The following is a 216,923-nucleotide window of genomic DNA, read 5'->3' as shown; positions in this document are numbered from 1 at the left end:
CAAGAAACAGCTGTTGAATGAATAAAGTATCTGCTGAATTCTCTTAATAGACACTCAGTCAGTGATCCTTGGTTGATCACCTGGGGAGCTTTTAAAACTTACCACTGTCCCTGTTAAATGCCCAGGTTTTGATGTAATGTGGGGAGGTGGACCCAACATTAGGTTGAGGGTGATGGGAGTCACTGGTCTAAACCACAGCAATTTAGAGACTTATGGTTTGTATTCTTAACATAAAATGTATTAGTATATAGACCTTGCTGCATTTTTGTACATTGCTTTTGGGACTGGTTCCAAGACCCTTTTTGATCGGGAGACTGATGTCCTCTCTCTCCTATCTCTTTAAGCTGCTTATTGCAGATCTGGAAGCCTCACTGAAAAGATACCCTAATGCCTAAGACCCTCTTCTGGGCAAGGTCTAGTTCAGGCATTGATTGATGGAACACAGTTAACTTTAATGGTCTTCAAGTAGGTTTCCCCCATTGTGAAGCAGAGCAAGGCAATGAGTCTAAATGCTGGGCCCACAGACTTTGCCCATTGCCATGACATTTTACTTCTGCTGTGAAGTCGAGGGGCCTATGGGCTCAGGTGATACTGTGTTGCAATCTTGCAAAATCATCAGAGTGAAAAGAGATCGGGTTTCGGAGGCACAGAGAGGTAGCATTCAACCCTATTGGCCCCTCACCAGTTGTGTGACCTTAGGCATCTCTGGGCCTCAGTTTCCTCATCTGTAGAATGGGAGTGCTAATGCCCATCTCTTGAGGTTGCTGGGAGAATCAAATGCTATAATGTACATGACACATAGAACCCAATTAACGTTAGTTGTTTCTTGGCTTTTCAATTTAGTTATTGCATCAGCTGGTTTTATAGTTCTCCCCTGGGGTTTATTAAGTAATGGCTGTAAAAGTTTATAACAGGTCACAAGTTGGCAGCCTGCATCTTTATTTTGATTGGCTTTCAAAGTGTTTTACAAAAATCCGACCTAATTGCCAACATTTAAAAACTAGAGATCTTACATAAAAATCTGGATTTGTGGTTTCATTAGAAACATCTGCACGACCATAATCGCTGGAACGAAGTGCTGGCTTCTTGCTCTGCCTGCAGTCCCCATGACTCCTCCACCTTCCACCTCACCACCCCGCATCTCCCTGGGTTTCCTGAACAGCTACCTGCTGAAGGCTTTGAGTCCTAGATTAAGCCCCCAGTTTATAAAGAGCTTTCACTTACTTCATCTCACTTGAACCTTACCCATGAGGTAGATGTTACTACTCTTCCCCGTTTTACGGGGGAAGAAACTGAAGCTGAGATGTTATGTGACCTACTCAGGGTTGTTCATACCAGCGACAACAATAAACAGCTAAAGTTTATTGGGTATTCAACATGCGCCAGGCATTATTCTAGGCACTTTACATTGTCTTGATTAATTTAATCCTCACCGCAATGTTATTAGATGTTTTCATTATCCCTGTTTTACAGATGAGGAAATTGAGGCAGAGAGAGGTCAATTAACTTCCCCAAGGTCAGACAGCTAGAAAGCACAAAGTAAACCCAAGACTTCTGAGTCCTAATCTGCACTTATTCTACTGCACTGCAACATAGTCTTGCCTGCCTTCCTCCCTTTCTCTTTTTTAAAATAGACAAATCTATGGGCCCCAGCTTCTGGTAAGATTTTGTAAGGCTTTTTTTGGTGGGGAGCAGGTGGGATTACATTTTGTAATATTTACTTCCTGCTCTATCCTCAGCACCTAGAACAGTGCCTGGCATGTAGCATAAGCATAAGAAATACAGCAAAGGAAAGAATATAGTAATAAAGGTATTAATCATTATCATCAGCATTTAGTATTCCTGGTGTCTGTAAATAAGTTAATTGGTTAACTAATTAGCATAAAGATAAAGAGGACCTACTATGTGGACATATAATGGGTTCCCTGCTTTTGAGTAGCTCAAGTCCAGGTGAGAAACACTGACAAATATAATTCAAATACAGGATATACGTGGACATAAGTCACTTGCCAAGAAAGTTACTTTTCCCATTAGAAATGATCAATGATCTACTTGTGATGTTTTCAGTAAAGGCTAAAAATGTAATCAAGTTAGTTTAGAATGATAATTAGCTTACTGAGTTTTTATTTTCAATAGTGAAACTGGGTCCATGAGACAGGAAGACCTGAAGTCTGGAAAAGTTTTATGATGAAAACACAAGACAAAATGCAATTTGAAAGAATTTCCTGCTAAAATATTCCTGTGTTGCTGGGATAGGCTCATGGGGATCCAGCAGAGACATTGAAGTTTAACATGTTTGATAAAACTAGTTTCTACCACTGTTTCCCTTACCAGGGCTTCTGCAAAGTCCAGGTAAGGACTGCAGCCTTCCCGAGACAGGTGAGAAAAATAGAACCTACACAATTTAAATATTCAATATAGAGCTTCAAGAAGTTAAATATATCCAAAGAAGATGAAATTCCTATCTTGAAGAGATAGCTGCACTCCCCATAGCTGCATTATTCACAATAGCCAAGACATGGAAACAACCTGAGTCCACAGGCCCCTCAACTGCAGGAGTAAAATACCAGGGCAACGGGCAGAGTCAGTGGGCCCAGCATTCAGATTCATTGCCCTGCCCTGCTCCACAGTGGGAGAACTTACATGAAGACCACTGAAGTTAACTGTGTTCCATCAATCAACGCCTGAAGTAATTCTTGCCCAGAAAAGGGTCTTGGGCCAAAGAGGCAGAGGGGCAACACACATCACACAGACCTTGCCAGTGGAGGTACACCCTTCCCTGCCACCACGGCCCACCAGTCAGTTTGTACCTGTACTGCCTGTCTCCTTCCTTTTTCAGCTAAAAGAGAAAATGCTTCAAAGAGTACATGTTAATTGCTGAAAAGTAAGAAAAACACAAAAATATCCTGTATTCTAACACCCAGAAAGAGCTTTTTAGTTTATACTCCCAAACATTTTTCTATGTTTAAATATTTTTTTGCAATAGCTTTCGTATTGCTTGTTTCTTTTTCCCTTGTGCTAAAATATGCATAACACAAACCATTTTAACCATTTTTAGGTGTATGATTCTGTGGCATTAAGTACATGTACAGTGTTGTACATCCATCACCACCTTCCATTTCCAGAACTTTTCCATTCATCTTTCCCAACTGAAACTCTGTATCCTTTAAAAACCAACTCTCCATTCCTCTCTTCCCCAGCCCCTGGCAACCATCATTTTACTTTCTGTCTCTGTGAATTTGACCACTCTAAGTACCTCGAATAAGTGGAACATATACTATTTGTCTTTTTGTGACTGGCTTATTTCACTTAGCACAATGTCCTCAAGGTTCATCCATGCTGTAGCATGTGTCAGAATTTCCTTCCTTTTTAAGGCTGAATAATATCCCATTGTATGTATATACCACATTTTGTTTATCCACTCATCCATCCATGGACACTTCGGTGGCTTACACCTTTTCGTTCTTGTGAATAACGCTGTTATGAACATGGGTGTACAAATATGTGTTTGAATCTCTGCTTTCAATTCTTTTGGGTATATATCCCAAAGCGGAATTGCTGGATCACATACACACTGCTTTCTTTTTCCAGTTTTTAAAAATTGTAGTAAAATACACATAAAATATAATTTATCATTTTAGCCATTTTTGTTTTTTTGGCCGTGTGGCTTGTAGGATCTTAGTTCCTGACCAGGGATTAACCCGAGCTCTCGGCAGTGAGAGCACGGAGTCCTAACCAGTGGACCACCAGGGAATTAACCATTTTTAAGTGTACAGTTTAGTAGTATTAAGTACATTCATTTTCTTGGGCAATTATCGCTACCGTCCATCTCCAGCGCTCTTTTTATCTTGTAAAACTGAAACTCTGTGCCCCTTAAACAGTGACTCCCCATTCTCCCCAACCCCCAGCTCTCAGCAACCACCATTCTACTTTCTATCTCTATGAATTTGACTATTCTAGGAACCTCATAGAAGTGGAATCATATGGTATTTGTCTTTTTGTGACTGCCTCATTTCACTTAATATAATGTCCTCAAGGTTCATCCATGTTGTAGCATATTGCAGAATTTCCTCCCTTTTTTGAGGCTGAATAATATTGCTTATCCATTCATCTCTCAATGGACATGTGGGTTGCTTCTACCTTTTAACTATTGTATATATTCCTTCTTAATTTAATATATTATGAACATCTTTTCATATGAATAACCAAATTTCCCCAAGGCCTTCTTTATAGCACATTAAATGGCTGTTCCACAATTTAGTTGACAAATCCCCGGTAGTTAAAAATTTGGTTCGTTTCAAAATTTTTGCCCAAGTGGTTTGACAAGATGTTTTTAAGACATAATAAGCATTTAATCTCTGACTTTTATCATCTCACTCCTGGGAATGTAGTTTGAGGATATGATGCAAATTAAAAATTTTATTTGGGGCTTCCCTGGTGGCGCAGTGGTTGAGAATCTGCCTGCTAATGCAAGGAACACGGGTTCGAGCCCTGGTCTGGGAAGATCCCACATGCCGCGGAGCAACTGGGCCCGTGAGCCACAATTACTGAGCCTGCGCGTCTGGAGCCTGTGCTCCGCAACAAGAGAGGCCGCGATAGTGAGAGGCCCGCGCACCGCGATGAAGAGTGGCCCCCGCTTGCCACAACTAGAGAAAGCCCTCGCACAGAAACGAAGACCCAACACAACCATAAATAAATAAATAAATAAATAAATAAAAATAAATTAAAAAATTTTATTTGTACTAACTTTTGGGAGGAAGTATGGCTTAATGACAAAGTGTGGGTTTTGAAGACAGACTGACCAAATTCCACTCCAGGCTCCCCTGCTTCCTAACTTTATGAATCTTTGGGAACATGTTGATTTACCTCTTAGAGCCCCATTTTCTTCATCTGTAATACCCATCTCCCCCCTCAAGCTCTTTTTTGCTTCAAAGAATTATTGATTGCGAGGCTTAGATAAAACCACACAGAGGGAAGTGTCTGGGCATGTGGTATCATAGGCAGAGCATAAATGGTGGTATTATTACTATTATTTTTCACTGCAACATTATCTGTAACAAAAAGTTTGGAAATAGCCTAGATATGTAACAATAGGGATATGATTAAGTAATTCATGCCTGCAGCTTCACTCTATGAAATATAAGCATGAACACAATGGTGAAGACAATGGGGCCACATGGGATAATGTCTCCATTCTGAAGTTGAATGAAAATAAAGAATTGCGAATACTAGTTTTATAATACTCATAAGTATAATGAATGGAAGAGAATATGAAGATATAGAAATAATCAATATGCCTGGTGAGGATCATGGGTATTTTTTTTGTTTCTTTTGAAGAAACTTTTAGGTGGTTTTAACAGTGTTTCTATAAACATAGTATTCAAAATTACACAATCATCTGACCTGAACAAAAGAAATTTCTTCCTATGGGTGACTATATTCTTTTCCTATGGCTGCTGTAACAAATTACCACAAACTCAGTGGCTTAAAACAACAGAAATTTATTCTTTCACTGTTCTGGAGGTCAGAAGTCCTAAATCACGGTGTCAGCCATATTAACAAATTGAAGAATAAAAATCATATGATCATCTCAATAGATGCAGGAAAAGCTTTTGACAAAATTCAACACCCATTTATGATAAAAACTCTCCAGAAAGTGGGCAGAGAGGGAAACTACCTCAACATAATAAAAGCCATATACAACAAACCCACAGCAAACATCAGTCTCAATGGTGAAAAACTGAAAGCATTTCCTCTAAGATCAGGAACAAGACAAGGCTGTCCACTCTTGCCACTCTTATTCAACATAGTTTTGGAAGTCCTAGCCACGGCAATCAGGGAAGAAAAAGAAATAAAAGGAATACAAATTGAAAAGAAGAAGTAAAACCGTCACTGTTTGCAGATGACATGATACTATACATAGAAAATCCTAAAGTTGCCACTAGAAAACTACTAGAGCTAGTCAATGAATCTGGTAGAGTTGCAGGATACAAAATTAATGCACAGAAATCTCTTGCAGTCCTATACACTAACAATGAAAGATCAGAAAGAGAAATTAAGGAAATAATCCCATTCACCACTGCAACAAAAAGAATAAAATACCTAAGAATAAACCTACTTAAGGAGGTAAAAGACCTGTACTCAGAAAACTACGAGACACTGATGAAAGAAATCAAAGATGACACAAACAGATGGAGAGATATACCATGTTCTTGGATTGGAAGAATCAATATTGTGAAAATGACTAAACTACCCAAAGCAATCTACATATTCAATGCAATCCCTATCAAATTACCAAGGGCATTTTTCACAGAACTAGAACAAAAAATCTTAAAATCTGTATGGAGAAACAAAAGACCCCAAATAGCCAAAACAATCTTGAGGGAAAAACAGAGCTGGAAGAATCAGACTCCCTGACTTCAGACTATACTACAAAGGTACAGTCATCAAAACAGTATGGTACTGGCACAAAAACAGGAATATAGATCAATGGAACAGGATAGAAAGCCCAGAGATAAACCCACACACCTATGGTCAACCAATCTATGATAAAGGAGGCAAAAATATACAGTGGAGAAGAGACAGCCTTTTCAATAAGTGGTGCAGGGAAAACTGGACAGCTACATGTAAAAGAATGAAATTAGAACACTCCGTAACACCATACCCAAAAATAAACTTAAAATGAATTAAAGACCTAAATGTAAGACTGGACACTATGAAACTCTTAGAGGAAGAACACTCTTTGACATAAATCACAGCAAGATCTTTTTTGACCCACCTCCTAGAGTAATGAAAATTAAAACAAAAATAAACAAATGGGACGTAATGAAACTTGAAAATTTTTGCACAGCAAAGGAAACCATAAACAAGACAAAAAGACAACCCTCAGAATGGGAGAAAATATTTGCAAACAAAGCAATGGACAAAGGATTAATCTCCAAAATATATAAGCAGCTCATCCAGCTCAATATCAAAAAAACAAACAACCCCATGAAAAAAATGGGTGGAAGACCTAAACAGACATTTCTTCAAAGAAGACATACAGATGGCCAAGAGGCACATGAAAAGCTGCTCAACATCACTAATTATTAGAGAAATGCAAATCAAAACTACATTAAGGGGACTTCCCTGGTGGTGCAGTGGTTGGGACTCTGCGCTCCCAATGCAGGGGGCCTGAGTTCAATCCCTGGTCAGAGAACTAGATCCCGCATGCATGCCGCAACTAAGCGTTCACATGCCGCAACTAAGGAGCCCTCGAGCCACAACTAAGGAGCCCTCCTGCCACAACTAAGACCCAGCATAACCAAATAAATAAATAAATAAAAGTAAAAAAAAAAAAACTACAATGAGGTATCACCTCACACTGGTCAGAATGGCCATCATCAGAAAATCTACAAACAATAAATGCTGGAGAGGGTGTGGAGAAAAGGGAACCCTCTTGCTCTGTTGGTGGGAATGTAAATTGATACAGCCACTGTGGAGAACAGTATGGAGGTTCCTTAAAAAAGTAACAGTAGAATTACCATATGACCCAGCAATCCCACTACTGGGCATATATCCAGAGAAAACCACAATTCAAAAAGACACATGCAGGACTTCTCTGGTGGCACAGTGGTTAAGAATCTGCCTGCCAATGCAGGGGACACGGGCTCGAGCCCTGGTCCAGGAAGATCCCACATGCCGCAGAGCAACTAAGCCCGCAAGCCACAACTACTGAGCCCACGTGCCACAACTACTGAAGCCCGTGCACCTAGAGCCCGTGCTCTGCAACAAGAGAAGCCACTGCAATGAGAAGCCCACACACCACAACAAAGAGTAGCCCCCTTTCACCGCAACTAGAGAAAGCCCACGTGCAGCAACGAAGACCCAATGCAGCCAAAAATAAATAAATAAATAAATAAATATTAAAAAAAAAAAAGACACATGCTCCCCAATGTTCATTGCAACACTATTTACAATAGCCAGGTCCTGGAAGCAACCTAAATGTCCATCGACAGATGAATGGATAAAGATGATGTGGTACATATACACAATGGAATATTACTCAGCCATAAAAAGGAATGAAATTGGGTCATTTGCAGAGATGTGGATGGACCTAGAGACTGTCATATGGAGTGAAGTAAGTCAGAAAGAGAAAAACAAATATCATATATTAACGCATATATGTGGAATATAGAAAAATGGTACATATGAACCTGTTTGCAAGGCAGAAACAGAGACACAGATGTAGAGAACAAACGTATGGACACCAAGGGGGGAAAGGGGGGATGGATGAATTGGGAGATTGAGATAGACATATATACACTGATAAGTATAAAATAGATAACTAATGAGAACCTGCTGTATAGCATAGGAAACTCTACTTAATGCTCTGTGGTGACCTAAATGGGCAGGAAATCCAAAAAAGTGGGAATATATGTATACATATAGCTGATTCACTTCGCTGTACAGCAGAAACTAACGCAACATTGTAAAGCAACTATACCCCAATTAAAAAAAAAAAAAAAAAAGAACGAAAACCCCAGCTCCCTGGTGACAGAAAAAAAAAAAAAAAAGGTGTCAACAGGGCCATTCCACCCCAGAGCCTCTGGGGGAGAATCCATTCATTGGAGAATCATGCCTCTCTCCAAGCTTCTGGTAGCTGCCAGCAATCCTTGGCGTTCCTTGGTTTGTGCCTGCATCTCTCCAGTCTCTGTCTTCACATTGCTTCTCCTCTGTGTCTGTGTGGTCCCCCTCTGACTCGCTCTTATAAGGACACTTGACATTGGATTTAGGGTCCACCCGTATAATCAAGAATAATCTACTTATCTTAAAATCCTTAATTTAATTACATCTGCAAAGATCCTTTTACCAAATAAAGTCACATTCACAGATTCCAGGGAGGATGTAGACATATCTTTTTGAGGGGCCATCATTCAACCCACTATAAGCCATTGAAGAGAATTCAGAAACTGGGGAGGGTGGAGGGGAAATTCAGAAACTTGGGGGAGGGAAACCAAGCTGAAACATCAGAACAGATGATGGTTATTGGGGGAAGAACTAGTGGAAGAAAAGGAAGACAACTTTAACACAACAATAACATTAAAATATTTGTTGAATGGATGGAATGAATTGAAGGGAATTGAGGATGAGCTATAATAGAAGCCTGAAGTCCCAGATTTATCTCCCAGCCTCAATAATAAACCATGGACTTATTAAATGTCTGCTGTCAACTCATCACTGTGCTGAGCTCCCCTTCTCACCTCTTAACGCAGCTTTGCCTCTAGCTTGTGTCCTATTTGATAAATGTCTCAATCTGAAAATGAAAATGAAAATCATGGATGTGTGTGTGTACTGAGGGATCAAACATATAAACAGACAATTGTCAGACCATATTTGACAATTGAATTATGACCCACAAACTCTGCAGCAACCAGCTTGGGAAGCAAAACCACAACTTCTGAAGTAATCAGCCCAAAATAATCAGGACTGAGTCAACAGTGGTCAGCTTTTTGAATCTTTGCCCTCACTTCCAACTCAGGACTAGCCAGAGAAAACCAAATTTGCTCCCCAAACCAACTACACAAAGATGTCCCTCTTCTAGTCAGCTGTTTCCACTCCTCTTTGCCAACAACCGCCAATCAGAGTACCCTTGAAGCCTTCACTTTTTTTCGCTATAAAGCTTTCCTGCTCCCTTGCCTGCCAAATGCAAGTGATGGTGGCCGTCTCCCTTGCTATAGCAAGCTTGGAATCAGCCCCTGTTTGTTCTCATTTGGGTGGTCTTTCTTTCCACAGTGCAGTCTCTTCCTTCTGCTCAGTTGAGCGCACTTAGGCCCCTACCCCTTGGCTATTCCTAGAAAGTTGAACCACTCTAGGTTAAGGTGAAATGTGTTGCTGCAGCTCCAAGTTCTTAAATTAAATTCTGGGGAGTAAGTCCAGGAGATTTACTCTTAGGGAGTTTCCAATGAATTCTTGGTTATTCTGAATTCTTTGGAAAATGGAGCTTCCTAGTTAACTGAACTTTCTGGTTGACTCAATCAAATGGTCTGAATGCCTTCAAGTATGGCCCTCACTGAACAGACCTTAATGATTCTTAAAGATGCAAATGGCATGTTGTAATTTCACAAATGTTGTTGTGAAAAGTCTTGAGTGCCACACAAAATGAGTAGAAGTTGGATGGTGCCAGCTGAGGGGCTACACCCACCCAGGGGGCTATTTTTGAACTAAGTGCCTAACAGGAGCATGTTTTCTTATTATTTCTTGCTCATAAAATGGAATGCAAACTGCTTTCATATACCATCACCACCGTGGGGTTCCTTGATTCTCTTGGTTGTTTAGATTGTGGATAAACAGGCTGTTGCTTGGTTACTGGGGAGAAAGTCTGGAGACAGCAGAGATGAGGAAAGCAGTGGGCCTGTAGAAAGAAACCTCAGAAGAGGCTCCTGAGAGGTTGCTGTGCCCGTGAGACACTGGGACCACATGATCTTCCACTTCTGTTAACTATGCAAGTTGGCAGTCAGCAGTTCCAAAGCCCGGAGAAGACAATTTCCCTCAAAACAGCAAGAGGTTCTTTGGACTCTGCCCGACCCCCTGCTTTTTAAAGTTCAAAATATCCTCTTCAAGCTATTTAGCTCTTTTCATAACTGTATTTAGACAAATTGAATAAATAAAATTTACATAACATTTCAAGTGCAAGGCCTTTGGTTCGTCACTGCATATTCTATGTTTGAATAAAATTTTGAGTTTGCACATGAGCAAGAATTGTGCCATGAAAATTTATTTACCACAAAGGCCAAAGGCTGTTCTCCTTGTCTACATCTCTCTTTACTTTCCCTTCTCTTCTCCTTCCCCTTGCCCGACCCATACTGAAATTCCTATCATTTCCCCATACCCATACCCTTCCTTGTCTGAGTCTTGCACACTCTGTTCCCACTACCTGGAATGCTCTCTCCTCGCAGTCCATCTAGTGTACCAAACAATCCTTTAAGACTAAATACAAGAGGGGGTTCTGGGAACAGGGCACACTAAGAAACACCAGGAATCTATCTTCGCACCTAGACAACAACTGCTTTGGCAGAATCTGTCTGATGTACCTATTCTGGTACTCTGGAGTCTGTTCCAGGCTTGCAACTTCCAGAGGAAGGCTTGGATAGTAAATTGCAGTTAATTTTGGTCAATTTCAGTTATTTGCACAGGAGCAGCTGCCCACCCTCCATCCGAGCCATGTGGTAGGCAGCTGTGCCTTTGTTCCTGGAGTAGCTTGCTGGAGCTGGAGTGAGCAAAAAGAGTCCTGTCCTCCACATGTCAAGGGTCTGTGCTCTGATCGCCAATTGCTGCTTCTGATCACAGAGGCACAAAGAGGTGGCCCAGCATTGTTGCTGTACCTCCCCTATTGTTGCAAGCCCCTACCCATCCAGCTCAAGTGACTTCCAGGGAATTTAAAAGGCTGATCCCCTTCCCCCTTCATTTTTTTTTTCTTTTTTTTTTTTTTAACATCTTTATTAGAGTATAATTGCTTTACAATGGTGTGTTAGTTTCTGCTTTATAACAAACTGAATCAGTTATACATATACATATGTCCCCATATCTCTTCCCTCTTGCGTCTCCCTCCCTCCCACCCTCCCTATCCCACCCCTCTAGGTGGTCACAAAGCACCCAGCTGATCTCCCTGTGCTATGCGGCTGCTTCCCACTAGCTGTCTATTTTACGTTTCGTAGTGTATATATGTCCATGCCACTCTCTCACTTTGTCCCAGCTTACCCTTCCCCCTCCCCATATCCTCAAGTCCATTCTCTAGTAGGTCTGCATCTTTATTCCTGTCTTGCCCCTAGGTTCTTCTGACCTTTTTTTTTCTTCTTTTTTTAGATTCCATATATATGTGTTAGCATACTGTATTTGTTTTTCTCTTTCTGACTTACTTCACTCTGTATGACAGTCTCTAGGTCCATCCACCTCACTGCAAATAACTCAGTTTCGTTCCTTTTTATGGCTGAGTAATATTCCATTGTATATGTGTGCCACATCTTCTTTATCCATTCATCTGTCGATGGACACTTAGGTTGCTTCCATGTCCTGGCTATTGTAAATAGAGCTGCAATGAACATTGTGGTACATGACTCTTTTTGAATTATGGTTTTCTCAGGGTATATGCCCAGTAGTGGGATTGCTGGGTCATATGGTAGTTCTATTTTTAGTTTTTTAAGGAACCTCCATACTGTTCTCCATAGTGGCTGTATCAATTTACATTCCCACCAACAGTGCAAGAGGGTTCCTTTTCTCCACACTCTCTCCAGCATTTATTGTTTGTAGATTTTCTGATGATGGCCATTCTGACTGGTGTGAGATGATATCTCATTGTAGTTTTGATTTGCATTTCTCTAATGATTAATGATGTTGAGCACTCTTTCATGTGTTTGTTGGCAATCTGTATATCTTCTTTGGAGAAATGTCTGTTTAGGTCTTCTGCCCATTTTTGGATTGGGTTGTTTGTTTTTTTGATATCGAGCTACATGAGTTGCTTATATGTTTTGGAGATTAATCCTTTGTCAGTTGCTTCATTTGCAAATATTTTCTCCCATTCTGAGAGTTGTCTTTTCGTCTTGTTTATGGTTTCCTTTGCTGTGCAAAAGCTTTTAAGTTTCATTAGGTCCCATTTGTTTATTTTTGGGTTTTTTTGGTTTGTTTTTTTAAAATTTATTTATTATTTATTTATTATTTATTTTTGGCTGTGTTGGGTCTTCGTTTCTGTGCGAGGGCTTTCTCTAGTTGTGGCAAGTGGGAGTCACTCTTCATCGCGATGTGTGGGCCTCTCACTATCGCGGCCTTTCTTGTTGCGGAGCACAGGCTCCAGACGCGCAGGCTCAGTAGCTGTGGCTCACGGGCCTAGTTGCTCCGCGGCATGTGGGATCTTCCCAGACCAGGGCTCAAACCCGTGTCCCCTGCATTGGCAGGCAGACTCTCAACCACTGCACCACCAGGGAAGCCCTATTTTTGTTTTTATTTCCATTTCTCTAGGAGGTAGGTCAAAAAGGATCTTGCTGTGATTTATGTCATAGAGTGTTCTGCCTATGTTTTCCTCTAAGAGTTTGATGGTGTCTGGCCTTACATTTAGGTCTTTAATCCATTTTGAGTTTACTTTTGTGTATGGTGTTAGGGAGTGTTCTAATTTCATTCTTTTACATGTAGCTGTCCAGTTTTCCCAGCACCACTTATTGAAGAGGCTGTCTTTTCTCCACTGTATATTCTTGCCTCCTTTATCAAAGATAAGGTGACCATATGTGTGTGGGTTTATCTCTGGGCTTTCTATCCTGTTCCATTGATCTGTATTTCTGTTTTTGTGCCAGTACCATAATGTCTTCATTATTGTAGCTTTGTGGTATAATTTGAAGTCAGGGAGCCTGATTCCTCCAGCTTTATTTTTCTTTCTCAAGATTGCTTTGGCTATTCGGGGTCTTTTGTGTTTCCATACAAATTGTGAAATTTTTTGTTCTAGTTCTGTGAAAACTACCAGTGGTAGTTTGATAGGGATTGCATTGAATCTGTAGATTGGTTTAGGTAGTAGAGTCATTTTCACAATGTTGATTCTTCCAATCCAAGAACATGGTATATCTCTCCATCTATTTGTATCATCTTTAATTTCTTTCATCAGTGTCTTATAATTTTCTGCATACAGGTCTTTTGTCTCCTTAGGTAGGCTTATTCCTAGATATTTTATTCTTTTTGTTGCAATGGTAAATGGGAGTGTTTTCTTAATTTCATTTTCAGATTTTTCATCATTACTGTACAGGAATGCAAGAGATTTCTGTGCATTAATTTCGTATCCTGCTACTTTACCAAATTCATTGATTAGCTCTAGGAGTTTTCTGGTAGCATCTTTAGGATTCTCTATGTATTGTATCATGTCATCTGCAAACAGTAACAGCTTTACTTCTTCTTTTCCAGTTTGGATTCCTTTTATTTCTTTTTCTTCTCTGATTGCTGTGGCTAACACTTCCAAAACTATGTTGAATAATAGTGGTGAGAGTGGGCAATCTTGTCCTGTTCCTGATCTTAGTGGAAATGGTTTCAGTTTTTCACCATTGAGAACGATGTTGGCTGTGGGTTTGTCATATATGGCCTTTATTATGTTGAGGAAAGTTCCCTGTATGCCTACTTTCTGGAGGGTTTTTATCATAAATGGGTGTTGAATTTTGTTGAAAGCTTTCTCTGCATCTATTGAGATGATCATATGGTTTTTCTCCTTCAATTTGTTAATATGGTGTATCACGTTGATTGATTTGCGTGTATTGAAGAATCCTTGCATTCCTGGGATAAACCCCACTTGATCATAGTGTATGATCCTTTTAATGTGCTGTTGGATTCTGTTTGCTAGTATTTTGTTGAGGATTTTTGCATCTATGTTCATCAGTGATATTGGCCTGTGGTTTTCTTTCTTTGTGACATCTTTGTCTGGTTTTGGTATCAGAGTGATGGTGGCCTCGTAGAATGAGTTTGGGAGTGTTCCTCCCTCTGCTATATTTTGGAAGAGTTTGAGAAGGATAGGTGTTAGCTCTTCTCTAAATGTTTGATAGAATTCGCCTGTGAAGCCACCCTTCATTTTTTTCTTTTTTCCCTTTTGGGAGACAGACGTTAAACACTAAGAAATTCCAAAACAACTACATATGTGAGGAAAATTAGAAAGTGTGTTTGCCCAGGGAAGGGCTCAGAAAAGACCTGAGAAGACCTTTAATTTATACCACAGGCTGGTCCTCAGCACAAAGACAACTTACGGCCATTAAAAAAAAAGAACAGTAAACAAAACAATAACAAAAAAACAGCAAGCCCTGGGGAAGGGGGAGAATCTAGGCTATCAGCTCTGGGGTGGTGGAAATTACACCAGACTTGGGCTCTGATGCCTGGATCTGGTTCTCAGCCCTGACACTTTGCAGCAAAATGACACTGAACCTCAGTTTCCTTTGCTGTAAAATGTAAATGATGATTGTTCCTCCCTCACAGGGTTGTTATAAGAAGTAAGATATTACACATGGGACATGTTTTTAACTGCTTGTTGCTGTAACATGCGAGAGATTGTTAGTAACTCAAGGAAGCAAGAGTTCCTCAAGCCGCAGTCTCAGGGTGATGTACCCAGCATGGTGAGTACACCCTTACTAGCAAATGCCAAGATGTCTAGACAACCCAGTCGGTTTATCTGAGTTTATTATTGAGAGCCACACAACAGGGAAATTACTCGTTGAGCTGATTGGACCAGATTTGGTTATTTATAGAGACCCTTTGGAACTAGCCCAGGATCTGGAAGCAGACATTCTGGAAATGAATCCTAGATCCCCAGTTTCTCTTTGTGTGAGCTAAGCGTTGTTTTCTCAGCTCTAAAGTTGGGACTAAAATCTCTACTTTGTATGTGCCCTGTGACCCAGCAATTCTGCTCTTGGATTATAGCCAAGAGAAGTTCTCTTACAGGTGTATAAATAAGGGGACATGTTGGAGGATATTCATCATGGTGGTGTCTGTGGTAGTAGGCAGCAAAGGGAGTGAAGGTTTTCACTGCCAGAGGAAAGGATAAGTAAACTGTGGTGGCTGCAGCTATAGGATTCTAAGAGCAGGTGCAAGCAATGGACTAGACGCACATACAGCAACAGGGATGATTCTTCAAAACCGACTTGGGTAAAAACATAAGAGGCAGGACATGTACCATGATACCACAGACATGAATAAAAACCAGAAGCACACATGAAACAAGAGAATATATTTTACAAGGATACAAGCATATTTATAGAGCTATATCAAATGCACTAGAATGGATGCCTATGAGTGGAGATTAGTGATGAGGGGGAAAATTGAAACCAGAAAAGAGCATTGCACAGACCAACGACAGTAATGGGCCGTTAACCAAGAGGTATGATCAACTTGATTTCCTGCATCAAAAGTTAAAAAATATCCTTCCCTCAAGGTGTTGTCAGAATTATACACATTGTTCATAAGCATCCCTGGCACAGTGCTTGGCACATGGTAGATGCTCCATCAGCTTTTTATTTATTTATTTATTTATTTATTTATTTATTTATTTATTTATTTATTTATTTTTGGCTGTGTTGGGTCTTCGTTTCTGTGCGAGGGCTTTCTCTAGTTGCGGCAAGAGGGGGCCACTCCTCATCGCGGTGCGCGGGCCTCTCACTATCGCAGCCTCTCTTGTTGCGGAGCACAGGCTCCAGACGCGCAGGCTCAGCAATTGTGGCTCACGGGCCCAGTTGCTCCGCGGCATGTGGAATGCTCCCAGACCAGGGCTCGAACCCGTGTCCCCTGCATTGGCAGGCAGATTCTCAACCACTGCGCCACCAGGGAAGCCCACTCCATCAGCTTTTTGTCTTTCACTCATTGAACACAAAATGTACCAAGTATCTACTTTGTGCTGGACATAGTACAAGGAGCTATGGAAGAGACAGACTGTGTGTCTCTTGGGGACTTGAGATGGCAGAGGGGATGTGATAGCATCAAGAGGAGGGAACCCTCATCTGGGATCGCAGAGATCATGCTGTCAGACCCCTTCACTTTCCAGATTGAGGCTGAAAGAAGCGACTTGTTCAAGGTCACACAGCAAACTACTGATGGAGTTCAGGGCAGCTATCCAGGTCTCCAGGGTCCTTTCCAGAGCATTAGCCAAGCCAGCACCTCTGAATCCTAGACCACTGTGAGCCTTGTCACACCTTTTACCCCAACAGTCCTCCCTGAGGCCCCTCCCTTGTTTAAACACCCAGCTCGGTGTGTGTGTGTGTGTATGTTTAATGAAGAAGGGAATCAACAGAGTGTTTTTAAAATGCAGTTTGGTAGCTAAAACCTTTCAGGAGACAGAGCTGAAGCTCTAAGGAGTCAGTCCTGTTCTTCCTCTTCCGGGCTTATCCAGCTGCTTGAGTGACCCTAGGTCAGAGGCTTCCAACAGAAGCAACCACGACCCCCAGCCCTCAAAGTTGGCCCTCAAATCTTCCCACCCAAATGCTACTCCAAGGAGAGGGAGAAGGGTCCCTATAATCCCCTTCCAGCCTTTATTATCCTTTTACTCATCCCTAAAATATCTTATTTCCCCCAGGTGACAGGTCCTCCAGAGGAGTAAGGAAGTCTCTGACGGAGCTCCAGTCTCTGAGATTTGATGGAGGGGATGGGGAGAACTCTGGGCTGGTTCATGGGGTGTTGTGTCTCGGGCAGCAAGTCCTTGTGAAAGCTCCAGGAAAGTGAGGAGGTGGTCAGAGAAGCCCAGAGGAGGAGGGGTAGACATGGCAAAGGGGAAGGACTAAGTCCCTGAAGACTCTGCCAACATCTTGCCAGCCTTGATTCACAGGGCTATAATAGCCTTTTTCTACAATTTTAGAAAAACTCAAAAGTTTTCCCACAGATTTCAAAATGAGATTGGCAAAGAATGGAATAACATACTGACTTTCCAGGACAAGCATGATCAGTTACGTGTCAGATATCAAGAGAGATGAAGGGGAAAGAATTCTCTCGGGGATGGGAACTCTCCATCTCCTGGGAGTTCGGCACAGCCCTGAGCTGGGATAATGGTGATACTGAGGAGAAGCAGGATGGCTAACATTTAATAAGCACTCTCTCTGCCCCAGGCACTGTGCTAAGCCCCTACTAGATTATCTCCATTTAGATCTCACACAGCAACCTCATGAGCTGGGCACTGTCATGTGCCCATTTTACAGATGAGGAGATAAGATGCAGAGTTATGGCTTGCCCAGGATCACACTCCTGGGAGCAGGATTGGAACCCAGGTTGTCTCACAGCATAGTCCATGGCCCTAACTGCTAAACCAAACAGCAGCTAAGCCATAGTCTGGTCATTAGGGATCTCCCAGCAAACGGCTGAGAACGCGAGATAAATCCTTTCCACTCAGGGTAGGAATCCAAGTGCCCATCATTCAGTGCTCATTTTCCCTTAGGAATATTTTTTAGGAAATGCATTCCAGGAAAACATCAATCTATAGCCCCTGTAGCATACTTTTGCTTTCTGTATTCTCAGTATCACCGCTAATATTTTATGGCATGCTCTCTGCGAATTGAACAGCAGGGGTTTTATCACATCTAACCTTCCTTCGTAACTGATTTCCAGCTGATCACATCTAACCGTCGTAACTGATTTCCAGCAATTTTTTTCAGAACTCTCAGCAGCACCACTGTTTACGGAATGTTTGGATAAAATTATTATAAGATATTTAAAGAGATTTTAGAACACGAAAAGTAAATACAAGCCACCACGGTTACTCAAAGAAATTCTGGAGCGTGTGAACTGGAGCGTTGCTGGTTCACACAATTTTGACGGGAACCGGCAAGGATTTCTGTTTACCGGCTAAGGTGGCGCCACCATGTGGCAAGAATGTGAACACCGTTCACAATTGACTTGGATAGCCAGTCTTGAAGTTGTGGGTCCTGATTAACTGTTTTTAATTCAGAAGAGTTGCATTATTCTAAAGTCGTACACATAAAGTCAGGCTTTATTAGCATCTCATATCATACCATTTCAAATTATCAGGGAGACTCTAAAGTACAATGTGGGTGACCTATAGATCATGGTTCAAGACTCCTCCTCCTGTCACTTTCAGCTGATTAAAGTCATGTGTAGTAGATGGAAATTCTGATAACCTAACATTAGGCGCATCATAGAGGGGCCTTGGTTGCACCCTATCTGGCAAGTCCTCAAAAATATGGTGGCACAAAAATAAACTCAAAATGGATTAAAGACCTAAATGCAAGGCCAGACACTATCAAACTCTTAGAGGAAAACATAGGCAGAACACTCTATGACATACATCACAGCAAGAGCCTTTTTGGCCCAGCTCCTAGAGAAATGGAAATAAAAACAAAAATAAACAAATGGGACCTAATGAAACTTAAAAGCTTTTGCACAGCAAAGGAAACCATAAACAAGACCAAAAGACAACCCTCAGAATGGGAGAAAATATTTGCAAATAAAGAAACTGACAAAGGATTAATCTCCAAGATTTACAAGCAGCTCATGCAGCTCAATAACAAAAAAACAAACAACCCAATCCAAAAATGGGCAGAAGACCTAAATAGACATTTCTCCAAAGAAGATATACAGATTGCCAACAAACACATGAAAGAGTGCTCAACATCATTAATCATTAGAGAAATGCAAATCAAAACTACAATGAGATATCATCTCACACCGGTCAGAATGGCCATCATCAAAAAATCTAGAAACAATAAATGCTGGAGAGGGTGTGGAGGAAAGGGAACACTCTTGCACTGTTGGTGGGAATGTAAATTGATACAGCCACTATGGAGAACAGTATGGAGGTTCCTTAAAAAACTAAAAATAGAACTACCATACGACCCAGCAATCCCACTACTGGGCATATACCCTGAGAAAACCATAATTCAAAAAGAGTCATGTACCAAAATGTTCATTGCAGCTCTATTTACAATAGCCAGGACATGGAAGCAACCTAAGTGTCCATCATCGGATGAATGGATAAAGAAGATGTGGCACATATATACAATGGAATATTACTCAGCCATAAAAAGAAATGAAATGGAGGTATTTGTAGTGAGGTGGATGGAGTTAGAGTCTGTCATACAGAGTGAAGTAAGTCAGAAAGAGAAAAACAAATACAGTATGCTAACACATACATATGGAATCTAAGGGAAAAAAAAAAAAAGGTCATGAAGAACCTAGTGGCAAGACAGGAATAAAGACACAGATCTACTAGAGAATGAACTTGAGGATATGGGGAGGGGGAAGGGTAAGATGTGACAGGGTGAGAGAGTGGCATGGACATATATACACTACCAAATGTAAAGTTGATAGGTAGTGGGAAGCAGCCGCATAGCACAGGGAGAGCAGCTTGGTGCTTTGTGACCACCTAGAGGGGTGGGATAGGGAGGGTGGGAGGGAGGGAGACGCAAGAGGGAAGAGATATGGGAACATATGTATATGTACAACTGATTCACTTTGTTATAAAGCAGAAACTAACACACCATTGTAAAGCAATTATACTCCAATAAAGATGTTAAAAAAAATATGGTGACAGATCGACTTTAAATGGCACTCTGAAATTGAACCAAAGAACCTTGGGTTTTCTGGGCCAGAAGAATATGAACGACAATATGGTGACCCTTCGGGAAGGTACATGTTAATCGTGTGAATTTAGTCACAGTCACAAGCTTGCTTTGGCTCAGTAGGGTGTCTTTACATATATCTGATTTGAGAACCCACCCTGGATAGATTTCATTGGTTAAACTCTTAAAGTTCTGAGTCTTGTGACCTATGCCTGTCTCAAAGGATTGTTGTGAGGATTAAATGACATAACATTGGTACAGCACACAGCAGAGGGTGGCAGTCAATAATTTTTGGTTGCTTTTCCTTTTACTATTTGAAATGTGTTTTGTAAATTACAAAGTGACAAGTGTCATTGACAAATACTTGTTTGTATGATGTAGGTGGAACTGGTCCAGTGGAAGAGACCAGTGTTTCTTAAATGCTAATGCACCTGTGAATCACCTGAAGATCTTGTTAAAATGCAGATTCTAGTTCAGTAGATCTGGGATGGAGCCTGAGAGTCTCCATTTCTAACAAGCTCTCAGGTGACTCCAGTCCACCAGCTGCACTTGAATACCAAAGGTATAGAACAGTGATCTTAAGCAGACTGTACATTAGAATTACCTACTTGTGAAGTGTGGACTCTCAGCCCCAACACTAGAGCTACTGAATCAGAATTTCCAAGGGTGGGATTCAGGCATTTACAGTTTTAATAAGCGACCCAAGTGATGCTGGTGCTCAAAATCTTCTCAAATCTCCTCTCCAGACAATTCTGATTCATTCAATCAGCTGATATTTGCTGAGCTTCTACTCTGTGCCATGCATTGAACTTGGTGAGGAGGACAAACCAAAGAACGGCAACAACAAAGCATATGATAAATGCTGGACACTGAGTGCTTTATACGGGACAGGGGGTGTGAGGGTTCAGCCAGACTGTTCAGTCAAGGGCAAGGAAGGCTTCTTCGTGGTAGGGCATGTTAGGACTAAGTTTAAAAGATGAATGGGACCAAGTAAGAACAACAAGAAGACATAACATGCTAGGAAAGACTTGGGTTTACCCATGGGAGGGGTAAGTAGCTAAGTTAGAGAAGAAATTAGGAACAAGATCATAAAGGGGTGCTAGGCTAAAGAGTTTGACTTTCATTATGAAGTCTAGGGTTTTAAGAAGTATCTGGCAAATAGCAAACACACAATAAATGTTAGCCCTCATCATTAGCATTATTGTATTATTATTATTATTAATGTCAGTTTGTGGTTTAGAAAGATTATACTGACAGCATGATGGAGAGGATTGGAGGGGACCTAAACTGGAAACAGGACAGGTGGTCACAAACTATTACAGTAAAGCAGTGAAGGACTTGGTTCCTGAAATAATTTAAAAACTCATACCTGCATGAACTGTTGCAAATTCCTTTCACTTACAAACTTGAGAAGAAGTCAGTGTAAAGATTAGTCCAATTTTATTTTTTATTTTTTTTTCACAGTTAAATGCTAATTATTTTATTTTATTTTTTTTCACACATACACACTGTATTTTATTTTTACAAGAGATAAATAAACTGACACCAAGCATTGTAAATGGATGACCACAACAAAAGCAACAATGATTGCAATTACCAAACATGAAACACACTCATACTATGTCATAATATTCCAATTTTATTAATAAAGGAAGCTGAGGATCTGAAATAAACTGACTTGTTTAAGGTCACATGACAAGTACATGGGAGAACCTGGCCTATCTGACTTGCCTTCTGCTGCCCACAAGGTGCAGCAGGCAGAAACCCTATAAGAACATTGGGAAGGTTAGGTTCATTCCTCTTAGTTGGTGTGTTGATTGGCCTGGCCTCGAAGGGACCCAGAGTTCAGTCCTTGCTGCCGTTAGCTCCATATTCCCAATTACGGAAATTGTGGGAAACTGGAGCTCCCAACACTAGGATTCTCAGACAGTTTTGAGAGGTACCTGGATGTGGCTTCCAACTTTTCCCAACATTGTCTTGAAGCTGATGGGATAATGGAAGCAAAGCAGCAATAGCAAAACTACAGATATTGGAGCAGATGGCAGAGGTGAGTGGTGAAATTATCTTGACCCATCCTTGTCTTCTTTCTCAGTTTTTGGTTTTTTTTTTTTTTTGGCTGTGCCATGTGGGATTTTAGTTCCCTGACCAGGGATCGAACCTCACCTCCTGCACTGGAAGCCCAGAGTCTTAACCACTGGACTGCAGGGAAGTCCCCTTGTCTTCTCTCTATTAAAGACATGCCCCTTCCTCCAATCCATTCCCTCTCATTTCCTCCAGGACATTCTCCATCAGTTAATTTCCACCTCTATTTAATCTCTGTCTTCCCATTGGCTCCTCCCTCTCAGCCTTCAAATTTGCTCCAGTCTTGCCCATCTTTAAGGGGTCTCCCCGTCTCAGTCCTGCCATATTCTCAAGAAAGGTTGTGAGGAAAATAAAGAACTCTCATGCACTGTTGAAGAGAATGTAAATTGGTGCAGCCACTATGGAAAACAGTATGGAGGTTTCTCAAAATATTAAAAATAGAACTACCATTTGATCAAGCAATTCCACTTCTTTGTATATATCCAGAGGAAATGAAAACACTAATTTGAAAAGGTATATGCACCCCTATGTTCATTGCAGCACTATTTACAATAGCCAAGATATGGAAACAACCTAAGTGTCCATAGATGGATGAATGGCTAAAGAAGATGTGGCATATATATATATATATACACACACACACACACAATGCAATAGTACTCAGCTATTAAAAAAAAGAGTGAAATCTTGCCATTTGAGACAACATGGATGGACCTAGAGGGTATTATGCTAAGTGAAATAAGTCAGAGAGAGAAAGACAAATACCATATGATCTCATTTATATATGGAATCTAAAAAACTAAACAAACAAAACAAAAAATCAAGCTCATAGATACAGAGAACAGATTGACGGTTGCCAGAGGGCAGGGGGTTGGGGGGTGGGCAAAATGGGTGAAGGGGGTCAACAGCTACAATCTTCCAGTTATAAAATAAATGAGTCATGGGGATGTAATGTCCAGCATGATGACTATAGTTAATAATACTGTATTGCACATTTGAAGTTGCTAAGAGAATAAATCTTAAAAGTCTTCATCACAAGAAAAAAAAAGATTTTTGTGACTATGTATGGTGACTAATGGTAACTAGGCTTATTGTGGTATTCATTTCATAGTGTATACAAATATCACATCATTATGTTGTCCCCCAGAAACTAACTTAATGTTATATATCAGTTATACCTCAATAAAAATGTTTATTGTTTTTAAGAACTTTGGTTTTGAATAAGAATATTACTTAAACCTGTCCACCATGTTCTGCTTTTTCATAGTTAATTCGAAACAGAGCAGAACTCTGGGATTACTTTGATACAATTTATTCTTCAGAATTTTTCTCTCAGTAGAGGAACTTTCTTGACCCTTACACAGCAAAATATGGTGTTTCTGGTCCTCCAGTTCATGTTTATCCTTAATGTGACACAAGCCCCAGGGCCATACCAAGAAGAAAGAAGGCAAGCACCTACCCATGATAGGCCCTGTGCTAGAAACCTAGGTACATAAATGAAAACAAGATCTCTGCCTTGCATAATGAATCATAATATAGTTCTGTTTTCCATATATAACAGTAAAACATTGTGAAAAGTGCTGTGGAATCAGAGGGAGAAACTTGTTCTTGTGGGAAGCAGGAAGGATGAGGATTGAGGAAGACTTCATAGAGGTTGTGAGTTTTGAAATGGGATTTGAAGGATGTTAGAGTGTACTAGGAAGAGATGCATGGAAAAAACATTTCACACAGTAGGCACAGCTTAAAAAAAAAAAAGCATGGAGAGAGGACAAGTTCTGGGAATGGTGAACAGTTCAGTGTTACTACAGCATAGGGTTCTTGGGGTGACATCATGGGAAGTGGAGAACCAGGTGGGTGCCAGAAAAAGGCCTTGGACACCCGTCTGAGGGGTTAGATTTGTTACTATTGGCCATGCACCTCCAGAAGTCTTTTGAGCCCCTCTTCAGCTATTAGACTTGATGGGCACATTCCCTGGCCCTCTGTCTCTAGAATTGAGCCACTGCTCTATTAGGTTCACTGTTTCTTCCGGGTTCTCTGAACCCCTTAGCTCTACACAGCTCCTGATGTTTGCCTCAGGTTTCAAGGCTTTGAAAACTGTCTGGATTTGGAGTAAGCTTTTTCAGAAAGGATTTGATATTTTCCCTCTGGTCCTATACACTACAGGCAAATGGCACTGATGTTTTAGACTTGGGTCTAAACAGTGCTGTCTGTTCTCCCCTCAAGGGAGGAGGATTAGACATTCAGTATTTTTAAGTTTCATGTTCAGTTCTTAGGGATTTGTAGTCACCACTGAATGAGTGTGGGCTCATTAGTGATCTTCCCGTTCAACCAGGGGTTACCTAACTAGATAAGGACAGAGTTGAGACCAAAACTCAGGTCTCCTGACTCCCAGTCCAGAGCTCTTTTCAGTGTGCTCCAGCTTCTGGCACTGCTTAGTCAGTTATGGGACAGAGCAGATGTACTGGGCTACCTCAAACCCACAGGGCCACGAGTGAGAGCGGAAGCTAAGGGAAGGTCCTGTTCCTGGAATGGAATTCTGTACCTCAAGCCAGACAGCATGATTTTGTGTCTTTTGATACCTCCTTTTCTTCTGTAAAATGGGAGCAGAGCCTGCTTAATCCTAAACTGCAGTTGAAAGCAAGAATGGGAGTGTGATGGGGTTGCTTTGTGATGGGTAAGGGCTGATAGGTCTCTATTCAAGTTGTATAATCTTAGAGTCGGAGTTGGAAGGAAACTTGGAGGTGATCTGTGGGGACAGGCAGCCTCATGGGGTCCACTGAGCATGGAAGGCTTCCTAGGGCCAGAGGCAGAGCTTCCTGTCTTTGGAAATGTTCAAACTGAGAAAGGATGTTCTAGCAGAAGGGATCCTGCTCTAAAAAGTGTTTTCTGCACAGAAGTGGTGGCTGGATGGGAGACTCCATGGTTTCCGGCTCCTGCACACATTTTCTCTATTAATTTTTTTTTTTTCCTGCCGCTCTGCATAGCTTGCGGGATTTTAGTTCCCTTACCAGCGATTGAACCTGGCCCACGACAGTGAAGGCGCGTAGGTCCTAACCACTGGACTGCCAGGGAACTCCTGCACACATTTTCTCTAATACCGGCTCAAGTGAGCTCGAAGGGCAGCTCGGCGGGGCTAATCACAGTATGTCAAAAATCTTCTGCTGGGCAAACTTGACGGGTGACTAGTAACGACAGCAGCCACCATTTACTGCTTACCGTACACACCAAGTTGTTTCATTTCACATCTCGGAACGTGGGGGCTGGGTTGAATATCATACCTCTACTTCTCAGATGAGGAAAGAGAGGTTTAAGTTTTTTCCCACGATCTCCCAGGGACAGAGTCTGGATCAAATTTATCAGATTCCAAAAGCTTTTTTCGGTTTCTCTTTTTCTCCAGTTCAGTTTCTATCTTGTTCCAAAACAGGAGAAGGGTGTGGCTTCGGAGCTCGGTTTCCTGCCGCCTAGAAAGCAGAAGAGAGACCAACAGAGCCGGGAAGAGACCACCGTGCTAGTCCCGCAGTGGGCTGGACCCTCTGAGCCGCGGTGGGCCTGTGGGCGGGCCCATCTGCGGGCGGGCCCATCTGCGGGCGGGCCCATCTGCGGGAGGGGCCTTCCGTGGGCGGGCCCTTCCGTGGGCGGGGTCAGAAGGCCGGAAGTTGTTCCGCGGACGGGCGCAAACTGAGCGCGAGTCCCTGACGGGCAGTGAGGGCGGCGGCCTGGTCTTTGTAACCAGAACTCCGCATTCTCCGCGTTCTCGCTGCTGCCGCCTCCCGGGACGATGGTGGCCGGCCTACTGCTGCGCGCCTGGCCCCGGGGCCTTGCCTTTGGCCCGGGAGCCCCCAGTCGGCTCCTGAGCACAGGCTTCGACCCAGGCCAGTACCTGCAGCTGAGCATCGTGCCCACTCTGCACTACCAGGACAGTCTGCCCAGGTGAGCCCGGCCTCCCGGCCCCCGCCGTCCACACGAGCTGGGGTTCGGCCCCAGCCTCTCTCCAGTCATTCACGCCTATTCTACTGAACCCTCTTCCGCTTCCAAAGTTTTACCTGGGACGCTGCCGCATTCTCCAATCTGAAAATCCTGTGACTTTCAGGATCTCATGGCACTGGAACATCAGAATGCCCAAATTCTCTTCCAGAATCCCCCGCTCCCCCACAGCCATTATTCTCTCAGATTTTCTCTCTTGAGCTCTTCTCCAACTCCTCCAAAAAACCGACTTCCAATCAAATATCTAATTGTCCCTCACATTTCTCCCTGAAAAATGTCCAACCTGCATATCGCCAACACTACCCTTAGCCCTCCAACTAGGTTGTCTTCCCGCATTCCTGCACAGAATATGGATGGGTCAATTCCTGATATATAATAGTTCCTCTCCCTCAATTTCTCCCAGCACGCCACCTTTTTCATGCCTGTTACTCATAACCCTCAGCCCCACTCCCCATGCCTCCAGTCCTCTTGTATTTTAGCACGCTGTCCTCCCCCAAGCAGATTCAAGTATTCATCTTACCCTCCAAGTCCTCAGCATTCTAAGTCCAGTCTTCACCTGGAAACCTTTCACCCCTACCAAACCTTCCTCAACACTACCCCCACCCTCCTCCCTAACCCACATTACCCCCTGCAACTTCAGCCCACCCTCACAGAATTCTAGGCAGCACCCTCAGTACTCCTCCCCAAATCTTACCTTATTCACATTAGATACAGAGTCCACCCAAATTCTGTGCCTCCTCACCATAGCTACTCCCCCCACCACCACTTCTAAAACACTTCTTCCAGAATCTACGTCCCCTGTGAAACACAGCTCCCATACATCTTCCTCTCTCCTTCCCTCATCCGGTATTTTCTTTAATTCAGCTTCCAGTTTGCCCAGTCTTTGAACTCCCAGCCTTACTCTAAGCTGCCAGGTCTCCTCCAATATTAGAAATGTCCCTAAATTCCTTCACCCCCTAAATCCAAACTTTAACTTCTCTACCTACTCACCAGTTAGTTCCTGGTGCCAATTTCCAAATTTGTTTCAAAGAGCCTTTTTACTTCCTTTCTCCCCAAACTGCCATCAGGGATCTCCCTCCCAGTCCAGGGGCTGGAGACCCTACCCCATGAACAGAACAAAGACTGTCACAGGCATCAACCCCAACTACTAGGTTGCTGTTTTTCTCTACAGCCGGGAACCCCTTAACCCATTGTCATCACTGCCCACCCCCATCCTCTCAGGAGTATCATCTGAGGGATTCTTGTGAAATTACAGTGTGCAAACATCTAAAACAAGTTAAAATGAGATTATCTAGCCCCAATCCTACTGTTTAAATTTGGCAGGAGGATGGGGAAGAGAAAGAAAAAGTCTCTGTGCCTGTGAGATACGCCTTGACCTCCTGACTTGAGCTGAGCCAGTATGTGGGGGAAAGGTGAGGAATGACAGAGCCTATCTTCACTTGCCAAGCCCAGCAACAGATGGCCTTTAACTTTCAGACAGTCCCGGGCCCCACCCAGGTGTAAGATCAGAGGGGTTTTCTCCATTTTCGAATTGGAAAGCTGGGAAGAATATTAAGAATATCAAGATCATTTCCTCCAATCCACAGCACAGATATCTTGGAGCTACAAACAGTAGCGCTCATCACCTGTGTATAACTTTAAATGATGACTCCCTCCCCAGGCCTCCACCATCTCACCTGTGAGTTGGAAGTTAGATAAGATGAGATTCCTTTTATCTGAGATTCTGGAGAGGTAAAATGAATTGTCTTTCACACTCGTTTTGATGTCACACTTGGTGAAAAGCCCTGGCTTTGAAGTCTGGTAGAACTTAGTTTCAGATTCCGGATCTGATACTCTTTCTGTATAGCTTCAGGCAATTCAGTCAACCTCTTTGAGCCCTAGTTCTTACCTGTAAGGTAGGAACAGAACACACAATTCATAGGACTATTGTGAGGCTAGAGTGTGGTAAGATGCCAAAATAGGGAACTGTCCTTATTAGTTGGCATGGGAAGGACTAGTCCCTTAGTATTAAGTGGTCCAATTGGATCTCCCTTCCTCCTTCCCTCTTCCTTTTCCTATTATATCACTGCCTTTTAATCAAGTGGCTTTGGACTTGCTTTCCTCTAGGAAGCTTTGCACTATCATTTGCTTGGTTTTTTTTTTTTTTTTTAACTTTTGGGTTTGTTTATTTATTTATTTATTTATTTATTTATGGCTGTGTTGGGTCTTCGTTTCTGTGTGAGGGCTTTCTCTAGTTGCGGCAAGTGGGGGCCACTCTTCATCGCAGTGCACGGGCCTCTCACTATCGCGGCCTCTCTTGTTGTGGAGCACAGGCTCCAGACGCGCAGGCTCAGTAATTGTGGCTCACGGGCCTAGTTGCTCCGCGGCATGTGGGATCCTCCCAGACCAAGGCTCGAACCCGTGTCCCCTGCATTGGTAGGCAGATTCTCAACCACTGCGCCACCAGGGAAGCCCCCATTTGCTTGGTTTTTAGGTGTTACGTTTTTATCTTTGCTCTTTTTCAGTGTAGTCAAATATACAAAACATAAAATTAACCATTTTAACTATTTTTAGGTGTACAGTTCAGTTAGGTGTTTTTTTTAGGGTTCTATTTATACACACTGAGCAGTTAATCTCAGAATATAAAACTGCAAGTCCAAAGGAGAGAAAGGGTGGAACAACCTGACCTACACATTCACATTATTAATTTGATAAACATTTATTAATAGGGATTTGGAGACCAGTCAGTCATGGTGAGGAGCTTACTGTATAGTGGGGGAGATTTAACAGGTAAACAGTTATGATATAATGGATAAGTGGCAAGCAGCATCTCATGGTGGTTACAATCATGAGATAGGAGTCAGATTTGATTTTTTTAAAAATTAATTAATTTATTTATTTTTGGCTGTGTTGGGTCTTCGTTGCTGCATGCGGACTTTCTCTAGTTGTGGCGAGCGGGAACTCCTCTTTGTTGCAGTGCGCGGGCTTTTCATCGCAGTGGCTTCTCTTGTTGCGGAGCACAGGTTCTAGGCATGCGGGCTTCAGTAGTTGTGGCACGTGGCCTCAGTAGTTGTGGCTCACGGGCTCTAGAGCTCAGGCTCAGTAGTTGTGTCGCACGGGCTTAGTTGCTCTGCAGCTTGTGGGATCTTCCCGGACTAGGGCTCGAACCCGTGTCCCCTGCATTGGCAGGGAGATTCTTAACCACTGCACCACCAGGGAAGTTCCGAAGCATGGAGTCTTAACCACTGGACTGCCAGGGAAGTCCCTCTGACCATTTTTTAAATCAGGTTGTTTATTTGACGTTGAATTGTATGAGCTGTTTATATATTTTGGACATTAGCCTCTTATCAGTCAAATCATTTGCAAATATTTTCTCCTATTCAGTAGGTTGTCTTTTTTTTTTTTTTTTGGATGGTTTCCTTTGCTTTGCAAAATCTTTTAAATTTGATTAGGTCCCATTTGCTTTTGTTTTGTTTTGTTTTGTTTTTGCTTTTGTTTCCTTTGCCTTTAGGAGACAGATAAAAAAAAATATTGCTGTGATTCATGTCAGAGAGTGTTCTGCTGATGTTTTCTTTTAGGAGTTTTATGGTTTCCAGTCTTACATTTAGCTCTTTAATCCATTTTGAGTTTATTTTTGTGTATGGTTTGATAAAATATTCTAATTTCACTCTTTTACACGTAGCTGTTCCATTTTCTCAGCACCACTTAATGAAGAGACTGTTTTTTCTCTATTGTATATTCTTTTTTTTTCTTTTCTTTTCTTTTTTTTTAAAATTTATTTATTTATTTTTGGCTGAGTTGGGTCTTCATTTCTGTGCCAGGGCTTTCTCTAGTTGCGGCAAGCGGGGGCCACTCTTCATAGCGGCGCGTGGGCCTCTCACTATCGTGGCCTCTCTTGTTGCGGAGCACAGGCTCCAGACACGCAGGCTCAGTAGTTGTGGCTCACGGGCCCAGTTGCTCCACGGCATGTGGGATCTTCCCAGGCCAGGGCTCGAACCCGTGTCCCCTGCATTGGCAGACAGATTCTCAACCACTGCGCCACCAGGGAAGCCCCTCTATTGTATATTCTTGCCTCCTTTGTCATAGATAAATTGACCATAAGTGTGTGGTTTTATTTCTGGGCTCTCTCTTATGTTCCATTGATCTATGTGTCTGTTTTTGTTCCAGTACCATAGTGTTTTGATTATGCTAGCTTTGTAGTATGATCTGAAGTCAGGGAATGTGATATCTCCAGCTCTCTTCTTTCTCAAGATTGTTTTGGCTATTTGGGGGTCTTTTGTGTTTCCATACAAATTTTAAAATTATTTGTTCTAGTTCTGTGAAAAATGACATTGGTATTTTGATAGGGATTGCATTGAATCTGTAGATTGCTTTGGGTAGTATGGTCATTTTAATGATATTAATTCTTCCAATCCATTAACAAGGTATATCTTTCCATCTGTTTGTGTCATCTTTGATTTTTTTCTTCAGTGTCTTATAGATCTTTTACCTCTTTAGTTAGATTTATTCCTAGGTATTCATTTTGATACGATTGTAAATGGGCTTGTTTCCTTAGTTTCTCCTCCTGATAGTTCATTGTTAGCATGTAGAATGCAACAGATTTCTGTATATCAATTTTGTGTCCTGCAACTTTACTGAATTCATTGATGAGCTCTAGTAGTTTTTTAATAGCGTCTTTAGGATTTTCTATGACGTAGTATCATGTCATCTGCAAACTCTGACAGTTTTGCTTCTTCCTTTTCAATTTGGATTCCTTTTATTTCTTTTTCTTGTCTGATTATTGTGGCTAGGACTTCCAATAGCATGTTGATTAAAGGGACAAGAGTGGAATTCCTTGTCTGGTTCCTAATCTTAGAGGAAATGCTATCAGCTTTTCATCATTGAGTATGTATTAGCTCTGGAGTTATCATATGTGGCCTTTATTATGCTGATGTGTGTTCCCTCTGTACTTACTTTGTGGAGAGTATTGTCATAAATAGATGTTGAATTTTGTCAAAAGCTTTTTCAGCATTTATTGAGATGATCGTAAGGCTTTTATTCTTCAATTGGATATTGTGATGTATTACATTGATTTGTGGATATTGAACCATCCTTGCATCCCTGTGATAAATGCCACTTGATCAGGCTGCATGATCTTTTTATTGTATTGTTGGATTTGGTTTGCTAATGTTTTATTGAGGATCTTTGCATCTATGTTCATTGGTGATATTGGCCTGTAATTTTCTTTTTTGTGTGGTATCTTTGTTTTTTGTATCACGATGATGCTGGCCTCTTATTAATAAGTTTGGAAGCATTAATTCCTCTGCAGTTTTTTTTGGAATAGTTTGAGATGGATGGGTGTTAACTGTCTCTACATGTTTGGTAGAATTCACCTGTGAAGCCATCTGGTCCAGGACTTTTGTTTGTTGAGAGTTTTTAAATTACTGATTAAATTTCAATACTGTTAATTGGTCTATTCATATTTTCTATTTCTTCCTGGTTCAGTCTTGGGAGATTGTACATTTCTAGGAATTTGTCCATTCCTTCTGGGTTGTCCATTTTATTGGAATATAGTTGTTCATAGTAATCTCTTACGATCCTTTGTATTTCTGTGGCATCAGTTGTAACTTCTCCATTTTCATTTCTGACTTTATTAATTTGGGTCCTCTCTTTTTTATTTGATGAGTCTGGCTTAAAGTTTATCAATTTTGTTTATCTTTTCAAAGAACCAGCTCTTATTTTCATTGATCTTTTCTATTTGTTTTTAGTCTATTTCATTTACTTGTGCTCTGTTCCTTATGATTTCTTTCCTTCTACTAACTTAGTGTTTTGTTTGTTCTTCTTTCACTAGTTCCTTTAGGTGTAAGTTTACATTGGTTATTCGAGATTTTTCTTGTTTCCTTAGGTAAGCTTATAGCATTATAAACTTCCCTCTTAGAACTGTTTTTGCTGCGTCCCATGAATTTTGAGTCATTGTGGGTTTTTTTCCATTTGTCTCCAGGTATTTTTTTGTTTCCTTTTTGATTTCTTCAGTGACCCATTGGTTGTTTAGTAGCATATTGTTTAGCCTCCACATGTTTGTGTTTTTTGCAGTTTATTTCTTGTAGTTGATTTCTAGTCTCACAGCATTGTGGCTGGAAAAGATGCTTGATATGATTTCAGTTTTCTTAAATTTTCTGAGGCTTGTTTCATGGCCTAGCTTGTTTTGAGGCTTGTTTTGTGACCTGTCCTGAAGAATGTTCCATGTGCACTTGGAACAGTGTATTCTACTGTTTTGGGATAGAAGGTTTTTTATGTATCTATTAGGTTCTCTGGTCTAACGTGTAATTTAAGGCCAGTGTTTCCTTATTGATTTTTTGTCTTGATGATCTGTACATTGATGTAAGCGGGGTGTTAAACTCCCCTACTGTTATTGTGTTACTGTCAGTTTCTCCATTTAGGTCTGTTAATATTTGCTTTATGTATTTAGGTGCTCCTATGTTGGGTGCATATGTATTTAAAATTATTATATCTTCTTCTTGGATTGATCCTTTGATCATAATGTAGTGTCCTTCTTTGTCTCTTGTAACCGTCTTTGTCTTAAAGTCTATTTTGTCTAATATAAGTATTGCTACCCCAGCTTTCTTTTGATTTCCATTAGTATAGGATATCTTTTTCCATCCCCTCAAATCAGTGTGTGTCTTTAGATCTGAAATGAATCTCTTGTAGGCAGCTTATATATGGGTCTTGTTTTTGTATCCATTCAGCCACTCTATGTCTTTGAATGGAGCATTTAGTCCATTTACACTTAAAGCAATTATTGATATATATATTCTTTTTTTAATATACATTTATTTATTTATTTATTTTTGGCTGTGTTGGGTTTTCGTTGCTGTGCACGGGCTTTCTCTAGTCGTGTCAAGTGAGAGCTACTCTTTGTTGTGGTTCGCGGGCTTCTCATTGCGGTGGCTTCTCTTGTTGTGGAGCACGGCCTCTAGGCGCACGGGCTTCAGTAGTTGTGGCACGCAGGCTCAGTAGTTGTGGCTCGCAGGCTCTAGAGCGCAGGCTCAGTAGTTGTGGCGCACGGGCTTAGTTGCTCCATGGCATGTGGGATCTTCCCGGACCAGGGCTCAAACCCGTGTCCCCTGCATTGGCAGGTGGATTCTTAACCACTGAGCCACCAGGGAAGTCCCGATATGTATATTCTTATTGCCATTTTGTTCATTGTTTTGAGATTGTTTTTGTAGTTCTTTTTTGTTCCTTTATTAGTTTTGTTCTCTTCTCTTGTGATTTGGTGACAATCTTTAGTCTTACCTTTGGGTTCCTTTCTCTTTTTTGTGCGTGTTATCAATTATAGATTTTTGGTTTGTGGTTACTGTGAGATTTAAATATAGCCATCTGTGTATATACATGATTGGTTTTAGTTGCTGGTTTCTTAATTTCAAATGCATTTTAACAACCCTTCATTTGTACTCTCCTTCTATATCATGATGACGGTTTTTGACATCATATTTTAGATCTAATTGTTTTGTGTATCCCTTAACTGCTTATTGTGGATATAGATGATTTTACCACTTTTTTCTTTTAACCTTCCTACTAGCTTTGTATGTGGTTGATGATCTAACCTTTTTGTATATTTGCCTTTACTGGTGAGCTTTTTCCTTTTCTAATCTTCATGTTTCTAGTTATGACCTTTTCTTTTTTGCTTAGAGAAGTCCCTTTAACATTTCTTGCAAAGCTGGTTTGGTGGTGCTGAACTCTTTTAGGTTTTGCTTGTTTTAAAAACTTTTGATCTCTCCATCAAATCTGAATGAGAGCCTTGCTGGGTAGAGTATTCTTGGTTGTAGGTTTTTCTTTTTTATTACTTTAAATATATCATGTCACTCCTTTCTGGCCTGCAGAGTCTGCTGAAAAGTCAGCTGATAACCTCATGGGAGTTCCCTTGTAAGTAACTTGTTGCTTTTCCCTTGCTGCTTTTAATATTTTCTCTTTATGCTTAATTTTTACCATTTAATTACAATGTGCCTTGATGTGTTCCTCTTTGGGTTCATCCTGTATGGGACTCTCTGTGCTTCCTGGACTTGGATGTCTGTTTTCTTTCACATGTTAGGGACGTTTTCAGCTATTATGTTTTCAAATATGTTCTCTGCCCCTTTCTCTCTCTCCTCCTTCTGGGACCCGTATAATGTGAATATTAGTACAGTTGATATCGTCCCAGAGGTCCCTTAAACCATCCTCATTTCTTTTCATTATGTTTTCTTTTTTTTGTTCAGCATGAGTGATTTCCACTACTCTGTCTTCTAGCTCATTTGATCTGTTCCTCTGTATCATTTAGTCTACTCTTGATTCCTTCTAGTGTATTTTTCATTTCAGTTAGTGTGTTCTTCATCTCTGTTTGATTGTTCTTCATATTTTCTAAGTCTTTGTTAAAAACTTCTAACTTCTTGCTTTGTGTATCCATTCTTCTCCTGAGTTCTGTGATCGTCTTTACAGTCATTACCCTGAACTCTTTCTCAGGTAGATTGCCTATCTCCACTTCACTTAATTCTTCTTCTGGGGTTTTATTTTGTTCCTTCATTTGGAACATGATCTTTCGTCACTTCATTTTGCCTAACTTGCTGTTTTTATCTCTGTGTATCTGGTAGGTTGGTTATGTTTCCCAATCTTGGAGAAGTGGCCTTTTGTAAGAGATATCCTATGCGTCCCAGTATTGCACTCCTCTTTTGTCACCAGAGCTATATGCTCTAAGGGTGCCCCTAATGTGGACTGCGTGGGTCCTTCTCCTGTGGTAGGCTGACTACCATGGGCAGTCTGATAGGCTTGGTTGTCCCCTGGTCTGGTTGGTTGCCAGGCCCTGCCGTGTGCAGAGGCTGCCGGCTGCCAGTTGGCTGGGCTGGGTCACAAGGTGGTTGGCTGCAGAGCTCCGGCAGTCCCAGGGCTAGTGCTGGCTCACTGGTGGGCAGTCAATTCCTGGGGTCTGGCTGCAGGGCCCGGGGGGCCCAGAGGTTCCAGATCTGGTGTTGGACTGCTGGTGGATGGGGCTGGCTCCTGACACAGCTGGCTGCGGGGTCAAGGGTGTCCCAAAGTTTGTGTTGGCCTGCTGGTGGGTGAGGCCAGGGCCCAACCAGTCCCAGGGCAGGTGCTGCTGGCCAGCTGGAGTCTGAGCTGGGTCCTCCAGCTGTGGGGCTGTTGTTGCCCTGGGGCTGGTGTCCACCAGCTAGTGGGTAGGCTGGTCCTGAGGCTAGAGCAGGCTTACTGGTGGGCAGGTCAGGGATTTGAGGGCTAGTGCCTGCTCACTGGTGGGTGCATCTGGGTCCTGTGGTCTCTGGCTGCAGGGCCCTGGGGGTCCTGGGTCTAGTGCCTGTGCACTGGTAAAATTCATACTTTTAAAGTGTACAGTTCCATGGGGGAGGGTTATATAATCACAGAGTTGTGCAGCTATCACCACTATCTAATTCATCACCTCTCCCCGTCATTAGCAGTCATTCCCCATCCCCCCAACACCCTTGGTAACCACCAGTCTACTTTCTGAAAAGTGACTTGTTTAAAATTTGAACTCGGGTTTGTTTGGCTTCAAAGCTTAGGCTTTTCCAGCATAGCACACTGTCCTTAAACAAAGAACGAATCCACAGTTGACAGGATTATGCTCCCTTGCATACCTTTAGTTTTCTTCTCGTTGCCTGCTTGGAAGAGCCTGTGTAAGTGTCAGAGTTGTTACTGTCAGAGCAGGGGGGATCACCAATGGGAGTCAGAAGAGGGCAGAGGAGCCAGTCTTGAGAAAACTGGCACTTTTAGGGCAAGAGGACATAATGGAGGAAAAGAGAATCAGAAGAAGATGTCAAAACCAACAGGATGGGAGAAGAGAATCTCTAACTCCATCTTCTGCATCCTTAAAGGATCTCATGGTCTGCAGTCTGATGGGGAAGAGAGACATAAATACATAAATGTCACTAAAAATGATAGAGAAGAATATAGGGTCCTGGGGTGCATAGGGGGGTAAAGGAAGGTAATCAACTAATTCATTTAACACACATTGAGTACCTGTTCTGTGCCAGCCCATGTGCCAGTGGAGGTGAGAAAAGGGGATTCAGAGGAAGAATCCTAATGAGTGGTGAGCTCCCCTCTCTATACATCACCATAATCATGTGAGCCAACTCTGTGCATTTCTTCCCAGCTCCACATTCGGTGACATCATGTTGGTAGCTTGAACTTGGCCATGGTGGGAGATTTACAGAAATTGGTAAATGCTACAAATCAGGGCTTCACCCCCTACCAACCAGAGAGCTGGTTTACTAACCCAGCATTCCCTGGAGTGGATAACAGATGAGGATGGGGAGAAGGTGGTACAATTAGATTTGAGAGGAAAGAAACTTGTTTGATGTTGATGGCAGGTTGTGGAGGTTAGGAGGGTGTGGGTCCTTCCTAGAAGTTGGGAAGTGGCTTTCTTTGAGGAGAAATCTGAAGGCAAGTGGTATTTACAGAATAGTCAGATTTTGAGAAAGGTGAGGAGGTAGAAGAAGTTCCGGAGAAGAAGTTATAGAATATAGGGTAGTTTATTCAGAATGGAATGGGGGTTCTGCAAGATAGAGGGGAGGTGGCTAGTGAAGAATAATAGCTATGTTATTAAACTGGATGTTGCTGAGTGGGTCGAAGGGAATGGTTGGGGACAGGGTTTGTGCCTAAGGTGGGAGGTGTCAAAAGAGGAGGGAAGCAGGAAGCTAGGAGGGAAATGAAAAGGAGATGGAAGGAGCTGTCTATAGATATCAATAGGTATCTGGGTTCTACAAATACACATTCCATATGTGCTATATGTTTAGTGCCTACTATATGTCAGGTACCTTGTTAAGTTCTTTATATATTTATTTCATTTAATCCTCATAATGGTCCAGTGAGCTAATGTTTAACACATGGAGGAAGAAGGGCTGGAGAGGTAAGAAATTTTCCCAAGATCACCTAGATAGTAAGTGACAGAATCCTGGATGCAAACTCTGAGTTATCTGTGAGAGTCCAAAGGCTGTGAACCTAACCTCTCCATATACCAGCTGTGCTGGTGATAGACTTGTGCTGGGTGGGGCTGGAACTTGGCAGGATTTCAGATCTTTCTGTGAGGCAGTTCTTCTCTCCAACTTCCTGTGAGGCAGGAAATGGAGTCTGAGGGACATGAAGTAATTTGCCATCTATAACCATATCAGAGAGATTAAGTAACAGAGCTGGGACTTAAGCCTAGGTCCGATTCTAAATCTCCTTGTCTTTTCACCGTCAGTAGTTCTTATACTTTTAGATTTCACAGATCAGTAAAATTATAGGGGAAAATACTGTTATCAACATTATTTCTTAAAAAAAAAAAGACCTTTAATGACTCTCACCCAAAAAGGGGGGATGGGACAATCTCAGAATTAAGAACAGACTTTTCATGTAAGCAAATTTAGCTTTGTGAAAAGCTCACTGTACTATCCATGTTTGTTTTATTTCCTTGTGAACCAGTAACTTCACAACTATGGCCATCTTCTGCTAGTATCAGATAATCCAGTGATATGGACAATGTTGTTATTTGACATTTACATTGAGGGTATTTTATAGAAGGCAAAAATAAAGACTTGGTAAGTTTAGCATATTCATTAAGTGATCTTTGATAATTTTTATAGAAAACAGGTGACTTTGTATCCATGATAAAAATTTTTTTGTAGAATCTATACTGCCTTAATTTAGTTCTATTGAGAAAATTCAGTTTGTTGTACTAATAACTCCAAAATAAATCATCACTCTGAAAACTTACTTTACCCCACTAAAGTAAGTTCAGGCTAGAGTTAACGCTCCAGAATCTTTTTAATAAGGACTGCTTTTATAAAACTGCCATTGCCTCTAATTTAGAATTGTTTAAAAAGAAGGTAAATTTTCCTTAATGTCCCTACTGTATCAAAACAAAGTCTTGAGAAAGGTAAGTAGGTAACTTTGTACTTAAGAGATAGCTGAGGTAGTGTTGGGGATTTTCTGCATAAGTCCACGTAAGGGGACCTACAGTGTTAAAGTGTTGTGAATGGTTACTCAGTGCATCCTAAGTCCATGATGGCTGTAAATTCAGATTTATTTTTTGACATTGTATTTTGGATAAACATGCATTGAAAAATAAACTGAAGAACTACAGTGTATCTTATAGTAAGGTCTTAAACTGTGTTTTATGGATAACTTTTCAGTTTTCCTAAATGGCTGCTATATTTAGATATTTTGAATGTATCAGTGTTAATTTTGAGTTGGCAGAGGTAACCTAACAAACTTGGATTAAGTTTTGGTACTAGGGGATATATCTTTCAATAAAATTATTAACATGAAAAAAAAAAAGTATGCCTCACGACATAGCCCTGGTGTTTTCATTTCACTGTGGACCTGTAACTTCATCGCCATAGCTGTCATTGGGAATCCACCGGTAGAGAATGATGAGTAAGTAAGCATGGAGGAAGACTTGGTTCTTCCTCACAGGACTCCTGGTGAGCTGGGCATGGCTTGATGGTCGATCCCATGGTTGGCTGGCCCATTGGACAGACCTGTGTTACCCTTTTGTATGATTCTCTGTCATAAAATACACTAGAAAATTTAAAAATAAAAGTTTTTTTTTCATCTTGGGAGAGAAAAAGACAGTCGTTCAAACTAAGGGTAGAAATAAAATCAGTGCCAGTATAGGGTTAACACAGGTATTATAACTGTGACAGGAAACAGGAATTTTGGGGCAGCTTCTGCTTCCCCATTTTGAATCTGTTAGTATGTTTACTAATTCAGCTTATGAAATTCATCATTAATACGTCAAAAAGTTATTATTTTACTTAAAAAAAAAGAGCTACCAATGATACTTAAATTCATCTATTCTCATTTGTAAGTGGCTTCCTTTTGTTGTTTTTTTTTTGGAAAGAAGTTAATTATCCAGTAATTATTGGTTAGTTTGGGTTGGGAAGCTAGTTAACCTCTTCCACAGATTGTCACCCTTACACTTGACTTTACTTTCTTCCCAGGCTGCCTATTCCCAAACTTGAAGACACCATTAGGAGATACCTCAGTGCGCAGAAGCCTCTCTTGGATGATGGCCAGTTCAGGTAAAAGCTGAGAACCCTGAATGGCCATGGATGGGTGGCTCAGGGGAGGCTGGCAAGTGCTGGTGAACCAAGTTTCAGGGAGTGTCTGTGATTTGATTGGGTCACCAGACACCTAGGACCTAGTCTTTACATTTGCAAGTTCAGGAAATAGATTTTCACTCATGAAGGGCTGACTAAGCCCTGAGGTGAGAGTCTCTTTAACTAGACTCAACAGGCAATGGTTTATAAGCCAGAATGCCAAATTTGTGCTGTCTTGGTGGGTGTTACCTGGTAGACTAGCTGGTACCAGTCATTTACAGAGGGCATGTGCTCTTGGTAGGGAGGTTCATTAAGGAGAGCATGTGGCAGACCAGAAGTTTGCTTGGTGAGCATATGTACTGGGTTGGATAGTGTGCCCTCCAAATTCATTCCCTTTTGAGAACCTCATTATGTGACCTTATTTGGAAATAAGGTAGTTGCAGATGTAATTAATTAAGATGAGGTCATACTGGAGACAGCTGAGTCCTTAATCCAATATGATTGGTATACTTGTAAGAAGAGGAGAGACACAGAGACAGCCATGTGAGGACAGAGGCAGATTAGAGTGGATTAACAAGCCAAGGAATGCCAAGGATACCTGGTAACACCAGAAGCTAAGAGAAAGTCCTGGAACAGATTCTCCACTGGAGTCTTCAGAGAGAATATGGTCTTGTCAGCACCTTGATTCTGTACTTCTAGCATCCAGAACTGTGAGAGAATAAGTTTCTATTGTCTTAAGCCATCCAGTCTGCGGTACTTTGCTATGGCAGTCCTAGGAAACTAATTCAGTATGGAATTGGAAAACAATATTGGATATTGTCAAAAAGCGGATTCCATCAAGCTCTTGTATCCTGGTATAGTACTCTTTTTCCACAATGGGAATTTGTTGTGCAGATAACTGGCCTTCTCATTAGAATCACGGAGTCCTTCAATGGACAGTGATGGAAAAAAAAGTTGAACCATTCATAATGTAGTCCTCTGCTTTTAAATATTCCACATTAGTCACTTGAAGCTTCTCTTGACATGGTAATGATGTAATAGCTACCTGTTATTAAGTATTATGTTTCAAACTATCCTAAATCCTTAGCTCTATAAATATTTTAAAAACCATGTAAGGTGGTGTATTATCTCTATTTTACATGTAGAGAAACTGAGACTGAGAGAGATCAAGTAACTTGTCCAAGGTTACACAGTTTGAAAGTAACAGAGCTAGAATTCAAACTTAGCTCTTCTTGGCTCCAAAGCTTATATCATTTTCTCCATGCCAAGCTGCCTCCCAGATTACACATTGTTTTATGAGATGTGGATTCATCTTCCTGATCAATCATTTTAAGATATCCTAGATTTATCTGTTTAGATTGATTCCTGTTCTTCTGACCAGAGATACTTTCTGATCTCAATCCCTGGTTCTAGGGATATGCTTTGGGGACCCAAAGTTCTGTGATGAGTTCTTGGCCATGAATCTAAAAATCATCTATTCTCCAGCCACATAGTACAGGGAGATCAGCTCAGTGCTCTGTGACCACCTAGAGGGGTGGGATAGGGAGGGTGGGAGGGAGATGCAAGAGGGAGGAGATATGGGGATATATGTATATGTATAGCTGATTCACTTTGTTATAAAAGCAGAAACTAACACACCATTGTAAAGTAATTATACTCCAATAAAGATGTTAAAAAATAATAATAATAAATAAATAAAAATCATCTATTCCCTGCCATGGTTTGATTCTATCTTTTCTTGAACATTTCAGGAAAACGGAACAGTTGTGTAAGAGTTTTGAAAATGGGATTGGAAAAGAACTGCACAAGCAGCTGGTCGCTCAGGACAAGCAGAATAAACATACGAGCTACATTTCAGGTGGGTAGGCAGGGCTGTGGGCTTGATATTTCCAGAGCCCTCCGTAATGGAAAGCAAGTCATCTTCTCTCCTGTTTTAATCTCACAGATATTTTTGGTGAGACCAGCACTGAAGTGTTATCTCATCCTCTCTCCCTGAGGTAAACATTAAGGTTGAGTGAGTTCATCCTCCACTGAGGTGCTGCCTGGAGTCCATGCTCAAGAGCAGTAGCTTGCCTGCTCTGTAGGCGGGATCAAGACAGAACCTAATCATTGGTTCTGTCTGTAAAGGATGCAGGATTTAGTCCTATGTCCTGTGTGTATCATTCTAGGTCCTTCACGGTCTGGCCCAACTGCCCGCTCCAGCCTCATCTCTTACCATCCTCCCTGACACAATCATGCTTCAGCAAAACTGAACAACTCCTTCCCTCAACCCGTTAGTCTTTCATTCTTCTGTGCCTTTATCCATGTTGTTCGCACCACCATTTTTTACCTGGCAAATTCTTCCTTTAAGAGCCAGTTAGGGTGGTTATCAGAGGTTCAGGACAGGGGCTAGGCAAAATGGGAAATGGGGATCAAAAGGTACAAACTTCCAGTTATAAAATAAGTAAGTCCTGGGGATGTAATGTATAACCTGGTGACTATAGTTAATAATACTGTATTGTATATTTGAAAGTTGCTGTGAGTATAGATTTTAAAGCTTCTCATAGGAAAAAAATTTTGTAAGTATGTATGGTGATGGATGTTAGCTAGACTTATTGTGCTGAGCATTTTGCAGTATATACAAATATCAAATTATGTTGTACACTTGAAACTAATATAATGTTGTATGTCAATTACATCTCAATTAAGAAAAAAAAAAAAGATCGGGTAGGATGATTTTTCTATGAAACCTTTCAGCCCTTCTTCCTATTCAGAGTTGGTTGCTTCCACCTCTGTTCCCACAGCACTTCTTTTAACTCAGTTTATATTTTTAATAAGGTTATACATGCATATAGTTTAAAGAATCAAATAGTTTTCTCAGGCTTGTTAGGAGAAACGGAAATTTCCTGACCTTGCCCTAATTTCTCACTTCTCATTTTCCCCCATTCTCTAAATTACTTACTCATATTAATGCATCTTTTGTAGTTTTAGGCATTATCTATTGATGTCTCACTGTAAAAGATTAGGATTTAGCAGTCTTTTATATCCTCACCACATTTCCATCCCCTCATTGTCACAGTATAGTTATTTGTAATTTTCATTTGCTCAATACCTAGTGTTTACACTATTATAATCATGTAAACAGTATTGTCAGCTGAATTGTGTAGCACATTGGAATTGTTTTTCCTTTCCCATATGAACTTTGTTTTCTCTGAAGTTAATAATTATACTTTCTTTTGTTTTGCTTTCTATGTGCTTAATAATTTACCTGGGATTTTTTTTTTTTTTTTAATTCTCATCTTCCTTCATAGTCTGTCTTGAATTTGCTTTTTGCTGGTTTGTTTTACCCTCTTTTCTTTCTTCAGATGTTTCATAATCCTTCTCTGTTGTCTTAGATCTGAATGAGATATTTAAAAGTTGTGGGAAGCTCTGTAGATGAGGTTGTGCTTGTCAGTCACAGCTTCACTGTAATGTGATCAGCTAAACCATTTCCTCGGGGTACCCTTGATGTTGGTGTCTTTGGGTTAGACTCCCAGGGAAGGCTTTTCCAGTAAACTGCCAAAAGGTATTTTCCTGTTTGCTGCTGTTGTAGGAGTGGGATAAGGGAAGAAGGCTTGAGCTCTCATATGTGACTTATGTCCCCCAATTTTACTTTCTCCAGTGAATAAAACTTAAGTCTCCTATTGGAGTGGGGAGGGAATCTGGGGGGTGAGGTGGGGGTCTAATTAAACAGCCCTTCAACGAGATATATCTAGGCTGCTACTTCCTGAGCCCTCTGGGGGTTCTGCTGTGTAAATCATACTGTTTCTTGGCTTTCTCTGCTGCCAGGTTAGGGTTGGCTTCCTTGAATTGGCTAGAGAGCTTTCCAATTTCTAATATTTGCTCTTTTCTCCTCTCTCATTCTCTTTGCCTTATTGGTTTCTGTCTCTTTAAAATTCTTTTACTGAAGGGGTCAGAGGCATAAATTCGTGTCTTCTTTTGTCAAATATGTCTTGCCCCCATTTTAGTGCATTGCATTATGTTTTAATTCTGTTTGTCTCCTTCATCAGAGTTCTTCTGAATTAAAGTCCACGCCCTATTCCTCTCTATATCCCCTGGGCCAGGGCCTGGCACAGCACTGATTCTCAAGGAATGAAATGGAATGAATGAACCAACAAATGAATAATAGATAAATTCATGTCCATTAATCCTTTCCCAATACTTTATATGTAAAAACTATTTCCTTGAATCAAAGATAGACTATATTTGATTAGGAAGTTCCTAATCCCACCAAGAACTTCCCTTGAAAACACATTTTCTGATAAGATACTGCATCTGGAATTTTTACAAGCAAAACATCCACAGGAATACAGAGGGCTAGTTGGATTGGTTCACTCGCACTGATAGTTATTTCTAATTGCTTTTCAAGCATTTCCTAAAAGAGGGAGTGCAGTAATGTACATAGTACACAGAATGATGGTGAAGACTTTTTGCCATACTAGGGAGACAGTCAGGTGTGAATGTTGTCCCTGAAAGGAGATGAAGCACGAGAAACCTAAGCTGATGGGGTAGGAATTAACAACTATTCTATTTCAGCATGAATGCCAGTGAGGTATTATTGTTTTTTATTTCTGTAAGTGTCAAAAAAGGAAACGGAATGAGGAGGAAAAAGCAATTAATAAACATTAGGGAAATGTAAGTCAAAACCACAATGATGGTTACCCACCAGAATGGCTCCAATCAAATAAGACTTACAGTAACAATAACAAATGCTGCTGAGGATGTGGAGAAATTGGAACCCTTGTATACTGCTGGTGGTAATGGTTCAGCCACTTTGTTATTTTTTTAATTTATTTATTTTATTTATTTATTTTTGGCTGCGTTGGGTCTTTGTTGCTGTGCGCGGGCTTTCTCTAGTTGCGGCGAGCGGGGGCTACTCTTCGTTGCGGTGCGCACACTTTTCATTGCAGTGGCTTCTCTTGTTGCGGAGCATGGGATCTAGGCACGTGAGCTTCAGTAGTTGTGGCTTGCGGGCTCTAGAGCGCGGGCTCAGTACTTGTGGCGCACAGGCTTAGTTGCTCCACGGCATGTGGGATCTTCCCAGCCCAGGGCTCGAACCTGTGTCCCCTGCATTGGCAGGCGGATTCTTAACTACTGCACCACCAGGGAAGCCCTGGTTCAGCCACTTTGGAAGACACCCTGGCAATTCCTCAAAAGGCTAAACATAGAGTTCAGTCCAAGATGGCAGAGTAGAAGGACGTGGAGCTCACCTCCTCCCATAAATACATCAGAAACACATCTACACGTGGAACAGTTCTCACAGAACATCTACTGAAAGCTTGCAGAAGATCTCATACAACCAAAGCTGCAAGAAAGATCCCCATGTAACTGGGTAGGACGAAGGGAAAAGGGAGAAGAGGACGTGGGACAGGACCTGCGCTCCTGGGAGGGAGCGGTGAAAGAGGACAGCTTTCCTCACGCTGAGAACCTCCTTCACTGGCTGGGAGGTCCACCAGGACAGATAGGGAGCTTCAGAGGCTGGAGAGGAGAGTGTGGGAGCTGGCTTGCCGCCCTGCAGGGTAGAGATACACCAACACAGATGGTCCTGGCCATGTTGCCGCATTTCTGAGCCCAAGACGCGTGCCTGCTGGTGTGTTCAGTGACTGGGTGCTGAAACTCAGGTTTCAGAGGACACACCCAGGGAGAGGACACGGTTTGGCTGTGGGGAGACATCCCAAAGGGCCTGGAGTGTGACCCAGGCTGCGACTGGGAGTGTACACAGGATGGAGCATGGGTCTGCCATAGGAGCCCCATTGTCAACACACGAAGGGAGGGCTGTGGGTCTGCCATAGGAGCCCCATTGTCAACACACGAAGGGAGGGCTGTGGACCTGCTATAGCAGCCTCACTGTCAGCATGCTCACAGCAGGGTGTGGCTCCAGTCACCACAGATGCTGTGAACTTTGTGGGCGGCACACATGAAGGCGGGCCTGAAATCTGAGCTTATCTCTGGCGATCCCACTGCAGGTGCTGGGTTGCAGCTTTGGCAGGTTGCCTCTCTGGCAGATTTTGGGTTCAGGACCGCACGTGCCTGCCTGGGGGCTGTCTGAGCTGATTATCAGCAGTCCCACTGTGGGCGCAGGGAGGTGGCCCCAGTGAGTTCTCACTCTGGTGGATTTGGGACCAGAACCATGCGTGCCTGAAGGCCATCTGGGTTGATTGTAGGCGGGCTCAGGGAACACGGCTCCAGTGGGTTTATGGAGCAACCACTTTGTGAGTGCGCCTGCACTCCTAAGGGACCTCAGGTTACCAGAGCCCCCAAGCAAAGGTGTCCCCCAAGGGCAGTGCCAGGCAATAGTGGTCTTTGTGGGTGCTCACACCAGGTGGCAGGCAGCATCACAGAATCACACGTCCTGCGTCACAGTTCCTGGGGAGAAACATGCAGCGGCTCCTTTCCCAGAGGGAGTGCTCCAATCCCACCTGTTTCACACCACAGCTTAGAACCAGATCTGGGGACTTCTACTACAACAACTGGGGAGCAGACCCTTCCCCCCTGCAGGGCTGTGACATCCACAAAGCAAAGAGGAGGCCCCACCCGACATCCAGTGCAGGCTCTGGTCACCACAGCACCAAACACACCCCCTATCAAGGGGACAAGGGCCACCCTGAGGAAAGAGATGGCAAGCATCCATACTAAAAACAGCCCTCACACGAGAAATTTTGGATTCAAGCAGGCTACACAGGGACACTCCCACATAAAAACAGCCCTTCAAGACCACAGTAGATAACTCTTTCTCCTAAATTCATAGAGTCAGAGAAATATAAGAAAAATCAAAAAGCAGAGGAATTACTCCCAATTAAAAGAACAAGAGAAATCCCCTGAAAGAACAATGAAACAGATGACCTCTCCAGTCTACCAGACCACAAGTTCAAAAAAGAAGTAATAAAAATGCTGAAGGAATTAAGAAAAGCTATTGTTAGAAATTCAGATCATTGTAACAAGGAACTAGAAACTACAAAGAGGAGCCAATCAAAATTACACCACTCAATTGCCAAGATGAAAACCAAGCTAAAGGCAATAAATAGCAAACTAAATAATGCAGAAGAATGAATAAGTGATCTGGAAGATAGAATAATGGAAATCACCCAATCAGAACAGCAGACAAAGACAAATGAAAAAAAGTGAAAGCAACATACGAGATCTATGGGATAACGTAAAGCATGCCAATCTACACATAATAGGAATCCTAGAAGCAGAAGAAAGAGAAAAGGGGATTGAAAATGTACTTGAAAAAATTATGGCTGAAAACTTCCCAGACCTAAAGAAGGAAACAGATTTCTAGGCATGGGAAGCACAGAGGGTCCCAAACAAGATGAACCCAAACAGACCTACTCTAAGACATATCATAATTAAAATGCCAAAAGTTAAAGATAAAGAGAGAATTCTAAAAGTAACAAGAGAAAAACAAATAAGCAGTTACAAGGGAACCCCCACAAGGCTATCAGCTGATTTCTCTACAGAAATTTTGCAGGCCAGAAGGGAGTGGCAAGATATATTCAAAGTCCTGAAAGGGAAAAACCTGCAACCTAGGATACTCTACTCAGCAAATTATCATTTAGAATAGAAGGAGAGATAAAGAATTTCTCAGACAAGCAAAAACTAAAGGAATACAGGAATACTAAACCTATCTTAAAATAAATATTGAAAGGTCTTGTCTAAATAGAAAAGAAGCAAGAATCTATAGGAAAGAGAAAACAACAGTAGAAGAGGTAAATATATAAAAGGATTAAAGCTCACTTAAATAAGTCAGTACATAGGTTTAAAAAAGTTTTTTTAATTCTATGAAAGTGATCATAACTACAGTGTACAGCAGAAGAGTAAACATGAAGATATAAAAATGGGACATCAAATCACAAAATGTGGGGGAGGGGAGTAAGAAAATGTAGATCTTTTAGAATGTGTTTGAGCTTATATGACTACCAGTCTAAAGCAAGTAGATTTAGTGATGGGTTAACATACTTGAAAATCAGAGTAACCACAAATCAAAAGCATATAAAAGATTCACAAAAAAACCAAAAGGAAACAGGTACTCAAGCATAATACAAAAGAAAACCATCAAACCACAAAAGGAAAAACAAAAAGAAGAAACAAAGAAGATATACAAAATCAACTGAAAAACAAGGTTTAAAATGACAATAAATACATACTTATCAATAATTACTTTAAATGTCAATGGACTAAAGGCTCTGATCAAAAGACGTAGAGTGGCAGACTGGATAATAAGACAAGAACCTACAATATGCTGCCTACAGTAGACCCACTTTAGGGCAAAGAACACATACGGATTGAAAGTGAGGGGATGGAAAAAAATGTTTCATGCAAATGGAAATGACAAGAAAGCAGGGATAGCAATACTTAAATCAGACAAAATAGACTTTAAAACAAAGGTCATAAAGAAAGATAAAGAAGGACACTGTATAATGATAAAAGGATCAATACAAGAAGAGGAATATTACACTCATTATCCTGCATGCTCTCAATATAGGAGCACCTAAATACATAAAACAAATACTAACAGACATAAAGGGAGAATTGATGGGAATACAATAATAGTAGGAGACTTTAACACCCCACTGACGTCAATGGACAGATCTTCCAGACAGAAGATCAGTAGTAAAACAGAGACTCTAAATGACACAATAGAACAGTTAGATTTAATTGATATCTTCAGGACATTACATCCAAAAAAACCAGAATACATTCTTTTCAAGTGCACATGGAATGTTGAAGAGGAGGGAACCCTACCAAAGTCATCCTATGAAGCCACCATCATCCTGTTACTAAAACCAGACAAAGACATTATCAAAAAAGAAAATTACAGGCCAATATCTTTGATGAATATGGATATAAAAATCCTCAACAAAATATTAGCAAACGAAAGCCAACAACGCATAAAAAGGATCATACACCATGATCAAGTTGGATGCATCCCAGGGTCACAAGGGTGGTTCAGATATGCAAGTCAATCATATGATACACCACATCAACAAAAGAAAAGACAAAGACCATATGATCATCTCAGTACATGCAGAAAAAAACATTTGATAAAATTCAAAATTCAAAATTCATTCATGATAAAAACTCTTACCAAAGTGGGTATAGAGGGAACATATCGCAATATAATAAAAGCTATTTATGGCAAACCCACAGCCAATATAATACTCAACAGTGAAACGCTAAAAGCCTTCCCACTAAATTCTGGAACAAGACAAGGATGCCCACTCTCACCACTTCTATTCAACATAGTATTGGAAGTCCTAGCCACAGCAATCAGACAAGAAAAAGAAATAAAAGGTATCTAAATTGGAAGGGAAGAGGTAAAATTGTCATTATATGTAGATGACATGATACTCTATATAGAAAACCCTAAAGACTCCCAAACATAGAAACTATTAGAACTGATAAACGAATTCAGTAAGGTAGAAGGATACGAGATTAACATAGAGAAATCAGTTGCATTTCTTTACACTAACAATGAAATATGAGGAAGACAAAGTAAAAAAATCCCTTTTAAAATTGTGTCCAAAAAAAGTGAAATACCTAGGAATAAACCTGACCGAAGAGATGAAAGACTTATATGCTGAGAACTATAAAAACATTGATAAAGTAAATTGAAGGTGATTCAAAGAAATGAAAAGAAATACCATGCTCTTGGATTAGAAGAATTAATATAGTTAAAATGGCCATACTACCCAAAGCAATCTACAGATTTAACATGATCTGTATGAGATTACCCATGACATTTTTCACAGAACTAGAACAAGTAATCCTAAAATTTACATGGAACCACAAAAGACCCAGAATTGCCAAAGTAATCCTGAGGAAAAAGAACACAGCTAGAGGCATAACCTTCCCAGACTTCAGGCAATACTACAAAGCTACAGTAATCTAAACAATATGGTATTGGCACAAAAACAGACATATGGATCAGTGGAACAGAATAGAGAGCCCAGAAATAAATCCACACACCTACGGTCAATTAATCTACAACAAAGTAGGCAAGAATATACAATGGAGAAAAGGCAGTCTCTTTAATAAGTGGTGCTGGGAAAACTGGACAGCTACATGTAAAAGAATGAAATTAGAACATTCTAACACCATATACAAAAATAAACTCAAAATGGATTAAAGACCTAAATGTAAGACCAGATACTATAAAATTCCTAGAGGAAAACATAGGAAGAACATTCTTTGACATAAACCACAGCAATATTTTTTTAGATCTGTCTCCTAGAGTAATGGAAATAAAAGCAAAAATAAATGATTGGGACCTAATTAAACTTAAAAGCTTTTGCACAGCAAAGGAAACCATAAACAAAATGAAAAGTTAACCTGCGGAATGGGAGAAAATTTTTGCAAATGATGTGACCAACAAGGGATTAGTCTCCAAAATTTACAAACAGCTCACACAGTTCAATATCAAAAAACAAACAACCCAATCAAAAAATGGGCAGAATGGGACTTCCCTGGTGGTGCAGTGGTTAAGAATCTTCCTGCCAATGCAGGGGACACGGGTTCGATCCCTGGTCTGGGAAGATCCTACATGCCACGGAGCAGCTGGGCCCGTGTGCCACAACTACTGAAGCCCACGTGCCTAGAGCCCGTGCTCTGCAACAAGAGAAGCCACTGCAATGAGAAGCCCACGCACCGCAACGAAGAGTAGCCCCACTCGACGCAACTAGAGAAAGCCCACGCACAGCAGCAAATATCCAATGCAGCCAAAAATAAATTTAAAAATAAATAAATAAATAAATTGTATATCTTAAAAAAAAAAAGGGCAGAAGACCTAAATAGACATTTCTCCAAAGAAGATATACAGATGGCCAACAGGCACATGAAAGGATGCTCAACATTGCTAATTAGAAAAATACAAATCAAAACTACAATGAGATATTACCTCACACCAGTCAAAATGGTCATCATCAAAAATTCTACAAATAATAAATGCTGGAGATAGTGTGGAGAAAAGGGACTGCTGGTGGGAATGTAAATTGGTGCAGTATGGAGAACAGTATGGAGGTTCCTTAAAAAACTAAAAATAGAGTTACCATATGATCCAGCAATCCCACTCCTGGGCATATATCTGGAGAAAACGCTAATTCGAAAAGATACATGCACCCCAATGTTCATAGCTTCACTATTTACAGTAGCCAAGACATGGAAGCAACCTAAATGTCCATAGACAGATGAATGGATAAAGAAGATGTGGTATATATATACAATGGAATATTACTCAGCCATTAAAAAATGAAATAATGCCATTTGCGGCAACATGCGTGGACCTAGAGATTATCATATAAACTGAAGTAAGTGAGACAGAGAAAGACAACCATCATATATCACTTATGTGTGGAATCTAAAATATGATACAGATGAACTTATTTCCAAAACATGTTTGAAACAGACGCACAGACATAGAAAACAAACGTATGGTTGCCAAAGGGGGAAAGGTTGGTGCTGGGGAGGGATAAATTAGGAGTTTGGAATTAACAGAGACACACTAATATATCTAAAATAGATAAACAACAAGGACCTACTGTATAGCACAGGGAACTATATTCAGTATCTTGTAATAATCTATAATAGAAAAGAATCTGAAAAAGACTAGGTATACGTATATGTATAACTGAATCACTTTGCTGTACACCTGAAACTAACACAACATTGTAAATCAACTGTACTTCAATAAAAAAAGAAAAAATTAATAAAAAATCAAACAATTTCAGTCAAAAAAAAAGGGGGTTAAACATAGACTTACCATATGACCTAGCAATTCCACTCCTAGCTATATCCCCCAAAAGAACTGAGAACATATGTCCACAGGAAAATTTGTATGTACCAGCATTATTCAAAATAACCAATAAGTGGAAACAACCCAAATGTCCATGTACAAATGAATGGATAAACAAAATGTGGTATATTATTGGAACATTATTTAGCAATAAAAAGAAATGAAGACTGATATATGCTATAGCATGGATGCACCTCCAAAACATTATCGTAAGTGATAGAAATCAGATGCACCACATATTATATGATCCCATTTACCATTTATGAATTATTGCAGAGCAAAAAAATAATCAGAAAATCCCATCCTCTGGAGGTTAATGTCACTTCTGAAGATGCTTGATGTTTTTTTTTCTTTCTCAAATTTTATCTTTAGGAACTGCATTAACTCTTTATTGTTCTTTTTAAATTTTTATTTTTTAGGTCCCTGGTTTGATATGTACTTAACTGCCCGAGACCCCATTGTCCTGAACTTTAATCCATTTATGTCATTCAACCCTGACCCAAAGTCTGAGTACAACGACCAGCTCACCCGGGCAACCAACATGACTGTCTCTGCCGTCCGGTTTCTGAAGACACTTCGGGCTGACCTTTTGGAACCAGAAGTGTTCCACGTGAACCCTGCCAAAAGTGACACTGATACCTTCAAGAGACTCATACGCTTTGTGCCTTCCTCTCTGTCCTGGTATGGCGCCTACTTGGTCAATGCATATCCCCTGGATATGTCCCAGTATTTTCGGCTTTTCAATTCCACTCGTTTACCCAAACCCAGTCGAGATGAACTCTTCACTGATGACAAGGCCAGACACCTCCTGGTCCTAAGAAAAGGACATTTCTATGTCTTTGATGTCCTGGATCAAGATGGGAACATTGTGAGCGCCTCAGAAATCCAGGCTCATCTGAAGTACATTCTCTCAGACAATAGCCTGGCCCCCGAGTTTCCACTGTCATATCTGACCAGTGAGAACCGGGACATCTGGGCAGAGCTCAGACAGAAGCTGGTGAGTGGTGGCAATGAGGAGGCCCTGAGGAAAGTGGACTCTGCTGTATTCTGTCTCTGCCTAGATGACTTCCCCATTAAGGACCTTGTCCACTTGTCCCACAACATGCTGCACGGTGACGGCACAAACCGCTGGTTTGATAAATCCTTTAACCTCATTATAGCCAAGGATGGCACTGCTGCTGTCCACTTTGAGCATGCTTGGGGCGATGGTGTTGCAGTGCTCAGGTTTTTTAATGAAGTGTTTAAAGACAGCACTCAGGCCCCTGCTGTCACTCCACGGAGCCAGCCAGCTAACACTGACTCTTCTGTCGCCGTACAGAAACTCAACTTCAAGCTGAATGATGCTTTAAAGACTGGCATTAGCGCTGCTAAGGAAAAATTTGATGCCACCATGAAAACCCTCACCATTGACTACATCCAGTTTCAGAGAGGAGGCAAAGAATTCCTGAAGAAGCAGAAGCTGAGCCCTGACTCGGTGGCTCAGCTGGGCTTCCAGATGGCCTTCCTGCAGCAGTACGGGCAGACAGTGGCCACCTATGAGTCCTGTAGCACTGCAGCATTCAAGCACGGCCGCACCGAGACCATCCGCCCGGCCTCCGTCTTCACAAAGAGATGCTCTGAGGCCTTTGTCAGGGAGCCCTCCAAGCACAGCGCTGGAGAGCTTCAGCAGATGATGGCCAAGTGCTCCACGTACCACAACCAGCTGACCAAAGAAGCAGCGATGGGTGAGACAGGGTTTGGGGAGCATGCCCTTAGGCCTTGTTGCCCTCAGCACTGGGGTAAGCCTCAGCACTATTCTACCCCACATCTGATTTCCACCTCTTCACTAGGTTTAATCCACCTGCCAACTGATGATTATTTTTTTCTACCTTAGCAGTCCAAACAGCCAGACTAGACATTAGGGTTCAGAATATTCTCTCCTCCTAAGCAAGGATGGGGAAATGCATCTAACTTCGTCCTCATTTAAGGTCACTTTCATCCGTGTTACATACTGTCTTCCTATTATTTATTGGTCATCAGACGCACTTTTGACAACGTAGGATTTCTAAGCCCACGGCCCCTCTTACTTCACTTCGGTTGAAGTGCATTGGCTGCCTGTAAATAGGCCATCTCAGAAGCTCTTCCCAACCTAAGTGTCATCCTTCTTTGCCTCTTCATAGTAAAATTCGAGACCTAGAAAGGACCTGGAGGATCACACAGTCCAGTCCTTTCATGTAGCCAAAGTCCTGGAACTGAAAGGGACCTCCAAGACATTCTAGTCTCATCCTTCTCTATTTTATAAGTATGAAACTGAGACCACTGGCTCGGGGTCACACGGCAAATTAGCAGGAAAGCGGAGATTAGAACCCTGGTCAAATACCCCTTCCATTTTGTTCCACTGACTCAATCTTGTCTTTTACACTTGATTTGGACTTTGGCTTTTACCTTAGTTTTTGAGTCCATAGTGTGCTCTCCACGTACTTTTCTTGACTGTTTGACTAAACTGATTCAATTTCAAAATTTTAAAAATCATGTTCATTTTAGGCTGATTTTTAGCTCAGCTGTTCACAGCTTTTTTAAAAGGAATATTCTAGAATAAACTCCAGAGGTTAGCAAGCTGGAGGTGTGCATGCAGAGATAAACAAACCCTTCTTCCACTCTCAAGGATGCTGTGAAGGTATTCCTACCATGGGTGGGAGGTTTTACCAAGTGGGGTCCCTTTCAGTTCTGAGATTCTGAGACTCTGGTTTTCCATTTTGTCTCTGACAGGCCAGGGCTTTGATCGACACTTGTTTGCTCTGCAGTACCTGGGAGCAGCTAAAGGGATTGACCTGCCTGAGCTATACCTGGACCCTGCATATAGGCAGATAAACCACAACATCCTGTCCACGAGCACGTTGAGCAGCCCAGCAGTGAACATCGGCGGCTTTGCCCCGGTGGTCCCTGATGGTTTTGGCATTGCGTATGCTGTTCATGACAACTGGATAGGCTGCAACGTCTCTGCCTACCAAGGCCGCAATGCCCATGAGTTTCTCCAGTGTGTGGAGAAGGCCTTAGAAAGCATGTTTGATGCCTTAGAAGGCAAAGCCATCAAATCTTAACTTCTGGGTGGATGAAAAGCCTCTACTGCTTCATCAACATGAAAATTGGGGCCTCTGTAGCCAGTATGCACTGTTCTGTGACTAACGAAACTAATTGTGAGGTGCCTGAGCACCAGTGCTATAAGGTTTGAGCTTTAAAACCATGGTTTTAAAGCTAAACATGTAATTTCCAAGTGGGACTAGATCACAACTAAAGATAATGTGAGATTTCAATTTTAAGGACATTTGATCAGGAGGTAAGACTTAGAAGATAACTCAGGTGTATTTATTGTTGAAGCAGAAATAAAATGCAATTCATGCTTAGAGGTGGTTCCTCTTAGGTTTTGGGTTTTTTTGTTTTGTTTTTTGTTTTTGTTTTTAATTGTTTAACCTCGTTGCCTAATCTCCACAAAGAACTTTCCAGTAGTAAGTTCAGGTGATAGTAAGTTCATATTGGCTCCTGGCTCTTTGGGTGATGGTAGGAAATGCTCTTTTATCTTTCCTGTAAACTTGCTTCTCTCTCCTGGGATATCCTTTGTTTAAAAACCCTCTTCATTTTTCTAAGGAGTAAACCACTACTGCTCAATTCTGATAGTCCTGCTGCAACAAAGGGTTACACCCATGGATTTAGGGAGTTCTATATCACTGTTCTTCCAGCCAAATGAAGATTAATAACTGGTGTGTATTTATTTTTACCAGTTGAATCTTGTGTGCTAATTGTGGAATAAGGTAGAATTATTGCTCTATACATTTTGCCCTTGAAACCTTCCATTGAGTGAGCACAGAATTTATTGTTAGAACATTACTGCTCTAACAATTTATTGTTAGAATACTGCTGTAACGTGAAAAGGAAGCATATTCTGTTTTGTTTTTGAAAAAGAAGGGTTTTTGTTTGTGTTTAATTTTACCTGCGTTTCCAGTGGCTTGCCCAGCAAGTTACTAGACAGCTGGGTTGAATTCTGGTATGAGCCAGTCACAAAGCTCTTCCAATGCATTATCTCATTTAATCCTCCTTACAGTTCATGTAAACACTCCTGCATGTCTTCTTAGCCGACCCTGTCCATCCTTTGCTCATTAACCATTTAGTGAATACCCAACAGGTCCCAGGTCCTCCACATTCCATGGTTTGATCAGAGAGAGGCATCTGTGGCTGCCAATGCGCATCAGCATATGCTGCTCTCGTTCAGGAACCATGATCAGGAACACCTGAACTCTGGTATCTTGGTTCCACCATGTCCTCACTTTATGACTAGAGGCAAGTTCTTTTGCCTTTCTGGTCTGTGAGTTCCTTTGTAAAATGGGGATAATTCCTATAGCATGTCATGAGAATTAGCTGTAACGATATAGGTAAAGCACCTGGCATACAGCTGAAGCTGAGCCTGTGCTCTCTTGTTCTGTGATGTCTTGCTGCCGCTGTTCCATTCCTTATTGAAGTGCTGACCCCTCTTGGATAGCAAGTTCCCCATAGCAGGAGCTCTTAAGACCGAAGCCTCAACTGAAGCTTGGTGGAAAAGTATATTTCATGCTTATGTTCAGGTGGATGTACCCTTGGGCAGTACCTCTTGGGTGCGAGCAGTCCCTTAAGGGGAACTGCCGGCCTGTCCCAGTGTTCGGCATTCCTATTTACAACTTCCTCCACCCCTCCTTCTGATCTTGGATTCACGCTATGAAGGGTTCTACGAGGTAGCTAGGATGGCAAAAACAGTTAAGTCTCAATCCAGTTGGAGCTCACACACAGGTCTTGCACATTTGTACAGAACTCAACTATTTGTAAAGCATCAGCCGATTTGATCCCCTGAGCTCTGAAACAGAAGTTATCCCCATTTTCCATACAAAAGATGGACAGGTTGGGGGAGCTTGGTAACATGTAGGATTAGGACCAACTCTCTTGATTCCTTGTCCAGTGCTTTTTTTCCTGTATTTGTTTGTCTAGGCTTCCGGTAATTAGATCTTAAATTAGCTGGCCTCCTAACTCAGGAGGATGAGTTTTGTTAAATTAATACCTGTTGCTCCTGACCCTAAAGCAGCTCCCATGTGGAGTTTCCCACGGTGCTTTGGGAAGCCAGCAAGCTCTGTCCAGGTGGCTCTTTTCCAGGACTCCTGAGCAAGTATGGCACATCTCCAGATCCACAGTCACACCAGCCTCTCTGGAAGTTATCTGCTACTCTTTGAGGTGCCTCCAGGATCCCCAGAGTGAGTTTCGTGGATACTATGTAGGTTACATTTTTTAAAAGACAGCTTTATTGAGCTATACTTTCCATACCATACTTATTTAAAGTATATCATTCTGTCATTTTAGCATATTCACAGAGTTGTGCAACCATCACCACAATCAATTTTAGAACATTTTCATCTCCAGTAGAAAGGCTGTACCGATTAACGGTCACTCTCCTTTTCCCTCAACCCCCTAACTTTCCCCAAATCCTAGACAAAACCATAATCTACTTTCTGTCTCTATAGGTTTTTCTATTCTGGACATTTCATATAAATGGAATCATACAATATGTGGCCTTTTGCTTAGCATAATGTTTTCAAGATTTATCCATGTTCCAGAACATGTCAGTACTTATCTTCTTTTTATTGCTGAATGCTATTCCAGTATATAGATGGATCACATTTTATTTATTCATTGATCAGTTGATAGTCATCTGGGTTTTTTCCACTTTTTAGCTATTATGAATAATGCTGCTATGAACATTTGTGTATAAGTCTTTGTGTTGACATATGTTTTCATTTCTCTGGGGTATTTACGTAGGAGTGGAATTGCTGGGTCATGTAGTAACTCTATGTTTAATCATTTAAGAAACAGCCAGGATATTCTCCAAAGCGGTTGCACCATTTTACATTCCCACCAGCAGAGTGTGAATGTTCCAGCTTCTCCACATCCTCACCAACACTTGTTTTCATCTATTTGGATTATAGCCATTCTGGTGAGTGTGAAGTGGTATCTCATTGTGGGTTTTATTAGCTTATGTTTTAAATTAGACCACCTCAAACATATTTTCCAAATCTAGTGACACCTATCCAATTATCTTCATGTGACAGAATAACTGACAAAAAAGGAATGGGAGCCAGGATTGGAGGAGGTAGACATGAGACAGTGGGGTAGGTGCTGGAAGGGAGAGAGTTTAGGGTGTTTCAGGAGACACAACTGGGGCTTGATAAACAAAGAGATGAAGGGAGCCTCCAGCAGAGAATAGAGCTCGGGGGACTGCTTGAGCGGAATTGGTTACAAGTATATCTTCTTTCTGGGAGTCTTCCATTGTAAAGAAGACAGGGCCACTGAATAAGCAGAATCACATTTGGTATTTATGATATTAAGTGGAAACAGTTAAATATAATCTTAATGCTGCTAGGATTATAGCCATATAAAAACATGTCTGTGTGTAGATAGGCCCTGAAAGAGAACAGGGGAAAATAAACACTTCTGTTAGGGAGCTAGGATGGTGGGGTTTAAGAAAATGTTTATTTCTTTTTCTTTTTTCCTTTATTGATATCATACTGTTTGTGCAATACCAAGTTGTTAGGCAGGAACAAAAAACAATTCACGTTAGCAGCCCCTCACTTCCTTACCAGCCCTCCTCATGCCTCATGCTTCATGCTTCAGCCACACTAAGCCTCGCATTGGTCTCAGACACGTCTGAGCTTTACTGTTACGCTGTACCTTGCAAATGCCATCCTCCATCCTCAGAATGCCCTTGGCTCCAGCACATCCTCTGCCAATTAGTCCTTGTTCTTTTTTTTTTTTTTAAAGGAACTCCTTTATTTATTTATTTATTTATTTATTTATTTATGGCTGTGTTGGGTCTTCGTTTCTGTGCGAGGGCTCTCTCTAGTTGCGGCAAGTGGGGGCCACTCTTCATCGCGGTGCACGGGCCTCTCACTATCGCGGCCTCTCTTGTTGCGGAGCACAGGCTCCAGATGTGCAGGCTCAGTAGTTGTGGCTCACGGGCCTAGTTGCTCTGCGGCATGTGGGATCTTCCCAGACCAAGGCTCGAACCCGTGTCCTCTGCATTGGCAGGCAGATTCTCAACCACTGCGCCACCAGGGAAGCCCCAGTCCTTGTTCTTTTTAGCCCAGCTCAAATGTCCCCTCCCATGAAGCCACGCTCATGGGGTCTCCCCAGAAGAATGGGTCATCCCTTCCTCCATCCTCCGCTACTCCCAGCTTTGGCTTCTGTTTTGGCCAGCGAGGGGCCTGACACGTAATGTGTTATTGCTGGAGACTGCGTTGTTCCCTCCCGGCACCCGCACCTTTGCAAGGTGACTTTGTAGCGCCTCCTGTCAAGAGGCGGAGCCTATTTCTCCCCTCCTAACTGGCCCTCCTCCTGCCTCTAGACTCCACTCATTCCCTCCAGTCCATTCTCCTCACTGTAGCCAGTGATTTTTTTCATGTACAAGTCTGATCATATCCCTGCTTAAAATTCCTCAGTGGTTTTCCATTAACTTGGAAAACAGTCCATACTCCTCAGTGTGACAGTTGTGGCCTTGATGGAGCTGGCCCTGCTCATCTTGTCAGCCCCACCTCTCTTAACAGCTTACCCTGAGGAAGTTGCCTCTGCTTGGAGCATAAGCCCATCTCCACCCTTTCAGCTATCTTCTGCTCAACCTTCAGGTTTCAGATAGACCGCACCTCCTCTCACCCCACCCCTCTGAGACTGAGTTAGTTGGTGCCCTTCCTGTGTATGCCCAGAGCATCCTGACAATCTGACCTTTATTACAGTGCTTTTCAGTTTCTGCAACTGTCTCCATTACTAGATTGCTGTGCTGTACAATATGTCCTTGTAGCTTATTTTATACATACTAGTTTGTACATCTTAATCCCCTACCCCTCTCTTGTCCCTCCCCCTTTCCCTCTCCCCACTGTTAACCACTTAGTTTTCTATATCTGTGAGTCTGTTTCTTTTTTGTTACATTCACTAGTTTGTTTTATTTTTTAAATTCCTTATATAAGTGATATCATACAGTACTTGTCTTTCTCTCTCTGACTTACTTCACTAAGCACAATACCCAAGTCCATCCATGTTGTTGCAAACGGCAAAATTTCATTTTTTTCCTTGTTCTTTTTTGTGTGTATATCTGTTATAGATTTTTGGTTTGTGGTTACCATGAGGTTTATACATAGTAATCTTTATGTATACGTGATTGTTTTTAGTTGCTGATCTCTTAATTTCAAATGAATTTTAACACCCCTGCATTTGTACTCTCCTCCTATCACAGTGACTGTCTTTGACATCATATTTTACATCTAATTGTTTTGTGCATCCCTTAACTACTTATTGTGGATATAGATGATTTTACCACTTTTTTCTTTTAACCTTCCTACTGGCTTTGTGTGTGGATGATTTCCTACCTTTATAGTATATTTGCCTTTACTGGTGAGCTTTTTCCTTTCGTAATTTTCATGTTTCTATTTGTGGCCTTCTCTTTTTCACTTAGAGTTGCTATAACATTTCTTGTAAAGCTGGTTTGGTGGTTCTGAACTTTTGCTTTTGATCTCTCCATAAAATCTGAATGAGAGCCTTGCTGGGTACAGTATTCTTGGTTGCAGGATTTTTCCCTTTCATCACTTTAAATGTATCATGTCGCTCCCTTCTGGCTTGCAGAGTTTCTGCTGAAAAGTCAGCTGATAGACTTATGGGAATTCCCATGTATGTTATTCCTTTCTTTTTGCTTTCCCCTTTCCGCTTTTAATAGTCTCTCTTTAATTTTTGCCATTTTAATTACAGTGTGTCTTGGTATGTTCCTCTTTGGGTTAATCCTGTATGGGACTCTCTGTGCTTCCTGGACTTGGATGACTGTTTCCTTTCCCAGATTAGGGAAGTTTTCAGCTATTATCTCTTCAAATGTGTTCTCTGCACCCTTTCTCTCCGTCTTCTCCTTCTGGGACTCCTATAATGTGAACGTTAGGTATGCTTGATGTCGTCCCAGAGGTCTCTTAAAACTGTCCTCATTTCTTTTCATTCTGTTTTCTTTTTTCTGTTTAGCATCAGTGATTTCCACTACCCTGTCTTCCAGCTCACTGATCTGTTCCTCTGTATCATTTGGTCTACTTTTGATTCCCCTTGGTGTATGTTTCATTTCAGTTATTGTATTTTTCATCTCTGTTTGGATCTTTATATTTTCTAACTCTTTGTTAAAAACTTCTAACTTTTGCTCTGTGCATCCATTCTTCTCCCGAGTTCTTTGATCATATTTATGATGACTATCCTGAACTCTTTCTTGGGTAGATTGGCTCTCTCCACTTCACTTAGTTCTTCTTCTTAGCTTTTACCTTGGTCCTTCATCTGGAACATGTTCTTCTGTTGCCTTACTTTGCTTAAATTGCTGTTTGTATTTTTATGTATCATGTAGGTTAGTTTTTTCCTGACCTTGGAGAAGTGGCCTTCTGTAGACGTCCTATGTGTCCCAGCACCCCACTCCCCTCTTGTCCCCAAGCTATATGCTCTAGGGTTTCCCCCCATGAGGGCTGCATGGGTTTTTCTGTTTGGCAGGCTATGTGGGCAGTCTGGTAGGCTTGGGTAGCCCCCAGTCCAGTTGGTTGCCAGGCCCTGCCTTACGCAGAGTCTGCTGGCTCTTGGTTGGCAGGGCTGTCACAAGGCAGCTGACTGCACAACCCCAGGCGGCCCTGGGGCTAGTACTGGCTCACTAGTGGGTGGAGCCATGATCCAGAAGACTCCAGGATTGTAGTCTGCCCACTGGTGGGCAAAGCCAGGTCCTGAGGTTAGTGTCAGACTACTGGCAGGCAGAGCTGGGTTCTGGAGTATGGTTGCAGGGCCCCAGGATCCCAGAGCTGGTGTCGTATCACTTCGGGGTTGGGGGAAGGGAGATTCCTGACATGGGTGGAGTGTGGGGTGTCCCAAAGCTTTGTTGGCCTGCTAGTGGGCAGGGTCAGGGCCCAGCTGGTCCCAGGGCAGCCTGCTGGGGGCCGACTGGGTCAGCAGGCTGTGGGATTGCGGATTTCTTGCCTCTGGTATCTGTCCCCTTGTGGGTGAGGCTGGTCCGAAGGTTAGAGCAGACTTCATGGAGGGCAGGGTTGGGGCCCAGGGGGTTCTGGGACTGGTGCCTACCCACTGGTGGGTGGAGCTGGGCCCTGGGCCCTCTGTTGGGCAGGGCAGTGTCCAGAGGTGGCTCTGGGCTCGTGAGGTCTTTAGCTTGTGTGCTGACAGGTGGGGCTGTGTCCCCACCCAGTTAGTTGCTTGGCTCGAGGCGTCCCAGCCCCGGTGCCTAGAGGCTGTTGTATGGGGCCAGGTCTTGGTGCTAATGAGCCAGAGGACAGGATCCACAGTGGTGCCCACCAGCGCCAGGGTCCATGTGGTAGAAGCAGCTCCCAAGAATGGCTACCACCAGTGTCTATGTCCCCAGGGGAGCCACAGTCGCCCCCCCACCCCACCCCACCCCAAAGACTCTCCAAGACCAGCAGGTAGGTCTGGCCCAGGCTCCTATCAAATTAGTGCTTTTGCCCTGGGTCCCAGAGCATGTGAGGTTTTGTGTGCCCTTTAAGTTTCTTCTTTCCCCAGTTTTGTGGGACTCCTGAAACCAAGCCCCTCTGGCCTTCAAGGCCAATTGCTCTGTGGGCTCTTCTTCCCAGTACAGGAACTCCTGTGGGAAGATCCTCTGCAATATAATTACCCTCATTTGTGGGTCATCCAGCTGGGGGTATGGGACTTGACTGTATCATAAGCCCGCCTCTCCTACCCATCTCGTGTGGTCCCTTTTTTATATCTTTAGTTGTAGATCTTTTCCAGGAGGTTCCTATATTTTTCATTGATGGTTGTTCTACAAACAGTTGTGATCTTTGTGTGCTTGTGAGAGGAGGTGAGCTAAGGGTCTTTCTACTCCTGCCATTTTGACCAATTGATCGGTCATGAACATATATGATAGATTTAATTCCCAGTTACCTTTGGAGGTGGTATATTTTTGGTTGCTGTTCCTATTGTAAATGGTATTTTCTCTTGAATTGTGTTTTACATGTTGCCAGTGTACTGAAATGCATTTGATTTCTGTATATTGATCTTAAATCCAGCACCTGATAATGCTTTTGGATTCGCTAAGTGGAAAATCAAAATCTGTGAAAAGTGAGTTATTTCTTCCTTTTTAGTCCTTGCACCTTACTTTCTTTTCAGTCTAAGTGCTGCGGCGGGGGCAGTGTAGGGACAATGATGAATAGAGTGATCCAGGATATCCTCCTCTCACCCCAATCGTGAATGCAATACTTCAAACATTTCATTTGCTCTGGGTTTCCTGTAGATATCCTTTGTGGGGTAAGGGTAGTTCCTCTCTGTTCCTAGTTTGCTAAGCGTTTCTATGGTTTGTTGCTGAATTTTACCAAATACTTTTCTGCATCTATTGACATAATCTATTTTCCATCTGTTACTGATTATTTGGGTTCCTCTACTCCCTACAAGATGAGAAAATACAATAAAGAAGAAAACCTTGAGATCCTTTTTAGTGCTTGCCTTTATAAAACATACTGGCTAGTACAGAGACTAAAACCCAGAAAGCCTGTTTATCCAGCCTGACGCTCCCTTGTTTGCTTTCAGGCCAGGCAATGGACCGTTCTAGTCAGTGGGGGCTGGTGGAGCTGCTGGCCGAAGGAGGCCAAAGAAGCCCTGTTCTGTCAGGTGCAGATAGCACAGGCCCAGGGGCCGGGAACATGGGGGACCTAGAGGACACGTGACAGCTGCCAGACTGGAGAGGGGACAGGGCAGGCATCTCTTCCCCGCCCTTGGACATGGCCAGCTTTACCTGCCTCTGAGGATCCCCTTCCTAGAGCTCCACAACCAGCCTTGGAGTGGGCAGACCCTTTCCCAGAGGGCCACGCAGAAAATGAAGGTAGTAATTCTTACTTCCAAAGAATTCCAGGCTCCAGCAGAACACTGGAGAGGAGTAAGGTCTCTCGTGACAGGTTTTCCGAATGGTGGAGTCACCGGTATGAAGATGTGAGCTCGCCCTCATGACTTAACTGTGCACTGAACAACTCTATCCACTGTAGGAGGATCTTTAGACCCAGGGAACCAGGCCAACGAGACACAGAGGCTGGGACTGTTGTCTTCACACCTCCACAGGGCTGTCCAGGGGCAGAAGAATACAGAAGTGTGACCACAAAGGAGACAAACCAGGACCATCAGGAGGAGCTAAAGGAAGCATAGAGGCTGACTCAACATAAGGAAGAACTTTCATAGGGATTCCCTTGGTGGGAGGGATTGCCCCATCACAGCAAGTGAGCAAAGACCTGATGACCATCTGGCAGGGATTGTAGAGAGAAGATTCATGCCAGGATGGAACTGCTGACCTCCAAAGTCCCTTCTGGCCCTGGAATATGCAGTGACACCAGTGAACAGAGTTGCCTGGGTTTACCCAAGAGCCAAGGTGGTCAATGTGACATTTTGGCTCAGGACTACTGGGCTCGTGACATCATTCCGCAGGCTCCGCTGCCCTCTGTACCAATGAGTTTGACACCTCTGGTCCCCTGGGGTGGCCTGTGCACTCCCCAAGAGCTTGAGTGCCCTTAGGAGCTCTGTGCTCCTATTTTGCAAATTGGATCAGGCTAAGATTCTGTACTGTGGGAAGGTGCCAAGAAGCCATCAAAGCCCTCCAACATGAAGGGGAGTGGAGGGAGGAGAGCGGCTGTTCATCCACCAGTGTAGCACAAACGGGCTTTATTGGTGGGGCTCGGGAAGCTGTGACAGCCCAGCACGCAGGCTGTGAGGACCTGAACAGCTGCCAGGAGACGAGACATGAGGGGACCAGCCTTTGCACTGTGCTGCTTGGGGCACATTGTCCCTTTTCAGTTCTTAGAGGTAAGTGTGCAGGAAGAGGGTTCAGGACTTCACAAACTGGTGGGTGACCTCGTAGATTCCCACAGACTCCTGAGCCTTTTCGTCATAGTCAGTCCAGTCCTGTGGGAAAAAACGGCAGTGTTAGCCTCACGAGGCAGCCTGGGACAGCATGGGGAATGGAGAACTAGGCCTTAAAAGGGCCAGCTCAGGCTCCGGCTCAGATCTTCAGGAACATGTCAGACCCAGGACAGAGCCAGACTGCTCAGGCCTGAATTCCTACTTTTCTAGCTTCGTGATTTTGGGCAAGTCACTAACTTCTCTGAGCCTTGGTTCTGTCCTCTATTAAAAAAAAAGAGGACAGCAATAGAGTTTACACTGAATGTTGAAAGAATCAAGAGTTAACACATGTAAGAGTATTTAGCCTAGGGCCACGCACATATGAGAGCTCAGTAAATCCAGTTACTGTTACTAGGTGCTATGCAAACAATGTTTTTGTCCTTCCTTCCTCTGAGGCCTGACTACAAGCCTTCCTTATCTGCAAGGCAGTAACATGTCCAGTTGATTCTTGGTATTCACAGTAGTTATGTTCTACAAAGTCCCCACAAACACTGTATTAGTGAATACTGAATCACTGCTCCCAGGGGAAATACAGGGTTAGGTTCCTGGGAGCATCTGATTCTGTTTAAAAACACCTTATTTAACACACACACACATATATATATATGGCTGATTCACTAATACTGAACTCATAACCAACAGTGCTGTGTGATATATATATATATATATATATACACATAGCTGATTCACTAATACTCAACTCACAGCCAACAGTGCTGTATCTCACACCTGAACAAGCTTGTCTAACACGCATCTTCTCTGTAAGGCACACCCAGCTTTCCTGCGTGTGAACACTAGGCAGCGCTTCAGCACTACACTTGGGGCTACCGTAAACGCCAAAATCACCAACAAAAAGCACGAAAGTGTGGAGTCGGCTTCCCACTGAAGAGCCTTGTTCACCAAAAGGGTTATTCCCACCAGGTGCCCTAGAGCTCCCCGCAAGGCCCCCAAGTCTCGTACCTTTTCCTGCAGATTAATGTCACTGAAGACTGTCCCGGATTCCACACCCTCAGCAGCAAACCCGGCCTGCAGGTGACAGGAAGGCAGCAGTTAATCTGGGGGAAAGGAGGCACTGGTCTGGCCTGTGGGGCCTGGTCAGGGAACTGGCCTTTCTCACAACACCTGTGGCATGGGAAGACAGAAATACAGTGTGGGCTACTCTTCTGGAATAACTACTGAGCTTCCATGCCCTGGCAGCTGCCCTGGGACTAGAGTGGTTTCTCCAAATTAGAGCCCTGGCCCAGAAGGCAGGAGGTGTGGGGTAAACCCTTCCATTACCCTTGATTTTCTGAAACACCCTGGGCGTGTCACTTCCCTCTCTGGACCTCAGTTTTCTTACTTATGAAACGGGGATGACAATACTCTCTCTTCTGCCTACCTCACAGGGTTGTGAGGTGAAAATGCTACACAAATAAAGTGGCCTGAGCACTGGCTCTGGAGTCGGATAGATGTGGGTTCAAATTACAGCTCCATTGCTTACTAACTGCATCACCCTGGGCAAGTGGCAAAATCTCTGAAGTTCTTTTCTCATCTGAAAAATAGGATGTATAACTTCACAGGGTTACTGTGAGGATTAAGTGAGGTAACATTAAAAGTGACAAGCCTGGTGCCCAACATATATTAGATGCTTAATAAATAACAATTGTTATTCTTAGAAATGAGAATTCCTAGTCCACAGTCTCTGTAGGAAGCACAGTTCTGCTGTCACTTCCTATATGCCCTCCCCAAAGATACAGGTTCCCCAGGAAGACATGCACCTGGGGCTGGAAATCGACTGGTTCAAGTCCTCGGCACTCAAACTCCACTATCGTCTTGAACTTCTCGTTGTCTTCGGCCTAGAAAGGAAGTGTGTTGAGGAGGTAGGTCCAACTGTGCCCTCAGGATGACTCCACAGCCCCTGAGAGCCCAGAATGGGACTCAGGGGCAACTCATCCCGTTCTGGAAGAAGGCTGCCTTGACACCTGCTTGCCACAAGACCTTCTTGGATGTGGACTCTGGGGTCAGGGTGCCTAGATGTGAGCTCAGACACAGTTCTGCCTCTCTTCTCCTCTGGGCCTAAGATTGTCAGCTGGAGCTGAGGAAACCACTACAGGTTTATTGTGAGAACCTGAACTAGGTGTAAAGTGCCTAGTATAGGACCCGACACTATGCTCAATGAATGGTAGATAAAATTATCAAAATAAAAACTATGAAGAAGAATGTTAAGCTATAAGGTTTCCAGGTCATCTAAAAGGCCCCAGTACACTTCGCTGTGGCCTTTTGCTAACCATCCGCCATGCTGTCAACGCAGGGGCTGACTTAAAGCCTTTGAAGTGGGATATGCATGTGGAGGAGGCACACTGAGGGGGGTGGTACAGCCACGAAATTCATGCCTCCCTGACCCCTGGGCCCACAGACCCCAAGGACACACCCACACATTCATTCTCATTCTGTCATTTACTGTAGAAATGCTTCCTGCACACCAACCATGTGCCTGGCCCTGGATTGGTTTTTGTTTGCTGGTCTGTCTCTTCCAATAGATTATGATTTCCTTGAGGGCAAGTCCTTATGTGATTTTTCCCTTTAACTTCAGGACAAAGCTGAGACTTTAGCATAAATAAGACATTTTTCAAAAATACCAAATAAGGAATGGATGAAGACAAGTAACTGCCCTTCTTTAAAGACACAGACCCAAAGCATACACTCCCTCCCTCACCTTTGGACTAATCTGTTAATGCAGTAACGTATAAATACCTAATAAAATTAAATATCAAGGGTGGATGCACTGTCTCACCCATGGATTCAGAGAAGGCTCACTAGCCCTCCAAGATGTAGACAAGGCAAGTGTTCCCAGTGATGGAAACTGAGTGGCCAGGTTGGGTCAGAGGTCCCCTAAGCTCCCACAGCCCAACACTTATAAGAAGGCAGTACAATAGCCTAGTTATGAGTCTTTTTCCTACCGAGCACTCAGTCAGGGTAAGGTGAATAAATGACTGACAGTGAATGAATGAACAAGTAAGCACATGAAGTCAATCAGTTCCATGGTGGGTCACTCTGGTGCAGATGTAACTCTAGAACCCAGGCCTCCTAGTTCCCAGCTGGGATCTAATCCCACCATGCCTGCCACTGCAGCAGGAAACTTACATTGTAAGGTTTGATGGTGCTGCTCAAAATCTCTGAAATGTAAAAGAGGAGACAAAGTCGATTTGAGTTCATATCCCAGCCCCACCCAGGTACCCAGGTGTGGCTCTGGGCAAGAGTCTACGGCAGAAGCTTGGATACCTCAGGCCTGGGTCCACCCACTGGTAACATGAGCATGCTTTCGGTCTGGTACCACAAAGCCGTGGGCCAGCGTGGCAGAGGTCAGTATCCATGGCCTACCTACCAATGGAGTTTTCCCTTGAACACAGCTTGCACTTCTGGACCATGGAGGCACTGCCACGGCCTCCCTTCAGTGCCACGTTGTCCTGGCAAGCAGTAAACAGAACCTCTAGTCACATATCAGTCAGATGTAAGGGTCCCCAGGAGACCCAGTCCTACCACTTATTATCAATTAATATTATAACAATATTTAAATACACACCATCTATATCTACCGAGACCCAGACAGGGTGAGCAACTTGCTAGGACAAGAATCCTGGGAAGGCTTCTTGAGACTGAGGAAAGGACTCCCCCTTGATTTTGAACTCTGCCTCACATCCCAAAGCCCATTGTTCCCAGTTGATCACACTCTGCCTGCCCTCCCAAACCACAAAAAGTGGGGTCCAAAGACCGGGGAGGTGAGGGCCACAAATCCCTGCACAGAGGCCTATGTGTGTCTGTATATGGGTATAGTGGTGGGGGGAGCAGTTACCATCAGCCGAATGTACTGCCACTTCTCTGGAATCTCACCACAGTTGCCACATTTCATCTTGGGGAGGGGGAAAAAGAGTATTAGTAAAGAAGTTGGCTCAGCTGGGCAGATGCTGAGGGAAGGGTTAAGAACAGTGTGAGATGGGCAGGGTCATCATCTTGTCAGCAATCTTACCTCATCCTTATGACCAGCCCCACTAAGGACGTAACCAGACTTATCTCTGGGCAAAGTGTTTCTCGTGTTGGCTTGCTCATCCTCCTCTAAGAAGTCCCCAGTCTGGCTAGGGATTCAAGGCTCAAGTAGTACAGAAATGGCTTCAAAGTCCCCCCACACCCCCATTGAGTTAGGAGCTTCCTGTGTGTCCTTACAGGCCCTGTAGGTTCCTGGTAAAAGTATTTATCACTCTGTTGCTACTCCTTCTTTGTCTCCTTCTCTAGACTCTACTTTTTGAAGCCAGGAAACATCAACTCCTCAAATAAGCCCTGGCACTCAGGCTCCAAAATATTTGGAAATAAAGGTGGGCAGAAAGCTTCCTGAAAGATAGGGCTTTTGCCAGGTACTGAAGGATTCTGGGATTTAGACTAAAAGGAAAACAGATCAGAAGCTCCGGGATCTGGGAGAGTAAAGGGCCTCAAACTGCTCAGTTAAGAAGAGGACCTCTGTAGACCATTCCACTAGAGTACCAGATTTACCAATACAGGATGGGGAATTAAAAATGGACCCATGCACAAAATTAAACGATTTCACAGTAAATAAAACCTAATCAACAAAAGAGAAGGTGAAATTATTCTTACTAAATAATCACAAGATCCCTTCAAGTAGCCTTTCGTTTAGTGTTTGTTTACATACCATGAAATACGTTACAGAGGAAAAAAGTACAAAAGATATTTCAAGATACTGCCAATTAAGAATTAACCAGTAGGGCTTCCCTGATGGCACAGTGGTTAAGAATCCTCCTGCCAATGCAGGGGACACTGGTTCGAGCCCTGGTCCAGGAAGATCCCACACGCCGCGGAGCAACTAAGTCCGTGCGCCACAACTACTGAGCCTGCGCTCTAGAGCCCGGGAGCCACAGCTACTGAGCCCACACGCCTAGAGCCCGTGCTCCACAAGAGAAGCCACCGCAATGAGAAGCCCGCGCACCGCAACGAAGACCCAACGCAGCCAATAAATAAATAAATAAAAATTTTAAAAAAGAATAAAAAGAATTGACCAATAAACTTAAAAAAGCAAACATAAAATTCTATGCAGAAGAAAAGAGAACATGTAATAAGCATTTCTCATCTAGCCGGAGAGAAAGCTCCCGTTCACCACTGAGATCAGGGTGGGAAACCTTTACGCGCCCTCGGCCCTGGCGCCCCCACCAGAGCCTTACCTTCAGGTACCACCGGAAGTCCTCGCCCACTGGCCGGAGGTTGGTGACATTCTCCAGCGTGGCTTTGAGCTGCAGCGCGATTTTCTGAGAGGAGGAGCAGAAGAAGGAGGGGCGCCAGGACGACGGCGTCAACAGCGCCCGGGCAGCCCCGCGCCTAGCCCCTGTCCGGCCCCGCCCCTCTCCTCCCCTCCCGGCATGAGCTGCGCCTCCCCGCCCCTTCTTAGCGCGAGCCCACTCCCCTCCTTCCCTCCTGGCGCGAGCTCCTGCCTCCCAGGTTCTCGCCACCTCCCAGCCTCTGCCCCGGCGGCGGCTCGCCTCCGCTTACCCCCATAGCGACCCGGCTCAGCCAGCGCTTGCTATGGCCACTGCTTTCCGGCCCGTCGTAAACGGCGGGCGCCGCTTGCGCACCCTTGCTGCGGCTATGGGCGGGGCGCGGAGTCGCGGGGCGGGTCTCAGCGCGCCGGGGCTTCACCTGCACACCTGGCTTTTTCTCCTAGGCAAAGTGATCCTGTGGAGGTAGGCTGAGTCCGCAACTAGCCGGTGCTCGGACCCGCGGAAGGCTGCCTCCAGCAACCGGTAATTCCAGATATTTACTGAACGCCATGCTAGTCTGAGGGATACCGCAGCTAACAAGACAGTCCTGCACGAAACCTCTGCGGGGTCCGATTCCTGCCCTTCAGACTCTGCCTTCCCTCACGCAACCTCGTGCTTGGTCCCTGCCTACCCTTGGAGGCTTCTTAGATCACGTCCGTTCACCCAGCCCAGGGCCGGCTTCGTAGATTTGAGAGACGGGACCTTTTTCATCTTTAAGCTGCTCCTTCCTCTTTCCCCCAGGGGACCTTTCAGAGGATTGGCTCGTGTACATGTCCTTCTCATTGTGGTCGCCAAGACTGGACACTCCCTTTCAACTGGCTCTTCTCTGGGTTCCTGGTTTATTTTCTATCATACATTTACTGAACCTGTGCTCTTGTGCAGGGCACAGCTGAGACCATACAGAAGCTGTGAGCAATATAAGGAACAGCCTGTTGGAGGCTTTTACAGCTTCCTGAGGTCTAGTTTCTTTAAAATTTGGAGTGACTCTTTTGGACGTCTACTTTGCCACGAACTTACCTGATTGCCAGGTACCCTTCTGTAGCAGAGGGTGCACTATAGCCAGGAAGCCTGACATCTCAGGTCCCAGATCTGCACCTAACTTGCTGCCCTGTAATCTTTGAAGGAGGCAAAGTAGAGTGTGTGTGTGTTGTGGAGGAACACTTGCCTAGGAATCACCAGACTTGGGACCTGTCCCAAGCTGGCCTGTCTTGAGGGATGTTGAGCTCAGCCTGATCACCTCCCCTCAGTCAAATGAGATTTATCAAGACCTAGTTCCTTTCAGCACCCACTGTCTGTTCAGTCAGCAATTTGCCTCACTAAGGAAGCCATGCAATTTAGCAGCAAGAAAAAGTTCCTACAGATTTACCTGCTGAACAAATCCCCACACTATCTATCTACAACAACCAGGTTGCTTCTTAATGGCTGCTGGTATTCTGATTTTAAAATGAATTATTGGAAAATTTTTCTGAGACCAGGCATTTTATCCCTTATAATGTATTAAACCAAATATTTCCCCCCATACTGAAGTAGCTTCAGATATATCTATAAAGGTGATTTAAAAAACCCCAACCTCAATTATTAAGCTGGATGAAAAAACCAAAACCCAAGATACCAACCACAATACTATTTCACATCTAAAAAATTAACAATACTTCATTAATACCAAATATCGTGTTCAAATTTCCTTAATGATGTCAATTTTACATTTCCTGAATCATGATTCAAATAGGGTTCAAATGCTGTATTGATTGTGTGTCTCTCAAATCTCCTTTAATATATAGGTTCTCACTCCATCTCCATTTATTTTATGTTTGCAGCTTATGTTTTGAAGAAATCAGATCCCTTGTCCTGGAGTTTCCCAGGACAAGGATATTGATTGGATTTCCACTGTATTTTTTAGCATGTTTCTCTATTCTTTTACTTCCTGTAAACTGGTAGTTATATGTATAGAGTTGATTAGATTTTTGGCAATACTTCACATAGGATGTTAGTCTTAAAAAGTAATTGAGAAGAGTGCACATGTTCGGGTCTTTATAAAATAATAAAAATTTCATTTTGTTACGTATTTATTAAAGACAATCATTTATAGTTTATAAAAAAAATACTGCCCTGATATACACAAAAATGTCTTGATAATGGTAATTAAAAGCAGCACTCCCACCCCCCTTGTGTCCACACCAATATTCAATCTAGATTGGCTTAATCTTGAAGTGTAATCCAATAAGACTGAAGACCAAACACTTCAGGTCCTGGACAAGATAATAAAATACTCGTAAGCCTTCTGGATCCCTAAAATGCAAGAAGAAAAAAATGTTTAAAAAGCTGAGAAAACTCAGCAAAAAAATACCATTTACTAACCCAGATTATTTATGTACCAGGATATTCCTCATAGAGGTATTTACAGAATTAAAACTTTGAAAACAACCCAGTGTCCAAAAAGAAGAAAAAGCCTATATGCTATATATTAAAATGTATTAATAAATGTATTAAAATGCTATATAGTATGAGGTAATTTAAAATGTTAAGGTTTCTTCTTAATGAGGAAATGCTTATATTAAGTGGAAAAAAATCATGATTAAAGTAACAGACTGTTGATCTCAATTACATTTTTTGTGCTTTAAAAGCCTGTATTTTTTAAAGCACAGGAAAAAGACAAGAAATACTTTAAGATTAATGGCTATCTAATTGATAAGTTTACGGGCTATTTTCACCTTTCTACTTTTCTGTATTTCCTATATTTTCAACAATGAGCATGTATTACTTTCAGAATTAGGAAAACTTATTTTTTAAGAAGTAGTACTAAGCAGGACCAAGAGGCTGACGATTACTACAGCATAACTGGGTAAGAACAAGACTGTTCACAGGAAGACAGTTATGCCGAACATGTACTAAAAGTGAGCCATATCTAACCCCAAATCCTCAAAGCACAAGAGCCAAAGAGGTTGCCAAATTCTAAGGATTCTTTGTGGTATGTAGATTCATGTCTCAACTTTATAATTTACCCTATTGACAAAATGAATTTTTAAATTTATATTTTGAATAATTTCAAGTTTCACTAAAGTCAGGCTTTAAGATGTGCTATCTGAATAGCCAACACTGAGGAAGGTGTTCAGACTCACTGATTCTACAGTTTATTTCCAGCACTTGTTTTTTCGTGTTTCATTTCTGTTCTGGCCAGATTCTTACCCACTTTGGCTGCTCTTATGGCATTACTCTGTGTGTGTGTCACTGAGAAGCTCTTATTAGCAATGATTGACTAAAACACCAAAAGCAAAAGGAGCAAGCCCTTGAAAATATATAATTTGGAGTCTCTCTATTGAGGGGGACAAAGGTGACCAATTCTGTCTTACATTTGTACCAGATCTTACCATAATGGTCCCAATTCGGTTGAGGGTTTCATATCAGCCTGCTCTAAAACAGACACATCTGGATATAAGGATCATGGATACTTACTTGGATTGATTGACATCAATAAGGGAACCAATTTTTGATGTTGTGAAAGAAATATGTTCATCTCCAATGACAATTTCAAGCTCCTAGAAACATGAAATGTCAAGCTGAATTGGATTTTTCATCAGTCACACAGGAGAAGGGTTCATCATCTGCCAAATCACACAAACTCTAATACAGTTGGCCACATTACCAAGACCATTTCAATCTGAGCCCTAAACTGTACTGGGTACTGGAAACAAAGAGATAAATAATTGGTATGAGATAAATACTGGTTTAGCCCTTGAGTAGCTTATACTCTTAGAGGAAGTTGTGCGTGTGAGGCTCCACCATTTAGAAGAATTTACATCATGCTTTGTATAGGAGTTTTCATTGTTAACAATGTGGAGTAACATGTATAAATCTGTTTTACGAATACCAAGAATCTAACTTTTCTGGGCAACATGGGACAAGGAAAAGAATTCCAGACCTTGAGCAGATCTCAGCTTTGTCACTTACTAGCTGTATGCCCTTGGGTCTGAATTTCTAAAGAGTGAAACAAGTACTATAATCTTAAAAAAAAAAAAAAAAATCAACTGGGTGGGGAATTGTGGGGGGGCCTATGGGACAGATCAGCAAAACCAAACAAACATCTCTGCCCTTGTGGAACTTACAATCTATTTTTTTAATATTTATTTATTTTTATTTATTTATTTACTTCTCTTTTTTCCTTGGCTGCATTGGGTCTTAGTTGCGGCATGTAGGATCTTCACTGAGGCATGCAGGATCTGTTGCTGCAGCGCTCTAGCTCTTCCTTCGTTGCGGCACGCGGGCTTCTCTCTAATAGTGGCTTTAGCTGCCCTGCGGCATGTGGGATCTTAGTTCCCCCGACCAGGGATCGAACTCGCATCCCCTGCACTGGAAGGAGGATTCTTTACCACTGGACCCCCAGAGAAGTCCCAAACTTACAATCTATTGAGCTCTACTTCTTAACACACAGATTTGAAAATGTTAATATTTTATCATATTTGTGTCAGATTTCTTTTTTAAGAAATATTAGAGTTTAGACCCACCTCCCACTCTATTCTCCTTCCTGCCTCCCCAGAAGTTGGGGTGTATTCTTTCCACTCATGATTTTATATTAGGTAGTATATTTTTAAAATTTTACATAAATGATTGTACTGTATGTATCTTTTTGCGTTTTTCATTCAACAAGGGTGTTTTTTTTTTTATTTGTTTTTTATTGAGTTAACATTGTTTTTTTGTTGCTGTTGTTGTTTTTGGCCACACCACGCAGCTTGTGGGATCTTAGTTCTCTGACCAGGGATTGAACCTGGGCCCACGGCAGTGAAAGCAACGAGTCCTAACCACTGGACCACCAGGGAATTCCCATGTTGGGTTAAAGTTGGTTTAAAAGTTTCATGTGTACAATATTATATTTCTACTTCTGTAAATACTACAGTGTACCCACCACCAAAAATTTAGTTTCCATCTGTCACCATACAGTTGATCCCCTTTACCCATTGTGCAACACCCCCTCCCCCCCTCCCCCAGCCCCTTCCCTCTGGTAACCACTACTCTGATTTCTCTATCTATGTGGTTTTGTTTGGCTTGTTCATTTATTTTGTTTTTTGTTTTCAACAAAGTTTTTGTAGGTAGATCAAGTCCATTAGTTTTAAATGCTTTAGAATATTCATTTCCCTATTGAAGCAGACTTAAGTTCCCAATTTTTGTTTCTATAAACAATGTGGCAAGGATATCCTTCTATGCATCTTGTGTATATATGTGAAAATCTCTCTAGGAAATTCCTAGAAGGTAAACATATCTTCAGCTCTGCTAGACACTAACAAATCGTTCCCTAAATGGTTGTACCAATGTTGTTTCCACCAGTATATATGAATCCCCCTTTTCTTTCTCATATCCTTTTTAAAACTTGGTGCTTTTTTTTTTTTTTTGACTGTTCTAATAGGTCTGACATGGTATTTCACTGTTGTCCTCATTTTCACTTTTCAAATAAAACTGTAAATTTTTCATAAATTTATTGCTCACTTGTTTTTCCAGTTCTGTAATTGTCTATTCATAACCTTTACACATTCTGCCACTAGTTTACCTTTTTATTATTAATTTGTAGTTCTTTATATATTCTGGATTGAAATGCTTTGCCAGTTATGTTTTGCAAATACCTTCCTCTAACCTGTGGCTTATCTTTCAATTTTATCTTGATATCTTTAGATAAAAAAGTTTTAAATGTAAAGAAGTCAAATTTACTAATCTTTTCCCTTGAGTTTAAAAAACTTCTCTACCCGGAAATAATAAGACAGTCTATATTTTCTTTTATGTTTTAAAATTTTGATTTCTATAAATCGTCTAATTAAAAAATACTCTATAAATATATTGCCAATCAATCAACTTGGTATACTTTGTTAAACAGTCCATCCTTTTTCTACTAATTTGAAAGCCCACCTCTGTCATATACTGTTCCAAGTTCCCATATATTCATGGGTTAATGTTTCTGGGTTCTCTATTCCGTCCCATTGGTTTAGTGGTCAGTTCCTGAGGCAATGTCACCATACAAATGACTATAGTTTTATAAAAAATCTTCAAAATTATCTTGGCTACTCTTGCCCCTTTGATCGTCCATGAATTTGAGGCTCCATCAGGTTTTAGGAAAAATCCTGTTGTGATTTTGATCTGAATTGGAATGAATTTATAAATTATTTTGGTGAAAATCAATATAATATTGAGTCTCCCCATCCATAAAAATGATACATGTTTTTATGTCCTTCTATAAAGCCCTTTCCCATAAGTTTTATATACCTTGTTAAATTCACTTCCAAGTTCTGTATAGCTTTTGTTGCTGTTATGAATGGGATTTTGTTTTTAATTACACTATCCAGTAGGTTGTTGCTGGTATACAGGAGTATGCCTTGCCCACTTCACAGGACTATTGTGAATGCTGAATGAGCTAATGGAGCTGAAAATTTTATCAATCCTAAAGCAAAATACATATATATAGTATTACTAAGATCTCATGAACATTAATTAAAAAGTTAACTTGAGTAAGTACTGAGGATGAGATTTTTTTCACTCTTCCTCAAGAGTTGGCCCATCATTCTGAGGTTAATTAGAATAAGCTTATACGAGTTTCCATATTAATTTAATAAATATAATTATTATTCAGCTTTTACTATACACTGGCACTATTTCAGTCACTAGAGATATAGCAGTGAAAAAAAATAGGTAAAATCCTTGTACTGAAGGAGTATGCATGTGTATGTGTATGTCTGTTGCAGTGGAGGAGGAAGAGGGATGCATAAGGAAAACCAAACAAGGCAATTTCAGACAATGATAAATGCTATGAAGACAAAAACCAGATTTCTTTTTTAAGTGCTGGGGAAAGGCATTTTAGATTGGATGGACAGGCAAGACATCACTGAGGAAGTGACATGTGAAGACCTCAATAATAAAGACAGTCTTGGATAGAATGTTCCGGGCAGCGTGTAGGAAATGCAAAGATCCTAAACTAAGAACCACCTAGGTGTATCTGAGTAACAGAAATAAGACTGGTGAGGTCTGAACACAGTGAGAGATGGTGAGAATAGTAGAAGGTAAGGTGGGAGTTTGGACTTTATTTTAAATGCAGTGGGAAGCCACTGGAGAGTTTAAAATCAGTGGAATAAACAAATTTACATTTTAAAAGATTACTCTGGCTTCAGGAAGGAAAAAATGGGCTGTACAGGACAAAAGAAGAAACAATGAAATCAATTAGAAGTCTGGATTAGGAAAGCAGCATTAAAGTGGAAAGAAGAACCTTTCCTATTAATTCAGTCAAATATGACAGTGGCTTTTATTTTTTAATTGCCACAATGTTTTCAGAATAAATATCTAAGCCATGAATTTAAACAGATATACTTAGTTGCTTGCATGATCTTCCATTAGATTGTTGAAATAACTATGTTTTATTTATCTTTGTATCCTCACAAGGTTTTGTCCATAGTCGTTACTCAGTAAGTAATATGGGCAGCGAATACTCTGAGAAGCAAGGGAGGAATCACAAGAGGAAATTCAGGGCTGGGCTCTAGGTGGTGAGCAGCACCACTTGCTCTCCCCGATCCTCTGTGTGGGATTAGTGCTTCCTTAGACCAAGGTGCTGGTAATCTGCTCTGTGTAGGGCTCCATATCGCACATACATACATGAGTATATTCAGTGTCATATGCAGAGCAGTAAACCTCATCTTATTGGTAAGATTTTTGCACTGTGGATAGTTGCTAAAACACCCACCTGCCGGCCCACTCGGTCAGGAGGAGGCCACAGAGCATCATCCTCTTTGGTAATTTCACTGTCATCAATTATTCTCTTCAGTTCCTCCATCACACTTTTATGTACATAAGCCTGAAAGAAAGTTAAAAAACAGAATTTAAATTGTATCGCTAAGCAGCATTCTGACTCAGATAGTGATGAAAGATAAAAAAAAAAAAACTACTCATGAAAACTTATTTCTGGCACCTCTGTAAGTGGGAAGACATTCCGGCTTGACCTCAGCATGCCAAGAGGACAGCAAGGTCAGAAGTGCCCAATGACTACACCTCAGTTCCCCAACTAGTTGTTTCTATTTCTTGGTACATCCTGTTCACATGGACCTACTCCTTGCCTACCTACTAAACTCACACTTGAGCCCCAAACAAAAGATCTGTGAGTAACTCTGGTTAATTTTAACTAAATGACATGCTTCTGAAGAGCAGAGATATGTCTTTTACATTTTACATATTAGTCCACATTAAAAAAAATTGTGAGGATGCTGACGTGTGGGTAAGCATAATACTGATTGCTAATTAAATACAATAGCATGAGAATATACTGACTGTTAAGACATTTTCAAATGTGACAAAGTGCTTAAAAGGAAAGAATAACTTTGATGAAACCTTAATGGTGTGGTAGAAATCATGCCAAAATGGAGCACACGGACTTGACAAAGGCAGGCATAGGTCTGAATTCCTGCTCAATCTCCTACTAGGAGGGCTAACTTTGTACAAGCCCCATAATTAATATCTGGGCCTTCACTGTCTTATCTGTAAAGGGTATATAATACCACCCATCACAGAGGCTTACAAAAAGGGTTAAAATAAGATCACAGATGTAATACCTAGTGTCATGCCTGGCATCTAACATGCATTCAGTGATGTCAACTGCTTTCCCATGCTCCCTTTCCCCCATTCAAATGCAAATTAAAAGAGCTCTATTGAGTGCTACATATCAGGGAATACATCAAACACTAAGTTAGTGGGGGAGGTAGGTTTTCTGTTTTTGCAGATGAAGCAACTGAAACTTATCAAGTTCAACCAGGAAGTGTGCCCAAGGTCACATGGTTAGTAAGTAGCAGATTCAGGGTTCAAACCAAGATTTGCAAGACTTCAAATGATTACCAGTTACCGATTCAGCATTGTTAAAGAAAATATAAACTAAAAGAAGATTTGAGAAAAACTTTAGAAGCTGTCTACAGACATGTCTATACTTCCCTATTCTTTATCTTTCAATACTACTCATAGAAAGAACAAAAAAAGGACAAAAGGCTAAACGGTAGTGAGTGGAAGGCTCTCAGAAGATACATTACCTCTTTTCTGATCATGACATCATTTTTGTAATTGCTGTTGTTGGCGTATCTCAGTTTCCCTGTGAGGGGCAAAAAACAAATTCAATATATAATAAAAACATATAAATAAAGCCTGACTTATCAGTAAACAAAGGATGTTGCCGCCATCAAGCCACCAGCCACACCACTCCCAGCTCCCTCCCCACGGGTGGACCCTGAGGGGATGCAGGGTGGGGGAAACAGGATACTGGCCCTAGATAGTTACGTGCATATCAAAGGAATGATCCCAAGGAGCCAAGCATCTTCCTCTACATAGAAAAGTGCTAACTTCTTTAACTTGAGCTGTCTGGTATTTCTTTAATTAATAGTTAATAGTAATATTTTGATCTTCTGACTACCTGTTCTTTTTTGTTTTTTTAGGTTTTTTTTTTTTTGCACAAACTCCTATATATCCTGGCTCATCCCTTACCTCTTCGGAACAGTCCCTCAAAGCTATCTGAGAGCCTGTCTCCCAGGCTTAAGTCCTCAGTATTTCTGCCGAATAAAACATAATTCTCAATCTTTAGGTTGTGCATTTTTTTTTTCAGTCGACACTATTAAATAGCCTCCCAGCCAAAAATACAGCTGACAATGAATTACAATTCTTGCAAAAGACAGCTCAGGTGTGATAAAAGAACAGACTCTTTTGTGACTGGCAAATCATGTCTCTGCAGGTTAATGTCCTCAGCTGAAAATAGGAGTAATTGATAACTTACCTGCACACAGGGCCTTCTAAGGCTCAAAAGAGTGGTGAAAACTTCTGAAAACTGTAAAATGCTTTTTACAAATATTAACATGTGACTGTGAAACATTCTTATCTATCCCTATGATGGAAAAGCTGTGGATTTATTATTGAGCATATTTGGTATACAAGGCCCTTTGTGCATATGTGCATCTAACAGGCTAATTTGGGTATATATGGTGGATGTGAAGGAAAAGATAAAAGGAAATAGAGGAGATAATTATTTCCCTATAGAAGGCACACTAAAAAGAGCCAAGTTAATTGATGCCTCACTGCACTGTCTCTCTGCCTCAAGTCTCTCTCCTTTCAGGTAATTCTCCATACAGTGGACAAAGTGATATAGTAACAGATGGATCTGATTAGGTGACTCTAATACTCTGATACTAACAATGGCTTCCCACTGCCTTCTTGATAAAATCCAAATTCCTTAATGTGGCTTACTGTTAAGCTGAGCCCCTTTCCAGCCTCACTCCTATAATAGTCCTCTCTCACAGAGCTGGAGTTAATCAAACTACAGTTGACCCTTAAACAACGTGGGGGTTAGGGGCACCCACCCTCTACACAGTCGAAAATCCGAGTATAACTTAAGAGTCAGCCAGCCCTCTGCATCTGCGGTTCCTTGGTATCTATGGTTCCTTATCCTAGATTCAACCAACTGTGCATCATGTAGTACCATAGTATTTACTATCGAAAAAAATTTGCATATAAGGGGACCCATGCTGTTCAAACCTTTGTTGTTCCAGGGTCAACTGTCTTGGTTTCTGCCTGAAACATCCTATGCACTTTTTGGGTTTTTAGCCTCCTTGCTGTTAATGCTGTCCAAAATGCCTTCTTGACTCATCTGCCTAACCAACTCCTACACATTCCTAAAGACTCACACCCCCCTTCCCCGTGTCATCTTCATCTTATGCAGGAAGCCATCTTTGACCCTCAGGATAATTTAGGTACCTTCTTTCTGCTCCTAGAATCTTCTGTTTCCTTCTACCGCAACACCCAATACACTGTCTTGTTAACAAAACTTTCTCTACAATTGGGGCTTGTCAGTTCATCTTTGTGCCCCCATTTAGTGGAAGTTTTCTGTCATCTTTGACTCCTTTTCCTTCACCATACTGGCCACTCCCCAAATCCTATCAATTGACAAAGTCCTTCTGGTTCTGCCTCCAACAGTATCCTAAATCCTTCCCTCGGGGCTTCCCTGGTGGCGCAGTGGTTGAGAATCTGCCTGCCAATGCAGAGGACGCGGGTTCGAGCCCTGGTCTGGGAAGATCCCACATGCCGCGGAGCAACTGGGCCCGTGAGCCACAACTACTGAGCCTGCGCGTTTGGAGCCTGTGCTCCGCAACAAGAGAGGCCGCGACAGTGAAAGGCCCGTGCACCGCGATGAAGAGCGGCCCCCGCTTGCCGCAACTAGAGAAAGCCCTCGCATGAAACGAAGACCCAACACAGCCAAAAATAAATAAATTTAAAAAAAAATCCTTCCCTCTACTTTTACTATCACTCTAGTCCCAAACAACATCCTTTTTGTCTTAACAACTGTAACCGTCTCCCATTAAGTAGTTGCCATTCTTGCCCATTCTGCACCTAATGGTTACAATACTTTTTCAAGAACAGATTACACCTCTGCTTAAAACTTTCCAATTGCTTCCTGCTGCACTTAGAAAAAAAATCTAAACTCTACCATGAACTATAAAGACTACATGGTGTGACCCCTGCATACTTATCCGACATCATCTCCTACTCTTCTCCCCAGAGTTCCGTACTCTTCAGCCACACTGGGCACCTGAAACATGCCTATCTCATCTCTGCCCTACGGCTTTGACACTTGTTTCTCCCTCTGCCTAGAATGCTCTTCTTCCTGAGCTTCACAAGGCTGGCTCCTTCTTGGCAATCAGATCTCAGTTCAAATATCTGCTCTTCAGAGTTCTCCAATGGCCACCCTTTCTAAAAGCGGCCCACCAGCAATTATTTCATCATTTTGTTTTATTTTCTGACCACTCATCACTATCTGGAATCTTTTTTTTTGTTTGTTTACGATCTCCCAGCACGAGGATACAAGTTCCATGAGAGAGGAAGCGTGTCCATCGTTCACTCCTGCATCCCAGAACGTGGAACAGAACCTGGCACAAGATAGGCGCTCAAGTAATGTCTGTTGAATGAAGCATTATGGTCAAAAACGTCACTAAACAGGAGTCCCTGCACACACAGAGAAAGAACCAGTGGGGCGGACATAGGATCGTTCCTTCCAAATCAGCGTCTCACAGCCATCTGTCCCTTCCTCCTCCAGTTCGTCGTACATTCCGGACCCCCAGCCTCCCCACTCGCCCGCCCCCAGGCCTAGTCCTCGCTCCCGGGGAGCGGGAGGCTTCTCTCACCGTCCGGCCGGAACTCAAACTCCAGGAATTCGTGGCCGAATTTGCCCTTGTGACCCACATAGTAACGCAGATAGAAATCACTCTCCATAGCTGGCAAAAGGCAACCAAGACCAAACTTTAATAGCACACCTCACCGCCGCCGTACGCGCCCGACACTGACGTTTACGGCGGCGCGCGGAAGTGACGTCAGGCAACGGCACGGCCTGTAGCGGAGAGACCCCGTTCCTACCCCGTCCACCCGGAGGTGGGACAAGGCGGCTGCGCCCCTCCCGGCCGAATGAAGCCCCATTCCCCCGGAGGCGGGGTCTGTGCAGCCTTGCCGGCTCAGCTCGAGGCGTGAAGGACCTGAGGCTGGTCGACCTGCCTTCTCCTGGGCTTGAGGGCGGAAGCCGTCCGTGGACTTCTGGGCCCCGCGGCGGGGGGCGGGGGTCTGGAGGCCGCGTTGCCTGAACTCGGGCTTAACACCCGGAATCCTGCGTCCCCCCAGGCTCCACCTCCATTTGGGACACCCGACTGTGTGAGTCGGAAAAGGCCCTTCACCGTCTCTGGACCTAGGTCGTCTCATCAGTAAAATAGGATTAAAGGGAGACCTCAAGGGAGAACGCAGCGCACCACGGTGAATGCGTCTAACGTAGGCTCCGACTGAACTCTGCCTGTTTAAGGATGAGTTCTAGAAATCCTTCTCAGCGACGCTTTCCCTGAATGCACAGTGGAGCTTTTCATTTCCCTGCAGCTAACTCGGCCGCACTTATCCCCCATTTTCTCTCTTTCTACCTTTTATTTCTTCCTTTCCCTTTCTACCTCACGGGTCTCTAGATGAGGTGCTGTGAATAGGACTTAAGTTGAATATTTGATCTCCCACTCCCCAGCACAGCCTACCCAGCAGTGATTCTCAGCCCGGCCTGCGCAATCGGATCGCCTTGGAGCACCTAAAAAAATACTGGTGCTTGGGCCCTACCCCAAACCAATTCAACCAAAATCTACAGTGGACCTGTGTGTCGGTATCGTTTTGTTTTGTTTTGTTTTGTTTTGCAGAGCTCCCCGGTTGAGTCAGGATTGAGAATTACTGCCCGAGAGGCTCTTGTCTTTTCAGGCCAAAGTGGTTGACCTCTGTGAAGGCTTTCTGGCTATGGAAAAATTTTCCTCCTTGCTTAGGCCAAGGGCAACAAAACTCCTAATTAGTAGAAGCCGGCTGTAGTTCATCTAAGTTCCAGCCAGAGGGGAAAATGGAGTTGGATCTAGAGACAATGCCAAAATGGCATCATTCTTGGCGCCTGTTAACTACACTGTTCTGTATTTGGGCTAGTGGTCTCTGATTCTCATTCCCAGTCTTGCCATTACTACTTTTTTCCCTGAAAAAGAATTGGTAGCAGAGTGTAGAGTGGGTGTGTTGGGGGGGAAAAGTCACTGGAGATTTGTATTAAAATAATCCCTTGTGTGACAGTGATTCACTGTGACCAAAGGTGAACTGATTGAATTTTTTGGACCTCAGGTTTCTTATCTTTAAAATGAGCATAATAATGTTATACATCTGGCAGAACTGTTGTAAGGATAAGAAACAATGTCTTGGAAATTGGAAAATGCTTTGTAAACTGTTAATTACTATAAGGCATCTTATTTAAAAAAAACCAGTGGATGTGGGTGGTAACAAGGGACTTGTATAAAAAAGAGAAGGGATCCACTGTGTATTAGGCACCTAATAAATGTCAACCCCTAGGCTGAGTCTGTTTACAAGTGCTTGTTCTTCGAATCCTCATGACACTCTTGAGGTGGTAGTTGGAGTTAAGTATTTAGAGACATTGGGTAATTACCATAAGGTTATTTTCCAAGAGTGAAATTATAAAAAATTATAACGTAATTGATGAATCTGGGCATCTGCAGATATGGCAAATATCAAAAGTGCTGAGAAAATTTAAAGGACACCCGACTCCAATCAGGCTGTAAGGTGATTTCAGGTTTTGGGGTATGAGGCCACATAGTATAGCTGAAAAAGCATGGTCTATGTGTCTGATGTGCCTGAAGTTAGCATAATTTACTGAGCATCTACTATGTGTCATGTGCTGGGAATACAGTGGTGAACAAGACATACCTTTATAGAGCTTACAGAGGAGGCAATCAAGGAACATACAAGCAATTATAATGTAGGGATAAAATTTACAAATAGGGGAAGCACAGAATACTATGGAAACACATGGAGTAGCTCCTAATCCAGTCTAGGGGGTCTAAGGGAAGTCTTCCTGAAGAAAATGTTCCAGACAGAAGGCCCAGAACTGTGTGGTTAGAATACAGAATAAGATTGTGAATATAATAATGAGGTTGGAGAAGGGGTAGAAGACAAATCATGAAGGGCCTTACAACCCATATTAAGGAGTTTGGGCTAAAACCCAAGGCGACTGGATTTAAATGGAAGGAAAATGGATGAAGGGCTTTAGGCAGGAAAGTGGAAAGAGGTGGTGGTGACATGACCTAATGCATTCTAGAAAGATCACTCTGGTTGGTTGTAGACTGGATTGGAAAATGGAAAGATTAGAAGTATGAAACTCATAGGCAAGGAGATTAAGATGTAGCCAGAGAGGTAGGGGAAAAACCAGGAGTATGGTGTCAATGTAAGCCAAAATAAGTATTTCAAGACAGGAGTGCCAACAGTGTTACATACTGCTTCCAGGTCAAGGAAGATAAGGACTGAAAATATTTACAAGGTTTATAATCAAGGAAGTCCTGGGTGACCTTGGTAAAAGCAACCTCATTGGCATGGGAGTTAGAGGCAGAGCGAAAATATTGGGATACAAATGGAAAAATTTGTTGTGGAAGCACAGAATTACCTAACCCTATGAGTTAGGTCTGAGTCTGAGAGAATAGAGAAGGCTTCCTAAGGAGAGTACTCAAGGACAAATAGGAGTTAGCCAGATGAAGAGGCAGAAAAGGAAAATCGAGGCAGAGAACACCACATGTGCTACACGTACTTTGGGGGCACTAAACATAACTATTGACTCTGGGCAGTTTCTTCACTCATTTCTCACCTCTAAAATGGGAATTATAATATTGATAGTCTTTATCTCACAATATCATTCACTCCCCCCCTCATTAAAGCATCACAGTACTTTCAGATTTTAAAAAAATGAATTTAATCTCTCTCTAGAAACAGTGCACTGATTTTACAAATGTCCACATTTGGTTTTTAGTTCACCAAGATGATGTTGGTACAACTAGTGAGATGCAGCACACCACCCTTTGCCTCTGGAAGAGAAACCAGACTGCAAAGGGGACTGAGTACAGAAGCTAACGGAACTCAGAAGGACAAGACAAAAAAGCATAAATGGTTAGTGTGACCCAACATTCTAACATGCCTGTTACATCAAATATGGTCACTTGGGGGTGTTCGGAGGAAGACAAGGAATGTTCATTTGTGTACAATGTGATGGAGTTTGCAAACCAGGAGCTCACCCCACATCAACAACAGCTTGTATAGAACAAAATGCTATTTTAAAACACATGGTTTGTACAGATATTTGTTTTCTGTTGTAATTTTTGTAAAAAAGTATCAAAACCTTCATGTCTTTAAATATATATATACATATACAGGTGGCTTTTTAAAATTACTTTTTATAGCACAAAGTGTTTGCAAATGCAGAGGATTTCTGCTGATTCTTGACTATGCACATGGTGCATAGCCTGAATGAACAAAGCTTCCTGATTTCTTATATTAACTGAAAATTTGAAGCTGTAATTCCTCCACCTCTAAGTTCTCCATATCCTGAAAATCCCCAATACCCTAAAAATAGTGTGAGAAGATTCTGATACTCTATCTTCATGCATTGCTGGGAAAAGAAATTATTTACTCTGAAGCATTTAACTGATAACTCATTTATATTTTGTGAAATGATGAGTGTATAGCAGGAGTGAGGGAGTGGTGTAGAGAGGCTCACATTCCTGTGCTCTCTCCCCATTCCCCCTAGCACCCGACTGGACAGTGCTTGGGGTCCCCTCTGCAGACCCCACGTCTTCAAAATTTCCAGTTTTCTTTTTCACCGTTGAGGAAATCCCAGAGGCTCTTGACAACATGGAATCCTTCTGTGAAAATCCCACTGCCCTTCTATCAGTCTTCATTGACCGTATCAAAAAACTTCAACTCAAATATGTGAAAAGCAGTCACTGTTTCCCTTTGGCCACAGGAAAGCTTGAGAGTGAAGACTGTCATGTCTGCAAAGTGCTGGCAACACATTCTGATCAATTTTCCATGATGCACTTGGTGCCTTATACACACACAGTAAATGACCAAGAAATGTTTCATTAATTGAATCAGAAATTAAATAGAAGTATTCTATAAAGTGCTTACATTGAACCTGTCTTTCCATCCAGCCTCATTTCTTGCTAAGTCTCCCTTGAGCCTTTTGCTCATTACAATGAATTACATGCAGTTTCTTAAGATCCTCATGCTGTTTCATGCTTCTGTGTCTTAGCTCAGTGTGTCCTCTGCCTGAAGCAGCCTGGACACCCCTACTTAATTTCTAAGACTTAGCTTAGGGCCACTTTTCCTACAATGCCTTTCTTGACCCCATTCTTACACCTTTGTAAACTAATAGTACCCCAAAAAATATCTATTCCTTTTTTTTTTGTTTCCACATGTCTTCCTCTAATTGCTACTGTGAGTTCTGTCAGGACAGAAAGCATTTTACTGACCTGTACATCTGCAGTACCTGGCACTTACTTGGTACCTAGCAAATGGTTTCAGTGGATGAATATACATATTGCAATCACACAGAATTGGAGGGATGAAAAGTACTTATTGCTATACATTTAAATACGATCTCATTCTGAGGTTACAGTTTACCTCAATCTGTTTTATATGTAATCATGCTATCCAGAGTAAATAAATAAAATTTTAGTTTTCCCCATTTCTGGAAGAATATTTCTGCCAGTGCTTTCAAAATTCCACCAGAAAGATAGGCCATAAGATAGGTAGCAGGTTTGATACAATGTTCGGGGAGCCCAAAGTAGTCTCCTGGAAAAGGAAAGCGAGGAAAAAGGGCTGGGACTAGTTTCTTTTACACACATAAAAAAATGTCTGATAAATTTTCTGCCCTTCAGGCCTTATCTCTAAGCTTCCTTCCAGCTCTATAGTCCAATGACTCTGTGATCCATTATTGGCTGTAGGTATATGATGACGCAGGGGCAAAAGGCAACAGAAGTGCAACTGTACCTCAAAATGCATCCAAGAATAGAGAAGAATGAACCTGACTCCTCAGATTTCATCTTATTTACTGCCATCCAACACATGAGTAGTCCACAGTTTTTTGTAGGTTGCTTCCGTAACTGCCTCTTCCAAACTGCAGTTGTAGCATATTCAGGAAACATGGATGTCTCTTAGAAAGTTGTGTTTCATCATCATTTTGAGATCTCAGGCTGAATCACTGACCCTATTCATTATTTTTTTCTGTGAAGGACAGGATCTGACTAAAAGTTTAGAAACTGCATTAGTCACTCTTATCACTTCCCCAGGAAATTCTATTTCTTTGGAGGCAGGTTACAGAAAAAGTTGCTTGTTTTGTGTAAATTTCAGTGTTTTTCACTTTCATGATTTTTCTTCAGTCAAAAATAATTTTACTTTCCATTCTTGAAAGAATAGTAGTAAGTGATTAAGCTCTGTAGGAGTTGGCCACCTGTTCTTAAAATTCTGTTTGGTTTTGGTCATTCAAGGTCAATTGCATGTACCCTCTCAATGAATGTTTCAGGACTATCAACACAGGTATATCATGAAGAAACTGCTTGCTTATGCAAAGCTTAGTGCCCAGGCTCCAGAATACAGTTATTTTCTCAGAAGACAGGAGACCATGAGTGATGTAGAGAAAGGTCCTAGGAACAGGGTGACAGAACCCCAGAACGTCTGCCTGGAAATTCAGAGGGTATCAAGCTGGTGAGACATCCAAGCTTCACAGAGTTGGGGGCAGCTGGGGAGTAGAAGGGGAGGAATTTGCTTAAAAGTGTCAAGTTCCAGGTATGTTAAGGTTAGATACATGTCCTCTGCTCCTATTTAAACCAAACACTTCCATGTCACACATTATCCCTGGTTGTCCAGTGGGAGTTAAGTGGCAGAACAGCAGAGTTAAGACCACACCTTGGATAAGAGCCAACGGGGACTGAATTCCTTCTGGGACTGTAGGATTATCTTTTCAATGGTAGACCCCACAAAAAGAAAAGTGCACTTCTCCCTGCCTCCCCCAAGGCCCAGGAAAAGCAAAGTAAGTGTCCACAATGAGAAAAAAATCTATACATATACCCAGAGTTTCTCCTTTTATTTACAAAGCAGTAAACCAAATCCCTGTGTGAACATATATATCCAATATACTGTAGTATTGTGTACGCCGTTTCCCCCTCAAACAGGACTTTAGGTTTGGCCACTTTTTCTAATTTAAGCCAAATATTAGTTTCATCTATGTGAACACACGATGGTAACAAACCTATGTATCACTTTAACTTGTTTTCTCCACCTAAAGGAAATGGTAGAGAGTAAGGGGAAGGGAGAAGTAGAGATGTAACAAAACCTATTCCTCCATCCTTATCCTCAACCCATAGCATACTCAGAGGTCAGTGCCTGAGCCAGTCCCAACAGTAAACTTGGGCTGTTCAAGAAACTTCTCCATTTAGCTCTCTATAAGTAAGGATGGCACCCTCAGTGTGCTTCAGAGGAAACAGTGAATTCAACCCAAGTGTCCTAAAGGAAAATGAAGTTACTTGAAATGCTGAACTTTAAAACAAGGAGTAGCCGAGGTTCAGGCATGTTCTCACCTGCGCTCACGGCAACTTTGGGTACTGTGTGAAGTCTGTACACTGGCTTTAGCCACAGAAGAGAAAGCCCAGGTAAGAACCACAGTAGCCACGGGTGAGCTGAGGGGCTTTTCCTGACTGATTGGAATCCCAGGAACAGCCAGAGGCAGAAAAGATCTACCTCTCCCCACTGCATGTTTGCACAAACCATGGTATCTCTTTTCTGGTCCAAATTTCCAAAGGCTTCTCTGAAAACTACAGATAACCCTTCTTGTGGACTGTTTTAAAATATATTTATCATTATGTATCTGAACAACAGCCATAGGTGTGCCTCTTCTCTACAGATTTTTCTTTCTCACTCACATACACACATAAACATAAATGCACACAGAGTCCGGGTGGTAGGCCAATCATACCCAAAATAAATACTCTCACCTCTCTAAATTACTTATAGAACTAATCTTACTTTTGAGATATGTTAATAAATAATCTAAATGGGAGAGGGATTTGAAGTGTTTTCTTTTTTTTACTTATGATGATGGATAGCCACAAAGCATAATCATTCTATTTACAAAAAAAACAAAACTCTGAAACCTAAAAAAGCCCCCCAAAACCAAATACCCTCTGTAAATATAATTTTTAAATGGTGAGTAAGCTACTGTACCATCGGCCCCATTTGGTTATGTACATCACGTTAGTCACTCAGCAGTAGCTATTCCATGAATTCCTCATGGGTAGTGCAACCAGTTAAAAAGTGTATAAAACATTATACATATAAAAACTCTCACATCCTTTGGATGTTTGCAGTTCATCATAACTTTGTGGTTACCTTTCCGCAATATAAATTAAAAAAAATTACACACGCACACACACACACAGACACACAGACTCATGTACAGAAACCCTTCCATCCAGGCACACACCATCCAGGGTGTACTGCATGGGACTGAATTCCATGAGGCACGAAGGGAGTGGTCCCATCCTCAGGGCAGTCCATCATCTTCAAGGCTTAATGCCACTCGCTGGGGGAGACAGAGCAAAGAAATCATCATTAGACCCATTGGAGCTATTTATTGGATCACAAGATACCAGAAATTCTATTACTTTATAGGCAGTAGCTCACATATTCTTCAAGCTACCTCAGAAGACAGGTTTGTCATATTTATTTTACAGATGAGAAAACTGAGACTCAACGAGCTTAAACAGCATTTGTCCTGGATCATATAGCAAGCGGGTGAACTCAATTTGAACCCAGATCTGTATGAATCCAGAAATATTTTTCATTATTTTGTTCTGCCTCTGTAAAGAGGAGGGCTGCAGAGATCCAAACTTTCTCCATCCTCCCTTACAGGATTTTAGGTTTGCTCAACTTCAGTGGGTTAGCTTTGGCCAATGTTTAATCCCATGCCATTAGCTACTTGTCTCTAGCATGCGAATCACAATCAGGAAGGTAATTGGCTGCACCCCTCCCAACTAATTATACAGAATTGGAAGGCAGTGGAGATCAATTAAGTTTAATCCCTCTTTCCCTCACCCCAGCTTTCTAGTCATTAGATACTAGACTTCCCTCTGCCACAAATGGCTGACCACTAGATGGTAAGCCCACTAACCCTTGAGCCAGTCTATTCCATTGCGGACAGTGGACTTAAATTCTTTCCTATATTGTCATGAAATCTGCTCCTTTATATCTTCCGATGTTCCCTGATTCTCTTAGACTCAGAGAGTTCTACACAGACAACCCTTGAAATTTTCAGTGTTTGTGGTCCCTTCCCTTCCTTCTGAGTGTTTTCTTCTCCAGGCTACACATCTAGCTTCCCCCACCTGGTCCTGATATAATGCTGTGTCCCACTCTTCCATTTCCTGGATACCCTCCTTGGATAGACCCCATTGTTTCAAGATCTTTCTCATAGCTATACGAATCTGAGCTAACCACTTCACCTCTCTGAGCCTCGGTTTCATCATGTTAAATGGGAGTAATAATAGGACCTACCTCATAGGGTTGTTGGGAAATCAAATGGGATTATGTATGTAGAGTGCTTAATGTAGTACCTAACACACATGGGGTCCAGAGTATTCTAAAGCAACCTCACCAGCATAAGATAGAACCAGACTAGCATTTTCCATCTCTGAACATTCTATAAACAATAAAAAGTAACTCCACTGCCTTTCAAATCATCTTTGGATTATTTGTGGTTTTGCATGAATGTCACGGCCTTGCTCCACTAGACTATCTTTTTCTAGTCTGTGACCCTCCCACTCTCCTCAAGATAGATCTCTAGGCCAAAGTCAGGTCCCAGCAGTGATGGTGGAGCTACCTGAGAAGGGCTTTTGTGTACATACAGATAGGAGTTTGAATCCTGGTTCTAGCACTTCCTAGTTGTGATCCTAGGTAAGTTATTCAATTTCTCTGAGTCTCAGTTTCCTCATCTGCAAAATGGGCTAATAATATCAAGTATATAGGTTCCTGTAAAGACTAAACAAGAAAATACATGTAAAACACTGAGTAGTGTCTGATACACAGTAGGTTCTTACTAAATGTCAATTTCCTCACTCTCCTACTCTATTTCTCTGCAGTTGGCAGGAGCTTATTCTTCAGGCCTTAGATTCATCCGGAAGAGCTCCTCCTGAGTGGTTGTTTCCTTCTCTGGAAACAATGACACTTTACATGTGCAGAGTGCTTTCTAACTCACAAAGCACTCTCACATGTGCTATCTCACTTGAACTTTATAAACTTAGGCAGCAGAGAGAATGGGGGTTATTATTCCCATTTTACAAATAAAAGTAATCAGAAAGAAGGGACTGAGATCACAGAGCTGTGGAATAGTGAAACTGGGAGTCATCTCCACTCCAAGCTCAACATTTCTTCCACTGTGCCCCCTCTGATCTTTAAAAACTGGTTAAGCAACTGTCTGCTTGGATTGGCCAAGGTTAAGGATCCTCAAGGCCATCTGCTAACCCTCCTCACTTGCTCGACCTCATTTCCCACGTCTCCCCTTCATGAACAATTAGCTTCAGCGGCAATTCTGTCTGTCCTAACCCGTACTCAGTCATTTCTTCCACATGCCATTTCCTTGGTCTGCAACTAACCCATCTTTCCTTTGCCCCGACACCCAGCTCACAGTTTGCAGCCTTCTAGAACCAGAAAGCCTTCTAGGATTGACTGCACCTGCCTGGTTCATGCCCTCACTCATCAGCCCCTCAGACTCAGAGTGGCACTGCCCTACCTTGCACTTGACGACAGGCAGCTCGGAAAGAGGGTTCTTCGGGAGTTGGTGCAGCTGTGACCTTGGTTCCCCCGGCAAGACAAAAAGCTCCTTGAGGGCAGGGGCTGGGTCTTCCATTTCTCTGGTCTCCCCAAGACAGGGCTCTGCCCACAGTGGGTGATCAAAGCTGCTGATCGCCTGACAGGGGGATGGACTGGATGACCTATGAGGTCACACCCAGCCCCGACTCTGCTATACAACCATGACATCTGCTCCAGCCACTCTGTGGTCCTTGATCCCCCAACAAGCCACGCCCTGTCGTGCCTCTCAGCCTTTGCACATGCTTCTTTCTGGAATGCCACTTTCCTCCTTCTCTACGTGGAAGACTGCTATGAATCTTCCAAGGACACAGTTCTTCTGTCACCTCTGTTGATGTTTCCATAGCATTGGTTCAACAAATACTTACTGGGAGCCAAATATGCTGTGCTAGGCACCAGGGAAACATTAATCAGACAATCCTGCCCTCAAGGAGCTCACGGTCTAGCGGGGAGACCAATGAGTAAAAAGACAAGTAGACTATAGTGTGACAGGTGCTGTGATGGAGAGAGGTGGTGAGAGAACAGAGAAACCAGGGAAAGCTTCCTAGAAGAGGGGACCCTTGAGCTTCCACCATGGCACTCAGCACACAGCTGTTCAATAGCCAGTGACTCTCTAACTCCCCCACCAGCTCCCTGGGAGCAAGTACATCCCTTCTTTACTTTTGAACACTTGGTATCTTATGTGGTACTTGGCACATAACTGGTATACATTGTTCACTGAAATGAATGCATTTGAACTGAATGGCCACAGTTGCCTTTCTAGGCCAAAGGTTCTGAAAATGTATTCAGCACAAAGACAGGCCTCTTTACTCCAGGAGAGCCTCTAGGTACAAGGTGGTCCTGATACCCTTCTATCCCAACCACCTACCCCAGCATTCCTGTGTCCCCAGGGCCTAGAACAGTGCCTGGCACATGGTAGGTTCTTGATAAATGTCTGAAGGAGGGAAGGAGGGAGGGAGGGAGGGAAAGAAGGGAGGAAGGGAGGGAAGGAAGAAGGGAGGAAAGGAAGGAAGGAATTCTTCCAGCAAGGAACACTTACTGCTGGATAGACATGGCCAATCTGAGCAGCCCTCCCTATGTGGAGCTCATCCTCATCCTCTTCTTCTGTCGTTTTCCTGTATACAGGGTTGTCGAAATTCATGCTTTTGGTGTTCTTCCGCTTCCAGTTTCTCCAGATCAGGTAGCCACTCATGCACAGCAGGGCTATAACCACTGGAGGAAGAGACACGTTACAGTGGATCTCCAGCAGGCTCCAGCCCATTGCCCAGACATCAGTGCATTTCTCGCCACCTCTCCAACTTGACTGCCCCTTGTTCCCAGGCTCTGTTTCTGCATATTCTTTTTCTGCTGCTGGGAAGCCCTTCTTCTAGCTCTTCGTTCATTAACTACTCATCCTTCAAGATCCAGCTCAAATGTGAAGTCTTTCTCAACCTCTCATGGTACAGTCAGTTGTTCCCTCATGTGTGTTCCCAGACTACAGTGTTGTACTTTATATATGTGTACCCCCAACTAGACTGAGCTCTTTGAAGGCAAGGACCGTGCCTTCTTTCTCTCACTGTGCCCAGTGCCCAGTAGCGAGTAGGTGCTCAGTAACATGCTGAGTGAGTGAGTGAATTTCTTCACCACACTCTTGCCCTAATACTGCTACTTCCCTGGATTTCTCTAAGAAACCATTCTCTCCCAAAATTGGAGGGTGGAGGGTGGGGTGGGGTGCTTCTTTCCAAAGCTGGGGCTCTGCAAGAAGAGGAGCATCTCTAGAAGGGGACACAGCAGGGAAACACAGGCTCTGAGTTTAAATCAATGGATATATTAATGAGTAAAGGAGGAATTTCTCAGATAGAGCCGCGAGAAAATGGGGCAAGCAGCTTCACAAGATAGTAAGCAGTCACCCTGAGCATTCAAGTGGAGGCTGGGTGATAGCTATCCAGGATGCTATAGAGGGGGTTTCTACAATACTTTGGTAAGATTATAATAATCAATAATAATTGATATACATAAAGATAAGAACAGGGCAAGAAGGCCTGTTATCGCTGCTAGAATTTGTTGTCCCAGAGATCTAGCTATGCAGTAAGACCGAATAAAGAATTGAAGGGCACACATGGGAAAGGGAGAAATCAAACTGTCATTAACAGATATTGTATGCTTGGAAAATCTTAGAAAAGCATATGAAAAACTATTAGAAATGATTTTAGTTCATCAAGAATCAACATAAAAAATCAATAGCTTTCTTATTAATCAGCAATAACCAATTAGAAAATGGATGGAATAAGAACACATTCGTAATAGCCCAACAAAAAACTATAATACTTGGGATAACCCAGTAAGGAATGTGCAAGTCCTATGTGACCTATACAATTCTACTGAAGGCCATAAAAGAAGGCTCAAATAAATAGAGAGATATGTCATGTTCCTCGATGGGAAGGTTCAATGTTGTAAAAATGTAAATTCTCTCCACATCAATTTATATACCCAAGGCATAAGATTCCATCATAAGTTTTATAGAATTAACAAGATGATTCTAAAGTTCACTTAGAAGAGAAATTGAATAAAAATAGCTAAGAAAATGTTCCAAGAATAATAATACCCTATTAGACATTAAAATATATCATAAAGTTGTGTTTCGAGTGTATAGGAATAGTATATAGGAATTGGTGGAGAATAAACAGCCTAAAAGCAGATCAAAGTATGTATAGGCATATAGTTTACAATAAAGATGACAATTCAAGTCAGAAGGAAAAGATGGACTATTCAATAATGGTCTTGTGAAAACTAGACAAGCATGTAGAAAAAAATACTTAAATCTCTACCTCTTGCTGCATTCTAAATTCCAAATGGATTAATAATTGAATACTAAAAAATGCTTAAAATAGTAGAAAAATATACAGAGAGATATTTTAATAATTTAGAATGAGGCAGACCTTCCTAAGCAAGACACAAAGCCCAGAAGTCATAATGTAGGATATTAACAGATCTGATACTTAAAAATTTTTAATTTATGCATGGCAAAAGAGACCATAAACAGATTTTAAAAATCAAGTGGCAGGATGGGAGAAATGATTTGTAACATATTTTACAAAGGTTTAACATTAATTATGTATAAATATTTCTACAAATAAGTAAGAATAAGACAAGGAACCAATAGAAAAATAAGAAAAGACTGTGAATAGGCAATTCATAAAGGATGAAATGTAAATGGCCAATACGCTTGTGAAAAGATACTCTGCCTCCCAGGGAAATATCAGGGAAAGAATATTCATCTTTCACCCCTCAGATTAGCAGAAATTTAAAATAATGATTCTATTAGGGCAGTTACATCAGGGAAACAGCATACACATGCCCTTCTATGGAGCAGAGTATGGCAGGAGAGGAGCTGATTTCTCTTTCACTAAACAATGCTGAGTATTTTCCACTCTACTCAAAATGAGCCTGGAATAGTCTCACCATCATCTTTACTAATAAAGCCTTTCAAGGCCAATTCAAATGCCACCTTCTTTAGAAGTGCCACTCCCTCTCCTCCACAGAGCATCGGGTTTCTGTTATAGCGCCTTATAATATGTAGTAACACCTCTCTTGTATCACCTTTTTTATGATTAGGTCTGCTTAAAAAGTGAAAGCTCTTAAAGTCTTTTATCTTTTTCTTCCCTGGATCCTTGGCACCTCGCACAGTCCCTTGGATGGTGTTGAAGTTTTTAAAACATTCACTCGCTAACTCACCACCATATTGGGGATTCTTAGGATAAAAGGGCCAAGTCCTTATCCTTGAGGTACTACACATGGGCAAGTAAGGGAGATAAACCGATGAATGGACAATCGCAATTCAAAGATCCGACCAAGAGAAGAGACTGGTATGAGAGATAGGATGTGCAGGATACTAAGTGAATATCAGGGTAAGAGAGAATGAATCAGCCCACATGGCTCTCTGTGAGGTTTAACCAAATGTTATATTCTGGCCATATTCCAAATCCACCCCACTCCCGCCCTCCCGTGCCATTTCCCATTCCTGGCTTTACCCATGCTGTCTTCACTTGCTTGGGTTGCTCTTGATCCTTCTTCACTTGGCTGATTTGGCTCAAATAACTTTTCCACTAGGAACCCTCCCCTGTCCGCTTCCCTCCTCTCCCAATTCCAAGGTAAGTGCCTCCTCTGCACTTCTACTGAACTGCATATGGCTTCATTTTAGGACTTACCATGTCAGTATCAAATTATCTGTGTTATGTGTGTCTCTCCAACAAGTCTATAAACGTTTGGAGGACAAGAACCATGTCTTACTTATTTTTAATCACCTTCCCTCCCCTTATCACAGAATCTGGTACATCATAGCTGCTTGATAAATGTTTGTTGAAAACGAATCAGAAAGAAAGCAAGATAGCACGATCTATTAAAGGAATGGCAAGCAGCTCTACGAATTTTTTTAAATGTATGTTTTTTCTACTCATTAATTTGACAAATACTTTATTTCCTCCCATGTGCCAGACACTGCTAGGAGCTGGGGAGAGTGGCGAGCAAGAGACACACCGGACCTGTCCCCATGGAGCCTACAGTTTGGCTTCACATGGCTGGTGTGTAGAGTATCAGCAAGGGGTAGTGGGGGAAATATGTGGACAGTTGTCTGGGGCCAGGTCCTGAAGAGCCTTGTGTGCCAAGCTAAGAAACCAAACTAAATCAGGACTGGGAGGTGAGCAGGAAGGCAGCCAGGGCAGAAAAAGTCAATGAGAGAGGTCCGTGTGCTAAGTGCTCTATTCTTCTAGTGCTTTTACCCAGACCCTGGGCAGGGTCTCTCTTTTCTCACCAGTGACTTGGGGCCACACTCACCCATAGGCACAATGATCCCAATGACAGCAGCAGTGACTGTTGAGCCCATCTTGCCACTTTCATTCCCATCTGGAAAACACAAACATTTGCAGAACGATGCTCCATCACTGTGAGTCCCAGGTCCTTGCTGGCCTCAAGCAGTAAAAACGACCCAACTGCTTCTTGCCCCCGTTCCAAAATGATGATCCTGGCTACTGCTTAATAATTTAGTCTTTCCAGATCTTATCAGGACAGAGGTCATCTCCATTTCACAGATGAGGAAACTGAGTCTTCTTGGGGTTTTGGGGACTCACAGAGAAGTGGCAGAGCTGGGATTCAAACCCAGGATTTGTGACCTAAATCCTTTACCCTTTCCACAGTATTTGGGTGGTAGGAAGCTCGGGGCTGAGCCCTTAGGTCTTTATGCTGCTGACTACCTGGGGCAATTGCCTTTTTCAGCCAGTATCTGTTGTTTTGTCTCTCTTATTTCTGGTGGTCTATCTGTCCATCTGCATCATCAGTTTATTTTTAATGAGTAATTAAAATGAGACACAGTATAGCATAGTGGAATCCAGAGCACAGGCTCCTGGGTCAGACTTCTAGGGTTCAAATCCTGGCTCTACTACTTACTACTTCTGTGACCTTGGGCAAGTTGTTATATATTATAAATATTATATTTCTTTATCTTTAAAATGGGGATAATTATACACCTACTTCCTAGGGATATTGTGAAGATTAAATGAGATAATTCATGTAAAATGCTTATGTAGCACAGTGCCTGGCACAGCCTTGCCTAGTTCAGAGAGGCCAGGGAGTGGGGTAGGGGTTGTTGTGAGGCCTGAATAGGGTAGATAAAAGCACTTTCTAAACTGAAAAGTGCTTGGAAGTTGTACTATATATTTTTAAAAGTAGGTTGTGCCATCTTTTTCATTCTCTTACACTCATCTTCATTATAACATGTGTACAGAACTTTTTAGTTTAAAAAGCAGTTTTCCCTTGGATCCTCATGACAGCCCTCTGAGGTGTGAAGAGGAGCTATCATTTGCTCCAAGAGAGGAGATGATTGTCTCCCGGCAACAGCCCAAATGCTATCCTCTCAGTGTGTCTGTTTCTCCAAGTTACTCCAAGGGAACCTAATTATTAAGGGGAGAAAAGAGCTGCACTGCTTACAAAGTTTACTGTGGAAGTGCCGTTCTCCTCTCCCTCCGGGTCCCAAGCAAACACAGGACAGTGATATTAAAGCCTAGAGCGTGATGAAGCCAGTGGGGAGACCCCCTGGTCGGAGGTTCGGCCCAAGTGAAAGGAACTGGACTTCACACGCGACCCACCTGCCTCTCCGAACTTCGAGGTAAGCGCTCAACTCTGAAAATCCAGCTCCTATTGGCAAGATGGGCCTGATTGTTAAGGTGCTACCACGCTGCTTAGTTTCTGGGCCATGCACATATGGGAAAAAATTTAAAAGATAGTTTATTCTCTTAAATGAACTCCCCCTAGCAGGTAACTCAATTTAAAAGGTATTTGCTGGTTAATGAGATAGAACATTTCTAGCAGTGACAATGAATGCTCCCGATGATTTAATAAGTGGTGAACTTAATTATTTTCATCCCAGGGTTTGCAGAGAGGCACTAACAGACCATAGTTATGGATATTACTATATGGGGAACCTACCGAGAGTGCTGAGAACTGAGACCAGGGCACTTGAAGCTTCCAAATCTGAGGGATGCTCCCTCATCCACGTCAGTAACGTGTGACACAGACACACTATCAGAGTCAGCAGAGGCTGTGTGCGTGAGCACTTCTGTTCACACGGATGCCTCTGTCTCTCATGGCAACCTTGCGAAGCAGGTAGGGGAAGGGTTATTATTATCCTACTTTGTAGGTGAGGAAACTGAGGCTCAGAGATAGGAAGTAGCTTCTCTCAAGACCCTCTGTAAGGTAGGAGCACCTGTGACTCCTAAATTGCGGGTTGGCACTCTTCCTCCCGCTGCTTCCTCCTTGTAGACAGCCAATATTTAGCTCTGGTATGACCACTTCTTCCCACAGATCCCCCCTTCCTGGCTTCCCTATAGGACCCGCCCGTGTCATGAAAGAAGGCAGAACTCATTTCCTTACAGTGCTGGGAGTGGTTGCTGGTTGCAGGGCGTGGGGTAGACGGGCTGATGCTGGGAGCCCTGGGAACACTAACTGAGCTTGGGACCGCTGCTGCCAGGCTTGGTGTCTCTGTGCTGTGGTTCTGGTAGGCGGGGCTGCGGACGGTGGTCCCAGGGGCTCTGGTGGTGTCGGCTACTGTCCTCGTTGTGGTGGAGGCTAACGTCGTAGTTGAGGTAGACTGAGGTGCTGTGGGGGAAATATCATGAAGGTCACTGTACAAAGAATTTTGCTGTTTTAGTGCCTAAATTATTGCCTCGATGAAGTATACTTATGAACTCATCCTCATGGCTCAGCTCAAACTCCTTCCCTAATCCTACTGAATGGGCTATGATTTTTACTTTAGCTGAATGCCAAGCATCTTGTCTGTGTTTATACTGCATTTCGATTTGATAAAGATGAGTCATTAAGACAATGCTGTAGAATTAGGTGTGGGCAAGACCACGATAAAAGACTGGGAGGAGTGGAAATTATATAAATCTAGAAGGAGTTTGTATGTATACTGGTACACTATTAGGTTCAAATTCTCACTCCACTTTAAACAATTGAAGCTGGAAATAACGAATGCTGCAGCGGACTTATGCTCAAACAAAAGGCCTCGTGCCTTCATCAAGACTGGAGGATGGATATAAATTTATATGGTTGAAGTATTAACTGTTAGTCTCAGTCATATCACAAAAGGGCTGCTAGATAGTGTGTTAAGTTCTGGGTGAGAAACGGGCAAGATCATAGTCACCTGCATATAAATAGTAATCAAAGCCATGGGGATCAAGGTTTCTTAATTTGAGGTCTTCAAGGGATCCCTGATCCCCCTGAAACTGAATTTAAAATGCTGTATGTATATGTGCATTTTTCTTGGGAGTGAGAAGAGAAAGCCTTGGAGGGACCCTACGGGACACCAGCATTCAAGGTAGGTACAGAAGAGGAGCCTACAAAGGCAACAAGTAGCCAGAGAAGATGGAGGAAGACCAGGCGCTCATGGTTTTTCAGAAGTCAAGGAAAATTTCAGCAGGTGGGGTCTGGCATTGCCAGGGGCCATCCCTCCCAGTAGCTCTGCTCACCTCGGTAGCACCTCTTCATGTCAGGGCCCAGTCGCATTGTGTCAGGACAGGCACAGGTGTACTTGGGGGAGTGGCTGGAGATCTGAGGAGCAGGAAGGCACAGGTACTCACAGCCTCCATTGGGCTGGGCACTCAGCTCGCAGGCATCTGCAGCTAATGGCACAGAGAGAGATGGGGAGAGAGAGTACTGGGGCACAGACGGGACGTGCCAGGCTCTCCCTCCCCCACGTACAAGGCCCTTCCCACTCGGCTAAATCAAAACGCTTTCTCTACTACTTTTACTGGGCACCTTCAGTCACTGTACCTGCTGTTTTATCCCTACTCTTTCTTCCTTTTTTTTTTTTAACATCTTTATTGGAGTATAATTGCTTTACAATGGTGTGTTAGTTTCTGCTTTATGACAAAGTGAATCAGCTATACATATACATATGTCCCCATATCTCTTCCCTCTTGCGTCTCCCTCCCTCCCACCCTGTCCCATCCCTCTAGGTGGTCACAAAGCACCGAGCTGATCTCCCTGTGCTATGAAGCTGCTTCCCACTAGCTATCTATTTTACATTTGGTAGTGTCTATATGTCCATGCCACTCTCTCCCTTCGTCCCAGCTTACCCTTCCCCCTCCCCGTGTCCTCAAGTCCATTCCCACACTTTCATTTAATGCTGATGACAACTCGGAGGGGGCGGTGTTATGCCCAGGTTAACAGATAAAAGACTGTGGCTCAAAGAGAACAAACTTGTCAAAGCTATACCTCTAGTAATTTTGGAGACAATTAAAATTGAGGTCTGTTGGACTCCAAAGTCCATGTTTTTTCCTCCCTATGCCACATGCCATATCTCTTTCTTATTTAAATCTCTAATCTAGAATCAGGCACCAACCTTATCTCCTTACCACTTTTTGCTTTCCCACCTTCACCCTTCCCATTACAGTTAGAATGAGTACATCCTAGTGACAGAGGAAGGGACAACCTAATTGTAGGATTCCTGGCGTCTGTTGCCAACCAGCAAGCTGACTTACTGATGGCCCTAGGATACGCTACTTTATACCACTGCAAAGTAAGAACAAATAGCAAATGAGAAGCAATGTGTTCCTTTATGGCAGAAGGAGCTCTGGAATCAGACAGGTCTAAGTTTAGGCTTTAGCTCTACCACCTGCTAATGTTATTTTACCTCTATGAGCTACAGTTTCCTCAGCTGTTGAATGAGAACAGTAATATCCATACTTTGTAAGACTGGCAAAAATGGGACATATTTATCTATTTCTACCCAGCCTTAGTTCACCAAGAGCTTGAGGCAAAATGAAATAAAGTATGTGACAGCAAGGCAGTCCACCAAGGAGAGGGACTGTTGCCACTACTTCTGGGGATGCTGAGACGTGACATGAATGTGAATACAGCCTGCCTACTAGAGCGAGAGGATGTGGGCAGCGGACCTGGGACCGGGGAAGGCTCACCTCTTGGCTGCTTCAGCTCATGGAAGATGACAATGTCATGTGGGTTATTGAGGTTCTCAGCTAGGACGGAGATTTCCAGGCCATTGAGCCGATTTGCACTGAAAATGGCCTCATTCTCCAGGTCTGTCCAGAACACCTTGTCCTGTGGGGTACAAATACAGAGGATGGGAAGCCTAGAGTTTAAACCCATGACCTCAGCCTGAGGGCTTGGCCTCAAACCATAGTCACAAGAACTGCTCTGGCATCTCCCCTGAACTCTCTTGTCCACAGATTCATAGTGGGACTCTCAGCTCTGATCTGTGGCGTATGCTCTGGTTCCCTTCTGTCTCAGAGGGTTATTCAGTGCTTTGGCCTGAAGGCTGCTCATTAACGCTGAGCTAGGCCTGCTTCCTGGAGTTCAGCAGAAACCAAGGTTGGGTCTCTGTAGCTGTTACCATTACTAGGGCCTGGGACCAAGATTGGAGAGGATGTATGATCTAGTGAGAACTATCCCTATGGGGCCTCCTACAGCCTCTGGGTATACACGCATACACATCCAATGGTTAGTCCATACGAGCCTAAATGTGCATCTGTAGGCAAATCCGCATTTATAGGTACAACCGTGCAGCCTCATGTACAGATCTAGACACATACCCACATGCACATCTACACACCCAAAGGCACACTTGTACCTAAAATGAACTTGTCTAAGTACTGGTATGCATATTTACACTCACAAGCACTAGCACATACAGGAATGCACATTTTTAAACAGACGCATTTATGTATACACAGGCACATACACATACATGCCACATATACGCACAAGCACAAACACATGTGTCTGAACACACCTGTCTTTTGAAGCAGAGGCTGGACTTGGGAGCTGGAGCTTTGCCCACAATTTCAGAGCTGTGCTGGGTGATGTCGCTCCAAGCAAATATTGCCAATGCCCACCACAGGCCACTGTCCCCTTGCTTTCCCTCCCCTTGGTGGCAGAGTTAGTTTTGGGGAAGAGGTATGGGTGTGCGAGAACTTGGTCGCTTCTGGCTTCCTCATTCCCCAAGGAGAAAGGTTGTTAGGGTCAGAACACAGGAGGGTCTTGACTCTTCACCCTCCTGTGAGCTTCTTGAGGACTGGGATGATGTCTGATTCACTTCTATGACCCCAGGGTCCAGCAAAGGTCAGTGAGAGTGTGCTGAATTGAATAGCATCTCTCAGGCCATTTCCAGTAGTAAATGATACTAAGGAAATGTGTATTCCTTTTCCCTTTCTTTATTGGGGTACCTTCTGTATACGTGGGTACAGCGCTGGGTGCTGAGGGTACCTGGTCTAGCAACTTACCTGTGAGAAGTGCTCTGAGGGAGGGGCCTTGGGGAGGAAGCACAGGAAAGGCTGCCAGGTGGACAACGGGCTGCATAGCCTCTGTTTGCAGACAGCTCACATATTGTGTACAAACAAGCCAGTCGGCTTCCCTGTCCCTTTGTTTCCACTTGGACAAGTCTCAGGGAGTTGTCCTATTTGAACAGCCTTTCCTAGGCTTCAGCTTCCTGATGGGGCCATGCCTCCCCTCACGGAGCTCACCTCAAACACAGCTATCCCGAAAGGGTGGCTCAGGAAGTCAGGGGAGGAAATCAGCATCTTCCTGTTGCCTCCGCTGAAGTCAATGCTGGACAGCTGGTGCAGCTTGGAGTCTACCCAGTACAAGCGCTGGTTCAGCAAATCTTGAGGAGGAAAAAGGGACAAGGGGATCGGGTTGTGAGCCTGGGACCACAACCCGTATTTCTGCTCCTCTGTGCCCCTTCCCTGCCCGCATCTCCAGGCCAGGCCTCAGAAGGAGGCCAGCCCAGGGCAACCATCAGGAAACACAGGCACTGGTACTATAAGGGGACACAGAAACAAGACCCATGGAGCTCCAGGCAGTGGCCAGCACCAGGCGCTAGAACAGGTCCCCCCAACCAGGGAAGGCAGGGCTCACCCAGGGTGATTCCGTTGGGCCACTCAATACCGTCTGACACCAGTGTCTGCCGGTGCATACCGTTGAGCCCAGACTTCTCGATCTTAGCCTCGTACCCCCAGTCAGACCAATACACGAACCTGGAAGAGAGAAGAACCCAATGGGCTTCTTGTCAGGGGACGTGATTGGGGTGGTGTGGGTCACAAGGGCTCGATGGCCCTCTGAATATTGAAGATTATGCTTAGTGGGGACTGGTAAGACCTCTGAAGTTCATGGGAACCATCAAACCTTAGCGCTGGCAGGCGTCTTGGTCTTCGCCTTATCTGAGTGCCTGGAGAAGCCTGTATTCCCCGAGTCCACCTGACCTCGGCTGAACAGCCTGTCAGCCCATCTCTCCCACTTCAGCAGCTCCAGCTACAGCCCTAGCGTGCCAGAGCAGGAAGGAAAGGGCCCTGTCAACCCTCTTACTTTCCTGGTTGACAGAGGAGAAAGCTGATGACCTAGCCAGGGCCACACAGCTAGAACTCTGTCCAGGGCTTCTCTCTCTTTTTTCTTGAACATTTATTGAGTATTTACTAGGTGAGTGGCCTCATCTCATGTACTTACAAATGCAGTAATCACTGCCCCTCTAATCCAATCCCTACAGAGCAGGCAAAATGAGCTTCTAAAAATGGAAATAAGTTGTCATTATCCTGTTTTTTAAAATTGAGATATAATTGACATATAACACTAGTTTCAGGTGTACAACATAATGATTTGATGTTGCAAAATGAGCACCACAAGAAGCTAGTTAACCTCCAGCACCACCCATAGCTACAATTTGTTTTTCTTGTGATAACTTTTAAGATCTATTACTCTCTAGTTTTTAAACTTTATGATGGTTTCTCCTGTTGACCTTAAAATCAGATCCCAAATCCTTACCACATCCGACAGGGCTCTGCATGACTAGGTCCCTGCCTACCTCTCTGGCTGTCTCTCCTGCCACCACTGCCCAGTTCCCTTACAAACTCCACACCCGCCCCCAGGGCTTCTCTTAGATCCTTCAGGGCACCAAGGCCTTCTCAGAGCCTTTGCCCCCACTTGTTTGCCATTTAGAACGTCTTTTCAGTAGAGAACCTTCCTCCGACCCTCAATGTAAATAGGTCCTCCCTGTTATTGACTCTTAAAACACCCTGTTTTTTTCCTTCCAGCGCGCTCACACCATCGGTTATTTACGTATGCATGCGGGTGTGTGGCATATTTGTTTACTGTCTGTTTTCCCCACTAGTCTATACGCTCCACTGAGGGCAGGCTCCTCATCTGCCTTACTCCTCATTTTGTACCTGGCAGGTAGCTCGTGTGTGGCATATAGGCCTTATTTACTATTTGTTGAACGAAGTAGCCTCACAATTACCCCAGGAGGGTATAATTATTAGTCCCATTTTACAGATGAGTAAACTGTGGCTCAGAGAGGCTGACTTCCCTAAGATCACGTTGTGAATAAGTAGTAAAGCCAGGCTTCAAATTTAAGTTCAAATTAAGTTGGACTCTAAAGCCCGCGTGCTTAATCCTCCCCAAAATGCCTCTGCTGAAACCTGGTGTCAAGCCAAGGCTGGCTCCAGGCTAGGGGGCTGGTTGTTCTGGATCCCTTCCATTTGCCACTTTGAATCCCATTGCCGTTCTGCTTTGTATACCAAAAGGCTGGCGCATGTGGGAACCAAATCAATGGGCTGGGCTCTCTAGCCATCTGGCTTCCAGTTGTATTCAGCAAAATATCGGAGGGGGAAGGGGAGAGACTGAGGTCAGGATGTTTATTCCCCTAACTCCCCCCTACAAAGGTGCCTCCAGCTGGCTAATGCCCTAAAGGTGACCCTCTCTACCCCGCTCTTTCCTTCCCAACTTGGGTAACCCTCCCTGCTCCTGCCCCTCAGGCCTGTTACCTGTTACTAGTCCAGGATAGTGCATTAGACCTTACCCGCTCCTTTGTAAATAGTCCCTTTATTAACCGGCCTTAAATTATCTTAAAATGAGTGTGCAGTGGGTTTCCTGGCGGGACCCTGACTGAGCCACAATGGACCAGGAATGGGCTGGGTGTAACTATATGGTTTGGGGGACACGGCAGGTGCAGCCCCAGGTCTGTGTGATAGCAGACAGAGAACAGGGTTGAGGTGGGGGTTAAATGAGATGACTCAGGTCTGCAGAGTGCCTGGATGCACCTGTGCGTGCCTATTAAGCGGCAGCTGTCGGTCACTTCCCAAGGCCACGCACACCCTCTCAGGTGGCCAGCCTCACCCCCCAGCTGCCCTCACTGGAAGAAGAGGGTTTTCTTATCCCTGCTTAACAATTAAGGAAACAGCAGTAGGAAGAAGCTGGTGATCCTGGTAAACATAATATGATGCAGCCGCTTAAAAACCATGCCATCTCAGGACATCCCCACTGAGGGAGGGAGCGAGGGAGGGAGTCCTGCTCTGTTCAGAATCCCTACCCCTGATATGGAGGCATGGCCAGAGCAGGGCAGCCTGGGTAGTGAGGGGCCCAGAGGCTGTGGGCCACAGGGATGGGGATGGAGGTGGGCAGGCTGGAGCAGAGCTGACCCAGTAATCTCAGTCCTCAAATCTTGCCGGCTGTCCTGCAGGGCAGGGAGTAGACATGCTACAGGTAACTCCGGAGGCCAATGGAGGAAGTCGAAGAGAGGCAGATATGGGAATATGAGAAAGAAACAAACAAAAGAATACTTTCTAATGGGCAGACCTGCCCCAAAATGAAACAGGCTGTATGAGAAGTAACAAGCTCCTGTCTCTGGAAGTGTGAGCAGTCGCCAGATGCCCACCTGCAGCGCGCAGCAGCCTGAGGGAAGACTTCCTGCCCCAGGAACATCTATCAGGCAATTTCTAGAGCCCTACTCGGCTCTGAGATGCTCTGGTTCTATGATATGGTGAGAGAGTGGCAGAGTCCTGGGAGTGCCCTGGCGACCAATGTGCAAGGGACCCTTGGTCAGGGGTTCACAAACTGAGGGGCCCGCATGGACTTTCTTCCCTGTGGCTTGTGTCTGGGTGGCCCAGGGCCTTCCAAAGCCCTCAAGGTAGCTCTTGTGACAGACACATGAGGACTGAGCGCCTAGGGCAATTTGGGGTGGAAACACTCACCCTTGCAGGGGGTCAACGGCAATGGCCCGGGGTTCACTGAGGTCACGGCTGAAGAGAGTGCAGCGGCGTCCGCCATCAACTGTGGCCACTGAGATGGTCTTGTTGCCCGAGTCGGTCCAGTAGATGTGCTTGTGGACCCAGTCCACTGCCAGGCCCTCTGGAGAGTGCAGCTGCTCATCAATGAGGACCTCCTGCTCTGTTGGGTCGCTGGCTTTGTCCATGTAGGCGCTAGGAGCAACCAGGGCTGGCATGGGCAGGTGTGCCACCCCCGGGCCCATATGGAGCTGCCCTTCCCCTCTCTCTTCCCTCTGGGCCACAGCAGTGCACTGGAGAGGAACTTGGCTAATTTCCATTCAACACATTCCCTGGGCCACCAGGGTAAGGATACAGGCTCAAGTCAGCCACAGTCTCTGGCCTGGAGGAGCTCAGTTTAGTAGGGACAGAAATTTACAGCCAGATAATTACACCAATACACTGTGATTACGGAAAGTATCAGAGGCTATAGCAGCAGAGAAATGGAGACTACATCACCCTGGAGGGCTGCAGAAGGCCTTGTAGTTGAGCCCTGAAGGATCAGTTTGTCAGGAACACAAAGAACAGAAGGCAGAGGGAACAGCATGTGCAGATGCCGAGGCGTGTGTTCTGGAACAGTGAAAGATCCAGTGGGGGTGGAGTGGGGTAGGTGGGGTGTAAGACAGGAAGTAAGTGTAGGCAGGGGCCACATCCTGACGGGCTCTGCATGCCACGCTAAAGGCTCAGGATTTCATTGTGGAGGGGTAACTGAACAGGTCGGAGGACATGGCCAGATAGGCATCTTAGATCACTGTGGCACCTGCGGAATATGCGAGGGATTGGAGGAGGAGGGAATGAAGGCAGGGAGACCAGTTAGGAGGCTGTGACGGCATCCCGGTGAGAGATGAAGAGGGTGTGCAGAAGGGCTGAGGCAGTAAGAATGGACAGAAGGGGCCACAATACAGCAGACACTCAGGAGGCAAAATTAGCAGGGCTTTCTCTCTCCCAAATGCTTTATTTCCCAAGGTTTTCCTCTCCACATACCCTCTCTTCGGGTGATTAGTTCCACAGTGCCCACGGCCATCCACAGCTCTGACCCTCTGATCCAGACAACTGTCTAAGTTCCAGACTATAAAGCCAACTGGCTCCCGTCAGACGTCCCATGGACACCTTGAACTCAACATATCCCAAACTGTTCATCCCCATTCCCCTCCTCTCAGCCACACAGACAGACTGCCTACCCCCCACCCGAAACTCCTCCCCTGCTCCCATCTCAGAGAACGGTACCACTGTCCACGAAACCTCCCAAGCCGGAAACTGAAACTCCCAAAATGAACCAGGGAATTCATTTTGGCTCCTCCTCCCACAGCTCCATACCCGGGGCATCATCAAATCCTGCCTCTTTCCGTCACAACCATTGGACAGGCACCGCTCAAGCTGGTTCTGGGTGTGCGAGTGTGAGTGAGCGTGTCTGTGTGTGCTGGGGTGTGATAGGCATCGAGTTGTCAGCGAGCAGCATCCATCCATCCACCATTCGCTCAACAGCCCGCCCAGTGCCTGGTCATCGGCAGTCCTGCCAAGTGGATCTCAGGACAAAGAAAGGGGGCCTGGGCATGCAGAGGCTCCTAGGAGAGAACCTCCTTGTGTGTGCGAGGAGCCTTCCCAAGCGCCAGAGTCCACTGACTGTGGTGTGAAGGGCTGGACCGCAGGTAGTGCCACCCAGGAAGACTTCCTTGACCGCCAGATTGGGTCAGAGGCCTCCTCTATACTTTTCCCTCATGATCATCACAATGGATGTCGCTATGCTCTGAGTGGGATCCTCCAGGCAGGACCAGGTCTGAGTCATCTTTGAGTCCCCAGCATCCAACACACATATATGTGAGCTGCTCTGAAAATCCCTACCAAAGCCCAGAGGCTGCTTCCTTTCCGCCCTGGCTGAACATTTCCTGTGTCTCGCACTGCCCCATCAGGCCACCAGAGGCCAGTCAAAGCCCCCACGTGTGGGGCTCAAAGCTGCTCGCCCATCCAAGCCCTCAGCCCTGGAAGGCCCAGCAGGTGGAGAAGTCCTGGCAGTTCCACAACCACTGTGAACCCACGTGCCTTCCTAAGCCCCATCTCTGTCCTGGGGAAATATAGAGGCAGAAGGGGTGCAGAAGCCACCCTTCCTCTCCTCCTTTGTTGGCCCCAGCACCCCCCTAGGCCTGGTTGCAGGACCCAGGCCTCGACTCACCTGTAGATCTTGCGGTAGGAGAGGTCACACCAGTAGATGCGATTGGTGGCAACTTCGACGTCCAGCGCCACGACGTTCTTGAGCATGGGGATGAGACGTGAGTAGTCCCGCTTCACCAGGTCTATCCTCCGCACTTCGTGCCGGTTGGTGAAGATTAGGGACGGGCTTCTGCCAGCTGCCATGCAGGGGGGTTGAGAGGGAAAGGGTCAGTGTTAAGAGGCGGGGGATCTGGAGACCAAGGCTCTACCACTGGTTTGCTGGGGGACTCCTCATTTCCTGTAAAAAGTGGTGACGACTCCTACCTCACAGGTTAAAGAAGCAGGTGAAATGATGGGTACAAAAAGCATAAGATGCAAAGCACCAAGTGTAACAGAGGGATTTTTATTCTTTTTATCAGACACAAACTCCCCTCAAATCTTTGATGACTCCCCATTTCCTCTGGCCTGCACGGAAGGCCTTCCGCAGCATGACCCCAACTCCCTGTCCAGCCTCATCACTCACCCCGCTAACACCTTGATTCCGGCCACCAGACTACCTGTCATCACCTCGCCACGGCAGAGCTTGCTGCCTCGGGGCCTTTGCTCAAGCTGTCCCTCTACCTAGAATGCATTTCTCCCCAGCAGCTGCCACCTCCTCTGCTTGGGCCCCACTGCAGTGTTCAAGAAGGGGCAACATGAGCGTTAAATGATTTAGAAAGATGACTGAGGCTGCAGAATGGAGCACGGACCTCAGGGCTAGGGGTGAGACTGGAGGGAGAAGATTCAAGGAGGTCGTTGTGAGTCTTTAGTTTATACAGAGTGTATTGGCATGAGGTGAATCTGCAGATGCTGGCAGGGACCAGATCACAAAGGAGCCTGTGATCCAGGGGAAGAGTTTGCACTTTATTCTGAGCCAATAGCAGGGGTGGGATGTGTATAATATGACACAGATTATATACGTGCAAAGGGACAACACACAACTTCCCGTGTATACACAAACCCATTTTTAGACTTAGGATTAGATTTTAGGAAGATCTTCAGTGAGCTAGACATTCCTGGCTACTCCATGGGGAGGGTCACTGTCCCCCAGGCCTATGAGGGCCTAGCACTTCGCACAGGCTGCCACTCCTCCAGCCTGTTTTCAGATGGAACGGGCCACTCGCAGGCACCTGCAATACTGAATGGCAACACCTGCCCCTGGAGCTGCCTGTACCTTCTCCCCCTCTTGTTTTCCAGCTGACACTTCTGCAGGCCACCTGGTTCCTCACTGTCCATCTGTGCTCCCTGGGGACAGGGTAGGACCAGCACAGAGCCAGGTGGGGTCTGGGGCTGGGTGTGCGACCTGTGTGTAGATTATTTCAAAGCAGGGTTGGGGTGACAGGGAAGGTGTGGGACAAACAGATACCATGGAAAAATAGAGGTCTAAGCGCAAGGAGAAAGGAGGAAAGCTGGATTCAAGGCCCAGCTCCGCCACTGACAAACTGTGATTTTCCTCACCTCAAAATGAGAGCAAAGACACTTCACCTTCCTGAGGGCAGGAGCTGGGTTACAGGGTACCTTGAGGTGATTTTTACTGAGAGCTGTGACTGTGACAGGAACCCTGTGTGTTTATGATTTGAGTTTTTGTGTAACTGCACTTTAGATATTCACATGTAGGGGTTTGTGTATACATGGGCCATTGTATGTTGTCTCCACTGCACGTATGTAATCCCTGTTCTGTGTCACACCTGTCCCATGTGGGGGTAAGAACAGGTTGCATGTTACACGTGATGGGCTAATGTATGTGCTGTATATTGTGCAGTTTGGGTGGTATATGTTTTGGGTTTACGGGCTACATGTCAATTATTGTAGCTGCTGTGTTGTTATAACCTATAGAATGGGTATTATATTCGTGCGTCTGAATTCCAGGTTCATATATCCAACAGCCTACACAATACTTTGCTTAGATGTCTAAACAGTTTTGTTAAATTTAACATGTCCAAATCAATCTAATATTCTCCCAAACCTGCTTTTCTCACCGCCTTTCCCAACTCCATAAATAGCAATCCTATTTTTCCAGTTAGTTCGTCAAAAACCTTGGGGTCATCTTTGACTCCTTTTTTTTCTTTCACATCCTATATTTAATTCATAAGCAAATCTTGTTGCTTCAAAATAAATCCTGACCTTCAAAATATATTCATACTGTCATACTGTCCACTTCTCATTATTCCCACGCAAGGCCCTGATCCAAGCCACCATCACCTCTCTCCTGGCTGACTGCAAGGACCTCTGCAGCAGTTCCCCCGCTCCCTCCCCTGCCCCCAACGGTCTATTCCGGTCTATTCCCAACACAGCCGTCCGAGGAAGTCAGTTAAAATGTAAGGCACACCCTGTCCCTCTACTCTGAACCCACAAAGGCTTCCTTCCCCCTGACTGACAGTGAAACCAAGAGTCAGCCCTTAGAATGGTCTCGAAGGCCTTTGTGATCTGCCGCCAAGTCACCTCTTGGACTTCATCTCCTATGCTCCTTGCCCTGCATGCTGCTGCCTTCGGTTCCTGCAGGTAATGCATGGCTCACTCCTTCATCTCCTTCAGGTCTTTATTCAAATGTCACCTTCTCAGTGAGGGCTTTCCTGACCACTCTATCAAAAACTATAACTTCTCTACTTTATATTTCTTCTGAACACTCATCACCATCTGCCATGCACTGTATTTATTTTTCTGATTTCTTGTCTGTCTCACCAACTAGAGTGTAAGTCCCATGAGGATAGACAGGGATTCATGTCTGTTTTGCTTACTGCTGAACCCCTAGTGCCTACAACAATGTTAGGTGTTCAGTGTAAAGAACTGAATAAAACAAGTGAATTCCGTTGGCTGACCTGACGGTCAACGTGAGGTCTGCACATGGCCTGCTCTTTGTGTGGGCTGCCCGTGCCGCGTGTAGCCAGCACGGTCCAGCCCGCGTCTGGCACTGTGTGTCGTGCGAGTGCAGACTCTGTGGGCTGTACCGGGTGGCGCTGTGCAGCGTCTGCGTGGTGTTCATGCACACTGCATCGTGTGCGTGCTGAATATTTACACTCTGAGCACCGTGTGTGCAACCTGCCATCTGTGTGTGTATACGCAGGTGTGCACACCTGCTCCTCGCGTATGTGAAGCACACTGCTTCCTGGACTCCCTCAGAGCTGCTCCCCTGCCCCCCACCTTGTGGTGTCCATACCGACGGCCTTGCAGTTCTTGGTCAGGGTGTCCATCTCGTAGCCAGGGTGGCACTCGCACTTAAAGTAGCCCTTGTAATTGACACAGATCTGGCTGCAGGCATCTGGGTCCTCACACTCGTCAATGTCTGTGGGGAGGAGCAGAGGTCAGAACTGGCAGGAGGAGCTGCCTCCTTGAGGGGCTCGGGGAGGGTCTCACCACCGCAGGTCTTCTGGTCCAGGAGCCGGTAGCCCGATGGGCACGTGCACTCAAAGCCGATCTTGAGGTCGGTGCAGATGTGGGAACAGCCGCCATTGTTGTGCAGACACTCGTTCAGCCCTGGGGAGGGACGTGGGCTCCTGAGGGTCCAGGAGCTCAGATTGGGGTGGGGGCAGGACAGGGATGGGCCTAGAGCTGAAGCAGAGACCCAGGGCAGCGAGCTTCCCCCAGAGCCTCACTGAGCCTCAGCCTCATTAGCCAGGTGACTGGGCAAGAGGAGGCTCAGAGAGGGCCAGGTCACATAGACAGGACAGAGTGGAACCAGAACTAGGGTCCTTTGCCTCCCAGGCCAGGGCTCTGTCCACCACCAGGCTGAAGGCAGCTAGGCTGCCTAAGGTCTTTCCTTTCACAAACACATTTCTTATGGCTCCTCCTTCCTCGTGACCTCAGAGTTGAAGGTGCCTGCAGGTAACACGTCCAACCCTCAGGTACCCCAAGAATCCCTTCCGAAATGCCCTTGCTTAAACACGTCCAGCCTCGGGAAGCCTGCTTCCCCCCTGAGGCAGCTGGCTCTGTGTGGGGTTGGCCAGAGTCCAATGGCTCCCTCAGAATCTCCTTAAAGCCCCGATTCCTGGTCCCCCGCCACTCAAGTGCCTTTCTCTGGATGCACTCCATCTGTCTGTGTCCTTCTCCGGCAGGGCCCAGAGCTAGTCCGCCACCCCGAGGAGTCTGAACAACAAGGGCTGCCCGCTACTGAGCTTGTGGTTATCTAAGACTGCCAGGCCTCTTTCTCCACGGAGCTGTTGCTAAGTCAGTTCTCTCCCACCGTGAACTACGGTGGATTTTTCTCACCTCCTCTCATTTCAGCACCTGTCCCTATTCCTACACTTAGTCACAGGCCTGGTCTCAATATTACCAACTGCTGCAAGGGATGAAGGGATGCCAGGAGGTCAGCTGGTTCCCCCGTCCTCCACTCCCTTACCACCTCCTGGCAGGGTCCTAGCGGAGGTCAGGGAGGCCAGGACCAAGGCTCACCAAGTTCACACAGCATCTTCTGGGCTTTAGAACCACAGAGGGTTAATTCTGCCAGCCAGGGAAGGTGCCGTGCCACCCTCTGCCCATCAGGCCCACACCCCACCACTCCAGCCAAGCCAGGCAGAGCTGTGCCAGGCCAGCCAGGGCCATGCACACAGCTGGTCTGAGCTGCCCACCCCAGGCCATGCACAGCTGTGGTGCCCCACCTCCAGCCTGAGCCATGCTTAGGGAATGCTCCTCTTTACCCCTGGGCCGCCTCCTGTTTCTCTGGGATGTTGGCAGAACTGAAAGAAGAAGACCATAGCAACCCCATGACTCGGGGGCCTGGGGGTGACTCAGCCAGGCCCAGCCCTGGAAAGACCCAGCTCCTCGGGGTGGGCTGAGCTGTGGTAGCTTTGCGGTGGTCTCTGTAGGGCACCACCCTCCAGGACTCTTTCTGTCACTCCAAGCCCTCCTTGACCTCTCCCACACTATTCCCTCCCGTCCATTCATCTGTTCACCTGCTCACTCACGGCCTCAGTCACGCGTCACTCACTTCCTACCCCTCCTTCTGCAGGAGCAGCAGCTCAACCATTGTGTTTACCGAGCACGGGGTGGAGGGGCACGTGTAGGATGGCTCTGCAAGGGGAGAGGGGAGAGCTCCACGCGACTCAGGCTTCGATGAAAGACCAAGGAACTGAGTCCTCCAGGGCTGAGGTGAGTCGGGGTCAGAGAATGGGTAGCGGGTCCCGAGCTGTCTATCTCCGTCAACCCTTCCCTGGAAGGCCAGCGCTGAGGCAGAGGCTGAGGGGAGCCTCCGGGCCTTCCCAATTCTACCTACCCTGGAGGTGATTCTGCTGGGGGGCCTGCAGGGTGGGGAGAGGGGAAGGTGGCCCAGAGAGGCCTGAGGAGCATTGGAGGTCCCCTGTTGAAGGAAGGGGCAGTGCCCTTCTCCCAGCACGCACACCCACCTGCATGCACACACCTGCATGCACACACCTGCATGCACACACACACACACACACACACACACACCAGCTTACGTGCACAGGCAGGCACATTCACACAGACGTGGGAGCCGCACAGAGATACGTGATGCAATTCCCTTGCCTTCCTCAGAGAAGGAGCCACGGGTACAGACACTGGCCTCTCACCAGCACAGAGACACAAACACATGCGTACATACGTCTCTTTGGTGTGTCATGCAAAAGACAAGAGAGAAGAGAGTTTAGCAGGTTAGTAGTCTGTGGGTAGAGGGCGGGGGGGCGGTGGCTAGGCTCAGCTGCTCCTGCTTCCTTATCCTCTTTTCCATAACTTCCTTCTTCTGGGACTTCCCATGGCAGGGCCTGGGGGGAGTCTGTCACCTGCAAGCTCAGGTGAAGGCCAAGTGACCTTCACCCAGCTACTCTTCCTTCCGAAATCAATTTCTTAATCTTCAGTAGGGGCAGAAACGTGCTATTCCAGGGAGCTCCAGGGGATGAGGCTCCCATAAGGGCCCAGGAGGGGAGGTACTGGGTGAAAAAGGGTCTGCCAGGAGGGGAGGGGAGGGAGGGTCTGACCTAGGCTCTGTCCCCCAAGGGATTCTCTGTCCCCTGACCTCAGAAATGAACCTTCCTGGAGCCCACGCTGGGTTTCCTGCGTGCTCTCTAGGATGCCCGCCCACCTACAGTCCAGACTCTCCTGTTCTTTTTAGCCTGGAACCCACCCCCTACAGCTCTGGCCGTCTTTCCACTCCTAACTCATGTCCAGCCTGTGAGTCTGGTCTCCCAGAAAGCTCCTCAGGGCTCAGGATGGTGCCACCCTCTGCTGCTGGGTCTGCCCTATGCTCATCCGGGCCTGGCCTGAGCCCAGTGGCCTTCAGATGTGCCTCGTCTGCCCACTGCCTGCTGTTCCCCACCTCTTCCTCTGCAGGGTCTCCTGCAGGGGGCTGGAAGGCCTCGGAGGCCAGCGCCCTGGCTAGGTCGGCAGGGCAAAAATAACGAGGAAGAGAGAAAGTTCCAGAGTGAGCACACACTCAGAGGTCTGAATCTGGAAGAAGTGAGGAGAGGCTGCATTTGTGAGAGGAAGCATAATTTCTGAGCATCTGGAAAGGAAAGGCCCTTCGATTTGCAGAGTAGCAGAACAAGAGGCCCCAAAGGCAAAGAGCCCCGTCTGAGACCACGGGACAGCACACGAGTCCAGAGAGAGGGTCAGATCAGAATGTGTGCAGAGGGGCAGGTGAGGGCTGAGGGCCGGGGGCCAGGAGGGGGCGTGGCAGGGAGGGTTAGTCCAGCAGGGGGACGGAGACAGGTACTGTACCACACTCTTTCAGAGGCTCATCTGACCAGTCCCGGCAGTCCCTCTGAGCATCACACACTTTCCCGCCGTCCACGCACTCGCCACTCTTACACTGAAATCTGCGGGGACCCTCACATGTTGACTCTGTCGGGCCGGACAAGAGAGTGGACAGCACCTGTGAGACCTTGGGCAGGGAGGGCTGGGGTGGGCTGGGCCCATGGGAGGTGAGAAGAGCTCCAGCCCCAGCCCCCGCTGGTCTCCAGAAAGTGACCAGGACAGACAGCTGAATACAGGGCCAGTGGGAGCTCTGCTCACAGAAGGACAGGACCCCAGGGATAATCGAGATACCCAAGCATCATCTAGATGGGCAGGGCATGGGGGTCTGTGTCTGATCTGTCAGTATTAGGGAACTTGGAGGGAAAAGCAGCAGCTCTACAGAGACCCTGGCGGCTGCACTGACCATCTCCTGAGGGGGACCTATGCTCCAAGTGTCCTAGACAGAGGAGGCCACCTCGCTGCCCAATCACTGATCCATTTCTCCAGATGACCAGTGGGTCAGGGTCCCTGCTGCTGCTGCAGGGTGATGACCGCAGAGCCATCTGAGAATTAAGGGGGCTCCCTGGGAAGCGGGACTCAGCCTCTGCTCAGTCTGGGAACCAGTGAGGGAGGCTGTTTGGAGGCCTAGATGTGGACAAATGGTGGGGGCTGAACTTCCTGCAGTGCCTTCATGTCCCCTCCCCCTAGGCCTCTTTCAGCTTTTGCAAAGTCCTTAAAAATCCAGGTCTAGTGCCACTAGGACCCCAGGAAGGGGATCTGGGTGGTTTAGGGGCAAGTAGTGCTCTGAGGGAAGATGCATCTTAGGGACCAAGGGGTGATGTCTCCCTCGCTGCTCTCTATGGAGCCAGGGGGAGAAGCGCAGGCATTCGCCTCAGAGGATGCTGCCCTTTTGCCGCTGACCACACACACCCTGCAGGCAGCCAGCTTCATCACTCCTGTCTGGACAGTCCTGTTCCTGGTTGCAGCGCTTGACGGCAGGGACACAAGTCCCATCCCCACACTGGAACTCGTCTCCACGGCAGGTGCCCAGCGCTGCCAGGAGAGGGCAAGGGGAGAGAGTCAGGGCCGTTGTGGTGCTGGGACGGCTCTCCTCCCCCAACCTCCACCCTCACCCCCACTCCATATCCACCCCTGGCAAAAACAGAACCGGTCGCTGAGCTTGGGAGTCTTTGGAGGACACCTGGCCAAGGCACAAAATGGGGAGACTGAAGCTCAGAGAGGGGGAAGGCCTCACCCAGGGTCACACAGCACTCTGGCTGGCAAAGGCAGGACTACAACTCAGGTCTCCTGTTTCCCACTCCACCGTCTCTCCCCAGGGCCACCCCTCCAAACAGACACGTGGTCTTCTCTGGAGTCTCCGTGCTCATTACTTAACGACCTCATCCCTTCAGCAAACCCCTCCTGAGCGCCCAGTGTGTGTGCGGTGCTGTGCAGGGGTGGGGAACACAGAGATTACTAAGAGCCTCCCCATCCTCTAGGAGCTCAAGGGTGCACAGTGGGGCTGAGGGGCGAGCAACGAGGGCATCACGGTGTGGATGTGCTGTAAGAGAGGGCGCCAGGGACCTGCAGCAGCTCTGGGGAGAGATGCAGCCCAGCTGGGTCCATCAGAGGAATCTGGGCGAGGCCTTGAAGGATGAGCAGGCCCAGCAGGTAGGCAGGGTGGGGGGCTTCCTAAGTGTACCAAGGTGTCTGGCATTGGAACCACTGGGTGACTGCTTGGGGCAGGGAAGGGCAGGGATGGGAGGTATGGGGTGGGGGGGAGCATTACTGAAGGTCACAGGTACCTGTGAAGACCCTGAGCTCCGCAGCTTAGCAGCCACGTGACCTCACACAAGTCACTTCACTTTTCCCAAGTCCTGTTGCCACCGTTAAAACATTACTAGGATCAGAGTAGAGCAAGGAGAGGTGGCGCAGTGGTTAAGAATCTGCCTGCCAATGCAGGGGACATGGGTTCGAGCCCTGGTCTGGGAAGATCCCACATGCCACGGAGCAACTAAGCCCCTGAGCCTACAACTACTGAGCTTGCGCGTCTGGAGCCTATGCTCCGCAACAAGAGAGGCCGCGACAGTGAGAGGCCCGCGCACCGCGATGAAGAGTGGCCCCCGCTCGCCGAAACTGGAGAAAGCCCTCGCACAGAAATGAAGACCCAACACAGCCAAAAATAAATAAATAAATAAATAAATTAGGGCGAGGAGACGCGGCCCCTCCACGAACAGTCGCGCACCCGCGGCTCTGGGCGATACGGAGGGGAGGTGGCTTACGGCAGTCGGCCTCGTCCGACTTGTCCTTGCAGTCGCGGTCGCCGTCGCAGCGCCAGCCCAGGTGCACGCACTCGCCGCTGCGGCAGGCGAACTGGGCGGCAGCGGCGCAGGTGGCGGGCGCGGACGTGGCCCTGGGGCCCGCGCGGCCGCAGAGCTCGGCCGCCTCGTCCGAGCGGTCCTCGCAGTCGAACTGGCGGTCACAGACCCAGCGCTCGGGGATGCAGGCGCCGCCGTCGCCGCAGCGGAACTCGCGGGGCCCGCAGGCCGGGTCGGCGCAGCCACGCTCGTCGCTGCCGTCGCCACAGTCGTCGTCGCCGTCGCACACGAACACGGCGGCCAGGCAAGAGCGGTTGCTGCACTGGAACTCGTGCGGGGCGCACACTGCGCGGGACAGAGAGCCGGTCGGCCCGCCGGACCCCATCCCCGGCGCCCCGGCCCGCTGGTCCCGCTACAGGGGCCCTGACCCTCACCCATGGGCCAGAATGAGCCCGGCTGGGGGGCCGAACAGGGGACAGCAAAGGGGGCCTCCAATCCGGGTCCTGCCAGGGTCATGCTGGGCGACCTGGGGCAGCACACTTGCCTCCCTGAACCTCCCCAGCCTCACTGGGAGTAGGAATTCTTGTGCTGCTCCCAGCAGGATGGTGGGACTAGGAGAGTCTCTAAGGCTGCAGAACACACCCTGTCTTGAAGGGCTTTGTGATGTTCTCAGGAAATGATATGTAACATGACACTGACCCTTCCAGGAAACAAGGTCTGGACCTGCTTCTTTACAACACAGCTCAGGTCCCTCCCCCTCCCCAGTTTGCCCAGAACTATCCTAAGTCCCTTGGCCTAGCATCCAAGGCCACTAGCATGGAGCTAGTGCTCTGCCCCATCACCTCACTCCCGCACATGCTCCAGCTTCACGTCACGCACTGGACCATTTGTACACTTTCCCACCTCCTGGCCTTTGCCCAAGCTGTTCCATCTGCTGGGCGCCCATCTGTTGCCCACCACTGTCTCTGTATATCGCAATGATGAGTTCGCATCCTTTAAGGGCCCAAATTCTACCTCTTTCATAACACACTTCGTGCTCCCCTGCTTGGCAAGTTTCCACCCACCTCCACTCTCCTTTCTGGTGCCCTTCACAGCCTGCTCAGCTGTCTGGGTCTTGTGTCCTTCTCTGTCTGCCCCATGACCACAGACTGCATGGGGGTGGGCTCTGAGACTGATCCACTTTTGTTCTGAAGGCCTGGCACAGAGGAGCTCCCTGCAGTGAGTGGGTGTGGTGTGGACGGAGGCTGGAACGCCCAGGTATGAGGAGTAATTTAGGGATGTGCAGTAGTTAAGGGCACAGGTCACTGGCCCTGCCTGAGGCCCTGGGCTTCCCCTCTCTGGTGGGCTGCTCTGAGCTCAGAGGCTGGGAGAGCCTTAGTGACCACCAGCCCAACTACCAGTTTACAGATGGGGAAACTGAGCCCCAGAGAGAGGAGCAGTTTGCCCAGGGTCACACAGTCAGTCCATGGTGATGAGGGAACCAGAACTCAGGTTTGGGGCTCTTACTTCCTACTCTGACTCATCCCAGCTTTCTGGTTTTCCTCCCATCCTGCAGTGTAGGCTGTTTCTAGAGCAGCGACCTGGCCTCCTTCCCTCCTTCATTCCTTACACAGAGGTCAAGAACAGGCCTGGGGGCCCAGGCAGGGTGTGGATGCAGGAGCTGTGGCCACAGGTAACTCGGTGGTGGCAGCACCAGATCTCTCCACGTGGGGGCGCCAAGAGCCTGTGTTTTTATTTTCCGGTGGGAAAAAGTCCTTTCTCATCATTAGGGAACATAAAAGAGAACGATGTCTTCAGTTTCACAATTTAGGCAGCTCGTGTCATGTGTTGCTGACAGCGCTACCAAGTTTCTGACAGATGCATTTTTTTTTCCCTTTCTGGGCTTTTGGGATGTTGGGGCATTGGTGGGAAAAGCACACCCTACCCTGTGATGTCTGCCCCTCAAGATTAAGCTGATGTCTAGATTAGCTCCCCTCCTTCCTGTCCAGACAGGGAGGGAGGACTCATTACGATCAGAGTTCTGAGAAGTGCTATCTTTATCCTGAGTTCGCTCCAAGGTTTCGAAGCTGACAGCACCTTGAAGATCTATATCCTCAGGCCTGTGCCCAGGGACCCCCCACGCCCAGCATTCACGAATGGAAGAAGCTCTGAGGGATGAGAGAAGGGAGAATTCTTTTTGTTTCCCCCGGTGGTTGGGAGCTGAAGCAGAGCAGCCCCACAGGACCTTCGAACACCACTATCTCCTATAATTAACAGGAAACAGTCCTGCCACAACATGCCCTTGTTAGAGCTACTCCTACCCCCTGCAGTAGTGGCTGATGGCCTGATGACTGAGGAAATATCTGATTTTCAGGGGGTTGGGGAGGGAAGAGGATTCTCACTGGCCAGTGAGGCCCCACAAAATTATCACAGCTGAAGAAATGAGCCAATGCCGTCAATGGGGCTTTGAAACTGCTGGACCCAGCCAGGATCTGCCCCCATAACCAGATGCTTCCGGCTTCAGACATATCCAAACTCCAGACTCAGAATCCTAGAGTGCTGTGACTCAGAAGCCCCCAGAGGAGATGGCATTCCCCTGGGCCAGGAAGGATGGATAGGATGAAATACAGAAGCTTATGAAGGAAGGGGGTGGGAGACAGTGGTGGGCAAGTGCTTGGCAAAAGCCCCCAAGGGATCACCCAGATCTCAGCCCAGCCTCACAGCCTAGTAATGATAGCCAGTCTGTCTACCCCGTTAATCATGAGCTCCCAGAGGGAGGACTCTGTAGCAGTCACCTTATCGGCCCTTCGGAGCCTGGCTCCGGGCCTGGCACACAGTAGGTGCCCATCAAATATGAAACATGCATGGTCAGGTTGTGCTCCCCACTGGCCCAGGCCCTGCTGGCCCGCTCCCTGGGAAGGAGATAATCCCTGTGTTTGAAGCTCAGTGATGTGGAACTGCCCCAGTGACCACTTCCATCTGTCCCTGCCGAGGCTGCTGGGAATGTCTTCCTGCCCTATGGCGCCGGGGCTCAAATCTGAGATTTTAGCAACAGTCCTCCTTCCCACCTCAGGAATCTGTCCCCCTCCCCACCCCCGACACTGCCAGTGCCCTGGCCCGGGCCAGCACCATCTCTCACTACGGTCCCCACCCTGGTCTCCCTGCCCTTGCTCAGAGATCAGTACAGACGTATGGAATGGATGAGCAGATGTCAGGCAGGCGTGGTTTAAGAACGCATGGATTTTGCGGTCCAGACCTGAATTCGAATCTCAGTTCCATCACTCAGCTGTGGGCACTTTTCCTCGCTCGTCTGAGCCTCAGTTTCCTCACCCACAAATGGGGAATGATAATGGCTGTTCGTGAGGTGGTTGTGAGGATGAAAAAGAATGTCTCTCCAAAGTGCCCGGCCATTACTAGTGTCCTGACCGTTACCTTTTCCTCTCCACCTGCCAAGCCCCCTGGAGAACCTGGCCCCTCCCCACAAGCGGCCACTGCTCCCCAAGGCTGCCTGACTGTGCTTGGCAAACCCTGGGGACCTGACCCCGGACTCACAGGTGGCACAGCCGGCCTCGTCCACTCCACTCTCGCAGTCCTTCTCCCCATCACAGCGCCACGAAGCAGGCACACACTTGTGGCTGGTGGGTCCACAGCTCAGCTTCTCTGCGGGACACACCTGCTTGGCTGTGGAGACAGACACACATGCATGGCTTAGCCGAGGGGGACACAGGGCATGGTGCCAACCGGTCCTACTGCCTGGCTTCAGCCACCGGGCCCGAGGCCCTGGGAATCCACCAGGGCCTTCCTGCCCCATGTCTCAGTTTCTTCGTCTGAGAAGAAGCCCCTGTCTTCCCCTAAGACTTCCTGAATCCTGTAACTGACCCCACCACTGCCCTGCCTAACACCCTTTCATGGCCCCCTGGCCCCTGGCCCTCAAGGCCCTCCTTGATCCAGCCAACCCCCGCCTGCCTCACCGGCCCGACCTTCCACCCTTCCAAGCCTTCCCTTTAGGCTCCAGCAATGTGGAGCCGCCTTGCCCTTCATGAGTCTCTGCCATTTCCAGCTGTGTGCCCTTGGGTGAGATATGCCCCATGTGGGCCTCAGTTTGCCTTCCAGATCAGTGACTCCATGATCTGAACCTGCAGATGTGAAGGGCTCACCAAGGCCCCAACAGCTCCCTCCAAGCCCCCTCCCCTGGCGATGGTGCTGAGGCCACTGCTGAGAGCGGCCGCCGAGTGGCAGGGCCCAGCGGGACCACATAGCGATAATTACTGCAGCTGCAATCAGAGGCTGACTCAATCAGGGGCTCGAAGCCCCAGGGTTGATTCTCAATTTGGAAGAAAGAATGAGAACCCTGATCAGGCCTGGGGATGGCTCTCATCTTGAGCGTCCCAGAATGGCCCACGTGACAGACCCAGCTGAGGCAGATACATCTCAGACCTCCGTGGCTGGCTCCCTCTGCCTTTCAGGGTGTACACGAGGCCGAACTCAGTGGTCTCCAGGATGTGCCAGGCACAGTGCTAGATGCTTCCATTTAATCTTTACAACAACCCAGCAGGGTGAAGATTATGTCGGGGCCTCCAGCACGAAGGTCGAGGCCATGGGATCTGGAGCTTGGCTGCCTGGGTTCAGCTCGGTCACTCACTGGCTATCCACCTTGGCCAGCAATCCTTATCTCTGTGCCCATAAAGTGGGGACAATACTATTCCCTATCCCACAGGATTGTTATGAACACCTACGTTAATGTCTGTAAAGCACTTAGAACGCCCAGCCAGTGCTCACCAATGATACCTACTATTACTCTCCACGCGGAGCAGCTGAGGACTTGTTTATTGTAACCCTCAGTGAGTAGCTATTGAGCACTGCTGTGTACCAGACATGGCACCCATCACCAGGTCCTAGTCACACAGCTGTAAAGAGTGAGGATGCAGTCAGCTGTGTCTGATGCCAGAGGCTGGACACAGTCCACAGCACCCTGCAGGTGGCAGGTCACTGGTGCCTTACCCTCAGTTTTTCTCTCTGATCTCAGACCAGTTTTTCTTCCTCCTCCTTCCATAGCTGGGGTGAGAGGCCACAAGAGATGGAGAAAAGGGCACAGACAAGGTGGGGTTGGGAGCGGGTATCTGAGTCAAGGCCCCCAGACACTACTACGCTGTGGGAGAGGAGTACCTCGGACCCCTAACTGTGGACCCCAAAGTTATCCCTAGGAATACATTTCACAAACATAAGGCGACCTGTTGGGAATACGGGATTCACAGGATTCATTTTACAGAAATTTCCCTTTACAAATACTGTCGTGTAGAGCCCTGGAAAGCACTGACACTCAAAGACCCTTTACGAAGGCCTCCTCGGGGCGGTAGTGCAAGGTGGTAAGGGGCCTGGGAGTCAGGAGAGGGGCCCAGAGCACCTCCATCACCCAGGCACTGCAGGACCCGAGAAAGCACTTCCCGCTCTGGGCCCAGCAGAACACGAGGGGGCTGCAGCGACCAGCATGTCCTAGAGTCCTGACTAAGGGGTGGGTGTGTGAGGGCTGTTAGAAGTGCAGGTTCTTTGGCTCCAGCTCACTCTAGACTGAATCCAAGCTTCGAGGGCAGAGCCCAGGCATTTTAGCCAACTCCCCCCACTCCACCTCCCCTGGTGATTCTCATGCACCCTATTTGAGAACCCCTGAGTTATCATTCTACAAGTCTAAAAGATATAGGATATTTCATCTCTTAAATTCACTCCCAGAAAAGTGATAGAGGAGGTTCTGTATGTTTGCAAGCCCCTGAGGGAACCATGGGATGGAGGGACAAGGCAGCCATATATCCCTGGCTATATATATTTCCAGCCCTTAGGAAACAGAGGAGTTGGCAGGGAGCCACATTTACTGAGCACCTACAGTGGGTCAGGCTGTTCCATTCTGAGGAGCTGATATTTTCCCATGTCATCCTGACCCTCATCCTGCCAGGTAAGCAGGCCCTGCAGGCTGTGAGTGCAAACTCCAGGGGCACCATTCACAAAGATCATCATGTCAGTGGCACCCCTGGAATGGAGCAGGGCAGTGGTCCTGCAGGTAAGCACTCCATTTTACAGATAAGGAAACTGAGGCTCAGAGAGACCAAGTAACTGGCCCAAAATGCACAGCAGTGAGGGGCAGAGTCCCAGTTCCTTTGACTAAAAACCGTGCCCTTTTCCATCAAACCCCTCCTGCTCCTGTGGGTAGAGAAGTGGCCCAGAACCAGCCCCAAACTCTCCGCCCAAAAGCCCAGGTGACTGAAATGGCCCTTGACCTGTCCACACCATCTCTGGGGGCCTGGTTCTGCATACCCCAGTGCAGCAGGCAGCTGCTTGAATTCTGAATGAATATTTATACAGTTAATTGCATAACCTTTCAGCAAGGACAATGATTAAACAATCCGTCTGCTTCCTTTCTTTATAATTAATAAGACATTTGCTGTGTCCCTAAATAGACAGCTCTAATTACAGGCTCTCGAGGATTCAGCAGTGCCTGACACCAGCCCTCCTACCCTCAAAGAGCCAAGGCACCTTCTTGGAACGCCGGGACACAAGAGGCCTTGGAGGTCACGCTGAGGAGCAGCCACTGGAGTGACAGGAGGCAGAGGCCCAGAGAGGGGAAGTCACCTGCCCGGCTACTAGAGGCTGGGTGTTCCAACTGCTGTCTCTCCTAGAACCTTGCCATCTCTGTTGGGATGCAGCTGTTCCCCAAAGCAGGACACAGACCTTGCCCCGTGGGCTCCTGGGTGAGGCTTCTCACCGCCCAGCCCTGGGAAGTGAGTCTGGGGAGTGTTGATGTGCAGTATCTCCTCACGAGGTGGGTGCTATTATTACCTCTATTTTACGGATGGGGAGAGCAAAGCCCAGAGAGCGAAAGTCATTTGCTTGAAGTCTTGTGGTGAAGAGCAGAGCTGGGCCTCTTCCCCAGGTCCCTCAACTCCAAATGCACTGCTTAACTTGTGGCACTGGACACTGCACGTGAGAAAAGTAGGCCCCACCGGTCTCCTGGCAACCCTGGGCTGCAGAGGGGTCACTGGAGGGAGGAGGCTCACTGGACCTTTGCTCAGGCAGAGTCTGCGAGATGGCAGATGGCCGTCTGATGTCCACTTTCAGGATAACTAAAGCTAAAGGTCCCAGGCAGCACGACGCAGGAGATAGAGCATGGGTTTGGAGTCGGACAGGCCTGGGTCCAAATCTCATTTACTAACATGAAGGTCCTTCAACAAGTCACTTAACCTCTCTGCACCCTGGCTCCCCTCACCTGAAAAAGGGGCTACATAATCTCCCAGAGTTGGTGGGTGGTTTAAATGAGGAAACATGGAAATCCCTACACTCAGGGCCTGGAGCAAACTTGGAACTCAGCAAACAGTTGCCCTAGTTTTATTTCATGAAGTGCAGATACAAAGGGCTGGGAGGGCCCTGGTCTCACCCCTGGGGATGCACATTACACATTATTAGAGTCCACACGGCCTGTCAGGACGCAGCGTCCACCCCTGAACTGAACACCTCTCCCTCTCTCCACCTCTTGTCCTCTCTTGCCCTCTCTCTCTCCCTCCCTCCTTCTCTCTCTCTCTCTCTCTCTCAGAAACAGATGCCGCAAGGGATGCCTCTGGCCTGCTGTCCAAGTAACCCCAGGTTCTCCGAGGCAGGAGTGACAAACCCCACTGTCTCTCAGACATCAGGAATCCTCCAAGTCACCAAGGGCCTGCAACTGCACCCTGGAGTGGCCGGAGGCATTTATAAATTCCCAGAGAAGCCTGCACCAGAAATCCAAATCCAATGGTACTTTCTCTAATTTATAAGTTCACAAATTAACAAAAAGGGAAATGTCTGTTGAATAAAAGAATGAAAGTGCTTGACAGCTACTTATTGAGCAAGCACATCTGCATTGTCAGGTCACGAGAGGCATAGGGACAGACAACCTCCACACGGGGACTGCCAGCTCCGAGGGGACCAGAGGCTCAGGCAGTGGGAAGTACAGGGTCTAGCTGCTGCCCCAGGAAGCACAACATGGGACGTCCCACTGTGCAGAAGGGGGCAGTTACACCAAGCTTCTTCTCACAGGGTCAGCTGGGTTGGCCTCTAACTTGCTGGGATCTCAGAAAATCTCTGGTGTCTGATAGGAAGGTGCGCTTGGTTAATCTGTGAGGTCCCCCTTTCAGATGGGAAGGCTCTAAGATGCATGAATAAAACCTCATTTTCAATAAGCAGCACCCAGAATTGTAACTCATTCACCTTGAACTAACCTCCCCACCCCCATCCCGTGCCCCTCCCAACAGATGCCTGAAGGTGGATCACAAACGGCCCCAGTCAAGTGAGCTATATTTAGAGCTGAAATGCTACTTTCATTAGGCACATGTCCGGGCTTTCCCACTGGGACTCCAGGCTCAATTTGATAGACACAGAATCCAGAACCAGAAGGAAACAGAGCTGGGAGAAACCCCAGGCAGCTAGGGGCAGATGACATAATGGGGGAACACAAGAAGGGGGACCTGCTCCCAAATCCCTTTCCCTTCCATGCAAACCCCTCTCACTTAGACTATTCTAAGGCTTTAAATTGGGGAGCGGGCCTACAGTCAAAACGTAATCATAAAATAACACTGCCATTTGCTCCAGCACTGACACTTTGTGTGCATATTTTTCATTTGATCCTCATAACCCCCCGTAAGGTAGGTACCATTACCCCATTTTGCAGACAAATGAACTGAGGCTCAGGGAGATTGGACAACTTGCCTGATGTCTCACAGGTTAAAGGACCTAAACCCAAATATATCAGACATCAAACCCACTACCCTTTACTACTGCCTATAATCTTTCTTTGCAGGTGGGCAGGGGGCTCTATCCTGGAAGCTGGCACAGTCCCCAGGAACCTGGTAGGCTGTGGAGGTTGCTATGACAACGCCAATTAAATGGGCTGTGAATTGGCTGCTGGGCTCTCACTTGGTCAGGAGTCTGTGAGCAAGCCTGTTACCAGGTCCTGAGGCTGTGAGCAAGCCTGTTACCAGGTCCTGCTCCTGCAAATTCTGCCTGACCCTCAAGGACCCACTCTGGCTGCCCTCCCCCAGGCAGCCCTCCCCACTTACAGACCTTGCCCACCTGTGACCAATGTAACTGTGCATGGAAAGTGGATTCCTGGGCCTTGTGCCCCAGCTGGGTACAGGCAAGGGAGAAAGAAGGCCTCAGAATCCTAAGAGTCCAGGAGTCTTAGAATCACAGTCTTTGGAATTCTGGACTGCTAGAAACTAGGGCCCAGGGAGGGGCGGGAAAGTATGCAGGACCTCACAGTGAATCACTGGGAGAGCCCAGAGGAGAGCTGGGCCGCTGACTCCCAGGTTGTGGCCTTGGTGGCAGCTCCCACGGAGCCCCCTGTCAAGCCTCAGAGACACTGCGGAGCCTGCCTTTTGTCCTGGAAGGCAGACCAGCCATGAACCACCTGTGTGTCTAGGAAGCAGGGCCCTCAGCTTCCCTAAGCCTCCAATTACTCAACAGTCAGAGTAACCGTGCTCTACAGCTGAACACAAAGCAGGCCTGGGAGGCAGGAGGCGTGAGGCCCGAGGGCACCCGCACAGCCCAGAGGATGGGAAGGCAGCAAGTGCTGGGACAGACGAGAGGGAGGAAGACAGAGGGAAATGTGGGCAGGTCAGCAGAGAGAGAGCCGGCAAGAGGGAGGGTGAGGAGGGGCAAGCAGGGAAGGGAGGCAGCCTGACAGTGCAGGGCTGGGCAGGAGGGAGATGAAAAGGAGCATCAGTGCAAAGAGACAGAGACCTGGGGAGGAGGGGGAGCCCAGCTCTCAGGCAGCAGGACAGACCCCGGTAACGACCCTGATGGTGCTGCCCCTCCCCTCCCACCTCCAGTGTCCAGGGAAACCGCAGGCACGGGGTCTGGATGACGGAGCTGATTGCCATGGTGGCCACAGCCCCCTGCCCAAACACACACTCTGGGCTGCACACAGCTCTGCCCTATATTAGCCGGGCAGCCTTGGGCAAGTGGCTGAACCTGTCCCAGCCTCAGTTTCTTTCTCTCTAAACAGATCCACCCCCCCCTCCCCAAGGTTGCCAGGAGGATGAGTCACAAGTGGGCGTGGCTGGGCTTTGTTCCTCCCGAAGCGAAGCTCAGGACAAAGCACTGGGCTGCCCTTGGGCCCAGACACCTGGGACTGCACCAGCTTTGGCTACTTGGTGGGGTGAGGGAAGAACAGGGCCTGCAGCAAGTCTGGGGAAGGCACGGCAGCTGTGCAAGGAAATGAGGGGGTGCCCTGTCTCGGGCGGGGATGGCTCCTGCTCTCCCTTTCTCTGTCCCTTTCTCTTTCTCTCCCACGGAGACTGGTAGCTCTGTTGCTAGGAGACAAGGAAACCCAGTTATCACCAGCCGCAGCCCTAGATGGGACGCTGGCCTCCATTGTCCCCACCTCTGCCTCTGGGGTGACTGTGACCCTTAAGGAAGATCTGGGACTGTGACTCGCAGGTCCCTGCCAGCCCCCCCCCACCCCCAACCAGGTCCCCCCCGCCCCGCCCCCTGTCCTCCACGTGCGGCCCCCACCCCAGCCTTTTGTCTCAGGCTCATTCTGCTGAAGCTCTGCCTCCGGGACCACCGGGTCCTTCCCTGCCCCCGTCTCATCTCCTCTTTAATTTAACAAATGTCACGGAATGACCTGGCGGGTGTAAGTTTGCTTTGAGGATTAGGGCCTGGAAAAGAAATCGTGGAGAGACAAAGCCTGAGTATGGGAGGTGGGCCTGGGGCTCCGCTCTGGCCCTCGCCTCGCCCCTGGCTGTCTTCGCTGCCATCAGCCAGCCCAGAGCAGAGGACAGAGCTGGGGCCTCAAAGTCCTGGCTGCGTGGCCTTGGGCAAGTCACTCAACCTCTCTGAGCCTCAGTGTCCACCTCTGCAAAAGTCAGAAAGTGACAGTACCGGGCTTCCCTGGTGGCGCAGTGGTTGAGAATCTGCCTGCCAATGCAGGGGACACGGGTTCGGGCCCTGGTCTGGGAGGATCCCACATGCCGCGGAGCGACTGGGCCCGTGAGCCACAACTACTGAGCCTGCGCGTCTGGAGCCCGTGCTCCGCAACAAGAGAGGCCGCGATAATGAGAGGCCCGCGCACCGCGATGAAGAGTGGCCCCCACTTGCCGCAACTGGAGAAAGCCCTCGCACAGAAACGAAGACCCGACACAGCCATAAAAATAAATAAATAAAAATTAAAAAAAAAAAAAAAAAAAAGTGACAGTACCTGCCTCATGAGGCCGCTGTGGGAATAAGATGAATGAAAGCATACACCGTGCTTAGCACACTGCCCACTACACAGTGAATGCTTGATAAGCACCAGCTGCCATTAGCACTATTAGAATTATGATTAGAGTCCTCAAAAAAAAATAGTGGGGGAGGCTGAGGGGAGGCCTGGAGGATGTGCTCTGGCTACTTCTGGGCAGCAGGGCACAAAGGGGCTGTTTCTAGCTCCTGGAACTACAGGAGCAGGGCCCAAACCGCCAGAGGGCTGGGAAGAAAGTCCAGAAACAGGTCACCAGAACCAGCAACTAGAGGCACCGGACTGTCAGCCCGGAGCTTGCAAGGGCTCAGCACAAAGTGAGTCTGAGGCTGTGCATGACAAATCACCTCACCCGAGCCTCCCAACCTCCCAACCGGGAAGACGTGATGAGGAAACTGAAGCCCAGAGCCAGGTCCCCTCCCCCAGCCTAAGGGCAACACTCACTGCAAGTGGCCTCGGACTCGTCGGAGCCGTCGGGACACTCCTCCTCGCCATCGCACTTCCACCGCTCTCGGATGCAGTGGCCGTCGTCACAGGTGAAGTCGCTGTCCGCACAGGTCTTCTTAGCTGCAGGGCAAGGAGAAGAGCGTGAGGGGCCTGGTGGGCACAGGAGGCTTTTCTAGGACATACACTCAGGTGGCTACGGGGTGACCAGAATGTGCTGGTCTGCAAGCTGGACCACGTGACCTCCCATGGCCCCAGGAGGCCACGAGTGCCTTCCTGACCAAGAGGAGAGGACAGGACAGAAAGGCTTATTCATTCCACATCAGGAGGAGACGGGCAATCCCTGGCCTTGCTCTCCAAGTTCAACAAGGGTGACAGGATCCATCCATCAAGGGAATGCCCATTCCCATCACACCTCTCTCTTCCCCCCAAGTCCAGGTCCACTGTCACAGCCTCCAGGAAGCCTTCCCTGATCATATACAGTAGCTGCCTTAGCCCCTTCAGCCGGTTCTCAGTCCCTTTACCTGCCTTTCCTGCTCCCCACAACCAGACTGAAGTCGAGGCTCCTTCTGCAAGCACCAGGGAGCTGGTGATAATAAATCATAAAAGTAAATGATCACCTTGTGGCAAGATTGATGAGGTGTGTTTTGTTCAGAGCGAGGGAAAGAGAATCTGTGGGCAAGACATCCAAATCAGTCTCTGCTCCCAAGGCATTTATGGCCACACAGGGGGTTGGAATCCCAGCTCTGCCTCTTTCTATCTGTGTGACCTTGGGGATGTTACTTAAGCTCTGAGCCTCTGTTTTCTTATCTATATAATGGAGAGAAAGAAACAAAGGGCTCCAAGGAGAAGTAACAAGAAGTTATAATGTATGAAGATCAGGCAGCAGAGACCCTGGCACACAGCAGATGCTCAGTAAGTAGCAGCTATTGCTGTTTTTATGGTTTGAGTCTTAATTAGAAGCAAAGGAAATGGGGTGTTCTGTGCCCTCACAGGGGATGTACGCAGCAGGTCGGACTCTCACAGCTGGGAGCAGAACTGGGACAAGAACACAGGGACCAACAGGGTTTGCTTTTCTCCCTGTCCCTCCACTGGCCTGATACTCCCCCGGTGCAGGGATTGCATCACATTCAGCACAGGACCCAACTCAGGGTAGATTTCAGTGCAGGGCATTGAACCCAGCGGAAACGTAGCTGCCCAGCCTCTGCTCCCACACCTCCAGGGCCAGGCTATCCCTCTCCCCGGGAAGCTCCTTCCCAGTGACCAGCCTTGGGTCATGTAAATCCTCCCACAGGCCCTCTGACCCCCTCTGGAGCCACATGACTTCTCCCCCTGAGCAGCCTAACAGGGATTTGGGGACAGACGCTAGGCCTCCTGAATCCGTTCCATTTCTGCCTTTCTTTTCAATGAAATCCTTGCAGTACATCTGCATTCTAAGCTGAGCTTTCTTCACACGTTCCTTAGAAGAACATCTCTGCCTGTGCAGGGCTGGAAGAAACCAGAGGAATCAGAGTCTACCTACAGATGGGGGCCTGAGACCCAGAGAGAGAAAAGGGCTGGTCAGGGAAACACAGGAAGGAAGGGACGAGAACGAGCTCACTTGCCTCCCAGTCCAGGACCCCCAAAAAGCCCTCCCTGAGCCCTGCACTGAGGGGTCGACATGGGTGATAAATACCAATGTGGTACTTGCCTTTTGGTAAATCACGGCTTATAATGCATCAGAAAGGAAGTATAGTTATGAACCACGGCACCTGGGGCATTTCCTAATATGAACACCAGAGTGCTCCTTCCACAGGAAGCTCAGCATCCAAAAAAGAAACATATATTCCAGTGCTTTCTTTTTCCTGTTCTAACATTCTCCAAGTGCATCCTGTGTGCCAGTCTCTGTGCTAGGCACTTTACCAGGAAACCCCAGGACAAAGGGCCTGTTCTGTCCTCACTTGACATGTGGGGAAATTCAGCCCCAGGGTGTTAAGTTACATGCCCAAGGTCACACCTAGGTGGCAGCAGAGCCACAGTTGGACCTCACAGTCAGATGTCCCTCTTCCCCACCGTGGCTCTCCAAACAAAATGCCCAGGGGCATCAGATACGGAAGAAAAGCCCAAGAATAGGTGGGAAGTCCAAGGAAGCTTCAGCTCAGCGCTCAGTGAGCTTGTGTCTGTGCCCTGAGCACACCGATGAGAAGTCCGCCCAGCCTGTCAGCACGAGTGCATGACCAGCAAACCCCAGGAGAGCAAGGCAGGCTTGACAAAGAAGGGGATGGAGGGGCTCCATCACTGGGCCTCAGCCAGCCAGATGCTCGCCACGGACCCTTTCCTCCCTGGCATCCTGGGAGCCTGGGAGTCAGCTTGGCCTCCCACAGTGTGCCAAGTCCTGACAGGCACTAGGTAAACAGGCCAGAGCAGCCACAAGCAACATCACTGTCCTGAAGGGCAGCACTGAGGCCAGGAAATGGCAGGCTCGGGTGCATGTCCCATGGTGGTGTTTTGGGGAACAGACCTGTTTCACTGTCATGACCAGTTTGGACATTTTCCACCCTTGCTCTGCCCTGGCACCTTTCACTCAATATCCCAGTGATTCCTCATAGCAATCCTGGCAGCTGTTGTTAATCCCATTTTACGCAAGAGGAAATTGAGGCTCAAAGAGGTGAGGGTGGTAGGTGGCAGAAGTGGGATTTCAAGTCCATGTGGCAGCTTCCAAAGCTTGGACTCTTTATACTAAGTCCCTTAGCCACCTCAGCATTATCGGGCAAAGAATGAGGACCCCAGAGAGGCAAATGCAGTTGGACTAGATCCCAGAGGCTGCAGGACAAGGCAATGTGGCGGATCCACCACAGACCAGAGGCACCTGCATGAAGGGCTCCCCTGGAATGTGCCCAGAAATGTGCGGTAGAATAAACCTGGGCCTGTGACAACTTATGCTTTGCTAATGGACCACCCTGGGGAAATTGAGGCAGCATGGTCAGTTTCAGGCTGGGGACTAGACTAAACCACCTTGGCGGACCCTGTGTGAAGTGTAACCACGTGGAAGGCTTTGGAAGCAGAGCTGAGCCTGAACCCTGGCACGGCCACCTCCTCTCTGGGTGACCCTGGGCAAGTTCCTTCTCTCTCTGGGCAAGTGAGGATGGTGGCTTTCCCAGGCAGCACTGCCACACAAGGTCAAAAGGCAAAAAGGGATCTGAGCAATCATCCCAGTGTCAGGTTGTGCAGTGTAAAGAGCCCAACAGCCCCTTGTCAAGAGGCTACATCAGCCCCGCCAAGAGATGAGGGCAGGGCAGTCTTTTGAAGCTGTCAGAGCAAACCATGCCAGCCCCCACTCTCCTGGCCTTGGCAGCCTTGGCTCCAGCTTCCAGGGTGATTCCCAAGCTGGGCTCGAGGCCGTGGCTCTCTATTTCCAGGGATTTATGTCCCTCCACGCCAGTCACCCCTTGGACAATTCCCACCTCTGTGAATTCCTGTACTCCACAGCCCAGGAGCAGTACACAGTCATCCAGGATCTGCGACATCATAATCTGGTGCCATGGCAACAGATGGGCTGCCACAAAGGACTTGGGATTCCTAAGGGCAGTGGGGAGGGGCCAACCCCAGGGCAGAGGGGGAGAGAATGGGGAATCCAGGACAAAAGAAGGGGGAGCTGCTAATTATAACAAGAACGCAGGCCAAGGAAAGCATCAGACTGCTCACGGTTGATGGAACTCTGTTCTGCCACTTGTGGGCTGTGTGACCTTTTGCAAGTTACACAATTTCTCTGAGCCTCACTTTCTTCACCTACATTCAGGGATAAAATCTCTGCTTCAACACACAGGGTTGTTGTAAGAAGCAAACGGGCTAAGGATGGTGCCAGGACCTTATGAACTGAAAAGCAGAAAGGTGCAAGTTTGCGGCGTGTGAAGTCAGCAGCCCCAGCTGCTGTGTGTGTGACACTGGGCTCATCAGCCACATGGGCCTGCCTCCTCATCTGGATATGGAAGTGTGGAGCTGACTGAATCTTCAGCCCTCTGTGCTCAGAGTCTACGATCTTGCGAAATTGTTATGATCACTCATCACCTCCCAGCTTCCCCGTCCCCAGAAGCGAGACAACGTGCATGCTTCATGCTGTTATTCCCCACCCATGCTCATCCTGCGGCCCCAGTGCAGACAGGAGGCTTCAAAACAAAGATTAGCCAGGACTGCCAGCTGGAGCTGCTCAGTGTGGCTTCGTCTTGGCAATCACAATGCTCCGTCCTGTCAGAGCCCAGGGCCTTGAAGTCCCCTCTGCGGCTCTCCTGTTCTAGAAGCTGAAGCCAGGCCCAGGGAGAAGGGGCTGCTCCAAGGCACAGCACGTGTCTCTGGGAGGGCTGTACTTGAGCCCAGGTATTCTGACCCCCAGTCCCACTGTGTGGCCAGGAAGCCAGGCAAGGGCTACCCAACCATCCCAGGGGTCAGGGAAGGCTTCCTGGAAGAGGAGACTGTGTTCAAGGAAGAGAGGTCATCCAAGCTGTGAGAGTGAGGAGAGCAGAGAAGGGTGTTCCAGGGAGAGGGATAACAGGCCATGGGGTGTGGAGGAGCCAGCGGAATGGCCATTTGGGGCTGGGGAGGAGGCAAGTGGCAAGGGACCTGGGAGCTCCACTAGGCCAGGGGCCAACTCACCCCGCATGGCACCAGGCTGCCCCTCAGAGGCCCAGTGCAGGGACCTGGCTTTCCCTGAGCTCACCTAGGGACTCACCCCGCCCCTGCTGAGCACAGGGCAGCCAACAAAACCCATGGCTCCAAGCTGCCTGGGCCTCCTTCAGGATTTGGCATGTCCATGAACACGACCATCAGGCCCTGGCAGAGGAAGAGAGAGGCAGAGGGCAGGGCAGAGAGCTGCAGGACCGACCATCCACCCAGATGTTTGGGTTAAGATTTATTACCTTCCCCTTGGAGATTCATGATGCCCACTGGCTTACTAAGGGCCCTGAGATGCCTACAGTAAAGATATCAGATTGATTTTGTTTCCTCCAGCACTTCCCAAACTTGTTTAGCCAAGGAATGTCTTTGTTGGATGCCACGTCTATTAATTTCCCAAGAAACAAGTGTCCAATGAACCACACTTGACCAAACACTGCTGTAGTGCCAGCCCCTCAGATCTGAAGATGAGGCCCAGAGAGGGGAAGGACTGGCCTATGGTCACACAGCAGAGGCTGGTACCCAATCTTCTGTCTCTGAGCCAGCTCCACCAAACCATGAAAAACAGGAGAAGGCATTCCCGGAGTACTTGGGGCAAAGTGAAGCTGAGGGGACTCCACTGGGGAGACCCCAGTCCTAAGAGCAGGGACATGTCTAGAGGCAAGCCCAGGATGGGGTCAGGGGGGAATTGATACCAGGCCACACGGGACAGGGAGATGCGAGAGATGCAGGCTCTGCCTGCCCTCAGGTTTCTGCAGACAGGTCGTGGGCCCCAGGGAACATTCTTTGAGGGCAGAGCAGAGACCCACAGACAGGTGATTCCAGCTCAACACTGTTGCGGAGCCACCTGGGGCAGGTCCCTTCCCTCCCAGGGCAGTTGAGAGTCTGGGAGAGCAAAGATGTAAACCCTCACCTTGGAGCCCTGTGCACAGAGGGGACTCGTCTGTTCCCACTTCCTCTCTCAGACCCGGACCAGCACCGAGCGGCCTGGCTCTGGCCCCGCCGCCCAGCCCTAAGGCAGCTGGGCCACTTGTACCCGGGTCGGGGAGATGAAAGAGCTGCTCCCCCCACGGTTACCCTTCTGCAGAGCTCGCCAGGCCCTGGCGTTGCCAAGACGATCACTGCCAGCAGAACGAAGATCGGGGGTGGGGGCAGGGGGCGTGCCAGGCGGCCCCGGCCTACTAACCTGGCAGGCAGATTTAAATGACAGCCCAGGAAGCTACTATTAAACTGTCACCCCAGTCAACGGCACGACAGACCCGGAGTGTTCTCTGGCTGCAGCAACAACACAGCAGGAGCGAGGAGGGGAGGAGCCAGTGGCCCAGAGCAACCTGCACCCCCTCCCGGGAAGCCCGGTCTGCCTGCCTGTTCACCCGCCGGCCAGAGCCACCCTCTCAGGCTGAGGCGGGTCCTGGCCCAGAGCTGCAGCACAGCACAGGGCCTGGAAAACTTTATTTTTAAGCAGAGGGATGCTTTTCCTAAGTGAAACCCCAGCATATAAAATAGAGTAAAATGGAGCTGCACTACTGGAAGCAGGGCGAGAGGGGACCCCATCGCTCCCTTAGCAGCCCTGGTGGGGCCATGAAACCCTGGGCTCACAGCCCAGCAGCAGCAGCTCTGGGGTCCAGCAGCACTGGGTTCAAACCTGCCCCCGATCCCGCCCCCGACACATGATGTTCCCAAAAACCCTCAGTTTAAAGATCCCGTGAGTCTAATACAACATTAAGAATAGCTTTTGTGGGTTTAAGGTTCTCACTTTCTAAGGACCCAAGTTTTTAAGACTGCACCACCCTGACCCACACACCCTCAGCCTCATGACAGGACTCCAGGACAGTTACTGCATGACACACACGTGTCGACAAGCTGTGGACACCCCCCGATCCCATCCTGCAAGGGACTGTGTCCCCGAGTCCACGCTGACAGTCAGACTCGAGGCTCTGGGTGGTGCCAGAAAGGCAACCCATTCCCACAGTGTCCCGACACCCATAGAGCGCGATGGGAGGGGCTCAGCTTGCGGCTTTGTGCTGCCCAGCGGGCTCCGGGGCTCAGGCCACCACCATCCATCAGCAGGTGACATCTGAGTCCGCTTTCTCCTCCACCCTCGCATCCCACTTGGGGAGTAAGAGGAAACGAAGCAGCAGATGCTGGCGGGGAGGGGTGGGCATGCGAAGGGCTTGAGGCAGAAGATGAAAGAATGAAGGAGGGTGGGGGGGAGGATCACTCTTTGGGGAGGGCGCCTTTGCTTTTAAACTGGACAATGTCCTCAGCTGGGTGTCCACCTGACTCCGCATACCAGCACCTGCCAACATTTCCTTCATCTCAGCGTCCCCCTCACACAGGGTCTGATGCCAAGCAGGTGCTCAAAGAATACCTATGGTCCCACACCTCTGACAGACCGTGTGACCTCTTCCCCCTTGGCCTCAGTTTCCTCAGGTGAACATATCGTTAAGGACTCCCTCCAGCTGACATTCTGGGTCTGTGACTCTACGACACAGGTGGGTCGTGCTTCACGGTGCTGCTCCAGGGGATCACCTGGGGCTTCCCACAGCCAAGTCCCTCTTCCAGGCCCTGGCACATCCCAGCTGCTCTCGGACGCTGCCCGACCCCGGCCCCCCTGTCACCAAGGGAGGTCCAAGCCATCACTGGGATATGTGGGACTCCCTGTCGCCACAGGGAAGATGCACGTCTCCGAGGGACAGACGACAAAGGGGTCTTCCTGTCGCAGTGATTTGTGGACAGAGGGGTATTAAGCCAGTGACAGCTGTGAGGGGGTCGGGGGGAACGGGTGTGGGGAGAGGTGGATGGGATCAGCAGGGGTCCCTGGCGGGCGCCTGCACAAGGACCAAGCACCACGCAAGGGGTGCTGTCAGAGGAGCAGGCAGCATGGAGAGGACGGCCACTCCCCGACCAACTTCCAGGCTCAGGACTGCCCACTCCGGATATGGGACACCCACTTGGCGCTGGGATTTGAGGTTTCAAGGAAACAGCTAGAGGGAAACTCACAGTATCCTCAGGGTAGGAGCCTCCAGAAGGCAGAAGGCGTGGCTAGGAAACCCTCCACGACCTCCAGCCAGAGCCCTGCCTGGTTCCCAGCCACACGCTGTCCCTCCGCTCAGGTGAGAGCACTTGGCTGGCCCCAGTAGGGACTCAGCCTCCTCTGAACTTGGGGACCTTCCTGTCTAACCCCAGTCAGTCACGGCTCTGCCTCCCACGAGCAGACCTCAGAGCCTGCCAAGGACCCCACCTTCCAGGCCTTGTTCTCCCATCACCAGCCCCAGCGGGAAGAGGGACAGCTCTTCTGCAGGCTGGGAACCAGGCTCCAGGTCTCATTCCAGCCGGGCTCTGCCACCAACAAGCTGCGTAACACCGCCAGGCCTCTCTGGGCTCTGTTGCTTCCACCCTGCTGACTTCGAGTGGGAAACCCAGGGATCCCTGGACAAAACTCTGCCGCGGTGGGCGAGGAGGTCGGGCCAGACGGGCCTGAGAAGCTGCCTCAGTCAGCAGCCTGCGTCGGGTTCGCTAAGGGAGTAGGAGCCCGGTGGCCAGTCGTTCCTACCCAAGCAGCCAGGTGGCACGAAGCAGTGAATGATGGGATGATGACCCCCACCTGTCTGGGGGAGGGGCAGTCCCTCCTCACCACCCTCTGGATGGCCGCACCCTCTGCCCACAAGGCAGCGGCTGGGAAGCAGCCCCACCTGAGTGGAAAATGCAAACACTTTCACCAATTAGGCTGGTAGGAGAAGCGTTTTGAGAGGAGCCCCACTGGGCTATCCTGGTGATAAATGGGCAGCGACACCCTGTTATTGGGAAATCCATCCCCTGGGGCTGGCTGGGCTGCGGTCTCTCTGGGGCACCCTCTTTGGGGCACCCCCTCTGTGCTGGCCCTGGGCTTCTTGCCCAGGAGGCTGGTATGGGCTCTCTGCCACCCTCAGCCCCTCGCCAGCCATCCAGGGAGCCTTGGCCCACTGGGTGCCCAACAGGAGGCCTGAGGGTTAGGGCACTGCTCTGCAAAGTAGTTGAGGCCTGTGTCTGGGAGGATGCTGGCTTTTATTTGCAAAGAGGTTAAGACCATTTCACTGCAAACAGGGTTGGCACTGGGCTCTCCCCACCACTGGCCTGGGGACCTGGCTCTACTGTGTGACCTTGTATAAGTCCTCTGCCTTCCCTGTGCCTGGCTCTCTTCCTCCATGACGGGACTGGATTGGACGAGATGACCTCTAAGTTCCTTTTCTTTTTAGTTATGGTGCTAAAAAGAGGTCCAGAGTGAGGCTGGCAAAGGAAGGGATCTGTGGCTCAGTCCCCAGGCCCTCCCAATCCACCCCTGTGGCTCCAGGTAGGGGGCTGGAAATCCACAGCCAGTAGCCACTGTCCCGCTGAAGGCCTCTCCATCATCAGAAAGCCACCTTTCCTGGTCCTGCTGGGTTCCCATCTCCCCTAGAATCTGACCAAGTGTCTTAGCAGGGTGCTCAGGGATACTTCAGGCTGCCCCACTAACTGCTCTCGCCCACCCCTAGCTACCAACGCCTCCACATCCACCCAACGGTCATGGACAAACCGTGGGCTTGCCTACCTGGTGTCCTTACTCGTGCAGCTCCACCTGCAGGAGGTGCTTCTTCATCTCTACCTGGCAAAACTCTCCCCACTCCTCAAGGCCAGTTCAAGCATCAGCTGTTGATGGCGTCTGACAACGCCCTCTACCTCCAACAAGGCCCAAAGGAGTGGAGTTCCTGCCTGGGGCCTGCCAGGGCCCAGACACTAGCAAACTCGAGTCACCACAGGGTGCTTATTTTGCTGCCATATTTTTGGCAGGTCAGACCTACCTGGACAGTGCCCACAGCAAGCCTTCCAGGCTGTGCCCACCCTGGCCGTCAGTGCCGAGGTGAAGCTCTGCAGCTTGGCTGGACATCACTCATCTCCCTGTTGACAGCCTGGGAGGCCCTGGGAGGCTCCACCAGACCAGAGTGGGCTCAGTGAGTCATCCCAAGGCTCAGCCAGCCTGTGGAGCTGGCCTCAGGGAGATGCAAACCTTCCCCTCCCACTGTAGCTGGGCCCTTGGCTGTGGGAAAGCCCTTCACAGGGCTATTCTGGGGGCATTCTGCAAACCCAGGCCTGGGTTGTGGCGGTGGGGAGCTGGGGAGGAGCCTCTGAGTGGTCTGGGCTTCAGAGCCCTGGGCACTACTCCAGGTTGCCCCGACCACTGGGGTGACCTTGGACAAGTCCCTTGCCCTCCCCGTGCTTTGGTCTCCTCATCTAGACATCGGAGGAGAAAGGAGTCAGGTTTTCCATGTGCACCATTCACAGGCCTGCCTTGGTACCCCTCCAGGTGGAGAGTGGAAGGGACAGACGGAGGGCACTCCCGGCCTGCGGGCAGGGCTACATGTCCTGAGCCGGCGCAGTCAGCACCCGCGTCTAGAAGGGGAGGCAGGTGTGCAGCTGGGTGGTGAGGACAGCAGAGCACGAGCGTGGCTCAAGGTGGGTGCTCCATGGAGAGGGGGCAAGGGCCCTACAGCAGGGGCCACAAAGCAGCAGCAGCTCAGACGTGGGGAACCGTGGGGCTGTTCTGGGGACAAGGAGAGTCTCTGGCTGGAAACTCAGTGAAGGCCGAAGGAAATCTGGCAGAACTGGGATCCTGAATGAATGCGGTGCTGAGCGGCAGATTCACGACCCCAGCCCCCCGCCCCTCAGTCTGGCTCCTTACAGCAACTCTGTGAGGCAGGGGGCATCACCCCCTTTGAGAGATGAGGAAGCAAAAGCCCTTGAAAGGCAACAGACTGTCCCAAGGTCACAGAGCTCAAGGCAGGACCAGAACCCAGGGCATCTTATCCCTAATGCTTGACAAGGAAAGCAAAGGATGAGAGGTGGACCTTCCCTCACAGATATTACAGCCAAGCTGAGGAGACAAGAACTCAGATATAACAGCTGCAACCCAGAACAAGATAAGATAGTCCTGATCAGAATCGAGGGTGGCGAGGTTGCTGTGTGGCCTCAGACAGTCATCTCCCTCTCTGGGCCTCAGTGCCCCAGCAGAAAACAAGGATGCTGAACTCAGCCCTGGGGAGCTCTCACCAGTGCCTCTCCTCTAAGGGGTGAGGGGTGCTTGGGGGACAGGGGCGGTGAGCTAGAAGCCTTTTGAGTTGGACCTCAAAGAAGGGGTGATTTTGCGCCAATGAGGAAGCAGTGGGGGATGAGGAAGCCCGCCCTGAGAAATGCCGTTTGATCCAGAAGGAAAGGGTAGATTCTAAAAGCAGATGAAGAAGGCAGTTTCTTTTCTGGCTTCTTGATGCATTGGGAAGGAAACAAGGTCCGTTCTCTGAAGCCCTTGAACATCCCAGGGGTGGTTCCAGGGGAGAAGCACGAGTGTGTGGGTGGCAACCCCACCCTGCCCCAGATTCTGGGGAGAGATGCCCCCGGGCTCCCTCATCACACTGACCACCTCGGGCTGCTCATGCCTTGTTCAATCCAGCCTGCATGTGGCCAGCAGCTGTGCAAGCTGCAAGCGACTCAGGGTCCTGGAACTCACCAGTACAGGTGAGTTAACCTCTCGGAGCCTCAGTTTCCCCACCTATAAAATGGGGCTAACAATCAGTAACTACACCCCTTGGGGGGCAAGATTTAAAGGAGATTGTAGATGTTGAAATTGTAGACTGAATTGTTCAGCCCACAAAGAAGATGGAGCTCTTGTCAATGATCTGGTTTATTTCTTCTTATCACCCCCACCGGCTTTCCTGCTGGGACTTTGGAGGAGAGCTGGGTCGCCTTCCTGCTGGAATGCGAGAGGGCTGGGGGCAAGTGGGCAAGGGGTGTGGCTCAGATGGGAAAAGCTTCTGGGTTCCCAGAGGTGCCGTGGCATGGCCAGCGCTGACGGGGCACTGTGTGGACGAAGCTCAGAAGGGGCCAAAGGAGCTGCAGGCAGAACACACCTGCGAGGCAGGACCTGGAGGCCCTCTGGTCCAACCCTCGAATTTCATAAATGGGGCAACTGAGGCCAGAGAAGGCCTGGGCTTTTCACACTCCCAAAGCAGCCTCGGCAAAGCAATTACACTCCCTCCTGAGACCCAGTCATGGAGCAGAACTGCAGCTTAAGAGGCTCATGGAATCGTAAAATAGCCTAGAATCACAGAACAGAATCTCCAATTCCAGGAGAGTATCTTAGAATCTTAAAGCACACGATTTAAATGTACTTAGACCCAAATGGCTCAATGGTAGGATCATGGATTCACAGCTTCTTTTCAACTTGGAAATCACAGAGAAAATTTTAAACTTACAAACAACAGAATCCTAGAAGCTTCAAATCGCAGAATCTAATCCAAGCGCCAGGAGTGGCAAAGGCCTGTCCCTTCCCCCCAAGCAGTGCAGGAATCCTCTGTTCCCACCGCTGACATATGGTCATTCCGCCCTCTTGAATGCTCTCAGCGACAGGGGACTCAGTCAGCTGTGCCGGCTGGAGGCTGGACACGTTCCTTCCTCTTGAACAGGGAGGGAAATAAGTTCTCAACAGGAGATCCCCACTTCGTACAAATGGATTTTTCACCCCTCCTTGTTCTTTGGCTCTGGTCAGAAAGATTCCCAGGGAAGTGGAAAGGAGCCAAGAGCTGCCACAAAATGACTTTAACCAGCAGACAGGCTGGGAATGTGTTTCGGTGGGAAAAAGGAAGGAGAGGGGCGATTAATTCCAACTTGCTATGTGATAAAGGAAATTAAGGCATAATGCAGAGGAGACAGCAGTTCTATTAACCTGTGTGGAATACCAATTACTCAGGCTTCTCAAAATTGCTGGAAATAGAGAGAAAACCCCTAAAGAGAATGTGATTGTGGCCCAGCGCTCATCTGGATTAGGCTGTTTGTTTGCCCTGGCACCCTAATAATGGGAATGAGGGAAAATTCCACGTTTCCTGGGAGATGGCTCTGCCAGAGTGGGGGAGAAAAGGCATGCCCACGTGTTGCCACTGGACCGCTTGGCGAGTGCTCACAGCAGAGGGGGTCCCGGCCCACTTAAGGAAGAGTTTGGTACAGTCGGGGTCAGCACACACCCTTAGTCCTGCACTCTGGGACAGACCCTGGGAGGGCCAAGCTTCTGATGACCCCTGTTCCCACTGAAAAGTCTCAAGTCTCTGCTTCTGGAAGCTGAAAGAATCAAGTAGGGGGCCTGCTGTGTGCCAAGTACCCTGCTAGGTGCTGGTAAGCCCTGCCATTAGGCAAGGTCTTCAGAGGTGGCCTTGTCTCAGGTGCTGGTCCTGCTGGGCTAGCGCCCAGGGCTCTGGCCAGCACCGCCCACCTCTCTGCAGCCAGCCAAGGGACAGGCAGCGTGGGCAGAGTTAATGGCCAAGGGCCGCATCTCGGTGCCTACGGCCAGGGCCCCAGCAGGACTTCTGGGAGGGCTCCCGGCCAGAGCTGGGCAGAGGAGACAGTTGCGGCCGTGGGAAGTGAGCTGAGAGAGGGAGTGGGGCAGGTGCCCAGCAGAGCCTCACGCCCCACTGGCATCCTGGCCTAGACCCTTGCCACTTCTCAGAGCCCCTCTGACAGGGGCCCATCACTCGGGCTCTGAGCCAGCATGGTTCCTCCAACAAGATAGGTCCCACCACAGCCTGGCTAAAAGGGAAGCTGCCTCTGAAACAGCCTGCTCCGTGAGCACGTCCACCACCCATGACAAGTCCATCCTCCTCAGCCTTTTCTTCAAGTGGACGTTTTCTCCCAGTACAGAGATTTGGAAGATGCTCGTCTGCAGCCCTCTGTGGTCCTCCTCCCACGAGGGGCAGGTTAAGGAAGCAGAGCTCACATCCTGGCTTGGCCCCTTACTAGCTGTGTGACCTCAGGCAGGTTACTTGACCTCTCGGAGCCTCTGTTTCCCTCATCTAAAATTGTGATGCTGCATCCTGACTTGCAGGGTAGTTGCTTGTAAGATAACACAGCAGTGCCCGACGTAGTGATGCAAGTTCCTCTCAACTTTTCTTTTTCGCTCTCCCACCCCCAGGCTCTGTACCTAGTAGGCCCTCAGGAAGTTTTTGTTACAATTATTAAAGGACATCAGGAGGCCTGGCCATTGTCATCCTGTGCCTCCTGGTTCTTCCTAACATGGTTTCTCTGTGTATAAAGTAGAAAGAAGGGCTATTCCTTGGAGAAAAAGGTCCAGGTGGAATCATGGCCAGGCAGCCAGCTGGGCTCAAAGGACAAGCTATTTCAGAAGTGGTGTCGCCACTACTCCCCCCGTGATCATAACCCTGAGTGGGGCACAGTCAAGACTGGCCCACCTAGGCATACAGGTGGCGAGCTCCAGCCACCAGCACGCCCTGCCATCTCCACCCGTGGACCCACAGACAGCCAGGGTCCTCTAAGGGAGCCTCTCTTCCATTATTGGGTGTGGGCCTGAGCCCAGGGAGAGCTGCATGGGGGAGGGGAGGGGAGTGGAGCTGGAAGGTACCCAGTGGCCCATTTCTGGGTGAAAGGTCAGCCTGTCCAAGGTCAAGCCCATGTGAGGCCAGGGTGTCTGGTGGGCACATCTTCCTCATTCTTTGGGGTTCCCCCATTCTACTGAAAAGTCTTCCATGTCCCCACATGGAATCTGAGGCCTGTTCTGGCCACAGCCTCATCACCCCGTGTTCCTGTCACTCAACTACCCTTCCCACCAGACAAGCAGCTCATTGGAGGCAGGATAAGATCTACATGGTGAGCACCAAGGGGATGCTTAGGAAATGGATGCTGGATGAATGAACGATGAATGAATGAATGAATAAATGAAAGAGCATGTGCGATCTTGAGGCCTGGGTCTTTTCTATCTATACAGAACTTACAGCCCAAGATACAAACCATCTTTACCGTCCAGCATTCTGCATACACAGTAAAAATAATCATTGAAACAATGCTTTAAAAATCCTTCATTCATGCATAATGAACTGGAGCTTCAGGGGATCCCAAGTTCTCTCCAGCTGGCTGGTACCCCCACCTCCCTCCCCGCAGGTACAGGAACCACCTCTCTGTTCTCCTTCTCCCTTTCCAAAGACACAGTACCAAGGAGAACAGAGCCAGGGTCCAGGAGGCCTGCATTCTGGTCCCAGCTGTACTCCTGAGCTGCTATGTGGCCTCGAGCAAGCCACTCACCCTCTTTGGACCTTAGTGTCACCACCTGCTGGAGGAGAGGTGTGTCCCACTGCTCTCTGAGCCCTGTTCCTGCTCTAGTTCATCATCACAAGCCACATGTGGGAGACTGGAGCTGGAAGACAGTAAGTGCCAGCACTCAGCACCCAGGCAGATAGTTCTGGCGAAAGGTTCACAGTCTGCAAGGCTGGGGAGGGCACCAGCCTCCGTCCAGGGCCCCACCTCCTACCTGCTCCTCAGGGAACCCTGGAGACATGTGGCCCTGATTATAGTGTGACAGCCGCCCCTGGGCCAGGCCCTCGTCTATCTACCACACCTTGAGGTTTACAAAGCCCTTTGCATGCATCTCCTTATTTAGTTCTTACAACACCCATGAGGCTCAGAAAGGGACAGGATGGGGCTTCCCTTGTGGATCAGTGGTTAAGAATCCGCCTGCCAATGCAGGGGACATGGGTCCAAGCCCTGATCCAGGAAGATTCCACATGCCGCGGAGCAACTAAGCCCATGCACCACAACTACTGAGCCCACGTGCCACAACTACTGAAGCCCACGTGCCTAGAGCCCGTGCTCCACAACAAGAGAAGCCACTGCAATGAGAAGCCTGCACACCACAACGAAGAGTAGTCCCCGCTCGCCGCAACTACAGAAAGCCCACGCGCAGCAACGAAGACCCAACACAGCCAAAAATTAATAAACTAATTGATAAAAAAAAATAAAAGAAAGGGACAGGATGGGCCCAGGCCACACAGCAAGTCAGTGACCATCCATCGGCCCAGTGTTCTGCCCTGACTCCACCCTCCTCCACACAGTAAGAAGGATGCAGGATCTGCAGTGCAAGTCCTGACCTTGCCCCCTGAGCAACCCTGAGAAATGTGAGTGGTACCCTCTCAAGAACCTCTCTGAGCCTCCGTGAAAATCCAACAGCATAAAAGAAGCCAAAGGTGTGAAAAGAGCACTGCACAGGGGGCCCCAGAGCCAGGGGGTCCCAGAGCCAGGGCTCCAGTCTTGGCCTCTCCACACACTGGCTCAGTGCTTGGGCAGGCCTGGGTTTCCCCATCTATCAAACAGGGGATGAGAATCCCACCCTGCCCGCCCCCTGCAGGCCTGCTGTGCACTTGCCAAACCTACCCCTGTCCCACCTGTGCACGGCCCACCACCCCTTCTGTGAGCATCACCTCAGCCAGGAGGGGTGGCGAGGCTGCCCCCTCTCTGCACACAGCTCAGTGTGACTCACTGCCCCCAAAAGCCAGGCCTGGGCACAGAAGTGTGCTCAGGCAGACATGCAGACCCTCGGGCGCATGCACACAGCACATGCAGATGGGCACACATGCACACAAACACACTGCCCACTTGCACACTCAGATGTGCACCACATACCAAACACAGACACACACGCCATGCTGTGCACACACCGCAGCACAGGGGCCACACACCCACACATACACAGGTGGCTTCATATGATGCTCACACGCTACAGACAGATATGCATAGATTTTCCTGCCTCTCCTGTGACAGCCAGATGGTGGGATTCTCCCAGAGGGCTACCATTTAATGCTCTAATTAATTTTTAAAAAGTTCTATGTACCCAGAGCCTGGGTTTGTTCCAAATGTCCCAGGCATGGCCCAGTTAGAAACCAAGGAAGGAAGCAGACCTTAGGGGGGAGGACGGTGGGGCGGGGGAGGGGGAGGGGCTCCCACTGCCCGGGAGAGCCTGCATCCTCACCTGGAGGTCTGATACCTAGCCTAGTAAGCAGGGTCCGGACTCAAGGGTCATCTGCCCAGATGTGGTCCTGATCCTGGTTCCAAGAGCACCCTATAACTCAGGACAGGGAGAGACCCCTTGCAGCACCCCTGGCCGGGTTGTCTGGTCCTGCCTGCACACTTCGGTTCCTCAGACTTCACTGCAGAGGAAGGTGTTTACAGACACCAGGGTGGGCTCTGGGGCTCACGTCCAGATCCCAACTCACCCTTTACGAGCCCTACTGTGTGACTCCAAGGCACTGTCAGAGGAAACAATGCACACAGCCAGAGCAGTCTGCCGGGCGAGAGGGAGGAGGCGGGAAGATGACGGGCCAGCCCAGAGGGACTCGCAATGCTCCCTGCCTGCCCACTTACATGCCTCCAGTGAGGGGAAGCTCACTCTGTCTCCAGGCAGCCTGCTCTGAGTGGACCAGAGCCCATCGTCACCCAGGTCCCCTGGTGAACCCCGGCCGTTCTCTGGGTCACGGTCCCTGGTGGTCCAGGCCGGCAGGAACCATGCAGCACTTGCCCTCCAGGCCTTTCCTCTGCCTTTCCCGGGGGCATGTTCTTTGCTGCTGAGTGTTTGGGAAAACGCAGCAATAAATTTACCGCCTCACTTATGAGTAATTTGCTGTCAGGAGCTCTGCATAAGCAGAAGGCTGAATTAACGAGGCTTAATTAACATGAATGTTGTGACAGATTTCAACCCAGTGGGGAAATCCCCCATCCTCGAAGTCCAGGCCCTCGCCTGCCACTTCCCAGCTCACGCGGGAGATGACAGGCGCAGGGAGAGCACTCAGAGCCGCTGATGGATGTGACCCGGGGCTGCCTCTTTCCCAGGATTAGGAGGGATTTGGGATCTGGGGATGGAGGTTTGCAGATCAGCACAGGAAGCCGGGAGCCTTTGCAACACCAATTCCAAAGGAGTTTTCAGGCTAAGCCCTTCGTCCCTACCTGGCTCAGTGACAAATGCATGGGCCTCGGAGCCTGAGAGACCAGGGTTCGGATCTGCCACTCACATGCTGAGAGGCCTTGGGTGAGTCACCCTACCTCTCTGTGACTCACCATCCCCGTCAGCAAAGGAACAAGACAAATCCCCCCTCACAGAGTTGTCAGAGGATTCCTGAGGTCATGCGTGGAGAGCAAAGGTGCTCCGAGATCTTCATTTCCTCCCCCCACCCCATCATGAGCATAAGAACAAACATTATTGAGTGATTACCGTGCGCTGTGCTCATCATCCATCTCATTTAATCCTCCTCATAGTCCTTCGAGGAAGAAACTACCATAGCCCCATTGTACAGATGAGGAAACCAAGGCACTCAGAGGGGAGCTAATTTGCCCAAGGTCACACAGTCAGGGGGGTGAGGGGACCACAGTCACCCATGACGCTCACTGAGAGCCCCTGGAAGGATCTCAAGAGCAGCCAAGGCAAGGGGTGAGGTCAGGCAGTGGGGGCCATGCTGGGGTGGGCACGGGGCCTGGCAGTAATGTTAGTGGAATCAATCTGTGAATGATGGAGGAAGGGGAGAAGCAGGTCCTTGGGCAGTAGGTGTCCCATCAGAGAGGTATCTGTTTTTCAACCACTAAGACTTTATTAAGTTGCCCCCCGAGGGCCCAGCCTGTGTCAGGCTCTGGGGAAGAGAAAAATGCAGTGGAAGGTACACCCACTGCTCTCAGGATTGGTCCCCCCTTCTACTCCCCTCGGCTTTCCCCCAGGGCACCCAGCGCAGCCCTGGCATGGGGCGGGAACACCATAATTTATCATTAATGATTGCCATTATTAATATTAATGTGGAGGACACCTCTGACCAGAACCAACTTTAAGGAGCAGCAGGAAGGAGGCCAAGCTCCCACCTACCCATCCCAACACCTCGGGCCCCCAGCCATCACCCTGCACACCTTAGATCACCGAACAGGACAGGCCATGTTAAGGTCCTGGGGCTCCCCCTGGAGCACAACCAGGGGAACAGGAGGGGCTCTGGGCCCCAGGTCCCCAGGGCTCACCTGAGGGACACCCAGTTGGAGTCTTGGTGTCAAGGATGTGTCTGGGAACAGCGTAGGGAGGAGGGAGTGGACAGTCTGTCCACTTATCGGGCTGACCTGAGGGTTGAGTGAGGTACCACCTGGCACTGAGTGGCAGCTCAGTAAACGATGGCTATGATTACTGACCCCCCCCCCCCGGAGGTTAGTGGAGACCAGCCCTGTCAGGTGCCCCTGAGGAGCCGGGTGGGCTCGGGGGTTCTCTGGTCTCTACAGGGCGGCTCCAAGGCAGCAGGATTAGCCAGGGGGCTCTGTACAGCCCCTGTGACAGGCCTGGGACCCACAGGGCCTCTCAGGACAGAATCAGAAAGAACTCTGTTTTTGGAAATAAAAAGAACTGCCTTATAAAGAAGTGAGGTCTCCGTCCCAGGAGGTGTGCAAGCAAGAGATCCATCCATTCATTCAACAAGCATTCACTGGGCCCCTCCACTGTGCTGGGTACTGTGTTGGCCAACGGGAGTTGGGAAAGAAAGCATGAGACACAACCCTGCCTGGAGAAACCCACGATCTAAAAAAGCAAGAGCTACTGAAGTTGCCAAACTGACCCCGGGCCAGGGCTGCCCACCCCTGTACACGTGTCAGAGGCTGGAGAAAAAGCAAGAGGCCCTTTGGCATGAAGGGGGCTTGGGGAACAACCGGGGCAGCTCAGTGAATGCGCTCTGGCCCTGCAGACATGAGGTCAGGCCCCACCTGCTCTGAGCCCCTCGTGGCCCTGTGATCCCGACGGCCTCCTGGTGCCTATGCTCTCCTTGCCCTGGTCCACCTTGACCACAGCTCAGCATCAGCCTCCAGAGCCCCCACCCACCCCGAAACCCAGTCGGGGGGTTAGGAGGTGTCCTTGGAGGGAGGGCCCTGCTGGCAGCAGGGAGCAGAGGAGAGACAGGTGGCTGTCTGCCTGGACAGGGGCGAGGGCACGGCCAGTCCCAGGCAGGTGGCAGGCTCACCCCTTGCCCACTTTCCTGCCCCCCCAGCATCTACAACTCTGCCAACCACAGTTCCCGGGGAGCAGGCTCCAAGGAGGCCCAGCAGCCAGACCACCAGCTGCTGCCCCCTCCCCGTACAAACACTAGCCACAAAGCACCCTCCCCCAGCTCTGCCCGCCTGCGGTGACAGCCTCTTGGCACCAGCTCTCCCCTTCCCTCCATCTGTCAGGAATCGGTGCAGACAGACTGTGAGAACCACAAGAGGAAGTAGCGATGCTGCTTGGACCCCACCCCTCCCCCCTACCTCCCCAGTGCTCTCCCCTGCACCCCACGTCCTCTCTCTCCCCACTCCTCTCTGTGTCTTCCTTTCCCTTGCATCTGTCTCCTACTGATGAAGCCATTGACAAAGTTGGGAGTGGGGAGGGGAAGAGGACCAGCCAGCCAGTGACCCCCACTTACCGGTAATCACCACACACCACGGCCACAGCACGGCCACCCACCCAAAAGTCTTCCTCCTTTACGTTCTCCCAAACCATTAAGGAGTCGAAATCCTGTGCGACTGTGGGCTCAGTGTCCCCATCTGTACAACTGGTACAGCAAATCCTGCTGAGCCCGCCACCCAAGGGATACCAGGAGCCCAGAGGCAATACACGGAAAGGGCTCTGTAAACCACAGAACCTTGTACAAGGCAAACGGCCTGTGTCCCCAGCTTCTTCCTGTCTGATGTGGGAATAAAGATCCTAGTGCTGCCCTCCTCCTGGGAGTAGCGAGGCCAGAACGGGACATGAACAGACAGAAAAATGCCTTGAAGAATATAAAGGGCAGCAGGAACGCAAAGGCAGGGCTGTCGAGGTAATGATCCTCACTGTATTGATGTGAGGTGAGCAGGGCAGAGCTGGGGAAACCGAGGCCCAGAGGGAGCCGTCACACAGCTAGCTGTGTCAGAGGCAGGGTCAGAACAAAGGCCAGGCCTCCTGGCCACGTCCACACCAGCACCCCAACCGGGACGCTCAGCCCTGGCTCCTCCAGACCTTCCAAGGGGGTCTATGTCTCCTTGAATTCTCCCAAAACATGGGGAAGAAATCAGCTTTTTCCTTTTTTTAGAGTGAGCCCTGTCCAACTGGCAGCAGAACCCACAGGTAACGGGGGAAGACCTGTTGCAGAGCCGGGGGAGCAGCGACGGGGGTGGGCAGGGTGCAGGCCGGCGGGCCAAGAGTCCCATTGGACATGAGACTTTTCATTTTAAAACGGGGGCGGTTCCAAGCCGGGCACCCTGCATGGGAGCAGGCGCTTGGTAATGCCAAAGTGCGGGCAAACACGGGGGTGGGTCTTTGCACCGAACAGAGAGCATAACCCCTTTCCCCCTTCATCCCGGCGAAGCTTGGCCCAAGGCCCCACAGGCCCCAGCAGGGAGGAAGTTCTGGTCTAGCTGCCGTCTCAGGGTCCTGTGAAGCCACGTCTGCCCCCAACTGCAGCACAGATGTGCCCAAGGAAAAAGGGAAGGAGACATGGGTCCTCCACCCCTTTCACTGCTAAGGAAGCTTGAGGTTCAGAGAAGCCAACCGCCCAAGGTCACATATTGAGTTGGGTGGCCAAGGCCTGCTTTTCTATCTGCAGATCCTCCCCAGGTCCCAGCAGGGCACTGGCACAGAGTAGGCCTGCAGTGGATGCTGGAGCTCAGACTCGAAGGCTCCAGTCCACACCAGGCACTTCTCGGAGGCTCACAGAAACACCACGTGCGAGCGGGCACGTGGCGCAGGAGGGTGCAGCACGAGGGGCAGAAACACAGCCTGGGGTGGGAGGGGCGCTGGGCATGTGAAAAGCCAAAGCCGCTCTCTTCCCTTCCCTGCTTCTCCACAGGCCCTAGCCAGGTCCCCCTGCCCCATCCTCCTGAGGCCCGTGGTCTGGTGTGAACCACAGGCTCTTAATCGGACCATCGTGATGCAGAGTGGCAAGGATGGAGATGGGAGGAAACACAGGGACGGGGGAGCCCAGAGGAGGCCCTGACTCAGCTGGGGTGTGAAGGCTGCCTGGAAAGGGAGACTCTTGAAGCAAAGTGGGGCTGGACAAGCAGAGGAAGGGCCTTCCAGGCAGAGGGACCCACGTGTGAGAGTGTGATGATGCCCCTGTGACACCAAACACATGTGGGGTGTGGCTGGAGCACAGAGCCATGGGGTTTGGGGGGACAAGTGGATGGTGAGGTCTGCAGCAGGAGAGATGCCAGGTATGTGTTTGGGCGTTGAAGGTCCCTGAATGTTAGCAAGCAGACTATCCTGTGAGTGGGGGACGTCCCTGTAGGACGCTGAGCAAGGGCAGGACAAAGCTCCGCGTGTTTGAGCCCTCGGCGGCAGAGCGGAGAATGGACGGGAGGGAGGGAACAGAGACGAGGTTGGTGCTGCTGCCGTGGTCCGGGGAGGCTGAAGTGGGATGGGGAAAGGGCCTGGACCAGCAAGTAGGAGGGGAGGATCAGGCCTTGGTGGCCGTTAAAGGTAAGGGAGACGGGGGCTGTGATGACTCCCAGGTTCCTAACCAAGGCCAGGGCAGTGTCCATGCTGTGGACTGGCCTCAGGGCAGAAGAGGTCCATGCACAGCCCCCAGTGCCCGTGTGCCCGGCCACAGGTCATCGCAGGGTCTGGGCACTGCCACCTTGCTGACCCAGAGACAAGCTGTCTGCAGAGGTGTCACCTTTACTGCTGGCCATGGCACATCTGTCTTCAGCCCCCCACTTCCTTGGGAGGTAGGTCACGGTTACAGAAAGCAGCCAGTATTTGTAGAGCCCAGAGTGTGCAGCCCACCAGGCCCCAAGAAGCAGTGGCCAGAGAGGAGATAGGCCTTACCCGAGGCCACACAGCATGTCAGCTATCACAGGCCAGGAAGGGACACTGAGCAGGCTTGGAGTGAAGGTAGGGGGCCGTGTTTGTGAGCAGAGGTCCCAGAAACAGAGCTGGGACCTGGGTAGGGCAGGAGCGTCACAGGAGACAGATTTGAGATTGAAAGGAAGACAGATTTTTGTAACAGGAAGGGCTATCCAGGGACAGAAAAAGCTATCAGGTTGCTTAGTGAGCTCCCTGTCCCTGAAGGTATTCAAGCAGACAATCCCCCCTTCCCCAACTCCAGCCCCTGGGGCTGCTGAGGGGATTCCTGCATTGGGGTGGTGGGGGGGGAGCCTGCTTTGGCCAAATGAAGATGCTGCTCCAGGGCTTCCCTGGTGGCACAGTGGTTGAGAGTCTGCCTGCCAATGCAGGGGACACGGGTTCGAGCCCTGGTCTGGGAGGATCCCACATGCCGCGGAGCAACTAGGCCCGTGAGCCACAACTACTGAGCCTGCGCATCTGGAGCCTGTGCTCCGCAACAAGAGAGGCCGCGACAGCGAGAGGCCCGCGCACCGTGATGGAAAGTGGCCCCCGCTTGCCGCAACTAGAGAAAGCCCTCGCACAGAAACGAAGACCCAACACAGACAAAAATAAAAATAAATAAATTAATTAATTAATTAAAAAAAAAAAAAAGATGCTGCTCCAGCCCCAAGAGCCACAGCTCACTCATTCATTCACTCAACACACATTCACCAAGGCTTGCTCTGTGCCAGGCCAGAGGCAGCGGGCACCAGGGGCAGGTGGAGCAGAACAAGAGAAACCTCATCTCTCAATCTTCCCCACCCCCATCCAGGGGCGTGAGGCCAAAGCTGGGCAGGGGGCAGAGGACGGAGGCCCGGGCTGCCCACGCTCCATGTCACAGGTCTGAGGGGCTGGGCTCCCTTATCTTCCTGGGCACATTTGGGGCACGGGGCCAAGGGCTGGGCAGGATCAGACACAATGCAACCTCCTCCTGCACCCCACCCCTCCTGGAGGTCCCCAAGGCTCTGGGCTCATTTCCTAATGAGGTCCCTGGAAGGACTCTTCCTAATTAAATTAGGACAGTAAGTTATGGCCTGTGGCCGCGGGGGAAGAAGCAGGGACAAAGGTGACTTCTGGGGGCACTCCCTGGCCCCTCCCAGCCCACCCAGCAGTGCAGCAGCCTGGCATGGGAGGGGATTCCTAAAGGACAAATGGGAGATGGAGGTTCAGAAAAAGAGGTCAAAATAAGTGGAGCAAATCTTGAATGGAGCACTGATCACGTCCAGACACTATTCTTGGTGCTTTTCCTAAACAAACTCATATAATCGTCCAACCACCTAGAGGGTTAGGTGTTGATGGCTCCATTTTAGAGAGGAGACAAGTGCTCAGAGAGGTGAAGTAACTTGCCTAGGGTCCCACAGCTACGAAGCGGTGAAGGATGGACTCGATCCCAGGCAGCCTGGTTAGAGGCCCTGCTGTTATCCGAGTCACAGTGGAGTCGCTCATGGATGAGGCAATGCAGAAGCAGTCAGACGTAGGGGACCTGGGGGGCTTCCCACCCCCATGTCTATGGCTCCCACCTGGCCGCACAACAAGCAGAGGTTTGGAGTCAGACCTAGACAGGGGTCAGGGAATCTGAATTTCAAAAGCTGTCCAAAGTGACTCAAACTTCTGATCCAATCCTCACAGGTGGGAAAACTGAGGCCCAGGGAGGAGCAGAGACTTGCCCAAGTCCCTCAGCAAGTCAGCGACAAGGTGAGGCTACCTGGCTCCTGGTGTGGTGAGGGTGAGAGCCTGGGGGGACTCGCTCGTAACGGATCAACAGCGACAAGGGCTCAGGCCTCTGCTTCCAGGGGGAGAACTCAGTGCAGAATTTGCAAGTGTGGGAGAGGCCAAAGGCCAGGGAGAGGGAGGGCGAGGGGTCTGGGAGAAGGGGTGGCAGAGAGAACAGGGGCTCCAACCACACGGCTGGCAGACCTCTGTGTCCTGGTATGGCCCAGTTCCCGGTGTAGGAAGAACCGACTGGCTCTGTGAGACCCAATGAGGCTTCAGATACTGTACCCAGACCAGGAATTGCTCATTACCCGCGTGCACAGAGCAGGAGTCTGGGGTTCAGATTCGAGCGACTTGTCCCAGGCCTCCAACTAGGACATGGAAGGACTGCAGTGGAAACCAGTCTAGCTGACACTGGGAGGCCATGTGTTTGCCTTGTCCATGCACCTCCAAGAAGCAGGCAGTTGTGCAGATGGGGGATGAAAAGAGGGGAGACATGAGAGCATTACATATGCAGCATATTTAAAGCCTGGGGCTACAGGTATTAAAGAATTGGCCTGGTCAGACTCAGCAAAAAAATAAACAGGAGGAAACCCCCGAGTGGATATAGGTGCTGCTAATAAACAGTTGGTTCTGGCTTTGCAAATACGGTTTAGCCACATCCCCTGTGTGATGGGTTGGATTTCACAGCCCTTGCTCCCTGCTCTGGGCCTTCTGGGCCTCAGGCAACGGGGGCAGCTCCTTGGACCGCCACGTCTGGGTCCTGGCCATGGCGGAGCTCCTGCGAACTCCATGGTTCTCAGGGGAAAACAAAAGAATCCCAGAGAATTGGGGCTGAGAGGGGCCTGGAGATGCCCTGCTCCCAATGAGCAGAGACCCAAGAGGGGCAGAGACCTGCTGATGGCCTTTAGGTAAGGTAGGAGCAAGGGTGGAGCTGAGGTGGGCCTGGTCTCTGGGCCATGGCATTTATATCAACCTCAGCCCTCTGGGTGGGGCGTGGGTGGGTGCAGACAGCGGGCTATAGGCTGAGGCTTGGAGGGGAGAGGCTGCCATGGCAGGGGGCAGGCTGGGAACAGAGACTGCTGGCACCTCTCCAGCTACAAATAATTCCCTGCCACAAACAGCCCAGTGGGGGACTTTGGCTTTGCCTTGGCTGGGCGGCCTTGGCCAGCATGGGAGGAAAAGCGTCACCTTGTCCCTGCAGCCTCTGTGCGTCCAGAACAGTCACCTCCCTCCTGGTGCACACCCACTCTCTGCGCACGCACACTCCATGCACACGCCCGTGTGCCGGTGCACATGGCTGAGTGCGGCTCTGAGGGTGATGGGGGCAGCAGATGGCAGCTCGGGGTCCAGGAAGTGGAGAGGGAGGGAGGGCGGGAGGAGCACTGGCGTGAATATCCCTGGATTCACGCCACCAGGAAAGCCCACCCCTGGCCTCCAGCTATTCATACCAGCAGCTTAACCTGGGCCGAAGGGCCCTTCCTGCCTCTCATCAGCTGCCAACTCTCTGATGTTAAACTGGACCCACTGGTGAACCAAGGCCCCCTCCTAGATAACTATGCCAGGCCCGGATGGTTAACCAGCTCTCCTTGGTTCTCTCTGCTTAACCAGCTCCCCTAGGCCACCCAGGAAGCAGCCACCCTGGGGCCCCCGGTGCAGATGGCAGCGGATGAGGTGATTCCTACGGTCCCTCCCGGCCCGAGAAGCTGCTGTTCTCCCAGGCAGCCGAGTCCTCCCAAATGGCCAGCTGACCTACATCTCTCCTGCTGCTGTTTCAGCAACTGCCCTCTTGTTATGTCCTTGGAGGAGGAGAAGGAAAGCCGTTGATGGTCGCTTCTACTTGGCGGGGATCACGGGCTCGGGAAGGGGAAAGGGGATGCTCACTTCAGGGCCAGGTCTGGGCAGAACACTTTACATCAGCCTGCACACCTCTGAGAGGTGGGCTCATCACCCCCATTTCAGAGACCAGGGATCTAAAGCTCAGAACATAAGACCCATACCAGGGACCCTGGCTAGTGGGTCACAGGGCTGGTGGCCTGACTCCATTTTTCTCCATCACTCCACTGCATCCAATGCAGTCACGGGCACAGGAAGAAGACAAAAGGGAAAGTGGCCCAAGGAACCCAGGTCTTAGGGCTGAGTTCTGGAAGTGGACCCTAAAAAGCCCAGCTACCCTCCATCTGCCTGCCTGGAATCCACCCGCAAAGCCAAGTATACTCCTACCAACCCTCACCAGGCATTAAGGAGCTCGAGGGCCACAGGTCCCCCTCCCCCAGGCCAGGACTGGTCCTGAGCCCAGCTCCAGGGAGAAGAAATCTGCTCAGAGTGCTGGTTCCAGTGCAGGTGGAGCAAGGACCAATGGGTAAAGGGGAGATGAAGTTCAGAGAGGGAGAGCCCCTCACGCAGGGTCACACAGCAAGTTAGGGGCAGGGGCAGAACAACTTTTATAAAGCTGTGGAGGAGACAGATTCTACAAATATCTTGAGAAAAATGAAGACCAGTTATACTCCCTTCTGTTTTCTTTGGTGGGGGTGGGGAGTCCTTGGGGCCAGAACACAGTTGTCCCTTCTCTTTGCTTTGTTTTGTGAGGCCTGGATCTGGCTACTTTGTCTGCCCCACGGGGCCAGGGTGAGGTGGCCCTGTGCTCAAGGAAGAGGGAGGTCCTGCGGGCCGCCAGCCTGGCTGGGAAGGGCCATGGGGAGCCAGGGGGTGTTGTAAGATAGGAAAACATCTCCTTGAGGGAGAGCGACAAGGTGAGGATGAAAACGCACATGCTCAGCCATGCTTTTCCTAGGACTTTCTCTTAAGGGAAGAACCAGACAACTGCACAAAGGTGTAGTACTGATATTCACCCCAGCACTGTGTAGAACAGGAAAAAAAAAAAAAAAAAAATATATATATATATATATATATGACCAACTAAACACATGTCTCTCAATAGGAGACTGTGTCATTAAATTAGGGAAGATTCATGCAGTGGACTACTATCTAGCCCTTTAAAACGATAATACGTATCTACTGTTACTGACACTGAAAGATGTGCATGATGTGGGGAGAAAACAACTGGCATGACACATGCTCGTTTTGCAAAAACACTCAAAAAACAAACAAAAAAAACCCCAGAAACACACATGTTCATGCACACCAGCTCGCATGCAGAGAATGCAAGAACACCTCTGGGAGGACAGGCAGCTCCCATGGTGGTATAACCAAGGGGGACTCCTACCTTCCTCTTTTCCCTTTTCTGAATTGTCTGTGTGTTTTCTTTTCTTTAAATTACAAGCATGAAATTACCTTTATATAATCGGAAAAACTTACTTCCGTTGGAAAAATAAAGGAAATCAATTGAAGTGTGTTTCAGCTTCAGCACTACCAGTAACAGGCTGTGTGGCCCCAGGCGAGCCCCATGCCCTTGCTGAGCCTCACTTTCCTCATCAGGAAAATGGGGGCGATAATGAACTCCTGCACCACCTTCCTCCCAGAGCAGCTGTGAGGCACAAAGTGGAAAAGGCCATACTGTGGTTCGAATAGGCTGAGAGGGCCGGAAACTGAAATAGTCTCCAGAGTGGCTGGGGTAAAGTCCCCTGTGGCATCTCAAAGCCAGTGACCAAGGGAGGGCGGTGGTCACATTGACCATTCCTGTGTACTTCCAGACTGGCAGACCTCAGAGAGGCTTTGGGCTGCCATATCCAAGGGGCAGGTGCGTGGAGGCCGTGAGGGGTCATGGGAACTGTGTGGATCTAGGAGCCCCATGGCCCTGCCTCTCTGGGTGACTCTCCTAGTCACTAGAGGGTGTTCCAAGGGGCCTGATAATAAGCTGGGTTCCTCGCCCCCAAAGCAGCCGGCTTGTGGGCACCTGGTCTGGGCCCTACCAGGGTCAGGGAAGTCAAACCAGGTGCAGGGGGATGGGGGAGCTCACAGGCAGGGCCCGCTCCTGAGCCACTCCAGCCAAGGGGCTATTCCTAGGGCCTGTGACATACACCGGCTTGTAAGAGGAGCCATGGCGAGCACGACTGATGATCAAAACTGCCACCTGGGGCCGCGCTCATGCTTGGGGGCACCCAGGGGCCAGAGCTGCTCAGGAGGGAGCCGGTACACCCACTGGCGGGGGCTGGCAAGGACGGATGCCTGGGGTACCTAGACAGGAAGGGCGGTCGCAGCACACCCCAGGCCACTCCCACTGCAGCTGTGACTGGGATGTGTGAACGTGTAACTCTTCCTTTCACCTGTGTCACAATGCAGCCGGACAGGCATGGCCCAGTCCTGCCGCTGACCCGCTGGCCTGCCTGGGGCAAGTGACTTCACCTCTCAGAGCCTCGGTTCTTTCCCTGTGAAGTGCAGTGATGATGCTTCCAGGCACCGGCTGAGGGAGGTCTTGCATGAGAAAGCCCCCAGCAGTGAGCATGCTCATGATCTCTTACTATAGTTAACAATTTTATTTTAGACAAGTTCCCAGCGATCTGGGGGTGGGCAGCAGGCCGCAGCCAGGGGCAGTGTGCACCTGCGGTCCCTTTCTGTGTGCAGGAGCCAGTGCCCGCCTGCAGCCTGAGAACACCTTGCTCCCTGGTCCAGCAGGGAAAGGAAAGGGCAGGCGGGGTGGCAGCAGGTGGGAGCGTACTGTTCTGACTCAGTCCCACCCAGGAACGGAGGACACCCTTGTTCTGAGAATGGGTCCCCGCTGACACCTGGAGCTGACGTCCAGCCACCAGGGCCTCGGTTTCACCTTCTGAAGCCTGGGGCTGGGAAGCTCCCAAGTTTGCAGGGTGAGCACTGAGAGGCCTGCGTGCCCAGGCCCTGTGTGACTGTGGATGTCACTGGTGCCCTCGGGGCTTCAGGTGACCCAGCTCACAAGAGGGGGCCTGACTATGGTCCCTAAAGGAAGCCCAGCTCCCTTCTCCAGCTTCAAGGACCCCTCAGGGCCTTCTCAGAGGCCCCTGGGTCCCCTACATCTGACCGATATCAGCTTCTCACCCTCAAAAGTGGGTGACATTTCCTCAGTCCATTCATTCATGCACACACCATCCCTCAAATGCCTCGGCTCTGGGCCAGGCCCTGTGGTCCCCCACCACAGACACTCCCAGCAACCACGAGCTCCTACGATGAGCTATTACAAGGGTGCACAAAGCCATGGGCATCCAGACATAGGAGAGGTTAGATCGCACCAGGAAGACAGGGAAGGCTTCATGGACGTGGTAATGAGCTGGGTTTTGAAGGATGGGTAGAAGCCAGGGAAGGACAATCCAAGCAGAAGAAAATTACGTATGTATGAGACCTAGAGTCAGCGAATTACATGGGGGTCAGAGAACCAAAGTCCACATTTTGTATGACTTGGGCTCTTGGCCTTTTCTGAGGAAGGATGGTAATATTGGAAACGACACTCCTTGAAGTCATCTGCATCAGAGACATATCACTGGGTCCTCAGTTTTCCTATCTGTACAATGGAAACAGTACTCACCACCCCACAGGCAATGGCCAAGGAAGGCCCTTGGAAACTGTGGAGGGTCACACTCATGGGGGGTGCTGGACAAGGGGGGCCTTATGTTGGGGCTCCATGTGGTCTCCGAAAAAGACGGTCCCTCCTAGACAGAAACCTGTAGCACAGGGAGGCATCACTGGACACTGCAGCCCCTCACCCTCTTCTTCCATGACCTCTGAGCCCCAGGCCCTCTGACCCCAACCAGGTAGACAAAGCTCAGAGAGGAAGATGCTAAGGAAGAGTCCAGGCTCCAGAGTGGACAGGCCTGGGCCAAATCCTGGCTCTAGCACTCAAACATCATGACATTGGCCAAGTCACTTCTCTTTGAGCCTCAGTTTCAATCATCTTTAAAATGGGAATAATAAGAAAACAGCCCTCATAGGGTTGTGAGTAGTAACGTTGATGAATTCAGATTGTCCAACATGGTGCCAGGCATGGGGGTAAGTAGCCAGTATCTGTTATTAGTAATTCCCTCAAGGGAGCTATTTATTTTGGAATCCCTCGTGCTCAGCACAAGGATAGCAGAGCAGACAATGTGGAGAAGACAGATCTGAGACCGAGGGGAGAACAGGGACATGTTGTGGGAGCTCAGGGGCTAGGGAGCAAGAGGACAAGAGGTCAGGGAAGGCCACCTGGGGGAGGTGGCATCTCCACCAGGCCTTCAAAGACTGGGTGATCTGGGCATGCGGGCATTTGCAGAGCAGGTGTTACCAGTGCTGCTGAGATCCAGGGCCCCGAGGCCTGGCTGCCCAGCCCCCAGAGCAGGGCCCCATACCCTCCCCTAGGCCCAGGACTGGCTTCATGGGGATGGCACTGGCCTGGGGGTCTGACCACTGACCCTGGGCCAGGAGACTTCCACTTGGTAACAGCCCTGAAGGGTGGCACAAATAAGCCTATACCCTCCTGCTCCATCAGCCCTCTTGGGTCCTCTCGCTCCTCACCCTCTCCCTGGGGGCATCTCTCTGGTTTCACCTGCTGTTGCTATTTCCCCAAGGAGGGAAAACTGTCAAGTCAGCTGCCTGCAGACAACCGAGAGGACTAAGCCAACCAGCCCTGAGGCCTATTGCACTCAGAACCCCCAGCAGGCCTGAGAAAGCCCAGGGGGTTCCCAGAGGGGAACTCCGTCCCAGGAGAGCCCCTGGGAAGCCACATGGGAGAGTCTTCAGCAAACACTCCCAAGGCCTGCTGGGGCCAGCCGCGGAGACACTGACCTGGCCCTAGTGAAGGGAGAAGCTTAGGCCCTGCGGGGCAGAGCCATGGGGGCTGTAGGGCTTCCTCCCCATCCCAGGCACAGACAGGTCTGGAAACCAGCCTTGGGACAAGCATACGGCCTGAGGGAAGCCTTCCTCTGCCCCACCCAGGGCCCTGGCCACTCATTCACTGAGACCAACCAGGCCTGTTTGATTTATTTCTTCCCCCAGGCCCTCCCTAGGTACCTTTCTCCACTCCCAGGTCCATCTCAGGGCCGAATGGCCTTGGGACCACCTCCACTGTGGCTGGGGAACCCTCTGGCTGAGGCACGCCTCAGCTGCGGGAGACTTTGGATCTCGGGCTAAGCAAATGTGGGCAGGAGAACCAGGGGGTCCTGGCAGACAGGTATCTAGAGACCTCAGTGAAACTCCTCCTCCAGGAATGGACAGACCCACTGCCATTCATTGAACACCTACTGCTTACCAGGCATATTATCTCACTTAATCCTCATCACTGGGAGGGAGAGACTATTATCACCTCCAAGGCCATTCAGCCAGAAGTCACAGTTGGGATAGAAAACCAGGAGTATCTGATTCAAGGCCACATTGAGTTATTCCAACACACATCTCTAAGTCCCCTCTTTCGACTCCTGTATCTCAGCCCTGGGGAAAGAGGGTAGCAGGGAGGGCTTTCTGGAGGAGGTGATACCTGCACTGATGACTCTAAGATGACAAAAAGAAGGTAGCCAGGTGAGGGCGCAGAAAGTGTTCCATACAGATGAAATGGCACGTGCAAAGTCCTAGCAGTAAGAAGCAGTAGGAGGGCCAGAATGTGACAGAAGTTTGGTGTCACAGGTTCATAAGAAGAGCAGGAAGGGGCTGGAGGGCAGTGGGCAGCGGAAGCTGGTCACAGAGGGCCAGATGCAGAGGAGTCTAAGCTGACCCTATCCTATGGGTACATGGGAGCTTCAGGAGGACTCCGAATGGTGGAGCTGGTGGGTCAGATGAGGAAACCGAGGTTCAGAGAGCGCAGCATGATCCGTCAGATGACTCCATCCAAAAAAGGACACGAAGCTGGGCCTCGTGTCAGGGGTGTGAGAATGGCCTAGGCCAGGAGGCACACTGAAGACCAGATGCGGGCTTGCAGCCCCAGCTGGGAGCTGTGGCCGAGCTTTAATTATTTACAAGGCTGCTTCCCAGCAGGCCTCAGCACTCCTGCAGCCTGGCCTTGCCAGCTAATGAACTCTCGGCCATGGGAGACCTTGCTGCGGCCACTCTTTATTAAAACTGGAACGGAGGGGTGATGGGGGCTGGGAGAACAGGGCAGCCTAAAGAAGCCTGAACAGGTAGAGGAAACTGAGCATACGACCGGTCCACCTGTCTAAGCAGTCCATCCACACGGAGAAGCGCAGAGTTCTTCCCAGAGCTGGAAGTGGAGTGGGGGGGTTGATGTCCCCTCAAGATGGGGAAACAGAGGCCTGGGAGGACTTGCCTGAGGTCGTCAGCTAGTGCTTGATGCAGCACAAGTTCAATTAGTTGGGTGCCTGCATTCACACCCCAGCAGTTTCAGTTTCACTTAAAAATCATACACCTTAACCCCTCTGTGCCTTTGTAAAATGAGGAAGATGCGGGTACTTCCAAGAGTCACCCCATTTTATAGACTTGAGGTGCACGAGGTGATACGTGTAGAATCTCAGCACAACTCCTGGTCCACAGCAAGTGCTCAGTAAGTGTTCATTGTTGTTTCTGTTACTGCTCCGGGGGCAAAGGGCTGGCTGGAGACCAGAACCCCTGTCTCTGCTCCCAGACACTAAGCAGCAACAGGAAACTGAGGCCAAGGCGCCAGCTGGCGTACGTGACCCAGGTGCAGCCAGGAACTCCACCCCTTCCCCTGGCCGGGCCGCCCCTGGGCTTCCAGCCCCTTCCTCCACTTTGAAGGCCCTTTGAGCTGGGAACTGAAACCCCATGAGCCTTTCCCTTCCCCATCCCCGTCAGCTCTATCTGTGTCTCCAAAAGGCCAAGTCCCATCCGCTGCGGGTAAGTTTCAGCACTTAGAAGGTCTTAGTTTGAGTTCCAGCTCTAACCCTGAGGAGCTGTGTGAATTTGCGGGGAGTCATTTCACCTGTCTGAACCCCAGTTCTTCCTCTATAATGTGGAAACTGCATCACCTATTTTTAAATGGTAAGCTCTGAGGGAATGGCATTAGTTACCATCTTTCAAGGCCTGCCTAGCTGTCTCTTCCTCCAGAAAGCCTTCCTTGGCTTCTTCCACATACAAGCTCCCTCCCTCCAACCTCCATCAGCTCTCAGAATTTATGGTCTGCATTCTGGCCCCTTTGGGAGCTTGAACTCATTTTGCCCCACAGATACTTCACTTACAAATGGCAATCCCCATTTTGCATGCCGAAAGGTATAGAGATGGGGTGATTCAGGCCCTCTCACAGGGTGGAATGGTTGGAGTGGTCCATAAGGCAGGGAGGATGGTTCCAAGAAATGCAGCTCGGGCAGGTGGCCCGGAATGGAGGGAACTCCCCAGATGGGGAAGGAAGGGGTGACAAAAGACCATTTTCCAACACCACGCCGCCTCATACAGCCACCCAAATCTCCCACCCCTTTCTTCAAGATTTCTCTTTCTGGCCCCTAGGGGTCCCTTTCTAAAGACCTTGGTGGTGTGAACACTCATCCATTCCCTTCTCTTCAGCAGCCCCATGTGAAGACTTTCTATGGGTATAACTGATGGTGGAGCAACAGCTACCCCCCATTTGGCAGATGAGGAAACAAGCCCAGAAAAATCCAGTGTTGGGGACGGATACTTGACACCAACAGCAAAGCCCTCAACGTCGGTTGCTTTTGTTCACTAACTCTCTGCCTGTGAGTCCACCCCATCCATCTCAGAATGAAAGCAGGAGCCCAGAGTGGCCATCAGATTGGCCCTGGTCCCATCTGGGGTCACCCAGCCACCTGCTACTTCACTCCTCCATCTTGCCCAGAGCCTCGATGGAGATGAAAAGCACCCGGATCACCCTCCTGGGTCCTTCTGCCCCACACTCCCACCGGAGCAGACAGTGCCCCTGAGCTAGGAGGCAGGTGGACACCCTGACCAAGTTCTGTCACTCTCAGCTGTGTGACTTTAGGCAAATCACTCAACTTCTCTGAGCCAGAGTCCTTATCTACAAAGGGGGATGACAAGAAACACTTCTGCTCTTCACAGCCACCCCCCACAAAACTGTTGTTATACAGAGCCAGGGATAAGGTAAAACCAGCCCAGAAATGCACAGTTTCCACTTCCCCGTCTCATCCTCAGCACTCCCACTGTAAGGGAACCACAGAAGAACAACTCCAGGCGAGGAGACTCACTATCACATTTTACCCTGGCTCAGGCATTTTCAGAATTTCAATAGCATTGGGAAATGGTTAGGGTCATAATTAGGCTAAGAACTCTGGAGTCAGGTGCTTAAATTTAAGCTCTTACTTAGCAGCTCAACAGCTGTGGAATAACTAACTTGATCTCTCAGTGCCTTGGGGTTTTTTTGTTTTGTGTTTTTTGGTTTGTTTTGGTGTATAAAATAGGACTGCTCTGAAGGTTACAGGAGTTTATATAAGATAAGCACTTACCACAGTGGTTGGCACACAGCTAACAGTTGGCACATGTTAGTCGCATCACTTTCAATTACATTTCTAGAACTGGTCTTCAAAACCAGGGCAGGAATCATTAGCCCAAGTGGTCAGAAGAGGAAACTGAGACAGGAGGGAAAGATGCGCCCATGTCACACAGCCAAATCTGGGTTGGTATGAGAATGAACCTGGAGGCTGACTGGCAAACCCCGAAAAAAAACACTATAACTCAACAGACAATGCCTGTCCAGGTGGTCCCTCTACCCTTCTTACCACTGCGTGGTGCTGTGGGCCTGTCCACCTGTTGCCCTCCTCCCACAGAACCTGCACTCCCTGGCCTGCGGGGTGGGCCTGTTCTCCAAAGTGTCCCAGTGCCTGGCATACAGCAGGTGCTCAGTAACGATGAATGAATGACTGCCCGCGTCTGCGTTTTGGTAGAGTCTTGTTTATCTGTTCCTGGAACTATACTCCTTCCACTGTGGCAACTGCTTGCTAACTCGCTTCAGGTCCCACAGACATCAGAAACCGTATGCACCTCACGAAACAGCTTCCAAAGCAGTCGCGCCTGGGTGTACAAACACCACACTCAGCAAAGGCGGCCGGCCACCTGCACGTGACCATGGGTTCACGCGGGGCCTTGGGATCCTCACGCCCCTTCCAGGAAACAAACTCATCCTTCTGGCCCCCTCCTTCCTGCTCTGCCCCATGACTCATGCCTCACTCTGGCTGGCAGGAGAGAGCAGTCAGCCAACCAGGGTGGCACAAGAAAGGTCTTCACCATGACTAGGCAGAAAAGCAGCGGGCGCCAGTGCCCCGCCTGCACCTACTACCCAGGGGAGGCGCGGGGGTGTGGCCAAGGCGGGGCCAGGGCAGGGCCCCAACGCCAAGGGCGCCAGAAAACTGCACACCCGGCCGTTCCACGATTGGCCTGCTCCGGCCACAGGGACCTATGGGGTGGTCCTCGCACAGCCAATCAGGGGCCCCGGGGAGCCCATTCATTCAAAAACCCAGCAGGAAAAGGAGTGAGTCTAGGCCCAGAGTTGCCTGGAACTTTGAGACACGCGCGCGTTCCGTGGGGCCTAGGCAAGAGTCCCGGAGGGCCTGATCGCAGAAAGCTAGACGCTTGCAGGGACCGTCGCGTCGCCGCCCCACAGTTCCGGCCCAGCAACCCGGGCGTGGCGTGCCCTCCTCCCGGGCCTTGCTGCGCCGGGCTTCGCCCCCGGCTCCATCAGGACCTGCCGGCTGCCCAGAACCCGCTGGGTCCCTAAGTGCCTGGAGGGAAGGGGCTCCCGGGAGGGTTCCCGGCTGCAGGCTCCGGCAGTAAAGGTCCAGGCAGGTGGGCCGGTGGCGGCTGCAGCCACGTGGACTCTGAGCAAGGCGTCCCCCACCTTTCCCTCCCTTCCCGGCCGGCCACTCACGGCAGTCATCCTCGTCGCTGTTGTCCGAGCAGTCGTCGTCCTCGTCGCATCTCCACACAGAGGGAATGCAGCGCTCGTTCCGGCACCGGAACTGGTCCTCTGCGCACTCCTTGACCGACCCTGTGCGGGGGAGAGGGGACGTGAGCCGGATCCCCGGAACAAGCGATCCCGGCCGCGGGGAGGGGTCTACTGAGTGAAGGAGAGGGCCCGATGCTGAAGCCAACGACCTGGAGGCCTCTGGCAGCCTCAATCAGGAAGGAGAGCAGGATGGTAAGGGTTCCTGGGATGACGGGCTGCTCTGTGGCAGGCACACACAGTCGGTGTCCCACCACTTGGGTATGCCCCCCATTCAGAACACTCACCCGCACACACGGCCCTCAGTGAGATATCCACGCAGACACAGCCCACAGGGAGCCCCTGAACACGCTGCGACACGCGCACTGGGCGCTGCGGGCACATCCGCCTCGCACGCAGCCCCTCTTTCTCTGCCACACGCAGGGGTCGCCGGAAACGCAATGTCAGGCGGGGTAGTCTCCGGGCTCCGCTCATCGCCGCCGCGGAGCGCGTGTGTCAAATTAACGCCAACGGCGAGAATCACACAGCCCTCCCGAAAGCATCAGTGATCACCCCCAGCAAAGTTCCCGGCCTGCCCGGCCCCCATGGCGCCCATCCCCCAAGAGCAGGTGCCGGAGGGCAGAGCCCACCACACAGGGAGCCGCGGGTCGGGGGTCTTGGGCAAATTAAGGGAGAGCTGGGTCCCGAGGAGCATATCCCACCCGGGCGCCTCCCTGCCAGGCCCGGGCTCGGGGGCCCCGGCGCAACCCGCCCCCCGGCCTCCGGGCCGTGCTTTGTTGGCCGCTCCCGCGGCGCAAAGCCGGGCCGGGGACCGGCCGCACGCACCTTGGCCGCCGCGCAGTGGATCCGCCGCCGCCTCGAGATGCTGAAGCTGCAGCAGCAGCAGCAGCAGCGCCAGCGGCCGGAGCGCGCCCCGTTCGGGGCGGCCCATGGCGGGCCCCGGGCTCCGGCCGCCGCGCCCCGCGCACCCCGTGCCGCCGCCGCGCCTCAGCCTTCCGAGTCCTTGCCGCGGCGCCGGGGCTGCCGCTGCCCCCGCCGCCGCCGCCGCCGCTGCAGCCCGCCCCGGCTCCTCGGCTGCATTTCAAGCAGGTTCCGTGACGCTCGGCGGCGGGGCGGGCTCAGGCTGGGCGCGCGGCCCCAGGCCTGGGCTGCCTCAGCCTGCGCGCGCGCCCCCTTCCGCTGCCGCCTCCGCCCCACGCTCCTCCCGCTGACGCCTCCTTTCCCTCCTGCCTCATGCCCTTGGTCCACTTCTCCCTAGGCCCGCGCTCGGTGACCCTGCTCAAGGCCCGCCGCGTGCTGGGCGCTGCAGACGCTGGGATGAGCCAGACGAGGCCCCTACCCCCAGAGGTGGCAGACGGCCCAAGGGAAGTAGCACAGGCTGCCTGGAGGAGGTGACATGCTGATAGGCGGCTGAGAGAGGCCTAGGAGTGAACCTGGGCGGGAGGGGAGGTGATGTTCCCGGGTGCACAGGCCTGGGCATGTGCACACGGAGCAGGGATGGTAGTGGACAGGGATTGGGGTGCCAGGATTCGTGTGATCAGGGAGAAGCTGGGGGAGCAGGAATGGACCTCTGCACCTCTCCAAGACTCCAACCCGGATATTACACGTCTGTGTAGCTGGTTAACGTGCCTATGTTGCATTCTCATGTGAGAATTCCCACGGCTAAGGATGTGAGGCAGGTGGCTTGGGTCTGGCGCACAAACTTGATTCATTCATTCTCATTCAGTGTTCTGCTGGGCCAGGCAGAGGGGCAGACCATCAGGGGGAACTTCAGGGACGACAGGGTAGTCCTTGCTGTGATGGAGAAAGGCAGAGACTGTGGGACCCCACAGAAGGGACGCCTCATCCCTGCTAATAGGGGACGCACACCCAGGGCTGCTGTCTGCTTCTGGCATGAATAAGACCTCTCCCCTGGAAGGTCTCAGCCCCATCTTATCCATGCCAGGGTACAGGTGACTAGATTTTAGCTACCTGCTGGTAAGCAAGGCCCAACCAGCCCAGCCTTTTTGGACAATGAGTTTTGAGGGCACTGGCCACTAAAAGAGACAGACTGGAAGGTGGCTAGGCCCAGTGTAGGTCCACCCTCCCCTCCTCTCTTGCTGCCTCACCTCCATGGCAGAGGGGCAGAAGAAGGGGCTTCAGGAGCTGTTAGTCTCAGGCCTGGAAGCCACTCTGTCTCATCAGCAGTCCTGTTACTGAGCCTTGTTTCTTCCCACAGAGGGCAGCCCCTTAGCAATTCGGTCATCCAACAAGCACATCCCAGCTCTGCTCTGTGCCAACCCTGGGCCTAGGAGTGCCAAGGTGAATCAGACATGGTACCAGCTTGATTGGTGGGGAGACAGACCATCCATGGACAGACAATGAAATGCAAGCATGCTTTCAACAAAAACTTATGGAGCACCTCCTATGTGCCAGGCATTACCCAGGGATACAGTGTAGAAATAGATGACGTCCCTCTTTGCTCTCCTGCACCTTACATCTTAGTTGGGAGAGACAGACACAAAAGCAAGAAAACAAACAAGAAATGATAATAATTTCAGATCATCATAACTGCTATGGAAAAAATAAAGTAGGGTGATGTGAGAGTGATGGGAGGTAACTTTAAAGAGGTGACCAGGGAAGGCCTCTCTGAGGAGGTGACATTTCACTGAATGGCAAGAAGGAGCCTGCTGTAGACTGAATGTTTGTGTCCTCCCAGAATTCATATGTTAAAACCTAATCCCAAATGTGAGGGTATTTGAAAGTGGGGTCTTTGGGAGTCAATTAGGACATGAATGGGATTAGTGCCCTTATAAAGGAGGCCCCAGAAAGATCTCTGGCCCCTTCTACGATGTGAGGACACATCGAGAAGAGAGCCATCTATGAAAAAGGAAGTGGGCTCTCACCAGACACCAAATCTGCTGGCATCTTGATCTTTCAGTGTCTTGATCTTGGACTTCTCAGGCTCCCAACAAATTTCTGTTGTTTTGAAGCCACCTAATCTATGATATTTTGTTATGGCAGCCCATGTGGACTAAGACAGAGCCCAGCCATAGGAAGATTGGCTGGAAGGGCATTCCTGGCAAAGGGACCAGCAGGACAGAGGCCTTGAGGTGGGCTGGAGCCTGGTGATGAGAAGTTGGGTGACCAGGTGAGGTCAGAGTCAGCAAGGTTCTGATCACATGAGGGCTTTGTAGGCCCCAGCAGGAGGTTTGGATTTTGTTCCAAGCACAACGATGACCACTGTGACAGCAGGATGCCTGGGACTCTGGAGCCCCTCCTGCAGCCAAGACTGACTGCTTCATCTCAGCCCCTCCTTCACTCTGTGGTCTCAAGGAAAGTCAGTTCCCACCTCTGAGCTTCAGTTTCTCATCTGTAAAATAGAGATGGGGAATTTCAAAGGTCTATTCTAGTTTTAAGATTGTGTGGATTAAAGTTCAGAGGCAGCAGGGTAGAGAGATTAAGAGCATGGGCTCTGGGTTAGACTGCCTGAGTTTAATCTGTTCCTTCCCTTCCTAGCTACATGATCTTGGACAACTCACTTAACCTCTGTCTCTCAGTTTCTTTATCTGTAAAATGGGAATGGTGACAGTACCTCACAAGGTTGTGAGGATTACATTAGAGGAGATGCATAGCGTGCACTGTACTGTAGGTGCATAATAGCTATTAGTTATGTTACTGTTATTCAAACATAATTCCCTGTCAAAAACCCCTGATAACTTCCTGACACTCAAAGAATAAAGACTGAGCCTTCCTTGACCTCCCCTCCAAGGGGGTCTTTGCTCATACTGTCTGACACACATCCAGCTGCCAAAGTGGGCAACTCCTTGTCTCTCGAAAACCCCCTCATCGGAGGTTCTCCAGGCTCCTCTCAGCCCCCACCCAATTTGGGCCACTTCTCTCTCTCCCTAGTCAGCCTGTGACCTTCCTGAGGACAGGAACCAGCTCTCCTGCATTTCTGGGTTCCTGGCACAGGGCATGTTTGATCAACGTTTGTTTGTTGTTGCCTTTACCATGGTTTCTGTATGCCTAGGAGGACTATGTCTTATTCATCCCTATTTTCAGAGGATAGATACAAGGCTTGGCATATAACAGGCATTAGATAAATGATGTTTAAATCCTTGAAAAGGTTAAAAGGAAAACCATACCAAGTAATAATAATAGCTAATACTTATTGTACACTTGCTGGAGGCGGGGAGGGGGTCAAGCACCATCTAGGTGTTTTAAACGCTTTAACTCATTTAGTCCTTACAGCATCTTCATGAGGCAGGTTTTATGTTGATCCCATTTTACAGATGAGCAAACTAAGGGGTGGGGAGGTCATACAGCTAGTAAATGGCAGGCCTAGCATTTGAACCCAGAGGGCAGAAATGGGAATTTTTCAGGGCACCTAAGTTGGTTAATTCTAGTGAGGGGCAAATGAAGAAAGCTTTGACACACACCATACACCAAATGGACACTGAGGTCCTTGTACAACTTGTTCCCAAGTGATTTCTTGTCCTCACCTGTCCTCTCTCTCCATCCTGGGATGACTCAAGCATACAGGCCTCGCCCAGTCCTGGGTTTCCAAAGAAAACCCTCAAGCCCAACCCCAAGTGCAATGAATTCCCCACGAGACAGAAACAGGTGACATTCCACCTGCTGTCAGCATGTCACCCTGCCCAGCCCAAGTCTCTGCGTCCTGCCTTCAGAGCCACCAGAGGCCAGTGGCCCACCCCTTGCACATTCTACTCCCTCACCCTGTCCCCAAGAGAGCCTCAGGCCTCAGGCCTCTGCCAGGCTGTACCCTCTGCTGAGAACACTCTTGCTCTGGCTGACTTCTATGCATCCTTTGGGCCTCAGCTCACGTTCCTCCTCCTCTGGGAAGTCCTCTGGCCTCCTCTAGAGAGGTCCTCCCTACCCCTCTGGCCTCCCACAACACGCCGTGTCCCAATCTCTCTGATCACACTGGGCTATCATTGTTGTATCCTCCATCCAATAAGGAGCTGCTCAAGTCAGAAACTGGGTCATCCTGGTCCCTTCTGTGTCCCCAGTGATAATTTGTTAAAGGGTACTGTGACCATATGAATTCTCTCCAGGGCCAGGGCCAGAGGGCCTTCTGCATATACACCTCCCCCAGTCTGCTCTGGCTGGCCTTGTACCAGGCAAGGGGCACAGATGAGCAAGACCCCATCCCTGCCCTTGAGGATCTCTCGTCTGGGGGCAGACAGTGTCGGTGCAGGGTGATAAGAGCCCCAGAGAGGGGGTGCCCACAGGCATCACATCCCCACCCCACGTCAACCACGCAGCCGGGGACAGAGACCAGTGGCCCCAAGCTAATCACACCTGAGCTGCAAGGACAGCAGAGCTCCCCCACTGTCCACTATCATCACTTTACAGAAGTCTAGCCTAAGTCTGTTATGCTGTACTGGGAACCAATTGCCAATTTCTCTTTGCCACTGTCCTTGTGTTTCCCTCTCTCTCTCTCTCTCTCTCTCTCTCTCTCTCTCTTTCCCAGCAGTGTCTTTATTCCTGTAAAAGGGATTCTAATTTATTACATGAACTTTATACAGATCCAAACCGCCATGGTTTAAATCACTTGTTAACTGTGTGATCTGGGACAAGTTATTTGAACTCTCTGTGCCTCAATTTCCTCATCTATAAAATGGGGATGACAATGTTACCTAAGAGTATTAATTACCTATTGCTGCATAACAAAATATCCCAAAATTCAAAACAACAACAACTCAGAACAACAACAAATATTTATTATCCCCCACATTGTCTGTGGGTTAGGAATTTGGGAGCAACTTAGTTGGGTCACGATGCTGGCCAGGCTGTAGTCTTCTGAAGGTTTAACTGCAGCTGGAGGGTTTGAGTTGGCTCACTCACATGGCTGGCACGTTCATATTGGCTGTTGGCAGGATGACTCAGTTTTTCAACACACAGATTTCTCCACAGGACTGCTTGAGTGTCCTTATGACATGGCAGCCAGCTTCCCCCATCCAAGAGGGAGAGAGAAAAAGCAAGGAGGAAGTCACAATGTCTTTTATGACCTAACTAGGGAGGTCACACTCCATCATTTTGGCAATATCCTATTGGTTTCACAGGTCAACCCTATTCCACTTGGGAAGGACTATATAGGAGAGCGACAGCCAGGAGACAAAAATCACTGTGGGCCATCTCGGAGACTGGCTGCCACACTATCTCACAGGGTTAGTGAGGATGAAAAATGTGAATATAAGTAAAGTGTTTAGAAGAGTTTTCTGTACATAGTATACCTTATATATGTGTTTGCTATTATAATTGTTGCTGTTTTTTCTGGTACACAGTAAACACTTCCTAAGGACTATCTACAATTATCGTGAACATTACTGCTATTAGCTGCAGAACCTCATACAGAGGAATACACCCAGGAACTGAGAGGATGAAGGCGTTTCAGGGTTTCAGAGCTGACCAGAGCAGAGCAAGACAGACCCAGTGTTGGTTTCCTGCCTCCTGGCCGTGTGCTCTCAGGAGAGTCACATCTGTCTCCTTCGCTGCCTTGCTAGAGGACACTGGGCAAGTCCTTTTTCCTCTCTGGGCTGGGCTCCCCATCCCTAACATGAGGGTTGGACTAGGTGAGTATTTCCCATGACCAGCCAGTCATTCTTATCACTGGGGAATGACTTTCTCCATTTCCCCTTACCTGCTCTACTGTCATCCTAGTATTTCCCTTTAAATCCTTTCACTTAATAAACTTCGCTTCATCCTAAGCAATAATCTCCATGAAATCACAGGTTTGATATGCTAATCATATTTTCCAGTACACATTAAAATAAATGTGTGCTTATTCAAATAAACAATGCTCCTCCGTCCATCCAGATGTGTCTCGCTTCTCTCAGGGCCGCCAGCTCTGCATCCCCCATTTAATCTGGGAAAAAGGATGGAGGGCAGAAGCCCTGGCCACTCTGCCCATGACAGCAGGCTCCTCAAGATGACTCAGAGGTCGTCAGGCCCTGGGTCCCCATCGCCTGAGTCACAGGGCCTTCTAGGGGAGGCTCAGCAATTTTCTGTTTGCTTTTGTTTTGGTTTAGTTTTTATTTTATTTTTTCTTATCAGAGTTTTACTTCACATAAAGAATCAAATAGTTCTGCACACTTTGTTATGAGAAACTTAAGTTGTTCACGCCCCGCCTCCATCTCCTTCTCCCCAGAGGCAAACACTTTCAAATCTTTTAGCTGATTCTTTTGGTATTTACCTCCCTATAGTTAAATAACACACATTTCTATTTCTTTTTTTTTTTTTAATAAATTTATTTATTTTACTTATTTTATTTTTGGCTGCGTTGGGTCTTCGTTGCTGCACACGGGCTTTCTCTAGTTGTGGTGAGCGTGGGCTACACTTTCGCTGCAGTGCTCGGGCTTCTCATTGCAGTAGCTTCTCTCGTTGCAGAGTACTGGCTCTAGGCATGCGGGCTTCAGTAGTTGTGGCACGTGGGCTCAGTAGTTGTGGCTCAGTAGTTGTGGCGCATGGGCTTAGTTGCTCCGCGGCATGTGGGATCTTCCGGACCAGGGCTCGAACCCGTGTCCCCTGCATCGACAAGCAGATTCTTAACCGCTGAGCCACCAGGGAAGGCCCACATTTCTATTTCTTGATCTTTCGGTTTCAGGCACTATCTTTTGACTTCCCACCATGAAGACAAGGATTTAGCTCTCTCACCACCACCCCCCTGCACCCCCAGACACATACACACACGGACTCTCACACATTCACTCTCTGAGTCAACCCTCACCCATCCTTCCAATATGGTTGTGATTCTTTGATTTTAAAAAGTTTTTAAATTTTTAAAATTATCTTTAGTTGTGGTAAGATATGCATAACATAAAATTTACCTAACCATTTTTAAGTGTACAATTCAGTGGCATTAAGTACATTCACACCGTTGCATAACCATCACCACCACCCATCTCCAGAACTCTTTTCATCTTGCAAACGGCAACTCTGTACTCATTAAATAACTCCCCATTCTCCTTTGTCCCCAACCCCTGGCAACCACATTCTAACTTCTGTCTCTATGAATTTGACTACTCTAGGTACCTCATGTAAGTGGAATTGTACAGTATTTGCCCTTTTATGATTGGTTTATTTCACTGGCACAATGTCCTCAATGCTCATCCATGTTGTAGCATATTGCAGAATTTCCTTCCTTTTAAGGATGAATAATATTCCATTATATGTATGTTCCACATTGTGTTTATCTATTCATCTGTCAATGGACACATATGTTGCTTCCACCTCTTGGCTATTGTGAATAATGCTGCTATGAACATGGGTGTGCAAATATCTCTTCAAGTCTCTGCTTTCAGTTCTTTGGGGTAATATACCCAGAAGTGGAATTGCTGGATCATATAGTAATTCCATTTTTATTTTTTGAGGAATTGCCATACTATTTTCCATAGTAGTTGCACCATTTTACATTTTACCAACGGTGCACAAGGGATCACATCTTTGTCAACACTTGTTATTTTCTGTTTTGTTTTGTTTTTTATAGTAGCTATCCTGACAGGTATGAGGTGGTATCTCATTGTGGTGTGGTTTTTTTTTTGGCCGCACTGCCAGCATGCGGGATCTTCCCCAACCAGGGATTGAACCCATGCCCCCTGCAGTAGAAGCGCCGAGTATTAACCGCTGGACCGCCAGGGAAGTCCCCTTGTTGTGGTTTTGATTTGCATTTCCTTCTTAGTGATATTGCACATCATTTCATGTGCTTCTTGGCCATTTGTATATCTTCTTAGGAGAAATGTCTATTCTAGTCCTTTGCCCATTTTTAAATTAAGTTGTCTGTTTTTTGCTGTTGTTGGGTTGTAGGAGTTCTTTATATATTCTGGATGTTAATCCCTTACTGGATACATGACTTGCAAATATTTTCTTCCATTCTGTGGGTAGCCTATTCACTCTGTCGATTGTGTCTTTTGATACACAGTTTTTATTTTTTATTTATGTTGTCCAATTTATCTACTGTTTCTTTTGTTGCCTGAGCTTTAGTGCCATATATTGAAAGGATTTTTATGTGATCATAACAAAATAAATGCTATTCACAGTGTGCCATGGTTAGTATCTTTTCCTGCATAACTGTGTTTTTCCTGGAGTTAGTAATGGATATTTATTTATCATTTTATTTTTTGCTTCATTTCTAAGTATTCATCCCTTATCCCCAAACTCTCCCTCATTTGTGTGAACTCCTATTAATACAATCACCCATATTAGTGCTCTACCAATTTACTTGACTGGGAAGTCGCTGCAGATTTCTGACTCTCCATCCTGGACTGGTTGATAGCAAGACCAGCTGCTCAGCTCTCCTTGTGGGCTTTCCCTTCCCCATCATCTGGAGGCTTCTCTGCACTGTTCTCCTGTGTTGAATCTCCTGCTTCCGACATCCCGTGTCTTCCTCACTACCTTATTTGGGGCAACATCTGCTCATAGCTTTTTTTTTTTTTTTTTTTTTGTAATGCAGTCCACTGGTTAAGACTCCATGCTCCCACTGCAGGGGGCTTGGGTTCGATCCCTGGTCAGGGAACTAAGATCCCACAAGCCGCACCATATAGTCAAAAAAAAAAAAGGATAAAATGAAGTATAGTTGATTTACAATATTGTGTTAGTTTCAGGTGTACAGCAAAGTGACTCAGTTATATATATATGTATATTTTTCAGATTATTTTCCATTACAGGTTACAATAAAATATTGAACATAGTTCCCTATGCTATACAGTCAATCCTTGTTGCTTATCTGTTTTATGTATAATAGTTTGTCAATCTCATATACCTAATTTATCCCTCCCCCTTTCCCTTTTCCCTTTGGTAATCTCAGGACAGGGAAACAACCCAAGTACCCATCAATAGACAATTGGTTTAAGAAGACTATATATAATGGAATATTACTCAGCCATAAAAAAGAATGAAATAATGCCATTTGCAGCAACATGGATGGACCTAGAGATTATCATATTAAGTGAAGTAAGTCAGACAGAGGAAGACAAATATCATATGATATCACTTATATGTGGAATCTAAAATATGATACAAATGAACTTATTTACAAAGCAAACAGACTCACAGACATAGAAAACAAACTTATGTTCATAGCTTTCTGAGAGGAGGTATCTGAGGTAAACTTTTTGAGACCTTGCATTTCTAAAAGTGCTTCTCATTTAATTGGTGGTTTGATGAGATATAGAGTTCTAAGCTGGAAATAATTTTCCTTCTGAATCTTGAAGGCTTGCTCCATTGTCTTCTAGTTCCTGTTGAAAAGTCCAATGCCATTTTGTTTCCTGTTTACAGAACCCTGTTTTTTCTCTCTGGAAGTGTTTAGACACCTGTGTCCTCAGTGTGTCTTTGAGTAAATCTGTTTCCATTCACTGTGCTGGGCGCCCAGTGGGTCCTCTCATTCTGGAAACTCATCTTCAGTTTGGAGAAAATTTTCTAGAGCTACCTTTATAACAGAACGATTTCCTCGCCTCCATTTTCTCTGTTTTTTTACTTTCTGGATCTCCTTAGTTATTCCAATATTGGCCCTCCTGAACTGGTCTTCTACATTTCTTATATATATTTTTTCACCTCTTTTTGTTTTCTATCTAGAAAATTTTTTCAACCTTCTACAGAGGTTTTTATTTTTATTTTTCCTCTGATCATATTTTCAAGAGCTCTTTGTTTTTTCAATGTCTATTCCTTTTTTATAGTACCTTGTTCTTTTTTCATGATGCAATATTTTCTCTTGTTTCTTTCAGGATGTTAATAATGTTTTGTTGTTGTTACCTGTGAGTATTTATCACCATGTATAGTCTCTGCTTCCTCCAAGTTATTTTTTTTCTCATTGTCTAAAAGACTAGCCACAGATTGGGAGAATACATTACAGCACAAATAATGAACAAAGCATTCTACACAGAATACATAAAGAACTCTTACAAACAAACGCTAAGAAGACAAACAACTCAAAAAAATAGCAAAAAATATGAACAAGCATTCACAGCAGAGGCAATATGAATGGAAAATAAACCTGAAGAAAAGATGCTCAACCTTATAGTAATCAGGAAAAAGCAAATTTATACCACAATGAGATTTTCCACACAAAAGGAATCTGACAGTGACAAGTATTGGTGAGGATGTGAAGCAACAGAATTTTCCTATGCTCCTAATGCAGTGAAAATTGCTGCAACCACTTTGAACTTGTGATTTCATTACTAAGTGTAAACCCTAGAGAAACTCATGCATACAAGCATCAGGAGACCCATACAAAAATGTTCATAGTAGTGCCATTTATAATGGCAAAAACCTGGAAACTAAGCTAATGTCCTTAGAAGGAAAATGAATTAATAAATTATGCCATCTCCATATAATGAAATCCCATACAGCGGTGGAAATGAATCAAATATAGCTGCAGACAACTATGTGAGGAAATCTTAGAAAAAACGCTGAGGGAGAACAGCTTGTTGCAGAAGACTTCATAGGACAAAATCCAACATTTAGAGGGCTCAAAAACACGCAAAAATAAACTATATTGTTTAGGTTTTCATACATATGTGATACAAGCTTAACTGAGGAAATGATTTAACAAAATTCGAGATAATGGTTACTTCTGTAGGGAAGGCAGGGAAATGGGATAAGGAAGAAGCCCATAGCATTAGTCATGCTCTCACGTTTAAGTTGGGTTCAAAGGTGTTCATTATTATGCTTTATACCCAGGGTGGCCATACATCCGGGGTTTCCAGGACAGTCCTGATTTATACCTGTTGTCCCACATAATTATTCACTGCAATCCCTTTCTTTCTCAGAAAGTTCTGGTTTGGATAATAAAGCATATGACTAGTCTGTTTATTTCTTATAAAAATGCAACACACGTCTATTTTATATATATCTATTATTAGATAATACGTGTAATTTTTAATGCCAGGGCCACAGCCTGGCCACGGTCTAAAGGGATGTTTGTGGTTTGGCCCTGGCATCCTTCTGAATCAGTCTGGGTATCTGTCCTCAAGGCCTCAAATGACCCCCTCCAGCCACTCTGATCTCCCTATGCCCTAGGCTTCACACCACCCCCCCACCCTGGGTCTTACCCCTGACTCCTCTCCACCTGTCACTCTGTGTGGGGCCATCCTCCAGAGTTCCTGAGACCTCGCCTGCAACCCAAGGTCACTGATGTCCCCTCTGTGCCAGGCCCTGTGCTGGGCAATGTTGGGGTCCCAGCCCAGGTCCTGCCCTAGAGGAGCTGTTAAGGTTCAGATGGAGATGGAGACTGTGGCAACCCAGAGGATCAGAGGAGAGACACAACCCTGGGCTACAGCATTGCAGAAGACATGGCCAAACCTGGAGACCCTGGGATGGCTGCCTGGAGCTGAGTGAGCTGGTGGGAAAGGTGGGGAGAGAGCTCCAGGCAGAGACAACATGGAGCGAGACGTGGGGTGGGAAAGAGAAGGCTGGGCTCAGGGAAGGCAGTTCACACAGTTCAATCTAAGTAGAGCACAGGGCACAGGACAACAGGACAGTGCAGCAGCAGGAAGCAAGACTGGAAAGAGCACCTCCTGGGGCCTTGAATGCCAAGCCTCAGATCTTGGGCTGTATCCTGAGGGCAGCGAGGAGGCTCTGAAAGAATTAAAGTGAGGCAAGGAAAACTATGAAGTCGGGAAGAGTGGTATCAAATGAGGTTAAGAAGGAAACTGGGGAGAGAGAGTCAGAGAGACAGAAGGGGACAAAGCAACAGAGAAATTTTACTATTCGGCTTAATCTTGGAAGCCCACTCCCAGGACAGCCTCCCCTCCTCCGTCCTGCATCCACCACCCAGACACCGATGCTACACATGCTAAGAGATCTGAATAGCCCAGAGGTCTTGTGTCCAGGCACTGCTGTAGGACTTCCTGGGTTCAAATCCCAGCATTGCCCACATCCTACCTGTGTAACCTTGGACAAGAGGCTCAGTCTCTCTGTGCCTCCAGTTTCCTACTCTGTAAAAGGAGGATGAGGAATGTACCTGCCTCAGTGAGGCCTAATTGAATCATTAAGGGCCAGGAACATTGTAACCTCTTAATGAGCCATCACTGTGATTAGGTCAGATACCACCCCCTCCTCCAAGACAGAGAAAATACAGTTGAGAAGAGAGACGGTCTCTCTGCAGAGCCTCGCCTTGTGGCCCAGGGCCCCACACAAGGCTGGAAGTGTCCCCCAACTGAATGAATGAAATTTCACGCCTTCTTGAAGTTTCTGTCCCCTGACCTTGCCTCTGGTGGGTGTGGTGGGTGGGATGAGCATAATGACAAACCGTCAGTGCATTCCCTGAAGCAAATCTCCCCCCTTTACACTTTACAGTTCCTCACTGATCTTAACAGCAGCCCTGTAGGTGAAGCATCTTCGCCTCTACTTTATAGGTGAGGACACTGAGGCTCAGAAAAGTGTGAAGCTTGCCCAAGGCCACATAGTCAGGGTATATGACCAAGTTCAAGCCACCTGACTTCCACTGTCCACAGCTGTCTAAATACAGAATGTCAGGACATCAGAGCTGGGAGACCCTGAAAGAGGACACTTTGGACGTGGGATTTTAGTCACGGAGTTCTTTCTTCAATAAAAATCTTTGTGCAACCTCAAGATATAAAATCCATCCAAGAGGAATATATTAGCCATGCTAGTCTGGGCTCTGCTGAGATGACAAAATAAACCCTGAAATCTCAGTGGGGTAACAATAAAAGTTTATTTCTCACTCACACAAGTACAATGTGGGTTAGTGGCTTTCCTGAGCATCTCTCCTCCACATGATGACTCAGGGATCCAAGTTGCTTCCATCTTAGTGTCCCTATCTATGATGTAAGTTCAATACATTGTCACTATGGGAAGCAAAGAAAAGAGCAAAGAGTGTCACATTAGGAGATTTAAAGCTGGGCCTGGAAACAACATACATTACTTCTGCTCACACTCTTTCCAAAGAACCCAGTGACTGGCCCTTGTCACCTTGGCAAGTTAGGTGAGAAATGCAGTCTTCCTGTGGGCCCAGGAAGAAGAAATAAGACTGGCAAGCCTGTGGTCACACTGAGTGCTGCTGCTGAAGGGTGGAGAGGAATCCTAGAGCCCCAAAGCTGGCAGTACTCCATCCAGGCCCCCTCCCCAAGTAGGGTACGTAGTTTGAAAATCTCTGCTGGAGTCCAGCGCTCGGGGAGGCCCAGGCCTAGAGCAGTTTTACGCTTCCTCTAGATCTGAGCTCTGTCTGCTCCTGGCTGTCTTACCTAATTTTTAAAGGCAATCAGCCTGGCATGGAGGTTTCTTAGCTATAAGCTTTTCCCGTGGTAATTTCTGAAACCCTTGGTGCCAGATCCAGCCGTTCCCTTGCAGTGCCCACAATAACCTGAGACACTCAACCCCTTCGGGTGAGGGGCTTCAGGAGCCTGGGGTCCCACAGGAATCTTCCAGGGATGCTGTCTCTACCTGGTAACTGGGTCACAGCCTGTTAGGACCCAGAAATGGGGCTGGGAGCACAGGTAACAGCAGCTACTGCTGTTCCACCAATGTCTATGGCTTTCAGGCCTGGAGTCCCTCTCCTGATTTTTCAAGGAGTTGACCTCTCAGAGGCAGAAAGTCCAGGCTGCACCACAGCAAAGTCTACCTCATTGCCTCCCCAGACCCCAGAAAAGACTCCACCTCACCCTGGGGTTTCCCTGCTCCTGCTGCTTCCCTCAGGAGTAGGTGAGGGTGACCCAGTGCTGTTCTGGGAGCCCAGGGACCAGGAGCTCCCTTGGGAAGGCTGGTCCATTTCTGCCCCACCACCCCCTGGCTGTGTTACTTTGGGGAAGTCCCTTTACCTCTCTGAGCCTCCATTTCCACTCCTTTAAAATGGGCAGAATAATCCTACATGTCAGGTGTCAAGAGGATCCCTCTGGATGGTGTCAGTGCTGTCAGGGTAGACACCAGCATGAGCCCTATGAGGCCACTGGGGTGGTGTTCTCCCAGTCCAGCCCTGTGCTCAGAGAATGCTGGTAAAAGCTGGTTCCTATTATTTAAGGACAAGGCTGCCAAGGGCGCCTAGAGGAACAGCTTAGGCCTGGCCTGAGGGCAGGGGCTTGCCGGTCTGAAAGCACAAGTGGCAAGTAGGAAACAGGAGCCAGGAATCAGCCCAAGAGCCCCCCTCCCGCACAGGACCCTCCACCCAGGAGCCCAATAGACACATCGTTTATCTTCCCCTCCAGGCGCGAGCTCCAGCGGGAGGTGGTAGCCTGGTTTCCCAGGCCCTGCTACCCAGCCTCCAGACTGTCTCCGAGGAGACATCCTCACAGCCTCAGGCCAGCCTACCCAGGGAATGACTCTGGAATGTACGCAGTTCGGCATCCCCACGTGTGATCCCACTGGTGGGTGTTGTTGCATGTTTCTGCATGATTGAACATCTATGTGTGTTCAAGAGTGTAGAAGGCTGACTATTTCTGCAGTACGTGATTCTCTGTGGGTAGCTTGGCTCTGTGTGCTTGGATTGTGTGCTGTGAGTGTGTATGTGCATGTGTGTGTGTGTGTGTACATATGTAAAGTCACAGATGTTACCTTGATACTTGCTTGAGTGTAAGCACGTACATGGGTGTCTTGGTTAGACGGTCATAGTGCATGCATGGGCCTTTGGGTGTGGGAGTGTACCCTATGAGAAGAGAGTGGTATATTTCTATGTGCTTGCATGTTTCTGAGTTTGTTGCTATGTGTGTAGAGGGCATTGTGTGCTTGAAACGACACATACACAATCACAGTGGTGTGTGATGGGACATGAAAGGGACCATGGGGGCCATAGGGTATCAGAGGAATGCGGGACAAACTCTGCTTACAGGGAAAAGGAGGTCTTTCTGAAGGGGTGTGAGAGAGCCTTCAGGCAGAAGGAGTAGTCCGAGCAAAGGCCCAGAAATTGGAAAGGGCATAATGAAACAGCATCATAAGTGTCCTCACTTAGGAGGACCTGGAGGGATGGGATACAGGACAGGAGAAAGCGGAGAGTATGCTCATGGCTCCCAGATTGTGGTGCCTGCTGTAGAGTTCCCTGTCTAGGCTCAGCGAACTGAGAGGGGGAGGCCCGGGTGAGGATAGAGAACAGGAGGCAAATACCTCATCCCTCCCTGCATCAGCTGGGCCAGCACTGTCTTGGGTTTCTAGGGAGATGGATGGTGCGGCTCCTGCATTGTTCCCAGGCTGTTGATTCTTTGTCCTGGTGGTTATGGCCTGTGTACCCGACTAGACCCTGAGGTGGGGCTGGAATGATGGGGGTGGGGAGCAGTCTGGGGCAGGAATCCCTGGGGCCTGCATCCTCATTGCTGGCTCTGCAGCTGACATACTGATGACAGAGCTGATGGGGAGAGCCCCTGTGGGTTTGGGGTTCAGCACATGCCTCATGCATGGTGCTCTATGTTCACAGCATAGTGGGTGAAAGCAAGGACTCTGGAGCTGGAAGGCTTGAATTCAAATTCTGATTCTACCACTCACTAGTTTGTGACCTTGGGCATGTTAACCTCTCTGTGCCTCAGTTTCTGGATCTATAATAGGGAGATGATAATAGGAGCACTGATGCCTGCTGATACTGTTGATGTGTGGGTGACACCACTTAACATGTGTAAAATACTTAGAACAATCGTACCAAAGTTTTCTCAGGTCAGTCTCCCAAGGCGATAGAAATAAAAACAAAATTAAACAAATGGGACCTAATCAAACTTACAAGCTTTTGCACAGTAAAGGAAACCATAAAAAAAAAACCCAAAAACAAAAAGACAACCTATGGAATGGGAGAAAATATTTGCAAATTATGCAACAGACAATTGCTTAATCTCCAAAATATACAAACAGCTCATACAACTCAACAACAAGAAAACAAACAACCCAGTCGAAGAATGGGCAGATCTTAATAGGCATTTCCCAAAGAAGACATACAGATGGCTGGTAGGCACATGAAAAGATGCTCAACATCACTAATTATTAGATAAATGCAAATCAAAACTACAATGAGGTACCACCTCACACCGGTCAGAATGGCCATCATTAAAAAGTCTACAAATAACAAATGCTGGAGAGGGTGTGGAGAAAAGGGAACCCTCTTGCACTGTTGGTGGGAATGTAACTTTGGTGCAGCCACTATGGAGAACAGTATGGAGGGTCCTCAGAACATTAAAAATAGAATTACCATATCATCCAACAGTCCCACTCCTGGGAATATATCCAGACAAAACTATAATTCAGAAAGATACATGCACCCTTATGTTCATAGCAGCACCATTCACAATAGCCAAAACATGGAAACAACCTAAATGTCCATCAACAGATGCATGGATAAAGAAGATGTGTACATACATACAGTGGAATACTACTCAGCCATAAAAAAGAACAAAATAATGCCATTTGCAGCAACATGGATGCAACTAGAGATTATCATACTAACTGAAGTAAGTCAGAAAGAGAAAGACAAATACCATATGCTATCACTTATATGTGGAATCTAAAATATGACACAAATAAACCTATCTACAAAACAGAAACAGACTCATAGACACAGAGAAGAGACTTGTGGTTGCCAAGAGGGAGTGGGACAGAGAGAGGGACGAACTGGGAGTTTGGGGTTGGCCGATGCAAACTGTTACGTTTAGAATGGATAAACAGCAAGGTCCTAATGTATAGCATAGGGAACTATATTTAATATCCTGTGATAAACCATAATGGAAAAGAATATAAAAAAAAGAATATAAAATATTTAGAACAGCCACTGGCACGGTAATTAAAGGCTATGGAAGCTTTAACTACTATTTTATTTTTTATTCTATGTTCTCACAATGACCAGATGAGGTACACATCACTTTCTTCATTTAAAGAACTCAGGCTTTGGACTCACCCAGACCTGACTCTGAATCTACTCCCAGCTTTGCAACTAAGGGAAAGACTGAGCTTCCATCCTCCCAGCCATGAAACGGGGCTGTCATCGGGAATACGTGGAAGGATGCATGCAAGGCTCTGAGCCCAGTGCCTGGCTCAAGGCAAACACTTTTGACGAGTCATAAAAGATGAGGAAAGGAGAATCAGAGAGGTTAAGAGGGTTGGCCAGGGTCACAGAGCCGGTAAGTGGCAGGGCTGGGACGAGTGAAACCCAGGCACTTCCACCCTGCCAGGCTGCCTGTCCCCAGGCCTTGGTTCCCCCATTTGGAGGGCGAGGAGCTGGGTTGAGAGGGTGGGTGGGTGGGTCAGCCGGAGGGAGGGCACTGGGTTCAGGCTGCAGGGCGGCAGCCTCCAGACACCAGCTGCAAACCTGGGAGGGGAGGGAGGAAGCCCAGAGTGCCAAAGCCAAGCCAGGGCCGGAATTATGTTGCTGAAGTCACGTGTCTCCCCATCTGAGAATCCTCTCCAAGCCACTTGCCCTGTAACCTTGGGCAAGTCTCAACCCCTCCCAGCTTGGGGGGGTTCATCTGTCCACCACATGAGATCACTGCTGTGAAAGTGCCTGGCTTGTGTGTCAATGGCCAGTGCTTACTGAGCGCCTGCTGTGTGCCAGGCTCTTTTCCAGGCACTTTACCTTCATTAATTCAGTTAATCCTCCCACCAACTCTATAAGTGGCATACTATTCCCTGTTACCCTCTCCTCCCCAGGATGGAGAAGGTCCCACTTCACAGGGGCATGGTGAGGGACAAATGAGATAATGGAAGAAAATTGCTTTGGACAGAGCTAGGCACCTGGTATGTGCTACCTACGTATTTGTTATTGTTATTCCTGGGACTTCAAGGTTTATGAAATGCCAGGACCTCCTTGTGCTCCTCTGGGAAAGTGGGGGGCAGGGAGCAGGCATTATTATTATAATTTTTGCTGTGCTCATTTATTTATTCATTCATTCATCAACCCAGCACATATCCAATGACCAGGCGTGGGCCAGGAGCTCTGGGGTCGCTGAGGCAAGAGTCTGGGGGCTCCCAGCTTGACTCAGGGGTAGAAAACCCACCAGCTTCCAGGGGCTGCCTGGCCTGTGAGGACTGGAGAAGGTGACTTACTCTAGTGGGTTATTACCTGACAGGGGTGGGAACCCAGTGAGCCCAGATCTTCTGATTTATCAATGAAACCTGAAAATCTAGATTTTTTTGTGTGAAATTTCCTGATCTTTTATGTTTTAAATGTTGGCAACCAATTTGATTAAAACAAACAAACAAACTACAGTACAGGCTGTGTCCTGCCCTTGGAATGTTTGAACCCTCTGGGAAATTGAGGCCCAGAGATGTGAGGGAACCTGCCCAAGGTCACACAGCTGGGGGGAGAGCTGGGATTCAGACCCAGGACTCTTGAGACTGCATCCCCTTCATCAGGTCTGGAACATGTAGAATTGGTGGAGTGGACTCAGGTCATTAGCCCTCCAGTGGGGACTGGCCACCTGAGAGGTGCCCCTGGGACTAAAAGAGAAGCTGCTTTAATGGGTGGAACCCCAGGCAGCCCAACCCTCAAGCCATGTTAAGAAATAAAATGCTCTGGCCCCACCCATACTTTCAGCTTGCACACCTGTGCTGGTGCATGCAGAGTCCCCAAAGGCCGTACTGGGGACAGAGCTGGGAATCACAGCAATTCCAGCTTCCTGGTTCTTCTGAGAAGCTCCGACCAGCAGGCATGTGTCCAGCAGCTGGGACAATCATGGTGGCCAGGGCAGGGTTGGGCCCAGTCGACTAGACAGTGGCCAGAGCCCTTGGACACCGCTGAACAACATGTTTGGTCCAATCCTCCAGGGGCATAATTGTGACTTGGGCCAGCCCCATTTCCTCTCTGGGCCTGTGTTGCAGGGTTGATGGTTCCAGGGCTATGTGATAGAGAGCAAGCAAAAGTGGCAGGTCCGTGGCTCTCCAGAGTATCAGGTCTAGCCTGAGGAAGGCGGCATTTTCTCCTGGGATGGGGGTCTGCGGGGGTCTGGGGCAGGGGCAAAGCTGTCCTTCAGCTCAGGCCTTCCTACCCCATGAGGTGCCCAGCTAGAGGGGAACCCAGAAGACAGCTCGCCCTCCCCTCCCCTCCGCGCAGACACTGCCAAGCATTCACTCGATCTCTAACTGCACATCTTAGGACGGGTCACCTACCCCTCCCTAAGCAACCCCTCCATTGCTGGGCTGCTGTGTTGATCATAAATTCGTTTTCTGTGTGCCTTCTGCCTGGCTTCCTTTCAGAAGGCAGCATGGTGGAGTAGAAAGAGCTCTGCCACTGTGTGATCCCAAAAATTACTTAGCTTCTCTGGGTCTCAGTTTCCCTATCTGTAAAATGGGGGTAATAGTACCCGCCTTGCTGTTTGTAAGGATCCAATGCATATAGAGCATCCATCCCATGCCTGGCACAGAGTAGGTGCTCAGTCAGTGACGGTTCCCTTCTCCCACAGGGTTGCACACCCGAAACCTCAGGAGCCAGGTACGTGGAGTCAGCTGAGCTCCCCACACTGGTTTAATTTCCCTGTTCCACATTCCACATGGCAGACACCAGGTGGGCAATGCTGGCTGCAGTTTCCTGCCATTAACAGAAGGCACCATGCATCCCTGGAGTCCCAAGAGTCAGGGCCAGACTGGGTCCCCTGGCTCCCTGCCCCTCGTGGGGCAGCCCTGTGGGGCGAGGCTAGCCAGGCAGAGCCGGTCCCAGAGGATGCTCCCCACTGCCGGCCAGTCCCTGCCCAGCCCAGGCCTCCTGCTCACCCTCCAGGTGACCCTTGGAGATATCCCCCAGGAGACCCTCCCCCAGGTGCCCGCCCTGGGCCAGGTTGCCCACCCTGTCTCACCTGGCTACTTCCATGGCCTCCTCACTGTTCTCTCCACTCCCACTCTTCTCTGCCCCACAGTCCTTCCTCCCACCCAGCCAGAAGGGTCTTTCTAAACCCCGATGTGACGCTGTTGCTCCCCCATCTAACGTCCTGCCGTACCTCCCACCCGCCTCTAACCTTTGGCCTGGCATTCAAGACCCTTCTCAGTTTGGGCCTCACTACCTTTTCCCACCTCACCTCGAGACCACCCTCTAGGAATCCTGCATTTGGTGGCGCCTTCTTACTTCCCACGTGCTTTCACAGCCCTGAGTCTCTGCATGTGCTGTGCATCCTTCCTTTTATTCATTCTTTGTTTAACTAATACCTGAGGCTACTGCACACGGGCACTGCTTAGGCACAGAAATATAAAAGCAAACAAAAACAACAAAGGCCCTCCCCTCAGAGAGCTTACATGCTAGTGGGAGAGCCAGAGAATTAACAAATCAGCAAATTTAAAGTGCATCAGATAAGGACCATGCTCAAAGGTTAAAGCAGAGAAAGGGGACTGGAAATGCTGAGGCAAGGAGGAGTTGGCATTTTACACAGCGTGGCCAGGGATGATCTTGCTGGGCCCAGCCCAGGACCTTCCCACCTTGGGAGAAGCTTATGTGCCTGGGAGTTAGGGGGTTGAATCTGAGCCATTCCAGCAGGGCTTCCTGGAGGAGGCGTCCTGATGCTGACCTTGAAGCATGGGAGGTTAGTACAGAGGGTGTGAGAATCCCAATAGGAGGGATTCCTGATGGAACCTGGGAGTTGATTCACTCCTAACCCATTGGATGCCAGGCAGGGGGCAGCCCTCACCCTAAAACTGGTCCTTGAACCTCGACTACTGGCTCAGGTATTTCACCCCCAGGAGCACCTCAACTCCCACCAGACCCTGTTCTCTGGATCAGGAACTGTGGGGCTGAGCTAGTCAGGGAGAGCACATCAGGCAGGAACAGGGCCTGAGCAAAGGCCTGGTGCCCAGACTCATTGTGGCCTGTGGGGAGGGCAGGCGGACATGGTAGACAATGGGCTGGGTCTTCCAAGGGGCAACCATGCCAGGTCCCCAGCCAAGGTGGCCAAGGAGCACAGTTTGTGGCCAAGTTGCCACAGCCCACTCTGACTTTATTTATGAACTTAATTTGTCCCATACATCACGCCAACAGCTCAGAATCAGGCCGCCGCGGGAGCCACTTGCCTGGTTCTTCTGCTACAATTCTGCCTGTGCTTAGGTAAAGTGGGCCCCGTGGTGCTTCTCTGCTGCTGATTTGTGCCTGGAGCCTCTGGGGATGGGGTGGTTCGGTTGCTGTTTGCAGAAGGCCCCTGGGGCTTGGAAATCTGACCTAGTATAGTTTCCTATCCTGGGCTCAGAGCAAACTCGCTGTCCCCATTTTACAGGTATGGAAGGTAAGGCTCACGGTTACACAGTGAGTCTGTGGCAGAGGACCCAGGCCTGCTGTGTCCCAGCTGGAGCACTTTCCATTGCCTCGTCCAGTTCAGGATTTTGTCAACAAGTTTTCTCAGGTGAGAGGATGATGTTCCCATCTTTCCACCAGTAGGGAAGTGTGGGGGCAGCGTGGACCCCATGGACCCAGAGCCTGACGGGAAACTGGGCTCTTACTCAGAAATATGCGTAAATGGGGGTCAGGAGAAAGCAGAGGGGCCTTGCCCTCCCTGAGTCCCTGGCAGGCACGAACTCCCTCTCATTTCCTCGGGGCGTTACATTACTGTTTGAAATAAACATAAGTTTCAGTTTTGGGGGCAACATAAAAAATCATATCTGTGGGAAAAACCTAGAAAGTAACTCTTCGAATGTGGTCATCTTTCAGGAATGTAGGGACTGAGATCCCCATCACTGAGGGCATGCAAGCAGAGGCTGGATTTCCCCTAGTGACAGCACCAGGCCTAGAGTCTGAATCTGAACCCCAGGCCACCGATTCATTCATTCATCTGCTCATTCAACCCTCATTTATTTAGCACGTGCTAGTGTCAGTCTCTGTGCCAGGCATGGGAGAGTAGTGCTGAGTAAAGAGAGCCCTTATGGAGTTGACAGACTAGTGTAGAAAACAGTGTCGTGGTCTGAAGTGTTTGTCTGAAGAAAAATTAAGCAGGTTGAGCGGGGTGGGGGAACTGTAGCTAGGTGGTTAGCAAGGCCTCTCCGAGAGGGACATCTGAGCAGACACCCACTTAAAGGGAGGGAGGGTGCCTCCAAATACACAGGAAGAGTACAGGGAACAGCCAGTGCAAAGCCGTGACTGCACTGTCCTATTTCCCTTCCCACCCTAGGTGGAAGACCCCCAGGATGCCTCTGCCTTCCCCACCTAGACCCCACAGAATCTCCCTACACAGCTCCCAGCCCTGCCGCCAGAGGGAACTGGTGAGTTTAGGTGGCATCCTTGCTGAAAACAACCATGGAGGTCCATGGGGATCCCTCCCACATTAGGTACTGATTTCCCCAGTGTGTGGCGGTCATATCAGGAGGGATGCACAGGGTGATTTTAGGAGGTACATGGCCAAATATCTTCTTTTCACAGTAATGTATTTATTTTCAAGTGTATTTAGAAAAAAATAACAAGCACATCAAACCTGTTATTATTGCCAAAGACACATGAAGAAAGGCTTTGTTTCAATTCAAAATAGAAGAATACACACAGGTAGAGAGAGAATGCTAGCGATTGTTGAATATTGAATAAGGATATAGGGTGTTCATTTTCTAGTCTTTCACCTCTTCTATGTAATAGAGGAATTTCAGAGTACAAAGTTGGTTGGGGGAGAATAAAACTGAGGAGTGGTGGACGTCATTGTGCAATGTTGAGCAAGGGCAGGACAGAGCTCCACATGTTTGAGAGCGCTTGGCTGCAGAGCGGAGAATGGACAGGCGGGAGAGAACAGAGGTGAGTTCGGTGCTGCTGCCGTGGTCCGGGGAGGCCGCAGTGGGATGGGGAAAAGGCCTGTTTTCTCTGCTTTCAGTAACAGAGCACAGCCACATGCAGACTTGGGAGCCTGACTACCCCCGCGTGGCTCTGGCCTGTGGCCTTGAACAAGTTCCTTAACCTGCCTCAGTGTCTCCATCTAAAAAGTGCGGTAATAATAGTACCTAGTACCTCATCAGGTTATTCTGAGGCTCTGACAAGTTAATAGATGTAAGGCATCGGAACAGTGCCCCACCAGAGGTGGGACTCCATAAACGCTGGCTGTGCTATAGCTGGTCCATTCCTCAGAGGACTCTTGGCAGGGCACTGACGTGGGTCATGGTGGAAAACAGCCTGGTATCCGGTGATGGCCCTGCACTGGGGAGCGCTTCATGACACACACGCACAGATCCCAGCTAATTCTGCATGCAAAATGCATTATACAAATCAATCAGATTTATTAATACTTCTATTGAGCTGTTAATTTTTTATTTTAATTTTTAAAATTTAATAACATTGTTTTGTTTTCATTGTTCATTTTTAAGATTAAAGTCTACTTGAGGCACATCATGCTGGTTTCATTTGCAGGAATAATGAAAAGTTTCCTTTTCAAATAAAGTTTAAGAGAGTTGGTCGATCTCTGAACTAACTTCACAATATTCCTGTAAATCTAAAACTGTTCTAAAATTAAAAATTTATTTTAAAAACTCAGATTCAATTTTTTTTAAAGGTTTTACAGAAAAGAGAGTTGATTAAAGTGAAATATTAAAGACTGGCTTTGGAGATTTGCAGGGACCGATGGGTGGGAAACACTTCTTTGCTGGGAACCAGCTTGATCAGTGTGTTTTCCTCCCAGCCCTGTGTCCACAGGGAAAGGCCTTGAGGGGCAGGGAGGGGGGAAAGGAGGAATTATGGGTGATAAAGCACAGGGCACTTTGGGGGCAGGAGCAGCCTTGTGGGGGTGTCTGCCAGCGTCCTTCTCAGAGTCAGGATGGAAATGAGTCCAATGACAGGTTTAGGGGTGGTGAAACACCCTGAGCCTAGCAATAGTGGGGAGCAGTCAGCGCCTGCAGGGCTGTGAAGGCAGCCTTGCCCAGGTCCCTAAGGGCTGAGGCTCTGGGGAGTGCCACCTGATGGAGGATGCAGCCTGGCCCAGCAGGGAGGGGCCCGGGGAACAAATCCCCAGTCTCTCTCACCTCCACCCTCCACCCTCCGAGCTCCTGCTGCTGCTTCCCGGGGGCTGAAGGAACCGGAAGTCGGAGGCGAGGGGGCTCATGTGATGCAGTTGGTGGAACAGAGGGCAAGGCAGAGGGTGTGTCTGCAGGGCCAGTGGAGCACATTCGGTTTAATCCCGGGCAGGTGGAGGTGGGAGGGTGGCTGCAGACATTCAGCAGATTTGTGGAGAAAGCCAGGAATCCGAGTCAGACTGCCCGTGCTTCACACCTACTGTGTGATACAGGGCAGTTGCTTCCCCCGTCTGTCCATCACGGTAGCAAACACCCACTCCAGGAGTGCGGACAAGCTGAAGTGAGTCCGTGCAGACTACGTGCAATTGGGCACACAGTAGGCTTGCTGGTCAAAGAAGAATATCATCCACCCTTTCCAAGAGAGGACAGAGCCTCTCCCATCTCCTCCCCGCTCCACGGGCCACCCCGCTCCTCACAGCCACTCTGGGGCCCATAATGTCCTCTGCACAGCTCATGGTTGTCCCTGCCATCTCCAGGTCTCCTTGCTTTCTCAAATCCCACCACACTGTGTCTCCCCTTGTCCCCTCCTTCACGGTACAGACCAGGAGCCCGAGGCCCAGAGAGCAGAGCAGCTCGTCCAAAGACACACAGTAAGTTAGTGGCAGGTCAGTGGATTTGCAGGGGCCTGGTTGGCCAGTTCATCAGCAGGAAGACCCTTTCACCGGAACTGGGCTGATTTCCTGGCCTAGGGGGGCCTCCCCAGGAGGTGGGAGAATCATGGTCAAGGCTTCTGGCTGTCTATAATTTTCCAGCCTAATTAAACACCTGTAAATCCATTTGCTACTACTGATATAGAGGGAGCCCCAGAGAATATCTGGAGGGGAAAAATCCAGTCATTCAAATTGAAGGAATAAATAAGCACAGTCCTGCAGAAGTGTAGGTGCCAGGGGGTTTTGGTGATTTCAACACCCACCCATCTCCATCAAGCCACCCCTCCCCACTCTTTTACGAATACTTGATGGCCTCTTGGTCTTAAGTAAGAGATTGCAAAAGCACCATCAAGCCCCCCTTCCTCCCATGGTCTCCCTTGGCCCAGCAGGGAAAGCCCTGGTTCCAGTCCCTACCCATGCTGTGTGGCCTTGGGTATGTGCCTGCCCTATCTGGGCCCCAGTCTTTCTCATCTGTATAAAGGAATCCTGGTCCCTCTCCTGTTGTCCTCATTTGCCAGTCCAGGAGATGAGAAAACACACAGACCCAGCCATTCTTCTCTCTCTTCCATCTTCTGACAGCCCACTATGCTCTAGCCACACTGAACCTCCTGCCCTTCCCCAAATATACCCCATGAGTTGGGGGTATATCAGTTAGATTTTGCCGTGTAACAAACCACCTCCTAAATTCAGTAGCTGGTTTCAAACAATAACCATTTACAGGTCAGCCGGGCTTATTGCTACACCTGAGTCAGGACTTCCCTTATGTGACAGATTGATTATGAAATTGGCCTGTTTCCCACACTTGTTCCCATATCCATGCCCCTAGCAATGTGCCGCTCTCATAAAGAGGGGGAGGCTATTTTCCTACCCCTGGTCTTAAGACTTGCTTTGATCAATAGAATGTGGCATAAGTGACGATGCGCCAGTTCTGAGCCTTGGCCTTAACAGGACTTGCGTGTGTCCACTTGCTCTCTTGGACCCCTGTCATTGCTGCCATGAGAACCTGGGCTAGCCCACTGGAGGATGAAAGACACCACAGAGAGAGGTGCCAGCCATCCTCACCCAGGCCCACCTAGACCCGAAAGCCCCAGTCAACTAGGGTGACCAACTGTTTCAGTTTGTCCAGGATTGAGGGGTCACCGGGGAGGCGGGTCCTTTAGTGCTATAACTGGGACAGTCCCAGGCAAACCGGGATGGTCGATCACCCTACAGCTGACTCAGTAGCTGACTCAGGTGCAGGAATAAGCCTGCTTGAGATCAGAACTTGCCAGCTGACCTGTAAATGCTTATTGTTTTAAACCAACTGCTGAATTTGGGAGGTGATTTGTTAGACAGCCAAATCTAACTGGTGCACCTTCTCCATTTCTGTGTGAAGAACTCAGAGTTGCCCTACACAACTACAGGGGGAGCCAGAGACTACCTTGTGAATGGCAGCACTTGAAATTGTGTGGGATAGAACCCTGGATAAACTTCAAGGCCCCAGTTCAAATGTCACCTCTTCTGTGAAGCCTTCCCAGACTTCCCCAGATCTAGTTTACTAGGGAAAAGAAGTCTTTTGAGCTGAAAGTGATAGGGATAGAGTAGGATAATTAAATAATTAGTTTAGAAATCCCACTAGGGGATTAAAGACAGAAAGGGAATTTTAAGGTAGTTTGAGAGACTGCTGTAAGCTAATGACCACTCAAGAAAAGAATCCAGTAACCTAGCAACAATCTACACTACCTTGTAGGAAGACCAGGTGCATCCAAGCACCAGGCACACTCAAGCCACAAACCCTGATAGTTAAAACACAAGACAATAGATATGGGGTCTGAATCTTGTTACATGAAGTCAGAGAGGTAATAGTCCTTGAAAAGTAGCATTTCTGCATGTAGCCAAAACAGGAATATAGGTGAAAGGTAAAGAAAACAAAGTAGGGGAAAGGGAACATTATACTGAAACCTGAGATAAATGACCATATTTTAGTACATGTTGCAACACTTTTGCTAAAATACATATTATTTAAATAGTGCCATGACAGTCCCGTTTAGACCATGCAGGGTCAAAGGAGGAGCTAATGATGTGAGTCTTGACATCTGCCCAAGAACGAGGAAGAAGGTGGTCTTCTCCCCTCTCCATTTTTTCTTTGATTATAAAAATGTACCCCTCCTTGTTCTCAGGGCTGCACTCCTTTGCCAGCTCGCTTGTATCTCTCACTAGCATCCTTTGCTAATAAACCCACTCTTTGCCCATCGCTTTGCCTCACACTGAATTCTTTCTGCCATGAGACAAAAGAACCTGAGCTTCAGTAAGTCCTGACACCAGGTGAGTGGTTTCAATTAAAAGACAGTGGGTTCATGTCCCCTCCTATGTCAGGGATTGTGGGTTCAAGTCCCAATCTGAGGTGCAGCTGGGTTCGAGTCCCACCTGAGAAGGAGTGCAGTTTCAAAAAGAACCGGTTTTGGAGTCAGACCTGGTTCAAAGGCTCTGCCACTTATACCTTGGGCAAATCACTTTTACCTCATCTGGAAAATTGGGATGACAAAAAAATAACCATCATCCTCTGGGATTGTTATGAGGAGAAAGCGCACCGTGCCCAGCAAACAGTGTGTGCTAAGTCGGGGTGTATTCCATAAAAGAATGGAGCACAAGCCTTTTTCCTCTACACTTCTGAATTCTTTCCTCTCTGTCCCCACCGCTGATGCTCCTTCCGCAGGTTCTAAGAATTTCTTTTCCCCTAAAATGCAATCAGCTCCTCACTGGCCTCCTGGAGGACCAGGCTTGCTCTGTATTATGCATGAGAGCCAAAGGGACATTTTTTTTTCAATTTTTATTTTTTAATTACCACACAGAAAAGTTTACTTTTATCTTTTTATGTACAGTTCTATGAATTTTAACACATGTATAGATTTGTGTAACCACCATCGTAATCAGGACACAGACAGTTACATCACTTCAAGGGATTTTCTTTTCAAAATGTACATTTTTTTATTTTAAAATTTTGGAATAGATAATACACATACTTTGTAAAAAATACATTTAAAAGTATACAAGTTAAAAAAAAAAAAGTATACAAGTTATTCGTTGAGAACTCTCTCCCACCCCAATCACTCCCCAGATGCAATCTCTAGTTTCTAGTGCCTCCTTCTAGAGATATTTTATGCATATGCAAGCATAAATATGTAGAACTATCCTGCACACCCTGGTTTTATAAAACTGGAACTGCACTTTGTTTTTTTGTACTTAATATATTCTGGAGATGGTTTCAGATCAGTAATAATTCTAGTCTATCCGTACATGGTACTTACCATGTGCCTTACTCATTTACTCTTCAGCACATTTTGAGGTAGGTGACATTATTATTACTGCTACTTATCCCATTTTAGAGATTAGAAAACTGAGGCACGGAGAGGTTAGGTTAGGTAACTGGCCCAAGGTCAGTCCCACAGCCAGTAAGTGGGAAAGCTGGGGTTAGGACTCAGGCATTCTGGCTCTAGAGTCCATGTTCTGAGGGACCACATTAATCTACTTCAAGCAGTGTCATGGAATCCCATTACATCCAGACACGGTCATTTATTTAACCAGCCTCCTCTTGATGGCCATTATTTGCCACTGTGAACAAGGCTGCACTGGATATCTAGATCATTCATCTTTCTGGACATGTGGAAGTGTATCTGTTGAATTCATTCCTAGAAGTTGAATGTCTGGGTCACAGGGTATATGCAGTTTTATATTTGATAGATATCTCTAGATTGTCTTCTCAAGAATTGTAACAATTTTTACTCCCATCAACAATGCATGAGAGAGCTTGCTGCCCTACACTGTCACCAACACAGCACATTATCAAAAATTTTGGTCTATGCCATCTATTAGGGGGAAGTGGTAACTTGATGTAGTTTTTGTTGGCATTTCTCTTACTGTAACTGAGCATGGGCATCTTTTCTTATGTTTAGAAGCCATTTGTATACACTTTCTGTGAACCATCTGTCCATGTCCTGTGACCATTTTTCTTTTAGATTTTTGATCTTTAAAAAAAATTGACATGTGGTCTCTCATGTTTATATGATAGTTTATTCATTTTCTTTAAATTTTATTTGTGGGTTTTTTTCAAATCAGACATGTTCAATTTTAGTGTTCATATTTTCTTCTGTGGCTTCTGGTTTGAATCATTTTGAGAAAGTCTTTCCCTTTCTCAAACTCAGACCCACAAAAGAATCATCAATGTTTGCTTCAGTACTTTCATGGTTTCATTTATTTACCTTTAAATCTTTGATCCATCCAAAATTAATGTTGGTGTGAACAGTAATATGTGGTTCCAAACTACTTTTTTCCAGTTATCTCAGTATCATTTGTTAAATAATCCATTTTTACCCACTCACTTGAAACGACACCTGTATCAAATTAAAATCTAATATGTGTTTGTGTCTAATTTTGGATTCTTTTTTTTATCATCTCATCAGCTATTCATTTTGTTATTTTTTGTGATATCACTTACATATAATAAAATACACAGATCTTATGTGTTCAGTTCACTAAATCTTGGCAGTTGCATACAATGTATAACTACCACTCAAGAGAAGACAGAACATTTCCATCATCCCAGAGATTCCCTCATGCACCTTCCCAGTCAGCTTCCCCCCTACCATCCCAGAGGCAGCAGAATACACGTTTTTTTCAAGTGCACGTGGAACATTCTCCAGGATAGATCACATGCTGGGCCACAAAGCAAACCTTGGTAAATTTTTTTTTAATTTAATTGACGTTATCTAGTATTTTTTTCTTAATTTTTATTATTTATTTGGCTGCACCGGGTCTTAGTTGCGGCATGTGGGATCTTCATTGTTACATGCAGGATTTTTAGTTGCAACATGCAAACTCTTAGCTGTGGCATGCATGCAGGATCTAGTTCCTTGACCAGGGATTGAACCCAGTACCCTGCATTGGGAGCGTGGAGTCTTAACCACTGGACCACTCAGGCCTTGGTAAATTTAAGAAAACTGAAATTAAATCAAGTTGGGAAGTGCTCATGTTATTTTTCTCCATAGATAATAAAATTCAACATTCACTGCTGATTTTTTAAAATATTTATTTATTTATTTATTTGGTTGTGCCAGGTCTTAGTTGTGGCAGGCATGCTCCTTAGTTGTGGCATGCGAACTCCCAGCTGCAGCATGCATGTGGGATCTAGCTCCCTGACCAGGGATCCAACCTGGGCCCCCTGCATTGGGAGCATGGAGTCTTAACCATTGTGCCACCAGAGAAGTCCCTCATTGCTGATTTTTAAAAGCACTATTTCCTGAAAGAACCTGTGTAGAATCACTATTATTTCTTCCTTAAATGTTTGAAAAAACTTACCAGTGAAGCCCATCTGGGCCTGGAGTTTTCTTTGTGGGAGGGATTTTTATTACAAATTCCATTTTTAAAATAGATATGGGGCTATTTAGGTTCTCTATAACTTCTTTTGTCAGTTTTGGTACAGTTGCATTTTTAGGGATGTTGTCCACTGCATCTAAGTTGTCAAATTTTGCATAAAGTTGTTTATAATGTTCCCCATGCACATTTTTCATGTGAACTTAAGAATCTGTCAATTTTCCCATGACAAAGAGTGCTTTAAACTCAGTTCCTCTATTTCCTGAGCACTCGGACAACATAGCATAGCCTCTTGTAATTAAATGTAATTATGTGATAGAGTTCTAGCCAACAGAATGTGAGTAGAAGTGATGTGTATTACTTCTCAGACTGGCTCATGAAAACTTGCCATGCTTAATCATTCATATTCCTCTGCCAGCTTCAGGCAGATGAGCATAGTCACCTTGGAAACCATGTGTTGAAAATAGCAGAGCCAAAGATTAAAGAATTCTGATTGAGAAAGACACTCACATAGATGCCCAAAATCAGGAACATCCATTTTGGGATTTATGTAAGTTAGAAATAAACATCCATCATGTTCTGGCCATTATATACTAAGAGTTTATTTGTTAAAGCAATTAACCTACTCTAATAAATATACACTCCTAAGAACCCTATTTTTATTTTTATTGGAAACATTCTAAATGTATATAATAATATAGGGAAAACTGATATATTTTTACTATCTTCCTACACAGAACAAATTATCCCTTCCATTTATTCCTGTTTTGTTTTAGGTATCCAGTAGCATTTAAATTTTTTTCATGTATATCTTGCATTTTTCTTATTAAATGTGTTGCTAGACATTTTATCTTCTGTACTTTGTCTTCTTTTCTATTTTCATAGATGGGATTTTTCCTTTAACTATCTTCTATAACTCACTGTACATGTATAGGAAATTAGTAATTTTTATGTTTTAATTATGTTTTAATTTTGTATTACCAAGTTATCTTATTTGTAATAATTATTCTATTTTATTGGGCTTTTCAAGTGTATAATCATATCATATACCAATAACAATACTCTTGTCTTTCTTTCCAATATTTATGCTCCTCATTTCTTGTGAAATTATAGTGGCTAATATCTCCAGAGTAATGTTAAACAAGACTGGTGAGAGGGGACATCTTTGTCTCGCTCATGAATTTATTGGAAATGCTTCAAGTTGTTCACCATTACACATGCTGATGGATTTTGCCTTGATATACATGATCCCATTAATGAAGTATCCATCTATTTCAATTTTATCAAGAAGTTTTTAAAACTCAGGAATTAATGTTGAATTTTATCAAATGCCCTTTCAGCATCTATACAGAAGATAACAATTTTCTTCCTCTTTTGATCTATTAATGATGACATTTTATAATATTACATTATTGATATTAATATATATTACTAGGTTTTCTAAAATTGAACCATGTAAAGATTAGTTACAGATGTGTGCTATTTTCTTAATGTGTTTCTGGATACTGAATGATATTTCTGATTAGTCACGGTTCTCCAGAGAAACAGAACAAATGGGATATGTGTGCATGTCTGTGTGTGTGTGTGTGTGTGTGTGTGTGTGTGTGTGTGTGTATATGTATGTATATATATATGTGTATGTGTGGAGATATATATATATATATATATATATATAGAGAGAGAGAGAGAGAGAGAGAGGGAGAGATTTATTATAAGGAATTGGCCCATGCAGTTATGGAAGCAGAGAAGTCCAGAACCAGGAGAGCAGATGGTGTAGTTCTAGTCTGAGTCTGAAGGTCTGAGAATAGGAGAGCTGATAGTTTAAGTTCCAGTTCTAGTCCAAATCTGAAGGCAGGAGAAGGTCTTCAGACCTTCAGGCAAAGAAAAAGAATTCCCCTTTCCTCAGCCTTTTGTTCTACTCAGGCTCTCAACAGATTGGATGAGACCTACCCACATTAAGGAGGACAATCTGCTTTACTCAGTCCACCAATTCAAATGTTAGTCTCATCCAGAAACACCCAGAATAATATTTGACCAAATATCTGGACACCCCGTGGCCCAATCAAATTGACACATAAAATTAACCATCACAGTTCCTATAATTATTATTTTACTTAGGATAGTCACTCCCCCAATATTCATGTGAGATTGATTTATTGCTTCTATGTTGCGCTTTGTTGTGTTTTGTTATCCGTGTTAAACAGTCTTCATGGTAATAATGGGAAGCTTTCCTTCCTCTCTGCTCTGGAACAGTGTACTTTGATAGAACTTATCTGTCCCTTAAAGGCTTAGAAGAAGCCTCTGTAAAACATTTAGAGTATGGTGGTTTAACAATGTCCTTTGTTTATTCTCTGCTATTTGGCCTTTTAAAATTTTCTTTCAGAAAAGGCAAATTTGACCCTATCACACACCTGCTTAGTCACCTGCAGTGACTGTTCCTAAAGGTAACCTAATATTTAATAAAGGGAAGTTTCTCTTTGGAGAAATAGTCTAGCTGAAAGATGATAATGGGATAATAGAATCAGAATATCTTCATTTTGCAAACCCTAATGAACTATGGCTCTAGTCAATGTTGATCGATGACCACTAATAGCACAAAATGAGTGCACGGATTGCAGGAAGCCCGCCCCGACCCAGCCCTGCTCAGTGCTCCCTGGTGCTGTTACTCCTCTCCCTCTACCTGGTGAATCGCCCCCTCCCATCATTCATCATTGGTAAGTCCCAGCCTTCCTCAGTTCCAGGTGGATCAGGGGCTCCTCTGAGACCGCAGCCACTGGGTATCCCTCATTGGTATGGGATGGGGTGCATCATCTCTAGTCTGTGAGCTTCCTGAGGGGTCTACCCCATATCCCAGGCCTGTGGGTATTTGTAAGTGACTGAGCACATTTCTTCTGGCTAGGACACTGGGGTCTGCAGAAATCTCACTTCCAGGAGGCAGCCCCACTGTTTCAGGTGGGGGCGGACCCAGAAGCCCTTGGATCTGTCATCTCTTGCTTGGGTGCCTCACACTGCCCCAGCCCCAGGACAATGAGGGAGACAGTGACCAGCAAGCCCCAAGGCATGCCCATTTGGCAGATGGGAACACTGAGACTGGCAGTGGGAAGGGACTTACCCCATGCTATGTAACTAATAAAGGGATTGGCAGGTTGGGAACATTGATCTACGATGGGTCTTTCAATTCTCTCCGGGGAGAGGAACAGTCATCGTGAGCAGGCACATGTCACACATCTTCACTATTTAGGGTGACATCCAAGCTCAGAGAGGCCCCAAGGGCACACAGCTAGAAAGTGGGCAGGTGACTTCTTTGCCAAGCCTCAGTTTCCTCATCTGTGCAAGGGGGTATCAAGCTGGGAGAGGGTCCCAAGGAGCAAAGGCGGGGCTTAGGAACCCCTCAACACTTGTCCATGAGAAGCAGCTCTGGAAAGTCAGGGTTCCAGTGATACCAGGTCCCAACACCAGGCCAGAATCTCCCTGGGGAAGAGGCAGGGAGCAACCTCTTCCCCCCTGTATACACCAGCGCTCCTTAAAAGTCACCCTTGCCCTCAGTGGCTGCCCATGGGCTGCAGTGAAACCTTCTTGTGTTATCACAAGAGTGACAACCGCCACATGAAGGCCTGTGTCTCCAGTCATCCCCGCTCCCCTTGGCCACATGCTCACCTCACTGGGACCCAGAAACCTGATCAGATGAGTCGCAGTCCTCAAGGAGTTCACAGGCTTGCATGTGTGTGCGTGCGCATGTGTGCGCGCACACGTGTGCGTGCGTGCGTGCGTGTGTGTGCGTGTGTGTGTTGCGGGGGAGGAGCACGTGCATGCATGTGGATGGGGGTGGGGAGTGTATGGGGGTCAGGGAGTAGAGAAGGAGAAGAGGGAGGAAAGAAACCAATGGTGACTGCATAGGTGGATCGGCACCAGGGAACATGGGGGTGAGGAATCACAAAGGAGGTAACCTTCCCAGCCTGGAGATCAGGGAAGACTTCTTGGAGGTGGGAACCCTGGAGGAGGAGAAGAAAAGCAGGGGAAGGGCATGATAAGCGAAGGGAAGAACAGGAGCTAAGATGGAGAGATGAGGACCAGCCTGCTATGTCTGGGGAACTGCAGGGAGTTTGGTGGAAGCTGTAGGCTGAAAAGCGGTTAGGAAGCAGACAGGTGGAATGAAGGAGTCCCAGGCTAGGAACTTGGAGGTTACTCCATAAATGATGGAAAGCCACTGAAGGTTAGCATTTTTTTAAAAAAACGCTTTATTGTAGACAATTTCAAATCTGTATACAAGTAAAGAGAATAGAATAATTCACCCCCACGTACCTGTCTTTCAACTTCAACAATTATCTGCTCATGGCCAAGTTTGTTTCATTTTTACTTCCACTGCCACCCTCCCCCACAAACTGGACTATTTAAAAGCAAACCCCAGATAGCATATCATTTAATGCATTAACATTTCAGAATAAAATATTAAAAGATACGGATTCTTAAAAAAACTTAATCGCCACTGTTATGGGTTGAACTATGTCCCCTCAAAATTCATATATTGAAGTCCTAACTCCCAGTACCTCAGAATGTGGACTGAATTGGCAATAGGGTCTTTAAAGAGGTAATTACATTAACATGAGGTCATTAGAGTGACTCTAATCCAAAATGAATGGTGTCCTTATAAGAAGAGGAGATTAGGACACAGACACATAGAAAGGGAAGATACGAAGACACAGGGAAAAAAGGGCCAGCTACAAACCAAGGAGAGTCCTCATAAGAAACCAATCCTGTCGACACCTTGGTCTTGAACTTCCAGCCTCCGGGACTGTGAGAAAATAAAATTCTGTTTGTTTAAACCAACCAGTCTGTAGGACTTTGTTGTGGCAGCCTGAGCAAACTAGGGAAGACAGAGTTATATTTATTTACTTAGGTGTAATATTATTATAACACCTAAAATGTTAAACAGAAATACTTAATATTGTCAAATATCCAATTCTAATCGTCTCATGATTTTGTTTAACAATTGGTTTGAATGAAGATCCAAATAAGGTCAACACAGTGCATTAGGTCCTGAGATCTATGTAAGTCTCTTGATCTAAAGGTCCTCGCCTCTTTTTTTTTTTCCACCATCTGGGTTTTTCTTATTTGCTTACCAGTGACATTATTTAACATGTTCCTCTGTCCCCTGTATTTCCTGTAAATTGGTGGTTAGATCTAGAGACTTTATCGTATTCATGCTCATTTTCTAGAAAAAAAAATTCATAAGTAGTACTGTGAACTTCCATCAGCAGGAAACTGCAATCAGAGGGCTTACAAGCTCTGCAGTCACCATCATCTTGAAATTCTTAATAATGTTCGAATGAGGGGCCCTACATTTTTATTTTGCACTGGGTCCTGCAAATTATGTACCATTCCTGTGGGGGCGGATGAGACTGTCACCAAAGGGGACAGGGAAACAGCACACTGCAGAGGAAGGGCAGGATTGGGTCGTGACTTATCCCTGACACTGTGGACCCTGACAGGTCCCTTTCCCTCTCTGGGTCTCAGCTTCCCGATATGAACGGCGAGGAGGGCAATTAGATGGTGAGACATGAAAGATTTAGAAACAGCGCCAGGTGGGAATAGGAGAGCTCAGAGTGGAGGCCTTTTCCTCGCCCACTTTCTCTCCCCACCCCATCTTCTCATCCCTCCTGGGAGCTAATCTGATTATAGAATCCTGTGGATGGAATGTGCTGATAGTGCCAATGGGTGCCTCATTTTCCCTGCAAACACCCTGTTTGCGCTGTTCTGGGGTCTTCATTCCTATGAGGATTTGGCTGCCATCCTGGAGGATCTCCAGTCCCCTACAGGCTGGTGGGATAATGCCCCCCCCCACCATATGGCTCCCACAGCTGACCCCTCCACAAAAAACCAAACCCTCTTTAAAGATCTCCCCCTACCTGGGGACAATAGGGTGGCCCAAGACCTCCCAGCCCGAGGCTGGTCTGAGCAAGCTGTGGGTACCCCCCTCCCCCCTCCACCAAGCTTAACCCAGCCCCGAGGCCCTGGATCCCCAGGCTGCCTTCCTAGGGTCTGGCCACGCCCACAGATCCCACGGGTCACCCAGCAGCCGTCTTGGTAACCCTGCAGAACTGCGGGAAGCCCAACACCCCTGGTGTGTGCCCCCAACAGAAGTCCTCCAGAGTCCACCCTCCACATTCAGGCAGGAGCCTATGTGCCTGGGCAGAGCTCCAGGCAGGTAGGGGGGGAAGGTGGGTGACCTCAAAGGGTGCCAGGGGGACCATCACAGGAAGCTAGACCATTTGGGATCTAAGCTCTAACCCAATATTCCACCCCACCCCCCAACATATTTGGGGCTGTTTGTCATGCAAGCAGCCCACGCTGGCTGAAATAGACCATAAATGGAACTCTGCATCCTCCTAAAATCCTGCTCCCCCTTCCGTGTTCCCCATCTCCAAGGGGCACATCCATCGATCAGGCACCCAAGCCAGGAGCCTGGACATCAACCTAGACCCCACACTCTGCTCGCTGGGCCCCCTCCCGCCCTCCTTTACCCTGCTCTGAACTTGCCCTCTGGCTCCCAGGTGGGTTTAGCCAGTGGGAGGTACCATCTGCAATGGCAGTTGGGAGAGGCAGGAATGAGGTTGGGGTATTTGCTCCCCAGGCTCTCTCTCTGCCAGGTTACAGGCAGGCTGGTCCCTCTGAGCCTCAGCTCCCATCAGGCACCCTGCCCCGCAGCTGCCCTGCCCAGTTCCAGGGACCCTGCCCTCCCTCTGCCGTAGGCCTGGGGGTGGTGATGGCTCCCAGAAGTGCCTAGCCCGGGTGTGGCACCACCCCTCGCTTGCTTCCCTTATCCTGCCTGGACTTGTAAGCAGTCCCTTTGTTACACCCTCCTCCATAACCCACTTTGAGGGCACCATCAGCTTCCTGCCAGCATCCTGCATGAAACACCCTCTCCCCTCTCCCACCCCTCCACCAAAAAGTCACCAAGTCCTCTCATCTGTACCTCGTAAGTAACCCCCAAATCCACCTTCTTCTCCTGCCCTTCCTCGAGTTGTCATCTAAATGCCCTGAGAGCTCTGAACTGGTCTCTCCACTCCACCCTGGTTCCCCAAACTCATCCTTCACAAGAAGCCACAGTGGACTCCTTAAAATGCAAATCTCCAAAGAAATATTTTTAATATTAAAAACATTTTATCATGAAAGCCGTACTTGCTTATTGTGCAAAATGTCAGAGAGGTCTAAAGTGAAAAGTAACAGCCCCTCCTCCTCTACCCCTTCCTCAGAGTCACCATGTGTGATGGTTCCTTATGGGTCCTGCCACACATTTTCCATTCCTATGTGCATATATAAATGCACATCATTTTTATTCCTGCAAATGGCTTCATTCATGCATATGAGCCTGCGAATACTTTTTTCACTTGTAATATATCTTGGAGAATTTCACGGGTCCACATGCAGGGATTTACCTCTTTCTTTTTGATGGCTGTTTGGTATTTTGTGAGATGGATCTACCCCATTCTCTCATCCATTGCCCTGTCAGTGGGCGCTCGGTTGTTTCCCGTTTCTGATGGCTACCAATAGCGCTGCCATAGACACTCCTGTCCAGGCATCACTGCACCCGTGGTCAGGCATGTGTGCAGTGTTGACTTGCTAGGCCTAAAGGTATGTGCATCTAACATGTGGACGGATGTGTCAAACTGTGCCTCCAAAACACTGTTCTGATCTCCACGTCTGCCGACAGAATATCAGGGTGTCTATTTCCCCACATTTTTGTCAAAACTGGGCTTTAAGAAGAAAACCTGACTGTGTAAATTTCCTGCGTAAAACCCCTCACCTTCAAGGAGATGGAACATTATCTTCCCACCCCGTAAGGTGGGTGGGCTGTGCAGAATGACCTGCTGCTAAGGAAGATATTATGGAAAGGGGGAAAAAAGAGTAACTTCACAGTTATAGCGGAGAAGCCTGACAAACACTATCTCAGCCGGGGGATCAAGGTCAACAACAACAGTGGTAAGTCCTGCTGGCAGCAAGTACAGTTGTTATGTCATGAAAGTGGCCCTTTATCTCTGGCTCTTCCTCCCCAAAACCCACAACCCCAGTCTAATCATGAGAAAAGCACTAGAAAAATTCCAACAGAGGGGCAGTCTACAAAATACCTGACCAGTTCTCCTCAAAACTGCCAAGGTCATCAAAAACATGGGAAGAAGAAGAAACTGTCACAGCCAAGAGGAGCCTAAGAAGACATGCAACTAAATGTAATGTGGGATCCTGGATGCGCTCCTGGAACAGAAAAAGGATATTAGGTAAAAACTAAGGAAACCTGAATAAAGTATGGACTTGACTTAATGTACGGAATAATTAATTGTAACAAACGTACCATACTAATGTAAGATGTTAATAATAGGGGAATTTGGGTGTATGGGAACTCTCTGTGCTACCTTTGCAATTTTTCCAGAAATTTAAAACTGTTTTAAAATATAACATTTAGAAAAACAAGCTTCACGTGGGCACCCAGTGACCTCTGAGATGGGGCCCTTGCCTCCTGTTGAGTTGTGTCTCTCTCCTCTCTCCTCTGGGAATTTTCTACTCCCACGATATCTACAAGTTGAATTTTCTGGAACGCACTATGATTTTCAGTTCTCTGGGCTGTTGCAAACCGTGTTTCTCTCCCTGGCTTGTCTTCTGCCCTCCCTTCCTGAGGAGTACTTCCTACTCAAGGTCAAAATCCAGGATAGACAAGACTTTCTCTGAAGAGCCAGCCTCCTCTCTTCTGACCCCCAGCCCAGGCCGGGAGTGCCCAACCTCGGGGACCTCCAGGGATCTCCTGGAAAGTTTCCCCAAGCTTCCAACTGGATATGAGGCCTGTACTCCTTTTCTGCAACTGCGGTACCAAATTACCACAAATTGAGTGGCATAAAACCACAGAAACATATTCTTTCCCAGTGTAGAGGCCAGAAGTCCACAATCAAGGTAGGACTACACTCCCTCCAGGGGCTCTGATGGGGTTCCTTCTTTGCCTCTTCTGGTGGCCGCCAGCTTCTTTGGCTTGTGGCCACATCACTTCCATCTTCAAATCACCTTCTTGTCTATGCATGTCTCTCTCCTTTGTCTCACTCATTCAAGGACACATCACTGGATTTAGGGCCTACTTGAATAATCCAGGATGATCTCCTTATCCCCAAATCCTTCACTTAAATGTCTACAAAGACCCTCTCTCCAAATAAGGCAAGACTTACAGGTCCTGGAGATTAGGACATGGCAGTATCTTTGGGGGCTACCATTCAGCCCACTACAGGGCCCAGTGTTGGCTCCACAGGCATCTTCCTGCCTCACCTTGCACACAGGTTCCTCATTTTCATGGGTTCATCCTTGCTCCTCCTAGAGTTTTTTGGGGGGTGGGGCTCGAGAACTGGCCACCGGAGCCACGCTGCTCACAGAGGAGTCTGTGGGCACAGCCAGGACTCAGCCACCCCAGCTGGAACATAAATGCACCTGTTGCAGGTGGGGTTGTCCAGGAGCAGAGCCCGAGATGGAGTCTGATGTGGAGGATATTTACTAGGGATCAACACCTGGGGAAGGGAGGAGGCGGAAGCAGGATTAGGTAGAGAAGCTAAAGGGTGATGCTGGTCCAAAAGAGCTTCAGCCACCCCTGGAGCCGATACGACCCATCTAATTTTCCATGGTGGACAGAATTGTCTGGACCCTTACATCCTAGCCATGATCAGTCACCAATTTGCCCTCCTGTGAAATGGGGGAAATGACAGCTCCTACCTCCTAGGTTGGAAGGGAGAAATGAAAAGCCCTGGGTTCACGGCTGCCATCTACAACAACCCCAGGAGGCAGTTCTTTATATTGGGGGAAGTCAAGGTTCAGAGAGGGCAAGCAACTTCCAAGGCCACACAGCAAGTAAGGGCAGAGCCAGGACTCAAACCCAGGTGTGCCTGATGCCAGAGCCTAAGCCCAAGACAACTGGCCCAGCTGAACCCAGGAGCCCTACCCACAGTGTCTCCCTCCACTTCCAGCTCTTCCCCTCTTGCTTCTCTGTGGCCTGTGCCCTGTTTCTCTTCCTCCCAGCCATTTTCCACAGGCCTTCCCTTCTCCAAACCTCAGAGAGACTTCCATTCCTCAGGGGACCCCACCAGAGGGCCACTTTGCCTCCCTCCCCTCCCTACTCTCTCGGCCAGTGCTCCAGCCTCCCAGGCCACCCCACAGTTCTCCACGCCGCCCTGACCCGCTCTGCCTCCAGGACTTTGCCCTGCTCCTCCCATGCCTGGAGTGCCCTCCCCCATCTTGCCATTTAAACCAGTGCTCAGCAGCCCAGATGTCCCACTCAGACACTTCCCTCTCCTTTACTAAGTACTTTTGACTGGCACTCTCCCTCCTGTCTCTGTCTCCCAGGGGAGTTTATATCTCAATCACAGCTCAGTTGCTTTTGGTCTGGTATGAATCTGTTTCCCTCAACAGACTAAAACTTCCAGGAGGGCAGAGAACTGCTGTTAGCTCTGACACAGCCTGCTGCGTGACCCAGGGCTGGCCACTTCCTTTTTTCTTTTTTTTTTAAATCATGCTAAGGAATTTTTAATTTTAATTTTAATTTTATTTATTTATTTTATGGCTGTGTTGGGTCTTCGTTTCTGTGCAAGGGCTTTCTCTAGTTGCGGCAAGTGGGGGCCACTCTTCATCGCGGCCTCTCTTGTTGCGGAGCACAGGCTCCAGACGCGCAGGCTCAGTAATTGTGGCTCACGGGCCTAGTTGCTCCACGGCATGTGGGATCTTCCCAGACCAGGGCTTGAACCCGTGTCCCCTGCATTGGCAGGCAGATTCTCAACCACTGCGCCACCAGGGAAGCCCCCCACTTCCTTTTTTCTGAACCTCAGTTTGCCTGTCTATAAAACGGAGCTAATGGCCCCAGGCACAAAATAGGTGCTCAGCAAATGCTGGCTCTGAGCCCTTAGCCTGTGTGCAACTGTGCATCACCTGCAGCGCCTGAGAACTCTCCATGCTCAGCTGTCCCCTTTGCTTTCAGTTGCATATTTTCTTCCCACACTCTCTAGCCCTCAGTTTCTCTGGTGTTAACTGGGCTGTCATACAGTTGCACGCTGCAGGTTGTTGTGCGGATGAAATGAAAACAAGGCAGTGCTTTCTGGGGCCGGCCCAGCAGAGGTTTTGGGGGGGGGGGGTGCTGCTTTCCTTCTTTTCACCCTTCCAACTGGGAGCCAGGTGGGCCCTCATGGCTCAGCCTCCCATGTGGCATCAGCGGCAGGCATCCCTCCCAGGGCGGCAGCTGCTCTTCACCTGGGAGCCATTGCTGGGTTTTGGCAGGGGGCGGGAGGTGGCCCCAGTGTCGGTGACGCAGATCTGCTCCTTGAGTGGGGATGGGGGCGAGGCTGCTGCCGCAGCTGCCAACAGTCTGTCCCCCCACCGCCAGACCTCCCCTCCTTCCTTCTCCCACAGTCCCACCCACAACTCCAGCAGCCTGAGTCCTTGGGTTCAGCCTCCTCCAGGTCCACTTTGAGGGGAAAGAGCACAGCTCACCACCAGGCTCTGGGGCCTTGTCAGGTCCTGCCAGTGTCTGGGTCTGGGGGGTGGCAAGGGTCAGCTTTGACAACCCAAGAACTTGGAAAGCAAATCTTCCCCATCCGTACCAATGCACGGTGTGATGGTTAACAGTGTTGACTCCGAAGACAGCTTTAGCCACTATTGGCTGTGTCTTTGGGAAAGTTATTTAACCCTCTGTGCCTCTGTGACCTCATCTGTAAAGTGGGATAATAGTACCTACCTTTCAGGACTATTGTGTGGGCTAAATGAGATATACATGAATGGCTCTTAGGGCAGCAGAGCCCCCAGGAAGCACTCGATGAGGATGAGTTGTTATTATTTATCTGTGTCCTGTGAGTGGGTAGGGCAAGGGCTAAGATTCCCACCCACAGGTGGGAAACTGAGGCCCAGGAAGGGGCCACGGCTTCCTGATATCACACAGCACCATGCACTGTAGCCAGGCCTCAGTCCTGACCACCTCATTCCCCAGACTAGCACCTCAACCACCACACCAGCTCTCTACCTCCCAGTCCTCTGGGACTCAAAACACGTCCTGTGTGCTGAGCGCTGGAGGGACTCTCCCCAGCCAGTGTAGGGCCACGGGAGGTGGAGCCTGAGGGTGCTTTACATTAAAGTTACAGATGAGATGGTGGAGGCTCAGAGGGCTCAGAACACTGGTCCAGGGTCACAGCTGGCACATGGCAGCCAAGTCTTGAACCTACTTGGCTTGAGTACTTTGCCCCAAACCATCCCCCAAACAAAGCTTTTCAGGGATACCCTGAACAGAGCCCACCAACTAGGCACCCACTTTTCCTCAGACTTAGAAAGAAACCCAAGGCTCAAGTACCCATTCCCCAGCCAAGAACCCTCTCCTCCCACCATTACTCCTGGGCCCTGCCCTGCCCCACCCCTTGCAGCCACCAGCCCACTCTGTCACCCACCTTAGAGCAGAAGAAGAATCCTGGCAGCCCCCAAGAACGCTGCTGCTACTTAGGATTACAGAGGGCACGAATATCATGTGAGATGCCAGTTTATGTTTTTCTCCTGGTATTTCTCCCCTCTCTTCCCTCTTTCAAGCAAGGGCTCTGTCCTCCTGGCTCAGGGGAGGCTTACAGCAGGCCTCTTCTCTTCATGGTTTGGATTTCAAAAGCTCATTCAGGAAATTATGCTTGTGAGGGGCCCTCTGAGGGAAGCTTGGGGAGAGGGAAGGAAGGAATTTCCCCAGAGGGAAAAGACAGCAGCCCTCACTGGGGGGGGGGACACACAGGCCCTGAAATAACAGGACCTCAGGCAGGACTGGACACATGATTCCAGCCCCTCCAGAGACCCGAGTGAGGCCTCAGAGCCAGAGGTCTGCCAGCACCAGGGGCTGGGGACAGTAGTGACTGGTGGGGACCAATCTGTGCTTTAGCCTAAGCCACAAGCCCCTTCTTCTCACCACCTGGGGCAGATTAAGTTTTCCTGGAAAAAACGGGAAGGTATTACACACCTGGGCATGTGGGCTTGACCCCTGCTTCCACTCAATGGTCACCAGACCATGCTTTACCTCACCTCCCCACACTGGGTGACCTGAGGGGGCTGTGCTCTTATCCTCCACGGAGGGAAAACAAGCGACCTGCCTGCAGCCCCCTGCCCTGGTTAGGACCCCTGTCCAGTCATGTGGAAGGGGGCTGGCATCCCACAGGCACACCTGGGTCCCCATAGTGACAACATAGGCCCCTGAACGGTCCAGCCTCTATTTCTGCCCCTGAATCAGAGGTGCTTCCTCAGGCAACAACCACATCCATGTCTGAGGTCTTCCACTCTTCACAGGGCATCCCTACCCCACGCCTCCCTGCCCGCCATTCCCGCCATTTCCGCAGGGGCGCCCCATCCCGATTCCTGCCTGTGTCGGGAACCCTTTCCCGTTTGGGGGCCTTCTGAGGGGCTCTCTCCAGTCCTCTCAGCCTGTGACCCCGGCCTGTTCTCCCTGCCCCGTGGTTCTTCGATGGTTCTTTGAGCTCAGGAGTGAGACCGTCCCCATCCCCCGCCGCACCCGCGGGTGTAATTAACACGCTAACGCGGGCGCGGAACCACCTGCAGGGGGCGCGGGATGAACCGCCACGGCCCGCGCAGGAGCCCTGAACCTCCCCTCCCGCCCCCACCCGCTTATCAGCCTGGAGCTTCATCCCCGCCTTGCGGAAAGTCTCTTAAATAATCTATTCGGACGTTATCAGAAACCCACTCCTGGCGCAGTGGGAAGCGCGTGAGCAAAGGAAGCCGCGGCCGGAATGACAAGCAGGGCAGGCGGGCTCCCGAAGTGGGAACCGGGCACCTGACTGAGAGGAGGGGCCGGCCCAGAATGCTGGGGGAGGGGAGGAGCTGGCCTGTCTTTAAAGAGGCTCACGTGTAACAAGGGCAAAGACACACCTGCCCTATTCATCTCTTGAGATAAAGAGACCCCGCAGAGCCCAGTGGGTCCTGGTACATGCAGCGTCCTTCCCTCCCCTCCCCCCGCCCCTCCCCCCTCCCCCGCCCCCCCCCCCCCCCCCCCCAGTCTCTGCTTTCTAGGCTCAGAGCCGGCACAGAGGACCTGCTTGGTCTCCCTCCCTCCCTCCTTTCTTTCTTCATCAATGCCAGGCATGAGTGTGAACACTCAGGGTACAGCCAGTAAACAAGACAAGGCCCTGTTTTCATGGGCTTTGAAAATCGGAGTGAACAACAAACAAGTAAATTACTAAATGAAATAATTTATTGAGAAACGAAAACAGGGTGACGGGGTAGAGGGACCCCATGTAGGTAGGCCACCTCAGGTGCCAGGCCTGCCAGGGAGGAGGTGTTGAGCTGAGACTGAAAGATGATGGGAAGATGTTTCAGACAAAGGGAACAGCAGATGCTAGTGGAGAAAGAGAAGGACGTGGGAGAGGTAGACCAGAGTGTGTATTACTCAGGGCCTTGTAGGCCAGGTGAGGAGTTTGATTTCTATTCTAAGTGTGATGGGAAGTCAGTGGAGGATTTAAGGTAGAGGAGTGATACTCTGCCCCTCTTAGCATGTCTGGTGAATGAATGAATGAGAGAATCAGTGATTGTGTGCGTGAATGGGTCTAGTCATACGGATATAGCATTACTGTTATCACCACCACGATGAACACCAGTGTGACTAAGTTTATGCACCCCCTTGATTATTTTCACAGAGTAATAGTATTCTTGGGACATGCGTCTCGGTGTTACAGAGAGAACTGGGAGAACGTGGGAAGCAGGACACATCTGTCAGAAGGCTACCCAGAGCAATGAGGTGGTGGGTGACCCTTAGACCTGACAGGTGAGTCTGGCCCCTACCCTTGGCCCCTGCACAGGGTAGACCTTCACTCTTCACTGGCGTGCGGGACAAGGCTGCTCCAGGTGGCCTTATCTCAAGGTGCCAGCTCTGTATTAGTGTCACATGGCCAAGAGTGTTCCTGAGGGCCAGCAGTTTGCCTTGGGCCTCCTCCTCCATCACCATCCTCTGTGCTATATCATCCCCCAGTCACCCCTGCAGCTCACTTCTGTTCTCTTTCCAGGCCCTTGTCACCCAGGCCTTGGAGCTCCATTATGAGTGAGAAGCTAGATGTCAGCTCGAGAGGAGGGCCTCCTCCGTGAGTACCACTGTCTTCTCCCCTCAGGGCCATGCCTGTCCACTAGCCCGAGGAGTTTGCCTGTCCCTCTCCCCCTGTAGCCAAGCTGGGCAAGGAGCAGGTGCCGGAGACCTGGGGCTGAAGCCAGGGCGGGAGGAACCTGGATAGACAAGCGTGGAGTCCCAGGCAGCCCCGGACCCTGAGCTAGAGCTGTGGCATCCAGGTCCAGTTCTAGATCTAGAATGAATGGTCAAGGTCTGTGGTCAACCTCCTGGCTCCTTAGCTGAGTCTCTGGGCCTCTGTTTTCTCATCTGTAAAATGAGAATAGTGATCATGCCTCCCTCACACAATTGAGATAATAAATAATAATAACAAATAAGTAATAGCATTTTTGTTATTATTATAATAGCTAACCCTTTAAAAACACTATGGGTAGGGACTTCCCTGGTGGTCCAGCGGTTAAGACTCCACGCTCCCAATGCAGGGGGCCAGGGTTCGATCCCTGGTCAGAGGACTAGATCCCACATGCCACAACTAAGAGTTCTTATGCTGCAACTAAAGATCCCACATGCAGCAACGAAGATCCCACGTGCTGCAACTAAGACCTGACGCAGCCAAATAAATAAATAAATATTAATAAATAAATAAATAATAAAATAAAAACACTATGGCTAGGCACGGTACTAAGTGCAATTAAAATAATCACTACAAAGTACATAGCATGGAGCCTGGTACTCAGTAGGTGCTTAATAAGTGGCGAGTGAATGAACTGAATGAACCTTCCTAGTTTCCAAGGACAAGTCACCCACTCACAGACAAACATGCACAGCGACCTAGTGTGCACCAGGCCTTGGCTGGGGGTCGTGGACCCTGCCTTTCCCTCCCATCCAGATTGCAGAATGCTATTGCAGGCTGTCACAATGAGACATAAAGAGTGAATTCTGGGCTTCCTAGGTGGCGCAGTGGTTAAGAATCCACCTGCCATTGCAGGGGACACGGGTTCGAGCCCTGGTCCGGGAAGATCCCATGTGCCACGGAACAACTAAGCCCGTGCACCACAACTACTTGAGCCTGTGCTCTAGAGCCGCGAGCCACAACTACTGAGCCCATATGCCACAACTACTGAAGCCCACATGCCTAGAGCCCGTGCTCTGCAACAAGAGAAGCCACTGCAGTGAGAAGCCCACACACCACAACAGAGAGTAGCCCCGGCTCGCTGCAGCTAGAGAAAGCCCATGAGCATCAACAAAGACCCAACACAGCCGAAAATAAATAAATAAATTTATTAAAAAAAAAAAAAAAGGAGTGAATTCTGAGGCTGCGGTAATTAATACATGTCATTATTGTTTTACCCTGTCTTCCCCATAGTGATTAGCTCTCCACAGACAACTGACCGAGTTGTCTGAGGGTGGCCAGGCCTCACGCCACTTTGGGAGGTGCGGAAGGGAAGGAGGGTCTCATTTGCCCTGAATATGGCTCACTGACAGCCCAGCACACGATCTGATCAAATATTTAGGTCCTCAGGAGCCCTGCCTGCAATATTAATGTGGTGAACCAGAGGCCATGGCTGCAGCCATGCCGAGGCTGGGGCTTCAATAATGAACGAGGGCCTTGCCCGGAGAAACGTGAGCCATTCTGGCCGTGAATAGGACAAAGACACCACAGGAAAATATCTGAGATGAGCCCCCCTGCCACACACACACACACACACACACACACACACACACACACACACACTCGGAACCAGTCCAGTTGCAGACGTCAACATGGCATTTGGTAACAGGCATCCAGAGACTTTTCTTTAAAAGTTTGTACAACTTTACCCCTGGGTTTTCCTTTCTTGACATCTAGATGAAGGAAATAATCAAAAATATGGGAAAGCTTTATGTTTAAGAATATTCATTTATTATTTATGATAATAAAAATTTAGAAATATCCAAAATTCTAAACGATAAGGGATTAGTTAGGGAAATAAGAGCATGCTCTCTGGCAAGAATATTCTGTAGCCAATTAAAAATTATGTTTACAAATAGTTTTAATGACATGGGGACATGATAATAACATAGTTCAGTGAAAAAGGCAGGATAAAAATTGCCATGTCCAGTACTAACACAATTGTTATGATAATTGTTTAAACTTGAGAAAATTTCTTCATCCCTCTGGGCCTCTGTTTCCTCATCTGAAAGTTACGTACAGTACCTACCACATGGCTTGTTGCGAAAAAGAATAAGACGATATTTGGAAATGTTCTAGGACAGGGTCTGGAGTAGACAAGCAATTCATGGTTCTTGCTATAAAAACTTTAACAAAAGGGACTAGAAGACACTATCCCAAAACATTAATGACAAGCTGTGTTCAAGTGGTAAACACACCCACTGGATGTGGGTGGGAGAGACAGAGAGTCTTCCAGGATGATCCCAAGGTTTCTGGCCTGGGCAACCGGAAGGGAAAGCTGTCCCTGCAGATGAATTAGGAGATGAGGAAGGAAATAAGTATATTTAAAAATAAAACCGAGCGCAGAGAGAGAGAAGCTTTTGATGTGCAAGGCTCCCGGGGTAAAAGGAGCCGGGGGAGGAGTGGACCCCAGTGCCCGTGGATCTGGGGGAGCAGCCCGGGCCTGGTGAATAATGGAGGAGGCTGAGCCTTTGATGAGGAGAGGCTGCTGGAAGCCAGGGTGAGAAACAGTTCTGCGTTGGCCACTCTGGGACTCCCAGGGGACCCCTTCCCCCAGGTGGACTTCTTCTGTTCCAGCAGAAGTGATGCTGTGACTATTCTAGAAACCTGGGGCCTCTCAACACGACTTCCACAAGGGCAGGACTTCCTGCCAGGCGGTCCCTCGGTCCCTGGGCAGCGGGGGCTGGGGTTGGGGGGTTCGCAGGCAGAGGGAGAGCCCTTCCATGGTCAGAGTGGAAGGAAGTCAGCCTTCTCTACTGTTCTTGCCCCGCCCCCCCTCCCTGGAGGCCCACCCAGGCTTCCTGGAGACCCTGCCCAGGTAAAGGCCTCTCCTGCCTGTGACTAGGGGCCCAGTGAGGCCCAGACTGGAGAATCTAGAACAATGAGCTAGCTGCAGGGATGAAGCCTGACTCCATCTTTTGCTGGTAACTTATGGTTTAACCTGCATCCTCCTAATCCCATCCCTCACCATCCACCACCCTTCCACCCGCTACTTACTCGTCTGTCTGTCGACATGTCCAAGACCATGTAATTGTCCTCGTTCCCCCATCCACCACCCCCACCTCAGACAGAGCGGATCTGAGTACTGGCTTGGCTACCTCCTAGCCTTGTGGCTGGGACGTGCTCCCTGCCCTCTCTGGGCCTCGGTTTCCATCCCTGTAAAACAGGGATATTAATCCCTACTTACCTAGCAGTGGTTGTGGGAGCATCACACGACACGTTGTGAAACACCCAGTGTACATCTGAGATCAGCTGGCCCTTGTGGGGGTCGTTTCCCTTCCCTCCCATCCTCCCCTGGGTAGAAGAGCCAGCCTCCTCTGTGGCATCCCAGACCCCCTTCCCTGGCCCTTCCCCCCACGGGGAGGCCTCCAGCATCTTCCTGCTCCTCACTAAACCTGCCACAACAAGGATGGAAGGAGACAGCAGGGCGCAGAGGCGAGCACCCTAGCCGGAAGCCAGCAGCTGCTGCTTCTCCTTCTCGAACATTCCATCCTGGAGCAGTCAAAGCGCTGCCCTCTGGGAAGGGGCAGGAGGGAAGCAATAACGGATTAGGATCAAGGAACTCCAGTCTCATGGTCGAATTTTAGGCAGCAGTTCACAGGTGAGGGGAGAATATTCACCGAATTGCATTCCTGGCAAGGGAAGGGCCTTTGTTGACTGTAGCGTGCTGTACAAATGCAAGCATTGTTATGACTGCTGTGACTTCTGTCTGATCCTCAGAATAACCCAGTAACGTGGGACAAGCCATTGCACTCATTTTAAAGAGGAGGAAACCAAGGCTTGGAACGAGCAGCGGGCAGTTGGCACCGGTCTTTTCAGGGCACCCCACCCAGCTCCACCTGTGTCTCTACTGACATCTCCTCAGTGGAGCCCCACTGGCTGATGCACTTAGCCCCAGGCCAGTGCCAGGGTACAGCAGCCCACCACTGCTGCGGGTTCTCCGTGCCAGGCAGCCCTAACCCTGCCTGCGTGGAATGAAGATTGCACCTTGCGAATGTCACTCATCATGAGGCAGTGGCTCCCCTTGGATTGCATCCTGCCTGAGTTCATGAAAAGCAATTTACTGTGTGTCAAGTGACCGCAGGAGATACAAGGGAGGCCCCGCCCTGTGCCGCCTTGGGCGTCTGAGTGAGACAGTAGGCTGCCCAGCAAGCCTTTGATTAAAGCTGGGAAGGAATGATGCCCATGGGCCCAGCTGAGCTGATTCAAAGAGGCCCAGAGCCTCATCCCAGTCACGCTTGCCTGCTGGGCCTCCTCCCCAGATGCTTCAGCTCTAACTGCTGAGCCCAGAGCAGAGCTCCCGACACCTCCCAGAGCCAGCCCTCCCTCCATGAAGCACCTTGCTGTGCCTAGCTCAGGGGGTGGGTGGACTGGCCTGGCCACGGTGGTCTCAAGTGCTAAGTTAAGGATTTTGGACCGAATGAGGCAGAACAAGGCAGGGGCAGGGTGGAGTCTCTGTAGTTCTGCTGAGGATCTGGGTAGGTTTGGGAAGAGTTTAGGGAAATTCTCTAATGGTGGGTGAGTGATGGGTTACTGAGGGGAGCAGGACATGTTAACTTTGAGATAGCCATCAAGGAGGCCAAACTTGGGCCTTCTCAAATCCCTGCTTTGATGGTCTCTGTGCCAGAAACAGAACCTATTCGGACATCCTTCCATCTAGCTATTCACCTGTCCATCCATCCACCTATTCACCCACCTATCCACACACCTCTCCATCCACCCCTCCATCCATCTATCTATCCATCCATCCAGTACATGCACAGTCCATCCTCTGTGTCTGGCGGTGGGGCTCTGTGAACCTTGGCTTGTAGGGCATCTCAGATGGGCCCCAGGGTGCAGGGAAAGGTCCAGCATCCTGTCTGGAGAGTAACCAAGATGTTAACTCTCATACTCAAAGTATTAACTGGGTACCATGAACTGTGCAAAGTGTCAGACACATATTCTCAGCATGGCCTGCCCACACCACCCCACGAAGTAGATCTCATTAGCCCATGTTCAAATGTGGGCACTGAGGCTGCGAGAGATTAAGTGCCTTATCCGAAGTCCCATCATTCATAGGTGTTGGGGTTAGGACTGAAATCCAAGTCCACGTGACCCCAGAGCCTGTGCTCCCAACTTGTTCTAATGCCTAACGTGTGATGGGGCTTTGGAGAGGAGGGTGTGGGTATGGGCTGTGGGCCTGCGCCTAACACAGACCGCGTGTCAAGCACCCCCTCTGCCAGACTCGTTCTCTTGTTCAGTCCCCAGAGCAGGGCCGCGGTGTGTGTGGGGTGCGGTGTGGAAGCTCCCATGGGAACCAAGCCAAGTCTTGAGAAAGACTCTTGGCGTATTGTAGTGTGAAGTGGTTCTTCAAGCAGCCGGATTTAGTGTTTCCCAGGTTGGAGAGAGGCAGACATGGCGCATGAAAAATGACAGTGAGGAGTGTAAATTATCAGGCACGGCTGCTTAGGTTCATGCACTTTGTCCGCAATTCTTGCTCCGTTCCGGTGTGATCAGAAATGAAATCCGGGCAAGCTGTGCCCGTTACCGTGTGTGGGCCTGGAGTCTTCCGGCTTATCTATCCCTCCTAATCCACTTGGCAGTTTACAGGCCCGCTAAAAGGCCGCCTGCCACAACACCTCCTAGTTTTTTTTTCAGCTGAGGATCATCCCTCCTCCCTGCCTGGCACGTGGCAGAAAACAGAGGAAGACGAGAGTTGACGCCGGCGGTGCAGGGCGGCAGGGGGAGAAGCGCACAGTGACACAAGCTCTCTGTGGGCAGTTCCCTCTGTGTCTAAGAGCAAGGGGTCCAGAGATTAACTTGCTGAGTGACCTTCAGCGCCTCTGAGCTTCTCTGAGTCTCCATTCCCCAGCCGGGTTGGACTTGATAACACACATGCCAGTTCCCCGGTAGGGCTGCCCAGCACAGAGTGCAGACGCTGACTCAAAGGTGCCCCAGGTTCACGGGGAAAGATGCCTGTGTGATCAGTAACGTTTGCCATGGTCAATTTGATTGGCGATGCTACACATGCCACGTATTTACAGTTCCTAATAGCTGCTTCTAAGGGC

The 216,923-nt window shown here is 47.8% G+C and overlaps 4 protein-coding genes and 1 long non-coding RNA gene across 37 annotated transcripts; 2 read left to right on the top strand and 3 right to left on the bottom strand.

Annotated features, from left to right (window-relative positions):
• Nucleotides 1-25,772: 25,772 nt before the first annotated feature.
• On the top strand, nucleotides 25,773-69,122 carry CPT2 (carnitine palmitoyltransferase 2). 7 transcript variants are annotated; one of them, XR_014238202.1, is made up of 6 exons: nucleotides 25,773-26,063; nucleotides 39,059-39,139; nucleotides 40,909-41,015; nucleotides 51,386-52,744; nucleotides 56,829-56,955; nucleotides 62,568-63,778. XR_014238202.1 is itself a non-coding variant. In XM_082370893.1 (5 exons), exons 1-5 carry the CDS (start codon nucleotides 25,912-25,914, stop codon nucleotides 68,204-68,206), a joined length of 1,713 nt encoding a protein of 570 aa, XP_082227019.1. In that variant the 5' UTR covers nucleotides 25,773-25,911; the 3' UTR covers nucleotides 68,207-69,122. The 7 variants fall into 7 exon arrangements, 5 of the variants coding, with proteins under 5 accessions (XP_082227019.1, XP_082227020.1, XP_082227018.1 ...); XR_014238203.1 differs by lacking the exon at nucleotides 62,568-63,778 and adding an exon at nucleotides 62,151-62,471; XM_082370893.1 differs by lacking the exons at nucleotides 56,829-56,955; nucleotides 62,568-63,778 and adding an exon at nucleotides 68,193-69,122.
• Nucleotides 63,675-69,614, bottom strand: CZIB (CXXC motif containing zinc binding protein). The gene is made up of 8 exons (XM_082372043.1): nucleotides 69,456-69,614; nucleotides 69,131-69,214; nucleotides 67,756-67,812; nucleotides 67,288-67,369; nucleotides 67,047-67,078; nucleotides 65,681-65,758; nucleotides 64,884-64,949; nucleotides 63,675-63,926 (listed from the first exon to the last, which is right to left on the bottom strand). Exons 1-8 carry the CDS (start codon nucleotides 69,459-69,461, stop codon nucleotides 63,849-63,851), a joined length of 483 nt encoding a protein of 160 aa, XP_082228169.1. The 5' UTR covers nucleotides 69,462-69,614; the 3' UTR covers nucleotides 63,675-63,848.
• A 1,657-nt stretch (nucleotides 69,615-71,271) lies between these two features.
• MAGOH (mago homolog, exon junction complex subunit) lies at nucleotides 71,272-81,610 on the bottom strand. 2 transcript variants are annotated; one of them, XM_082372069.1, is made up of 5 exons: nucleotides 81,397-81,582; nucleotides 78,265-78,323; nucleotides 76,935-77,045; nucleotides 72,677-72,759; nucleotides 71,272-71,512 (listed from the first exon to the last, which is right to left on the bottom strand). In XM_082372069.1, exons 1-5 carry the CDS (start codon nucleotides 81,482-81,484, stop codon nucleotides 71,413-71,415), a joined length of 441 nt encoding a protein of 146 aa, XP_082228195.1. In that variant the 5' UTR covers nucleotides 81,485-81,582; the 3' UTR covers nucleotides 71,272-71,412. The 2 variants fall into 2 exon arrangements, with proteins under 2 accessions (XP_082228195.1, XP_082228194.1); XM_082372068.1 differs by lacking the exons at nucleotides 71,272-71,512; nucleotides 72,677-72,759 and adding an exon at nucleotides 73,845-75,343 and having other exon boundaries at nucleotides 81,397-81,610.
• A 167-nt stretch (nucleotides 81,611-81,777) lies between these two features.
• Nucleotides 81,778-86,291, top strand: LOC309618435. The gene is made up of 2 exons (XR_014238474.1): nucleotides 81,778-81,913; nucleotides 84,579-86,291. It is a non-coding gene; the product is annotated as an uncharacterized lncRNA (long non-coding RNA).
• A 1,379-nt stretch (nucleotides 86,292-87,670) lies between these two features.
• Nucleotides 87,671-165,936, bottom strand: LRP8 (LDL receptor related protein 8). Of its 26 annotated transcripts, none has more exons than XM_082370310.1 (21): nucleotides 165,555-165,936; nucleotides 164,655-164,774; nucleotides 128,908-129,030; nucleotides 120,762-120,890; nucleotides 117,195-117,575; nucleotides 115,843-115,965; nucleotides 114,898-115,020; nucleotides 112,827-112,904; nucleotides 111,586-111,705; nucleotides 111,389-111,514; nucleotides 108,215-108,389; nucleotides 105,973-106,200; nucleotides 102,869-102,987; nucleotides 102,475-102,614; nucleotides 100,912-101,053; nucleotides 99,463-99,615; nucleotides 98,366-98,590; nucleotides 96,275-96,343; nucleotides 92,502-92,674; nucleotides 91,386-91,562; nucleotides 87,671-89,183 (listed from the first exon to the last, which is right to left on the bottom strand). In XM_082370310.1, exons 1-21 carry the CDS (start codon nucleotides 165,658-165,660, stop codon nucleotides 89,145-89,147), a joined length of 3,069 nt encoding a protein of 1,022 aa, XP_082226436.1. In that variant the 5' UTR covers nucleotides 165,661-165,936; the 3' UTR covers nucleotides 87,671-89,144. The 26 variants fall into 26 exon arrangements, with proteins under 26 accessions (XP_082226436.1, XP_082226437.1, XP_082226415.1 ...); XM_082370311.1 differs by having other exon boundaries at nucleotides 112,866-112,904; nucleotides 165,555-165,935; XM_082370289.1 differs by lacking the exon at nucleotides 165,555-165,936 and adding an exon at nucleotides 165,017-165,545.
• Nucleotides 165,937-216,923: the final 50,987 nt, after the last annotated feature.

The sequence above is a fragment of the Balaenoptera borealis genome (assembly GCF_965194805.1).
Source record: "Balaenoptera borealis genome assembly, chromosome: 1".
NCBI lineage: Eukaryota > Metazoa > Chordata > Mammalia > Artiodactyla > Balaenopteridae > Balaenoptera > Balaenoptera borealis.
This window is presented reverse-complemented; position numbering and strand designations above follow the sequence as displayed.

What these genes read in the sequence shown, in the direction of transcription:
- CPT2 (XM_082370891.1), top strand. Translation starts at nt 25,912, where the DNA reads ATGGTGGCCGGCCTACTGCTGCGCGCCTGGCCCCGGGGCCTTGCCTTT. An exon ending in TACCAGGACAGTCTGCCCAG is followed by an intron (nt 26,064 to 39,058) that starts GTGAGCCCGGCC and finishes CTTTCTTCCCAG; the next exon opens with GCTGCCTATTCCCAAACTTG. An exon ending in GACCAAAGAAGCAGCGATGG is followed by an intron (nt 52,691 to 53,714) that starts GTGAGACAGGGT and finishes TGTCTCTGACAG; the next exon opens with GCCAGGGCTTTGATCGACAC.
- CZIB (XM_082372043.1), bottom strand. An exon ending in GGCAGTACATTCGGCTGATG is followed by an intron (nt 67,370 to 67,755) that starts GTAACTGCTCCC and finishes ACTGCTTGCCAG; the next exon opens with GACAACGTGGCACTGAAGGG. An exon ending in TTCAAGGGAAAACTCCATTG is followed by an intron (nt 67,079 to 67,287) that starts GTAGGTAGGCCA and finishes TTTACATTTCAG; the next exon opens with AGATTTTGAGCAGCACCATC.
- MAGOH (XM_082372068.1), bottom strand. Translation starts at nt 81,484, where the DNA reads ATGGAGAGTGATTTCTATCTGCGTTACTATGTGGGTCACAAGGGCAAA. An exon ending in GTTTGAGTTCCGGCCGGACG is followed by an intron (nt 78,324 to 81,396) that starts GTGAGAGAAGCC and finishes TGCCCCTCACAG; the next exon opens with GGAAACTGAGATACGCCAAC. An exon ending in ATGTCATGATCAGAAAAGAG is followed by an intron (nt 77,046 to 78,264) that starts GTAATGTATCTT and finishes ACTTTCTTTCAG; the next exon opens with GCTTATGTACATAAAAGTGT.
- LRP8 (XM_082370289.1), bottom strand. Translation starts at nt 165,203, where the DNA reads ATGAGCGGAGCCCGGAGACTACCCCGCCTGACATTGCGTTTCCGGCGA. An exon ending in GCCGTTGACCCCCTGCAAGG is followed by an intron (nt 102,988 to 105,972) that starts GTGAGTGTTTCC and finishes TCTCTCTTCCAG; the next exon opens with GTTCGTGTATTGGTCTGACT. An exon ending in GCCCAACGGAATCACCCTGG is followed by an intron (nt 102,615 to 102,868) that starts GTGAGCCCTGCC and finishes TTCCTCCTCAAG; the next exon opens with ATTTGCTGAACCAGCGCTTG.